Here is a 249766-nt window from a genome sequence, read left to right on the forward strand (position 1 = left end):
GGTTGGTTGGCTGGTTGGTTAGTTGGCTGGTTGGTTGGTTGGCTTGTTGGTTGGTTGGCTGGCTGGCTGGCTGGCTGGCTGGCTGGCTGGCTGGCTGGTTGGCTGGCTGGCTCCTGTGTCTCCAACCCAGCTGCCATTGAGAATATAGTGGTATGAACCCCCATCCATAGCTCCGTGGGTGTTCCTTTTTGGCCTCACCATGTCCTGCGTTCTTGTGTGGGGAGCGGGAGCTGAGTCCCTGCATGACAGACTGGTCTGTCCACACCCTGGCAGCATCAGGGACTCAGACTTAGTCTTCATGCTCTGGCTTCCATCTTTGTGATCCTTAAAATTCATGATAACTGTTGGAGATCTAATGATCAGAGTCATGGGTCTGGCCAGCAGCAGCAAAGTATGGTCAGCAACTTCTGGGAAGGCTAATAAAGGGGGTTGAATCATTGGTGAAATGATCCTTTTATCTTTTCCTCCTTCTGTCATTCTTTGTGCTGCACCACCGATGGAGTTGTTGGAAAGGGCAAGGTAGGCTAGGTTTGAAGGTCGAAGAGGGAAGCCCCTCGTTGAAGCTCTGATGAAGAGGCCCCTTGCTCCAGCACTGACGTGGGTTTCACTGTATTAGAGAGGATGTGAAATGTCAGCAGCAAAGCGCCCCTCTGGTTTTAGTTTTCCGCTTTCTTCTTAGGGGGAAGAAGCAGGTAAGGGAACCACAGGGAAAGCTTGTATAAGCCTCTTGATCCAATCAAGTACACCCCAGAGGAAATAAGAAACCGCCAAAGGGAGGTGCTGACAAGGCCCAGGTAAGGCTGGGTCAAGAAAACCAGACTCGAGGAGCTCGGGTCTTCAAATCCTTACAGACAGTGTCATTCTTTAGAAATGTTTTTATTATTGAAATTTTCAAACATACACAAAAGTAGGGAAAATAACAGAAAGAACCCCCTCCCCACCCTGTGCCTATCACCAGTGTCAGCAGTTAGCAACACTCTGCCATTCTTGCTTCATCGTTTCCTCCCACTTTTTTTTTTTTTCTAAAATACTGAAAAGCAAATTTCAGGTATATTACTTCGTCCTTAAATATGTCAGCATTTATCTCTAACTGGTAAGAACTAAACATAAGGATAAAGACTTTGTTTTTAACACCACCATCACACCAGTATCATGAAGGGGTTTGGAACCAGCCTCCCCAAGATGTGCTACTTTGCCATGTGGATTATTTTGAGCTGAGGGCAATCCAAATCCTGAGGGCTCATGGGAAATTTACCTCTTCCTTGATTTAAATTAGGGGCCTTGCCTATAATAAGAGTTATCAACAGAAATAACTTTTTGTGACCTATCTATGAGGCAGAACAAACTTCTAAATACAGAACATCTGCTCTTCTTATCATCCGGCGAATGACCTCCCTCCCGTCTGAAGTCCCAAGGTGTCTTACTTCATCCTTAGCTCAGAATATCTTGTCTACCACATTTTCCTTTCCTGTCTCTGAACCTCTCATCTATATGGGGTTCCCATCTGTACCTATATAATTAAATTTGTTTTTTCTCTCCTGACAGTCTATCTCCCATCAATTTGATTATTAGATCAGCTGAAAAATCTAGAAGGGTAAAGGAAAGTTTCTTCCACACCCCACAATAATATCCAACAAAATTATTAATAATTCCTTAATATAAAATAATCTGTGTTTGGTTTTCTCTATCTCAAAAATGCCTATTTTTAGTTTGTTCAAAGCAGGATCCAAACAAGTTCCACACATTGTATTTGGTTGATATGTTTTAAGTCATTTCACTTATAACACTTTCCACTCTCCTGCTCTGTTTTTCATGTCATTTATTTGCTGAAGAAACTTGGTCATTTGTCCTATAGAATTAGTCACATTGGCTGGCTGTGTCTTCATTGAGTGGTTTACCTGTTCCTCAAGGATGAAGTCGTATGTTAAAAGTCAAGACCTGAGTATTCTCAATCTTGGCTGCATATTAGTATCACCTGGGGAAATTTTTTTTTTAAGGATTTTTTTTTTTTTTTTTCAGAATTGCCTGATTTTTTTTTAATTGGGGAATATTGGGGAACAGTGTGTTTCTCCAGGGCCCATCAGCTCCAAGTGGTTGTACTTCAATCTAGTTGTGGAGAGCACAGCTCAGCTCCAAGTCCAGTTGCCATTTTCAATCTTTAGTTGCAGGGGGCACAGCCCAGCATCCCATGCGGGAACTGAACCAGCAACCCTGTTGTTCAGAGCTTGTGCTCTAACCAACTGAGACATCCAGACACCCCACCTGGGGAAATTGTAAATATTTCAGAATTCCTGGCCTCACCACTGGTGATTCTGATTCAGACAATATAGGGTGGAGCCCAGTAGTCTTTTTTTTTTAAAGCTGCCCATGTGATTCTGATGTGCATGTCTCAGTTGAGAACCACTGACCCCAATAGTTGGGCTTTTCTCAAAAGGGCTACTGATTATTCAGAAGGAGGGCAGGGAGGAGGGGGCAAGGGAGGAGAAGTTGACAAATACTTATTAAGCACCGAGCACTTAGATTAGGATGACATTGTTGAGAAAGAAATAAAAGAGGCTCAATTTACTGGTTTGAAAGTTTAGACCAGGGAACCAGGTCTCTGAGTATAAAAATGTAATAGACAACAAATGCAAGACCTAGCCCATATTTTCACTCCCTGTCCCTCCCAAGTAAATGCAATTGGGAGATAACTAATTATGGTGGCAATGGAGGAGGTGTGAGAATCAGACCCTGTGCCCGGAATGGTAGTCTGGCCTCCCATGGGTCCTGTGGGCACCCATCTTTTTTCTGTATTCTAGGCCCCCTGCCTTGAAGGCAGATTTCACTTAGTACTGCAGATTATTTCCATCCTTTGTGAGCCTACTTGTGAACAAGAAAAAGACTAAAATGAAAGATAATGCCTGTAAGTTCAAAAGCTTTCTGACATTCAGTACGTGGAATAAATCCATTATTTGGCATATAAAGAAGCCATATTCTGTTATAATTAAAAGAAAAGTAGCTTTTTTCTGTCCTCTTAAATAAAAGTCTAACAAATATTTAAAGACTATCCATTTGAAAGGGTATTCTATGATAAATTTCTCATTCGCAGAGGTGAGTCACTAGATACTAAGATTCAAATAAGGAAAAAGCATAAAGGAAAAGATGAATGTTTGATTCATTAAAATATAACATATTTAATACAGACTAGAAAGATGCCGTAAAGTTAAGTCGAAAGCAACAGATTAGGAAAAACACTTACAATACTTAACAATTTTTCCAAAATAAATAAAGATCTCCCATAAATCAATACACAAAATAGAAGCAACGAAGTAGGAAAGTGACAAGAAACAGGAAAAAATAATTCACAAATAAGGATTTCCACAGTGCCAAGGAACAAAAACATGATCGATGCAGTAGAATCCAAAGAAATTAAATTAGCACAACAGTAAGATACATTTTTTTCACTCATAAATTGAATAAAAAGTTGTTTGCTAATGGTCAATATTGATAAGAGTGTGAAGAAGTGAATTCTCTCATGTATTATTGGTCAGACTGGAGGTCAACTTGACCGTATCTATTGAAATTATAAATGCCTGAACCTTTTGACTGAAAGCTCCACTTCTGGGTACCTAATCTGAAGAAACAATAACGTATACCCCCAAAGAGCCATTTACAAAGATGGTCTTTCATTCATCCATTTATTCAGTGAATGTTTGAGTGCCTACTGTGTATCAGACACAGTTTTAGGCACAGTAGGAACAAGGCAGAAAAAGGTTTTTCTTTGAAGAAGTTGAAGTCCTAGTGCAGGCAGGCAGAAAAATAAACAAATGAACATTCTAACAAACAAATGATTACATAGGATAAAATCAGACACTTATAAGTGCTATGAAAATATATTTGATGCAGCATGATAATGAAGAAAATTTGGAACCCACTTAGATGTCCCTCGAATGGGAAATAGTTTTAAATAAATATTTCCATACTATGGACTATTATCCAGTATTTATAAAGGATGAGTCTATATGTACTGAGGTGGTAAGTTCTCCAAGACATAAATTTGCTAAGTAAAAACAAAACAAAACAATACACAAAAACTTGCAATTCAGTATGTAGAATTTAATCCCATCTTATGTAAAAGAGAAAAGTACTAAATTATATATGTACATATGCTCGTGTATGGAAATGAAAAGGTCTGGAAGAATACACAGCAAATAGTCACTTCTAGGCAGGGGATTAGGATTTGAAAGGAAAGTCAATGGGAATTTTTGTTTTTTCTGTATGGTTTGAATTTTTTTTCTTTCAAATTTTTTTTCTTTTTTTCTTTTTTTATTTTTATTTTTTACTGGGGAAGGGGAACAGGACTTTATTGGGGAACAGTGTGTACTTCCAGGACTTTTTTCCAAGTCAGGTTGTTGTCCTTTCAATCTGAGTTGTGGAGGGTGCTGTTCAGCTTCAAGTTGTTGTCCTTTCAGTCTTAGTTGTGGAGGGCGCAGCTCAGCTCCAGGTCCAGTTGCCTTTGCTAGTTGCAGGGGGTGCAGCCCACCATCCCTTGCAGGAGTCGAGGAGTTGAACCGGCAGCCTTGTGGTTGAGAGGACACGCTCCAACCAACAGCCATCTGGGAGCTCAGCGGCAGCTCAGCTCAAGGTGCCGTGCTCAATCTTAGTTGCAGGGGGTGCAGCCCACCATCCCTTGCAGGAGTCGAGGAGTTGAACCGGCAACCTTGTGGTTGAGAGCCCACTGGCCCATGTGGGAATCAAACCGGCAGCCTTCGGAGTTAGGAGCATGGAGCTCCAACCACCTGAGCCACCGGGACGGCCCCTGGTTTGAATTTTTTACACTGAGAATGTTTTTATAAATGCCTCACTTATTTAAAAGAACAAAACAACTGTTACAGAACACATAAGATGGAAAGCTTCCCAATTCAATTTACAGAACTAGCATAACCCTGATATTGAAACCTGACATCATTAGCATAAATAAGGAAGACTAGAGATCAGTGTCGCTTAGGAATATGGATGGAAAATTCCTATGTAGAACATTAGCAAATGGAATCCAGCAGTATATAAAAACCCATGACTAAACAGAGTTTACTCCAGAATCACAAGGATGGATGAATATCAGGAAATCTATTAATATAACCTATCAGGACAATCAGTACTGACTTGGAATCTGGGCATCAGGACCCGCCCCCTCACTAACCCTCCTCCAGCCCTACTTCTCCCAAAGGTAAATAAAGGTTTCCTCTGGGCCAAGAGGACTTGTCCTGTGTTCCTCCTCCCTATTGGACCACATTTTTGATATCAGGACTCCAGAATTGCCCCAAGCCCATTTCTAGGGCTTATCCTGACCCCTTCTCCTGTTCGATCCCCCCGAGGCTGGATCCTGCCACAAAAGTAGTACACACGCCAAGGCCTGAGGGATGGCCAAGGTGAAGCTGTTTGTGGGGGTTGGCAGTGTTGCAAGGTGGAGCTTGGATGTGGGAGCTGGGGCGTCCACAGCTGTGCACATAAGGCCTCTCACGGTGTGGGATGGAGCTGGGAGAGAGAAGAGAAAGATAGTGGGCTACAGCCTGGGCTTAGAGATGGGCAGGCTCTCTCTGAGCTTCCATATTCCAAGGAGTATGAGAATTCTAAATTCAAACCTGGTCTCCCAGGTTGTTATGAAGGTAAATGTCAAGGTAGGAGACAAGAACATGTTTAACAGTTTGACATCTTACTTTGCAATTTCTAAATATTTAGAAATATAACAGGCCAGGCCTCCATTTGTACTCTTGGCCCAGGGCCCACAATTGTTAAAGGTAGCCCAACAATAATAGAACCTAGAAGAAAAAAGTGTGATACCAAAAAACGAAAAGATATTGTGACGATGAACTGAGAGGAAGAAGAGACAGACAGTGAGAGGGAAGATGGAAATGGAGACATCCTGTAATTCAATCACTTGGTCCTTAATGTATGCTCTCCAACACCTTCCATCTGCTAGTTAGGGTGAGGAATACTAGTGTAAGGAAAGGAAGAGAAAAGACCCTATGAATTTTGAAACTTTGAGGGGGTGAGAGTAGGAACTGCAATTTAAAAGTTGGAAACAGTCTTTTGTCATTAAAGATGGAGTCTTCAATTTATGTTTACGGTGAACTGTTTTTTATCTTGGTTTGTTTTGGCAAAACACACTAGAACTGACCCTTTATTGCACAAATATAAAGCAGGTTCCCATCCAAGGTTCTTAGACAAACTATGAGGTCAACACAACCTGAATGCATTTGTTAATTATGGCTTTCTCAAGCCAGTCTCTGTTTCTGCTAAATTAGAGTGTGTAAGAATGTGCCACTATTCTGGCTTTTTCTATGGAGAGATGGTTTTGTGCTCATTTTTTAAGGGAGATTTGATTTCTGGAGATGAGAATCCAAGAAACAAAGCACAAGATAAGTCATTCCGAGATTTCTAAATGATCTTCTATTTTTAACCTTGTCCCAATCCCAGAATGACTTTTTTCTTTTTAAATAGCTTTATTAAGATATAATTTACACATCATGAAATTCACCCATTTTAAAGGTTCAGTTAGACAATTAGTAATTTGTACAATGTGCAACCATCATCAGAATCCAGCTTTGTAATATCTCCATCGCCTCAAAGATTTACTTTGTGCCTATTTGCAGTCAATCCTTGCTCCCATACCCCCAACCCCAGGCAACCGCTGATCTGCTTTTTGTCTCTATAGTTTTGTCTTTTCTAGAAATCTCATGCAAACTTAATCATACAATACATAGTCTTTCGTAGTCAGACTTCTTTCACTTAGCATAATATTTTTGAGGTTCATCCATATTGTAGAATGTATTGGTACTTCACACTGATATCATATTCATATTACTAAACAGTATCCATTGTATGAATATACCACATTTGTTTATCCATTCATCAGTTGATGAACATATGCGTCGTTTCCAGTTTGGGGCCATTATGAAAAATGTTGCTGTGAACAATTGCTACAAGTCTTTGTACGGACATGTTTTAATTTGACTTAAGTATGTGGTACTTAAAAGTGGAATTGCTAATCATCTGCTAAGTTTATGTTAAAAATCTTAAGAAGCTGCCAAACTGTTTTCTAAAGTGGCTGCATCATTTAAATTCCCACCAGCAATGAGGGTTCCAGTTTCTTCGAATCCTTGTCGGCACTTAGTATTGTCAGTCGTTTTGATTATAGCCGTTCTAGTGGGATAGTTCGTTGTTTTTTAATTTGTATTGTCCTCATGTCTAATGACGTTGAGCATCCTTTCATGCAGTTATTTGCCATTCAAATATCTTCTACAGGGGAAGTAGCTATTTAAATCTGATCATTTTAAAATTAGTTTGTTCATCTTTTTATTAATAATGATCTGTTAAAAACATAAATTGGGTCAGGCCACCTTTCAATAATTCTATGTTTACCTTCCTCTCCCACCACCTTCTTTTCTCCATGTTAACTCCCACTCATTCTTCTTCCTTCAGCTCAGATATCTCTTCTTCAAACTAAGTCAGGAACCTCTGATATGATATACTTTGTCATGGCCCCCTGGATATTTACTTCATGGAACTGGAAGCCATTATAATTAAAGATATCAACATACAGTTTTAATCTTTGTCTCCCATGCCCTTCAGCAGGCTCCATGAAAGGGGCATGGGCACAGGTGCCATCTTGTTGTCCCATTGCATTCTCAGCATATAGCCAGTGCCAGGCACACATTTGTTGAATGAGTGAATAACTGAACGAAAGAGGCCCTGCTTCTCTAAGGAGTGAGGTCCCTAAAAGGCCAACTTCATTCCAACCCAGAGGATGGCAGCAGTGTGAACTGACAGAAGAGTCTGCAAGACAGTGGTCAGAGCCACGGACGTGATCAGAGCTACAGGGAGGAACAGGGGGCTGAAAAATAACAGGATGTCTCTGAGAAGAACATTTGAAATGTGAAGTGTACAAGGTGCCTGTCCTAAGGACGGGCTTCCAACTGGAGAGAATTTATACACTCAGAATTCCTTCCTGGGGAACAATAATTTAGCTTTTGAATTGAGAGTAGATGAGGAATTACAGTGGATGAGGTAAGAAGGAAGATCTACCATAGAAGAGGCTGTGGGAAAGGCCTCTGTGACTCATTCTTGAAAGGAGAAATTTCTTCTTTCCACACCCTAGTTTAGAGCACAAAATATTCATCAGAAACCAGTACTGTCAGGAGACCCAACAGGACCCTGGCACCTGGACTCTGCCTGACATTTTGTCTCAGCCTTTTTCTTTCTCACAGTCCCCATTTCCCTCCTCAATGCTCTCTGTCTTCACTTAGAATGAAAACATATTTTTTGGTGACTGTATTTGTCTGAAGAAGTAACCTGATGTTAATTAAAGTTTGGATAAATTGAACACTTTGAAACATCACTCTCAAAAAATCTAAATGTCCCCAAATGAGGTTCTTATATATTACAGTTGATCCTTGAACAACGCATGGGTTAGGGGCGTTGATCCCCAGAGCAGTTGAAAATCCACATATAACTTTTGACTCCCCAGAGACTTGGTTGACCCTCATTATCCACAGGGATTGGTTCCAGGACCTCCCCCCACCCCACCACTGCCGATACCAAAATCCACGGATGATTAAGTCCCCTATATAAAATGGGGTAGATCAATACATACCTTCCTCTGCAGACTCTCAACCACCAATAGAAAACAGTACAGATATTTATTTTTTAAAATTCACATATAAGTGGACCCAAACAGTTCAAACCTGTGTTGTTCAAGGGTCAACTGTAGGATGAGCTCTTTGAGCAAGAATCCCTTTTATTTCTGCAAAATCGTGTAACTTTCGATGAGAGAAGAGAGAAAGAGGACTAAGTGTACAAGTCACTAACCTGGATAAGGTCAGCCATGAGCAGGTATTCCACACCTCCAGACTGGGCATGTCAAGAGCTATGAGGATGAGGGACAGGGGACCCAGAGCTGGGTCTTGAGCCCTGGCAAAGTTTCAAGATCCTCTAGATTGTGATTCAGAGACCCTAGAATTAAAGAGAGCCTCTGAAGTTGTGGGCATTTGCTTATTCATTCTTACAGATGCATTGGAAAGAAAACCCCTAAAGAATACACCAGGATATATGATTATCTATGACTGGGGAGGGGCAGACAGAGGTGGGTCAGGGACTAGGGACAAAATTTTTCTTAGATAACTTAAAACAATTTATTTTAAAATAATCTCAAATTTACACAAAAGCTTCAAGGGCGGTAAAAACAAAACAAAACAAAACAAAACAAAACAAAAAAAACCACCTTTCTTTCTGAGCTATTTGAAAGACAGTTGCTGATATGATGCCCCATCACCCTTGGGGCCTTCAGCGTGGATTTCCTACAACAAAGCCCTTCCCTGACATAATCACAGCGCAATTTTAAAAACTGGGAAATGAACACTGATAATATTTTCACCATTCAAATTTCACCAAGTGTCCCAATAATAGCCTTTATAAAAGTGAAAAGAGCCAATTCATAGTCACGTGTTGCCTTTAGCTGTCCCTTTAGTCTCCTCCAGTCTGGAATAGCTCCTTGGGGCTTCCTCAGCCTTCCTGACCAGAAAGATTATAAGCCAGTAATCTTATCGGATATCTTTCATTTGGGGTTTACGCGATGTTTCCTCTTGATTAGTTTCAGGTTCTGAATCTTGGGCAGGAATATCACAAAAGTGTTACATTATCTTATTGCATTCTGCCAGGCAGTACATGATTTTGTTTTGTCCCATTAGTGTTAATCACCCTATTAAGGAGGTGTCTGCCAGGATTCCCCCCTGTGAAGTTACTCTTTGCCCCTTTGTAATGAGCGAGTATTTTGTGGGGAGGTACTTTGAGACTATGTAAATGTCCTGTGCCAGCTCAAAAATTTCAATTTATTCTTTTTTTTTTTTAATTTTTTTTTTTAGACTCATAGTTTTCTACTTTGTTACTATTTAGCTTCTTATACTTTACTTTTTTGGGAACCATGTGAATGGATTAACTATTTAAAAAACTAATTTGTTTAAACAAAGGACCTGAGGTCTAAAACCTCCACTGATCATGAGCCTTCACGGACTTCATCGTTATCTTTTGGCCTACCCCACCCAAGGTGCCTGGGGGTGTGTGTAGTGGCATGGGGAGAGTATTATCAACCCCTGTGGAACTCAGGACTGAGATTGGGGAGGGATATTTCCCCACATGGAAATGGGTGGCTGCTGCCAAGAGCCGGGAGAATGGACCCTGGACGTCATAGACAAGGGTGGATGTGAAAACAACAAAACACAGAAAAGAGGCTATGACCAGAGGGCACTGGGAGTCTAGTGTTGGGCAATGGGAGCTGTATTAGAACAGAAATGTGTGCCAGCAAGTAAAGGAACAAGCCCCAGGGTCGGAGTGTCATCATGGGGCAGTAAGGCCCCTGCTCAGTGGCGGCTCACTTTGGATGCCAGGCCACTTTCCATGAAGTTGGGACCCAAGTGGGGACACTTGGCAACACCTGGCTGAGGGGGCCATTCAGGGGCAGAGGATCAGCTCCTAGAAAGGCCTGATAACATCTCTAAAAAAGTACGTGTATCTCGATGGAAGACTTTAAATGAAACAACAACCCGGAATCTGCTAGTCGTCTTCCCAGAGGTGGACCTCAGCCCAGCACTTGAACTTTGGCAGTGACGATCATCTGGAGAAAGTTGTCGGCAGTCACTGAATTCTTTGTACACTCCACTTTTTTAAACACAGGAAGTATCTGCCACATTACATGAATTCTGCTTAATGCCACTCATTCTATGCCTTTCTCCCCAGGCTTTTCTCTCTCCACCTCTCGGGCATGGAGTCCGCTTATCATTTCTGCGTGCATGGGATATTTTAGGAAACTTTGTATGTTGGCAGCTGTCCCTGGACTGACCAGAGCACACCTCCTCAGACAGACACATTCTGCAGATTTCTAACAAAGCAAATATGTTGATTTTGGCCTAGGTTAGCCCCAACTTATCAGACTATAGTGCCTGGTTGACTAGGAGAAAATATCTAGGCAAAACACATTCTATGATTTTAATTGTTATTATAGGTGCTCTCAAAAAATAAATCTGTGACCTGCAATATATTTCAGTGAAAGAACTCACATCTGGTTCTGATTAGGTCTGGAGTCTGTTGGCTGACTTAGCATGGGAGCCTTTTCTGGAAGTCAGCTCTGTGTCTCAGGGATTTTGTTTTCACCCAGAGAGACACAGTGGAGACCTTGTTCCAGTACAAAGGCATTAACTGTTAGTGTGACCCCCTCTCAAACATGGCAATGTTCACCAAAGACCTGAAAGCATCACAATCCCGTGCTGGAGGACAGAGATAGGCAAGGCCAAAGGCAAGGGCAGAATAGATGGAGAGAGAGCTCCAGAATAGCTCGACAGACTCGGCTTTGGGCATGGCCGTTTTCATCTCCATTCACAAGCAGGACCAATAGAAGCTTTGATAAAGACGGCGCCACCTCTAAACTTCGTTCTGAGTCAGAGGGCAGAATCAACAATAAACACTAGGTTATGTGCACTTTCATTATGAGCAAGATGGTAAAATCTGTATCAGACATCCTGGGAGAGTTTACTTTCTTCTCTAAAGATGATAAGAGCTCAAATAAACACATTGGCACGTCTCACTTTCTTTCTGGGCAAGATGGCAGGATTAATGGTAAAAGTGGGTGAAATGAAGCCAACACAGCCACTAGCTGCACTGGGCCACAGACTCCAAGGAATCCACAAAGCAATGTTCAAAATGAGATTCCTTTGACCTGAACCCTTATGATTTTAAAATCTGCTGGCCGTAGTAGTTTCTGGCTAACAGGGGTATCTCAGCTCCTTCTGCATCCTTCTCTGGGGGAAGGAAGAACAAAATAGCTTCCATGTCCATTCCTCCCTCTCAATCTCCTTCTCTGTGTGGACGATGGCAACCACGTGAAGAATTGCACCCTGTCCTTCTCCTGGAACATGAGTGGGTCAGACTTGGGTGGCCTCTCCTCACTCTCCATCTACATGGCCCTTCTTCCTCTCATCACCTCTACACACCCGAAGAGCTCCTCAGCTCTTTGCTTAGCTGCACCTGTATCACCTCTCAAAGAAGACAGAGAGACAAATTTTGACCAGTTTCACCACTGAACAGAGTGAGGGAATGATAGCCTTGAACAAACCTGACTTGATAGGGGAAGGATAGTTTCTTCCCCAGTTCCATACGTATATCCATGTATAGATTTTAACCTTCAAAAAGCCTTTGACAAGTTGCCCCCACATAAGGTTCTATGAGTCATTGGATGACTGGTCATTTTTTGTGACAAGTAAGGAGCTACCTTAGGTGCAGGGATAAATTGGTACTTCTCTGGATAGAAATGTATGAATAATAATTTTTAAAATAGCCAACAATTACTGAGCACCTACTATGTGATAAGTAAAGCATTGCTCTAAGCATGTCCCAAATATAAACTCACCAAAGCCCTCTAAGGGAGGTACCATAACAATACCAATTTTACAGTTACAGAGGTTACGTTACTTGACTGAGATAACTCAGCTAGTTCTAGAACAATCGTTGCTGTCCTTATAATAATTCATTTAGGTTTTATAGTAAAATCTCGTTGTAATATTTGTAACTTACACGACACTCTTATAGGCACTGAAAATTCCATGAGAATAAATGGCAGAGAGAAAGATCCTGTTGGGCCGCTGGTCACAGTGTTGGCTCTGTTGGCCCTCGGTCTCCTGACAATTCTAACCCTGCGTCATCTCCCAACAATGTTCCCTCCTTTCCAAGATCAGCCACCACCCTTATGTAGGCCTTTGCCTTGAACTTTTTTTTTTTTTAATGTCAAATTTCTTGTTTAGTCCTTGTCTAAGAATTTCAGGTGGGTTGTTTATTTATTTTTTTCAAGGAGGGCACAGCTCACAGTGTCCCATGCAGGGATAGAAGTGGCAACCTTGGTGTTATCAGCGCCACGCTCTAAGCAACTGAGCTAACCAGCCACCCCCTTACCTTGAACTCTTATAATGGCCTCTTAACTAGTCTCCTGGCTTTCTGTTGCTTCCCTGCTCCAATTCAGTTATCACGTCACTGCCAGATTAAATGAACACAGAAGAGCTCTATCCTAGCCCTAGCCAGCTGATAGCCCACCGATATCTATGCTCAATGCCTCCCATGCCAGGCCACAGCCAACTTTGCCAATATTGCCCAAGCTATGCTCTTGACTCAATACATTTTTATTGAGTGATGACCTTAAGCCAAAGTACTGTGGAAGCTTATGATAATTCAAAGTTGAAGTGTCATTTGTCCTCCAATTGTTTTTCACAGTGAGAAGACAGACTTGTAAACAAATGCAAAATCCTAAATTAATCACTCCAATATAGTATGTACAAAAGACAGCAAAGGAAGCACCCACATCTGCCCAGAAGTATCAGAAAGGGCTTCACAGAGACCCGGAGCTTTGAGCTGAGAGAATGAGCCAAAGTCCCGAGTGGACCAGGGGAGCGAGTGCCAGGAGGAGGACACCGTGCAAAATAACACTGTGGAAAAGCAAAGCAGCTAAGTCTAATGGGAGCCTAGATTCTGACATGAAGTGAAGGAAGCTGAGAAAACAGGGTGCTGATAAAGGCCCTTCAGGGGTTAAGTATTGTATGATTATAAATCCAATTCCAAACTACAAAATGATTTTGAAGTTTATCTGGAAAAATAAGTGTAAGAATTGCCAAGATTTTTTTTATTTTTAAGAATCATGAGGAAAGAACAAATACTACTCTACTAAATATTAAAATATTAATATATTATAAAATCACAGTGGTTGGAATTGTGTGGTCCTCGTGAGAATTAGAAAGCTACATAAAAGAATAGACTAGGAAGTACAGAAATGGATCCAAGCACACAATACCAGATTTACAAACATAAATGTGGTGTATCAAATCAGGATCAAAGTGGATTATTCAAAAGATACTGTTGGAACAACTACTGAATTATTTTGAAAAAAAAAGTTGATTCCTTACCCTTCCCCATCATTCACAAAATGAATTTAGATCAGTGCTTTCCAATAAAGCTTCCTTTGATGAAGGAAATATTCTATATCTGTGCCATTCAATATGATAGCCACTGACCACATGTGGTTACTGAGCACTTAATATGGGGCTAGTGCACTGAAGAACTGACTTTTTAATTTTAATTGATTGAAATTTAAATAGCCATTTGTGGATGGTGGCTACCTTATTGAATAGCACAGTTCTAGATGAACTAAATGTATAAATATAGGAAAGAAAATAATAAAGAACTACAATAAAATATATGTAAAAACATAATTTTAGGGTAAAGAAGTTCTTTGGTGTCATATCGAACACAGAAATCATAAAAGAAAAGATGGCTTTGACTACTTAAAAATGTTCAATTTTGGAATAAATGTAAAATATATTAAAAGATAAAGTCAGACAAAATTTACCTCATAGATGACAGATAAAGGATTTATCGTTTTGATACATGATTACAAATTAATAAATCGATTGTAAACTAATATTGCAATTTAATTTTAAAAAATGAAGAAGCTTTAGAATAATAAGCAAAGGACATGAATAAGAAAATCACAAAAGACGAAATACAAATATCCAATAAATAGGAAAGAAAACCTTTAACGTTACCAGTAATCACAGATTCCCTAAGCAGAACAATTACGAGATAATTCATTAAACCCGTGATGCCTTAAAAATGCTGCTATAAGCATTGTGAAAGAGGTGGGTAGGGAAGAAGGCGTTTTCTTACACTATATGTGCAAGTGTAAATTGATGCAACCTTTCTGGAAAAAAATTTGGCAGTATAGATCAAATTATACATTCTTGGGTCAAATTTCAGGTATTCTTACATCCCCCACGTTTATTTTACATGAAAACCCACAAATTAAGACCCTCAGATGACCATTATTGTGTGTGTGTGTGTGTGTGTGTGTGTGTGTGTGAGTGTGTGAGTGTGTGCGTGTGTGGTAAATTTTTATTTACTTGCATCAAATACTTCTGAATGGCCAATATTTAGCTTCCATGATGGCCATAGTCCAGGTCCCATCTCTGTGTACTTGGTGGTATTCCTTGTGGCAAAGGGAACCATGGAAAGGTGAGATAGTCCTGAGAGCTCAGGAAATAATCATCACTGCCATTACTTAGCAATTAGCTGTGTGCCAAGCACTGGACATACAGCATCTCATTTAATTCTCACCACAGCCTGGTGAAGAAGATATTATTACACCCATTTTTCAGGTATGGAAACAGCTCCAGAGGGGTTTAGTGTTATCACCATGCAGCCAGGAAGCCAGGGTTTGAAGCCGGGTCTGTGACTCCAAGCTGGGCTCCTTTAGCTGGCAAGGATTCTAGGGCCTCATGCAGCATTGAGGCCTCCTCAGAACGAGTCTGTGTCCAGTAAGATCCTGCGAACAGAGAAGCTTCAACCCTGGGTCCTCCTGATCAAGAGCAGTGACCTCACCAGCGAAGGAAAGCAGACAACTCCCAGGGGTACACACACCCAGTGATCTATTGATCTCTTAGCTAACCCCTCCTGTGACCTGAAGAAAACTGGTGTATATGTCAGTGGGGAGGAGCTAGGGTTTAATTCGTTTGAAAAGACTCTAATTTGTTGAGGCTGAGGTGGAGTAGAGCTCTCAGAAAAGGAATCTGGAGAATTGAGTGTCCTCAGACTTTTCCATCTGCTCTTAGACAAGGCCCTGCCAAGTGACGACGGAATGCTGTGTGTGTGCCCAGCCTCGTCTCGGGTCATCCATCTTCCATGTTGGGTTGGGGCCACAGGTTCTGCAGCCGGGTACGTAGGGGTGAGCTCCTTGGGGAGGGAGGGCTCAGAGGCTGCCAGCTCCCTCTTGCAGCATAGTTAGAGCCTGAGATAGTTGCGTACTCAGAAGGAAATGGGGTGGGCGAGCAAAGCCAAACACCATTTGGTCTCCATCAATGCTCAGAAAGCAATTTGGGTCAACACTGCCATCAGTGTTGGGTCTGTAGCCGGAAGATGGCAACTGGGACATTCGCCAGGGTAGCTGGACCTGCCCACAGAATAGGAGGAGGACAGGGGAACCTAGAGAAGGATGGTCCCTGCTGGGCAGGATGGAATGGCATGGGGTAGGGTTTGCTGGGATGAATAGAGGGGAGCATACAGATCACTATTTTAAAACTAACAGACCTGCATCTTTCCTTGAGGAAAAGCGTATTTTGCTTTTGTGTCTTTTTTTAAAGTGGTTAGAAAAAGTAGCTCTGTGAACTTGGACAATCACCTCAATTCTGTTGAGCCTCAACTACAATATCTGTGGACCAGGGAACTAAACCAGAGGATGTCCTGTTAAGGTCCCTTTTCATGTTAAGCTCAAGGGTATTCGAACTTTCTCCAAGATAAGATTACCTGGGATACTTGTTAAAAACATAACCAAGGTCTGCCCCAGACCTCCTGAGTCAGAATTTCTGGGGAAAGGGCCTGGGAATGTGTACTTTACTTTACTTATGTTTTTATAGATGAGGATACTGAAGCACAATTTATTTACTTATTTATTTTTCTTGTTTTATTGCTATATAATTGACATGCAACACTATAAGTTTAAGGTGTACAGAATAATGACTTGTCATACCTATATACTACGAAACAATTACTACAAGAAGTTTAGTTCGTATCCATCACCTTATGTAGTTACAAAAAAAAGATTTTTTTGCCTTGTGATTAGAACTTTTAGGATCTACTCTCCTAGCAACTTTCAAATATACAATACAGTATTGCAGACTATCGTCATCATGCTGTATATTATATCCCCAGGACTTATTTATCTTGTACCTGGAAGTTTTTTACTTCCTTTTGACGCCCTTCACCCATTTTTCCCACCCCGCAACCCCTGCTTCTGGCAAGTACCAATCTGGTCTCTTTTTGTGAGTTCTGTTTTTTTGGTTTCTTTTTTTTAATTCTACGTATAAGTGAGATCATACAGTATTTGTCTTTCGCTGTTTGACTTATTTCACTGGAGACTGTATGAGTCTTCCATCAGGAAAATTCAGGAATTGTTGTAGGGGACATGACATCTCTAAACTCCCGCAGCCCTATTTTGGAGAAAGGAAGAGAGAAGGAAGAGAGGCTGGGAGCGCGGGCCGTTAAGGACTCAGGTACCAGGGACTGCCATCTCTGAGTCCTGTCACCTCTCATGTTCCTGACCTGCTGTTCAGCAGCCCTGGGACTCAGAGGGTCTTCAGTGCACTTGCTCACACATCTGGGCTCTCAGAGGGGCAACAGAGATCAGCTCAGGGGTTGGGAGACACATTCCAGACCCGGGTTTAAGAAACAGGGGTTCTGTCTTTTCTCTGCACTGATCTTGGCAGAGTAGCTTTGTGTGGTCTTGAGCCAGGGCTTGACTTTTCTGGGCCCGGGTTTCTTCATCAATAAAATAGGGACAATTCATAAGCTCACTGATTGTTCGATAGTCAATAAATATTACGGAGATCTAACTGTTTGGGACTATCTTTCAGGCTTGCTGGCAGCATCCAGTGGGGTATTGACAGAAGTACTTAGAGCAGTGGGAAACTCTTTATCAGCATTTCCCGAAGCGTGCACCATGGATGTGGGCTATTAATAGTGTTCCATGAAAATAAAAAGGGTCTGTATTCAGTGGAGGAAATGCTAGATTAAATCGAATTAAACAGTCTTTGATTTAGGACTGCTCTGAGTCTTTTATGAAATTGCACTGTGACTGGCCAGGGCTGAGTCTGTGTGTGGGGGAGGTGGAGGGCTTAGTATTCAGACCTCCTCAAGACTGGTTTGTATGGTGATACCACTAATTAGTCGAGCATCTCGTGCACACTTGAGTGCACGTGTGTGTGTGTGTGTGCGTGTGTGTGTGAAAATATATATAGCACAGAATTTACCACTTAGTGGCATTACATACATTCACATTGTTGTGCAACTATCACCACCATCCTTCCACAGATCTCTTTTCATTTTGCAAAATTGGAACTCTATAGTCACAAAAAAATAATTCCCCATTCTCTTCTCCCCCAGTCTCTGGCAACCACCATTCTACTTTCTGTCTCTATGATTTTGACTACTCTAGCTACGTCATATAAGTGGAATCGTACAGTATTTGTGCTTTCGTGACTGGCTTATTTCACTTAATATAATGTCCTCAAGGTTCATCCATGTTGTAACGTGTCAGCCCTTCATTCCTTTTTAAGGCTGAATAGTAAATATTCTATTACATGTATATATCACATTTTGTTTATCCATTCATTCACCAATAGATACTGGAATTGTTTCCACTTTTTGGCCACTGTGAATAATGCTGCTATGAAAACGGGTGTACAAATATCTGAGTCCTTGCTTTCAGTTAGTTTGGGTATATACCTAGAAGTGGAATTTCTGAAGCATCTCTTGGGCGAGAGTTCTGTGAAACACAGTTTAGAAACATTGCTCTTTATAGCTCTGAGGGAGCACTATAAAGTGAGAAAACTCCTGAATTTTCCAGGAATATTCTTGCCTTAGTTGATGCCATGGGAAACATCCTAGGTTAGGAGTTAGAACCCGTATTTCTGTCAGATGAGGCTCTCTGTGGGCCTTAATTTTTGCAATAGTTAACTAAGTATGATGACTAGAAGACCTAATCTGGTCCCCCTCCCATGTGATGTGGCATCAGGATGGAGAGGGAAGAACGGGGGTAGTGAGGAGCACAGTCTGGGAAGGAGATGCTAGCACGCAACCAGGGACAATTTAATGTCTTTGTCCTTCAGTCTCATCATTTTAATTTTTTTTAACCTTTTTCCTTTTGTGGGGGAAAACAATATTTTGTTCTTGCCTTACCTTCATGTTTCAGGATCCAAAACACTTCTTGGGTAGTTCTATCTCAGCGTTGTCCTTTAAATCTCTAGAGCTGCTATCACGGTTGTGGATTTCCTCTGCTTTTTGGGGCCTCCCCTTCCTCAATCAGCCAAATGACTAGTGGGGAAGAGAGGGATGTGTGTATTTCCTCTGCCATTTTCCGGTTGGAAGAGCAGCTTTCCTTTTCTTCCGCCATTAGAAGCACATAAGAAAGAAAAGCTGCATAAGTTTGTCTCTAGACCCCAAAGGATGAACCTCAGCAGCTACCCTTTCCCATGACAGAGAAGTAATTTTCCACTTTCCTCTTCAAAAGCAGAGGCTTCCCTCTCCCATTAGGAATCTCTGGCTGCTACTTGAATTTTAAATATAATAACCAGGTTTATACATTAAGCAAGCTTTGCCTGGTTCCCTTAGCAACCGCTCTGATTTTTATAGCTTGCTGTAGCTCATTCTAAAGGAACTTGCAGATTTCATGATAATAACATCTCAGAAATCCAGAAGGGAAAAAATCTTAACCTTTCAGAATGATGAAAATCTAAAATTAAGCCACAAAGCAAAACAGAACTCTTTGAGCCTCTGGAATAACCTTCACTGAGTCCCACGCTAAAGACAAGAGCTTTATATGTGAGAAAAGTTTTTAAACCCCAAAATTCTACTTACTCTTGTTTAACACAGTCTTGTCAGCAGTGAGTAAAAAATGGGGAGGGGGCTGCCACAGACAGCCATGTTAACAGCAGTGTTAAGCCATCTGGTAGCCCGAGGACAAAGGAGACAGAAAACTGTTCTAAAAAGCAGACATAGTACTCTGCTGTGATGTTTTTGATAGATTCCAATCAAAATGGCTAAACTAAACAAAGTGCTGAGTTTTTTTAGAGATAAGCCTCAGTTATCTGGAAAATTCATTTGTTTTGGAAGAATTTGGTGCAAGCAGAGCTACCTAATTGAAGCATCACTGTGCTTCGAATAAATAAACCTAACAAGGCATTCAAAGATTTAAAATCTATCCATTGGATGAATCAGGTGTACAGGGTGGGGGAGTGGGGAAGGTCTTGGCTAAGACTGAACTCCTAGATTTTATGAAAGTTTGACGGTTCTGAATATGACAAATTAATATTTTAAATGCACAGGCAGTCCTCTCAATTAGGTAGAGGCTAGGATGTTAGCCTGAGGATAACTCGCTGCTTTGATTTAGGGAAAATGCTCTAACAGGGCTTTGATTCTGTAAAGGTAAAGTAAACATGCTACCACCTTATGGAACGGGGAGTTTCACTTCTCTGCGTGATGGTGTGAATGAGTGTCTTCCCCGTGGGTGGCACTGCATCATGTTCCTTTCTAAAATTATGATGAACCTAAAAAGGTTTCTTCTGGGACGGTGTATGATGCTGTCTTATCCAAGACTGGAAACAGTTATCAGAAGGTTCAGGAAAGATGCCTGGAACCATAGCTTCACTGCAGGCTGACCAAGGTCCCCTGCAGGTAGCCTGACTAGCATAGCCTGAGGCAACCTGGACTCTCCCACCGACATTCCCCTGACCCAGTAATTCGAGAGCAACTGTGCAGCCTAGACTTTAGACAATGTGCTGAGAATATTGTTCTGATGCCCTGGGCTGGGGGGGGGAAGGGGCAAGACCACATTCTTCTGGGTCTGGGTGGGGTTTCCCTGGAAGGAATAGATTTTTCCCAAGGTCGTCCTGAGGCCCCAAATAGGGACTTGGAAGGAGCCTTCGACTCTCCAAGGGGAAAACTGCTTCTTGTTCTTGGGGACTTGAAGATTGAAAACCCTGGACCTGGGAAGGGAGGGGTTCTCCAGGATATTGCCTTTGTGGGAAGTTAAGATGAGTTCTGTAATGCGGAACACATCAAGGGCCACAGAAAGACACTTGAAGGGGTAGTGCTGCCAGATAAAATGCTGATGCTCAGTTAAATTTGAATTTCAGATAAACAACAAATAATATTTTAGCATAAGTATATTCCAAATATTGTTTGGTTCTCAATATTGCACAGAACGTACTTACACTAAAAAAAAATATTTGTTGTTTATCTGAAATTCAAATTTAACTCTGCATCCTGTATTTTTACTTGCTAAATCTGGCAACCCTAAGAAGGGAACCTCCACGCAGTCCTTTTTGTTAGTTCCACATTTTCAGTATTAAATATTAAATAAGCCTGGCTCAGCCTCCCAGGGGACACTTAAGGGTGGGGTCTGTGCCGTGCTTGGGGTGAAGCCATACTGATAAGAAAGGGAGCCATTGCCAGAAGAGTCAGGATCTAGCCTGAGGAGGGGTTCTTGGGGAGGAGAGCCTGATGAAGTGACCCAGAATCACAAGGATGATTGGGATGGAACTGGAGGTCATGTCTTGTGATTTGTAGGTCTTGTGAGCATTTCTTCCGGAGTCCTAGAAACCTTGCAGAAAAGAACCTGGTAAAAGTGTGTGGTCAAAGAGGCAGGGGCCCTTGGCTATTACGATCTGGACATTAAAAGGCAACATGACCTCAGAAGCTGATGACATCTGGGATACGTGGGTTACACGTCCAACTTGAGGCATCAGGGTTAGACTGTGTTACTGTGATTCATAATAAGAAATACATATTTGGTCTTCAACCTCATTTCTGGCACAGAGCTCTTAAAACCCTGGAATATTCTAAATGAGGAGAACCTGCAAGGTGTCTTTTATTATGTTAATGAAGTGACCCTTGGAATACACCTTAGGATGGGGGCAGGTTGCCTGGAGAATCAATCTTGTGATTAGGTGGTTGGAACTTTTACTCCCACCACCGTGAGCTCTGAGGAGAGGAGAGAGGCTGGAGGTTGAATCAATCGTCAATGGCCAATGATTTAATCGATCATGACTGTAACGAAGCCTCCATAAAAACCCAAAAAGAGAAGTTCTGAGAGCTTCCAGGTTGGTGAAGACGTGGAGATGTGGGGAGAGTGGCCAGCTCCGAGAGGACATGGAAGCTCCGCACCCTTTCCCCATAACTTACCTTATGCATCTCTTCCATCTGGCTGTTCCTGAGTTATAGCCTTTTATAATAAAGCAGTAATTTAGCAAGTAAAATGTTTCTCTGAGTACTGTGAGCCACTCTAGCAAATTAATCAAACCCAAGGAGGGGGTCATTGGAACCTCCAATCCATAGCTTGTCAGAAGCACGGAGGTGATAACCTGGGCTTGTGACTGGTGTCTGAGGTTGAGGGGAGGGGCAGACTTGTGGGACTGAGCCCTTAACCTGTGGAATCTGACCCTATCTGACACTCCAAATAGATAGTGTCAGAATTGAGTTGAATTGTAGGACAGCCACCGGGTGTCAGAGAATTTCTTGGTGGTGTGGAGAACCCCCTCCCCGCCACACACACACACACACACACACACACACACACACACACACACATATCCATGTTGGATTTGGGTGCAGAACCCTTATTAGGGATATTTCTACACAAGGGCATCCCTTAACCTCCAAGTTATAATATAGGTTATTAGCATACAACTTTTCCTGCTGTCTTTGTTTAACTGAGATCATAGTATGTTAGGTCCCCACATGCTCTAAAGAAAAGCTCCAGGCCATCTATGCAGAACTCACTGAAGTGATCCCAAAAACCGGTCTGGGGACTCTCATAACATCAGCCACTAGAGGTTGTGCAAGGGGAGCTGAGGTATCCACAAGGAGATTGGAAAGGGAAGATTTCCCCAAAGTCATGAGGATGTGGTGCAAAGAACAGGAAGGGGTGTCTTTCCTTCTCTAGAGCTAAGTGAGACAGACCTTGGAACCTTTGAGTGCTTAGCGAGCCTGGCCTGTGTCCCCTGGGTGTCCTCGCACGGGAACCTGCCACACCTGGAAAACAAAGGTGGAGCAGTTCCAGCAGCTGCCTGGGAATAGGTTGTGCTTGCATTGTGTGACAGGACACAGATGAGTGGACTTTCCCATGGGCGCTGTGTACCCGTGGAAGGTGGCCAGGCTTAAATGCTCTTGAAAAAGGGACTCCATGAGGAATCTAAAAAGAATTATGCTGAATGAAAGAAGTCCTATAAAAAAAGAGCACATACTGCATGATGCCATTTACATAAAATTCCAGGGAATGTAAAGTTATCTATAGTGCCAGAAAGCAGATCAGTATTGCCTGGGGGTGGGGCAGAGACAGAAGAGAGGAATCACTAAGGGCCACAAGGAAACTTTTGGGAGTGATGCATTGTTCATTATCTTGATTCTGGTTCCTTGGGCCCCTTCAAAAGTCAAAACTCATATCCAAAATGTATTTAAAAACTCATTCAACTCAATAAGAATCAAACAACCCAATTGAAAAATGGGCAGAGGACATAAAGAGACATTTTTCTAAAGAGGACATACAGATGGCAAACAGACATGAAAATATGCTCAACCTCACTAATCATTGGAGAAATGCAAATAAAAACCGCAATGAGATACCACTTCACTCCAACCAGAATGTCTATCATCAATAAATCAACAAACAACAAGTACTGGCGAGGATGTGGAGAAAAGGGAACCCTTGTGCACGGTTGGTGGGATTGCAGATTGGTGCAGCCATTATGGAAATCAGTATGGAGGTATATCCAAAAAACTGGAAATAAAACTACCTTATGACCCAGCAACTCTACTCTTAGGTATCTATCCAGTGAAATCCAAAACACTAATTCAAAAAAATTTATGCACCCCTATGTTTATTTCAGCACTATTCACAACAGTCAAGATATGGAAACAACTGAAATGTCCATTGGTAAATGACTGGATTAAGAAACTGTGGTACATTTATACAATGGAGTATTACACAGCCATAAAGAAGAATTAAATCTGACCATTTGCAATGATATGGATGGACCTAAGTGAAATAAGTCAGACAGAGAAAGACAAATAACGTATGATCTCACTTATATGTGTAATCTAAAGAATAGAATAAATGAACAAATTAATCAGAAACAGACTCAGAGATATAGAGAAAAAACAGAGCACTGCTAGATGTGGGGGGAGGGATGAGGGAGAAGGTGAGGGAATTAGAAAGCACAATTGGTAACTACAAGATTGCCACGGGGTTACGAAAGACAGTTTGGGGAATATAATCAATAATGTTGTAAAGATTTTGTAGGGTATCCGATGAACACTTGTCTTATTAGGGAGAACACTTCATGGACGGTGTAGGTGCCTGACCACTGCAGTGTACACCTGAAGCTGAAGCTGAAAAATAATCAGTGTCAACTGTAATTTATATATATATATATATATATATATATATATATATATATATATATATATATAAATACATATCACAGGATGTGGAGTACAGCATAAGGAATAGTCAGTGGAACTGTAACAGCTATATATGATGTCAGAGGGGAAGTAGATTGGGGGAGGAGTTTATCACTTTGTGAGAGGTATAAATGTCTAACTAGTACATTGTTTTGTACACTTGAAACTAATTTTTTAAAAAGTCAAAACTTATCAAGTAGTACACTTTAAATATGTACAGTTTATTGCATGCCAACTATATCTCAATAAAGCTGTTTAACCAAAAAAGAATTCCATGTAAGAGGGCCTTATACTGGACCCAGGTTACCCCTGCTGAAAGAGCTTGGGTGCAGAAGCTGGTGGGGAGGAGGGCGCCGTCTCAAGTGGTTAGCCTGGTAGTACCTTACCTGGGCCAGAAAACGGTGCTGTGGGATGACTTTGGAGAATTCATAAAAGAGGACCTTGTTACAAAAAGCTGCCATTTGTCCGCCTCTAGTGCCCACACCCAGAGGGCACTAAAGCCAAGTAAGACTTCCTGCCTCTTATCCCCCTTGCCACCCCCAACCCTAATTCTGCAAGAGCCTGAGGCAGTAAGATGAGTAGAGGAAGTGTGGAAGTGGGAAGGCAGGAGGAAGCCACCCATGATCCGCTTCCTTATTGCAAATTTCCAAACCAGGGGCAGGAGAGAAGCTTTCAAGTGGTTAAGAGATTGGAGTTCTGAGACAAGACTTGATTTCAGTTTTTAAATCTCTAATGATGAAATTAGTTGTTAATTCCTGAAAGACTATGGTGTGGGAAAATATTAAATTGTTAAATGCTTTGCATACCAATGAGGCCGGCTCACTCTAAAACCAGTTATGTTTTATTATTGTACAGACTCTATTATTGTAACTGGTCTATTCTACCTACTGAGGATAGAATAATCAAATGATTATTCTTAATTACCTCCATGGGAAATGAAGGAAAATAGAGCATACATGGGGAGCTTGCCAGCTAAAGAAGTTTTAAAAGAAAAACAATGAAGACATTTTTGGAGGTAATATAGTGAAGTGGTTAAGAGTATAGAGTCTGAAGCCAGACTGTCTGAATTTGAATCCTGGTTGTATGACCTCAGATGAGTGTACCCACAATCTCTGAGTACCTTGGTTCCCTCATTTGTGAAGTAGGGATGATGACAGTAGTCAGATTAGGCTAAGTTGTGCTGCAATAACAAACAGCTCCAAAAAACTCAGTGGTTTACACAACAAAGGTTTATTTCTTGCTCATGTCTATTAAGGTTGGCTTTGGCTCTTCTCCCTGGGACCAGACTGAAAAAGCAGCTCTTATATGGAACATTGCTGGTGTTAGGGCAGCAGGAAAAGATTGGTTGATTGTGGATCCATGCAATAACTCTTAAGGCTTGTTCTTTAAAATGACATGTGTCACTGAGGTTTACATTTTCTCTGCTAAGTTTGATGTCAACATTGTGGGGAGATATAATTCTTCCATAAGGAGGGGAAGAGAATATTTGGGACAATAATACAGTCTACTGCAGTACCTACCTATGTAAAGTGCTTAAAATAATTGTTTTTTAATTACTATTTTAGTTGGTTGTTAAATTCATCACTGTATCTCATCACCAGTGGATACGTGGATTTGGAAGATTAGCTTATTTTACTGAGTAAACTATCATTAGAGAATAAGTTGATTATAACTCGAATGTAAGAAACATTTTACTAAGAGGATGAAATTTGTAACACACTGAGCTGGTCAGATCCATTGGGAAAGTAATAGTACAATCATGTATTAAGTGCTGCAAGGGCAAGTCTGTCCTTAACTAATATATGCATCCAAAGGCAGTTGTAAAAGAGAGTCAGTCATGGAAGTGAAAATAATATTAAGGCAATTCATCTGCTAATTTTCAAAATAATCTAACCTTAATTTGGTACAAAACTTAATTATTATTAATTTTAGAAATAAGAAATAATTTACTTTACATTGAAATTAGTGTGGTTACATGTTTCAAGTTACATACATTGAATTTAGGGCTATACTACAGTATTTGTGCTCAAATATTGGCTTCAGATTTTTTTAAAGATTTTTTTAAACAAATATAGCTAACGTACAATATTATATTAGTTTCAAGTCTACACCATAGTTATTCAACATTTATATACCTAAAGAAGTGATCTCCATAAGTCCAGCAACCATCTGACACTGTACCACGTTATCACAATATTATTGACTGTATTTCCTATGCTGTACATTACATCCCCATGACTTACTTGTTTTATATCTTGAAATTTGAACCTCTTATTCCCTTTCACTTTCTCCCTTTTTAATTTTTTCAATTACTGTTAATATTCAATATTATTTAATATTAATTTCAGGTGAACAGCGTAGTGGTTTAAAACAATTCTTCATAAGGCCATGTAAGTGCTACATAAAGACTATAATTAATACTTCCTTTTCCTCTTGAATTTTTGGGTAGTTTTCCTAAGGAGTCCAGTTCTTCTCAAGACACTGATTTAGGAACAGCCTCTTTATCAACTTCTCAATTCAATAAGAACCACCAAAACACCAGAGGGGAACCCTAAGAGGTTGTTGGAACCTGGGCCCCAAAACCTAATTTGGGGTCTAATTGACACATTCTCATGAAGAGAAATAAGAAAGCTGTGTTTTACTGGGCCGTTCTCTGAAAGTCTGTCCCTGAAAGATGCGTCAAGGTAGTGGGCCGTCATTTCTCAGCTATTTCAGGATGACTAAGACACTGCAATGCTATTCTTGTCTCAAGGCAAACTGCAGTAGCTCCACTTCTGTCAAGTGCTTAGACCATGGAGGGACGGAGGCTGGCTCTGAGCCAGCCACGTTGTTTTCTTAGTGCTGGGATCAGTATTATCTGGGCCCAGACACTGGCCAACTACATTCCGTGAAGCACCATGGTTGACTCAGGCTGCCGCATCGGACAGACACAGATGGTCTTCCTGGCATGTGTTTGATTTGCGATTTTCAACTGGGCAGCAATAGTCTGGGGCTGGACGCGGTCACGGAATTGGGGCGGGGGTGATTTTTCACTGTCCTTGAGGCTTGAGGCCACTGTAGCCACTGGACAGGGGCCATTATTGAGTCTCAAAAACATTTTTTGGCCCTCAGAGCCTTTCAAAGCCCTCCCATCTCTAGAGGATGCTAGAGACCAAAACCATTACAGGTGGGCTGCTGAGGAGTACGAGCTGCAGAGGAGGGCTAGAGAAACTGTGATCACATTTCAGTTCTTATTAGGACAGCTTCAATCTGATTCTCTTCTGATGGCTTTACAAACCATTCCAGCATGAACCATACCACTACTCTCTCCTCATTGCTTTTCTCCTTATCAGTTCAATTCAAAATGACAAACGTTTATAGGTTATTTTCTGACTAGTAAAACAGGTATTGACCAAGGGCTTTGGACCATACAGACAGGTGTGAATCTTAGCCTTGTCATTCACGAGTGTACATAAGTTCACAAGTGTCTGTACTGCAAGGCCAAATGTGATTAGACTGCAACAAAGCGTGGCAGCACTAGAGATTCGAGCTGCGGCCAGGTCATGAGGGCTTCCTGCAGGAAGTGGCATTTGAACTTGGCTGGAAGGGTGGCATTCCCCAAAAAAGATTTATTTAAGTCCTAACCTCCAATCCCTGTGAATGTGACTTTATTTGGAAATCAGATCTGTGCAGATGTGATCAAGTTAAAATATGGGGTCACACTGAATTGGGGTGGGCTCCATCCAGTGACTAGTGTCCTTAGAGAAATTTGAACACAGACACAGTTGCAGGGAGAACACCATGTGACAACAGAGGCAGAGATCGGAGTGATGTGTCTACAAGCCAAGGAATGCCAACCATTTCCAGCAGACACCAAAAGCTAGGAAGAGGCAAGGAAGGATTATTCCCTAGGGCGTTCAGAGGGAGCAATGCCCTGCTGACACCCTGATTTCAGACATATAGCCTCCGAACCCTTGAGAGAATAAATTTCTGTCAGTTTAAGCCACCCAGTTTGCGGTCATTTATTATGACAGCCCTAGGAAACCAATATAGATGGGTAGGACTTCGAGATGAAGGAAAGGCCTATGTGTAGACAGAGCTACTATGAGTGAATGTAATAGCTTTTGAAAGCATATGATGTCCTTGGGGAATAATTAGTATTTTGATGTGGCTGGAGCAAAGGAGGTCGAGAAGAAGGAGCCAAGTATAGTGGGAGATGATAGAAATACAGGCTGGGGCCTACAGTGACAGGCTAAGGAGTTTGGCCTTTAGTCGTATGGATGGGAAGTCATTAGCCTTTTTGATGGGAGTCTGAACTGTACTTAAGATAAGTTACTTTCATTAATCAGGAGTAAGACATTGCCTTCCCACTATGGCTGTGGGTTTCTTTTCATCCTCACTGGGTTTGGCCCCAGTAATGTTAGCGGTGCTGGGCTTAGTGCCACAGGATTATGACTCAAAGGCAGGGACAGGATTTCATTTGTCTTTTCATCCTCAGCTCTTAGAGTGGCTAACAGGCTATATTATTGAACACTTTAGCTTTAAGTAATAGAAATAATTTTGCTTAAGCAACCAGAGAATTCATTGGCTCACAAAACAGGGTTGGATGGGGGAGGGGAATGAGAGGGTGTATTAGTTTCCTATGGCTGCTATGATATTGTGATTTATAATAACAAATATGTATTTGGTTTTTGTCCCAGTTCCTGGCACAGAGCTCCTAAAACCCTTGGAATTTCCTGAGTGATGAGAGCCATAAACGGTCTTTTTACATTAATGAGGTGACTATTGGAAAGCTCCTAGGTCACTTGGGGATGGGGCCTGGTTGTCAGGAGAACCAACCAGTGATTAAAGGATTTCAGCCCCACCCTACCCCCACCTCTAGGAGGGGAGAGGGGCTAGAGATTGAGTTCAATCACCAATGGCTGATGATGTCATTAATCATGCCTACTTAATGAAGCCTCCACAAAAACCCAAAAGGACGAGGTTCAGAGAGCTTCTGGGTTGGTGAACACATAGAGATGCTGGGAGAAGTGTTTGCCCAGTGAGAGCATGGAAGCTCTGAACCCTTTCCCTTCCATTTGGCTATTCCTTAATTATGTCCTTTTATGATAAACCAATAATCTAGTAAATAAAATGTTTCTGAGTTCTATGAACCACTGTAGCAAATTAATGGAACCCAAGGGGGGGATCGTTAGAACCTCCCATGTATAGCTGGTTGGTCAGAAGCACAGGTGATAACCTGGACTTGCAATTGGCATCTAAAGTGGGGGGAAGGGCAGTCTTGTAGGACTGAGCCTTTAACCTATGGGATCTGATGCTCTCTCCAGGAAGATAGCGTCAGAATTAAAGTGACTTGTAGAGCACCTTGCTGGTGTTGGAGAATTGCTTGGCGTGGGGAAAACTGCACATATCTGGTGTCAGAAGTGTTGTGAGTTTGGTAATAGTGCGAGAGTAAAGAAAAAATACAGCAGGAGTGTAGGTTTCCTTTTCAGCTGCCTTAATAAATTACGACAAACTGGGTGGCATAAAACAATAGAAACTTATTTTCTCACAGTGCTGGAGGCTAGAAGTCTGAAGTCAAGGTGTCAGCAAGGTTAGTTCCTTCTAGACGATCTGTCTCTCTGGAGGCTGTAGGGGAGATTTTGTTCCATGCCTTTCTCATCTTCTGGTGTGGCTGGCAATCCTTGGCATTCCTTGGCATGTAGACATTTCACTCTAATCTCCACCTTCATTGTCACATGGCATTCTCCGTATGTGTCTGTACATCTCTTATCCTCTTCCTGTAAAGACTGGTGTCTTTTTATATGGACACCCATATAACCTCATCTTAACTGGATTACATCTGCAGAGACCCTGTGTCCAAATAAAGTCACATTCACAGGTACCAGGGGTTAGGACTTCAACATATCTCTTTGGAAGACACAATCCAAGCGACAACAGAGGGATGGCTGGCTTCAGGGGCCCAAGTAATATCCTCAGGGCTCTGCCTCTTTACTATTCAGATGGGCTCTCTGCTTGATGGCTACTAGCAACCCAAGGATGTAAGTATATGGTGATGGGACATGGGGGTTGGGCAGGAAAGTGGCACTAAACAGCCCTTGTGTCTCATGCTCATGCTAAGAGGGTAGTGAGTCAGGAAAGATGAGAGCAAGACATGATTGGTGAGGAAGGGCAAGTCAGAGACAAATTAAAGATAGTTTAGATAAGACGCAGAGATGGGGGAAATTCAGGAGAGAGAGATTATTTCCACTAGGCAGATGGACATTCTTGGATATTTTTGGAAGGCAAGTAGGAGGTGGACATACATAGGGGTAGTGCCAATGGAGTGGAGCCGTCATGGGCCCTGGACACCCTGTTACCTGGTGGGAACAGTTCTCTTTAAAGGGTCCAATACAGGACAACAGCAGACTTGAGGAAAAGCAGTCCTTTTATGTAGAGCTTGGTATCTCCTTCCAGTAGAGGGGATGGAATCTGTTATTTCCCCTCTCCAAGTTCCATTCCGCGTTGCTTTGGTAACAGCAGCACCATTTTCCTTTAGGATAATCCCCACCACCACCACCACCTCCCGCTCCAGTTCCTGGAGTCTCCTAAAAACCCAGGATTGGGCAATCAGGACAGTCAGTCCCCTTGGCCACAGTGACTGGCTCAGGGCAAAGCCTGCTGTTTGTCTAGTGAGTCCTAATTCTTACACTCCTTCTGGAACTACTGGGAAAGAGAAGTGCTGTTTTCTGGGGGGGGGGGGGGGGAAGGTTGTTGCTAAACTGGTAGGTTGTAAGTGTGGGGCTGCTGAGGACCATCTGTGCTACCACCTGGGATAGCCTGCCTCTGAAAGAAACCAAGACAGAGAAAACAGAGCTGAGAAATGGTGAGAGAAAACCGAGGCCTGGTGACATGGTTCGAGCAAATGTATTTGGTCGTGTCAGATTGAGGAAACTGAACCATAGTTTATGAAAATGCATGAGTGTAGTGTTATTGCTGCCGATTTACTATAACAAAGAAGTGAGACTGGGCCCCATTCACCCATTTAGCTACCTGTTCGTCCAACAAATATTTGTAATGAGTTGAAAATAAGTAAATAAGATGTGAACCCTGCCTTCAAGAACTCCCTGATCTATGAGGAATTTTAAAGACATGTTTCCAAATTATAGTGTTAGAAACATAGGAAAGCATCAATTTTATGAGAGACCCAGATAAAATGCTTCGGAAATTCAGGAGAGAGAGGTTATTACCACTAGGGAGATGGACGTTCCTGGGTATTTTTGGAAGGCAAGTAGGAGGTGGACATACATAGATGAGGTGAAGGGCATTCCAGGAGGAGGAACTGCGTGATCAAATTCGCAAGGTATCAAGGGGGTAGGCCAAAAGCTGAATTTGGCTGAAACATAAGAAATGTGAGGGAGGAATAGGAGAGCTTGGAAAGCTGAGTTCAAAGACAGATCTTGGAAGGCCAATGGGAGCAGGCTAAAGAGATTAGGCTCTATTCTGTTGATAATGATTTTTTTTTTTTTTTTTTTTTTTTTTTTAAGCAGGAGCCCATGAAAACAAACGAAGCAATATAGAGCACGGTTGAAATGGCAGGAGACTGAATGTAGGGATCAGTTTTCCAGGTGGGACAGGATAAGGTCCTGAGTATGGTAATGTTGTGGTTATTTATTGCTGCATTGACAAATCACCCCAACACGTAATGGCTTAACAACGACAACTTTATTATATCTTATAGTTGTGTAGCTCAGGAGTTCGGGCTCAGCTACAGTTGTGTAAATCAGCCCAGGACTCACTTGAATTCTGCTCCACGTAACCCCCAACTAGAGTGACTCGATGGTATTCAGCTGGTAGGTCGGGATGGTCAAGAGGGTCCAAAATAGCTTCACTATTACATCTGGCTCCTTGGCAGAAGTGGCTGGAAGGCTGGGCCCAGTTGGGCCCTTCTCCCTCTCTGTGGCGTCTCAGAGCCTATCCAGCAGCTTGGGGCTCTAAGAGTGAGAGTTTAAAGAGATAAGAAGTGGAAATTGCCGGCCTCTTAAATCCTCAGCCTGGAGACTGATAACATCACTTCTACTATATTCTATTGGTTCAAGTAATCGCAGAGCCCACCCAGATTCAAGAGTTGGGAACATACACCCCCACTTCTCAATGGGAGCATTGTCAAAAGATTATGGCCGTCTTTAATCCACCACGGGTAATAACAATGGGAATGAGAGGATGACAGATCAGATAAAATATAGAGGGAAGAATCACAGGACTTGACAGCTGCTTAGACTCATTCATTCGTGAACTGTTTATTGAGCATCTACTATGCCTCAGACAATGTTACAGACACTTGAGAACAGGGCAGTAAACAAAACAGATACAAATCTCTGCCCCCATGGAACTCACATACTGGTGGATTGGAGAATGAAAGACAGCAGTAGGTTATCCAGTGTAGGTACCTGGCATAGCATGGCGGTGCCAGTATCAGATGTAGGGAGCCCAGGAGGCCAATTTGAATTCAGGTTTGATAGCATAACCAAGAAACTAAGTGTTCATTTCTCCTGGCACTTAGCTGTAATCATAACCACAGTAACAGCCCTCTGACTTCAAGCTGTTGAGGAAATCCAGGATTTTGCTTCCAACCACAGGCAGTGCCTGCAAGATTCCAAAGAGAAAGACATGCATTTTAACAGTCTCACAGATTTCCTTAGGCAGGAAAAGCATGTGGAATCATGCAAATCCACAGTTCACTGCCAATTATACTCCAGTAACAAGGAGGGCTCGAAGGTTGGAATTCACACTCTGACACACTCACTTTACGTCCCCCATGAGTTTTTTCTGGAAAACCTCTCCATTGGCCCCTATTTTAAAGAACTTCTGGCTTTAGGAAACTATTTAGGGGTCTTGAAAACTCAGATTGGTTTTATTTCAAATTAGACTCAAATGTCCATAATACATTATTGAGGGGTTTTTGTTTTGTTTTGTTTTAGCAAGTTGAAGAATTATATGTATAACATTTGTGGAAAACATTGTTTGTAGATGCATAGCAGAAGGCATGGAAGGCTAGTGTATCAATCAAGATAGGTGAAGTTATGTCTCAGTGATAAATGACTTCAGAAATCTCAGTGCATACCACAATAATGGTTTACTTGTCATATACACTAGTATATCATGAGCTGGTTGTGGCTGTATTGTCTTCACTCTGAGATCCAACTTTCTGGAACATCGTGACAGAGAGAAAAGACAGCCACGTAGGGGCTCTTAAAGAGTCTCCTGAGAAATGACTCTTGTCACTTCTGCTTGTAGTTTTTTGGTCAAGAAAATCACGTGGCTAAGCCTGAAAACAATAGGGTGAGAGAGTATATTCTTTCCACAGAGCAGCATAGTGACAATGTCTGAGCAGTAATGCAAAATATTACCACAAAATATACTGGGCCATATGGTACAGTAATTACTCCTGAAGTTGGGGTGTGGGGCAGGGTGGGGGTGAAGAAGACTTTATGTCTCGCTTTCTGCACTTCGATATTATTTTAATGTTTTTTTTTCAAAAAGCATGTGTTCTTTTTTAACTAAAAATACCTTATAGATATTATTTATTTTTAACTTTTTATTATGAAAAATTCAAACAGAAGCAAAAGAGAGAATAGTTTGATGACCCCTTCTGTCACCCACCTTCCAACAATTCTTAACTTATACACAGTCTTGTTTCAACAATAACTCTACCTACTCCTTCTCCCAGGTTATTCTGAATAAGTCCCAACATCATATTATTTTGTCTTAAATATATCAGTATATATCTCTAGATAGGGATTCTCTTTAAAAATAACCACAATATCATTATCATAACAACAAAAATTCCTTAATATTATCAAATATCCAGTGTTCAAATTCCCCAATTGTTATATATGTATATGAACATACCTATATCTATATTTACATATAGATATATATTTGTAACAGTTTGTTTGAATCAAGTTTCAAGTAAAGCCCACACGTTATGTTTGCTGGTAAATGTTTTGTCTCTTGAGCTTGATCTACAGGTGTCTCTTCCATAGCTCTTTCTTCCTTTTAATTTCCTTATAATTTGGTCTTGAAGAAATCAGGTTGTTTCTCCTATAAAATTTCCCACAGTCTGAATCTTTCAAATTGCTTTCCTATGGTGATATTTAACATGTCCTCTGTATTTCTGGTAAATTGGTAGTGAGATCTAGAGACTGTCAGATTTAGGTTTGATTTTTTTTGTTTTTTAATAAAGAATAGCTCAGAGGTTGGATTATGAACTTCCACCAGGAGACACATGTCAGGTTGGTTTTCTTTTTGTAATGTTAGTGTCCATTGATGATTATTGTCTAGATCCTGTATTTTCCAGGGTTGTAAAATGACGACATCCCGATTCTATCATTTTTTTGTCATTTATTAACTACAACACTTCTATAAAGAGAAAACGTTGCCCTCATCAATTATTTGACTATTGTGAGGTACAGTTTATATAGGAAAGGCAAGATAAATGCTTGATTTATTTTTTTACCTCCATTTACCTGTTTTCAAAATCATGAGATTATTCCTTGCTCTCTTCAAAGTTACCCAATAAATTCTCTGTTTTGTTTTAATCATGATGAGCTCATGTTTTCAAACATATTTAACATGTTTCGATTGATTGCCATTATTATCATTATGACACTCATATTATACCTCCCATCTTTGGCCAGAGGCTCGGAGCCTCTTCAAGTTAGTTCTGAGTTCTTTTGTCACAACTTAATAGTTTTTGATATTTTGTTTCCTTGCTTTCTGTTTTGACCAGATGTTCCAAGCTCATCTTGTATATTTCCTTCCTCAGATCTAGACTCAGCCATTTCTCCAAGGAACCCTGGTTACATTTGTGGGAAATAGTATTTGTAGACCACAATTCTTTCTTTCTTTCCCTTTTTCTTTCTTTCTTTGTTTCTTTGTTTCTCTCTCTCTCTCTCTCTCTCTCTCTCTCTCTCTCTCTCTCTCTCCCTCCCTCTCCCTCTCCCTCTCTCTCCTCCTTCTCCTTCTTCTTCAATCGTTTGTTCAGGGGTTTTTTGTCCTTTTTTTGTATCCCACTAGGAATGTACACCCAAGTTTCTTTGCTTTAAAGTCTCTTAGAATAGTTTTTCTCTGTGTGGTTATGCCTCAAATTGGATAAAGAGTTAAGTTCATTTTTTTTTTTCATTTACTTCAGATGTTTAGTGATGATCCTTTTTTAAAACTGTAATTTTGTGTAGTTTACAAAATATTTATGTGGTTCCAAAGTCAAATCTGCAAAACAAGGTATATTCTGAGAGGTCCAGCTTCTATCCTTGTCTCTCTACCCTATTGCCTCTCTCTCCCTATAGATACTTTAAGAGATATATAGATATAGATAGATATAGATATAGATATAGATATATAGATATAGATATATAAGAGATATATAAGAGATATATAGATATCTATATCTATATCTATATATAGAGAGATATATATAATATCTTACCTTCTGTGGGGAAAAAAAAGACACATCCATTCTTACAGCCTCTTCTCCACCTTACTCTTTTCATTGGAGATGACTCCAAAGCAGAACTTCCCTTAGAACTTGGCAAAAGGCCTTCCCACCCTAGGTCCCTGCCCTGGACCCCTTGCTTTAGAGGGCCCCACATATCCCAAATGCAACAATACACTTATTAAAGAACCCATGGGTGCCTCGAATGCTAAGTCACCAGCGCAAAGCACAGACACAGTGGGATGCAGGGCCCTAAACACCCTCGCTCATAAGTCACACCATTCCAGCCCCAAGGAAACACTTCTCCTTGTTTCTTGCTCTAAAGTTTTGAAATAAGGGTGACTATGTCTAATGTCATGAATGTGGGTGGGTAGTGCTGCTGCCAACATTGGAAATGGACACAGCTTTGAGGTGTGGGAGGATTTGAGCAAGGAACGTGCTCAGGTTAGAGCAAGGACAAATAAACTAAAGTATCAGCTCTTTCCTCCGAGCACAAATGCAATAGGTTGCTGCATAACAAGATACAGTTCCCCAGCAATACCAAGTGTGCCTGTTTCTCTACTGCTTTGCCAAGAGAGTGTTGTAAAACTTTGGGTTTGGGCCAATCTGATAGGTTAGAAGTAGTATCTGTGTAGATTTAACTTTTATTGTTCTTATTACAAGTGAGTTTGAACATTTTTTTCATATAATTAAGGACCACTTTCATTTCTTTTTCTAGGAATTATCTATTTATATCTCTAGCCTATTTTTCTATAGTGCTCCTGGTTATTTTCTTTGTTTTTGGAAGCTCTTCACATACTAAAGATGTGACCCTTTTGTCTGTGAACACATACAATCCTTCTCTGTACTAGATTCTGGATTAGATTTAGGGAGTTCAACAAATTTTAAGACATTGCCCATGCCCCAATGGAGCTTTAAAAATTAAATAACAACAAGAAATATAAGTAATTTTATGAAACAAGAAAGTATGTCAAAGGAGTACAAAGAATTTCTCGCCAAATATAATGACTCCAGGAGTTCAGAGAAAGAAAGTGACCAGCCTCTGGTGCCCAAAAGGCCTTATCTAAGGTGTAGTTGGATCTTAACTGGGTCTTCAGGAACACATTGGAAGCGCATGAGAGAAAATAGGAAGATGGAAATCCAACTCATAGTGGGGAGAGTCTTGAAAGCTGGGTCAAGGAATATGGTGTTTTGGGGAGGCAATAAGAGGAGGAGAATGACATATGCTAAGACATCAAATGAGAGAATAAGGGACACTTCCCCAGGGGCCAGAGTACATTACACCAGCAACTCCAAACTTCCCCTCAACCATAAGATGGAGTGAGTCACACACCCTCCTCCATATACCCCAACACTGAGAGAGACAGCGACAGAGAGAGAAGCAGGGGTGGGGGTGGGGGGCGCTGTCTGAGAGAACTGAGCATTACCTCAAAGGACTATTTAAGTAAACAGATAAGACAAAGATTTCAAGTGGATTAGTCACTGAGTTCATCCCACCCTCATCACATGTGAGTGGAGTGGGCAGCGGACTCGAGAAGAAGGCCTGATTAGTTAGAGACATAATAAAACATTTACATTTTCTCCACACATCTCAGTCGTAGTTGAGCTACCATTTTTCAAACCTGCGATATAATAACACGTATCTCATAGGGCTGTTGGAAGGAGGACATGAGATAGCGCATAGGAGATGCTTAGCACGTTAGTACTAACCAGGGTTAGCTGCTATGACTAGGCGATCATAAAATAGTTGCCGAGGGAGCGAATGAATAACTGAATCAAAGGATGAATGACGGACCAATTGGCAACAGTCCTTGGCAGGAACAATAAATGCCATGGGAGTCAGTCAAGCCAGCGCCCTATGCTCTCCTGCTGAAAACCACGAGCATCTCCTGCCTGAACCCACACTTTTCCCAGCAGGAACCAGTGCTGGTCTGGCATACAGACTCCTTGGCTGTGTTTCTTCGACAATTACAGCCGAGGAATTCAGCTTATTTTGGGTGAAATCCCTGGAAGTCCAAGTTCAGATCTCAGCCTGGGCAATGCAGCCACATTTTCCAATGAGTAACTCCCTCCAATATAACTCCTGGCAAACGACCCTATCAGTCTCTGAGAGAATGTGCCGTCATGCGTGGTAAATAGTAAGACCTCTGTGTGGGGCTTGACTCATCTGTCAGAGAAGAGGTATTTTGAAACCTTGACCTCATTTGCAAACATGTGTTTGCACATACCTCTCATCAGATGCAAATTTTCCGTTCCTAATATAGCTCTTCCAAATTTTCCCCGAAATGAAAGACACGGCTATGAAGGAAGATAGAGAAACTTTTAATAGGTCTTGACTCCAGGTATGTTCCAGAGGAGCTCATCTGTCTCTAGGCCAACTTCCTGTTGACTCAGGAGCCAGGACGATGGAGACAAAGCAGCAGAGTACCACAATGATCACAGCCACCATTTACTGAGGCGTTACCTGTGTGCCAGGTGCCAGGCTTACCACTTTATGTACAGTGGCTCCTGAACCCACACGATCCTGACACGTAGAAAGGAAATGGAGAGCCAGAGAGGTTAAGCAACTGGTCCTAAGTCAAGTCACAGAGCTGGGATTTGAACTCAGGCTGCCTGTCTCCAAAGTGTGTCTGTTTAACCATTGCACTAGACATTATCTGGATATTACCTGCTTATAGCATGAGCCAAGAGCCCCTGATCATCCAGTTGGGGACCTGAAAAAGATTTTGGGTATTTTCACGGGCTGATGCACCTTGTGGGGAAGAGAAAGTAACTGGAGGTTTCTGTGAATTATAAATAGTGGCTTTGGTGAAAAATGGGTATCCTTTTATTTATGTCTCCCTCTGGCTTCTAGATCTGGCTTCCCATCATTTTGATATCCTGTGCCTTCCTCTCCACACTTCTGTCCGCGCTGAGCATAAGCCCTGTTTCCATGAGTTCTTTCCCATCTCTCTCCAACCCCTCTCCTAAACACACTATCATCTTCTGAATTCTAGCGACTTTTCCTGAGATGCTCTGTGTTATCTTTTCTTCACAGACAGTGGGAGCTCTGCACACAGTAGCTGCACCCCAAAATTGCTGCAGCTGACAATGATAATACTCAGAGAACCCTAGACAGAGAGTGAGCAGGTGAGTCCTAGCTCTGCACTGATTTGCCGTGTGCTCTTAGGCAAGTCTCCGACTCAGAACCTCATCTGTGAAATAATGACTAGGCGGCTTCTGCAGGCTATTCTATCTGTAAGGGTCTACATGCCCCTACATTCCCACATGCTCTTCTGAAGGGCAGATGCAGAGTCTAGACTCCTTCGAGAAAGCTAGGTTCATGGGCAGGGCCTCTGTGTCTCCCTCTTGCCATCCAAGTTTCCTGGTATAAAAACTAGTGTTATTATCAGTAGGCTCATAACCATCAATGTTTTCAATAGAAGGAAATTGGGAAATCTCCTTTTATGAGCACATCTAAGGGCAGAGCAGGAATCGCTATTTCCTAATATGCCCAAAACATTGCACAACAAACTAATAAATTGAGCTTAAAATTTGGGGGAATGAGAGCTATTTATCATACTGGAGAGCTTTAGTGAGGCTCCCTGACACAGCAGCCAGTGGGCCCTTCAGTGGCTCCCCCAGCTACCCATGGCCAGACTCCTTCCAAGAAAAAATTAGCTAACTTGACTAGAATACTCGTGCTTATATACAAATGGAATTCTAGAGGAGAGAATCACCCTCTCTCTCTCAGATGACATGTGCATCTTATGGTGCTACTCTACTGCTATGGTCCAAGCCAGAAGAGTCATTTGGATGGTGGGAAGTTTTGGGCAGGTAAGCGGGCAGCACTGTGGCAAGCCCACAGAGAAGGGTTTCTGGGCAAATGGGACCTTGCAATGACCCGAGACCAATGATGTAAGAGGCCACACACTCTGCCAAGACAACAGATCCATCCTCATGTAGAATACTGTTGAGAGAGCTCAGATAGCATCCCAGAGTGTCTATCGGATGTAATTTACCCTAGTAGGTCTAATGTTTGCTACACTATTAGGTAAAGAAGAGTGAAGGCTGGAGGATATCAAGTCCTTAGCCCCGTCTAATAAAAATCCAGTTGGTGTTCCAGCCTCTGCCCCAGATGCCTCACAAGTACTGTGAGAGTTTCAGCAGTCACACAAATCTGAAAACTACCTCTCAGTTCTATTCCTTGGCCAGGCCACAGTTTAAGTCCCCAATAGAAAAGAAGTAAAGAAACAAATTGGAAAAGTTAACATGAGCCAGAACAGCTTTTAGAAAGCATGTGGTTTGTGCAAAAGAATGAAACTAGACTGCTATCTGTCACCATATACAAAAATTAACTCAGAAAGGATCAAAGATGTAAATAAGACATGAAACAATAAATTTCATAGAAGAAAGCGTAGGTACTAAACTTGTGGACCTTGGGTTCAGAAAGGATTTTATTAATTTGACCTCAAAGGCAATGGAAGTAAAAGCAAAAATAAATGAATGGGACTATATCAAACTAAAAAGCTTCTGCACAGCCAAGGAAACCATCAACAAAACAAAGAGGCAACCGATTCAATGAGAGAAGATATTTGCAAACAACACCTCCTATAGGAGGCTAATATTCAGAATATATAAAGAACTCACACAACTCAACAACAAAAAACAAACAATCCAATTAAAAAATGGGCAGAGGACCTGAAAAGACACCTCTCCCAAGAAGACAGACACAGCCAACAAATATACGAAAAGATGCTCGACTTCACTAGCTTTTAGGGAAACGTGAATCAAATCCACAATGAGATATCACCTCACACCTGTTAGAATGGCTATTATCAACAAAACAAGTAAGAACAAGTGTTGGAGAGGTTGTGGAGAAAAAAAACACCTTTATACACTGCTAGTGGGAATGTAAACCGGTACAGCCACTATGGAAAACAGTATGAAGATTCCTCAAAAACTTAAGAATAGAATTACCATATGGCCCAGCAATCCCTCTTCTGGGTATCTACTCAAAAATTCTGAAAACATTTATCCATAAAGATATGTGCACCCCTATGTTCATTGCAGTATTATTCACTGTGGCCAAACATGGAAACAACCAAAGTGTCCTTCTATAGATGATTGGATAAAGAAGATGTGGTATATATGAGTATATACACAATGGAATACTACTCTGCCATAAGAAAAGATGAAATACTGCCATTTGCGACAACATGGATGGATCTTGAGATTATCATGCTAAGCAAAATAAATCAGATGGAAAAAGTCGAGAACCATATGACTTCACTCATATGTGGGATATAAAATTGAAAGCAACAAAAGAATAAAACAAACAAAAACTCATGGACACAGAAACAGTTTAGTGATTATCAGAGGGTAAGGGGGGCAGAGGGGTGGTAGAAGAGGGTAAAAGGAGTTAAATATATGGTGGTGGAAAGAGAACTGACTGTGGGCGGTAAACACACAATGCAATATACAGATGATGTATTATAGAATTGTATACTTGAAACCTATATAATTTTATTAACCAATGTCACCCCAATAAATTTAATTTAAAAAGAAACCATGTGGTTGATTAATTACATGATTATTAAACAGGAATCTGTAATCATCATCCAATCAGTCAAACTTGATTCTGTGCAACGAATGTTTTTCAAGAACCTACAAAGTATGCAATATCATGCTGTAGGTGCCACAGGGGATAGGAACTTAAGCATGGTGTGGTTTTTCCCTTTAAGATCCTCATAAGTCTAGAAGACAAATCATCTGAGCACAAATCACCTGAGTACAAGGAAGATTATAATCAGTGTTATAAGGAAGGGACCTGGGCAGGAATGTAACCTGGGCCTATGAGCCTCCCCTACAAAATCAACTATGACATGTGTGTGCACACATGTGCGTGTGGGGAGGGGAGGGAGGGTCCATAGCTTCCACGAAATTCTCAAAGTGGTCACTGATTTTTCTTGCCAAAACTGTGTTCGAAATTAAGTCTACTATTTTAGAAATTAAAAGAAGAATCACATTTAGTTGTGCTGGAGGTGGGATGGGGAGTAGAGAGGAGGCCTTTTGAAGGAAGAGGTACATGAGACAAGCCTCCCAGAGTGGGCAAGAATTTCAATAGGTGGAGACCAGGGCAAGGCCCTAGCAGAGAAAACACCGTGACCAAATCTGAGTAATGGGAAAGCATGGGCGTACGTTCAAGGAACTGGGATTAATTCAGTCTGCTGGATCATCAGGACAGGAACGAGATGAGACTGCAAAGACAGTAGAGATAGATTAGGGATCACAAGCCGAACTGATATTTGCTATTGATTAAATATCTATTAGGGGCCTGCTCTGTGCCCTGACTCAGGGCAGAATGATCTCTTATGTTTTAATTTAGAGGGGAAAGTATGCAGGGGCAGGAAGCAAAGTAATTTTAAGTGCAACAAGAATTCACAGAAATTTTAACTCGAGTGTTCAGAGAAGCTTTAGAGAGGAGGTAAACTTGGAGCTCAGCCTTGACTGCTGGGGAGGATTTGGCCAGGTGAATTGGTGGAGAAAGAGCCTTCCAATGGGAAATGGCACACACTAAGGGGAGAAGATGGCCAGAAAGAAACAAGGCAGATGGAGAAGACCTAGGAAAGATGATTACTGGGAGAAACAGCTATGTCCAAGGGGTAGGAAACATGAATTCAAGGAGGTAGGCTGAGACCAATTATGCAGGATTGTGAAAATCGAGCTAAGGAATTTCTTATTTTCTCTTAGATCTCATTTTCTTTTCCCTAGAAAAGATCATATCGTATCAACAAAAATAATTTAAAATTTTTCTGTTATGGAGAATTTCAGATATATGCAAAAGTAGAGAGAATAGTAATGCAATGGAATAAATGCTTCTGTCTCCTAAAATTTATGTTGAAACTTAATCCCCAATGTGATGGTATTGGGAGCTGAGCCTCTGGGAGGTGATTAGGTCTTGAGGGTAGAGCCCTAATGAATGGGATTCGTGCCTTTATAAAAGAGACCACACAGAGCTCCCTTCCCCCTTCCTCTATGTGAGGACACAGTTTGCTTTTGCAAACATTGTCTTATTTAATCCTTAAAACAATCCCATTCAGCCTGTGCTATCATCATCACCGTTTTACAGAGGTTGTATCACTTGGCCAAGGTCACATAGCTGTAAGTGGTAGAGCCAATTTCATTGCCAAGTCCAGACGTTTATCCACTGTGCCATACTATCTACTGCGGAGGGCTCTGTGTGTAGTTAAGGTGCATTGTGAACATTGGGATTTTCCCTCACCCCTTCACTTTTCTGTTGCTTAGATATACAGAGCAAATGTTCGTAAGTGTGTGGAGGCATCTGTTTGTCTATCAGAGTGGACTTTTCTATGAAGGGCTATATGTGTGTATATAACTTCACATAGCATTGTTTTTCTATCTTATATATGAGCTCTGACAATTAAGTTCATGACCTGATTTCACTTCCACTCTTGCCAAGTTTAACAAGAAATTGAAAGTTTGTTCATTGCTCTGATTCATGCGCAGACATTCTCATGATGGTACACAAAATCACGCAACAACAATAATGACTGCCACTCAGCAAGAAACCGCCACACGTTGACACGAGCACAGCTGTGAGACACTGATATACCAAGGTTATGAAACCTTACCGAGCTGTTTCTACAATGCTGCCAATGTAAATGCATGGTGGCAAGTTCGCGAACTTAATTGTCAGACATCGTATGACTACTATTACTTGTAAAGAGTAACACTACTGACCACTAATTTGAGCTATTGTTTTCCCTGTTTTACAAACAATTAAATTAAGGCTTAGTACATTTAGAGACTTGCCCAATATCACACAGGATGTTTTAAACAAGAAAAGCCTTTGATAAAAAATATCTTCCAAGAATAGACTGATTTGGATTTTCTTTTTTTTTTTTATTAGTTTCAGGTGTATAAAACAATGTAATAGTTAGACATTTATCATTTATATCCCTCACACAGTGATAACCCCCTGCCCCCCATCTACTATCCCTCTGACATCACATACAGCCATTATATTTCCACTGTGAGATGCCCACACACTTTTTTGCCTGAAGAATGATATCTGTTTTCAGCAAATCCAGAGACATTTCTTGCTTTTTCTCTCCACCTGGGGAACAGGGCTGACATGAAGAAAAGCAAACCATCCCAGCTCTTTAAAGATCAGACGGGAACAGTGCTGCACCACATGACAACAGTCAGGCTTGATTTAAAACTCAGGCCCCTGCACCAACACATGACTCTCCACACCTGATCCACCAGGGATGAGCAGACGCTCTGAGACCAACGACCCTGCATCCATTTCTAACCATTGACCAGACATCAGACTTCTCCAACTGTTTGCCGCCAGTAACCTGTTCCTCTTTCCATCAGCTGCCAGGATGATGACAACCTGGGTCCAGTAATAAACTCTCCTACTGTTTGTTATTTGTCAGCATTAACACTGGCAGTTGTCACCACTTTGCTAACCTCATCCCTTCTCTTTGTCATCCTTTTCTGTCTTCTGTTACCTCTTCCTCTCACTCCTTTTTTTCATTTGTTCCTTAAATATTTACCAATGGAAATTACACTAGAAGCTTGAGAATCCCCAGATGCATATAGAGCTTGGGGTCAGCTTTCAGGAACCTCAAGGGTCACATCCCACCTTCTTTTCCACAGCATGTAGTCCATACTATTTAGCCAAACACTACGACTTCTCACTGTTTCCTGATAGGACTTTTCCTTGACTTTGCCCCTACTTTGGTTCCTTACAACCCACCTCCTCTATTATCAACTATGTTGTGATCTTGTTCACTTTTCAGGCTCAGCTAAAATGATACCTGAAAATCTGGAAGGGATCTCCACATCCACCCACCCAGCCAGCCAGCCGTCCATTTGTTCATCTTTCTATCTGACAAACTAATGAGCAGCTGCTATATATTAACACGTTGCGTACGGCGGGGTTTAAATCCCTCATGAAGATTCTCGTGATCCGTACGCAACATGTTAAGCACTAAGCTCATTCCTGGGGATACAAGCTGAACACACTCGGCTCTGCCTGCAAGGAGTTTACAGTCTGGTACTCTGCTGTCCTATATGGTAGCCACCAGCCACATGTAGCTGGTGAGCACCTAAAATGTGGCTAGTCTGAAATGAGATGTGCTGTAGGTGTAAAACACACATTGGATTTTGAACACTTAGAACAAAAACAAAAAGAATGTGAAACATCCTATTAAGGATTATTAATTGATTGCATGTTAAAATGTAATATTCTTTATTGGGTTACTACATTATTAAAATTAATGTCAATTATTTCTCTTTACTTTTTAAATATAGCTCCTACAAAGTATAAACCTACATATGTGGCTTGTATTGGTGGCTCACAATAGAAGTATCTATTGGACAGCACTGGTCTTGAAGGAGGTAAGGAAAGAGTGAAAAACTAAAATGAAGTCATTATAGTCAAGCTGCTAAATTACTAAAATCATGTAGGCTGAGGCACGAGGAAATGATTTTACTTGTGTTTTAACTGGTCTGGGAACTTAAGCTTTTGAACGCTGGGTATTGCCCAGTTGTGTTTCTGGTTTGCAAACCCGAAGACCCTTAAATGAATCTTTATCATTCATTTTAGCCAAAGCCTCCCAATTCATTTATGCTTGGTTGACATAGGATACAGGGATAGAGATAAAAATGTGTAAGGGATTTTTGCAGATGCTTTTATAGAAGTGTGTACAAGGTAAAGTGAGGGATTGTTTTTAATTCAGGAGGCCATGAGAAAAAGGAGGATGGGGATTAATTTGCAATGTGTCAAGCATTGTGCTAAGCATTATAGACATCCTTATGCACTATGTTAGGCACTAATATCTTCACTCATTGGCTTGGTGCTTTAAATACTCACTTAATCCTTGCAACAGCAATCAGCAACCACAATCTGACCATGTCTTTCCAGCCTGCTGTCCTCTGCTTAGACAAAGTCACCATCATTTCTCAGCTGGACTATTTGCTATAGCAGCTTCTTAACTGGTCTCTCCCTACCCCACTTCTATCCATTCTCTGCGTTATGACCTCAGTGATCCTTCTAAAACAAAAACCGACTGTGTTACTCTTCAAATTAAAACTCTTCCATAGTTCTCCATTGTCCTCTGGATAAAATCAAATTCCGCCTTATGGTTTACATACACAATCTGGCCCTCCCTACTTCCTCAGTCCCAGATTTCTCCACTCCTCCATGCTTGTTCTCTTTTCTCTAACTACTCTGAACTTCTTTCTGAGCTTGGAAAGCCTTGCATTCTCCCTTCTATGTGCTGCTTTCTCTGAAAGATTTTTCCTCCTGTTTAATGTTTGGTTAAAGCCTTCTTTTTCTGATTACATTGCCAACATAACTTTCTCTAAGAAGACTTTCTGGAACTTCCCCCACCCCTTACCCCTGCCACCATTCTGGGTTAAGTGTCCCTCTTATGTGTCCCTGCATCTTGCTGTACTTTCCATAATGTGGTACTTATTATACTATATTGCAGTCTCTGATTTCAGAGATCAGAGGTCTCTGAGAATCTGGAAAAGCTGTAGATCTTCCCCCAGAAAAAAAGAACACACCATAAATTTTGCATACAATTTCAGAGGTTTTATGGAAGCCATAAAATCCTTTAGGTTTCCATGCACTCTAGAGTAAAACCCCCTGCTCTATTATAATTATCTGCCTACAGTGTTTCCCCCAAAATAAGACCTAGCCGGGCAATCAGCTCTAATGCGTCTTTTGGTTCATCCATATTTTGCACGTATCTGTAGTTTGTTCCTTTTTATTACTGAATAGTATTCTATTGTATGATGTAGCACATTTTACCTATCCATTCATCAGTGAACCATTTCTCTCTTTTTTTTTGCTATTATAATAATCCTACTATGAACATTTGTGTTCAAATCTTTGTGTCCATATATGTTTTACTCTTTGTTTATTTTTCGACAGATACCTACAGGTAGAATTGTGGATCACATGGTAAATTTATGTTTAAGTTTTTAAGACAATGGCAAACTATTTTCCAGAGTGGCTGCACCATTTTACATCCCCACCACAAATGGCTGAGGGTTCCTGTTTCTCTGCATTCTTGCCAACATTTGTTATTATCTATCTTTTTTATTGTAGTCATTCTAGTGGGTGTGAAGTGGGTATCTCATATTATAGGATTTTTTTTGTTTTTCGGTTTTTTTTATATTGGGGAACTGTGTTTTTCAGGATGTATTTTTTTTATTTGCTTTTCCAATCTAGTTGTGGGGGGCGTAGCTCAGCGCCAAGTCAAGTCATTGTTTTCAATCTAGTTGTGGAGGGCGCAGTTCGCTGATCCATGTGGGAATCGAATTGGCAACCTTGTTGTTAAGAGCTCGCACTCTAACCAACTGAGACATCCGGCCCCCCTCGGATTATAGTTTTGATTTGAATTTTCCCCAATGGCTAATGATTTTGGATAGCTCTTGATTTTTAATGTTGGAATTCATTCAAATAAAAAAATGCTTCATATCTGCCCTTACAGATGGAACAAAACAGGTCCATGGGCCGGAACTGCCCTGTGGGAAATAGTTTGGACTTTTGAACTAGACTCTGAAAAACAATAGTCTTTGAACTTTCTCCTTTGAGGGTAAAAGCAGCCTAGGCTGCCAACAAAAATTACTATGGAGAAAGAGGGGGAAATTTTCTCTTTTGTAATGAACTTGCCAACTAGAAAAAAGACAATTATATATATATATATATATATATATATATATATATATATATATATATATTCATAACGCCATTTCCCCCCAGTAAATCATCCTGTTACACATTTGTTGAATGAATGCTTTACCTATATACCGTGTTTCCCTGAAAATAAGATCTAGCCAGACAATCAGCTCTAATGCGTCTTTTGGAGCAAAAATTAACATAAAGCATCTTTTGGAGCAAAAATTAAATATAATTATATTAATTTTTAGACGCATTAGAGCTGATCGTCCAGCTAGGTCTTATTTTCGGGGAAACGCAGTATTTGTACCCCCTTTTTCAAGATGCGGTTAAGAAATGTGTCAAAGGTTAACGAACTAGTAAGTGGCAGGGATGGATTCAAAGTCAGGTTTATCCAGTCTTAAATCCTGTTTTCCTCACTGAAATGGCAACATATTCTGGGATGGAGCTACATGGGGTAAGAATGGAATCGGAAGCTGCATGGGGTGAGAGCTACATGGGGTGAGACTGGAAGAGTCTGGCTGGACAGATGATAGAGGTGGAGGAGGAGGTGAGGTGGGAGCAAGGGACAAGAAGGAATCAAAGAGCTTTCAAGACTGCTTTCATTAACAAAGGAAGTTGGGAAGAGAGAGACTTTGGGTGGTGGGATGAAGTGGAAATGGGAGGAAAATAGGTTTGGAATTTACTGTTTTTGCATGTCCCTCCCATCTATGTAGAGCTGTCTAGCAGACAGTTGAAAACGTAGGGCCCAAAGTGCTGGAAAGATGTCAGGGTTAGTGATACATTTGGGGACATTCTCTTTATTATTGATTTTTCACCAAGACAAACATCTTTGTAATATTTATTTCTGGTGAGCTTCCTGCCCTCCACTTCTGATGACCCACTGAGTTTGTTTTAAAATTATGAAAAACCACCAGACTTTGGGCTGTTTCTGTGTGGATACTCTACATGTGGAACACTACATTCAGAAATGACTTCAGTGGCTGACAAAGCTGAGACTCAGTCAGGCGTTAGAGAGATGGTATATTTGGTCTCCTCTAAGAAATGTTTTAAAATTCAGAAGAGGACTACCATTCACATATTTTGTATTATTGTTCATTTGCACTCCATGTGCAGACTGCATTAAGGACAGACGTCTTTATGGAGCCAAGTCACAAGACACCTGGACAAGGGGCAGCTTACCCAGCAGGCAGGAGGGGGTGGGGTACCAGATGCACTAGGACAAAGGACAATACAGGACGTGATTCGAACTTCCCTAGGACTCTGCACTAGGCTGCATTGGAACCTTCTCTGAATTCCACCAACCCTTCCTTATCATTTCCTGCCTTGTTTTGTTTTTTGCTTTATTTACTTTTTACCACACTGGAAATTTCCTAGGCTTATCCACTTACATCACATCACACGTATTAAAATGCACCCACATCCAACATGAAATAACTACTTCTTGCAGGAAAATTTTTTGAATTTTCGTCATTTCCAGTTTTTGTAAGAATAAATCATTCATTTTATTCTTGTGACTTAAACTTTATATTTGTATATAATTATTTGTCGTGTTGCAGTTGACTAGTTTTTGCAGACATTTCATTAAATATTTATTAACTTTGATTTTTTTCAGTTTCCTTTCCTTATTTGGAGCCCTTTTTTTCAGGTCTCAAACGTCTGTAAGGGTTTTGAATAGCTTATCCGTCCTAAGGGGATATGCTAGCCCTGCGGAACCTCCTCATAGCCCCTCTCAGGTAGGGGGCTCCATTTGATGAATGAACTAATGAATGAGGTGAATGAAGTCTTTTCCCGTCTTCTCTCCAAGGCGGGTTCGCTTCTTATTCTTCTGGAATCTCAAACCACCCAGGAGGCTGGGTAGAAAGGCCCCTCCCCTCGCAAACACCAAAACTGCGGTAGCGGAGGAAGAAGCTGTGCAGCACCCGGCGCTCGGCTGACTCAGGCAAGGTGAACCGGAGTCCCAGGATGGCGACAGTGGCCGAAGCGCTGACCCCAGTCGGCTCCCCTCCGCCCCCGTCCCCCGCAGAGCCCGTGCGCATGGGCAGAGCTGCACCCCAGCCCTGCCTCCCCTCCCCCACTGCAGGTGAGCCGCAGAGCCGCGGTCCCCACCCCCCGCAGCCCCGGGGGTGACGTAAGGCCTTTGGACCGCGCTCCCGCCCCGCCCCAGCCGGCAGCGCCTGGGGCCGGCGACTCGGCGGTGGAAGCCGGTCCCGCTGAGGGACACGCCGGCTGCGGCCAGCAGAGCGGGCAGCAGGCACTGGAGTGTGTTGCTGCGGTGGCCCGACGCCAGGGCGAGGCGCATCCAGGCACAGATCCGGACATCGGCCGCGGTACACCTGCCCCACTGCCGGCACAGCCGCGGCCCTAACAGGGTCTGTATCCGCTGCCCCGCGGGATCACCGGGCGCCCAGCCAGCCTCAGCTGTCCATCTCCGCCTGAGCCAGCCAATCGCCCGCGAGTGCCCCGGCCGCACCTCCTGGAATCTATGACGGGCGTGCTCGGCAGCCTATGAGATTGAAGCCCCCGCGGCCTGGGCTGGGAGCGGGAGCCAATGAGCATCATTTCAGGTGGGTGGAGGGAGCGGACCTCGGGAAGGTAGCTTCGTTCGGGTTGCTAACGTCTTCCCTTGGAGATGGGCGCGCAAACGGACCAGTGGGTCTGGGGGCGGCGGTGACGGGCGTCGAGCTGGCCCAATGAGGGTGGGGGTGGGTGGGGCAGCTCCGAGCAGCAGTGCTAAAGGAGCCGGGCGGAGGCAGCGGTGGGTTTGGGACTGAGGCGCCGGATCTGTGGTCGCGGCTGGGGACGTGCGCCGGCGCCACCATCTTCGGCTGAAGGTGAGAGGTGCGCTTGTCCGGGTCCGAGTGCGACGGCCCGGGGAGAAGGGACAGTTTGTTGGGGAGAGAAGGATCCCAGGTTGGGAGACCGGGCGGCACTGGAGGGCAGGAACGGAGCCGAAGCGGGAGCCGGGGGAAGCCCGAGGGGGCTCTGGGCGGAGGGTTTGTGCTGTAGGAGCCGTAGATTCGCGCCGGGAAGGACCTGGGGAGTTGGGTAACGGGACCGCCGCAGTGGGTGCAGAGACCCCTGGAGGGGCGGGGAATGAGGTCCTTGAGAGTGAGACCCCTGCAGACATCAGGGCCCGGGTGTGCGGGAGAACGACCCCTGGGAGGCTGGAGATAGAGATCTGGGGGTAGAGATGTGGGGAGCTGGTACTCGGTGTGTGGAGTCCGTGGGCCGCGGGGTTGAGGTGATCTGGGACCCTGCTGGGGGTCTCAGGGTGTCTCGCGAGTCAGTGTCTGCCTCCCAGGAGGGAAGGGAGTCCTGGGCGGACTGGAAAGCGCGATCCCGGGTGGGGGTGGGGGTGGGGGTAGGGGTCTCTGGACAGGAAGGGCCCCTGGTGGTTTCTGGGTGCGTTAGGCCGGGTCCTGCACCCAGGGTGCGGTAAGGGATTCGCCGAGGGCTCGGAAGGCGAGCGGCGCGCCCCGGACCTGTAGGCTGGAGGGGACCGGAGGGCAGGGGCTCTGCACCGCGGGGAAAGCGCGCGGCGGGTGAGGGTCTGAGGAACTGGCCTCCAGCGTGGGGAATGTCGTGCTCCGCGGGTGCCCAGGAAGGAGGGCGGGAGGGGGCGTCTTATAACGCGCTCTGTGGGCCGCAGGGGCCGGGGGTGGACGCCGGGTGAGGCCCTGGCAGTTTAGGGGGGTGAGGCGGGAAATGTGGCGGGGGCGCGCTGCAGCACGGCGGTCGGGGGGAGGGTCAACCCTCGGCTCGGGATCCCTTTATTGTGTAAGTGATCTGGGAATGGCTCGCCGCAGAGTCTTCCTGGCCTTCTGCATCTGGGGTCATACCCGGATCCCATAAAATTGTACTAGAATGGGGTCGGAGGGAAGTTGAAGCCGCGGAGTCCTGGCGTGTACGGGGGCTTTGTGGGCCTGTGGTGGGTGGATGCGGCCCAGGGACCGCGGAGGCCCCCAGCCTGGCCTGCCTGGGAACTAGGGCCTTAGGAAGGAGGTTGGCGACTCGGTGGGTCTGAGCTCAGCTGGTGAGATTTGGGTAACGTGGCCTCTGCCTATGACCGTTATCTCAGTTTCTTAGGGCCTCTGCAGCTCCCTTCAAGATCACTGCGGTTGATGGAAGGGGGTGGGGTGGGGTGGGGTGGGGTAAGGGAAAGCAGGCGGGGTAGATCCAGACTGCAAATGAAACAAAGACTGCTGTTTTCGCTGAATAATATAATACTAAATATAATACTTTGGCTTTGCCGAGATTTTGCTTTTTAACATTGAAACTGAGGATTCTTTGAGACAGGCTTAATTATTCTTGATAGTATCTCACTCTGGAAAACTTTAATCTGTTTTATTGTTTTATTTCCTTCATCAATCTGCTTTTGTTAGTTATCCTTTTAGTCCCATGCTTTTGATGTTTAAGTATGCCCTGTCTTGATTCTGGAAAAGTGGCCATTTTATGCATCTCCTTACTTCTGCATCTTAAATTCAGTTCTTCCCCTTGCTTATCTGGAGAAAGCATATGGTGTAATTGTGCGATACAGCACTAGCTTTTGCAGCAAAGGGATGTGACCCGAGAGCCTGGCTTTTTATTTGGGCTCCTTAGGGAAATCATTACAATGAAGACAGACTGGCTGGAAGGTGAGATGGAGGAAATTTTGAAGGGCATGTTGTATGGTGAAAGACTATATGCGACTGTGGTTTATGTACTTTCTTGTCATGTATGAAGATTAAAATTTCTGGTATTACAGGTCTAAGTTTCAGAAAATAAGTGTTTTGATTCATTAACAATCTTGCACGTCTCTAATGTAAGTGACCTCAGCAGAAGCGTTACACAAATAGGGACAATTCTGTTTTAGTTTATCTGTCTTAGAGGGATGCGCTATCATAGGAAATTTGTTCATTTTGTTTTTGGCTTTTTATATGTAAGATATTCATAAAACTGAATTGTTTTCCTGTGCCCATACCTATAGTAGGGGCTGGGAGGCAGTTGAGAAATTTGCTGGGTCGCATTTCATTGGAAGTCAAAAGTGGCCTGGTGGGAAGGATCCCAGGGGTGGGTACCCCTAAAAGCATTGAAGGGGATGGGGCTTTTGACTGTAGGGGGCTAATTCATACACAGATAAATGATTTAACTATAATTAGGCACTTATTTCAAATGATACCAAGAACCTTTGGGTTGTCTTTATGTCGCCTGCAAAGAGATTCCTATTTATTCCTTTTTATCCTAAGTATAGGGTTCCCCCCCTCTACAAAATATACAGTATTTCCCAGATTATACGAGTATGTTTATTGGCTGAGCCTGTACTCTTGAAGCCATAATCGATGGGGTTTTCATTTAGTAAAGATGTGGTATGTAGTATACAATATGCCCTTCAAAATTGCCTCCCTTTTGCCTTCTATTGTTGTAGAAGGAACTCAGGAGCTGAACTCTGTTTAATCCCAGCTCTGCTATTTGTTAGCTCTGTGACATTAGGCTGGTTACTGGCTTTCTGTGTACCTCAGGTTCCTCATCTGTAAAATGAAGATGCTGATAGTACTTACATAGGGCTATTGTGAGGGATAAGAGTTGATATATGTAAACTTCTAGAATAGTGTCTGATCGTAATTAGTGCTCTATAACGACAGTGTTTGCTATTTTAAAAATTGTGGTATTATCCTTTCCACAAGGCAAAGCATTTGGGAGTGGTTCACTGTTAAATGCCAGTATTATCAAGATTGGGTACCAAATGTATAATAGAATGAAAAAAATACAACATATTTGGCAATCACAAGTGAAGAGTTAAAATGAACAAAAAACCTTCGCCGGCCTCATGAACGCTATCAATTAAACAACAATTTGAATACCTACTGCTTGCTAAGCACTCTGGGACAGTGCAAGGGAGGGCAAGAAGAATGCCAAAAGAGGAGTGCAAAATGTTAGGAAAAGGATAAGGATTAAATTGCCAGATTGACCTGAAAAAAACTTCTGAAAGGGTGGCGTTTGGGTCAGGATTTGAAGGAATGGTAGGTTTTTGGTTGCGGAAGAAAAGTTAAAGCTCATGATGAGGGTAGGGGCCACTCGCGAGAGTATTTGGTCAATAGGTAAAGATTCCCCTCCTTGGACCAGAGACTAGGCTAAGTGCTCACCCATATGCATAGCAAGGAACAGGAAACTGTCCTCACAGTGTTTAATTAGTTGTGGAAAACTCTGAGAAAGTAAAAGTAATTTGTAATCCATTACCCAGTGAAGACCCAGTGAATATTTGTTCCTTTAAAAAAAAAAAATTTTAGCAAGTGCCTATAAATTAGAATAATATAGATCATTTCTAGAGCAGGTGTTTGAGTAAATTATATATTTATTTAAAAATTGTTTTATCAAATTGGTACATTGTAAATTTATCAAACTGTGCCTGAATAAAATTAAAGAAATGTGTGTATGCCTGCTGGCAGCAAGACACTTTCCTAAGTGTTGTGTTGGATATACAGTTTATACCTTACAAGAATAATAACAGTAACTTGTTATCATATTTTGTTATAATTAGATATTTTCTCTTAATAGAATGTCCTTCCTGAAGGCAGTGTGTCCCATTGTCTCTAAATTCATCTAGGATAAGTCCGACTTCAAAGCAATGCCTTCTTAACGGTGTGTAGTGCGTAAGTTGGAAGGATAGAAAGCTTGTTAGCAATCCTATTAGAGCAGTCCCTAGAGGTAGGCTTTTAAAACCATTCTTCAGAACGTGCATGTGTCCATGAATATTTTCTGTAAGAAGGCAAATGCAAGTTCAGTTATAAAACATGTTAGCAATTTTATTTGTAAAAGTCTTAATGTTACATGTTTTGTGATTTTTTTCCATTTTATTTTGTGATTTTTTTTTTTTAATCGAAGTCTGTAGTCCGTAGAACATTAGCATATTCTTTAAATCAGGTTATGAATTAGTCTAGACCATTGGTTTTCATCCTTTTTTTCTACCTCCAATACCTGGGAGTAACAGTGGCTCACCATGGCAGCCAGAGAACTATGGAGCGACAATTCTCAAAGTGTAGTTCAAGGACCAGCAGCTTCAGCATCATCTGGGAACTTGTTAGAAATACAAATTCTCAGCCTCTACCCCAGATTTAACTAAATCAGAAACTCTGGGGATGAAGCCCGGCAATCTGTATTTTAATAAGCTTTCTAGTTGGTGCTGAGGCACATGCCAAAGTGTGAGAACCACGCTCTAGAGCATGGGTGTTTGTAATGCATGACATTGTAACAAATAATGTCTGAAGAGTTTTAGCTATTTGATTCTAGCAAATTCTTTTTAGGGGTGCAAGGGCTAGTATCTGTACCCACTATCAGTGATTAGTCTTTTGGGGCACAGGTAGATCCCTTTAAGAATCTGAAGGAAGTTATGAGTATTCTCCTTAGAAAATACACACACACACACACACACACACGTACATTTTTATACCATTTCAGTGATTTCATGGAGTTTGAAATTTGTCGATAGACTCAAGGTTAAGAACCTTTTAACAACTTTGGGTTACTTTATAGTTAACCTTGCAGCCTTCTATCTTGCCTACAAAGAAGCCCCATTAGTTCTGGGCAGGGTTTCCAGGCGGGAATTCCTGCCCATTCTCAGGAATTTTTTTCGCTTTCCCGTTCCTGAATCCCGAGCTATAAACTGTTTTCTGTTCTCCACGATGAATCGTTGCCACAGAGTGACGGCCAATACTACCAACCACCTGGGTTCAAGGAGCCGATTCCCCGACCAGCTTTTCTCGGGATTCAGGAATGGGAAAGTGAAAAAAAATTCACAGGTGGGAATTCCCGCCTGGAAACCCTAGTTCTGGGGGAGGGAGAAGTTGGGAGGATTTGCTAGAACAAGAATAGGCTCTCAGTTGGCTTCTTGCATTGATTTGGATGAAGTCGTGGAAACCATGCTTAATGAAATTTGTAATAACCTGGAATTTGGAGTATTCACAAAAGTGTTTAATGATGGCATTGGATCCCAGAAAGATACTGTCAGGCAGGAACGATGAGTCACATCAGAAAGGTGGGTGATGAATGTAAAGTCTTGTCATTTGATCCAAAAAGCCAATTGCACAAGTATAGGAGGAGAGGTAGCTTAGAGCAGCACGTATGGAGCTTTGGCTGACAGCTCATTATGAGCCAGCAGTGAATGATGCTCAATAAACCAGTTAGGTCTTGAGATACATACACTACTTATAAAAGTCACAGGAACAGAGCTTCCCCCAGATTGTTAACGGCTTTTTTTTCTTTTGCACTGGTCAGACCATATCTGGACTATGTTTGCTCCTGGGCCCCACACTCTAAAAGGGCATATAAGCTCATGGAGTCTCTTAGAGGTGAGAGCGCAGGGTAGTGGAATGAGTCCTGATGAATGACGGAATGCTGAAGTGAAGGCCGAGGGAGTAGGAGCAGCTGCAGGAATGGGAGTGGAGACCTGAATAGCTACCATCACATACTTGAAAGGCTGTTGTGTGAAGCAAGTTACGCTTGTCCTCTGTGGCCTCATTTGATCACATTAAGACCACGGGCCATGGAGAAGCCATAGGGAGACTGACTTGGGGTACTTGTAAAGAAGAACTTGGAGTCTGTGGTCCAAGGGTAGAATGGGAGGTGCATTTTAGACCTGATGCTTTACTCTTCTGCAGTCATGCTTTTTGTAGCTGTATCCTGGTAGTCACACTAATTTGGGTACCACTCTGTAGGCCTTTTATTATAAATCTGTTTTCTTTTTCTTCATTCTCTTTTCCCTTCTGAACTCTCTATTTAATTTGTGGTGAGAGCAAAAGAGAAGATGAAGAGGGAAAAAAGGCAAACTAGAACTTTGCTTTTTCCTTCTGCTTGTTTTTCAGCCCTCAGTAACTGAGGGCCCGCCTTGAGTGGTCTTCAGACAACCAGAGTCATAATTTGTGGTCACCCCTGAAATTTACCTTGCAAACTTGGTTAGTATGGCCGTGAAGAGGAATAGCCCAGCTCCTTAACTCAAAGATTATGCTTTCTGTTTACCAAAGGTTTTGTTTTAAGTTTCTTAGAAGAGTAAAGTGTGTGAATCATTTTGTATTTTTAAATATCTAACTTTGTCCTCCTCCTCTTCTCATAGAGGCAGTTGCTCTTGAATCCTTCTGTTTACAATGGCCCAGAGAAGTGGACTTGAAGATCCCGAGAGGTATCTCTTTGTGGACAGGGCTGTCATCTATAACCCTGCCACTCAGGCTGATTGGACGGCTAAAAAGCTAGTATGGATTCCCTCAGAACGCCATGGTTTTGAGGCCGCTAGTATCAAAGAAGAGCGGGGAGATGAAGTTATGGTGGAGTTGGCAGAGAACGGAAAGAAAGCAATGGTCAACAAAGATGATATTCAGAAGATGAACCCACCTAAGTTTTCCAAGGTGGAGGATATGGCAGAATTGACGTGTTTGAACGAAGCTTCTGTTTTACATAATCTGAAGGATCGTTACTATTCAGGACTTATCTATGTAAGTATTCCCTCTAAATAATCATGTGAAGTGGTGACTGGGAATTAATGTAAATTATATATACTGTCATCAAATGGGAATGTGGAATGCCCACGCTCTCTGTTTAACATTATTTCTCTCAAAGAGAGTCTCCTGCTTATCCAAAGTCTTGCTTTGCTTTAAATCTTAACATGTAATTTTAAATAATCCAGTCTGAAATCAAATATACTAAAATGGTATTTGAAGACTGGTAGTGGTGCTCTGGAGCATAAGATGGGGAACAGCATGTGGCCAAAAGACCAGGGCGTTTAATATGGGACTGACAGTTGCATTAATAGTAGGACACTGACAGCAAATTGGTAGGAAATCCAGTGTATATCCAGGAGTGTAAAGTGGAGGGGCTGCAAACTTAGAAGTTTCAGCAAAGAGCAAGAACAAGGTCACTGGGTATAGGGGAATGGGAACGATGAGTACTGAGATTTTTGAGAGGAAACAGTGCAGGGTAAGAGTGAGGCCGGGGTTGTGCTGTGGTTAGTAGTTGACACATACGTGTATGTTGCAGTCGCTGATGTCACTGACCATGTAGAAGAAGTTACTGAAAATAATAAGGGATAAGGTGGAGAGGGACACTGCAGGCCAGATACTGACAAAAATCTAGAATGACAAGACAGGTTTGAAGGGATGGCAGATGCAGGTGGCAATGATGTTAAGAAGGCGGTACAGATAGAACTTAGATTGAGAATGAGGAATAGAGAGAAAAGCTGACACTGTAATGGGCTTTTTTTGGACAAGAATTTTATGCCAGGGTTATCATACTCAACCTCATGCATAATTCAGAACTTGAGCAGATCAGAACTAGTTTTCCTAGAGGAGTTAGTTGATTTAGTGAATGTCACCTACTGCTGAGGAGCGTGGTGAACAGGACAGGACAGGACAGGTCCCTGCCTTCATGATACATCCTATAAGGAAATGAAACAGACCTAGGGGATAGAGTAAACAGGAGAATGACTTTTCCACAGCTGGTCAGTGAAGGGCTCTTTGAGAAGGTAGCATTTGAGCTAGTTTCTGACTGATAGGAGGGAGCTAGCCATGGGAAAATCTGAGAAATGAATAGTTCATTCATGACCTTTGCCAGAGTCGTTTCAATCAAGCCTCATGCTCTCTCTTTTTTTTTTCTCTCTATGCGGTTGGATGTAAATTAAGAGAGTTAAGAGGTTGGGAAGGTGGCTTAAGGAGAATTGAAAAGGTTTGGAAAAGAGGAGAAGCCAAAGATAAGAAAACGATTGGAGTGTAGCATTGAGAATCCAGCTGAGACTGAATAACACCGTGTACAGTGACCACATTTTTGTCTGGCTGTGTGGTTTTGCCAGATCTGTAGGCTCGCCCCAGGTCTGCGAAGGCCTGGGAACCTGCTCACTGTTGCGTCTCCAGGGCTAGCACAGCTCCTTTCTCTTCTCTCCCTCCTCAAACAAGTAAGCTGCAGGTAATGGGAGTGAGAAAACTGGAAAATTAAGACTGTGGTCAGATCATAATGTTGACATCAAAGATTTGAGCGGCAGATCTATTTTGGATGACACCTGGTGCAGTGACTTGCGAGAGGCGGGCAATGTGATGGCAACCAAAAAGTTGTGGAGAACTGGAGTGTGGGAAGGAGCCAGGCTCTATTTCTGCCAGTCTTCACCTTCATTCCCCACATTCCCTAGGTTCCTGCAACCAGGAGAGAAAAGAGAAATACAAAGGGAAGGAAATTGTGCATAAAAGAGAAGACAGTTTATTTTATATGTACCTTTCCTCATGATACTTCTAGGACTTTGCAAGTATCTTTTATTGAGTTTATCTGAGTTTTTCCAACTTAACTCAGGTATAATCTTAGTGAAGTTCTGAATTTCCTTTCAAAGCATGACCCCCTTGGTCTTTATAGAAGGAGAATCTGAGTTTTTCTCAAAGTATTAAGATCACAGCAGAAGTAAGGGTTTGGGAGGATCGTGTCTAACAATTAGTGGGGTGGAGAAAGGGCTTCTACCTAAGATTCAAGTTGGAGCACTTGTTTAAAGAAATCTTATTAAGAGAATGGGACTGCGGATGGCCACGATTGCTAGCATTGTGATAAATGTATATTGGGCTTTGGAATTAACCAGTCAGTTGAAACTGATCATTTCAGGTGCTATGATACCTACACTCTTAATAACTTGGGTAGGACGTTTTTGGACATATTTCTATAGATAAGATATAATGTATATTAATTTAAATAAAAGTTAGGTTATTCACAGGTTTAGTTATTTCCTTTTCTTTTCTTTTATTTTTATTATTATTATTTTTAAAGATTTTATTGGGGAACAGTGTGTACTTCCAGGCCTGTTTTCCAAGTCAAGTTGTTGTCCTTTCAATCTTAGTTGTGGAGGGTGCTGTTCAGTTTCAAGTTGTTGTCCTTTCAGTCTTAGTTGTGGAGGGTGCAGCTCAGCTCCAGGTTCAGTTGCTGTTGCTAGTTGTAGGGGGCGCAGCCCACAATCCCTTGTGGGAGTTAAGGAATCGAACTGGCAACCTTGTGGTTGAGAGCCCACTGGCCCATGTGGTAATCGAACCGGCAGCCTTTGGAGTTAGGAGCATGAAGCTCTAACTGCCTGAGCCACAGGGCCGGGCCGGCCCCCTAAATGTTGGCTTTTAAGTTATCTTTTTGTTATTTTTAAATTAATTGCACTGCAGTCAAAGAATATAGTCCATATAATATTCTTTGTTTTTGTTGAGATTTGGTTTTGTGTAGCACAGTAAGTATGTTGTCCGTTTTTATGAGTGTTCTATATGTGTTTTAAAGAATGTATATTCTGTTATTGTTGCGTGTGGGGTTCTGTATATGGTCATTAGACCAAGATTTTTAATTCTATTTAAATCTTCTATAGCCTTACTAATTTTTGTCTGCTTGGTCTGTCAAATTACTGAGAAGTACCTTAAAATCTCCCAGTGTGTTTTATCAACTAAGTATGCATTCTTAAATAATATAGTTGAGTTTTGCTTGTTCATGAATTGTTATATGAATGAATCTTCTATAGCCTTTTGTGTCTGTTTTTTTGTTGTTTGTTTGTTTGTTTGTTTGCTCAGCAAAGTGTGGTCTGTGGACCCCTAGGGTTTTTCCCAAGACCTCTTTAGGGGACCCATGAAGTCAGAACTATTTTTATGAGTATGTTACTTGCCCATTTCACTGGGGACATTAATGTCAACAGTGAAAAGGCAATGGTGGGGAAAACTGCTGATGTCCTCATGAAAAAAGCAGTGGCCCCAAGCTGTACTAGTGGTCATTTTATAATCCAGTTTCACTCAAGAATGTCTTTGATAAAGGAGGAGGAATTATTGATTTTATTAACTCTCAACCCTTGAGTACATGCCTTTTTAATATTCCATGTGGTGAAATGGTAAGTATGCATTAAGCACTTCTGCTGCCTGTTGAACTATGGTGGTTGCCCTGAGGAACAGCCTGAAGTTGAGTTGCAAACTTTTTAATAGAATACCATTTGCTGCTTTCTAATAGAATACCATTTTTATTTTATAGAATGACTAATAGATAAACTATGGTTACTCCCACTGCAGTATTTGGCAGACATTTCCTTGAAAATAAACAAAGTGAGCCTGTCACTTCAAAGAAACCAATAGATTGTATTTGTTGCCAATGATAAAATTTGAGTCTTCACATGAAAATTAGAATTTGGAGAAACTTTTTTCTACCTCTGAACTTGACAGCTTGTCAACACTTAAAAATCTTTCTGATGAGAGAGATGAATGATTTTTTTCTTAATGTCATATAGTGAACTGTTATCATTTGGAAGACTTGCATAATTCAGTGAACCAGTGTTTTTCAAATGATGTATAGCTATTATAAAATCATGCATGGGTAAAAGATTTCATTCAACATGCAAGATAGGAGAGTGGATTTTGATGAACGGAGTAGGAAAAGTTCATTAATAGGTTTTCAGAAGCTACATTGCATCTGCTCTTTAAGAAATGATTACTTGTTGAGTTTTGGTGTGGTATCAAAGAAGAATATCCACAATTACTTGCAAAGACTGTTAAACTACTCCTTCCTTTCCAACTGTATATCCGTGTAAGGCTGATTTTCTTCATATGCTTCAATCAGAACAAAGTATCACAACAGATTGAATGTAGAAACAGATAGGAAAATTGTGCTGTTTTCTGTTAAGCCAGATAATAAAAGATTTGCAGTAATATAAAAAAGTACCATTCTTCTTACTTTTATTTTTAGAAAACGTAGTTATTTTTTACAAGAAATGTTACTTACATTAACATGTATTCATTGTTATTTAAAATAAATAAATATACATTTTAAAAACTCAGTTTGTTTGTTTTTTTTAAAGATTTTACTGGGGAATGTTGGGGAACAGTGTGTTTCTCCAGGGCCCATCAGCTCCAAGTCATTGTCCTTCCATCTAGTTGTGGAGGGAGCAGCTCAGCTCCAAGTCCAATTGCTGTTTTCAATCTTTAGTAGCAGGGGGCGCAGCCCACCAGCCCACTATCCCATCCGGGAATTGAAACGGCAACCTTGTTGTTGAGAGCTCTCACTCAAACCAACTGAGCCATCTGGCTGCCCCAAAAACTCAGTTTTTATATCTATATTTTACATATAAATACATAAAACAAAAGGTCTCTGGAGTCTTTCTATGAGTGTAAAAGGGCCCTGAAGTAAAAAAGTTTGAGTATTTTGTTCATTTTTGTTTGAATGTAATATTCCATTATAATATTTTTGACCCAATTTTTTTTTAAATCCAAATGTTTTTGGACATTGGTTTTTTCTAATTTGGAAACTGGAACATTATGAGCATTGCTTACGTGAATAGCATTGCACATGTACCTAGTGTACATAAGCATGCCTTTTTGTAAGGTGCAATTCCTGAGTGAGAGAATATTCATATCTTTTAACTCATATCTTCAGTCTTTTTAGATAATGCCTGATTTAGTCAGAGTTCAGCAGGAAACAGAAGGCCCTCAAAATAGGTATTTTGAGAGTTTAATAAGGGGACGATTTACAAACCCGTGGGTAGAGTATGTAAAACAAATGGGAGTCGAGCAGTATCCAGCACTAGTGATACAACTTGATTGCGAAAGAAACAATAGGAAAGAGGTTACCTCACCTGGGAGAAGGTAGCTGTTGTGAAAAGGGCTTCCTGATAGGAATTGTAGCTTCTAAAGAGGGATGCCCACAACTCATGACAACTGGCAGGGAAGATCCTGGGCAATAAATATCCTGACTTTATTCTCCTCCCACCCTCAGTCTCCTGCTAATATCTCCCATTAACCTAACTCAGTTTGAAGCCAGAGAAGAAGGAGTTTGATGATACATTTCTTAGGGTCAGCCTCAGTTCCATTTGAACTTGAATTTTGTCTACAACGTAAGGTAGGGACAAGATTAATTTTTTTTTCCCAAATAGTTCTCCAAATTACATAGTGCTATTTACTGAATCAGTCCTATCTCTGCTTCCTTGAAGTGCTACCTTTGTTATAAACCAGGTATTCATAAATATATTGACTCCCTAGTCTGTTTCATGGGTATATGTGCCTGTCTTTGGGTCAGTAGACATTGTCTTAATTATTTCAGCTTTACACACACACACACACACACACACCAAAAACCTTACTGGAAATTTGATTGGGATTTTGTTGATTCTATAGATCAATTTGGAGGAGATGAGCTCTTTACAATATTTGATCTTGTAATTCTTTGCTATACCCATTTATTTAGTTCTTAATTTTTCTCAGTATCTTTTATGGTTTTCTTTGTAGAGGCCATGTACATCTTTTGTTGGATTTATTTTTGGGGATTTGATTTTTGGGTGCTATTTAAATGATGTTCTAAATATTGCTTTTTAATTGTTACCATTATGTACAAATAGTTGCTATGTTTTGTACAATTAATTGTATGTTGACTTTATATTCACTGACATTATTAAGTTTATTTATTGATTGTAATAGTTCAGCTAAATAGTCTTTAGGATTTTCTATGAGTGTATTCAATGTCCGCAAATAATGACAGATTTCTTTCTCATTCCTATATATTTCTTTTGTCAATGAAAGAAAGTCCAAACCTATAGAAAATTTTTATGAGTTTGAGCCAAAAAACTGAGGAACAGCCCAGAAGCTAAATCGCAAAGGATTGAGAAAGTGCTCTGGAGAATGGCAATTTTGCAGTTTTTTAATACATTTGGAATCAAAGGAGAAGATTATGTTAAACCCATTGATAGTAGATTAAGAAGGCAGGGGAAAGCAAAATGGGAGAGGTGTCTCTAGGATTAGATAAAAAGCAAAATGGAGAGATACATCCTTGTTTTACATTGGTGGGTACAGCATCGTTAACATTTAACATTTACAGTAAATAGATATGATATGTGGCAATAAGAAAATGAGGAGTTTTGGGGTTGCCTGTGAAGGTAGTTATGCTTCAGAGAAGGCTGGAAAAGATAGTTACTGACATTCCAAAGGTGTTATCTTATGTGCACAAAAACAGCGACAGGGCTCCCTTAGGGCAAAGATTAACCTTTTGTTAAGGAATCTCTAGGCCCAGAATGTGAGAACCCACCATGTCCTGCCCAGTTATGAATTTATGATCAGACCATCCTGTGTGGTTACTCAGTCACTGAGCTTACCAGGCCTGCCACATAGCCCTCTGAGCTTGTCGGCTTTGCTGCATAGCCCCTCTTTTCCATTCACACTTTAACTTGCTTTATTGCACTGTCCAGGACTTGCAGTAAATGTTTGTTGAATAGAAGTAGTAACCAGAGGCATCTTTGTATCTATCATTCCTGATCTCGGAGGGAAAGCTTTCAACATTTCACCATTAAGATGATAATTGCAGTGGAATATTATTCAGCCATAAAAAAAAAAGAAAAAAAGAATGAGATCTTGCCATTTGGGACAACATGGATGGACCTAGAGGGGTAGGCTAAGTGAAGTCAGTCAGACAGAGAAAGACAAATACCATGATTTCACTTGTATGTGGAATCTAAAGAACAACTGAAAAAACAAAACAAACTCATAGGAACAGAGAACAAATTGATGATTGCCAGATAGTAGGGGGCTTGGGTGAAAAAGGTGAAAAATTAAGAAGTACAAATTGTCAGTTATAAAAATAGCCATGGGGGTGTAAAGTACAGCATAGGGAATATAATATAACATTGTAATAACTGTGTATGGTGTCAGATGGGTACTAACTAGACTTATGGGGAGGATCAGTTTGTAAGGTATAAATGTCAGTGTTGTCACCTCAAACTAATATAATAGTATACGTCAACTTTAATTGAAAAATAAATTAAAAAAAATTTTTTTTAAAGAATGATGTTTGCTATAGTTTTTGTTTTGAATATTCTTTTATCAGATTAAGGGAAGTTTCATTCTGTTCCTAGGTTTTGACCTGCATGGATGAATTTTTTTAAATCCTGATTAGATGTTAATTTATCAAATGTTTTTCCAGCATCTAATGAGATGATAGTGTGATTTTCCTGGTTATTTTGTTATTGTGGTGAAATACACACACACACACACACACACATTTTAGTGTTAAAACTAGCATTGCAAGGACCAAGTATTCTTTTAGCATATGTATAATTATTAGATTCCTAGCTTCTGTTTACTAATATTTTGTTTCGGACTTTCGCATCTGTGTGCATGAATGAGACTGACTTAAAAATTTCCTTTCTTATAATGTCCTTGTCATATTTTGCTGTCAAGATTATTCTGGTTTTATGAAATGAATTGGGAAATATTTCATCTTCATGTGTCCTGGAAGATTTTGGGTGGGAGTGATCTTACTTATTTTAAAAATAACAATGTAGTTTTCTTTGTGGTTAAATTTTTCTTTGATAGATGTAGAACTTTTCAGATTTTAAATTTCTTGTATCAGTTTTGATAATTGTTTTTCTAGGAATTCTTCTGTTTCATCTAAATTTTTTTTAATTTTTAAAAATTTATGTATTTTTTCAGTTACAGTTGACTGTCAGTATTTTATATTAGTTACAGGTGTACAGCATAATGGTTAAACATTTATATAATTTATGCAGTGATCCCCCCATTGGCCTAATTCCCACCTGGTACTATACATAGTTGTTGCAGTAACATCTAAATTTTCAAATTTGTGAGCGTGAAGTTGTTCATAACACCCTCTTATTTTCTGTAGGACTTGTAGTGATGTTCTCTTTCATTCATGGTACTGATAATTTGTTCTATCCTTTTTTTAATGAGTCTTATCAGAGGTTTATCAATATTATTAGTCTTGTCAAAGAACAGACTTGACTTTTGTTGGTCCTCTTTTCCCTTCCTTCCTTCTTATCTATCTAACCACCTAATTCCGTACCTTTCACACATTTGTTTTATTTCTTCCTACAGTCATCTGCTGTGTAATAATGTTTTGGTCATGATGGACTGTATGTATATGACAGTCATCTCATAAGATTATAATGGAACTGAAAAATTCCTATCACCAAGTGAGGTGGTAATGTCATAGCGCAACACCTTACACAAATACTTACCTTTGTGTTACAATTGTCTACAGTATTCAGTACAGCAACACTACAGGTTTGTAGCCTTAACATACTGCACACGTTTGCCCTAGGAGCTATAGGGGAACAGGATTTGTCACACCAAAAATGTCTCTTTGGCATAAGGATTATTTTAGGCTGATTAATTTTAAGAAATAGCAGACATGGGAGTAGCTCTGAAAACCAAGTAAAAGGTACCCTTTGTAAAAGATACTTACATTTGTAAGGGAAATCTCCATCTGTGAGGGTGTTTCCCTCTTGTACCTGGAAGAGGGGGATGACCTTATCTCTGGAAAAGCTTAAATATTCAGAAGACATAGCTGCATAACAACCTTACCCTTGTTTACTGTGCTTTTCCTGGTCACCTCCTGTGACTGACACCCCCACCCCCAACATCTTTTTGTCTTTAGCTGGAGCTGGTATTTAATGTGGTGGCTTCAGCCATTTTGGCGAGTTAACTCAATTTTCCTGGGTCTCTCCCATGGAAGGTATACATGTTATTAAACTTTTATTTGTTTTTTCCTTGTAATCTTTTATCACAGGGATGTCTCAGCCAGGAACCCAGTAAGAGAGAAAATTATTTTTCCTCCCCTACAGAGCAACAGGTTATATACCGTGTAGCCCAGGTGTGTAGTAGGCTGTACCATCTAGGTTTGTGTTAAGTTCACACAAGAACGCAATCGCCTAACAACACATTTCTATGGGTTTAATTTGTTGTTCATTAAGTTTTGAGATAGATACGTAGATCATTGGGGTTTTTTTCAGGTGGTCATTTTCTAATATGTACTTTAAAAGCTATAGTTTTATTGTAAGTAATAAGCTTTAATTAGCAGTAGTCTACAAATTTTAATATGTTGTGTTTTTATTCTTCAGTTCAAAATAATGAGGATGTCTTCATTGACTCTACAGGTTACTTAAAAGTAAATTGCTCACTATCCAAATTAAGGGGATTTTCAGGTTTATTTTGGTATTTCTAATATATGTAATCCCCCAGTGGTCAGAGAATAGAAACATTCAGAGGAGAATGATTTCAGTCCTTTGTAGTTTGTTAGGCTTGCTATGTAGTCCTCATATGATGAGTTTGGATAAGAAGTCATTGTGTACTTAAAAAACACACATCTGCAGTTAATGTCTCTTATATATGCAGTGTCGTTCAATCTTACATGTTCTTAGGTTTTTGGATTTTTTTCCTGCTTGTTCTGTCAGTTACTGTTAACATCTTTCTTTCTCTTTTTAGTTTTGTCAGTTTTTTCTGTGTACATGTTGAAGTTATGTAACCACATATGTAGAAATGTAGAATTTTTATATCTTTCTGGTGAATCATCATGAAATGATCTTCATTTTTAGTAATGCTTCTTGCAAATTTTACTTTGTTCGATGTTAGTGTTTGCTTGGACCTCAGAACACTGGAACTCCATTGACTCCTGACTCCCAAACTTACGTGCCGCTGCTGTTTATTTCTCTGTATTTTAAAACCCACGAGCTACTTATTCCATCTTAGTCAGTATCCATTTAGTTTTATCCATTTACTTTCTATTACTTTTCATTTTTTTCTACATCTCTTAGTTTCCATCTTTCATTTAGAAAAGGTCTCTATTTGTCTGACAGTGTCTGTATTTCATCTTCATTTTTTAAGCTTTTTTTCCACCTGGATTTAGATTTGAAAGATGGCAATTGTTTTCTTTCAACCTTATGAAGATACCATTGCATTGTGTTCTGCCTTCCATCTTTTATCTGTTGAGCATTCAGCTTATAGTTTTATTGTTGTTTCTTTGAAGGTAACATTTTTTCTTCGTACTGGCTATTTCTAAAATTTTCTGTGCCTTTGGCTTTCAGGGGAACAGGATTTGTTTGGCTTTCAGGGGAACAGGATTTGTTTAATTATCTACTCTGATATGCTTAGGAAAGCTTTTCTTTTGTACATTTTGCTTGGAGCTTGGAGCATTTTTGAATCTGGCTTTGATGCCTTTTGTCAGTTCTGGAAAATTCTTAGTTATTATCTCTTGAGATACTGCTTCTACTCCATTCTCTCTTTTCTTCTCCTTGGACTCAAATGCCTCATATGTCAGACGTTTTCATTATGTCCCATATATCTCTCACATTCTTCTATATTTTCATCCTGTTTTCTCCCATGCTTCAGTCTGGATGTTTGCTTCTGATTAAAATGTCAACTAACTAATTCTTTCTTCAGCCATATCTAATTTGCTGTTAAACACATCCATTGAATTCTTGATTTCAGTTACTGTTTTTCTGCTTTAGAATTTTCATTTGAGTTTTCTTTTAATAGTTTCTAATTCTCTGTCAGAATTCTCAATCATGTATTTTAATTACTTGAACACATTATAAATAAAAACAGACTCACAGGGGATCCAGATGTATTATCTTTTAATTATAACTAATAATTATCTTATTAGTTATACCTGTTGCCTTATGTACCAGTTATTGTATATAAGAAATTATGAAGGTAATTTGACGATCTGGATGGCATTAAGCTCATTCTAGAGTTCTGCTTTGGGTAGGCAGTTAAGCTAAGGGGGCTAGCATGTGTCCATCAGTCAGGGATTGACATGTTTCCCAACTATGCTGCAGGCTGGTCTACTTCTGATATACTTCTAACTCTTAGGGTGTAGCCATTGGGGTCCCAACCGAAAGCCTGGGGTATTACCCTCATCCTGGGTTGCCAGAACTTTTAATTTTGTTCTAGCCTTGCATGCTGCTGAAAGTTCTGCTCAGCTTCTTGCTTCTCAGCAACAGTTTCCGGGATTTGTGACTATTATCCGCCTAAAAAAGAAGAATTCTGTATCGTTAAATATTCAATCACTTTTCAGATTTTCCTTAATGTGTCAGAAATGTTTATTATAGTTGGTCTATTCAATTCAAGATCTAGACAAGGTCAATGTATTGTAATTGGTGGTTATGTCTCTTCTAATCTACATATTCCCCCCCCCCTTTTTTTATTTGAAGAAACAAGGTCAGTTGTGTTGTAGAATTTCCCATATTTTGGATTTTATTGATTGCATTCCTATGGTGGGTCCAGATGCTTGGATTCAGAAGGCATATAATGCCAGGTTGTCTTACACTTTATGATTTTGAAATTGATCAGTGAGTTAGTAGTGAGTCAGTTTGGGTTTTGGCAGCCCTATTTGTGCATTGGGTGTGTCCTCGTCTGCCATACACCTAAGGGCTTTAGCAGCCAGTGGTGAGCTCTGTCCAGATCCATTATTTCATTAGGGGCTGCGAAATGGGGGCAGTCTAATGCCATCACTCCTTCTGCGTTTATTGGCTTGACGAGTTCTTTTTAACCCAGTATATATTATCCTTCCCCTCCACATGTACACAAAGTTTTCTTCAAGTTTATTTTTTATTATTCTTTTTACAAAGTTTTAAAAAGACTTGCCTGGAATGCCCATCTCCTCTCTAGTATTGGGAAATTTTACTTATCTTTTAAGTGCCAGACCTCTGTGTTAGAAAGCAGGGATAGGTGTATACACTATTTCATAGATTGAAAGGATTAGAGAACCAGGAAATAGAGGCAGGTGTAGATGTCATGTCATGGCAGGTGTATTGCTCCTTTTTCCCCAAAGGAGCAATAATGATTAATATTTTAGTTACCCTTTCTCTGCTCTCTATATTTATCTGTCCTCTAAGTATTTTTTTTATTGGTTTTACCTGTGTGCCTCTTTTTATTATTTGTTCTATTTTTCTTTAGGTAAGAAGCTCTCTCAGAATGGGTCCATTCTCACTTGATTTCCTGATATCCATTCGGCTTTTTTTCCCCCTCCACTATGGGTTATTTTTTATTATTTCAGATGAACCATTACAGTTTTTCCTTGCCCTAGTCACCTCTTTTTTTCCTTATTGCATTTCTGTTCCATTATGTAGAATTCATATTATATTACATTCTGTTGCAGCTATAAATCTCTTTCCTAAAGTTTTCTTTTAGCTTATTTTGTAGATACTTTCCATAGGTAATTTCTTTCTCAGAATCTTCTGGATGATGATTTATCTTCTCCTTACTAACACAGGGTTGGTTTTTTGTGTTTTGTTTTGTTTTTTAACACCCATGTGAATTTTATCTATGCAAATGTGTGAGTGGATTATTCTTTCTTTTGGGTGGTTTCTTCTGAGAGCTGCATTTGGGGTGTAGGTTTATGTGTTGCTCCCAGTTCAGTCTGTTCCTTATCTCTGCTCCATTGCAGTGACATCTACACCTGCCTCTGTTTCCTGGTTCTCTAATCCTTTGAATCTATGAAATAGTGTATACACCGATCCCTGCTTTCTAACACAGAGGCCTGGCACTTAAAGGATAAGTAAAATTTCCCAACACTAGACAGGAGATGGGCATTCCGGGCAGAGTGACCAGCACATGTAGAAGCAGGAGGCATAAAGCAGCATAGCCTGTTAGAAAATCACATCGTTTTTTGTGCCAATATTTTTGTATATTTCTCTAAAGCATGTATTGACTTTACTTGGTGTCTTAAAGGGTATGCAAACTTGTCCCGTAAGCCTTTGCAGTTCTTCAGAATTTTCTCATGGCTTTAGCAATTCAATATTTCCAACTGCTCACTAGGCATACTACTGGGCTTACCTACTATAATAATGAATCACCTTTTAACATACTACAATCTCAACATGTTAAAAAGGGATTCATTCTTTTTTCTTTATTTACAGTAACTTTTCCAGTCTCTAAAGCTTGAAAACCTTGGAGTCATCTTTAACTTGTCTCTTAAATGGTTTTCCTCTATTCAGAGTTACTGAATGCTGTTGTGTCTCCATCCATGATTCATCCCTTCTCCATTTTTGTATTGCCTTTTCTCTCATCTAGGCTGTTACTGTGCCAGGACTGTTCGAGCTGTCTCCACTTCCTGCTTCTCACCTCTTGCCCCTTCACTCTATTTTCCATATGGCTGCCAGATTTATACTTTTTCAAAAATGCTTTTTCTTTCCATTGCGCTTCTCTCCTGTACTTCTAATACCTAATCGCCTAGAGAGGACATCTAAATTGTTCAGTTTGACCTTCCAGGCTCTTATCTCTCACATTCCACAGTACAAACAATTTTCAGCTAGACTGGTCTTTTCACTCTGCCTTGGATATATCCTGTCACCAAGTGTTATGCTCTTACTATTAATGCTCTTAACTATTTAATGCTCTTTATCCCTCCTTTTGACCCAAGCCTTCAAAAAGACCACCCAGGTCTGAATTTTGTACCTAGTCTTATAGTTTCTGACAAGATGGCCATGTTCTGCTCCAGTAGAGTTTCTCTACTGTTACAATTCCTCTTCGTCTGCCTCTTTCTCTTTTTCTACCACCCTCTTTTTAGTGCCATATATTGTGCCTTGTTTATTTACTGTATATTTGTTGCCTTCATAACTAGAGTGTATTTTTCTTGAATGTGCTTAATATCTTGTGTATTTAAATATTTCAGTGGAGTTTAATTTGAACTCTAAGTTCTCAGATAGTTATTTTAACATTGCCCTCCTCCCATGCGCCTTGGGGAAGACAAAGGTGATATAGTATCAATTCATTTATCATTTAGCTAATTTTCTAGACAGAAATTAGCTCTTTAAGCACATACATTTAACTTCTACTTAACCATTTATTACTGCCCCTCTTTGACAAGCACAGGATGCTGATGATTATTTAATCTTGCTTTTTGATGACTTACTCATATTTGAGACATGCTCACTTTTGTAATCCTAGTCCTCAGAAAAGTACCCAACATGTGGTAGAAACACATGTTGGAATTATTTCTGATTAAAATGTCATTGTCATGATTTGTCATCATGCCATGCGCTCTATGGGAGTTTAACTTTCTTAGAGTTTTTTGTTTTGTTTCGTTTTTTGCCAGTCTGCAATTATTTGCCTCTTATAAAAGTACAGAATCTGTAGCTTCATGATAGACAATGTTCTAATTTTTGAATGAAAAAGTGAGGCCATATATATATATATAGATACATACCTATATGTATATATAGGTATATATCTATGTATATATATTATTCATCAAGATGTATAGTTATGATATGTTAATTTTACTGTATATAACTAAAACTAAATAAAAATATTAAAATATTCAGATTGCCCTTCCTCAGCTTTCTCACCCTTAATACAATCTTTGTTTTTATTGTCTCCATTGCCTTTTTGTCCCATGGGTGGCAGAGATGTGCTGGGCTAGTTTAGCCTAGAGACTTGATCGTGAGAAAGAGCCAAGTTGATGGTGTGAGAAAAACCCTAGTTAGCCTGGGTTCTGAGTCGTGTGCTGTTCTAAGAGAAAGCCAGCAGTCTGAAGACCTAAGTGGTCAGCAAAGGAGAGGAAAGGAATGACTCTGGCCTCAGGCAAACAGGGACAGATGTCCATCTAGTCAGTTCATCTGCCAGGCAGACAGCCCAATCAGTGACCTTAGGGCAGGGCTCTTTGCCTTCTGTCCTCTCTTATACCTCTAATCTGGAAGGAAGGGCATTCCACGTTAGAGCCTAGACTGTGAGTTAAGGAAAGAGAGAGAGGAGAACAGCCACAGGGATAGTTCTGATCACTTAACAACCTATTCCGGCAGGCTTTCATTCTCTTGTTTTAGCACCACTAGTAACTGCAGTATTCAAAGTAGTCTCTAGAGTGCCTTCTGGTGGCAACTGCCAAGGGTTTCAGCCCTTAGGAACACAGCTGTTAGTTAGAATCCCCCTTAGTGTTTTCCGGGGAAGCAGGCCATGGAGCTGAACACCATCCGTTCTCAGCCTAGTGTAGTGTCCTCCTGCCTTTGGATTCGGTCTGCCCAAATCACCTAAGTAACAGGTTGGCTTCATAATGCGACGGAGTGTCCTTTCCAAACACCATTAGTCCCTCAGAGGACTGGAGCACCTGGCAGCAATCCCAACTGTTCTTGTTTTTCCGTAATTCCCAGGGTCGATTTTGTAGATTATGCTCAGAAATCATTCCATGTGAATTTAAAAAATCTAAAAGTCAAAAGTGTTTATAGTATCAGTTGTGAGTACTGATTACCGTACTGATCAGGAAAGGTTTCTATTTTCTAGACCAGTGGCACTTAAAAATTAATGAGAACCCCCCAGAGAGCTTTTGTTTATGTTTCTAGATATTTACTGTAGTAAAAATTAAAACAAATTCTTAAAATGTCAATTCATTTAAAACTAATAAACCATTTATTTAAATAAATTATCTTAAAAATAAATGTATAACAAGTTAACAAATTATTTTTTATGAAAAAAAACTGCAGTTTCCAAAACAAAAATTAGAAGAGTACAAAACTTTACATTTTGGTAAATCTCTTTAATAATCACCTTTTCAGATAATTGTGGATATTCTTCTTTGATACTATATCCCAACTTAACAAATGGTATTTTCTTAAAGAGTAGTTGCAGTGTGGAATCTGAGTGTAGACAAATAACATATTGTTTGAACCTTATAGTAGCCCTGTGAAGTCATGAAGCATATTATTATTTCCATTTTACAGATGAAGGGATTGAATCCAGGAAAGTGCCACTTAATAAACTCTCTGAGAGAACTACTTGTGGTTTGGAATTGCCCATCGTGGGCTAGATTTAATTTGGGGGATAGATTAATCATTCAAAGGATAAAGGCTCCTTGTTCAAATTACTGTGTGGTTTGTCTGATATATGCATTTTTTAAAAAACTGTACTTTATTTTTATTCTAGACTTATTCTGGACTCTTCTGTGTAGTCATAAATCCTTACAAGAATCTTCCAATTTACTCTGAGAATATTATTGAAATGTACAGAGGGAAGAAACGTCACGAGATGCCTCCACACATCTATGCCATATCTGAATCTGCTTACAGATGCATGCTTCAAGGTAACTGGAAATGTCAGAATGCTCAGTATTCAGAATTTCTTAAATGTAATTAGGTATTTTATTAGATACTAAAATCTTTTCAAAAAAGATTAGACTTTTAAAAATCTTGTTAAAAAAGATTAAAAAGTAATAAATATGTATTGTAGAAAATTACGAATTCTTAGGATTAGAATGGGCAAAATGGCCATTTTTTATAGGAAGCTGGTATGTTTGTTGCTTCATAAATACTTCACATTAATTTTTATGTTAAAAAGCATCTAGTTTTTATATACACTTGATCTCCACCACAAGCCAGTATAATAATCAAAGCTCTATTGTATTAGTTTTTAAAACCAACAGGAAGAATAATAGAAAAGATGGATGCTTCGTTGGGGAAAGAAAGATGATAAAATATTTCTGATTTAAATGCATGTAAAGGAGACAACCAAAAGTTAAAAAGCATGTGTCAAGTTGGTTGATTTTTTTATTGTTTTCTTTTGGATTTAGAATGAAATATAAATTTGAAGAGTCATTTATTTGAATCATGGCTTTAGACACAGTGGCTTATGGAGGGACATTGTTGTTGAAAACCAGGATATAGCAGTTTTGAATGCTCAAAAAGACTACATTGCACATGAGACTTCCTAGTGCTATGTGAAGTCGTCTATAATTACTCCACCTCTACCTCCTTGTATTTTTTTAAGTAAGTTCTATAAGGTTTAATAAAATCTATGCAGTTCTTGTGAAATAGTTCCATGAACATCAGAAATGACAGGGTGTGTTGTTGCATCTACCTTTCATCAAATTGCAAGTCAAGAAAAGGCTGTCCTGGTGACTGGGTTTGAGGGTAGTGTGAAGAAATTAAAGTACAATACCCACTTCTTCAAGTTTTATTTGGATACTTTTGTATACCAGTTTCTCTGAGGCAAGTAGGAAGGACTTCAAGACTAGAATAATGTCTCAGGTTCAATACCCCAAATCAGCTTAAGAAAAGGTGAAATTTAATAACCTTTCTTAGGTTCAAAGCCAAATAATACTAAGAAATGGCTATAGCTGTGATAAATTGTTACTATGTAATGGAGAAAGAAAGATTGTCAGCTTCTTTGGTTTTGGTTCTGTCTCTATTAAGAATAATCTTTGTATACAGAAAAACATTTGTATAAATGAGAAAACTCTCTTATATGGAGAAGAAACTGGAGAAAGTACACCCCTTCTCTAACTGAATCCATATTTCCTCATCTAAACAAATACATTCTTACAACTGAGATTGTTGATCCTCTGGTCTTTGAAGTACTATATTGAAGGGAAGTTTCCAGAAGGCTGGGACAGGCTCACACATGTAATTCTAATTTTTAAAAGGGAAGAAACTCCAGACTGCTGAGCTTAATACAGCTGCCAGGAAAGATTCTAAAATCCATTGTTAACAGTCTAAAAACAACATGAAAATATTGACCACATTACTTCTGCTTGGTGGGAAGGGAAATACAGTAGATAGTATTGTGTTAACAGGGAATTAGGACTTCTGCATGGCATGTCACAGTCTGCTGTGCTGTCCTCGTGGCTGCTTGCTGAAAGGTTGTACTTGAGGTGCTGATCAATGACTGAGGTTGGCCAGGTGGGACAGGGTGTGTGCATCAATGGGCTTGGACCCTTTCCAACATCTTTACCAATATACTTAGAGAACGGGATGCAAACATTTGTAGATGACATGAATCTGGGAGGGAAAATAAATCATTTGATGAAAAAAACCCAATATTTTAAAAATGTCTTGACAGGTTGATTGGGGAACTAGATCTAACAAAATACTTAACAGGGATAAATGTTAATGTCCCATTACTGGGTTCTCAAACGAACTCTGTGGATACAGAATGAGGAAGATGTGGCTGACTAGCGTATCGTAGTATTATTAATACCATCATTAATGCTAAAATGGACATTTATTGAATATTACTATGTGCCAGGCACGGAGCTAATTGCTTCATGGGTGTGTTATTTAATCCACAATAATCCTATAAAGTAAATAGGATTACTGTGCCTACTCTATGGAGGTGTAAGAAGTTAAAAACGACCAAGAAAATGCAGATAGTAAGAGGTATGAGCTAGGATTCAAAACCAAGGCAATGTGACATTCTTATCCACAAAAATAAATTTCTGTGTGAAAGTTAAAAAGAATTATAGTAGTTGGTAGCTTTGATGACATAATGTAAAAGTTTGATACATAAAATAACCCACTCTAACCAACTCTGTTATAGTCCATTCTGTAAGCAGAAGGCTACCTGCGGATGTGCTCCATATACAACACAATTGGGTGGGGACATCTGCTGGGGTAGGTCAGTAGCACATGCAGTTGCTGATGAAGCTCATACTACCTTCCAATGCTGATCAATTTAGGTTTTCAATTGCAAATGTTAGCAAATAGCTAAATGTAAATGGGCCTATGAAGAGGTTCTATAGTTGGAGAGGGGACCATGCAGAGGATTCAGAGCATATGGTTTCACTGAGCAGTTTGTTTGTTTGTTTAATACAAAAACAGAAGACAGCTTAATTTTTTTCTTAAGTTTGGATTCTAGGGGATATTGTATCAATAAAATGCAGTGTGCCTGGCACATAGTAGTTGCTCAAGAAATGAATGAATGAAAGTTCTTAGACATAAATTTGATTACAAAAATTACAAACTCAGTTTTCATTAGATTTATGCCTAACTATAATATATACCTTAATATAACTAAGGATTTCATGTTTTTAATTTTCAGGGGAACTTTAAATTTTTTAATTTCCAATTGTTCACCATTAATGTATAGAAATATATATTTTTTAAATATACTATATATTGACATTGTATTTTGCAATCTTGCAAAACTCATTCTGGAAGGGTTTTTTTTTGGAGCTTGTTTGGGATTTTCTGTGTAGCCAGTCATGCCCTCTGTAAATAGAGACATTTTATTTCCTCCTTTCCAATTCTATGCTTTTAATTTTTTTTCTTGCCTTGTGGTATTGAGTAGGTGTGGTGAGAACAGACATTCTTATTTTATTCCTGATCTTAAAGGGGGCGACATTCAGTGTTTCACCATTAAGGATTATGTCAAGGAAAGGGTTTTTTGTAGATATCCTTTATCAGATTGCTGGAATTCCCTGTATTCCTAGTTTGCTGAGGTTTTTGTTGTTTAATCATGAATGGATGTTGAGTTTTATCAAATGCTTTTTCCATATCTATTCAGATGATTATATGGTTTTCCACTTTAGTCTCGATACAGTGAATTAGATTGTTTGCCTTTTGGATGTTGAGCTAACCTTGCATTCTCAGGATAAACACGACTTGCTCATCTTGTGTATGATCCTTTTTATATATTGTTGGATTTGATTTGCCAACATTTCATTAAGAATTTTTGTGCCATTGTTCATGAGATATTTGTATGTCATTTTCTTTTATTATGTCTTTTTCTGATTTTAGTATTAGGGTAGGGCTTTGTCTCTTAGAATGGGTTGGGAAATATTTCTTCCTCTTCAATTTTCTGAAGAGTTTATATAGAATTGGTATCATTTTCTTTCCCCCTTCAATATTTTGTAGAAGTCACCAGTAAAGCTATGTTTTCTTTTTGGGAAAGTTTTTAATTACAAATTAAATTTTTTTATTGAGGTACAATTGACATATAATATCATATTTCACAAATTCAGTTTCTTTACTAGATATAGGGCTTTTCAGGTTATTATTTCTTCTTGAGTAACCTTTAATATTTTTGCTTTCAAGAACTTGTCCCTTTCATCTTCACTGTCAAATTTTTTGATATAAAGTGGTTCCTAATATTTCCTTATTATCTTTTATCTATGGGATCTGTAGTGGTGTTGTTTTGGTAATTTGTGTCTTTTTCCTGATCAGTTTGGTTAGAAGTTTATCAATTTCATTGATTTTTCTCAAAGAACCAGCCTTTTGTTTCATTTTTTTCCTTCTTTCTGTTTTCCTATTTCATTGATTTCAGTTCTTCGCCATTTTCTTCCTTTTACTTATTTTGGGTTTGATTTCCTCTCTTCTAGTGTTTTAAGGTAGGGGTTGAGGTCATTGATTTGTAACCATTTTCACTGTTGGAAATACAATTTAATTCAACATGGATTTATTGAGTACCTTCATAAATGGTATGTAATTCTGGAGAGTTGCTTTGGAAAATGGGCTATCAAATGAGTCCCTAGTCTTTAGGCTAGTTGCAATTTTGGAAGTAAAATTGTTTCCCTTAAATATCAGTATAAGGCTTTGTTTGGTTACATTTGTAGGTTTTTAGAGATAAGTTTATTGTAAACTGTTGCAGTGCTGAAGCTGGTCCTTGAAGGATGTATTCAGTGTAGCAGAAGGCAGGAGTCATATAGTCACAGCCGGAGAGAATCCTGGTGGTCATGAAGCCCATTCCGCTATTGTATTGATAGTGAAACTGAGGCCCGAAGGCAGTACATACTAGACAGACAAAAAAGGAGACTAGATAAGTCTCACTAGAAGAGAGTCATTTTGTTTTGTTTTTGGTTGGGTGGGGGAGTGGGAAGCATGGGGGCAATAAAGTATGGAATAGATTGGAAGGGTTGATTATGGTAGAGTAGGCCTCAAATATCAGACAATGATAGTGTGTACAGAAGCAAGAAGAAAGCCGTCCTGAATGGATTAGGAGGCCATTTAATTTTGGTTACTTTTGTGTGTGTGTGTCTGTGTGTTTGGGTTTCATGTGTAAACCAGTTCAAAAAAGCCATAAAAAAGAAAAAAAGCTTGACGTAGTGGAGTTCTATAGAAATTGCTCAAACCAGGAAAATTTAGGGGTCTGAGGGTTCATATTTAGAGTGAATAAGCAAAGACTTGTTAAAACCTAGTTTTATAGGTAAAGAACTGGAAACCAGCAAGGAATCAGTGCCGCATTTATAGATACTAGTTTGCGGCAGAGCTGAAACTAGAACAAAAGATTCCAGTTCCCACCACCCTGCCGGTGCCCGGTGTGGTACCTAGCACTGAGTTTCTCTCAGCACAACTAAGGCTAACAGTTAATTCTGGCAATAAAGAAATAAGACAGTCTCTGATCTCGGGTAGCGCGTTCTACTGGGCAGGCAATTGGCGGTCTTGTTTGTCTAACTCAGAAGTATGGTTAAAAGAAGGAAACAGTGAGGTACCTGAAGGAGTGTCTGGAAAGGTTCCCCCGAGGAGATACAGCTGAGCTGAGCAGGAAAGGACACTTGGAGATATCCAAGTAGTTGTGGATCTGGAAGGAGCGTGTCAAAGAAAGGATATGGCATGACCTCTGGAAAAGTGAACACAGGGGGCAGACATCAGCTGTGTACCATGAATGCGGCCAATGGCAGCCAGAAGGAGGCTAAGACAGCAGTCAGGAGCTACAGGCATACCTCACTTTATTGCGCTGGGCTTTGTTGTGCTTCACAGATGTTGCGTTTTTTACAAATTGAAGGCAAGACCCTCCACCAGCAAAAAGATTACCACTCACTTACTGCAGTGCTCACTTTATTGTGGTAGTCTGGAACCGAACCCGCAATATCTCCGAGGTGTGCCTGTATTAGGAATTAAATTAGGTTTGAGGGGCTGGGCAGTATTTATACATATAATATAGGAATGGATTTGTGTATTTTACTAATATTATATGACATAGTGAATAAACTATTTCTCTTTCACAAATGTTACTTATGCCTGAACTACTGTGAGATCCTCGTGGAGCACCTGAGGGCATCCACCTTTGAGCACCTGAGGGCATTCACCAGAGAGAAAGCACGGGGAGGGACAAAAACGCTACCTGGGCCAGGCCCCATGACCACAATTCCTTTTGAAGCAATGGCAAACTTGGGTAGTAGTGTTGAGAACACAGGGTACTAGAGGCAGACCCAGCTCGTTCCCACCCCAGCATCATTGCCCCTCAGTAGTTGTGTGACTTGGGAGGATCACCTGACCTCCCCAGGGAACAATTTCCCATCTAAAATAGAGATAATGGTGCTCGTAAGTGATTGGAAATCATGCATCCTACACTGGTGGTTCTGTCCATGGGCTAGACGTGGGTTTGAATTTCACCTTTTCATTTGAAAAATTGAGTTGAATACTTAAATCACTGATGACTTTAAAATCATTAGATTTTTTTCATTGTGCATTCTTCCTTATATTTTTGTATATATTACATTTTGACTTGAGACAGTGGCTAAACTTCATATAGATGTTTATCTTCCTTCAGCGTCCTTTGCTACTCAGTGTTTGATACTAGTTTTTTTCTTCTTCTTTGAGGTCAAATTAATAGTGATTCTTCTCTGGTCGTGGGTATTCTTGAAGCCATTCTGAAAGGCGTTGATCTTCCAAACCTGGCCCTGCCTCAGAATCACCTAGGGAACTTATTTAAAAGTGGGATTTTTCCATCCCTATCCTCCCTGAAAATGATTGAGTAAAGGTGTAGCTCCGTGAAGTACATTGTTGTAAAACTTCCCAGCTGAGTTTGATAAGCAGCAGGGTTGAGAATCAAGGTTGATGAGGCATATAAAGCCTTCTAAGCCTGGGTTGTTATTTACTCCCAGAGAATCTGTCATGAGAATAAGAGAACTTGGCTGGATTTAGGACTGTGTAATAGGGTTGGTGAAAAGTTAACTTGGCCTGAAAGGAGTGGAGTTACTAATATTTTATAGGCTATTACTGCAACTTTATTGTATCAAATATTTTTAAAACCAGGCAAATGGTCACTTTCTTTTTTTTGTTTGTTTTGTTTTGTTTTATAGATCGTGAGGACCAGTCAATTCTTTGCACGTAAGTAAACGTTGATTTTTCACATTTGTTTTTGATTCTGTTGGAAAGTAAAGCAATTCACTTTTTGTATGGAGGGAGGGGATAAAGTAGAGCAGTAATTTTTAAGAGTTTGATGTAAACCTTGTAGTTATGATTTTAAGACTAAGATACTATAAATTGCTTAAATTTGGTATTACTGTTTGGTTGTCAAACTGGGCTTTTCACTCATTTCATAATGTTAATCTGTGAAACTTACATCTTTAGTTTGTATGTCCAAGTGTTGACCTACTGAATGTTTCAGTAATTTATCCATGTTACCCAGTAGACATTATTATTATGTGCCTTGGGTACTGTGTGCTAAGTACTAGAGTCAAGCTGGAATAAAACAATATCCATGGAAGGAAATGATTAGATTTGCACATTAGAAAGACCACTTTGGCTATAGTGTGAAAAATGGATTGGAAGAAGAGTTAAAACAGGAAGAGCAGTGAGAAAAATGTTCGGTTATCTATAAGGTAAGAGCTAGTAGTGACTTCAGGTAGAGAACTGGTCACGAACCTAGACAGAAGTGGATGAATTTAAGTGGTATTCAGTTTAGGAGACAGACTCACCAGGACTTGGTCATTTATATGCCAAGAAAGAGGAGCTAAGAGAGGATTTCAGGATGTCTCCTGACGTGGGAAGGTAGGGAGGAGAACAGATTTGGAGTGGAAGATGATGAGTTTGGTTGAGGACACATTGATTTAAAGGTGCCTATGGCTCATCTATGTGGAGCTGTCCACTAGGCTATTGGCTATGTGTATGTGGAGCTCGGGAGGGAGGAAGAGAGACAGAGAGAAAGAGAGCTCTGCCAGCAATGCAGATTTGGTGAGTCAGCAGCCTAGATAATAGTGGAAGCCATGCCAGTGAGTGAGATTGTCTTAGAAGAATGTGTTGAGAAAGAAGGCAGAGTATGCAATCCTGAGGAAAAATGACACCGAAGAGTCCGGCAAAGGACGAGTTGCTGCAACGACGGCTAAAAATGATCCACCATAGGGGCATGAGGAAGGCAAGAGGGTATGGTGACAACAGCAGCCAAGGGGAGAGCGATAATTCAAGAAAGAGGGAGTGGTCAGCATATTAGTTGCTGTTGAGATTCAGGGACATATACAGAAATGTGCATAGGACTTAGCAGGGGAGCATGGAAGGTGGTGGCAGTGGGCTGGGGAGGGAGGGAGAAGCCAGATAGCAATTTGAGAAATGAAGGGGAAGTAGAAAGTTTTTTTAAAACACCAAAAAGCCACTTTCAAATAGTTGGAGAAAGTGAAAACAGTAGTACAGTCATACCTCAAAGGTCTTGTGGGTTCCGTTCCAAACCACTGCAATAAAGCAAGTATCGCAATGAAGCGAGTTGTAATCTTTTTCCTAGTGGAGGGTCTTGTGTTCAGTTTGTGTAAAACTTGACACCTGTGAAGCGTGAGGACGTGAAGTGCAGTAAAACAGGTAAGCTTGTAGTCATACAATAGTAAGAGAAGGAGAGAGAATTTTTGTTGTTATTGGTGGTGTTTTAATGTGGGAGAGAGTAAATGCTGATGAGAGGGAGGCAGAGGCAGGAAGGGGACAACTGAGGAGCAAGGAAGGCGGGGAGATCAGAGCACAGGTGGGTGTCCGGGCGGGGCGTGGATGTGGGACAGGTGACTCCGACAGGTCAGGAAGACAGGCAAGTCCTGATACGGGTACGTAGGGGTCGGGAGGGGGATTGAGAAAGTCCTTATCTAATGGTTTCTCTCTTCTATGAACATTTGATATCTAATAAGCAGGGGAAGGAGTGGCAGACTGGGTTTGAGTCGAGGAGAGGTAGAAACAGCTGGTACTAGTCTGCTTTGTTGTATAAATTTCTTCTAGCGTTGTTTAGCCTCTGGGTTACATAAATTAGCTTTTCCTAAACGACAAACCACCCTGAGATTTAATGGCTTAAAACAGTTTTCCCAGGGATTGTGTGGGGCTCAGATGGGCGGTTCTGCGGATCTGGGTCAGGCTGAGCTGTCTCACCTGGGGCTCCCTCCTGCATCTGTCACCTGCTGGGGCTGACTGACTGTTGGCTGGAGCACCTTGGTTTCTTCCTTCCCCAAGCATCCCCTCGTTGTCCAGCTGGCTAGCCCTGGTTTTAATATGGTGGCGTGATTCTAACAGCGGCAAGAGAGCAAGCTCCAATGTGTAACTGTTGTTCAAGTTTCTGATTGTGTCACATGTACTGCTGTTCCATTTCCAAGCTAGACACATGGCCAAGCCAGGGTCAGTGCCCTGGGGGTAGATACAGCAAGGTGTGAAACAGTTGGGGCCATTGCTTAGACAGTCCACCCAGAGGGTGTGGAATGGAACCAGATCCAATCCAGTCAAGGTGGAACAGTTGCAGTTTTTGCAAATGGGTACAAATGAAAGACAGTGGAACACGAGAATTGAGGATATTGGCAAGAGAAACGGTCATGATGGACATGGGATATGGGCAAAGAGGAGGGTTTTGATAGGGAGCAAGTGGATGGGTCAAAGAACTAGAGGTCTTGATGAAATGGAACAGATAACCCTGGGGGTACTGGAGTGTCAGAGCAGAAAGAGTAGGCAGTATGACCACAGACGATGAGATGGTAACCCCTAGGGTGTGGCCACAGCAGTGGGGAGCTGACGAAGAGAGGTAGGAGGAGGTCATCAGGTTAAGGATGGTAAGGAGCCACGGGGCCTGGAGTTTGGGATGTGTCATTCACGAGGAGAAGCGGGGCTTGGCGACTTGCACAGGAGGGCACTGAGTGCAATGGCCACGGGGGAGCCCTTCAATGCTAAGTTATTTCGCTTAGAGGAATGTTCTTTATTCTGAGATAATATCCTTCCCACTTTTTTGGGAATAAAAAGTGCTTTCTTTTTTGAAACTATACTGGAGGGTTTTTCTGTTTGTGTTTAATGATCTTACTGGTCAAAATAAACCCAAATGTGAGAAATGCTGCTACTGCTTTATGTGATATCAGAGAGGAGAGGACTTTATGAGAAGAGGGTCTGGAAACAGCATTATGGAGAGTGAGCAGGATGCCTGACCTTCTTCCTGACTCGTGTGTGTGTGAGTGATGTGGGAGAAAGGGTGCTGCTCACCAGAGAAAGTTGCCCTGGGTAGATCCAGGGCTGAGTAAGGCTCGCGGGAGGGAGTGTTCAGTGAAAAGGCTGAGGATGCCGGTCACTCTGCTCACCATGGGATGGGGTCCCAGCGTGTTCAGAGGAAACAGTGTGGCGGGGAGCAGAACACAATCAGGTTTCGTATCAGGAGAAAGAAAGCACAGTGTGAGAGCAGAGTGTCAGAATGGAAAGTGACCAGAGGAACTGATGTTGGGCAGTGGACAGGGGTGTGGGGGTACAAGACTGAAGGATTCCCAAAAGAGTTCATCTCTGAGCCCCTGGTAGATACAGGAGAGGACTTGGGCCTTTGGGGGGCAGCAACCGTGGGTGATACTTCCTGGATCCCAGGGGATTCCTCAGCGCACGTGGGCCGGCACGCAACCAGATTAGCTTCTAGACCCTCATCCTTGTCACGATCCCTGGGAGCTTCTTAGAGAATCAGTCTGCCAGGTGGACAGGGGTGGTCCGATGAACCTTTCAGGCCAAGAGGCCAGCAGATGAGAAATAGCAGCAGGCAACTTGCAAGTAATTTGATATTACTGCAACATCAGATGTCAAGTGGGGAATAAATGCCAATTTAAACCCAACATGCTTAAAAATTAACCTTTATTCCTATACAAACAAGACGTGTCTCCCAATTGCCTTATTTCTGTCATCAACACTGTGTTTCAGGACCCAAGTCTTAAAATCTCAGTCTGCTTTGACTCCTCCCTCTTTTCCATACCCCAGTTTCTAGTTAGTCACCTCATTTGACATTTCTTCTTTCTGTCTTGTCCTACCGAGCCTGGCCCATCAGCTAACGTCCGGCCCATGTGGGTGGGTCCTGGCTGACTTCCTTGCCTTTGGCTTCTTCCTCCCTCCGGGAAGGAAATGTGCTCACTTTGAATCCCACCTATACAGCAAGTTCCAACCCACGTTGATTTGCTGTCATCGTCAGGTGCTTTTTCATATAAATTGCAATTCATTCCTTATTTGGGTCATGTGTATCTTATTTTACAATTCGCTGGGAAGCTAGGAACTGGGACTTAATCTGGATTGCTTTTTAATTATCCCCTGACAACTTGGCACCCTGTTCTGAATGTAGTATGTAATTAGGAAATGGATAATATTTCAAACAAAAGAATGAATCTCTTAAGTAGGAACTAAGAAAACAGGCTTAAGTATAGATTAGGTAGGAAGTTTTAGAAACGGATGATATTATATGTATTTTCAAAGAATAAAGTCTTTCTGACACCATTTTTAAAAGACGTTTTATTTTGAAACTTCAAACCTATACAAAAATAGGATAGTATGTGACCCCTATATATCCATGTCCCAGCTTCAATCATTTTAAAATTTTTACCACATTTTTTAACTTCATTTTTTACTTTTAACCTTTGCTGATGCATTTCCCCAAGTTTTTATTTTAAAAAATTCAAACCTGAATTTTACTGAAAAGTTGAAAGAATGGTACTTTAAATGCCCACATACCATTCACTCAAAATTGTCAGTTCTCTCTACACACACAGGCACTTTTTTAAACCATTTGCAAGTCAATTGCAGACATGCCAACACTTTACCCCTAAATACTTAAGAACAAGGATGTTCCCACACTACCACAGGTCATTGTCACACTTACGATGAATTGCTTTGATTCAGTAATATCATCTAATATAGAATCCATATTCAAATTTCTATAATAGTCCTCAAAGTTACCTGTTGCAAGTCAGTTCTGACATTGACTTCCCAGGGCATACTCCTCTACGTGACACCAGCCACAAGCTCAGGCCAGGGGCACTTCTGACAAAGTCACACAATTTTTTTTTTAAAGATTTTACTGGGGAGGGGGAACAGAACCTTATTGGGGAATAGTGTGTTTTTCCCAGGGCCCATGAGCTCCAAGTCAAGTTGTTGTCCTTTCAGTCTTAGTTGTGGAGGGCACAGCTCAGCTCCAAGTACAGTTGCCGTTTCAGTCTAGAAACGCAGCCCACTATCCCTTGCGGGAGTCGAACCGGCAACCTTGTTGTTAAGAGCTCACGCTCTAACCAACTGAGCCATCCAGCCGCCCCTCCGGCAGCTCAGCGGCAGCTCGTTGTCTTCATTCTAGTTGCGGAGGGCGCAGCTCCCTGGCCCATGTGGGAATAGAACCAGCAACCCTGCTACTCAAAGCTCATGCTCTAACCAACTGAGCCATCCAGCCAACCCTAAAGTCACACAGATTTGGTGGTTGCCACTACCCCCTCAGAGTCAATAATTCTCTAGAATGACAAATCAGAGTCAGCCAAAAAGAGAGACGCATATGGTGAGGTCTGGGAGTTCCCAAAGACACAGTTTCCTTGTCTTCTGGACACTTCCCCTCCCAGCACATCAGTGTATCACCAACCTGGAGGCTCACCTGAGCTTCGAAGTCCAGAGTTTTTATTGGGTTTCGTTGTGTAGGCATGATTGATTGAATCACTGGCCACATGATTGAATTCAGTCTCTAGTCCTCGCTCCCCTCCCAAGAGGTTGGGCTGATACCACATGGTTCATGGGCTCAAGCTTCTAATCACCCTTTTGGTCTTCCAGCCTGGCCAGTCCCCAGCCTGGAACTCTAGATACCAACTCTGAGTCACCTCGTTAGCATAAACTGTCAGGGCTCATGTGAACAACAAAGATGGTCCAAAGACTTAGAGGTTCCCTCTCAGAAACCAGGGATGAAGACCAGCCAAATTCTTTACTGTCCATCATGAATTAACAGAGTAAAGATAACCAGAATCTAGTCACTGAAACTCTCCATGAAATGAGCGTAAGTGAGCTACATGCTTCTGCTCATGAGCTAGGGAGGAGTAGAACTTGTACGTTATCCTTCTGCAGTGTCGCAATCGGGGTAACCCTACGTACAGTAAGCAGGGGCCAGGTGCAGGGCACCTACTCTCCTCTGGGTGGTTTGGGAGCTTGGATAACCATATTTTATAAGGACTTTTTGGAAGCAGCAAACACTTGGGGAGGGAATGAGTGCTGTTTGACAGAACAAAAGGTTAATGAGCACTAATTTACTTTTGTCACCAAGAATGACCATTACAGGCACTGACACTTGTAATTAAGTGGTTATTGTAATTTTAGACTGATGTTTATCATAAATTAATAGGCTTGGATTTATAAGGTAAGTCTCCTAGTGGCTGGTTATCTCTTCTTGGGTACAGAGTAGCTCTCATCAAGCGCCATGTTTGTTTTGTTTTGTTTTTCCTTCCCTCCCTCCCTCCCTCCGTTCCTCCTTCCCTCCCTCCCTCCCTCCCTCCCTTCCTTCCTTTTTCTTTCCTTCAACTTTTCTGAACATCTTAATATGAATATTTTCATATAAAACAAAGTTGAAAGAACTTTGCAGTGAAGACCCATATAACCACCACCTAGATTCTACCATTAATATTTTACTGTACTTTCTTTATTATATATTGATCTGTTAATCCCTCTATCCATCCACCAGTCCATTTTATTGTTTATTGGGAGGAAATCTTTTCCAACTTGGGTCTAGTGGTTAGGGGTCTGCATATTAACTGACAATAGACAGATTAACAGGAGAAAAGATAAGGTTTATTTACATGTGCATGTGGGAGTACTTGGTGATGAGTAACTTGCTGAATAATCAGAAATAAAAGTCTTATACTATATACTAACCTTGACAAAAAAGGGGGGAATGGGAGCATTAGGGCTTTGAGAGAAAATACGGAGGGTTCTACTGGGTTTTATGGTGCTAATGGAAATTAAATTTGCACGCTGTGGTGCTAAGGGTCAGTCTTTCCCATCAGGAAATTCCTGTGATAGGGCGTCAGTGGCCACTGCATTTTCAGGAGGCTCTGCTTACGGTTAGATAACGTTTCTTTCTGTGGCTGCTGATTGTTCAGATGTTTTCAGTTTGAATTTTCATTCCATTTTGATCTATTTTCATTCCACTATTAATCTCTTAATTTGATGCATTTCAAATTAAATTGTAGACATTGTACATTTCCCCTTAAATAACTTCAGCATACATAACATTAACTAAAGTCCAGAATTTACATCTTTATCTCTTGAGACAAAATGTACATATAATGAAATGCACAAATCTTAAGTGTACATGTGCTGAGTTATTTGTGTAACCTAAACCCCTATCAAGATAGAGAACATTACTGTTCTCTAGAAGGCTACCTCTTCCCTCTGGTATCCTTCTAGCAAATCCCTACCCTCACTTCTTCTAGTGTCATCATATTTTCTTAATTCTTAAATACCACTGGTTATGATATTTAATAACAGCTTTTTGTTTATATCTATCATGAACTATGAGGTGTGATCAAAATATATGGTGCATGTTTAAATTTTGAAAAATTATTACAGTAAAAGGCATTGCCATTAATATCCCCTCAGAATACGCCCCCTCACTTCAAACACACTTACTTATCCCATCCTTCTTGCCACTTTCTGAAGCAGTTCTGGAAGTCTTCTTTTATGAGTGTCTTCAGTTGCGCAGTCGTGGTTGCCTCAGTGTCCTGAACCATTTCGAAACGTTTACCTTTCATGGTCATTTTGACTTTGAGGAAGAGCCAGAAGTCGCCTGGTGCCAGATCCGGTGAATAAGTGGATGAGGACACACCGTAATGTTTTTATTTGACAGAAATTGCCGTACCAGAAGCGATGTGTGACACGGAGCGTTGTCATGATGGAGGATGATTTACAGCACACTTTAAAACACACCTTCTCTCAACCGTAGCTCACACCCGATTGATTGCACCAAACAAGTTGAAACTTGTCACACACTGTTACTAATGTGGCTTCTCTTGTTGAAGATCCCTGCCTTTCTGTTGAATGGCGCTCGGCAGCAGCATTTACCACATTTTTTTTTGTTTTATTTCTTCCCTTTCATCTTTATTGGTCTTTCATTTTGCCAAAGCTTCTTTCTGCTTCTCTAATGATATTACTCTACACTCTAAGCTGCTTCAGCTTTCATGTACAAGCATATACATCAGACATAGACTAAAACAAGAAAACATTTCTTGGATTAAAATGAAACCAAAGAAGTCTTAGTCTCACAAAAGGACTTGGTTATATCCTGGACTTGGTTGCTCTGTAATAGTTTAATACACCATATTTTTTAAATCACACCTGTACATTGTGACTTGAGAAATACGAAAATATGAAACAATGTATCCTAGGTTTAGGGACATATGATATGTTCTGTGGTGCCTTTGAGGACCCACTAAATAAAGAATTCCAAGAGTGTATAACTGGTATCTTCTTAAATTTAGTACATAGCTGACCTAATTAAGGTTTCTGTGTGAGAATAACTGTTTAGTCAATTTTATTTAGTAGTTATTTTATAATCAGTGCCTATGTTTATGTGGTATTTTAAAGAGAAAATACAGTTGGAACCAACATTTTTTAAAAATCAGTATTTAACTAGTTTGATAGCTTCTGTTTAAGCTTTACTTTTTTAGTCATTTACTCTCTAATTTACTTTTACCCCAAAAGGATGAACATGTAATTTACCCTCTGGCCTCATCAGCCTACAACTCCCCAACTAGCCTTTATTTCTGCAGACTCAGGCCAGGCAATATGAGCTCCCACTTAAGGATCCAAGCCTCCTGCTAAGTCATTATTCTAGTATCCTGCCCAGTTCTTTGGTGAAGACACTCAGGATTTCCTTTATCATGAGAGAGCAGAGTCTTTCACACTTGTAATCCCTGTAATTGGAAGTGAAATCCTGTTAACAGTGTAATCCTCATGTTGACTTTCCTTCTCATTAGAATTAAAATTGACAATAGTCACACTTGGTGAGGAATTTACTCTGTTCTCTAAGCCCCCCTTTTAAAGAGTACTATATTTAAATTTTATGACTAACTTCTGGTTAATGCAAGTTTTTCTCTTTTTAAGTATACTTAAATGTAATGTAACAACTGTAAAACAATGGTTGTTTCACATCAGCCTTCTGTCAGGATGTGACAATAGATTTTTTTTTTAAGGAATTTTATGTATCATATACAAATCTACATTAAATGGCAATGACCAAGCCAGTCTGGATTTAGAACAGTTGATTCTTGCTATGAGTAATATACCTTAAAAGTTTTAAGATAATCAAATCAATAGAATTGATTAAATAGCTAAGGCAACCCCGAAATAGACCCATAAATGTCAGCTGATCTTGACAGAGGATCAAAGGCAATACAATGCAGCAAAGATAGTCTCTCTGACAAATGGTGCTGAAACAACTAGGCATCCGTTACCGGCATTGGGGTTCTTGGGTTCCCCAGGATAGAAATCGAGAGGAAACCCCAGAAAAATTTCCAGACAAATTTTGTTAAGCTTATGCTCGAGCCCAAGGGAGGTAGCACAGAGGAGAAGTTCCTCCCAACTGACTCTGGGGCTGGCTCTCTTTGGCTGCCTTTATAAAGTAGGGACAAAGCAGGCTTTTTGAAAGTGGCCCCCTTTTTTTAAAAGGTGGGTTGTCTTTCCCGGCTACATTGCCTGGTAACTGCGCCTGCGTCGTGGGGGCGAGATGATGGACTGCTCATTATCACCACCCCAGGAAGGTCGTATAGAGGTCAAACCTTGATCAGCTACGCTTGTGGTTTCGACATCTGTATGGAAGTAAAGGGTTAGAAGGGAGATAATAATCAGCTATTTCTGCATTGATGTGGAGGGGGTGATGGGGTGGTGGCGTTCTTGTGGTCAGCTTGTCCAGCATGCCTCCTGGCCATCTGGCATTCCTTTGGCCCCAGGCCTAAGTCCCGATGCTTTCTCACATCCACATGCCAAAAAATGAATCTAGACCCACACCTTACACCCTTCCCAAAAATGAACACACAATGGATCATAGACTTAAATGGAAAGCTATAAAGCTTCTAGAAGATAAAATAGGAGAAATCCTAGATGCCTTTTTTGATACAACAGCAAAGGCACAATCCATGAAAGAAATAATTGATAAGCTGGACTTCATTAAAATTAAAAACTTCTGCTCTGCAAAAGACAATGTCAAGAGAGCAAAAAGATAGGCTACAGACTGGGAGAAAATATTTGCAAAAGATAACATCTGGTAAAGGACTGTTATCCAAAATATACAAAGAACTCTTAAAACTCAGTAAGAAAACAACCCAATTAAAAAATGGCCAATGACCTTTACAGACACCTCACCAAAGAAGATAATACAGACAGCAAAAAAGCGTGAAAAGATGTTCTATATCATATATCATCACCCCTGCACAGCTACTAGCATTGCCAAAACTGGAACATTAACCACACCAAGTGCTGACGAAGGTGTAGAGCAGCAAGAATTCTCATTCATCGTTGGTAGGAATGCAAAATGGCACAGTCACTTTAGAAGACAATTTGGTGGTTTCTTACAAAACTGAATCTACTCTTACGGTATAATTCAGCAATCTAACTCCTTGGTATTTACCCAAAGGAGCTGAACATTTAAGTCCACACAAAAACTTACACACAAAAGTTTATAGCAGTTTGGTTCATAATTGCCAAAATTTGGAAGCAACCAAGATGTCCTTCAGTAGGTAAACGGATAAACAAACTGTAGTACGTCCAGACAGTGGAATAGGATTCAGGGCTAAAAAGAAATGAGCTGTCAAGCCGCGAAAAGACATGGAAGAACCTTAAATGCATATGACTACGTGAAAGAAGCCAATCTAAGAAGACTACGTACTGTATGATTCCAACTATATGACATTCTGAAAAAGACAAAACCATAGAGACAATAAGTTGCTCAGTGGTTGCCAGGGGGTGGTAAGAGGAAGAGACGAATAGGCAGGGCACAGAGGGTTTTTAAGGAAGTGGAAACACTGTATTACACTATAATAGTAGATATAAGTCACTATGCATTTGTCTAAACTCATAGAATGTACAACACCCAGAATGAACCCTAATGTAAACTGTGTACTTTGGATTCATCCTGGGTAAAAAAAAAAAATGTACCATTCTGGTGAATGATGTTGATAGTGGGGCTCTCCATGGGGCTGAGGGATCAGAGGGTATCTGGGAAATCTCTGTATCTTCTTCTCAATTGTGTTATAAACCTAAAAGTGCTGTAAAAAAATTACGTCTTAAAAAAATAGCTAAGGCAACAATGTGGTGTAGTTGGTGTCATTGTGTTGTCAGATAGGGGTCTGGTTTTCTTTCTTGTCCCAGGTCTCCGTGAACTAGCTCTGTGACCCTAGGTCAGACAGCTTTTTTAGACCTCAATTTGCTTTTCTAATGACTTTGTTTTAGATGTCCTCAAGTGTGAAAACTGGAAATTTTTAGATTATTGTAGCTGTGTCTCAATGATAGCTATGTTATTGGGGGGAGGGGAGTATGCATATCAATTTGTAATTAGAAGTTTAAAATATTCTAGGTAAAGCTGCCAGGAAAGGAAACTAACATCTTTGCAAATGTTATCTCCATTAATCTTTGCAAACACTCTTATTATCTTCATTTACTTGTCACATTAAACAGGGCTGGTGCTAGCAAGTGTGATGGAAGACTTGAACCCAAGCCTATCTTGATCATAAAATCTGCTCTTCCTAGTAAGCTGTTTTCTAACAGAACAGAATTTTGAAACTATAGGAAATTGACTGTTTTATATATAAATGTTGAAGTAATACGTATGTGTTGTTTTTCAAATTGAGGTTATCTAAAGCAAAAACTTCAGGCAAAGGTGTTTTTGAAGCTAGACTGAATTTGGTGTTACAACTAGCCAGAGAGAATAAAAACAAAACCATTTGAGATCTGGGAAAGGGTTTCTCACTGGGGAAACAAACACCTATGGTCCAGAAGGGATTCAGAAAAAGATCCCAGAATCAATCGTATATTAATGATCTGCTTCACTGCTTCTTACCACTCTTGTTTTGTTGTTGCTGTTGTTTTTATTTTGGATTGCACCCCCTCTTTGAGAAGCCACAGACAGATACCTCTAGAAAATGCAAATACCATCTGGTTAGAAACTCCTGATCTTTTATGTCCAAAAGTGCTGCAGCAGACACAGGGCAATCGACCCAGCAGACTCCATGTTTTGTTCTCCTGTGAACTTTGCACTGTCCCATGGAGACCAGCAATGAAAGGAGCAGCCACTTAACAGTATAGAACTGCTGGTATAGAACAACACAAGTAGATCTTGTGTTGATGGTGGAAATGAGGTCAGGTTCCATTTGTCCTCTGCACTCTTTGAGGTCATATCCTGTTGTTCTCCTCTCAGGATCCTCCTAATTTTCTTCAGGAGAAGTCTGCTCTGACCTTTCTTTCTGATTCCCTTGACCTATTTCGTTGAAGCTGTTTTATTTTCTCTGCTTCCATCTGGGACAGATGTGCCACTCCCTTTTTTAAAAACCTTTTTCCAAAAATTTTATTCCTTTGATCCTGCCACCCCTTTCATATTCAAATCAGGATTTTGTTTTAAACTTCTGTTAATAAATATCTTTATCATCATTATTATTGATCATTGTCAGAGCTATTACCACTACTATTGCTGCCATTTATTGAGAACCTTTTGGCCAGGCTCAGTGGTAGGATTTTTACACGTATTATGCCAGTCCTATGAAGTAACTTGATCTCATTTTAAAAGAGTATAAACTGAGGCTGAGACCCAAGGAACTTGCCCAGAGCTCCATAGCCAGGAAGTGGGAGACAGGACTTGAATCTAGTTGGGTCGTTTTGACACCATAGCCCACTCTCTTAACCACTATACTAACACTATTAATTTGTAAAGTAACTTTGAGTTTAGTAATTCAAATTACCTCATTATGGTGGGTGAACAGTTAAGTGGCCAATAATAGTAATGTTTATTGAATACTAATTATGTGCTTAGATGGACTGTATTTTTTTCTTTACAACAACCTTATACATTACAGGCTATTAGACCCATTTTAAAATGGAGAATGAATATAAGCCTCCTCGTCCCCCTTTTTGGGAACTCAACAGTAAGGTGTTGGACTACATCTAACTTTGAAATAGTATTTTCCATAGCAGAGTTACTTTAGACCCGAAATATGTGAAATGTAGCAGACTTCAAAGCAATTATTGAAGTACAGACCAGTAAGTGTGATGGGCAGGGGAAAAAATGCTTTAAGGACGTCCTCAAGCAAAGGCTGAGCAACCACAGAGGCAAACTCAGCTCAAAAGTAACAATCATAACTATTTTCAAAACAAGTCATCATCAGTCTCATTTTTTAACATAAGAAATAATTATGTTTGAAACTGGCAGCCAACATCATGATGAGCCTTGAAACGCTAAGTATTCTGAATAAAGTTAAGAAAAAACAGAGACAACCACTAACACAGCTGTTAAGAAATGACACTTGAGAAAAATCAAAACTCTTTCCCGTGCATCCTGGGTGCGTCACATCCTCCGTGTTCCTCCTCCATCAGTGTCTCCTGCTGTGCTCTCTGCCTTGCTGGTTATTCATATCCAATCCTACACACTGGCTGTCAGTTCCTGGAATATACCAAGCTTTTTCCTGCTTTGGGGCATCTGTGTTTGTCTTTACGTTGTTGGCCGTACGGTCTTCCCCCAGCTCATACCGGCTGGTTCCTGCTCGTCTTTCAGGAGGCTCTTCCCTGACCATCACATCCCCAGGAAGTGGTCCTCTGTTCTCTGCCTCTTTCCTCTCAGCCTCTTCTTTGTTTTCTTTGTAGCATTCCTCACATCCTGTCATCATCTTATATTTCTTGTTTATTTTCTGTCTCTTCTGCTAAACTCGAGCTCCATAAGGACATGGATTATTTTCACAGCTACGTCTCTAGCACTTAGAAGAATGCCTGATGCATAGAAGTTGACTTGTAAACATTTCTTGACAAATGAATGAAAATTATTGCCTTATCTATGTACCAGTGGTAGCCAGGTAGAAAATAGAATGGTGATGAAAGGACATTAATGACAGGAACGAAAAATATTAAAAGAGCCTAGGAATAAATTTAACAAAACTTGTGTAGAACTAATATTCATATATTCAACAGTAGTTGTTGAGCATTTACCATGCTAGGCACTGATTTCAAAGATGAATAAGACAAATGGTCCTTGTTTGTTTTGAACTTAGAAAAATACAATATTACTTAAGAGAGATAAAGACATCACTTATCCTAAAAGTAGCTATATATTTAACTCTCCTAAATATTTAACTGAAAATTCCACCTGGTTGTTTTTTGTTTGGGGGCAGGAGCTAGAGTCATAGCAGAACAAAATTATTTGAAGTTTACCTGAAAAAATAAACCTCAGAGACTACTTGATATTTTTTTTTAAAGAAGAAAGATGATGGGTACTCTGATTAGTTATATTTCAAAGCTACTGCAATATGGTACTGGCTTTGGAATAAGCCATATGGATAGGAAGTGAGGATGAGAAAAATTAACATTTCATATCACTGGAGAATGAATGTCTTTGTGAACCATTGATACTGGGATGTATGCTGAATCATTTGGGGGAAATTAGATTAAAAATCTTTACCTCCAACCATAAATTGTTTTTTCAGGTTGATTAAAGATTTCATTATAAAAAGTGAAACCATCAAAGTTCTGAAAGAAAATACAGGTGGATTTAATAATATAAATGATTAAAAAAAAAAGAGAGAATATAGATGGACATAATCTTGGTGCAAAAAAAAGGGGGGGGGGGCTTTTAAGCATGAACAAATAGCAGGCAGAAGCCTTAAAAGAAAGTTGGGTAGGTTTGAGTACCTAAGATTCAAAACTTCTACATGGCAAAACAAAGCAGGGGGCGGTTTTTAATATAACAATAGATGGTGGTTAATAAGCTTAATATATAACATTCTCATAAAGCGATAAGTGAGTTGTATCTAGAATCATCAAATGCTGGAGCTAGAAAAGATCTAGTCTTAACTCCTACACTTTACAGATGGTGAGGCCAAGGCCCAGCAAAGACAACTGCCTTCCTCAAAGCCATGCAACTAGTCGGTCAATAGAATCCCTTTGCCCAACTCCTCTGTGGTTGAGATTGTGGGTATCTGGGTGCAGAGAGTTAGGAAGATAATGCAGCCAGTAAACCTACTGAAATTTTTAAGTTGTGGACAGGTCAAATAGTATAATTCTAAGTACAATTCTAAGAAAGGCTCAGAGTTTGTTAGACAAATTAGATTTTTCATGCCTTAGATAAAACAGGCTTAGAAGATTATTAGTCGGCAGTATGTATAATAACATTTTTGAGTTTCTGGGTGTTTTTTTTTTTTTAATAAAAGTTAATTACATATTAAAATTTTAATTTTAATCCAAATCGAGATTTTGATTGTCAACATTGGTTTGCTTTGATTGTGTCTCAGGGAACCTTAAGTATTTGAGCAGAGAGACCATAATTCAGGTATCACCACCATGCTTAGCAGCTTACCTGAATTTCAGGCTTACTACTGAGTAGAAATCAACAGAATGTGCCAGACTTGTTTGAAAATATAAATTACATAAAGTGATGGCATTTGTCCCACCCAGTTCATAACTTCATAGTATTCATTCATTTTCTCTGCAAGTTGCATACTGGCTATCTGTCAATACTGCATAAGGGTATGTGGATAAAAAAGAAACCAACACAAATAAATAAACCCATACACACAAATAAGCAAATGCACAGAGCCGTCCGTGCTCCTTGCCTCAGGGAGCCCGGTGTGGGAGGCCAGCAATCATGGTGGAGATTTTTAACGAGATGTGTACAAGGTACTGTGTGTATACTGGTACAGAGGAGAGAACCATCGTTAGCCTGGTCTAAGGAATGAGCTAAAAAAGCTTTAACTGGCTTAGAAGACGAAGTCAGTAACCAGTGGACATTCCGGAGTTCACTCAGTTCCGTCAGATTAAATTATCTTTATTTAATTGTTCTAGGAATTCCGTTTCTGGTGCTGAGGAATTCCTTCACTAATGTTCTAATAAATTTCACTTCTCTGGCAGAAGCCCCAACTCCAAGAAAGAAAAAAAAATACTATTGTGAACATTTTCCTGTTTCCTCTTACTGGCATCTACCAAAAATATATTTGGGTTAATTTAAATGCCATTTAAAAAATAATAGTTTTCTAACTACTGCTGACATATTCTCCTTATTCTCTTTTTATTTTCTACTAATTCTTGTTCCAACTCAATTTAATTATATCAACTGTCATTTTGGAATGTGCGTGCTGTGCTTTCTTTAAGGCAGCCTATGTTCATATTTCTTCCAGGGGTGAATCAGGTGCTGGGAAGACGGAAAATACTAAGAAAGTCATTCAGTACCTTGCTCATGTTGCTTCGTCACATAAAGGACGAAAGGACCATAATATTCCTGTAAGTTTTTGTTCTGTTGTTGTTATTGTTTTAAATCTTAGCTTTATTCTTTTATAATTTCAGAAACAATAAGGAAGCTGATCTGCTCAGTGTGCTGCTGTAATTGACAGCTCCCTAATCTCCATCACTCCTTACCCAGCAAGTCTTTTTCCACTTAAAAGAGAGCAAGTTGATCAGGAGATTGCTATCAACTAGTTACTCCAACAGGAAAAGTGGAGTTATGGTTGTGGCTTGAAATCTAATTTCTTGCAAATATTTGGTGAGAATTGTTAAAAATGGATGAGCAGTGCCTATGAAGACTTCTTATTTTCCACCAAAAGAAGATCCTCAAATATTTTTAACACTTCTTTCTGAACTTTGCAGAGCAGCCTGTTGCTACTGCCCACAGCAACTTGAGGGGAGGGTAGAAATTTGGGCAGAATTGGTAATAGAAAAGGGGTAAGAACATAAATGTCAGTTATCCTTAAATTATAGATATGCAGAAGTGTTATTTAGCTCATGGGGCCTGAGAGAATGCCAACCAAACCAGCGTTCACCGTTCTAAGCTACGCACTGTCTGGGTGCTTTGGATGTGGCTTACTGCCAGGGAAAGACCCATTCTTGCTAACAGTTATTTGCATTTATCTGTTTGTAACAAACAGCAGGAATCACCTAAACCAGTGAAACACCAGGCAAGTGCTTTTCTTTATGCTTCTTAGTCTTGAGTGTTTGCACTAATTTCTGTCTTTAGATTGAGTCTTTACTAGAAACAAATACCATTAGTTCTAAGTGAAATCTCTTATGAAAAAAAAATTTAATTTTGAAAATTTGTTGCTTAGAAGCTTATTCTTTTCATGAGAAGCAGCATGCCGTTTTGCTTTAAATTTGTTTTCTAGATGAATTTTAATAATTATCCTTTTATCATGACATTGAATCGCATGTTTCTGAAGCCTATGAAGTCAGGGTTTCATATGTCAAATACTAGATGGAATTATTTTAATACTTCTTAGATACATGGTATCCTGGCTTTGTGCCATACATTGAATTTTGAATTGGGGGCTGTAACTTTTTGGGTTAACACATTTCTAATCTGTTAAAATTGTCTGACCTATATGTGTTTTAACCCAAAGGCCTCATTGTATTTAATATATAAAATTGGAATTTTTCTTTTTATCCACGGGAAGTAGTGGAAGAGTGTTATTCTTCCTGATTATCAGACGCCCACCTTTTAGCACCACAGAGAATAGCAGTGAACAGACCACGAACTGGAGCATTTGCTTCTGCCTGGGAAGAGATGGAGGGCAGAGCTGAGCCTGCCCTGAGCCTGTCTGATGCTCAGACAGAACGTGACATCTGTACTTGAACTTAATCATTTCCCTAGCATTGCAACGGTTTTGGTTTATCTCTCTTCCACAAACGTAGTGATACAAACAATACATGAGTGAAGCAAGAAAGGTTGAGTTATGAGAATCATCTATTGATCTAAAGAAACTATCATAAGTTTCTATTCTAAATAGAATAGAAATAGTCACAGATACTAAGATTTTCACCTGTCTTTCTTAGAATTCTAAAAGCTTCTCAGACCCCAAAGCTGTGCTGTACCTATGAAGGCCTGTGGTGTTCTTTTGCTCCTTTAGCTGCAGACCAGACCATTCAGGCAAATTGGGAGGGTTGATGAAATAATCATTATCCAATAGGCTATTTAAAGGCTTCTTTGCCAGTTAAAGGAATCTCCAGGCCAGAAACCAGCTTTGCTTTGTACTTTAGGTACATGCTAAATGACCTTTTAATATGTACTTAGATCACTACTTAAAGTACAGATTTGGGTTTTCCAGTCTTCTGTGGAATAGACTGTGTTTCCCCAAAAATAAGACCTAGCCAGACCATCAGCTCTAATGCGTCTTTTGGAGCAAACATTAACATAAGACCCGGTCTTATTTTACTATAATGTATAGTAAATATATTAATTTATTAAAAATATTATAGTAAAATAAGAGCCGGTCTTATATTAATGTTTGCTCCAAAAGACGCATTAGAGCTGATGGTCGGGCTAAGTCTTATTTTCGGGGAAACACGGTATAAATCATTATTGCTAACATTTTGTTTCAATGTCATTTTAAACTACTGAGTGGATACTGTGTTGTATGTGAGTAGCATGTCTATCCCTAGATTTTACTTTGGGTCAAATCAATCCCTGGGTAGCAAGTTCTCTCAAAGAAGGCAGTAGCTTCTCTGGGCCGTGCTTTGCCGTTGTTGCTGATTTGCATGTCTTCCTGCATGTATTCCCTGCGCACAGAATCCTCAGTGCTGCTTTCCCCAGTTTATTCTAATAATAATCTAGTCAAGGAGTAGCCATGCTTATGATTTTAGAAACATAAGAGCACTGTTTCTCAATTAAGTTTTTCTCCCAGCACACTTGAGGAATACGAGCTACTCATGAGTGGTGGGGAACGGGGACACCCTGGAGAGGGTTCTATAAGAAATGACCTCTCTGCCCACAGTCCCTCCTGCCTCCTGGGGTGCCTCTATTCATGATGTCCTCACCCCCTTTTGAGGATGACTGCTGCAAAGTAATAATTAGAATGTTGAAAGTCTGTACTTTGCAAAGTCAGTGGTTTTTTTTGGCTTGATATCATTGGTTTGTGAATTTACTGTGAATAGCCAAAACTTAATCAGGATCCCAGGAACCGTTTGTATAAATTTCTAGCATTTTACCACTAGACAGTAGTATGAATTGTGAAAACAAAAGGGAAGGCATTTCTGACCTCCTAATTTTGAGTCTTACTTATTTGTCTATTTGCTCATCTTTTTAAAAAAATCAGCTTTATTAAGATTTTATTCATGTACATAAAATTCGCTCATTTAAAGTATATAGTTTAGTGGTGTGTTTTTTAATATATGCAATTATCACTGCAATTTAGAACATTTTCATCACTCCAAAAAGAAATTCTATACCTGTTAGGAGTCACCTTCCTTTTCCTCCCAGCCCTTTGGAAATCACTAATCTACTTTCTGTCTCAATGAATTTGTCTGTTCTAGATATTTTATATGAATAGAATCATATAATATGTGGTTCTCAGTGACTGTTCTTTCACTCAACATAATGTTTTCAAGGTTCATCTATGTTGTAGCATGTATAAATATTCCATTCCTTATTATGGCTGACTAATATTCTGTTATATTAAATATGTCATGTTTTGTTTATTCATTCATCAATTGATGGACATTTGGATTCTTTCTACTTTTTGGCCATCATGAATAATGCTGCAGTGAACATTTGCTTACAAATTTTGTGTGGATATACATTTTCAGTTCTCTTGGGTGTATACCTAGGAATTTAAATGTTGGATCATAGTAACTTTCTGTTTAACATTTTGAGGAACTACCAAACTGTTTTTCAACACAATTTTACATTCCCACCAGCAATTTTTGAGGGTGCCAGTTTCTCTATATTCTCACCAACACTAGTCATTGTATTTTTATTATAGCCAAGCTGGCAGTGTGAAGTGACCACTCTTTTTTAAATTTTGCCTTTGAAACTTAATCTTCCTTATGGAAATATGAACAAATAGAAATCACTCTTTAAAATTAAGATCGCGATATTTAAGTAAACATTAAATGATGGTTTACCTATAAACTTTTGATGTATTTTTTATAATAAAATTAAATCTTAGTTGGCTTTATCCTCCAGCCAGCCGGGGATAAAGTACAGTTTATGATCCCCTTCCCTCATCATAGGTTGCTGTACAGACCCTCAAAGTCAGCAGTGTTCAGTGCCACACCAAAGCCTGAACACAGTGCATTTTCAGAGATATTTGAAAACGACTAATTTCTAAAGCATCACTATCCCCTAAGAATGACTCCTTCAAGCCAGCCCACCTGCCCCACTGACTGTTGAGTCATCCAAATCTAGGCAACAGCTTCAGGATGATTTTGTATCTACTGGTCTAAACTGCCTTGAACTAAGACAAAAAGGTGATAGATAGTAAGTAGCAAGTACAGAAATTAAATCCTGCCAGTTGATATTAGAGTCTGTTTCTCAATACCGTGACTGGTTGCTGTCATCTACTTTTATCCCTCCTCTTGTGGCCAGTGGGACGCTTACATTTTTGCCTTGTCAGGCCTGCAAGGTGTAGAATGACCTCAGCCTGAGTACCCTTGCTGGCTAAACTGGAGTTTTGATAGAGGTATTTTTACCAATTTCAAACTCATCCTGTATCTCCCATCTAGCAAGTGTGTATTATACTCTTTATAATAAACACAGGTTTTCATCACAATTGGTAAGCCTTTAAAGCATCAAATAATTCTAAATACTTAGAACTTTAAAAATAATTTCAATAGTTAATACTGCTTTTCCACATTCCCAAGTGACGTTTCTCATCATATAGAATAGAAATAAGGGACATTGCCCATCCAATTCTAGCGGAAAGGTTAACATTTAGTCACTGTGCCTGGTGGTTTATAAATGGTTTCATAATTTAGTTGAATGATCTTAGCACTGTTTATCTAAATGTAAAAGTTGCTCAACACAGAAATGATCAAATTTAGTGGTAGTTTCTTAATTTAAAGCCATTTTTGTGTGTTTTATGATATTAGCTTTGTGTCAAGCTTTTTGTGATTCATTTGAGTTTTTGAGATCTTTACTTGGTCTCACTGATGTCACAAATCCATTAAGACACAAGTGATGCCACAGCACTATTAATGGAGTGGCCCCAACAACAGGGACGTGGAAATGCCCAAGTCCCAGTAAATGGTGACTATGAGGACCCTTAATCTTATTGTCACCTTTTAGCTCACCACCATCCCTTCCCCAAATACTAGAATGTTTTAGGACCTCTGATTATACATTCATTCAGCAAACATTCATGGCGCATCATTTTGACCCGTTACTGTACTACTAAGCTCAGTGCAAAGGATACAGCCAATTACTATAAGCTAACAGAAGGAAGAATAGAATTAGTAGATCTCTCACTCTCACTCTCTTGTTCTCTCTCTCTACACATACACTCACAAGAGAAAGGAAAAGAATCAATAAACTTGACCCAAAGCATCCTTATAGCCATATCTAGGGAATATTAAAATGGGATATGCAATACTTGTTTTACCTCCAAGTTAGAAAAACATTTTAAACGTAGATTATTATTTAAAGTATTTTTATTATGATTTGGCAGGGATAGTGTATAATTTTAAGAAATCTGTATTCTGTAATTCCTTGATTTAACAGTAGGTGTTTAGTGTTGTAAAGGTTGTAAAAGTTGGTGTTTTCTGACAGTTTCTACATTCTAATTATACGTTCTGAGTGAGCTAGAAAGGATTGTAGAGCTTGGACAATTGTTGCAGAGCCAGTACACCAAGGGCTTTGAAAGATGGTAGCCATGGGCACAATGAAGGAAGTGACCACTGACCTCAAGGGGAAAGGCAGTCTGTTATATCACAGAGTGATAACCAACATTCTTGATGACTTTCATTCATTAAAATTGGTTCAGGATACCATGTTTAAGAAAATTTGGTAGCATATAATATTTAGAAAGATTTACCTAAGAAATAATTTGGTGGTTTTTTTTAAAAAAAAGAAATAATCTGGTGTTTTGAAGTTCATAATCTAGAAGACTCACAGGGAGCATATTTTCTAATGCCAAGAAAGGGAGTCTATTGATACTTTGTAATGTGAAATTCACATAGCTTGGGGTACTGTAAAGGACTGGTTCCTGACTAGTCTCAATGGAACACAATCGTAGACTGTAATTAAGCCCTGTGAAGGTCTGAACAATCTAAGTAAATGCTACAGAGGAGACGAAGAAGGAGCATATCTCCTCACCATGTCATGTGCCTCAGGAACACTTCCTCACCCTTTCAGCTGAGTAAAGGAGTCCCAGCTAGGGTCAGATGCTGAGACTACATATCTGGCATATATTTATTTATTCCTGTTTTTGGATTTGACTCTAGTATAATGAATCACCTATCAGCTGACTATTAATTAACAGATCTTATGTGAGGTTCCTTACATTGCCTTTTTTGCTTTGAGAATCACATTTGCCAGTGGTTTTTATTCTTTTCTTTCTTTAGGTCTAGAATACTGTGGGTATTTTAAAATATAGGAGTAAGATTTGTGTTTGGAAAAAAGCAGATTTATTTAAATCACACAGTATAATTCTGAAATTACACTCCAGGAATATAGCATTACTTTCTAGTGCTTTTCATGGCCAGAAATGACATCATGCTTTCTCATACAGCTTTCTATTGTGTTTCATGATTAAAGCACATATTAATATACTTACATCTTTTTGTGAAATCTGTTATAATCTAATTTGCATATATGACACTGAGTAAAGCATACCTTATATCAAATACTCTATATTTAGCCTTTTAAATTTGAGCAAGAAGTCAGCAGCATCGCCATCTTTGTCATCTCTGAACGTGGAGATGAGGACATGGCCCTGTCTACGTCATTGAGATATTATGTGAAACCCTTGCAAAAATGGCAAGTTTTATACCAGTAATTATAACATATAAGTATTAATATGTTCTTGATTGAAGTATCATGCTAAATTTCATCTCATGAAAGCCAGTTTCTTTGTTTTATTTTCAGAATTCTCTGCCTAATTTATGTGCCCTGTCCTTAAATTTATCTTCTCTGATCAATGTGACATTTTATTTTCCTTGTGATCACTTTATAGACGCTAAATTTTTTTCTTTCAGCAGAGCCTCTTATGACCAAGAAAAGAAGCCAACAAATGTTGTTGGATGGCAAATTAAATGAAATAACTGGGGAAAAGAGGCAGTATTTTGTTTTGTTTTGTTTTTTCCCTTAGTACTAGAGAAAAGACATTGGATTAACACACATCTGCTTTTATTTATGTGTGTGTGTGTGTGTGTGTGTATACGTGTGTGTGTAATGTCTTTTAGGGGGAACTTGAACGGCAGCTTTTACAAGCAAATCCTATTCTGGAATCATTTGGAAATGCGAAGACTGTGAAAAATGATAACTCATCTCGTTTTGTAAGTTGAAAACTTTCAGAAACTTTTAATTCCTCCGGTTTCTAGTTAATGTCTACCATGATTAATCAAATACAGTACTTTTCAGATTTTCAGAAGAGGCTAATTGATGTGTAGTATGTAGAACAATGCTGTCCAATAGAAATATAAATGTAAGTCACCTGTAATTTAAATTTTTCTAGTAGCCACATTTTAAAAAGCAATAAAAGGGGGGAAATATGAAAGTAATCATAATCGTATATTTATTCTACATAAATATATTGTGTGTTTATATAATTATATAACCTCTGAACTTATTTTTTTATTTTTGATTGGAGATGATGTCTGATACCTGTTAGGGGGTTGGTGTGCAGATTAAATGAGATGCTTGTTTGGTACTTATCACAGCACTGGGCATAAGAAATGCTCAGCAAGTATAGTTGGTATTCAATGTAGTAAATTGTCCTTTTCATATCGTCCTGTTTCTATGGGATATAGACTTCAGAATAATTTGTTACTATTCTTATTTCTCTTTAAAAATTCTTAGCTATTCCCAACTATCTGAATTCATTGATAGCTTTGCTTTCTCCCTCAGTCCTACCAACTATAACAGTTTGCCTGAGGTTATTATCCTAAGTGATAGCCAAATCAGTATTAGTGTGAGGACACCGCCCTCCCCATTCCACTTGCTCAAAATCAACACTTTACTGGTAAATCATCTCTAAACCCATATTCAACAAAGTGGGCATTCCTTCAGTAAATTTTTGCCCTGGGTTATAGTCCTCAAGATTCAGTAACCCTTTCTGTGGTCAATTTGGAGATGGTCTCCAATTTTAGTTATTTCTACTTAAGTTGTTGAGTTAATTCTGTTTTTTTCTCCCTCTTTGATAATAGAAGTATTGGTAAAAGTTAAGAAGGCCAGAATAAGAGAGGCTTCAATTCAGTGGATGCTTTTGGGGAATCTAGTATCATTGTGACATACGTTTTTACTCTGGGAATGTAAAGTCATGGTGCATGTTAATTTTCTGATGACATGGTTTTTGTGATCAGTGGAAGTGACTGGATTCGGGATCACAGAGGACCTGGGAAGCACAAAGGCAGCCAGATGACCCTCTGTGTGAGTTTGCTAGGGCTGCTGTAACAGTACCACAGACGGGCTTAAACCACCGAAATTAATTTTCACACAATTGGAGGCTAGAAGTCTGAGATTAAAGTATTGGCAGGGTTGGTTTCTTCTGAGGCCTCTCTTCTTTGTACGTAGATGGCCCTCTTCTCCCTGTGTCTTCACGTGGTCTTCCCTCTGTGTGTATCTGTGGCCTATTCTTCTCTTATAAGGACACCAGTCATTTGGAATTAGGACCCTCCCTACTGACCTCATTTTAACCTCTATAAAGACCCCATCTCCAAATATAGTCGTGTTCTGAGATACTGGGGGTTAGGATTTCAACATTTGACTTTTGGAGGAGACGCAGGTCAGACCATAAGATCCTCAGAGGTAGTTTAAGTACAAGAGGCTTTCCAAGCTATGTAAGAAATAGGGATCTATTTGCTTGGAATATTGTTTATTCCGAGTAAGGTAAAATTTGAAGATTCACTTAATCCACATTCATTTAGTAATTATTTTGGCTTTTTATATACAAAGTGGGATAACAAATGTGCCTGTGGCAATAGGAAGCATGGCTGTGACTTTGGGATTTACAAAAGATCTGGGGAAACTGAGCTTCATTTAGTTTCTGTCACTCCCTGGGTCATCAGATTGAGCCTGAGCCACAATTAAATCTTACATTCTTCCAGTTGAAAACCCTGTTTAGTGGCTGTATCATGGGATAGAAGACACAGTGAGCTACCAGCTTAGGTATGTGAATCTCCACGAAGATTTTCAAGGACTTCTTAGTGGAAAATGTTTTATTTTGGCACATAAATCAAGTTACCAGTCTGTTCTAATTTTCTTCCCCTAAACCACACTTTAAATTCAGAAGAAACAATTTTGAGCTCATTTGTCTCATTTTTGCCTAGAAAAGATAAATTTGCCTAGAAAAAGATAACCAGTCATTTGTGTCCTTTGATAAAGAATCTAGCAATTCTGTTACTAAATGGTAAGGGTTCCTACACTTGCCAGGGTTTTTGTTTGCGACAGGAGTATAATTCGTATTAGTGAGCTCAAATTACCCTAAAACCTAGTGACTTAAAACATTTATTATTTCAGTTTCTGTATGGTGGGTGATTCTGGCTCAGGGTCTCTCATGAGGTTGTCATTAAGATGTTGGCTAGAGCGGCCGTCATCTGAAGGCTTGATGAGGCTGGAGGATCTTCTTCGGAGCTCCCAAGAATCTACTCCGGTAGCTCTTAGCAAGAGGCCTCAGTGCCTCATGGTGACTGCATGGAAACTCAGTTCTTCACCTTGAAGCCCTCTCCAGGGGGGTTCTTGCTCCTGATATGGCAGCCGGCATCCCTCAGAGCACATGATCCAAGAAAGAGCAAGACAGAAGCCACATAGTATTTTTTGATCCCACCTTGGAAGTCACATACCATCCCTTTGTTTTATATTCTGTTGGTCACGCAGACCAACCCTGATACAGTATGGGAGGGGACTCCATAATGACACGAATACCAGAAGGTGGGGATTATTGAATTCACCTTGAAAATTGGCTATCACAAAACATTAGAGAGATTTCCATGTTGACGTATGGAGGTTATAATCTGTAATTTGCATTATTCTAGATCAGTGGTTCTCAGTTCGCTGGGGTGGGGGCCATTTGGTAGTATCTGAAGACGTTTTTGGTTGTGCAGTTGGGGCAATGGGTAGTGGTTTGCATCTGGCATCTGGTGGGTAGTTTCTCAAATTTACCATATTCCACATGGAACTTTTTCTTTTCTGTTCAAAATTTGTTCCTTAAGTCATATGTCAATATACAGTACCATCAAATCACCCAGTTGCTTAAGTGTAAAATAAAATAAAATACCAACAAAAACCTAGAAAAGCAAAATACCTGAAATCATCCTTGATTCAGCCTTTTTTCTCATGGAGTAAATCCTATTGGTTACGTTTCCAGAATGCATTTCAAATCTGCCCAGGCCAGGAGTAAATCCTATTGGTTACATAGGATTTACGAATCTCATGGGTTCCATTTCCAAAATGTATTTCAAATCTGTCCGCATTTCTCCTTCTCCCTCTCTTAAACGCTGGTCTAAAACCCTATCGAGGAATTTCCTCTATTATTCGTTATCACTGTGTCCTAATGATTTCCCTTATAGCAATGATTTCCCTTAATAACAATCTGTAGTTAATTACTCTGCATATTTATGGTCTCTCCTGCTAGAATGTAAGATCTCTGACAGTAGGGGCCTTGTCTGCCTTGTTCTCTGGATCCTTAGTTCCTGGCACTGTGCCTCTCTCATGTAAGTACATAGGTGTATTTATGGAATCCATTTAGTTAAAAGGTGGTTGCCTGCTAAGTGCTCTTCTAAGCCCTGACAATACATCAGTGGATAAAACCAAAGTCCCTATCTCGCCTTCATTTAGGTTTTATTTAATGTTAATATATTTTCAACAATATACCACAGTGTATAGTTGAGCTCAGGGAGTGTATTGCATGTGCTAGGCTCGCTGAGAGTATGCATGCCCCAGTTTTAGAAGCATGGGCAGAAGATATGTGGGAAGCAGTGGCTCCAAGTACAGGCCGACCTGGGGTTGGGATTTGTCTTATACCTCATACTGGAAGAGTAATGTGATATTAAAAAATGAGTTGGGTATACAGTGGAATTTCATGTAGTCAGTATTTACAAGCCACATGCTTGCAGAGAAAATATTTGAAACTATAAACTCCATAAGCTTTAGAATCCATTTGTTTCCATTTCTTTGATCTGATATAGACAAGTAATTTCCTGAAGAATATCTTCTCTTTCAAAGATGTTAACATATGGTTTGTATTAAAGGGATTCTTTAGGAGAGCGTTACCCTTATGAAAATAATCGTTCACAGTTACTCTAGTTCTCTGTTTATGGAGACGTAAAATGCATTCCAGATGGAGGAGATTTTATGTAAAATGAATCTCTTGTAATGAAACTTTAAAAACAGGGACTTCAATTTCAAAATGATTTTATCAGCAGTTACATCTTCCCTCAAAGTTTTGGTAGGAGTCATTTTCTGTATTTATGCAAATCTTTTTTTTTTCCAAACTGTTTAAGCTAGTTTGGCAATTCCCAGATTTATGCACCTTTTGGTAGATAATTAGCCTCCAATCATTACAGCTAGGTAAAGCTCTAAGTATCCTCCCTACTGCTTCGCTACCAGATTACAATGAAAGCAAGCCAGAATTCTGCACCCTCACATATATTTATTAGCAAGGAGACACTAAAAGCAGTTTTGTCAGTAAATTGAATGCAGCTCCTGCTCTCTCTTCAGTACTGTCACCTAGCCTTTCCCTAAAGATTTACTGAGGTGGAGGTGACAGTATCAGAGACAGAAAATAGTCTGTACCAGGCAACCCGCATCTTCCGAATCAGTGGCTTCAAGCAGCCATTTTTGAATCGAGCCCCAGACAGCTTTCCCAACACTTCAGTCTCCCTCCAGGCTTTCCAGAGTCTTAACACCTTGTTCATACCAGTGGGGCATTCTGTATGCCAATCAGTCCCTGTCTGTTAATGCTACTCATTTTACCCCAGGGATTTCTAATATCCATTATGCTAAGTAACAAGGCTACTTATACTTAGTTCACATGAAAACTCATCTTCTGGTGTAGTTTGGAGATTAGGATAGTGGAAGCACTTAGAGCAGCCCTCTGGCCTTTGGGTTAAATCCTAGCTAATTACTCCTAGAATGAGTTTTCGCATTTCGGGTAAATAGTTGCCTCTAGAATGGAGATTTTTAGTGGAGTAAAATAACACACATACATGGCACACTATGTTGACATGTTTTCAAGTAAACTGCAGATTTTTTAACAACTTTAAATACCAGATTAGGAAAGGGAAAAATATTTTCAGAGCATGAAACAAATCTGCATTGCCCCTATAGTACATTGCTAACAATCTAGGTTTAATTACTACGGATTCATTATAATCACCCAGAAAAAGTTCCAGAAAATTGATGTTGATTCAGAAGGAACAAAATTCTTTAAATAACATACTTTTCTTATTTTCTTGACAGTATCAAAATATCCAAGTTGTCTTAAGTGAAATTCTTAATGTCTATTTTACTTACGTAAAGGATTACGTACGTAGAGGATTCCTGTTGTCTTTGCTGTCCAGAGCTCTAGCAGGAAGCTCGTGTAGTCTCAGTGGTTCTTAGATTGGTACTCAGCATGTATATGGCATCAGAATGCATACTCCATAATTCATTCATAATGTACTTGTCATATTTTTGTTTTTTCTTTTTGTTTTTTTGAGTGAAATTCTGGTTGAATATTCTGAGTACCATAATCTCACCTACATGGAAATCAAATACTATGGAGTGGGCCTTTTCATCACAAGTTTCTTCACGTAATGTTTAAAAGATTAGAGGACCCATTTGAAAGTAAAACTTCTTACTTGTTTTCCACTTTTGTATTATAGTAAAAATGTTAATTCTGAAAGAGTATTTATTACGTATGCGAGGAAAAGGCCTTTTAACTTACAGGTTTTATTCCCTCCTTTCCCATCCCCCCAAGACTGAAGTGATTTCATATCCCATGGCTTGCGTCTTACCTAATTCGTCAGGATATTCAATGTTGGGGGAATAAATAAATCCTAGACTGTTTGGTGATATTCAGTAAAGCATTTCTTTTTGGTTCTGAAATTTCACTTTTTCATGTTGTTTGTCAAAGTGTTCGGCTAGATCTCGTGAATGTCTTAGCATAGTGAACTCTTAAGATCTCGTGAACTTAGCACAGTGAGTTGATAATTTTCAACTTTGTAAAGTTTTTTGTTTTGTTAGTCTTTTCAAAAGAAAATCAATTCTAGAGCTTTGGCTTATAACCAAGATTTATTAGTGACTGTTGTTTTCAGAGATACTGGTTACTTTTGGGTATGTATAGAAGAAGCAGGGGTGGTGAGAGGCTTGGAGGGACACCCTGATCCACTCTACTTCCTCCCCACACTGCAGGGTTCTATTGCCCCATCCCTTTCCTCATTCTGTCCTCTTCTTTCATTACTCTTTGCTTGACCATTTTCAGATAGCCCAAAGATACTCCTCTGGTACTAGCTATAATGGCTAGAACAACTATGGATCCCAGTTATGAAAAGGAAAGGGAACTGATTTAGCTAGGGAACTGACGAGAAAATTAGATGTTGTATGTTGGTGACTTTGTTTATCCAAGTAAGTGACTACACGTCTAAATTATTTTGAGGCATTTCTTTTTAGGTTACCTGTTCAGAAGGCCCAAAATCTTCATTTCTTCTATTTCTCCCTTGAATCTGATTTTCTTTATATTTTATAATTTCCCATGAGGTAAGGGAAAAATAAATTCACTAAATCTGAATTGGAAAATATTCAGTTTTATAGTTTAAAGTCATTAGAGTTCAAAGTTATCATTATAATAAATAACTTTGTCTTATTTCCCAAGTATTTTTTTGTTTAACGAATTTTGAACTTCTAACTTGAGGTGGTAAAGGAAAAGGAAATAGTATAAGAAGTTGAAAGGTTAAGCAGTATGTTGATATATAGGTAATAAAGAAATTACACATGTTGAAATCTGAAAGTTTGTATTTCTATGTAACGAGTTTTTTTAAGTGAAATATTTTCTTCAGTAAGGATTAGGTGATACCATATGATTTTGAGTAACCTTTCTAGAGTGTTAAAATAATAAGTTTGAGAAAGTACTTCCTTGAACAGTTGTGTTGACAATGTATTTTTGCAGCTTTGAAGTAATAACATTGTCTTTTGACTACTGTCCCTTAAAATGGCAATTTTTTATTAACTCAATGAGGTATTGTATAGATAATATACAGCTGTTTCAAATTTGTAAAGAATTTTAACCCTCAGTATAACATCAGGACCAGATTTTAGTTTTTTAGTTTCTTTTTTGAGCAGTTGCAGCTATTCATAAAGACTAATAATTTTTTAACTTTATTCTTTCTTAGGATCTTCTGAAGAACAAAGACAAAATTTACTTATTTTTTATTTTTAAAATAGAATAAAATTCATTCTCTCCTATAATTACCACATGAGTTCATTGGACCGTGTTGTAAATCTAAGATACATTATGGAGTATTAGTGATCATAATTATTTCTGTATCTTGACACATTTTGCTATTTCATCATCCGAGGAATTGGTTCATCATTACTCATCAATTGTTTCCAAAGATGTTAAAAAAGACTAAAATAATAATAATAATGGAATTGCCTAAAAGGATGCTACAATAGTTTGCTATTATATTGCCCAAAGTATTGCATCATCTTTCGAGAAGGTATGTAAGAAGACTAGAGACATCATCTTTGTAGTCTACTTTTAGCTTTCAGGGAATATAGTTGAAAAGTCAGAAGTTTTCATTTTTCTACTCGTAATAGCAAAGAGGAGTAAAGTAATAAATTAAAACAAAATATTAGATGAATCTGAAGATGAATGCAAAGAGACAAGTAGCTCTGTAGACTCTAATGATGACAATGAAATTGATTCTATAAGTGAAGTTTCAAGTGATGGTAGCCTAGCATTTTCTCAAACTCAAGAAGAATATATTTCTCAGGACAGAATGGAAACAAGGCATTAGCATCCAGTTAGTTATTCAATAGGAAAGACTTCCTTACTCAGTTTTTTACAACAAGAAGCAGGACCATCTGTTTTGATAAATGGACATGGAGCAGTATTCTTTCATCTTGTGTGATGTTTGTCTACCACGTTTTATCTGGTATGGTTTGTGAGTGGACAAACGCTGAAGGCAGGTGTGTATATACAAGTTATTGGAAGGAAGTAGAAATGAAAAAATTCATTGCGTTGACCATTCTAATTAATGCTTATAAATCTAGCAATGAAAATATTTTACAATTATGGAGCAAAAAACTGCTTCCTCTCTTTAACAAAATGATGTGCTGTCAAAGGTTTTAAATATTCTTCAGGTATTGCATTCTGACAATGCCAGAGCAATAAAAAGTGAGGATGTGTTGGCAGAAGAGAACGGAGGTGCCTATAGTTGCCACTTTGAATAGCTGTTAGCCCAGAATGTTGTATCTCTTAAACATAATGGAGTTTTCCTCACAACTTAGAGGTTGAAATCGGATTGCAGTGTAGCAAGGACTACCACTCTTTGTAGTAGTTTTAAGAGAACTTAAAAATAAACAAGCACAGAACCTTGCTTTAAATTACCTTTTTGCTTAAAGCAAACTAACACATTAGGTTGGTGCAAAAGTAATTGCGGTTTTTGCAATTATTTTTAACTTTTTAAACTGCAGTTCCTTTTGCACCAACCTAATACTTGGTAAACTATCAGTAAGACTGCTCAGCTCAGCTGGTGCTCTTTCTGTGAGGCTTTCCTCTGTGTCCCCAAACCTCCTCTTAGGCCTTTGGAAGCCCCCACACCATGTTCTTCAAGTGTTGAAAGAGAGCACAGCCTCACGGTCCTACTTAAGTTTGGGGGGGCATGAGGTCAGCATCTCTCAATGCCATAAATACCTATTTGTGTAAAGCAGTTATTTATATAAAAGTCATATTTATATGACATCACAAGAGCCTGTCTCAAAAGGAAGGACATTTTTTTCTCCCATTTAAGAAAACAAAGCAAGCAAAACTTTCTTTCCCTCCCATAAAACAAAACTCACCAAACAAGCAAACAAATTGTCATTTTGGTTTTGTGACTCTAATTAGCAAGTTCTCTATAAAAGAAAAATGCTAACTGCTCACTGCTGATTGTTAAGCAGCATCTTCAAGGTGGAGTTGCATTGTCGTCTAGATGGAATTTAAATTCTTAACCTCATTAAGTTTGGGTGGTATAAGATCAGCTTGTAGGCTAGAGGGCCTGGCAGGTATTGGTGGCTGACAGCATCCTAATTTCCCAGGGATGTTCCAGTTTCATATATTCTAGTCTGTTGTCCACATATACTCAGTTATAAATGTTAGACCCATGTCCAGAGGTTTTTTTGTTTAACCAGTGTTTTGATAATTTAGTATATAGAGTGAGGAGCTTTGTATACATGCCTATGTGGGAGGTGGTAAGAAGCTATTTGTCACGAAATGCCTTTGCTTCCCACAGTAATCGTACTTACCACCTCCCTCTTGAACACTTTGGGGTTTAGTGGCAGCTGAATCAGACCCTTAACGGAATGCATATTTGTTATTATGGTGGCATGGTACCTTAGGTGTGTCAAACTAGCCATGCGTTTTCTGTGCAGAGCAAGGCTTTTAGGTAATATGAAATAGAATACTTACCTTTTGGTGGGATAGAGTTAGAAGGACACTTTGGAAATGGTGAAGGTGAGAACCAAGAGGAGTGGGGAAGCATACTTGAGGTAGAGTCCTCCTCAAGCAGGAGATCAGTATTAGGGATCCCGCCCCCACCCCCACCCCTCCGGCCACCATGTTCCCCACATACATTCTCTTTTCACCTTGTTTTCCCAGCTTGGTTTTTTGGTTTTTGGTTTTTGTTTTTTTTAAATTGGAATATTGGGTGATTTCTTAATGAAGGCTCATAATATTAAAAAACATAATGGGTTATTGATTTTAATAAAGTACCCTCTTTCAGTTTTCAAAATCAGTATTATTGAGGTATAAATTACATGTAATAAAATTGTAGTTCAAAATTTTCTGTGGTAGCATTCTAATACTGACTACTGCTTTTTTTCTGCTTAAACTAAATATTTATACACTAAAAAAATAATATTGGCAAGGCAAGAAGGGAACCAAAATATGGGTAAAAGAATGGGCAAGTTGAGAGAAGAGTGTGCAAACCAAGATTTTTCACCTTAATGAGGAAGTAGCATGTTTAATTTAATATGTTTATGGTAAATATAAGGAATAAATGTTTAATTATATTTTTAAAATTGGCATTTATCCAAGGGGTCCGAAGATACCAAGATACTGCCCTTGATTGGTTTTTAAAATTAGGTTTATTGAGTTATATTTTGCATACAGTAAAATTCACCCTTTTTAAGTGTGCAGTTCGATGAGTTTAGACAAATGGATATAACAGTATAACTAGCACTTGGGTCCAGAGAGAGAATATTTCCATTACTCCAAAAAGTTTCCTTTTGTCTTTATGTAGTTAGTTCCCTGCTTCTACCCCTAGCACTGATAACCACTGATCTCTTTTGTCTCTAGTTTTGTTTTCTTTAGAATGTCAAGTAAATGGAATCATATAATATGTAGTGTTATATGTCTAGCTTCTTTCATATAGCATAATGCTTTTTAGATCCATCCACGTTGTTGGGTACATCCTTGGTTTGTTCCTTTTTATTGCAGAGGGGTATTTCATTGTGTGAATAGACCATGACTTCTTTATCCTTTCACCACTTAATGGACGTTTGGGTTGTTTCTATTGAGGGCTATTAAGAATGAAGTGGCTATGAACAAGTTTCATGTGCGAGTTTTTGTGTGAAGACACGCTTTCATTTCTCTTGGGTGACTACCTAGGAGTGGCATTGCTGAGTTTTATGGTGACTTTATGTTTAATTTTGTAAGAAACTAACTTTTCCAAAGTGGCTGTACCATTTTGCATTCTTACTGGGGTTGTATGAGAGTTCTAGTTATTCTATATCCTTGCTGATCTTTCTTAAAAATTTTAGCCATTTTAATAGTTATTTAGTAGTATCTCATTGTGCCCATTTTAGTTTGCATTCCCCTAATAATTAATGATACTGAGCATCTTTTTATATACTTACTGACCATTTACATAGCTTTGATGAAATATCTGTTTAAGTCTTTGATCCAATTTTTTATTGGGTTGTTTTACTGTCAAGTTGGAAGAGTCCTTTATTCTGGGAACAAGTCCTTTATCAGATAATGTGTCTTGCAAATATTCTTTGCCAGTCTAAGGTTTCTCTTTTTATTTTCTTTACGGTGTCTTTTGAAGAACTACAGTTTTAAATTTTGACAAAATCTGGTTTATCGATTTTTAATTTTATGGTTCATGCTTTTTGCATTCTACATAAGAAATATTTATCTAACTTAAGGTCATAAAGATTTTCTCCTGTTTTCTTTTAGAAGTTTCATAGTTTTAGCCCATACATTTAGGTCTATGATCTACTTTAAGTTAATTTTTGTATATGGTGTGAGGTAAAGGTCTAGGTTCTTCGTGTTTTATTTTACATATTTTTCAAGCACCATTTGTTTAAAAGATAGATCATTTCCCTGTTAAATTACCTTGGCACCTTTGATGAAGATGAATTGACCGTACACGCATGGGCCATTTCCAGGCTCTGTTCTGTTCCATTGATCTGTACCTCTATCTTATACCAGTAGCACATTGTCTTAATAAATTCATAGCTTTTTGAAATTGAGTCGTGAGTCCTTGAGCTCTGGTTCTCTTTCTCAAAATTGTTGTGACTGTCCTAGGTCCTTTTCATTTCTCTGTAAATTTTAGAATCAGATTGTCCATTTCCACAAAGAAGGCCCTCCAATCCCTTGATTACTCATATGATGAATAATAGTAATATGTTCACTAGTATCAGTCCTTCTTAACTGTCGTGGAATAAACCATTCCTGATGATTGTTATGTTTCTTTGTTTTGCAGTGTTTAATTTGGCATTTTATATCTGTATTTATAAGTGAGATATTTGCTTTTATTTTGTTTCCCTTTTTTTAATGATGTCTTTACCTGTTTGGGTATTCAGTGTTACGTTAATTTTATAATATGAATTGTGAAGTAATCACTGTTTTCTGTTTCCCTAAAACAGTTATGTAGTAAGGCAATTAAATATTCCTTAGGAATTTGCAAAACTATTTCATTACTTTTTATGATTATAGTCTGTTCAAGTTTTCTCTTATTTTTTTTCTTGAACGGATTTCTGTTTTCCTAGGAAATCATCTATATTAGTTTTTCAAATCTGTCATTATAGGGCTGGATATAGTGTCCCTTTAATGCTATTAAAAATCTCAGATTATTTGGAACAGCATTTTTAAAGTTCTAGATAATTAGGGTTTCATTTTTATTATGTTATTATGTTATGTCCAGAAAGTTACCCTATCCTATTGTTACTGTTTTGGAGTTTATTGAGACATTTATTTTCCTTTTTGTTTTTTATTGTTGTTGTTGTTTTTATTTGAGGAACTATTTAGGATTCGTTTTCGTAACCCATTCATGGATACTTGGCAGGGCACACTAACTTATTATTTTATGATACTGTTCAGATCCTCTATGTCTTTATTTTCAGTTTTCTCTTTATTTTCAGGGCAAGTTTATTCGGATCAACTTTGATGTAACTGGCTATATTGTTGGAGCCAACATTGAAACATGTATCCTTTTTCATAATAGTATAATCCAAAATAGAGAATTATTTCATCTTCCCACGGCCTCAAGGCAACCCTTTGTGATATCATTCCCATTATCAAGATGATAAAACTTAAGCCCAGAGAGATTGTGACTTGGTCAAGGATTTCCAAGTACTGAATATTAACTCCAAAGTGGTGGGTTTTTTTCATTGTTTTTGTTTGTAACACCAGGTCATAACCTATTCACATGGCTGGGGAAGTGGAGAGTCCACTGAGGTGAGATTACTTGTACATCAACCCAGGAAATGTCTGTGTGGTGTAAGAACTTTTAAATGAATACCATTATATTAAACTACTCTTCAGTTATTGTTGTTAGCCGATTTCTCACCATCTACTGATATTCAAAGGGTTGGCATATACCCACTGAAATAGCCTTATAAAAGTACAGAGTTAAAGCAATTTCAGTTAGTGATAAGCAGAATAAAACTAGAGGAAAAAATGTCAAATACATAGAATAATTCTAAGAAATATCACATGCGTAGAATGGCCTTAAGAAATGATAGGTCTATATAGAATTATTTGAGTAAAGAGATAATAAACTAGAAATGATTCTGAATTGATAGTGTGCCAATTAGGAAAGCTACAGATGATAATTCTCTGATACTTGTTAGAATAATCTCCAGTGATAAAAATACATTGTTTCTATCCCTCAGGTAAAGGATAAATCAAAATTTCCCTGTTAATTCACAACTGTATTTTATGTCTCTAAAGACACTCAGAGCCAGAAAACACAAGAAACACTTGAAAATGACGGAAACAGACCTAGGGTTTCTTCATGTTGGTCTGCTATTCACACGAATGTATTTTTCACCTAGTGTGAAAGATGTGTTTGGGATAGTGTGATTTAAAATTTAGGCTATATGGCACATGCAGAACAATTCAGTGGGTGGCTCCAGGGAAGATTTATTTCAAAAGTGGCAATCATCTTTCAAAGCAGTGAAACTGAGCGTCTGTGAGAGGCCTGTGTGACTGTCGACCCAGAGCCACACCAGGAACAGCAAGACTCAGTAGACAGAGAACCCGAACAGGTCTCAATCCGCACTCCGCATACACAAGCAGGTGTGCAGCACTGTGGACACGGGAGCGGACTGGGGGTGAGCTGCTGCCCCATGGGGAGCCCAGGCAGCAGGCTGTAAGTACTAGCAGCAGTGGGCGTCCAGAGCAGCGAAAGGAAGGCCGGTCGTTCACCTCCCGGTAGTCATAGCTGCCTCGGGACATTATTTAGAACACTTACACGAGGTGATGGATGGCGAGTGGCCAGCACCACTTACAGGAGGCTTTCTATAAAGCAGGGCTCTCATGGGTAACACGGTTAAGCATACATTTTGGAGCCCAACCAGGTTTTGATTCCTACCTCGACCATGTATTAGCTTTGCTCTTTGAAGTAATTTCTTTATGCCTTGGTTTCCTTATTTGTAAAATTGTAATAATAATTCTGATGTAAGGCTTTTCCAAGGCTTAAACAACTCAACTTCAGTTTGTATAGATTCCTGCAGTTCCTTGTATAGTGCTGTGTTCTTCGAATATAATTCAAATTAGGAGTAGGGTAGGGTGGAGGGAGTGAGGGAAGCACTCTGAGCTTTAAAGTTCCCTCCCAGCTCAGTGAATCTAGTAGATAATGAGAAACATAAGTTGTGTGTATTTTCTTTTTTCACTTACAAAGTTTAACCATTTAGAATGGTTATTTGCAGGGTAGTTTATAGATATCAGAGAGAGAAAATGTTTCATGAATTAAATTTGTATAGACATGGAAAGAGGGCCACCTTTTCAATTTAATCCTTAACCGTTTTTGCTCAGACCTTCTGGAAAAATCTCGTGCTGTTCGTCAAGCAAAAGATGAGCGTACTTTTCACATCTTTTACCAGTTGTTATCTGGAGCAGGAGAGCACCTAAAGTGTAAGTTACAAAGTTTTTTACTATTTTATATTCATTTGAATATCTTTTTTAACATTAAACTTTTTGAAAGAGAGACATTTGGGGAAACAATAGTTTCATACACACACACTGAAATTCTACCTGGTTTAATTGTGAAAGTAAAATTGAACTTCTATGCCATGGATATAAGTGGCAGGTATATGGGTGGTGATAATATTATTGCTTATCTTTTTATTTCTTTTTAAAAATATTTAAATTAGAAGACATGCATTTTTATAAAGTTCTGTTTCAACATTTATCAACATAAAAGAAAAAATAAATTTACTTTATAAAATTAAGTTGAATAGATATTTTTATTCCTAGATTTACAACTGAATATATACGTATGCTTCCACTAGTACTAAAGAGAACCTGTGGTGGATTTTCATTTTTCTTGTCGTGAATCACAAAGACTGGAAGCTTGGGATTGGGCAGAGTAAAATGCAGAATTCTGTTCTGGGTCAGAAGTTTGCTAGATCGAAAGTATATGAGGGAGAAGAGAAGGTGTACAACTTTCCGATTTCTTCTGAGTCTCAAATTCAATGCTGCTTCTATATGATTTTTATATCTATTATCTAGATATCACAATTGATACATGCACAGTAATACTTTTCTCATCGGAGATAGGCTTTTGCTAACCACAGAAATCTGTAATAGTATTGAACCCAGAAATTAATTAGAAAAAGACCTGAAAGGAAAAAAAAAAGCAAGTATAAATAGAACCAACGAGAGACTAAAAATTCAAGATTATACAGTATGTGATACTGAAGAGAAGATAACCCTCAGTCTTTCAGACTGGTGATAGCTCTGTAAAAGTAATGATCACAAAATAAAATCAAAGTGTGAAAAGAAAAATACAGAAAAAGAAAGCAATTGGTACCCAGCAGAAGTTAAATGTGATGCAGGTTAGAATTAGGAGGTGGGAGTGATGAGCAGAAATTCTCTGCAGGAGAGTGTTACAAAGAAACCTGGGAGCACATGATAACATCTCTTATAGGGATAAATAGCCCTGTTTTGATCCCTCCTGAGAACATACTTCTACTCTCAGAGAACACATTTATCAAAAGAGTAAGTTAGGTTCTCTCTAACTCATGGGTCCTAAAGTACAAGTAGTCAATGGGGATATCCATTATAATATACTGCCACAATATTATATGTTGCAATCACCCTCCAAAGCGAAAGTACCACTGAACAAACTGGCTGGGAGAAAGGGTTTCTCATCAGGGCGTTGGCTGTGCTCAGGACTTGCCTGGTCCATATTCCACACCTTCTACATCTGGGTCTTCAACTGAAGTCCATGTAGACTTTGTATTGACTCTGCAGTGTTTGCTAGAAGACAGGAATATACCATATGGGTTTAAAAGCTTTCCCCCCGAAAGATGGCTAAAATATTTAAATCTGAAAACAATAAGGTTTGGTTCTCTGGAAAAGTTACATCATTTCCTCACTATCCAATTTCAAAGATACCACATAAGTCACTGTGCCAAAAACTCCATGTGAGATTTTTGCAGTTTACATCATAGCTTTCCTTGCTTGATACAGACGACAGAAAGCTGTATATGTTTGTGTATTTAACATGACTATATAAAGAAAAAAAACACGTGGAGGTAAAAAGTATGTGGTGGTAATGGATTGAGGGGTGAGCCATTGTTCTCCTGGGATGTCAGTCCATTCTGAATGTGGTGTGCTTCAGTCTGTTGATGAATGTTCATTAAATTGTATTTCATTCTATTTTCTTTTAGCTGATTTGCTCCTTGAAGGATTTAATAACTACAGATTTCTCTCCAATGGCTATATTCCCATTCCGGGACAGCAAGACAAAGATAACTTTCAGGAGACAATGGAAGCAATGCATATAATGGGCTTCTCTCATGAAGAGATTCTGTGTATGTGGGATTTCTCTAAGATTCTGATACTCATTTAAATAAGACGTAAACGGGGGGTAAATAACCTAAACTAGAAAATGATTGAGAAACTAATGCGAACTGCCTGTAATTTTATGAAATCCTGAGATTGTATCTTACTGAAAAGTTTTGTACAGCTAATTTTTAGCACAAAATAAATTAGAATATATCTCTCCTCTATTTTGATTCAATATTTTTATTAATTTTTTTCTTTTTATATCGATATAAAGCAATGCTTAAAGTAGTATCTTCAGTGCTTCAGTTTGGAAATATTTCTTTCAAAAAGGAGCGAAACACTGATCAAGCTTCCATGCCGGAAAACACAGGTAAACTGATGAATGCTAATTTTATTTCTTATACTTGGTTTGTTGTGTTCTCCGAGAACGTATTTCAGTGCAAACATAAAAAGCACTCGAGAAGCATTTCCACGAGACTCTCAAGAACAGAGTGGCAGCCCTACGTGCCTCCACGAGGGCCAATCTGATTTAATAAATGAGGGAAGAGGACGCACGTGGGGCAGAAAGTGGCACTGGAGACTGCCATAGCACTGAGGCATTAGGAACTGGGGAACAGGAGGGGGCAAGCTGCTGAGACCACACCGCTCATCTGAAAGGAAGTGGCAGCTGCTGACTTTTAGCCAGTTTTTACCTGGCCAGGAATATAGGCCCAGACTTTGTCTTTCATGGCCTTGACGCTTTTGGAGAATAGTGGGCAGTTGTTTCGGAAAGTGTCCCTCAGTTTGGGTTTGTTTGATGTTTCCTCCTGATTAAATTCAGGTTATGCATTTTTGGTAATATCACAGACATGATGTTGCGTCCTGTTGGTACATTGTATCAGGAGGCTTTTTGTGTCCATCTGTCTCATTATTGGTGATGTGAACTTTGATCACTTGCTTAAGGTAGTGTCTACCAGGTTTCTCCACTATTAGATTACTGTTTCCCCTTTGTAATAAGTATTTGGGGGAGGTAGTGAGGGAGGGAGACAGACACTTTAATGAAATAAATCTTTGTTTCTCATTAGACTGTTTGACCTACTAGTTTTAGCATCCATTGATGATTCTTACCTGAAACACGTATTGCTTGTGGTATCTCAAGTGGTGATTTTCCGTCTACATCATATTTTTATATTTACTCCCTGGAATTCTACTGTAAAGAAGAGCTTTCACTTTTTCATTAATTCATTTATTTATTTATATCTGTATAGACACACATGGATAATTCTATGGGTTTATAATCCATCCTATCATTTATTTTTGTCCTTGATTTGGCCATTAGGAGTTGGAGCGCCTTCAGGTTAGCTCCTAGGTTGTTTTGACATGTTCCCTCCTCCCACCCCCTGCCTTAAGCAATTTCTTTGTAGCACCACAAAATGTACCAGGTTCATTTTGTGTTTTCATGGCCCTAGAATTGGCCATTTCTCTACAGTTTCTTTATATTGAAGAATGATATTTAGCTACCAATATCTGGGTGCTGGTTGTGCTCAGTGGTACTAGGGTCTCATTGTTTCTAAGTCCTCTCAGAGGACAAAGCAAGGACACACACACACACACACACACACGTTTGTTCCTATCTACCTCTATCTCTTCCTCCATTCTTTCTGCCCTGTTTCCACCCAACCCCTGTCAGAAATCAATCTCATTCGTTTCTGATTTGTTCTTTGAACTGCACTTTTGAGCCTTGCTGTAAGTGTTTAGCCAGCCAAGGTGCCAGCTCTCCATAAGAGGAATGAGTTTCGATATGTTTGTTTAAACATGTAGCCACATTTCTTTATAATAACATCATAAAGCCAAAGTTGTACTTGCCCAGATGACCAGTAAGTTTTGTATTTCCTAGTTTTTAATTAATGATTGTGATTCATTTCACTTCTGGAACTTTTTTTTACTAAGCCTGGTCCTTTGAAGTAGATAGTCTCAGGAAAAAGTGTAAGACCCAGACAGAAGAACATGTATCATGCAGAGAGATGTGTGCCTCAACATTTTAATGGCCAAAAGGGGAGCTACCTTAAAATATTCAATAGAATGAAGTAAACCGAGATATAACCACACCGTGAAGTATATTTTAGCTGCTAAAATGATATTTATCATGATACAAACCAAAGGCTGTGGGCGATATGCCTTTTGTACTTCTTTGTGTTTTTTAACTTCCCATCTAATACACATACACATGCATTCATGCATTAACTAATAGGAGCCAGGATCTAGCGGTTGGGGCAGAGCAGTTGGGAAAAGCCAGTGAGAAGAGTCTCAAAGCAAAGGAAGTGCTCTCTGAGGCACAGCCTACCCGCCCAGATAGGCCTGCTGATAGGTTGCCAACAATTAGCCTGGATCGGGGTGGTAGGGTAAGAACTTAGGTAGGTTATACTTCTAATATAACTCAAAATGTGCTTACTGTTAGAGAATTTTATTGTTATTTTAACAATTCAAAATTAATTCTAATAAGTTGTACACTTCTTGGACCTTGGCGATATTAGACAGTGACCTTTTGGTGAAGTAGGTGCCCTAATGCCTATGAGAATCAAGAGTAACAAAAGTAGCAGCTATTTATTGAGTGCTTCATGTCAGCCACGTAATCAAATAATTGCTTTTTAAAAACTTTTCGATTTCTTGCCTACTAAAATATTATTAAGATCATTACATGAGCACAACCAGTTATCTATGGTACAAGATAATTGAAACTATTTATAATACCATTTTTCTCATTCTTTGTATTATCCACAGATTCTAAGACTCAGTAACTTGCCTTAAAGTACCCAGAATAAGTAATTTCTGGCTAACCATCTCTTATAGCCTAGAATGAGTGTTATTAATTTGGAGGGATGAAGGTATTTTTCATCAGACCTGAAACTTGTCTAACTTTAAGATTTTTTATTTAGTTTATTTCTTAATACAATTTAATGATTTTTCAAGTGTTTATTGAGTATATTATGACTAGATCATAAGTAGGAGTCTAGTATTTAGGAGACTTTTTACACTCTAGTTGCACAGAAGCTCTGCCATCTCCTTGGGATGAACGTGATGGAGTTTACTCGGGCTATCCTTACCCCGCGGATCAAGGTCGGCCGAGACTACGTGCAGAAAGCCCAGACCAAAGAACAAGTACGCTTTTCGTTAATTATGCATTTGTTTGAATGATAAACCGTGGTCAGAAGACCTTCTGATTGGCATGTAACACACCGAATCAATTAAAGTTCTGTGATAAGGATGTTTCTTGGTACTAATTGCGTATTTTTTTTCTCTTATACATTTTTTTCTTTTTTAGAAAAATTGTAAAGGTGACTTTTTAAAAAAAGGAAATTTGAAATATCCTTGAGTTTTTCCAATGGAAAAAAACTCCCTTGAGTTTTTCCAAGGGAGATAGATTATCCAGAAGGACAGAGCTGTGTACTTCGGGAGCCTGCCCAGCAGTGGGGCGCGCTGCTCCCTTATCCCTGTGTGGTGGCCCAGCCACAAGAATATAGGAGTCAGATCCACCCATTTCATGGTGGACTCCCTTCAAACTCGGAACAGATATGCTGTACAGAACCCCAGGAGCATAGGGAGGGGTTTATTTTTACTGGGCATATTCACCCTTCCTCTAAATCAGTTATCTTCAGTTTACATTTAGTTGTACTAACATCCTCTGTTGATGTGTAAAATTGAGACGGGATTAAGCAGTAAATGCTACTTCTGGTTTCTTGAACACTGTAGAACATTAAATTCCCTATAACAGCTATTAATGCTTTGTTGAGATCATTTCCAGAATAAAAGGTTGGTGTTGTGTAATTATAGGCAGATTTTGCAGTAGAAGCGTTGGCAAAAGCTACCTATGAACGTCTATTTCGCTGGCTTGTTCACCGAATCAATAAAGCTCTGGATAGGACCAAACGTCAGGGAGCATCTTTTATTGGAATCCTGGATATCGCTGGATTTGAAATTTTCGAGGTACATCTCTCTCCCTCCTGCTCTTCCTTCCTTCTGCTTATTTTAACAAATGTTAATTAAGGCTTACTATATGCATTCACTGTGCTGTGCCAGGCACCAGAGATGTAATGGTAGATAAGCAGGTGCAGTCCTTGGTATTCTAGTAGAGAGTCAAACAATAAATGACAAATAACCACTAAATTCTCAGATTTGTGAATAATGAAGTGAAAGGTGTGCTGTGATAGAAAGAAGTGGGGAGGCCATCTTTAGACAGCTGAGTCATGGAGGGTGTCTCTGCAGTGGTAACAGCATACCTGAAAGATGAGAAGCCCCTAGCCTCAGTAAGTTTTCCAGGCAGTGGTGCTGGATGAGAGAGAATTGTCAAATGTTGGAAATTGCTAGAAAGCCAATTGCTAGAAAGCCAGTGTGACTAGACATAGCCAACCAAAGGGAGAGAGTAGCTGGAGACTGGAGTGTGGTATAGGGCAAAGAAGAGGGAGGAAGACCGTTGAGGCCATTGGCCGTTGTAGTGGACCAGGAGCCAGGGTGAGGTGGCTGGTTTGGGAGTCACGAGTAGCAGTGTGAGATGGAGAAGTGAGGAAAGATAATGATCTCTGTTCTGAACATCAAACCATAGGAGTTGATGATAGATTTCAATATATTTTATTACTGATCTGACTATCAATCAATCCATCAAAGGTTTGTAGTTATACACCTGCAAAAAAGTTAATAAAATGTTGGTCTCCTAAATATTTATCTTTATCTCTCCTTTGACAGGCTGACTGTATAGTAAGGTGCAAATACTTCTTGGGATCAGTGTGCTACTTTGTCCACTATTGGATATTGACTTGTCTTGTTTTAAAATGAACTCCTTTAAAATTATAAGTCTATCCTAATAAAATCTGAACTGTTACTGGCATAAGCAGTTTCATAGACTGAACTGCCACTGCCACAATGAGAATTTGCTTTAATATGTATTGATTTGTAAATAACTTTAAAATCATGACAGGTGGCCAGGTAAATGGGCACAGTTCACAGAGGAGGAAACAGAAATGTCTGTAACTTAAAGCTACATTTTAAAAAATCTTTCGCCTTCCTATATAGAAATAATCAGAAAATATAATGAAAGAAAAGATCCCTATTTCCAACTGTACAAGAACAGTTGAAATACCTAAGAATAGATTTAAGAAGAAATGGGCAAGATTTAGTTGAAGACAATTTTACAGTACGACTTAACAGAAAGTGTGTGTTGATGCTAAAAATGCGAGGCTGTTTATTGATCATTATTTGTCATGGAAAAGAATGGAAAAAGCCTAAATACCCATCATTAGGATATTGGTTCAATTAACTTTAATATATCCATACAGTAGAGTGTTATGCACCCATTATAAACCATCAGGCGGCTATATTTACTAATTTGGAAAGATTCCAAAAATGCTAAGTTAAAATAAAAGAAAGTCATACACATTTATGAGTGCATAGAATATCTCTGGGAGGATCACAGGAAATAAGTGATAGTGGTTGACTGGAGGGAATCAGAGTGAGACTCAGTGCAATTCTTTGTACATTTTTAACTTTATACCATGCATTACCAATTTAAAAATTGGTTATTTTAAAATATAGTTGGTAGCTTAAATATGGAAGAAAAATAAAGATTATTTTTTTAAAAATACCATCACACATAGTAGCCCAGGATAAATAGAGAATAAGATTTCATCATCCTAAGGCAGAGCAAAACCATTTACATACATATGAATAAGCACAGTCGAGCAGCCTGCAAATATTTATGTGGTTTACTAGAAATACTGTGTTGAGCAAACAAACACTGACCCTCCCTTCCTAGCATAACCTGGTTCTAAAATAGTGAGTATAACATCTTCATGGGGGTGGAAGACTGGAATGGTTTTTCAGACTATAAATCTATTCCTTGGAGATTGATTACACCTGCCCTAATTGAAGATCGCTTTTTACAATGAAAGAGGTTATTTATGGGCACGAGCTTTCCTTGTGAACAGGGTGGAGGCAGAAAAAAAGGTTGAGTACTTCTAATGTAGAAGGTGATTGCTTTAAGAATATTATACGTATTAATTCAAACATTCATTCATCATCAACAGCACAATAGAAAAAAATGGGCAGAGTTCACAGAGAAGGAAACAGAAATGTCTGTAACTTAAGAAAAGATGCTCAAATTCACTTCATAAGAGCAATGCAATATCCCTTTTGATATTGGCAGAGGTCAAACGTGGTAAGAGAAGGGAATGCTTAGCAAAGCAGCCTGGAGCCTCACATTTATTGAGTGCATTTTGTTTGTCAGGCCTAACTGGGATCTCAACAACAACCCTGTGAAGTACAGATTATTTATCACTCTGGAGCCGGTAGCATAAGCAAAGAATAGAATGGGACAGTACCCCACATCCATCCTCTAGATGCCTCAAGGCTTAGAGTTGTGTTTGCTTCACCTTGCCCCTGGCCTTCCCAAGTCTCTGTGTTTTTCATTTTCTCACTTTCTTTTTCATTTATTTCTGATTTCTATTCATTAACCATAATACAAATTATTTTCTTTGTAGATCATTCAGTTAGCATACTGGGTTTATTATTTTCTCATTTTAGCTGCTCAGCAATGTGATGTGCCCATACACCATATGTGTGTGTGTATGTGTGTGTGCGTGCACGCGCATCGGAGAGATTGAAAGAGAACCCCTCAGTTTAGTCTCTGTCATCATTAGATAGAATCAATGTAGTTGATACCTAATTAATAATTCTTAATGAATTTTCTGATAAGTGGATGACTAATTATTCCTGTTTTTCCTCCCCCTCCCCATGTTTGGAAAATCATTCTTCCAACATTTGTAGCTGAACTCCTTTGAACAACTTTGTATCAACTACACCAATGAGAAGCTGCAGCAGCTGTTCAACCACACCATGTTTATCCTGGAGCAAGAGGAGTACCAGCGCGAAGGCATCGAGTGGAACTTCATCGATTTTGGATTAGATCTGCAGCCCTGCATTGACCTGATAGAAAGACCCGTAAGAGTATTTACTTGCTATTTGGCTTTCAGCTCATATGCAAGCGGTGCCTTGAGTTTTTTCTTGGCATAATCTGAGACAAATTATCCTGTCTAATCAGCTAATTTTCTAATCTAAATTTTCTAGGAAGGTGATACTTTGATAAAATACCTATTTAAAAAGTAAGTAGCATGCCAGGAAGACCCTCTTTTGGCTCTCCTTTCTTACAGCCGTATTTCTGTCCTTGCATGTGTGAATACGTTGGCTAAGGGTCCCTGGTTCCTCACAGACTGCAGATACCAGTGGCAGTCACATTAACCTTCAACCCTCAGCACCTGTCAAAGGGTGTAGGGCTCCACCTGGTCACTTCCTAGGCAATACAGGGACGCTTCATTTAGCCAAAATTCAGTCAGGTCATGTAAATCCATTTTTCAGATTCTAACACTTATCCTTGTAAGTACAAAGATGTTTTTATTTTGCCAGATTATTTATTTATTTATTTAAAAACCCTTTTTTTGAGGTTGAGGGGTTTTCAGGCAGATATATTTTTATAGCAATCTTAGCAAATATCAGCTTTTTTTTTTTTTTGGTTCAGTGTTATGTAGAGACACATGGAACTATGTGTATGTAACTCATTCACTTAGGAAACTCAACTCCATATGACCTCCAACAAATATTGATGATTTGGCTATGTCAGTTCGCTTTTGCTCAACAAGACAGTAGCTTTGCTTATTTTATTTTGAAAACTAAAGCATAATTAAGCACAGTCATTACGTAAAGTTCTAATGCTAGTTCAATAGGTATGTTTTCACAACAGCTCCGAGGCGTGTCTTGTGAGGTGCACTAGGCTTTGAAGCAGTGCTTTTTTGTGCTGCTGGGTCTCTGTTGGCTGCCTGTGCTCACTGTGTTTGAAGGGGTTGGAGGGCTGGTGCCTACAGCCTGGATGTTACAGTACCTGTAGTCAGAACTGGGGAGAGGAAGAGCCTAGAAGACATTCACCTGTGAGTGATGGAGTTGTAGCACATTAGAAATTTGGAATTAAGGGACGTAACACAATTTTCATTTGGCTCACACATGAGAGGTCATTTTGTCTTTCAGGGCACTCACTGTAGCTGCTTGTTTAGAGCAGAACTCTCAAAGCACCTGTAATTGGAAGGAATCTGCTTCCGGGTACCTTACAGCATTATTGAGAAATAACGAGCAAGGCACCCTGGTAGTAACTGCCAGTGAACTCTCACGTTCATGCCCACACACATGTGAATATGTGTCCTTGCCACTTTATTGCCCTAAAGAGTTGTTTGGGAATTTATATAAATAAGGGAATAGAATATTTCATATAAGTATTATTGGTGACCATATGGTTTGTTGTTTGGGGTGCACATTTATATGTATCTGACACTGGAAGTCCTATGTTTTAAAATATTGACTGTATCTGCACTTATAGTTTAGGGTGGAAGTGAAGCCATGAGAGTTGCTAAATCAATCCCTTGTCTGCAGGAAACATTGTGCTAAAACTCTTCCAAAGGGAAAATTATCTTTCCTATTTTTAAAAAGTACTTTTAGAGGGTTTTAAAATCTGATGGTTTTGTGACCTTCAAATGACTCTTAGGAATATACATTCTTCTTAATGTTACTCAATTGTATTTCTTTTGCTTTTTTTCCTCTAGGACAAAATACTTTATATGCCATTTTTCTTCACTCTTACATGATGCTTTTATTCTAAAAGTGAGAGTGGTAGGGGAAAGTAAACATTTCAACCTTAATGATTAGCTCACAGCAAAAATAGGTGAGGCAGAAAGAGTTTGATGGTCACATTTGTAGTGTTTTGTTGAATTTCAGTTGTTTTGTTGGATATTGTTGGATTAGCAAAAGATCAAGGCAGCAAGAATGTATTAAACCCTCGATGACAGCCTGGAAATACAAAGATAGGGGGTGCTGTAGGGATGTGAGGCGTAGATAGCCTGGCCCTGGTCCATGGGGACCTGATCTTGAGGCCAGAGAACAGAGTAAACCTGGTGGTCAGTTCATTGGTTACATGGCTCCGGGGCTAAGTGATGCTCTGAATTTGGAGAAGGTAAAGCTCACAGTTGGCTGGCAGTGTCACAGGAGGTTTCCCAATGTGGATGTCGTGAAGGGAGTAGGAGAGCATTCCAGAGCTACATTCCAGAAATTAGCAGGTGAGCAATTCATTGATAGTGGTATTTTAGGAAAATTATTCAGTCAGGGTGTTCAGAAAACATTGGAATGGAGAGGCTATCCAGATATGCCTACATACTGAAGGGAATGAGCAGAATGAATTCCTTTTTCCTCACCCCTTCCCTGCTCCCTCCTTCCATGCTTCTCTCCCTCCCTTCTTCACTTCTTCCTTCCTATACTTCTTGTTCTTCCCAAAAAACCTTTAGATTCTTCTAGGCTCTTCCCAAAAAACCTTTAGAATATAACCTTTGATTCCTTGCCTGAGTGGTCGCAATTTAAAAAAGAGAGAACTCAGAAAGGGGAGGGAGAGAATTCAAGATTTAATGCTGCCTCATTCTTTACCTCAATTTTTCTTTAGGATTACTTTATTCTGCTTACCCATAGAAACATAAAGTCTGATTTTTAAAAAACACAAATTTTTGAAAACCTTGTAAGAGTTTATAATAGTAGGAAATTCAACTAGACCATGTAGAATGATGTGGGATAATGATTCGTGGATGGTCCTTTCAAAATGGCGAGTGAGAACATTTTCCAGAAGGAAAATACCTAAAAAGCTACCCTGTGGTGGCACCTTCCTGTCCTGTGCCAGTCTTAACCTCATCTCTCGCAGACCCAGCCCCTGCCCAGCTTGGGAGGCGTGGCACTAGGTGGCTCCTGAGCTCGGAAAGCGGCTTACAAAACCCCCGATACTGCTTCTGGACTTAGACAGAAACATAATCTCCCAAACTTACAGCTCTTTAAGAAATCCCCAATTAAAAAGAAAGTGTTAGCAGAGAACTGGACATTGAAGGATGAAGTAAGAAAAATAAAAAAGAGACACAATAATGGATATTCATAATTATGCTGTCAATGAGTCATTTAGACAAGTCATTTAGAAAAGATTAAATTATATTTGAGACCACATTTCAGAATTTAGAGAAATTTCCCTTAAAGGGAATTAAAAATGTAAAAATGATGGTAGAAAGATGGACGTTTTGCTTATCTTCATACTGATAAGGAATTTCATTTCTCCAAGTTGTGAGGTGAATGGGGCATGTTGAGTTATCTGCCACTCTGAACCTTTGTTTCTCTAGGATTTCCTATTCCTAGCTGTCTTTGATTATAGTCTTTCAGCTGCTTTGAAACCCTGCAAGTTCTAGGTAAAGGACCCACAAACTAGATAGCCGTGGAGGAAGGGTCTCAGTGCAGGGGCTCACTGCACAAGTTGTCCTCAGCTTCTACCTGCTGACATCCTGTTTCACCACCACCTTCGTCTGACCATACTCTTACGTTATTTCATTTATGTTTAACTACAACCTCTAGTTACTTTGTAAGCAGTATTGGTATAGAGCCTTCTCTCCCAGTAAATATTAAAGCCTTGTGAGTTAAAGAAAACATCCTAGAGATTTATTCAAAAAGCTGATACACCCTAGAATCAGTGCAAATCTTGTATCACAGATTTGCCATATTTTCAGCATAGCAATGAATAATGACCCAGAAGCACTATAAAATAGGCCATCGCTGTGTATATGTTTTATTTAGCTTTCTTGTGTTCCCTACTTTCTCCAAAAAGGAAGTCATTCCACTGACTTTTGAGCTCCCAGAGAATGGCAAGCTCTAGGCATTTTTTTAAATTGAGACATAATTCAACCCTAAAGTTCACACTTTTAAAGTGTACAGTTAAGTAGTTTTCAGTATATTCACGAAATTGTGCAACCATTACCACTGTCTAATGCCACATTTTCATCATCCCAGAAAAAAACTTTGTATCCATTAGCAGGCGTTCTCTATTCCTCTCCCCTAGTCCCTGGTGACATTAATCTACTTTATGTCTCAAGGCTTTTTTTTAGTAACTAGTTGAGTGAAATAAAAAATAAGCTTTCAAATGTTTGTTAAAACAAATATATAAAGTAATTGATAAATTATTTCATCGCCTTCCATATATTCTACTTAGTAATGGTTTTAAATGTTTCACCAAGTATGAAGCAGTACAGACAATTTCATTTAATCGTCACTTAAACAGAATCTTAAATTGATTAGGATATAAAATGTCTGAAGCATTCCACCTAGCGGAGGTTTTTAATAATTTATCCATCCAGTCACTGAATATAAATAATCAGTTTCATCTCTCCACCTCCTAGTTCCTTTGTGGTGTCTTTTACTTGCTGTTTTTTGGGGGCCATCTGCTTGGAATTAGTTTACCTACAAATTACATATATGTGAGCTTAAGAGATAAGTTACACCCATTGTCCCACCAGTACTTATTTAGCAGTTTGAGAGCTCAGTGTTTGAATTATAGATACGGTTTGGCCATTATCTCTGATCCTAGCAATTTGGTTGCCTTAGATCTTCATAAAACTCAAAGTGTTTTGGAAGTTAAACTGCCAAACCCAGTGAGGGAAAAAATCCTGGTCTTTAAAGTGACGTGGAAAACTTGTCAGTTCTTACTGCCTCTCGTTATCAGGCTAACCCTCCCGGTGTACTGGCCCTTTTGGATGAAGAGTGCTGGTTCCCTAAAGCCACGGATAAAACCTTTGTTGAAAAGCTAGTTCAAGAGCAAGGTTCCCACTCCAAGTTTCAGAAGCCACGGCAACTGAAAGACAAAGCTGACTTTTGCATTATACATTATGCAGGAAAGGTAAGAGTTGAGTAACTTGATTTCAAAAAAGACTGTGAAATTTTGCTGCATTCGATGAAGCTTGTAACAAAGGTGCTGATAAACATTTGTAAATCCTCGAGTACAGTATACACTACAAATGCATTGCCTTTGTGAAAACCCACTTTTTGGATTGTTCTGTGAACATTTTTAGTTAAGGCCGAAAATGTTTCTTGTTTTGTGTTTGTTTTTCCATCTCACCACATCTGACTCTGGTCTGGGCCAGGTGGACTATAAGGCAGACGAGTGGCTGATGAAAAACATGGACCCTCTGAACGACAATGTGGCCACGCTCCTGCACCAGTCATCGGACAGATTTGTTGCAGAGCTTTGGAAGGATGGTAAGAATGTGCTTACGTTTTTAATTAAGCTTGGCCAGAATTGTTTACAATTAAGGCTTAGATATGTGTATATGTATTTTACTTTAAAACCCTTTCCCTAGAGCAGGGCTGCCGTTATATCGGAATTTACCCACTTAAAGAATACTTGGATAACGAGACATCTGCCTTCTTGCTCAGATGCTATGGGGAATGTGGACACATTCTAGGCCCAAAGCCATAAAGAGCTACACATGTCTCAGGCCACCCTGGTCCCAGTTAGGTTGTAATCCAAGGGTATTGAGGCACAAAACCCGCGAAGCCCTGTGCATTTTCTCTGGGTTGCATACAGGTCAGCTGAGTTGCGTCCTCAGTCACTTCCAGCCTTTCTCACACACACATAAAGTGGCTGATGTGAGCACTCTGCATGTGTATCAGTTGTTTTTATTCCCATCAGTCCGCCTAGTTCTTTTGTTTTCATGAACCTTGAGTAAAGATTTTGGAGATTTTGTCATAGACTGGAAGGTTTTACTAGTACCGGAAAAACAAAATCTCTGTGTGTGTATGCTAGTGGGAGCCAGCATCTTCTAGAGCTTCGCTCTCACTGCTGCATTTCATCCTGGTTGTAGCCGCCCTCTGTGCGTGGCCTCAGGTCATGCAGGACCTTAGCATCCATCTGACCCTTGCTAGGCCGTGACCCTGAGGCCAGGCTGAAGTCACCTGGTTCACTTCTGCTTTTCCTATAGCACCTCAAGACCTTGTAATCTGGCTGTCTTCTCAGAGGTAGAGAGAAAGAAACACAGAAAGCAGAAAAGAAGGGGTTCAGGCAGTTGGTGACAAAGAGATAGAAAGAATGAGCATAGAGAGAGTGACTATGGAGAAAGGTGACCATGTCTAGGCAGCATGATGTAGTAAGTGTGAGTGGACGTGCAGGGGTGGGGTGCACGGCCCACACGCATGTGTGTGTCCTGCGAAGAGACCATGTGCCTGAAACTGTTTAAAAGGAGAGATTTGGGGAACAGGTTAGGTTTCCAACAGGTCACACAGAGGCTTTTAGTCTTTCTGATTGGATGAACGTCTTCATCCAGATGGTGTGTGTTCACTGTTACTCGCCATGACCCGGTGAGTCAAGGGGTGCCACCTGACGACTGAGAAGAGGAGCAGGAACCTCCTGGGGCATTTGCAGTGCCTCAGTAGTGGAGGGACTCCTGACCCTGTTGCTAGGAAATGTTAGAATGGGCTAGGAGAAGCTGGAACTGGAGCAGGAAAAACGGCTGAGCGCTGGTTGTCACCGGGTCCCCAGTGCTAGAAAGACCAACACTGGCGAGTTGGAAATGTGCTTGGGAAATGTCGCAAAACGAAGGGAAAGGAGTAATGCTGCCCATCACAAATACCTGCATTCTATTAGGAGTCATTTCCGTTGGGACCGTATTAGGCATGATGTAGGTTAGAGTTAGACCACACTCCCTCCTCGTCCTGGCACTTTTCTAAGAGCTTAGCACGCAGGAAAGGGGGTGAGAGATGCAGGCAGACTGTTGAGTGCCAAAGATAACCTGTGGTGAATGCCGTGTGAATGGCACAGGATGAGCTATTAGCAGCATGCAGCAGGAACAACAAGGGACTCCCTCTTTCCTGGGGTGCTTAGGTAAAATGTCACAGAGGAGGAGGCAGTTTTCCTGGTTCTTGAAGGAGAATAATTTGCTGACATTTACTAAGTACTTAAAATGCTGGGCAGTTTGTCAGCACTAATTTATGTGCATTCACATCCTGATCATACCTTAAATATTGAGGGGTGAGTAGGTTTGCATGCGCTCGCTCATCTAGGGACGGGGAGCAGTTTAGGAGTGAGGTTGGCGTGGGAGGAGAAGAGGGTGAGCAGATGCAATGGACAATCACAGTATGAAAGTGGAAAATCACAGCTTGGGATAAGTGTTCCGTTTGGGACACTGGGGCAAAAGGGTGCAAGCAGGAAATGAGGCTGACCATGGGGAACCCTGGTTGCTCGTCTCAGTGGATTTGACATTATTGAACAAATAGCATGAGTAGGTTTGTGAGCCCGAATAGTAACATGGTATGAACTTGAAGTAGAACAGGCAGTGCTTCGTTGGATGGGCTGGGGTGAAAGACCGTGGAAGTGGGGAGTCCAGTGTGAGGTGACTGAGGATGAAAGAAGCGGGCATCGAAGGAATGCCTAGGAAAAAAGGAGCAGGGGGAACAAGGATTTTTACTACTAAAGCCTGAAAAACTGATTTTTCTCTTCATTTTGAATGAAAGAGAGGCAGGTATTTGGGGAATTAATGACTATATAGTAAAAGAGATTAGGTCCTGACCTTACTTACTGGTTCTGATGTTGTGAACCACTTTTGACTCTTATATTTTAATTTCTCAACCAAAAATGATATTGTGGGAAACACCTATTGAGCACGTGACCCATTCATATGTCACATCACTGCGTGTGTAACCATGTGCTTACCATGGTTATAATCTGTGAGATCTGTTTGGAAATGAAGAAAGACATGGTCCTGCCCTCCAAGAGCTTATAATCTAGTGGAAAACTCAGGGTACACACAGATGCACTCATAGGACAAAGCCAGCCTCTGTCTTATCTCCCAGTTTCCTTATCTTCCTCCTTATACTCTCCTCCTTTAACTCCATGTCTCACCATCCCCAGAAGAGGGAGAGCCTTTGGCAGCAGTGGGTCAGAAGTTTCAGGAAAGTGAAATCTGGCAGCAAGGGTGGAGGTGGGGGCTGCAGTGATCCTCGTCACAGATGATGTGTCTTGCGGGCAGGGCCATGTCTGGAGCATGCTCGTCTGCCTTTCTGTGCTTTCCATGTGCTTTCCACAGTTATGTATTTGATTACAGAAACGCTGAGAGAAGATGCTTGCAGCCTTGAGTAGCTGCTCCAGTCCCGGCCCGAGCCCCTGTCCATCTGTACTTAGTCACAAACTGCCTGTTTGCATAGCCTTGCTGTCCCCCTTGCCTTTCTACAGATAGGCGCTTGGGAGCATGTTTGGCCACTTTCGTCAAAGTAGGCTGAGAGAACGCTTATCTACCCCGAGTTTGACTGGCCGTGCTTGGTGTCTGCTCTGGAATATTCCCCCATGTTTGCTCTCCTGATAATTTGCAGGAAGTCCTGTCGTCCATCAGCTTAGGAAGACAGTATTCAGTGTCATCTGAGTGACAGGATCTCAGAGGCCACTCGCTGTTGGGGAAGGGGCAGGCAGAGTGGCTGGCAATGCCATGTTTGTCCAACTCTGAGGACTGTGAGTTTCATACCTAAAGTCAGGGGCAGGCACAGGCGTTTGAGGAGGGTGCTAAGGTGGAGAATTCATCACTGTTCACTCTGGATGTAGAGACGTCTTGGGAGATGGGGAACTTTTTCTCCAGGAAAAGAAAATAGCCATGGAAAAACGTAATTATTTTTCCCTTTTTATAGCCACATACATGCAAAAGCAGAAAATGACAAGTGGACCGTGAATGTATGACATATGATATATGAATATAGTTTGCCTGTGAAGGTGCAAAACATTTTGTGTTAAAATAAACTGTGTGGTAGGGTTTTACAGAGTTTTCTCAAGGCCAAACCAGGAGAAATAAGATGTTTCGGTGGCAGCCCTGCCCTAGAGATTCACAGTGCCCTACTTTTTGCTAAAAGATGTTTTAGGATCTCTGTACCAGCGGCACAGGACTTCTTGCCGCTTCTTAGGACTTATATACAGAAAAAAAAACACCTAAAGATTGCATTTTTATGTACATGTGCCTCTTAGGATATTTTCATGAGTAACGGTGTGACCAAGTATCAGCTTACTTATGATTTGAAGTTATTTTAATATTTTGCTAGCAACAGAACTTGAATTTTGTTTTCCTTAATGGTAGTTACCTATCTGTTAGCAATTTGTATTTGAGGTAAATTGTATTTCCAAAATCGGTACTGGAAGTAAAATTACACAGCAGTGTAAAAATTTGACAGTAAAAGCGACTACTGTATACATTTACCAGCGTGCTCTAACTTACTGCAGCATTGTCCTGATTTGCTCATGACGAGATAATTTTATGAACGTCAAGTCAAATAGTATACATTATTACCTGTGAAATTTCATCCTGCATTTACATGGGTACTCATGTAACATTGATGTGATACAATGCTCACACCTGGAGTTGGGAATGTGCTCTTTTGATTCAGATTAAGTTTGCTTTATAAAGAACTTTGTCCAAATGTACAAATTCTCTAAAACAGTAATGTTTGCATGGGATCTGCCCGGGGTTAGCTACTTTTGTAGTCAGATTTCAAAGTTTACTTGTGATGTCGAATGTCTTTCACACTAACTGAAGTGTTTGTGTATTTGCTCTTCTGTCCTGTTTTTGCTGTTTCTCTGCTTTAGAGATTCAGAATATTCAGAGAGCTTCTTTCTATGACAGTGTTTCTGGTCTTCATGAGACACCAGGTGAATGTACAAAGCCTGTAGGTCTTCCGAAACAGAAGGGTGTTAAGCCCACAGGAAGAACTTGCGGTGGGGGCTGGCCGGGTGGCCGGGGAGGGCAGGGTATACTGGGCGTGGGGCTGGTTTCTGGGTTTCTGTTTTTGTTTTGCTCATAGACCTGCATGAACCTTTCATTTCATGCTCAGTTTTATTATACTTCAAGGCAACTGTTTGAGTGCGTAAACAATTCAACTGCTGCTGCCTACACATTGCTTCTTATTTTATGCATAGCACTTAGAGCACTGCATATTAAAAGGTATGTCACTACCTTTTCCAATAGTGCCATTTTGATACACAGTCCTCTGAGGGAATTGTTAGGAATTGATCTACTGTAACGTCTCCTTTGTCTTTGAGTTGCCTTCAAATTTTCAACTTTAAGAAATTCCAAAGAGGAGTTTTTTCTTTATTTAAGTCATTAACATTTTATGAACAAATAACTGCATATTTACCTCACATGTGTTGGTCTCATCATTATACCTTTTGTTTGGAATTTATGTGCATATCTAGCTACTTGGCTTTTTCTTTTGTACTGAGGATAATGAAACTATCCACAAGGCTTGATATGTGCAAGGTGAGACTAAGATAGAGTAGAATTTGTACATTGAATGTGAAATTGAGCTCCAAATGTATGGGTCTTGTGGTCTGAATCCTAGCCTGTTTTAAGATACAGGCTAACCCTGGCCGGAGGCCTCCCCCAAAAGCCCAATATAAAATGAATATCACCCAGCCTTCCAGTTATTTAGTAAAATTATCAAGGAGTGGAATCACATTCATATTATAAAATTTCCTTTATAATTTTTAGAACATGATAATGCTGAGATCTAAATTCATCTCAAAAGTGTTTTGTTTTTGTTTTTTAATATGTTAAAGGAATGTGCCCATTTTCATTCAAGTCAAGATTCCTGCCATCAATTCTAGTTCATAGCCTATGAAAGAAGTAGATTGCAGCGTTGGGGATGGGGAGCAAGGCAGATGATTATCCTAAAGATTATTCCATGAGCTGGAATGAATGTGCCACAGAAGAACTCCGAAGGAAGAAATCTTCATACTCAGTCATCGGTGGCCTGGGGGAGCACTGACAAAGCTGAGGAAGTGGGGCGAGGAAGAGAGAGCTAGGAGGCAGTTTTAAGCTGGTGGGCTGCCTGAGTGAGACTTGTGCTTTGTTAAAAGGTTAGCGCTTGATCCTTTAGACGTTCTCCCAAAGTAGAGTGCATTCTTTAAGTTAATGTCCTTTAACTCGTTCAGATTTCTAATTTCTTAAGAGAATTCCAGACTATGAGCTCTTTGACAGCCAGGACAGTGCCTGCTTTGCTTACTGTCATTTCCTCAGCACCTGGCGCAAAGTCGTGCTGAGGAACATAAATTAAGTCTTTGCGAGAGGGAATTGATGGGTGTGTGAGTGTCCCACACCCAGTTTTCAGATGCAACAGCTTTGCCTAACATGCCCACGGCAGCCTTTCCCTCTCCTACAGCATAGATGCTCTTTCCTGTGGGACCATGATCTTCAGAGTGTATGGCTCTGTACCAACAGGATCAAGGACACAGCCACTCTCAGATGGCATCATTCTGGCAGGGAGTAAGCCCATTCACCTCACCACATTCTCACTTGGCACTGAAAATGTGCCTGGTTCTGTCTCTTGGTAAGATGTCCTTTGGTTGAGTTCCTCAGCTGAAGCAAGTATCAGGGGCTCCATCTCTACTTCTCCTTAGAGGTCTTTCTATGCATCATGTCTAAATATGGCCTTCGAAGTCGTGTATAGTATTTCTACAGCAAAATGTTTTTCTCCTCAGTATGTGTTTATGAATTCAAACTCCAGGGAAGGGGAACAGGTTTTAAATGAAAACTCCAGGGAAGGGTAGCAGGTTTTAAATGAAAACAGGCTTTGGTATGTTCACTGATTTCTCGTAAGACGATGTATGAAGGAGTTCCCAGGGATCCAAATTATGATGGTCCTTGATGCTCACATGTAATGAGCATCTCTCTAAATGAGATAACACAAAACGAATATGGACCCTGTGCTTCTGAGCACATTCATCATGTTAGGAAAATAGCATTATGAACACTGTGCAGCCTTTTGAGGATAAAAATGGGAGACTGGGGTAAAAAGAGGCTTTCAAAAGCATCAAAGGACAAGCGCAGAAGAGAAAGGAACAGAATTCTTAGAGGCAGTGTAAGGAGGTCATACAAGTTTTTGTTACAAACCAAATGATTGTTTTCTTGAATGCAAGCAAGCTCAATGAACCAGCAAAGAGGGGCTGTAACCTCAAAGTTATAGGCAGGGTTTTTAGACTTAAGGTTCTGTGTTAGGGTCTCTCTGTGGCCTTAGTCCTATCCAAACTGTTGGAGAGACAGTTATGTATAATCTGCCCTAACGCTAGTTTATACCTGAGTCTCCTCCACAGAGTAGTACCATTTAGGTTCTCTGGACCTTCATGAGTGCTGAATGGCAGCTGACCGATCTGGAAGGGTACCATCACAGAAAATGTGAGAAGTACATGAAGCAGGTTTTAATCGGTAAAGAAATCCCACACCCTTTTTCAATCTTTCGTAGAAGCAATACTTGAAATATGGTAGCAGCAATTGAGACAGAATCACCAAGGAGAGGTTGGTTACCCCTGTAGGAGGGCTTCCCCTTTGTAACAAGCTCTTTTGGATCTCCCTTTATCATCTTCTAATAAATATCCACTGAATTTCTTACCTACCTTATTGTCATAATTTAGGGGGAAAGCTTTTACCTTAGCCATGCTTCAAACAAAGAAATGATAATATTCGGACTTCCAAAACTTTGAACCAGTCTTTTTTTTTTTTTTTAGTCCCAGGAAGTAAGTAATTAAATGAAGTTCCACTTAGAATCAAGTAGCACGGCTGATAAGATAATAATCACCTAATCTCCTTGTAGATTATTATATCATTTGGTCATAAATTTCTATTTTTAGTGCCATTTTAGGATCTATGGTTTAAGTCTAACACGGTTTATGTGCTAAGTCAATGGTCATCATTTTCAGTACATGACAGTTTATTGTTGATGTTGCAGTATATTCTACTTCATATTTTGTCTTGAGTCTTAATAGAAGTTGGGAGCTCAGGAGAAGCAGCATTCGGGTTCTGTAACTTGAGTTCCTGAGGTCAAGTGGGGACAATGACATTTAGTTCTCAGGGTTCTTGGGAGTATCAAACAGGGCAATGTGAGCCTACTCCTGGCACACAGAGGTGCCCAAATACCTGATGCCTGGCAGTGCGCTTGCCTTGGCTGCCTCCACAGCCATTGCAGTTGCTGTCGCACCCTTGTTGCTCCTGCATTTGTAATTATGAAAAACAGAAAAATCAATGAATGTTAATTTCCTTGTCTATTCTTTAGTGCAAGCCCGCTTTTATTCATAGTGTCCCAAGGCCAAGCTGATGAGCAGTCGTGCTGCACTACCCCGTGCCAGCATGGATTAGGTACATGGGACCTGCACGGGGAGAGAGCAGGAGAAGGACGACAGAAACTCTGTAGGGCAAGTGGGGCTTCCTGTTTGCCCAAAGAGCTTTGGCTTCTGCCAAAAGGGGATGGGAATGTACAGATGAGGAAGGTAAAGGAGACAAAGTCAAGTTGAGCTGACACTAGTGCTTGGGAGAAGGAAGATTGCTTTTAAATCACTTGCCTCCAGTCAACCTCTAGACTTCCTGGAATTTTTCTAAAATTTTCCAAATACTCTACAACCATTAACAGATTGGTTCTACTACCCAGTTATGTAACCACTGTTGATTTGTTATTGCTGTGTGATAGGGACGGTATGGAGATTACTACTTAGTGTTAAGATTCTTTCTGGGAACTCAAAGCAGTTAAATATTTATTTCTGAATCAGTTTTCAACCTTTAGTAACATGCTAGTGTACGTTAGAGTAGAATTGTCTTAATTTGTTCAAATGAGTATTGAGAACCTGCTACATGCCTAGCATAGTTCCCCGGGTACCAGGGGCATTTTCTGAAGTATTTGACGTAGTTCTTACTCATCACCACTTGGCTATTAAAATTAACACTGAAATAAGTTTCTCCCCCCCTTGTTTGGTTTTTAGCTATATTAACTACAGTGAGTTTCTGAAGAGTTGGTTTCAATACTTTAAGTTAAACTTAGTAGCACTAGTTAGTTGTCCCCATGCACAGAGGACATAAAAATCTCATATACCTCTTGTCTTCTGAGACTGCCTCCTCGAAGAACGGCCAGTTAAGCATTCTGATGTTAGACAGTATCATTCCTTATTTAAAAACAAAACAAACAAAACAAAAAACTGTTGGTGACAGTTTTATGGGATAGATGATTACAAATTACATTTTTACTCTCTTAAATTATAAATATGCCTTTACAGATTGCAGGTCTGTGTAGCTCATCTAACTTCTCACTGTCCAAATAAGTTTTTCTAGATTAATAAATTGTGTAAAATACTTTGAATTCTTTTCAGGCTACCGGAAAACCAAATAATGAATTACAGTGGCCACCAGATATCTTACCCAGGCTCTCCTGACACCTCAGATGGAAGAGTTTGTAGGAGGAGGATAAACAAGCCATTCTTTCCCCGAAACCATGTGCTATGAGGCACGTAGAGGTTTTAAGAGGGATGTTAGGTCTTAGAAGGAACAGTGCTGCTCATTTCAAGAAGCTGCTAGAATCTTGTCTTTCCAGTTTTCTCCCTTTCTTTGATTCCTGCTCTAACCATTTTCAACAAGAAACTATTTTTGTAAAATAGAGGTTTTTGTAGGTCTTGATTTTTGAGTGAAATCATGTATTATTAGTGGGGTCCAAATCATGTGACGAAGTTCTCAAAGTATCTCTTTTACCCACAACCTAATTTTGCTCATTGGTGGAAGCTAACCCTGAGCTTAAATTTTTTAATTAAAATAAGAGAGAACTGAAAGTCCAAAGCATGCTGAATATTTAGCTTTGGATCAACCTTCTTAAAAATAAATTTGAAAATCAAGTTCATTATGATTATATCTTTTGTTTATTGTTGTGAAAAAGCAGCTCTTGCCCAGGGCTGCATTGTTGGACCACTGCCACCTCGTGTGGCAGAGCTATGCTTGAGGCCAGAGCACCCCAAACCAGTGCACTGAGTGCCCACAGAGGAAGCACGGCACACCTCCCCTTTTGTTGTGGGGTGACTTGTTCTTGGGGGTAATTTTGTGTTCGTTTAGCAGAGATATTTATTAAATAGCTACCATGTGCCAGGCACCATGCTCAGGCCAGCATTGGGCTGTGGGGGAAGGCAGAAGACGTCATCTGAGATGGTGGTCAGAGGGGTGCGGAGACCCCGGGAATGGCTCTCAGGGCCCTGCGTGTGTTAGACACTGGACAGACAGACGTCCCCAGGGAAGCTCAGTCCATTGGGAAGATACACAGAATACAGTGATGTCCCAGGGATCCAGCTGCGATTTGCAGCCTCAAAAAGGGAGTGGCATCTGGTCTAGAGGCAGGGTGGAAACTGGAGCCTATGAAGAGGTAGTTAGGGAAAGAAGGGAGATTTTAAAGCCATTAAGCATGTGTCAGGATGGCTAGGAGGTACTCCAGGCAGAGAGAAATTGTGGAGACTTAAGGTCCTTACAAATGTGAGAAAATGCAACTGGTTTGTAAGGTTGGCGCTTAGGCATATATGGAAAAATGGCCAGGGAGGTACCTTCCTTGAGCACTTGAATGTTTTCCAGGCATCTCACAATTCTGTGAGTTGGGTCACATTAGCTCCATTTCACAGAGGAAGACACTGAGGCTTGGAAAAGTTGGGTAACTTGACTCCAGATCACACAGCTCATGAGTGGCGGGTGTGTCTGACTGTCTAGATTGAGACAATCGTGTTGTAGTACTGAGCTCAGTTATTTGGACCATATCCTACAACTGTAGGAGAAATTGAGGGATTTTAAGTATAGGAATAAACAACTTGTTTAGTTTTGTCTTTTAGAAATACCTGTTAATCATTACACTGGAACCAAAGGCATAAATGCACAGAACAGTGTGGCAGCAGGGGGAGAGGACGAAATGGGAGTGAGACTGGAGGAAGGAAACAGTTAGGAGGTTATTGCAGAATCCAGGTGAGAAGTTAGAGCCAAAACTAGGGCAGTGGAAAAGAGGGGATGGATCGAAGACATTTGGAAGTTTGGCTTGACCAGTTTTGGTGAGCAGCTGGATGTGAGGGAGGAATCGAGTCTGACTCCTGGCTTTTGGCTTGAGTAAGGGTGGTCACATCCGCACAGGAAATACAGGAAGAGAAACCGGATGCAGTTCGGGGGTAGAGAGTGCTCTCCAGTTTAGGATATTGACCTTCTGTCCCTCCTCCTTCTGTTCACTTCTCATCTTTCTTATCTATCTCTTCCTCATCTCCCCAGCTCCTTGGGGCTTGGTCCCAGGCCCTGAATCTCCATTTACCTGTTAGGTAGCCCATCTAGTCCCATAACTATAAACACTGTCTGTAAGTTGACAGCTCCCAAATTTACCTTCCTAGTTCAGACCTCCCTTAGCAGCAAACTGGAACGGTCAGCAGTCCACTTGACATCTCATCTCCACCTCAGTGTCTCACAGGCACCCCAAACTTACGCAGAGTTTGGAACCTAGCTTGCCATCTACACAACCCACTTCTCTCCCATCTTCCCAATGGCACCACGAGCCACTCAGTTGCTCAAGCCAAGATCCTAGGAGTTACACATGACAAGTCCCTCTACCTTACTTTCCATATCAAGTTAATCATTAAAGCAAGTCAATTCTCTCCTCAAAATATGTCTTGAATTTTCCTTCTCTGTCCTTCTCTATAATCGCACTAGTTCAAGATACTGTCGTCTCTCTTAGAGCCTGAACTACTCCAGGAACCACCTACCTGGTGCCCCTGTCCGCCTCCCTGGTCTGTTCTACAGACAGCAGCCAGTGTGACTGTCCCTACCCATAGTGCTCCACTGACACTAGCTTCTTTCCCTTCTTCCTGCCCATGGTCCTTCAACATGCTGTTCCCACTGTCTAGAACAATCTCCTCTCTACTGGCTCATTCTTTCCCTTTGGGCATTAAATGTAATTTTTCCAGAGATATCTCTAACCACCCATCTCTCTTATAGCATCTTGTTCTTTTCTTTCAGTGCATTTCTCACTATTTGTAATTGTAAATGTATTTAAGCTTACTTCATTTATTCACTAACATATATATGTATCAAGCCTATTATATGCCAGACATGCTAGGTGTGAGGGACGCATGTTGAGTAGAAGCAGACATGATAGGCACTTAACAAGAATTTGTGGAAGGCAGAGGTGCCTTCGTGACTTCTAGGTGGAGAGAACATAGGTGTTGGGTGACGGGTGCTGGCTAGTCCAGTATAACTAGTTAAGGTCACACATGAAATCACCCAGGATGAGAACATGGCTTGAGAAAACCAGAAGGTCAAATAATGTGTGCCTGCCCTTGTATCCAACCTTATTCTAGAAAGGATTTCAGGTGAGTTGAGTTCGGACCCCTAACGAGGGCCATTGTGTACAGGAAAATTGGAGGCTGGAGAGGTGGAGAGGTAGAGGGAGTTCATAAAAGAAGCCAGGAGTGGAGAGTTTTTCGGATGCTGCAGTGATGGCCAGCAGGTAAATGTACCAGGGTCAAGTCAAATGAACACTGGACGGAATCTGCTGTTAGCAACTGACCTGTCGTTGCCTGAGTCGTATCAGGCAGGTGGAGGAGGGCGGGCCAGAAGCTGGTTAGCTGCACAGTGGGAAATTAGTGGGAAAGGATGAGGAGTGGAAAGTGTGGGAACTACTGTAGAAAGAAGCCAGGCTCTGAGGAGACAGAAAGAGAAGAGAGCAAGTGCAAGGTTGAGGGAAGTTCATTGTCTCGTGGCACATGCAGACGTGGGGTTTGGTGCTGTCTTCTGCTGGAGCGCGTGAATACACAGGTGCTGTCTTCTGCTGGACGGGCTGAATGCACAGGAAAGAAAGGTGCTCTCTGAGGTGGACAGTAGACAGACTCCAGACCACAGGTAGAAGGAGTAGCTTGCTGCCTTCACTTAGGAGAACTTGTAGTGTGCATACACGGACCTGGAAATTATTCCAGTTTTATTCTCCCTTCTCCCAACTTCCATTTAAGACCTGCATAATTTGGACAGTTACCTCACTTCCTGGGTCGTGGCTTTCTCTTCCATCAAAACCATTGGAAATCGAGACTTGAATGAGATCTTAGTCATAAAGCACGTCACACAGTGCCATTCCCCACGTGCTTTCTGTCCTGGGGAATAAATGAAAGAAACAGAGGTGGCTGGTAGGATTGAAAAGGGCATTAATAGGCGTAGTTCAATCAATATTTTGATTGCTTTGTAAATATTTCAGTAATGGGTTCCATTCATTTAGCGATTTTTTTTAAATGAGAGCATGTTATGTACCAAATGTTTTGCTAGTGGCTGGTGCACTGTGTTGGACTTCTGTTTATGATCCGTCGTTAGAAGTGGTAGGTCTGTGTGGATAATGTAAATTGTCAGCTGCTTTAATAAGAGCGGAGCGTCTGAGAAGTTTCACTATCGTTAAACCCAGCTTAGGCACTGATTTCTTATTAGGAGGCTCCTTCCTATTTTGTGTTCTTGCCCTTTAATAACTGTTGTTCATGCTTTGAGGAGAGAGCTGAAGTTCACTCATTCCTAAAAACCTGAACTAACGTAATCTAACCTTCCTGCAGTGTGGATGACTTTTCTAACTGAAATTCTCTAATGACGAATAAGAGATGACTCTGGTCCCTGATCCCTGAGTATACTCATGTAGTGGATTTGCTTTATACAGTCGTAAATTTTTATAAGCCATTTCCCAGGTTGAGACTTGTCACAGGATCAGTTTGTGTATCAATAATGCCAGCCAATGATCTCTCATTTACCCAGTAATTGTATACGTAACAGGCAAAATGTTATCAGAGACAGTGAATTCCTGAAAGTAGCAACAGAGGCATCTGCTGGTGCTGGTATGTGGTAAAGCACCACAATATCCTGCCATAGAAGTGTGTGGCTGTTAGTTCCACGGCTTGTGCAGTGTCTGAATATGCTGACTGCCTTACCTATATGGCATCTCTTATCATTTGTTCCACAAAGCTTGTGCTGCTGCACTATCACTGTGTCTTTTCTGTCCCTGCTAAAGAGTTAGGTTTGGCTTATTTTCCTTTGCTTTTTTCTTTTCACCAGTGGATCGCATTGTGGGTCTGGATCAAGTTACTGGTATGACTGAGACAGCTTTTGGCTCCGCATATAAAACCAAGAAGGGCATGTTTCGCACCGTCGGGCAGCTCTACAAAGAGTCTCTCACCAAGCTGATGGCTACTCTCCGCAACACCAACCCCAACTTCGTTCGCTGCATCATTCCGAATCACGAGAAGCGCGTACGTGTTAGGCAAAACGTATGCTGGTATTTAAAAATGCTCTAGGTCAGGTTATAAAGATGAAAGTAAAAAACTCTCCTTCCTGTCCTTAATTAGGCTGGAAAACTGGATCCACATCTAGTGCTGGACCAGCTTCGCTGCAATGGTGTCCTGGAGGGGATCAGAATTTGTCGCCAGGGCTTCCCCAATCGCATAGTTTTCCAGGAATTCAGACAGAGGTATTGCGAACTTTTACCTTTTTTCCATATGTATCAAAGTTTATCTTAATATGCATCAAAATGGTGAGAAATGAGAAAAATGTTCTCCTGTTCCCTGGCTAGTTTCAGTTTTCTTTTCATAGAGAAAAGGGATAATCACTATTACCTTTATTATTGGTCAAGGGTATTGAGTGCTTACTTTATAAAGAGGTGATGTTCTTGCAACTGCTGTGGGTGCTTCAAAGACTGTTCTGTCTTCAGGGCCCTGGAGTCCATTGCGTGATAAACATTTAAAGCCGAGGACTTAGTTACCTCATTCAGACAGTTCAATCTGGGATTTAATTATTTTTTAAGCTGATTTTTAAGAATACAGTCACGCTCCGCCCTACAACATTTCAACAATGGACCACATGTACCACGGTGGGCCCATATACCAGAATGGAGCTGAAAAATTCCCATCAACTCGCGAGCTCGTAGCCATTGTAAGGTCACGGCACAATGCGTTACTCGTGTTTGCAGTGAGGCTGGCATCAACAAACCTACTGCACTGCCAGTCATACAACAGTGCGGCACATGCAATTATGTACAGAATATAATACTTCTAATGATAATAAATGATTATGCTACTGGTTTATATATCTACCACACTATACTTTTTAATCATGGTATTAGAGTATACTCTTTCTACTTATAAAAACAGTTTGCTGTTAAACAGTATGCCGCGTTACGCCAGCAGCAGCCCCATACATCTTGTGTTTACAGTGTCTCTTGAGTGCGTCATTTCTCTGTGCTTGATTTAATCTCGTGTTATTTTGTACAGTAACATGCTGTGCAGGTTTGTAGCCTAGAATACAATACAGCCCAGGTGTGTAGGAGGTTATACCATCTAGGTTTGTGTAAGTGCACCCTGTGATGTTCTCACAACAACAAAATCGCCTGATGACACATTTCTCAGTACGTGTCCCCATTGTTAAGTGGTGCATGGCCATATATGAGTAACGTATGTTCCTTTTGGGAAAATTTGAAAATACAGGACTTTCTCTTGAAAACATTTTAGGATATTTCTTTCCATCTCTCATTGAATATATCTGTGTATATGTGTTTATGTGCAAATGTATGTATGTATTGTTTCCTGTGTGTACATGTGTACATGCATGCTTGTGCACTTATAGTCCTTTTACTAATATCGAGTAGGGAATAGGATAGACTAGAAAAGAAGGATTAAGACAAGACAAAAGGGAGAAAATCAGTAGAAATGGATGCAATAGAAATGGATGAAAACATGTTGGGAAAGTTATTTTTTAATGTATTGTGTAGTTTTCTTTAATATTTAGTTTGTTTTTTTTCCTTTTTTCGCCTGGAAATCTGGTTTTCAAAATGACAGCATTTGTTCCATAAAACAAATGGCTACAGGTCAAAGAATAGCCCTTTCTCCTCCTACTGTTCCAGATGGAATCCAGTTGAGAAATTATTTCGGTCCTTATGGGTTTTGGGGAAACCGTTATTATGGCCCCATTGATGATAAACAGTCTGGTAGATTTTCACTTTTTATGGATAGGAGAAAAAGGAGCATAATTGGCATCCAGAGTACAAAGTTGATTGATGTAGCCAGGATTCATCCTTTAGTATAGCCACTGTCTTTTTGCTAAATTTTCTTTTTATTGAGATGTAACCTACATTAAGTGCACAAATCTTAAGTGTACAACTCAGCCAATATGTGTACACCCAGACCAATTTTATTTCGAATGTCACCCTGATACTTTCTAATGTTCTAAGTAGAAGCCTCTGAGCATTGTTCTCACAGCCTTTTCTGTTATCTAATAAATGCCTACAAATCAATGTGCAAAGAGCCAGATTCTCCTTGCATCTTGAGAATGTGAACATTTGGGGGGAAATGAAGAAAAACAAAAAGGTTTTTATAAATTCTATGCTTTTATGCTTCTCTGCCACAAGTCTGTTTTTTTTTTCAATTTAATTATATTATTAGTTAAAGATGTACAAAACATAATGATTAGACAGTTACACCCCTCACAAAGTGATAACCTCACCAAGTCTGCTACCCCTCTGACACCGTACATCGCTATTACAGTACCACTGACTATATTCCTTATGCTGTACTTTTCATCCCATGACTATATATATATATATATATATATATATACCAGGGGTGCCAAAAAAAAATGTATACAAGTGGACACGTTGGTCAGCTTTGCTCAAGCAGTAGTTCATCGTAATCAGAAGTGTCTGGATGCTGATGGTAACCACTTTGAGTACCTGTTGTAATTGCAGAAGTCAAACGTGACTTGTATTCACTTTTTATCAGTATATATTGAGTATCACAATTTTAATAGTTGTTTTCTTTCTTAAAATGTATATACATTTTTTGGGCATCCTCTGTACCTTTAATTATAGTTGACATTCATTATGATTCTACTTCAGCTTCAGGCGTACAGCACAGTGGTCAGGCACCTACATAGTCTGTAAAGTGATCCCCCTATAAGTCCAGTGCCCAGCTGACACCCTACATGATCTTTACAACATTATTGATTTTATTCCCCGTACTGTATTTCACATCCCCGTGACTGTTTTGTGACTACCAATTTGTACTTCCTTATCCCTTCACCTTCTGCTGCAATTCTTAAACCTAGTCTTTGACCTGGAGAAATTAGCCTCATATTCATTTTGTTTCTTATTTTAAGAAATAGAAACTAGGTCTGCAGAAAATCACCTGGTCACCTGCAGATTATCATCTGGTCACTTCTTGACTCTTAATTTGACATGATTACCTATCATATTGTTGCCTCTGAGAGAAAGTAGAATTCACAGTTGGAAGGTAAACATTTTCACAAATTTTTACAAAAAAACATTTGGCTGCTTTCTTACAGATATGAGATCCTAACTCCAAATGCTATTCCTAAAGGTTTTATGGATGGTAAACAGGCTTGTGAGCGAATGGTAAGCTTTCCTTGGTTTTCCTGGTTTGTGGACTATTGATACCATCTTTCCTAGAGCAAAAAATAAACGAACTCTTTCTCTTTTAGATCCGGGCTTTAGAATTGGACCCAAACTTATACAGAATTGGACAGAGCAAGATATTTTTCAGAGCTGGAGTTTTGGCACACTTAGAGGAAGAAAGGGATTTAAAAATTACCGATATCATTATCTTCTTCCAGGCTGTTTGCAGGGGTTACCTAGCCAGAAAGTAAGTGGGTAATCATGAAAGAGGGAGGAATGTTTCTTCTGGGACAGATCCAAAGAAAAAGAGGGAAGTAGCTAATAAAGGAGGAATAAAGAGTGCCAGCAAAGGGAACATGAGGCACCTATTGTCATACTGTTTTCATTGTCTCAGGCAAGTAGGGGATTCGTTCATATCCAAGAGCGCACACGTATGCGTGTCTGAGTAAATGGCAGAAGAACGCTGTCTCAGGCAGCAGCTATGAAGCGAGTGCAGGGAATTCACAACAGATGCTTGAGCTCGCCTGAGCAAGCCCATGAGTTGTTAACAACTAGAGTGGGCAGTCAGTCCCACTGCCCCTTGCATTTTACCTGAGGACTTGATGAATGTACCCCCTCCCCATCCTAGCCAAATAATGTTTGCCTTTAGGAAGTGCTCTTACTACGATAGCTATTCAAACACATTATTCTTTGCATAATAATTGTTTCTTACTGTTCTCCAGGGCCTTTGCCAAGAAGCAGCAACAACTAAGTGCCTTAAAAGTCCTGCAGCGGAACTGTGCCGCGTATCTGAAACTCCGGCACTGGCAGTGGTGGCGCGTCTTCACGAAGGTGGGCTTCGGTGCTTCTGTCTAAAGAGCAGCATTTGACCAGTAAGAACCCGTAGGAACGAGATGTGATGATAAATGGCTTAATTCTGTCTCAGGTGAAGCCGCTCCTGCAAGTTACTCGCCAAGAGGAGGAACTTCAGGCCAAAGATGAAGAGCTGTTGAAGGTGAAGGAGAAGCAGACAAAGGTGGAAGGAGAGCTTGAGGAGATGGAGAGGAAGCACCAGCAGGTATGTGCACTGACTTCATCAAGTCACACACTGCGCTGAATTGTTAGGAGAGCGCCCATTGATAAGGGAACTCATACACATTTAGTTATGAACAGCTATGCCTACCAGACCATCTTATGTGTATCATTCACTCCTTTCCAAAGCAGACATTTGAGAATGGAGGCAACAGATACATTATGCCATGCATTTGGGTTTATGTAAACCCAAATCAACCTTACTTCTTGCATTTTTGCCTTTGTCAAATTCTTTGGACATGCAGATGACCACGTTTGGTCATCTGTTTTCGGTAAAACACCCAGTATTACCACATTCCCATGGCTACTCGGGTGGGAAATAGAAAAAGTAAAAGCATGAGATAGTACAAGGCCACCACCTGCCTCTTCTCCAATGACAGTGGTCTTGAATCAGTGTCCCTTTCTTAGGCAGTTGTGGTTCATTGACAAAGCAGACGCTCAAGAAATGTTTATGGATAACAGTAATAGAATTGTAGTGTTCAAAGCCAAAAAGATTAACAGTAAAGTCCAAGAATGTCACTTGATACCAAACAGCTTTAGTAGTCACCATGAACTTTATTGCACCTGAATATTTTCCCTTTCCAGTTTTTCTGTCCCTTTGTAAATTACTAGAAGAACTGGAGTTCTTAAAATAGCATGAATTTAATATGTGTTACTCAGGATAATTTGAAACAACCGAGAATGTTTTCATCCAGCTTATTTTGCTCCAGTTGAACTACAGCTGAAGGTACATCTGAAAGTTTTGCCAGTGACATTATATATTTTTAACTTTTAGTTTCTTGGTGAGGTACCAAAGAAACTCGAAATTGACCATTGAAACCTTGGTGGCTTTATCTCATGTGTACACTGGGGCAAATCATATCACTGGACACTTTACTGTGATTACAGCTTTTAGAAGAGAAGAATATCCTTGCAGAGCAACTACAAGCAGAGACTGAGCTCTTTGCTGAAGCAGAAGAGATGAGGGCAAGACTTGCTGCTAAAAAGCAGGAATTAGAAGAGATTCTACATGACCTGGAGTCTAGGGTTGAAGAAGAAGAAGAAAGAAACCAAATCCTCCAAAATGAAAAGAAAAAAATGCAAGCACATATTCAGGTATCTATGATCGTTTTTATTTAGAATTATGTTTTGAGTTTTCCAGGTGCATCTTTTGAATCCATAGAAGCTATGGGTTTCTATTGTACATTAAGGAGCAAAAGGAGTCTAGGTTGTAAGTAACTACCCTTAAAAATAAAATAAAATAAAACACTGAATTTAAGGTGGAAAAAATAATAAGTACCTACCCTTAAAAGATGACCATCATTCATAGTACACATGTAATAAATTTTCTTCAAACAATAGATTTGTTATTTTGAACAGGAATCTTCTTTATGTTCTAATGTGGCATCTTACACAATGCAAAGTGATTCAAAGCAGAAATCTCCCAAGATCCATAGACTTCTGTAGGGGACCTGATTTGTTCTTTGTGTTGGTATTAATAATTCTGCAGTTCACTCCATTCATTAGATAGGCACTTACTAGGTGGTTTGGTTCATAAGAAATGCTCAGCACTGACGCAGGATGGGCCAGAAATCAGAACAAAATATTCAGCCTTTCCTGGTAGTTACTTTCTTATAGAGATACAAGCTACTCACACGAAGCTCAGCTATCTCTGGAGTTGAATGCCCAGTAGTTATTCGGCCTGTACCCTAGGACACACCCACCTCTTTCTCCTCGTCCCCCTCCCGAACCCATCTAACACGCTCTTGAGTGTCAGGGCTCTATATCCTCCCACCGTTGCTTTATGGGTCCAGTACCAAACCTTTTTTCTTCCATGTCTCTCTCTTCATTTTTTCTTACCCCATTACTTATCATCGCAAAACAGACAATTTGGACATTCGTGAAAACCACAAACGATATCATATTACTTCCTTGGCAAACATAGTAAATCATCTTTCAACATAATCAGCTTTCAAATATCCCATAATAAGTTAACGAATATCACAAAAGCTTAAAAAGTACATAACCTTTAATCCAGCAATTCTAATTCTAGGACTTCATTTTAAGGATAAATCAGTGGAAGCCATCTAATTATCTAGTATTAGGGGATTATTAAACCGTGCTAATGCTATACAGGAATACATATAAAGATGTTTATTTTCATGGGTATTTATAACATATTGATAGACAGTCACAAGAGTATATACAATCAGATCTTTTAAATATTTATATAAAATAGAAGTTTATATTATATATATGATTTGATATGGGAATATACAGAAGATGAAGAATAACGTTCACCGACAACAATGAGTTTTCCCTGGTTAGGCATTATCGACAGTTTTTCTTTTATTTTCTTTGTTTAAGAACATGTGCTCATTTGAGTAATATAATTTACTTATGTAAGGGAAGGACACCAAAATTCATCTCTAATCGCCCAACCGATTTTTTTATATAAACTCAAAATTTTAACAAACTTCAGATGAAATGCTTGCATTTCTCTATTTGGAAAACAAATATGTCCTTGTAGGAACAGGGTTTGTTTTTGCTTTGTTTTGCCTTTTTAAGGCTTTTTATCTTCACATTCTTTCCCAAACTCATATATTTCTAGTTTTTTTGCACTATTATCTTAATTTATTGTCTCCCTTTGTAAATTCATCCAAACACATTCTAAAAATATTTGTGGTAATATTAAGTAATTATTAAGTATTGATTTTTTGTCTCATGAAATATCAGGGATTCTCTATTAACTGCATGGTGCTTAGGAAAACCCAGCCTTGTCCCTTCTTTTTGTCTTTTTGGTTTTTTTGCTTGTGAGGCTTTGAAAGATTTCTGATCGGTACCGTTTTAAACCCAAACTTTTTCGTTTGGTTTATTTGTAAGATTAATTTCCTAATTATACTATTAATAAATGATTACTGATTATTATAGAAAACCTAGAGAATATTCTAGTCTCCTCCCACCTATCACCCCCATTAACTGTATCATTTTTGCTTGTATATACTTCAGAACAGATACATAAGGATTCATTTATTAATTGAAATTATACTGAGCATACTATTTTGTTCGCTGCTTTTATCACCTTTGGAAATGTGTGATGAAGGGATGCAAGTAAAAATCCAGACTGGGGAAAAAAAATGACCTGTTTTGTTTTATTGTTGTTGTTGTTGTTAAACAATAGATGGAGAGCAAGAAAGGGAAGAGAAAGAAATATCAGGGAACGTAGAAATTAAAGATTAAGAGGCTTATCAGTCAATCACAATGTGTGAACCTTATTTAGATTCTGATACAAACAAATATATTTTTAAGTGGTCTTTATCTTTTACAGATGAAATATGATGTTTGAGATTTGCTTCCAGATAACCCTAGGGGAGAAGGGGGAAGGTAGAGGGGTAGTGAGGAAATGGGGTTGGCCAGCAGTTGATGCTTTTTAAGGTTGTCTGATGCCTCTGTGTGGGGCTCGTTATGCTACTCTGTGTACTTCATATGTGCGTTTGAAATTATTCATATTTCCCTGTGTTACTAATTATTATTCCAAAAGAATGAATTTTAATTACTGTATGTTATCCCATTTTACCAGTATACCAACGTTTAATTACCAAGTCTTTTATGGAGGATGTTCATAGTTCCTAAATATTATAAATAATATTTCACTTTTTTTAATATAAATTGCATCTGTGACTATTTGCTGACATTGCTGGTTTAAAATTTAAAAGAAATGCTCATTTGCAAAGCTCGCTGCACCTTCCCATGCTGGCCTCCAGGAGTGATCCAGTTTGTACTTTAACCTGCAGTGTGTACGAATGTCTGTTTCACATAACTGCATTTCATATATTTAAAAATAGGCTTACCATTTTGAAAATCACAAATTGGTATTTCATCTTAATGTGCATGCCTCATTAATGTATGGGAGAATTCTGTGGAGAAAGTGGCGAGACTGACTGTGCTCTTCTTCCCAAGGACCTGGAGGAGCAGCTGGACGAAGAAGAAGGTGCTCGGCAGAAACTGCAGCTGGAAAAGGTGACAGCAGAGGCTAAAATAAAAAAGATGGAAGAGGAGATTCTGCTTCTCGAGGACCAAAATTCCAAATTTATCAAAGTAAGAGAATATTTCCATTAAAAAGTTTATTTTGAAATGTGGAAAATACTTACGTTGATGCGCTCACTGAAAGCGACTTCAAACAGAAAATTCTCAAGAAGATTTCAGGTTCATTAACTTTCCAAGTCTCTACCTGTCCTGTATAGATTTCTAAAGACACAGAAACCATTGAATTTTTTTATATCCACTAAATATCCTTACAATCCTGTAGACTTTTAACTTGCACACTTTGTACACGTTGATCACTCCTCGATGACTTGTTCCCATCTGTGCAAGCATTCATTCATTCAGCACTGGTTGTGGGGCTCTGAAGGCGGGGCAGCTGGGCCAAGCCCTAGGGGTCATCACCAAGATGAGTGAGCCTTCTTGCCTTTTCGGAGGTGATCTGTTGGGGGAGGCAGTGCCAATGTTACTTGTTTTCTGAGTTATACCTAACCCCAGTTGTTAGTTTGAATGCCTTTTCTGAAGCACTTTTTTCTCTTCAGGAAAAGAAACTCATGGAAGACCGCATTGCTGAGTGTTCCTCTCAGCTGGCTGAAGAGGAAGAAAAGGCAAAAAACTTGGCCAAAATCAGGAATAAGCAAGAAGTGATGATCACGGATTTAGAAGGTCAGTGTTTGGGGCTAGAAAAATTTAGAACTAGGATTTGTAAGTGTTTAGATTTTACTTTAATCAGAACACGCAATAATAGAAAATGAACCTGGTGATTTCTAATAGTAAGAGCCTTCAGCTTGTGTTCAATTATTAAAATAGGTCTAGTCACCACATATTTATGATGTTAATAGAACAGCAATAAATTATCCTTTAAACTTTTATTTTTTAAAATTAGGTCCTATGATAAAATACATTGCCCTTTCGTACACATATTTGGGATCTAAATTAAGTTTGAGTCCTACAGGCCATTGGATTTTGTGTAGGGTTAATCTGAAAAGTGCATCTAGGTTTCACTTCACAAAGGGGATGCTTCCTGACCCAAAAATAGCCAGGGACAGGAGAAACTGCTGAGGATAACATTCTGATGGCAAAAGTAATGTCAGGAAATCCTAGGAATTTTTGCAAAATGAATCATTGCTTTCTTCAAAAGAAAGAGAAGAAGATGGTGGACATTGGAAAGAGCATAGAAAACCTTCCCTTTGACTGGCAGCTAGAGGCTGGTATGACACTAGAAGTGTAACATGAGGGAAGAGCATGGCTCTTAATGCCCTGGGCTCATAAAGGTCTGTACAGGTACCTTCAGGGGCATGACCAGTCTTTCTTAATGCATTTGCTTTTCTGAGTTAGGTTTTTAAGAAATATTTAGGGTTTTGTTGTCCTTTGTATTGTTTTTAGTATACAGACAAAAGAAGGGATGCCAGTATGAAACCATGTTCATAAACCGTTTTTACCACTATGTGGGGTTCTTCTCCTAAGGAAGTACCCATAAAGCAGATGTGCCTCTTCTTTTCTCACCTGTTTGATCAGCCTATGACACCCTGTCTCATCTTCTCAGCATATTGGTTCCTGCTGGAGAACACGAAGGCATATAGGTTGCATTATTGTGAGGAAAGCATTTGAATGGCACGCGTCACTGGAGTTAATGAAGGAGTCACTATAGAATTTTAGAGGGGTGGGCAGGAAAGATGCATAACCCTCTCTCCCCTAGTGCTTGGGAACTGCGGTCTTGGTTCAAACCAGAGCTTCCCGGTGCAAGGGGGGTGGGGTAACAGGCAGTTACACACCTGCCCTGGCCTCTGCTGAGCTCCTCTCCAAACCTGGGCCACAGTGATGGATGTGACATGAGAAGGTTCCAGATCACATTGGCTCCAACAATGTGGGCTCACTTCCCATGAAAGGACATCCTTAGATCCACCCAATTTCTTCCTTAAAATTCCCTCCCACTAATTTATCTCACCTTCAGTTTGATCTTAATGGGTTTCAAATGACTGCGCTAACAAGGACAGTGTTAACAAGGCAGTGACATACTTTTGAATAAAATGGCTTATTTTCAACCTTAGTCAGTTGATACTTGGAGTTTGTTCATATGGTGTGTCAGGTAATGTGTTGAAGGCTTGTGTCTTGCCTTAAAGAACGCTTGAAGAAGGAGGAGAAGACTCGTCAGGAACTGGAAAAGGCCAAAAGAAAACTGGACGGTGAAACAACTGACCTGCAGGATCAGATTGCTGAGCTCCAGGCACAGATCGACGAGCTCAAAATCCAGTTAGCCAAGAAGGAGGAGGAGCTGCAGGGCGCACTGGCCAGGTGCGCTGTCACTGCCAAGCCCTTTGCCTCGGACATGCCACTGTGGGGCTGTTCTCAACAGCATGTCTCATGTCTAGGAGCAGACAAAACCCCCATGACAGTGGCACGTCCTGGTTGTTGGGTATGACATAAGAACCTGAAAAACCCAGGAGTACATAATTTGTGTCAGGGTAGCAAGAAAATCTCATAAACCGTTCTCAGTAGTTACACTTAAAAATCATTAGTCATATCATGAAATCCATGGAAATTCTCACCAGAACAAGTGATTTTACCATATCCAATGTTTTTGTTTCTGCACATTACGGATTAATTTCAGTATGTTTTAGAAGTTTGAGAGGAAATCACTTTTCAGAAATATTACCCACATACACCCTTTAGCATCATTTGCTATTCAGTTCTAACCCATTCAGTTTTAGAATGGAAATCATATAGAGTAAATATATTTATATGTAATTTTTCATTTCTTTATAAAGAGTAACTGTTTGACTACATGGTCATAGGACTTACAGTTTAATTTATAATTTCTTACAATCCAATTCTTATAACAGAAATTTTTCTGTCACCTGTCACTGTTTTACTTTGACCAGATTTTCTGCTTTCACTTACAGAGGTGAGAACTAGAATCTAGAATTAAATTTCTCCACCACTCAAGCTCATGTTCGTCAGCTTCCCCTTCGCTCACCACAAACATCCCAACTATTCCCAGTCAGAAATGCTACCAACATTAAATCACACACGTTAGCAAAAAGATGCATTATGGGAAAGATGAAGTGTAGGGTAGAGGGTGTGGAGGTGGTGTGTATTTTTCTTCCACCATATGTTCTAAGAATTTCTTTGAATTTGCTGATCTCTGTAGGCTGGTACCAATTTGATACACTAGACTGCTACCTGGAGCAGTGTTCTAATTATACTAACGTATTACTTGAGGGAATTTTTTCATATTCTAATCATTAAAGTGAGGGGGGTCCGACCTCTTAATGGAGCTATTTAGCCCTTGGGAAAGCGGGCTGGGCTCGATTCTGATTCTAGCTCTGCCATGCCAGCTTTTGGGCCTTGAGATCATTGCCTGCAAATCTCCATGCCTGCCCGGCAGGCCCTGTGCAGCTTCTGCAGCCTCGTGCCACGGGCACAGGGCTGTGTAACCAGTGCCCTTGTGGAGAGGTGCTCAGGGTTGACTCACCTGGGAAACAGTCCATCCTGCACCAGATCTGAGTGCTTCTCGTGTCTGGGTATTTTAACAGGGGCGACGACGAAACGCTGCATAAAAACAATGCACTTAAAGTTGTGCGAGAGCTGCAAGCCCAAATTGCTGAACTTCAGGAAGACTTTGAATCTGAGAAGGCTTCACGGAACAAGGCAGAAAAGCAGAAAAGGGACTTGAGTGAGGAACTGGAAGCTCTGAAAACAGAGCTGGAGGACACGCTGGACACCACCGCAGCACAGCAGGAACTGCGGTGAGTGGGGAAGGCAGCGTGTGGCGTCAGCTGAGCTCCCCGTGAGGTCTGACCGAAATGCTTGGGGTGTGCTTGCTGTCTTTGTGTTGTCGTTTGGAGTATCCTGTCTCCCTCCTGGAAATCATGGCAGGAGGACAGGAATAAAACAGCAGTGGTTAAACACACCAGCCCACATGGGTAGGTAGATGGACCAATAGACTGAGGTGTAGAGACTGAGATATGATCAGAAAAGCCAGTCAGTGATGGCTGTCTTAAGGGGACAGACACACACACACACACACACACACACACACACACATACACACGGCTGGAAGGAGATTTATGCGCAGACCAAGCGAGAGACAGACAGGACCAGGGGAATCGATGGACAGACACAGAAAGTGGAGGAGACACATGGTGGTCAGGCATCTGCCGGCAGCACCAACTAGTGTGAACAGTGGCAGGCCAACGAGAAGGGAAGTGCACCTTCACAACGATGAAAAGCAAGGTGAGTGCAGGTACGCAGATACAGGTGTGCATTAGGCAGAAGCATATGCTGTAACAGATGAGCCAACAGCCAAGTGTAGGCAACAAGATGGCGACCAGCACAGGCGAGCACAGTCGGAGGAGTTTCACACGCCCTCACCCTGTCAGCCTGCAGAAAGTCTCAGGAGAGCTACAGCAGTGACCAGGTGAGCAGAGCAGGCACAGGGGCCGACTTGTGGCTCCTGCTGGCACACAGATAGAATTCTCTTCGTCTCCCAGGTTGCCCTCTTCCTGACAGTCTGCTCCCTCCTCAAGACTCAAGTTGCCAGGTCCTTAAGGCCCACCCCAGGGATCCCCAGGTTGCCTTGGCTTGTAGATTTGGCACACGCGCCTGCCAGCTGTTCTAGCGTGTGAGTGATGGGAAGAGTAGCCTGTCACTCTAAGATGGTTCAAACAAGAAGGACAGAAGGAATCATTTATGGTCAGGTGTGGTCAGAGGCAGGAAGTGACCTGGAGCAACTGGGAGGGAATGTGTTGTGGTGAAAGCCAGAGGTGCTCATCCGGGTGCCTGGACCTGGAGAGAATGATGTCACCAAGTCTGCAGAGGAGCTGCCCTGAGCGGTAAGACAGGTCACATTGTAGGTGTCAGGAGTAGTAAAGAAACGGAGGTGGTGAGCCTAAGACAAGGATTTGCCTACGGATATGTGACGACAGCAGCAATTCAGAGGTCGTGTCCCCAAAGAGAGCTGCTGTTTCAGTTGGAGTCCATGTGAGCCAGGCAGGGTTAGAGGCTTCCTACCCCACCTGAGCAGAGTAGCTCTGCTTTTAGCAGTTTTAAGCCCTGGCCTTCTCTTTAAAATACCTGCTTTTTAAAAATCCAGAAACCACTGAACTAGACTTTGTTGAAATATTTATCCTCAGCTGGTGTTTTGACCACAATAGAAAAAAAAGTTCTCATCATTTCTTCCATTCAACTCTTGAAAAAAAAATTTTTTTAATACAGTACAATTCACCTTTACATGTTTATTAAAACCATGGATATGCTCAAATACAGCTCTCATTGATTCTGTTGTGTGAAGAATTTTGCTTGCTTACAGCCCTGATAGTTAGCATTCTTCTGAGGACTCAGGCCATTCCCCCACCTCTCCACTGGTTCTTCCCGAGGTATCACGTGATTAGTATAAAAGTAACATCCTCAGCAAATCAAATGCTCTTCAGCGGATTCAGTCTTCAGTTGGCATGTTCGCTGTCTTTAGGACAATAATGAAGATTGCAGAGGACTGGGCCAAACCAATGCATGTCTTTCACCTCTAGTGAACTTGTTGCTGAGCTAGGCTGGACCACAAAGAGTTCTTAGTGATTCCTTCTGTCTGGCTACATGTACTGCACAGGCAGCAGCCTCCTGGGCCCCTTTTCTCCTGGCACAGCTGACCTCAGCCCTCTAGATCCCACCACTCGACCAGTAAAGATAGGAAAATGTGTCCACACAGGAGTCAGCATATAAGTCACTGTTCTAACTGGTGACTGGTTTGAAGTATAGTTAAGTGGTTTTAAAGTATAGAGCAAGTTTGCCAAAGTTATGCTTCGGGATCATTGTAAAGTTACAGGTGTTTAAGCCATTGACGTTCAGACAGCGCTTAGCAGGAGTGGTATTTACCTTACTGGTTTCAGGCTTTATCAAGCTCTGTGCTTAAAGATGGTGCTCAATCGACAGATTTAAAGACTTACTTGTCATCAGGGTGACGTCTCTTCTAGTTAGTGAAATAACTGGTTTTTCAAGTGATCCTAAATATGTTATAGCAAATTATAAAAATATTAGGAAGCCGTGTAGAGACATTTAACACTAATGTGACCTCCATATTCTAAATTCAAATTAGATAAAACCTCAGTTTATCTCCAGACACTCAAAGTTCTGTGGTCTTGAACCTGCTGTGTTCTCATCAAACTCTAGAGACCCTTTCTGAACCCGGCATGCAACCCTTCAACCTGCCTTCTAATTTTCCTGTCCCTCCTCCCAACCTTAAGTCATTTCCTGATAGAGTTTGGGGAGGATATTAATTAACTAGAGTTATTTCCCGTGAGTGATTGATAAGAAAGGCTGCTGCTTTTGTCAGGGTGCAGCCTCCTGACTGATTCAGCCTTTTAACTCCGCTTAGCTTTTGAAAGCCTCTGGGATTCCCCCTTTTCCGGTTTTATTGAAATGCCTGCTGGTGCTGTGGCAGGCAGTTTGGCATCTGGTAACCAATTTCTGACCCAATGCACCGAGACTGCCCAGAACAGTTTGAAGACACTTAGGGATGTTACACTGTGTATTGATTGTAAGTCAGATGTGGAATGAGAGTTATTCTGGTTCTGGAAGGATTCCTAATACCACAATAATGGATGCACCAGCCTACTGTAAAATAGCATGTCAAATAATTATCAAAGGAATTAATGTAATGTTTTTAAAAGCAGCATGTGTATGTGTGTGTGTATTTTTAATTTAATCAGTTAACTAATTCTGAGCTTTCTCTAAAAATGTGCTTCTCTAGTACAAAACGTGAACAAGAAGTGGCAGAGCTGAAGAAGGCTCTTGAGGAAGAAACTAAGAACCATGAAGCTCAAATCCAGGACATGAGACAGAGACACGCAACAGCCTTGGAGGAGCTCTCGGAGCAGCTGGAACAGGCTAAAAGGGTAAGCGAGACCCTGCCACGTTTTAGAGAAAGTCACCCATCAGACTTCCAGTCAGTATGGAGATTAATCCCCACCCTTTGTACAACACTGGTGGGCTGATGGAGAACCAGTAGCCCACAGGCAGCTGCTTTCTGGAAACGCACTGCTTACCTGGAAGAGCCATTTGCCCTTGATCGTTTTAAAGAACTGGATCCATCCAGCTACCAGCTCAAGTCACATATTCCTCCCAATGTCTCCTTTCACTAGTGTCGTTTTTCTCCTGATGACTTAGCTTAAAAACCTTGCATAGTGTGAAGTCATTGTCTCACTCATCTGCTGCCAGCAAGTCACCATGTCCTGCCGGTATTTCAAGTATTGTTTAGACTGCTCTCTCCTTTCTCCATCCCTCCTCTGATCTCACGCCACCATCACATTGTTGCCACTCATTTCCCTGTTCCCTCTTCCGTATCTCATATGTAGGCTTTCCATCCTGATAAAACTTCATTTCCTTTATGCTCTAACTCGAACTATCCTCCTGGGCGTACTAGTCTTCTTCCTCCGAACTTCCCAGCCGCCCTTTCCTTCATGCTCTTTGCTCTTTTCTCTGACTTCCCCGTCTTTCTCTTCTCTGCCTGTCCACATGGCACCTTTTCATTTAAACGACGACACTATTAACATTTACTGAACATTTACACTAGTATGTGTCACTCACTGTGCTAAGTACTCTACGTGCATTGCCCTCATTAGCCTTCATTACAGTCCTGTGGGGTAGTCTCTTATTCTCACTCAGAGGATGAGGACGAACAGCATTAAGAAATTAAGCCAGTGTCACACAGCTAGTAAGCGGAAAGGCAGATTGAAGCCAGTAGTCTGGCCCCAGAGGCCCCGGTCACCCCCAGCTACACTGCTTTGAAAGCCCATCCTAAGTCCGGGTCATCCCTGAGGTGGTCCCTGCAGAGATGCAGCCTACTGTCACCAACACGCAGTGCTTACCGTGTTACATACTAACTACCTTATTGTTACTCAAATGTGTCCCTGTGCTATCTTACCCCAGCAACAAGATTTTCAGCTTCTTGCTTTAAAAAAAAAAAGTGACAAAACTTGTTTCATACAAAGGATGACATGAGTGAATGATTACTCTTTGGACAGGACATATTCAGTTTGTCGCCCTCAGCCTGCCCTGAGTACAGTGAGCCCCTAAATAGCTGAATCTACTACCCTAAGCAGTGTGTACAGATGTGCTCCCTTCTGTAGAACTCTTCACACTCAGAGTACAACAGAGGTTTTCATTCATTCATTCAACAAATGTTGACTGCGGGCTCCCTATGTGTCAGGCACAATCCTACAGAAACAAAAAGCATGCCTCTTACAGAGTGTTGCAAAAATGCTAGTACATTGTTTTCCTCTTTCCTCTCTTAGTTCAAAGCAAACCTGGAGAAGAACAAGCAGGGCCTAGAGACAGACAACAAGGAGCTGGCATGTGAGGTGAAGGTGCTGCAGCAGGTCAAGGCTGAGTCTGAGCACAAGAGGAAGAAACTTGATGCCCAGGTCCAGGAGCTCCACGCCAAGGTCTCAGAAGGAGACAGACTCAGGGTGGAGCTGGCTGAGAAAGCAAATAAACTACAGGTGAGCCTAGAAAGCCTTTACTCTGGACGTATCCTGCAGTAACGTAGCCATCGTTGACCATTTTATTCCTCTGTGGCCGTAAGAGACCCGTGACTAATATGCTACGTAATACCTTACAGTTGCCATCACAGGTAAATATGTCCACCCATAGGTCCCTACTGCATATTACTATGGGTATTAAATAATATTTTAAGAATAAGGGAACATGAGTTGGCCTTGCACCTAATAAATTCCACATTGAATTGTGGGTATAGTTCTTTGAATGATTTTAAGCACAACTTCAACTTCTTCCAGTAGTCTAGTCAGTAAGAGAACAGAAACAATGGGCAAAAAAAAATTGTATCTGGAGTTTTTCTATACACTGTGGTTGAAGTATAAATTCATTCAACCTTTTCTAGAGGACAGTTTGGCAGTTTTGGTGTCACAAGCTTTAAAAATATGAATACCTTTGGGCCCAATAAATTCATGTCTCATAATTTATCCTAGGGAAATAATTAAGGATGTGCACACGTTAAACTTTAAGAATGTTCATGGGATGGCCAGTTAGCTCAGTTGGTTAGAGCGTGGTGCTAATAACACCAAAGTTGCTGGTTCGATCCCTGCATGGGCCATTGTGAGCTGCGCCCTCCTTAAAAAATAAAAGACATTTTAAAATGTTCATTGCAAAAGTACATAAAAAAGAACATAATTGGAAATAACTTTAATGTCTAAGAATGGACTTCTATTCAATCAATAAAAACAATGTAGTAGATCACTATTTGTCGGTGAGAAAAGGTATACATTGCTGCACTGGAAAAAAATGACAGAACTGTGTTGTTGGAAACCCAGGACCTACCCCCCTCCCCCCGCCATGGTTCAGTCATTCACTAGAACTCCAGGGCTTAGCATGAGTCCTACGCGTAGTTCAGGCACAATGAGCCATTCTCTCATTTAGGGAATGGTAGGCGCCCTCTCGAAATCACAGTTCCCAGAAGGCTTTCTAAGGAGAGCATTCTCGGGCCTCCTCTGTTAACTCTTTTCTGCATGTGTATGGACTGAAATAGTGCTCACAAATCCAGAAAGATTTTCCTAAAAGAGAAGATGTTAGAAACAGCATTATTAACTATATGTACCGTCAGGAGGCAAGGCACGTAACACTCGCAGCCCCATGCTACCTGCACCAGCATACATTAGGCTCCTTGTGTATGCTCTCTCGTTAATCCTCTGGGGGCATCTGGCAGACGAGGAATGCTAAGTAGCTTGCCTCCCCTGGTGATTTCCCTGGCAGTTTGCAGAGATCGAGTTGAAGGCAGGAGGTCTCTGTCGAGTCCAGAGGCCCCCACCACACTGTTGCCAAGACTGGTGAAGGGTGGGCTCTCTGAAGGATGTTGCTAAAATGAGTAAAAAGAGAAATGTCATCAGGTTGAGTAACATGTTTAGATTTGTACTCGATATGCTTTCCCTTTACCGGTATGACTGGAAGACAAACCTGAATGAAGGGGGGGGGGGCTGCTATCCCTTTTGAGTCCCTCTACTTATACCCACTGTCCTCACAAAAAAAAAATGTAAAAAGTCTTACACCATGGGGATGGGGGGGTTATTTTAGAGCTATCATTAATTGAGGAGGAAAAAGACAAAAAAATGTTTACTACATTATTCATTAAATCTGATTATAAGAAATAGCTAAATATTCATGATAAATATATAATACCAGGTTTTTAAAAATTTTTATTGAAGTATAATTGGCGAACATTATATTAGTTTCAGGTGTACAGCATAGTGATTCTACATTTTTAACCTTACGATGTGATCACCACAAGGTCTAGTAACCATCTGTCACTGCAAAGTTATCACAATCTTATTGACTTTATTCCCTGAGCTGATACCAGATTTTTTTAAAGCTTAGAAAGAAATTTGGACTGTGAATAGAATTTATACATTGAATCTCTATAGTAAAGTTTTCACGTTCTAGAAAAATATGAATTATACTTGCCCCTGAAAGCATATGGTTACTGAATCTTAGTGTGAAAAAGGATCAAAATAACACACTTACTGTTCTTAGAGCCTCTTCACATAGGATAGCAGCCTGTTTCAGAGGATTTCGTATAATTTTTGTCTCTCCATGATTAAAAAGCAAGGTAGTCAACCAGTCAGGAGAACCCCCCTCCATGTGTGGCTTCTACAGTTTTGAACAACCTGTCCTTTCAGTAGGTAGAGACTATTACGTCGTCTGTGGCGGCTGGTTTGGGCATTGTTTGGAGGTGTCAGACTTGGTGGTGAAAGTCTTCCTTAATCAAATTTGGCAGTTTTAAGTTCACCCCTCCTCCCCCAAATACTGCTTTTTTTATGTTCATTTAAGAATGGTGATTCTGGACCCTTTCTATCTGCTTACTGTTTAATTGCATTTAATCTTTTACTCCTCCTTGCAGAATGAATTGGATAATGTCTCAACTCTTCTGGAAGAAGCAGAGAAGAAGGGTATTAAATTTGCTAAGGATGCCTCTAGTCTTGAGTCTCAACTACAGGATACACAGGTATTCTAGGGGGAGTGAGGGACCTTTTATAATAACTACCGTTTCTGTAATCAATCAGTTGGTGAAACATACTAGCCCCAGAATTGCCTTCTTATCACCTCTTTGAGATTTTATGCTGTACGTGTATTTGGAGCCATCTTGCATTGTAACCTGCCTTGATACTCGGGAAATCTCTGAGGCTCAGTGTCTTGATACAGAGCCCTTGGTTCCTGAGTCTCGCAGGCACTGGGGGCCTAGGAGGGGGCTCCCGCTGGCACCATGGGTGCTGCCTGGGGTGTGGTTCACCACATGGTGTAGTGGGCCTATCGCACATATGTGTATTGCTGGTCATTTTAAATAAGATTGTTTTGTTGTGGTTGAAATTTCATTACGCTGCCCTAGGAGAAACAGTCCGTTTTGTAAAAAGGTGGGTTGAAGCTTGCTTATGCTTCCTTTTAAAGACTTGTGTCAATCATTTGTTAGGGATGTTTTTAAGGCAGATGGAAGTTAGGTTACTGACTCTGATAACATAATAATGTAGCAATTTTCTTGGAGTTTTACATTTTATTTTTATTAAATTTGCAAACTATATGGATGTGTGTTTGCCAGGTTCTGGATTAGGTGCTGAGGATACAGCGCAAAAACCTCAGACAAACAAATTGCAATAAGTAGGCACTTGGGGACAAGTTCATTGTAATTAGGGCTTGTGCTGTGACAGGGCACATTCTCGTTAGTGAGCTTAAAGGAGACAAAGGCCAGATCACAGAGCTCTGTGTACCTTTGTAAATTTTAAGTCTGAATGTAATAGGTAAGACAGGTTTGCATTTACATGTTAGAAAAATTACTCTGGCAGAAACTATAAAGGACAAACAATTGAAGGGTTGCTCAGTAGTGGAGGTAATCCTCATGAGAAATGTAAATGCCTGGACTAAGGCAGGCACAGGGGCACGAAGAGGAAGGGATTCTAGAAGAGAGGAGATGAGGAAGGAAGGCATCTCAGACCACGCACAGGTGCCCGGCCCGGGCCCTGCGGGGGCGGTGCTGCCATTCCTCCTGAGTGAGTTTAAAGCACTATTGTGTTCACTTATCATGTCACGTGTGTTTTAGAATCATTTCCATTTATTTGTATCACTGGGTACTTCTCATGCACTGGAGGTCTCTGTTGTTCATGACTTGTTTTTAATAGACGTGTTTTGCTTGGGTGTTTCATGTAACTTAAGTCCTGACCTTTGATCAAAATCAATAGGAGCTTCTTCAGGAGGAGACACGCCAAAAGCTGAACCTGAGCAGTCGGATTCGACAGCTGGAAGAGGAGAAGAACAGTCTTCAAGAGCAGCAGGAGGAGGAGGAGGAGGCCAGGAAGAACCTGGAGAAACAAGTGCTGGCTCTGCAGTCCCAGGTGTGTGTGTCCGCTGAGCTGTGGTGGCCTAGATGTGTGTATTTAGCAGCTAATGTCCCCATCTGCTGCACTGCTTCAGTTCCATTTGGGGCGGTTAATTAGGTTGTCCTAAATAAAACTCGTAATTTATTTGGTTACTTGATAATTTTATTTTTTAAGTGTTTTTTTTTCCTTTGACCCAGCCCAATGCTGATCCTATGCTAGCCATAATGTTGGAAGCATTTAAAATAGAGACATAGGACTGTCAACTATGTAAGGTTTTAAGCCAATCATTTTATAGGTTATTCGCTAAGAAATTAAGTTAGTCTCTAAGATTAATTTGCTCATAAGTCACATAGTATTGATTTACATTATTTCTTCTCACAAAATATTGAAAACAAGTCTTTTTCTTTTTGTCTCAAATGTGAAAACCAGTTGCGTTCTTTAATACTGATCTTTTTTCTCTTTACATAAAACCTAGTTGACTGATACCAAGAAGAAAGTAGATGATGACTTGGGAACAATTGAAAGTTTGGAAGAAGCCAAGAAGAAACTCCTTAAAGACGTGGAGGCGTTGAGCCAGCGCCTAGAGGAAAAGGCTCTGGCTTATGACAAGCTGGAGAAGACCAAGAACCGCCTGCAGCAGGAGCTCGATGACCTGATGGTGGACCTGGACCATCAGCGCCAGATCGTCTCCAACTTGGAGAAGAAGCAGAAAAAGTTTGATCAGGTGTGTTGTCTCCCAGACTCCAGGACCAGTGCCGTACATTGTTTCCTCCTTGGCAAAGCTCTCGCTGTTATTTTAGTTTAAAATAATATTGTCCCATTTCAAAGCAATACACATTTGTAGTAAAATTGGTAAAAGCTGAAAAGCAAAAGGAAGGAAATAAAGAGCACACTCCTCTGGTAGCGTCTTAGAAATGAGTCACGTGATGAATGAGAAGCGTTCATGTTGCCTCTGAAATTGTTGGTAATATTTCCCATTGCTGTTCCGTGTAGCTGTTAGCAGAAGAAAAGAACATCTCTGCTCGCTATGCAGAAGAGCGGGACCGAGCCGAAGCAGAGGCCAGAGAGAAAGAAACCAAAGCCCTGTCCCTGGCCCGGGCCCTCGAGGAGGCCCTGGAGGCCAAGGAGGAGTTTGAGAGGCAGAACAAGCAGCTGCGGGCAGACATGGAAGACCTGATGAGCTCCAAGGATGACGTGGGGAAGAATGTGAGTGTCCCTGGGGACTGGTCCCTTCCAAAGGGGCGCAGGCAGGTCCCTAGGAGCGCCTGAAGGACCTGGGCGTGCCCAGCCGCACAGCGAAGTAGTCTAGGAATGGCTTAGCTTGTGTATAAATATGGGATTAAAGTCTCCTGGGATAAACTCAGATTTTCTGCAGTCTGTTCTCGGTGCGGAGTTCTTGTAGCTGCACCTATAGGTGGAGAAGCTTTGTTTCTTGTCCCTTTCCCGGGCCCTCCCTGCCCTAACCTGCATGCTGGCAGCGACCTTTAAACAAAGGATTTCACTGTTCCTGAGTCACAGGTAGGCACAGGTCCCCTCAGATAGAGGGTAGCAGGATCTGTCTACAGAGTGGTGACCTGGAGAGAGCTGGAGACTGCAGCTCTCTCTGACGTGGGACTTCTCAATGAGACGCCATTGTTTTCTCTGAAGACTTCACATGCTTTGGGGATTTATTCAGTTGGAAATTTCTGTGATACTATTTATCCTTCCACTGCACACATCTTCCACAAGCCGCAATGGTTTTTATTTCTCCTACATACGCCCCTTAGTATGTGATGTGTTGAAGATAGTAAGCCCAGGCCAGGAGTCAAAACAGATTCAGGGCTTGGCTTTTCCACCAGCTTCCATTCTAACCAGGAGAAGCCATTTAACCTCTGTAAGCCTAAGTTTTCTTATCTGTCAAATGGACATTATATTTGCCCAATTCCATGAAGCTACTGCAAATGTGCTTTGGAAAACATAGTCCTCTATAAAGTCTTGTTTTCATGGTCTATGGGCTGTCTGGCCACATCCTAAGGGAGGGAAGATGGTCCTACCTTCTTCCTACTGGGTCTCCGACAACCTCATGCCCAGCGGACCAGCCCCATGGACATGAAGAAGCCACCTAGAGTAGAAATGGCTATGATTACGTAGTAAAATGTAGAGAGAGAACTCCACAGTTGATTCCGTTTTCTTGTTCCATATTAGTATTTTCTAGAATAATTGAGTCACACATTTATTCCACAAATATTTCCTTTGCCTATGAAGTGCCAGACAGTGCTAAGAGACATGGGCCCTTCTCATGTCATAAGTCTTCCCCTACCTGCCCCTGTGAGAGCTAACATGGCCATGAACCCCAAAGGGATATATAATAGCACCTACGCATGCCTATCTGAAGGGTTGTCTTGGGGATCAAAGGGGACCTGAGGCGGAAGCACTCAGCACAGCCCTTGGCACAGAGGACTAACTAGGTCAGTGTTTATGGTGGGGATACTTGTCCAGAGAAAGGTCAGGAGTCTTTTTTAACCACCTTCCTTTGCAGGCCTAGCATACCTTAATATATGAATGCTTACACATGTGCATTTTCAGTACAAATGATCTTTTCCATGGCACGAAGGGATGTACTGTATGTAGTACCTGTTACACAGATAGCAAGTAAATGGCCAGTCAGCAGACAAGTTCCTCTGACACTATGCTCTTTTCATTGTTCTCTAAAACCCTCTCGGTGTCAAGGTCATCAGAGAATAATGTATTGCTTACAGAGCACGTGTAAACAAAGAGGTCGGTACTGTCGTTTAAACGGCATACTCTGAGATGCAGAATAATAGCAGCAGCCACGGAGGGAGAGGGAAGCATGTGAGTGCTGTCAGGAAGTGGCCCAGGGGTGCCCAGAGCGGCCGACGTGCCATGTGGGGCCTATAAAACAGGGAGACTGCTGTTCTCTGCCAAGGGACAACTCTCTCTCGATGTTTCCTGTGGTTTAGGTTCATGAACTTGAAAAATCCAAACGGGCCCTAGAGCAGCAGGTAGAAGAAATGAGGACCCAGCTGGAAGAGCTGGAAGATGAACTTCAGGCAACAGAAGATGCCAAGCTTCGCCTGGAGGTCAACATGCAGGCCATGAAGGCCCAGTTCGAGAGAGACCTGCAAACCAGGGACGAGCAAAATGAAGAAAAGAAGCGGCTGCTGATTAAACAGGTAGGTCGTAGGAGCTGTGGCCTCCGGAGCAAGAACTTGTCATCCGCAAAGCCACGTGTGGGGTCAATATCCTGTTCATTCCCATTAGAACACATTAGCTGGAGTAAAATTGATTTATTTGGTTACTTGATAATTTTATTTTTCACAATTTAATGTACTTGGTTTTGATTTCCTATTTCTCAGATAATATCATTGCAAGGCCCTCAGGGGAATCTCGAGGGAATATGTAGTTAGATTCCAGTTCTGTGAGTCTTACAAGTATGGGTGAAGGAAAGAATCAGAACACACCTGATGAGGTGATGCAGTGTATTTCTGAAGTTCCGATCACATGCCCTCATTAAACCCCTCTTTAAAGTGGTTTACATTTTTACAATTTTCTATTTAAAAAGTTGCTGGGCACTTAGGATTTGTATTCTTTTCTGAATGTATGTAAAACTTCTAAAAGTTGACTTTAAAATTTATCAGTGGATATTTTGACATGTCCTTGGCATCCATCTTATCAAGTCTTAGATCTGGGATATGTTTAATTTCATCTTATTTTCATTCCACTAATATTTACTGTATTAGTCATTTGTTGCTAGATAACAAATTAGCTCAAACTTAATGGCTTAAAACAACACTTGTTAACTCACAGCTCCTGTGGGTCAGGAATTCTGAACTGACTCAGCGCCACGTCACCTGAAGGCCTGGCTGGGGCTGGAGGATCCTTGTTCAGCCGGCTCCCACCACGGGGCTGGCCCGAGACCTCAGCACCTTGCCACGTGGGTCTCTCCACAGGCTGCCGGAGTGTCCCTGGAAGGAACTTCCCCAAGAAATTGTCCCATGTCTTCAATTTTGTTGCATCACCTAGAATATGAGCTTGAGATCAGGGACTCTGCCTTCTTAGGGACCCTTGGAATAATGGAAATTGTGTGTACCGGGTATTGTTTTTAAAGATCTATCTGAACAAAATTCAGCTACTGTGGTTTTCTGTTAATAATAACTGCTGTGTAGCAGAGAGCACCTGTGCAGAGTAACCAGAGCCCTTGTATGATGACAGGCTGCCTGACCAGGCATAACCCCGTTATCGTCTGTTAGGTGAGGGAGCTCGAGGCAGAGCTGGAGGATGAGCGGAAACAGCGGGCACTTGCTGTTGCTTCAAAGAAGAAAATGGAAATAGACCTGAAGGACCTTGAAGCTCAAATCGAGGCTGCAAACAAAGCGAGGGATGAAGTAATCAAGCAGCTTCGCAAACTTCAGGTATGTGCAGCCACCGTCAGTCTTTCATGGTGTCATCTGGCCCTACTGAGATCAAACACGACAGGACCTGTGAAGCTGGGGAGGAAAGCTCGCCATCCTGTCAGGGAGCACAGTGGAGCTGTCACCTTTGGCTGTGGGTTGGGGCAGCAGGCCATAGAGATGGCACGTGTGTACCTCCAGTGTCTACAGGATGTGCTTGGCCCCACTTAGCGAGGCTTGGACAGGTGGGGCATCTGCCAATAGGAACATGCTCTTCGGGCTCTAAACAGCTACTGGTGATGCTGAACTAACATGGCCACTGAGCCACCCGAGGGGAAGGTGATGCTGCTTCTTCCTTACACCTGAGCTTTAGTAATCTTTGCAGTCGACTTAATCACACCTTTTACTATTCAAATGGCATGCCAGTTTTAGCTATCGCAATGACAAAAAGTGATTTCTATAATAACGCAGTATTAGCAGAATGTATTGGGCCCGCCGCACATAAACAGGCACAGCTTCTCTGCGGGGGATGTTTGTCAGTTACAACAAAAGCTTTAGAAAACTTCCATCCCTTTGACCTCGGTGATTCCACATCTTTAGAATTAGATGAGAAGAAATATTTATATACAAAGGTCATAGCTGAAATGTTATTTCTGATAGCAAAAATGGAAATGACCTAAATGTAAGTGGACTGCCAACCATTTAAACGATGGAGATATGTATGTAATGACAGCAGGGCTTAAACGAGTAAAGAAAGGTACAGGATAGGGCAATTTAGTTTTTTGCATATAGACATGTAGATATACATAGAAAAAGGTTGAGAAGGAAAAGTCATCTCTGGATGATAGGTTTATAAGTAACTTACTTGCTTCCTTGTACTTTTTTTAAAAGCTAAATACAAAGGTTTTTATTTTTACTAGCTAATTAGAAAGATTTAAGCTCATTACAAAAAAAATAACATGACTTTAATAGCTTTATTGAAACATAATTCACATACCATACGATTTATCTATTTAAAGTGTTTTCAGTGTTTTTTCTTTAGTAAATTCGGAGGGGTGTGCAACCATCATTAAATTTGGACATTTTGGTTCCCTCTAAAAGAAACCCTGTCCCCATTAGCTGTCACTGCACTGTCTCTGCCACATCCAGAACGAATCAACCACTGACCTACTTTCTCTCTGTATGGACGCCTATATGCTGACTATTTGATATAAATGGAATCATACAATCAACACTTAGCATAATGTTTTCAAGGTTCATCCATGTTACAGCATAAATGAGTACTTCATTCCTTTTTATTACCCAATAATATTTATTCCAATGTATGGGTATTTGTACCACATTTTATTAATCCATTCATCAGTTGATGGACATTTGGGTTACTTCAACTTTTTGGCTACTATGAATAATGCTGCTACGAACATTCACATACTTGTGTGTACATGTGCTTTTAGTTTTCTTTGGTATATACCTGGGAGTGGAATTGCTAGGTTATATGATAACTATTTCATTTTGACAACTGCCAAAACTTTTCAGTGACTGTACCATTTTACATTCCTACCAGCTGTCTATGAGGCTCCAATTTCTCTACGTCTTCACCAACACTTGCTATTATCCATCATTTAATTATAGTCATCCCAGTGGGTATGAAGTGGTACCTCACTGTGATTTTGATTTACATTTCCCTAATCACTAATGATTTTGAGCATTTTTTCATGAGCTTATTGGCCATTATCTTATTTGGAAAACACGCCTTTCAATCTTCCAGTCATCTTTTTGAGTTGTCTCTAATAATTCAGTTGTAACATTTCTGTATATATTCTGAATGTTTCTTATATAAGATAAATGATTTCCAAATATTTTCTTCCAGTCTCTGGATTGTCTATTCACTCACTCAATGGTATTGTTTACAGCACAAAAGGTTTTAATTTTGATGGAATCCAGTTTATTTTTTTGTTTGTTTCTTGTGCTTTTTAAATTATATATGAAACCACTGCCTCTAATCCAAGGTTGTGAAGATTTATTGCTATGTTTTCTACTAAGAGTTTTATACTTCAGCTCTTACTTTAAATCCATTTTGAGTTAATTTTTGTTATATGGTTTCATATATAAACCTAACTTCCTTCTTTTGGATATGGATATCCAGTTGTCCCAGAACCATTTGTTAAAAAGACTGTTCCTTCCCCCATTGAATTAATTCTATTGCACTGATCTATATGTCTGTCCTTATGCAACTATCACAGTGTTGATTACCGTAGCTTTGTAAATTTTGAGATTGGGTAGTGGGATTTCTCCAACTTTGTCAATCTTTTTCAAGATTGTTTAGCTATCCAGGTTCCTTACCATTCCACATGACTTTCAGGATCAACTTGCTAATTTCTGGGGGGGAAAAGGGAGGTCCTGTTTGGATTTTGATACTGCGTTGATTCTGTAGATCAATTTGGAAAGTATTATCATCTTAACAATAGTAAGAATTCCAGTCCGTGAATATGGCCATCTTTCCATTTATTTAGCTATTTAATTTTTTTCAATGATGTTTTATAGTTTTTTATGTACAAGTGTTATACTTTAGCTAAATTTATTAAGTATTTTATTCTTTTTGATGCTATTTTAAGTATAAATGCTTTCTTAATTTGGGGAATGTTTATAATAATGTAGAAATACAATTGATTTTTGTATATTGATCTTGTATCCTGCAACCTTGCTGAACTCATTTCTTAGTTCTAACGGGTTTTTAATGGATTCCTTAAGATTTTCTATGTACAAGATCATATCATCTGCAAATCAAGTTAGTTTTTACTTCTTCCTTTCCAATCTGGGTGTCTTTCATTTCTCTTTCTTGGCCCAATTGCTTTGGCTAGACTCCATTGCAGTGTTAAACAGAAGTGACAATGTCAGGCATCTCTGTCTCACTGCTGATATTAGGGGGAAAGCATTCAGTCTTTGAACATTAATATAATAGCTGTCAATTTTTCATCAATGCCCTTTCTTGGAGTTGAGGAAGTTCCCTTCCATTTGGCTTATTGAGTATTTTTATAATGAAAGGGAATTAGATTTTGTCAAATGCTTCTTTTAAAATTTGAGATGATCATATGGTTATATTCCTCTTTTGTTGTCAAAACAACCTTGCATTTCTCAAATAAGTCCCACTTGGATGGTGGGATATAATGGCATATAAATATACATGGTATATAATTTTTTATATGTTGATGAATTCAGTTTGCTATTTTGTTGAGGATTTTTATATATATGAGGTATTGGTCTGAATGTTTTCTTGTGATATCTTTGTCACTTCCATGTGCTTTTATATTTACAATTACCTGTATATTACTTTAATAATCTGGAAAAATATATGTGTTTAAAAACAATGAATGAAAACTACCCCAAAAACCTTCTTCCTGTTTATCCTTAGGCTCAGATGAAGGACTACCAGCGTGAATTAGAAGAAGCTCGTGCATCCCGGGATGAGATTTTTGCTCAATCCAAAGAGAGTGAAAAGAAATTAAAGAGTCTGGAAGCAGAAATCCTTCAATTGCAGGAGGTTTGTTTACTTATTCATCTATTTGTTCAACAAATATTTGCCCTGGCAATTTCTCCAAGATTACATATGTATACACATACATACATACATACATAAAATATTAAGATAGATTTTATATATATATATACATATACACCTACATACATATATATAATCCATCTTAATATTTTTGTAGCCTAGTGTAATTAATTTCACTACCCATTTTTTATGTTACTGGACTATCTTATTGCTTCAGTTCGACAAAGTGGTCACACTTTGTTCATGTATATTCATCGTTTTACACAGAATCTCTATTTGTGTGATACTTAAAAGGAGAGAACTGTGTTTCATTGAATCCCTAAGTGAATCATTTTGTAATCCAACAATTCTTTCATTTATCTCTTTTGTAAATTCTCATGGAGAAGTATTGATGAAGGGTTATATATAGTATGGGATTGATTATGTCAATGTTAGGCACACTTGAATATACATTTCTGTTTATTTTTAAAAGCTTTATTGAGGTAAAATTGACATACAAAGAACTGCACATATGTAATGTGAACATAAATTTCTATATAAATAAAGGATGATCAAATTTATTTAAACCTAGAAAGAGCAACTTAAGTTTGAAATGTTATCAGTTAGTATGAAAAAGACTCCCAATACAAACACCTAGAAATGCTGGGCACAAATGTTACCAAAGAATTATAAATGCAGGGTTGAGCCTGCAAGAAAGAAAGGGAACTCAACTCCTAGTGTCAGGAATGAAGAAGGAACTGACAACCGGATGAGTAAACACTGAGCAGATCCTGAGATTACCCTGACAGCCCACTTTTGGTTTTGATCCTTCTTTGTTTATTATTTAATTAATTTTTGCTCTTACCTTTATTTCCTTTGGATGTTTTTCTTTTTCTGACTTTTTGAGTTGGATGGACATTAATTTTCAAGCTTGCCTCTTGTCTAATACATTCATAGAACACTCTAAATTCCCCTCAGAGTACAGTTTTCACTATATCCTATCTGTTGTCATTTAAATTCTAAATTTTTCTAATTTCTGTGATGGTTTCTTCTTTATCCCATGAATAATCTAAAAGTGTGATTTAAATATCAAAATGTGTGACATTTTTCTTTTTCTTGGTTGATTTCTAGTTTTATTGCATTATGATTAGAGAATATTGGGAGTCGAACAACTGTAGGGCCTGGAATGTCAGTCTTTATATATATTCCACGTATGCTTCAAAAGAACGTGTGTTCGTCAGTGAAGTAGAATGTTGAAGATCTATGTAGCTCATCGTGGAGGTTATCAGTGAGATCCACAAAGGTGACGAGGCCCTGGGAGCCTGCCTCCTGGAAAGCTCCTGGGGCATTACCTAAGTATCCAAGCACCCTGCAGCCCAGCACTCCAATTTTTTCAGAAACCTGAAAGTGTTTATTTTAAACCTTCAGACAAGGGATCATTGCATTAGGGAGAAGAGACTGATCTGGAAAGCTAGCCCTGCCCTTCCCTCTATTTCTCTATTTTGCTTACCTCAGACACCTTTGTTCATCCAGCTTATGGGCCCTAGGGGCCTCTCCTTTTTCCCATGGGTCCCTCAGCCTGCCTGCAGCACACCCAGCCGTGGACAGGAAGGGCCCTTGCTAAGCCCAAGAGAAAGAGCAGCAGAGGCCAGATGGTAGAGCGAATGCTTACAGTGGTTCATTAGTCAGAGGCCCAGAGTATTCTGCCTGTAGCCATCACATCCTGGACTTGGGCCCTGCCCCAGGTATTAGGATTCTGTTTGCTAGAATCCAGGCCTTCGGAGGGCCTGCATCCTGCACTAATTTAAGAGGCAGGTGCATGCACAGACGAACTCCTTTTATGCAGCCCTGCTCCTCAAGCATCTGAAGTTGTACTCTTGCCAAATATGGCATCTTTTGGAAGGGACAGCTATTGGGAAGAGGTCCTGGACAGGGAGGGAGTCAGAACGCTGACTTTCTGCTATTGACAGACCTTGAGACTTTGGACAAGTCACTTCATGCATATGGGCCTCAGTTTCCTCATCCATAAAATAAGGGAGATGGTGCCGCCTTCAAGATCTGAGAATATGATCTTAGTCTTTACCCAGTTGGGGTGAGAAATGCACCCTGACTCCTGCCTGTGGAAAAGCAGCCTTCAGGCAGTTCTTCCTCCAGAGGGCTGGCAGGCACAGGGCTGTCCCTTGCCCTGCTCAGCTCTCTGAGAGCCACCTGCAGAGCCCCCTGACGGGCCAGGGCCCCCATCTCCTTCAGAAAGAGGCCCTGCTCACTGCAGAGGCCCAGCTCTGTGAGCCTGAGGTCACACTCCACCCACCTCCTCTGCATGGGAGCTGTGATCTTCACTGTATGCACAACTACCTTAGTTTCTGGTGCCTTGATACGACTCACTAGTCTATCTAGCTAATGTACTTGACCTCCAAACTGTAGTACTTGTACATGTGATGGATACTTCAAGTCCATGAATTGGGATAGTTTTGGGTTTGCATGAAGCTTGTGCTCAGTTTATGATAAAGAAACACCAGCTTTCTAAGGAGGGCAGGAATATAGCTACTGCTTAAATTAGAAGGGCTAGCCGAGCCCTTACATGGACTAGGACTTCCCTCTGTGGACATTTTTGTGTAAGGATGTTGACAGGGCACATCACCCGGCTGACCTGCACCTAAACAGATTCTCTTCAGCAGCCCTGCCAGCTTCATTTCTCAGATCTAACTGCCATCGGAGGCACACAGGGAGCAAGGCGGCTCCAGCCTACAGGCCTTGTCAGATTGCACATTTGAGGAAAACCGTTAACTGCCAGAGCTTAATCACGGTCTAAACTTATTTAGGAACTTGCCTCATCTGAGCGAGCCCGCCGACACGCCGAGCAGGAGAGAGATGAGCTGGCTGATGAGATCGCCAACAGCGCCTCTGGCAAGTGAGTCTCCTGGCAGCTGGTGGGAAGGGGCTGGCATCGAGAAATCAGTGGCGGCCCCACCGGTCCTCCTGGGCACCTGTGGTCCATTCCCCTTGGGCTTGCCTGCTGCACTGAGAAGGCCGTGGGCGTTTGGCACATAGGAGTTAGTAGTTGGTTTGCTCGTCTGTTCTAAGTCTGGAAAGATGAGCACAAGAGGCTGAGCTGCAGGACCCAGGCAGGGCATGCCTTGTGCCAGCCATGCCCACAGTAGGTGTGAAGGAAACACACTCAGAACCAACCTCGTTTCCACAGACGGCACAGCCTTGCAGCGCAAGTCTTCACTGTCAAGTTCAGTAAGTCTGGCAAGTGGATTCCTTAGACTTACATTTCTCTGAATGCATTTTTTATTAAAAGTCATCTTTTTTCCCAATTAAGTTGCTTTCTCCATTTAATTACTGTACTGAGGGTTGACCACGGTCATTTTCTAGCCTGCCGTGATGAGGAGTTGGCATTTTATCTCATGCACTGGAAAACCAGTGTAGGAGCTAGGGAATGCCAGGACTTTTTTGTACTTTGGAAAGCTGATGCTGTCTGTGGAGAACAGATGGAGAGGCAGCAGGGAGGCGAGCTGAAAGTCCCACACAGTGGCCCAGGCACGAGATGACGGGGCCTGGATGAGGGCGGCAGGCATGGGGAGTGGGTGGTGTGTTTGGAAGTGTGGTCAATAGGACCTGATGGACTGGGCGATGGGGAAAGGGGACAGACATCAAGAATGGTGCTCAGTTTCAGCAGTGGGGGGTGGAGCGCTCCCTGGGTCTCCCCAGTGTGTGGAGCCCAGACCGAGCCGTCACCTCCTCCCCGCGCTCCACCAGGTCTGCGCTGCTGGATGAGAAGCGGCGCCTGGAGGCCCGAATCGCACAGCTGGAGGAGGAGCTGGAGGAGGAGCAGAGCAACATGGAACTGCTCAACGACCGCTTCCGCAAGACCACGCTGCAGGTGGCCCACACGGTGGCTGTCACCCGGGGAGGGCTGCGCCGCCCTTCTGCACGGGAGGCTAACCCCATCTCTCCTCCAGGTGGACACGCTGAACACTGAGCTTGCGGCCGAGCGCAGCGCTGCCCAGAAGAGCGACAATGCGCGCCAGCAGTTGGAGCGGCAGAACAAGGAGCTGAAGGCCAAGCTGCAGGAGCTAGAGGGTGCTGTCAAGTCCAAGTTCAAGGCCACCATCTCGGCCCTGGAAGCCAAGATTGGGCAGCTGGAGGAGCAGCTTGAGCAGGAAGCCAAGTAAGAGGTTTTTGCTGCAGTAAACCAAAAGTTAGAGCGTCTCTGCTACAGACCAGGTCCAGGCCCAGCCTGTGAGCCAAACAAGAGACAAAACAGACACTTGCCCTGGGGAAGTCCCATGGCAGGGGGAAGAGATGACAAGACCAGGTCACTAGAGTGAGAGAGAAGATGTGAGCCCTCAGGGAAGGCTGGGATTCAGCTGACCATGCTGTGCCCCATGATTTTCTAGGTGCCGTAGTTTACGTCTTTACCCAAAGTTGATTTCCCACGTTGGTGGCATCACGTGAGATAGTACAATTTGTTGACAGAGAAGAAAGGCAGTGACAAAAACAAAAGCTTTTCTTCTCCCCTAGGAAGTGACTGTTGAACAGTTTCCATTGTTTTAGTAAACCATTCTGAATTTATGAGGAATCGCCCAATACAGCTTTTGATGGGCATTTACAAAATTATTAGACCTTCACATTCACCCTCTTACTGCAGAGCTTGGGGCCCAGAAATGCAGGGCCTGTGCTCAGAGCCCAAGCATCCGTACTTCCCACTCCACTCCTTCAACGCCACTGCTCTCAGATTAAACAGTTATGGGTTTATTTGTCATTTGCTGTAATTACCATGACTCGCCCTTTCAGCTAACTCCTTCGCCATCCATTTTTGCATAACATTTGTCAAGGAACAAAAGAACTTTTTCTGTTTTGAATGGAGTTCACCGAATCAGTTAGCTCTCCTACAAAGGGACAATACAATGTAGGCCTGTCTGGAAACGTGATTTGTTTGACTTCTAACTAAAGTGACAGTGGGAGTTTTATTTTGTTTTATTTTCAGTGTTAACGGCTAGAGCCCCTGGCATCATAGTAGGTGGTCAGGTGATTAGAAGGATCACTTAATAAATTGGGTCTTTTTATTTTGTTTTCCAGGCTAAAAAGTTAGGTGATGAGAGTAACTTAAGTTTCTGGCTTCAAAAAGTCTGAGTCAATATAAGTGACAGGTAGCTTGTATATAAGTAACATTTGATCTTGAGAAGATCACTGAGTAAAGTGATTAATATCTGCATGTGAAGGAATAATACACTTTTTCTACCTGTCGGTATTAGAAGACATTACAGGCCGTCCATGTTGTACCAGAGGGAAAAGTTTCTGGGTCTTATTAATCATGATATCTGGTCCGAGAGGTCCTGCAAAGCATCCAATGTATGTCATCTTCCAGAGGAAAGGGATTTTTAAAAGTATTTTCCCCATTCAAACTATCATTTCAAGAATTACGAAGACTGACGTATTGATCATTTTCATAGGGAACGAGCAGCGGCCAACAAACTGGTCCGACGTACCGAGAAGAAGCTGAAAGAAATCTTCATGCAGGTGGAAGATGAACGCCGACACGCAGATCAGTATAAAGAGCAGGTGAGGGGTGCGCGAGAGCACATTGGGGGGGCTTTGCCGTGCGAGGCCTGAACTGAATCTTAAACTTACCATGTTTCCTCCACTAGAATGGACACTGTGCGAGTGCAGAGTTTTCTGCCGCGTTGTCACTTAGCTTCACTCACTGTCCTCTCTTGAATGCCTTGACTGGTTCCTAGGCATGCGCAGTTGGCAGTCACTGTATATTGGCGGGATGGAGGGGTGCCTGCAGGATGTTGAACAGAAAGAGAAATGTACTGCATGCGGCACCCGGGTGGCCTTCCTTGTCTGCATCCAGGCATTTCAAGGGAATGTTCTAATAGCACTGGGCCGGTCTTCATGGAGGACAGTGTGGGTAGCGGTGCTCTCTCTCCACCTCACTCCTCACTGTGATGAGACTTGCGCTGCAGACACTGGGAGAACAGGTAGACGGAGCTGAGGAGTCTGTGCCTTTGGCCCAAGTCCTGCCCTTTTCTTCCCCTGCTCCAGTCAGGCAGCCCGGCCTTCCCTTGCCACCCCCACTCTCTGGGCCTAACAGTACTCAGGGCAGTTCTGAGTGGGCGTGAGCTGGACCCACAGGACACTGGCCAGTCTCTGTATGGCTCAGGAGTGAATGGTCATGTCAGGTCTTCCAGAGTGGTTTGGACTGGAATCAGAATATAACATCTGAAACGCCCATATTGAAAGGAGGTGTAATAATGAATATACCATCTCCTGGGGTTGGAGAGCGTCCACATCGCTGGCTCTTCTGTATTTTGCAGAAACAGCAAATTCCCTTTCACAATCCCATACAGTCAACTCATGTGAGGATACTAAACTCTGTCATTTTCTGCAAAAAACTCATAGATGGAAAATAGGGTTCTAAGTTTTTAAAAATTTCCTTTAGCATAGTTTGCTCTGTAGACACTTCCTTTGCTGAGAATAGCAGGCCAATCAAAAGGCTTTAGACCAGCCTCCAGTCTTGTGTGTGTTTAAGTGCACACACGCGTGTACGTGTGCTCACGTGGCTGACAGGGCAGAGCTGTGCTCACACACTCAGGATGTGGCAACACTGAATTTGGGTTCATCAGTTTGATATGACTTGGTTCGTGTGACTTCCCCAAGATGGAGAAGGCCAATGCCAGGATGAAGCAGCTGAAACGGCAGCTGGAGGAAGCAGAAGAAGAAGCTACACGTGCCAATGCCTCTCGGCGAAAGCTCCAGCGGGAACTGGACGATGCCACGGAGGCCAACGAGGGCCTGAGCCGTGAGGTCAGCACCCTGAAGAACCGGCTGAGGTGAGCGGCCGGGCTTGTGTGCGAGGCGCGGCTCCGGCGTCTGCCCACCGCCTGCAAACACAGCCCAGTTTGTAGGCTTAGGGATTGACTTCTCGGAGGTGATTTACTCAGACTCATGTACAGTTACTCATCTTGCTCTTGAATCCCTTCCCATTGACCCTTTCAGGATTCCTGACCTTTAGTATTTAGTAGTCCTTGAGGAGAAAAGAGGAGCAGGCCGTTTACTGGTGGACCATCTGAATACACAGCACAAGGCCTGAGAGCCAGGTCAGGTGTCTGTCCACGCTCAGACGTCCACCGGGAGGAAAGGTCCCAGCCTCTGTTAAAAAGCAGGGTAGGAGCTCCTCGCGGGACCTGGCGCCATCAGCCCTCCTCCCGTTAGCTGTGATGTGCACCAGGGCCAGGGCAGACCCTGGGCAAGCTAAAGCCAAACTTCTTTCTCCCCGAGAAGAGGTTAGTACAGGTGTTGACAAACTGTGGCCCATGGCCAAATTCTGACGTGCCCTGCTTTGTACAGCCAGTGAGCTAAGAATGGGTTTTACATTTATAAAGGGTTAGGAAAAAAATTAAAAATAAGACTGTGCAACAGAGACCTCACTGGCCCACAAAGCCTAAATAAAGTATCTACTGTCTGCCCATTACAGACATGCTGGCCCGAGGTAGCAGGGAGAACGTCGCCTGAGTCCATCTCCCTCCTCACTGTTTCTGTCACAGCCAGCCAAGCTGGACCAGGCATCCCCGCCTCTCGTACACACTGTTGACCAGGACGGTACCCCATAGGCGGGGGCGTGGGAGAGGTGGAAAAGCCCAGAGCCTTTCCTGTTCGTGCCCACCCACCCCAGGTCCTATGTCCTGAGGAAGGGGTGGAAGTTTCAAGACTGAACAACTTGACAGCCACACGATTTTGTGTATTTGCTCACGTGTGTCTACCTTCTGCTCTCCCCAGGCGAGGCGGCCCAATCAGCTTCTCTTCGAGCCGATCTGGCCGGCGCCAGCTACACATCGAAGGGGCTTCCCTGGAGCTGTCAGATGATGACACCGAAAGTAAGACCAGTGATGTCAATGAGACGCAGCCGCCCCAGTCAGAGTAGAGTCACAGGAAGCCAGTGGAGGCGACACCATGGGACACGCAGGAACTCACCCGGCGCCAGCCCGCCTTGGGCCTCCTCCAGATCTAGGAAATTGGCAAGCTACAGGATTCCTTACTGAAAGATCAACTGTGTCTTAAGGCTTTCCAGCCTACACATACTGTATCCTGCTTCTTCAGATTTAGGTACAATTGCTCCCCTTTTTATATATATACACAAAACATGCACATATTAAACAGATTGTTTCATCACTGCATCTATTTTCCATATATTCATCAAGAGACCATTTTATAATACATGTTAAGAAGAGAACCCTTTTTCAAACAAACTCCAGACCCTGTTGCCAGTCGCTGGGTTATTGGGGCAGCCCCGCGGTTGCCCGTTCGCTCTGCATGCTCTCTGTCGTACAGACAGGTAACTTAGCTCTGTGTTCATGTGGCCCCCGACTCCTCGGCCACATCAAGTCTCTTAGAACATTGTGGAACTAAACTGCACTTGTATCTCTCATTTCCTTCGAATAATGATCAACACTATTTCAGTGAGCAAACTGTGAAAGGGGCTTTGGAAAGATTAGGAGGGGTGGGTTGGATTGGGGGAAGTAGCATCCATGTGGGGTTACCATGCCCATCTCCCTCGAGTTGGTGGTGTCCCCGCATCTCTTCACGTGAACTGTCCTTGGCCAGGGCTGGTCTGTGCATAGAAAGGATAGTGGCCATGATGCAGCTGAGGCCCTGGGTGGCAGCAGTCACAGCACGCTGACTTTCGGATGGTGTCCGACGCCTCACTTCGGGAGCGAGCAGCTGCGGCTCCTAAGCACGAGTTACTGGAAGGCCCTCCCTCGCCAGCCAGGCTTTCATTCTGACCTTGCAAATTCAGCCGCTGCTTTGAGCCCAAAATGGGAAGATTGGTTTTGTGTCCGAGACTTGTTCCAAGTTTGTCGATGAGGTTTACAGAACCTCGAGAACAGATGCCATCTGCCTGAATGCTGACACGCCAGTGGATGTGACTCCTTTTTCATTTTTCCTTATCCTTTCCCCTTGGACAGTGTTACAGTGAACACTTAGCATTCTGGGTTTGGTTGGTAGTTAAGCAAACTGACATTACAGAAAGTGCCTTAGACACTACAGTACTAAGACAATGTTAAATATATTATTTGCCTCTGTAACAATTTAATGTATTAAGTTTTGACTGTGCTTCATATCATGTACCTCTCTAGTCAAAATGGTATTATAAACATTCAGTGACAATGAATCAGTGTTAATTATAAATCCCTGATCCTCTGCAACGTGCTTGAAAACACAAACCTTTTGGGTTAAAAGCTTTAACATCTGTTAGGAAGAATTTGTCGTGTGGGTTTGGAATCTTTGGTTTTACCCCTTTGTGAATTGAATTGTACTGGCTGTTGACCACCAGACACCTGACTGCAAATATCTTTTCTTGTATTCCCATATTTCTAGACAATGATTTTTGTAAGACAATAAATTTATTCATTATAGATATTTACGCCTCCTGCTCTATTTACTTGGAGGAAAAAGCACCCGTTAAGAATAAACAGACCTCAATAAACAAGAATAATCATGTGAACATGGAATCTGTCTTCTCACCTTCTGTTCTCGATTTCCCATCTGTGATCTGATTGGAGGTTAGGAGCTACAAAGACTTCAAATGCTGACAGTCAGACCCACTTTTTCTGAGGGTGCTGTGCTCCCAGAAAGTGTCAGGTGACAGGCTGAGTCTCTAGGCAGTCTTGGCTACAAATCTTATTCTCACCAGTGGCCTCTCTGTAGATGGATGCACTGGGAAGGAAAGGGCCACTGGGACTCCAGACCCGACTGTTAATGGTAAAGGGAGCAATTCAGGGCTGCAGAATGAAGCCATTAGGAGGGTTTCGGTCACGAACCAATTGAGCTATTTACTGGATTAGAGTATTTGAAGAGACCCAAGAAGTTTCAGACAGCATTTTTAGGCAGGGTAGGCACTGAAAATGATTTGGGGAGGATTCAGTGGTAAGACCCAAAGGCAGCCCCTCCGGTGTGGGCCAATTCAGACAGGCTGGAAAGAAGAAACAGGAGCACAAAATCGTGTAGAGAATGCTGGGTTTTTATTCCATATTAGGTTAGACTGGTTCTGGTGGTATAAGATATATGCTCAGGCTTCTTGGTGGTATTGGGAATGTAAAAAGTGGACAAAAGTGCTCCTTTTTTGCTGTGTTACTACTACCGTGTTTCCCCAAAAATAAGACCTAGCCGGACAATCAGCTCTCTTGCGTCTTTTGGAGCAAAAATTAATATAAGACCCGGTCTTTTACTATAAGACCAAGTCTTATATAAGACTGGGTGTATAATACAATATGATATATAATATATATAATAATATAATATAATAATATAAAATACCCGGTCTTATATAAGATGTTGGTTCGTGACCGAAACCCTCCTAACGGCTTCATTAATTTTTGCTCCAAAAGACGCATTAGAGCTGATTGTCGGGCTGAGTCTTATTTTCGGGGAAACACGGTGTGGAAGAAAAAAGTTGAGTTGCAGTTACTGTGTTTCATAGGTCTTCTCACCCTTGCATTCAGTATCTTAGGCTGGGTGTTTGTGGAATCCAGAGGCTGATTTTTCTCCCAAAGTAAGGCTACTTCCCACCTGGCTAGTTGAGCTGGTGTTAACGTCACTTACCCTACTACTCAGCCTATCAGGAGAAACACGTAATCTACACAGACTGATTCCAGTTCCTGATTCCAGAGATGCTAAGTAGAAGGAACCTTTCTTTACTAAACAAACCACCACTTTGTAGTCTGAGGAAAAGGGAGTTCATAAAGCCTTTGTCGGGCATTTAAAGCACAAGGAAGACAGTTTATGGGAGCTGGGCTTTTGAGTGTCAGACTCAGAGAGGTGGGCAAGCTTCCACCCAGCAAGAGTGTGGTTTCATCATGAAGAGGAATTCAGGCAAGACTTGGAAAAGCCTTATCCTTTGTTGAGATAAAGTTCAAATGCAATGAGACTCGGGGGCGGGGAGGGTGTTAACTCAGAGCTGCCATGCTAACTAAATGCTGTCTGCCCATGCCACATCCCAGGCACTGCTTTTTTTAATGCATACCCTCCAGGGAATTATTTTAAATTGCTTCAGTAGGGATAACACACCTATTATTCCTAGCCAGACTGGCTTGAGGGAATACTTCTGAAACCTTGACGTCAGGAAGACTCTAGAGCCCTGTCACATTTCCTTTCTGTCACCAATTTTCTCCATCCCTGGAAACCTTAGCGAAGATGAAGTGTGAGCCAGAAGACCAAATTGTTCTCACAGCCAGTCGGCCCTTTGGCTCTGGGTACACTGACCCCAGGACCCCTTCCTGCTGAAACCAGTGTTGCTGGGACACAGACGTGTTTGTGTCAAGGCTGGGAAAGAAAAGAGTTCCAAGTTGTCAAACTAGGAGGAACCACCACTTCCTTTCCCACCCGCACCGACCTTAAAAAAAAAAAAAAAAGGAAGAAAAGCCAAAACAGGCCATAGGCTGAAATCTTTAGAAAGTGGAAAGGATGGCTCCTCCCCCTAGTTCCAGGCAGGTCTGAGTGAAGCCTGTGGCTGAGCCCCAAGAGGAGTTCCCATCCACAAAGCTTCCCAATCACTCTGGGAGGGGCAAACTCTATACCAAATTCTGAGCATTTGCTAGAAAGCTATGTCCTGTGCCAGCTGTCAGGTCCAGACAGAGCAGTCCGTGTCCTTGTGTGGACTCGTGTCATTTGAGAACCTAGCAAATCGTGAAGTGTCTCATACGCTTGTCGTGGAACTACCAATAAGGGTATATTGACATGATGCCAGTTTTCAAAAACAATGTTAACTGTACTTACAGGGCCTGTGTACCATATGCAAAAAGTGTGACCATGTCCTTCAACCCTTACCAAGACTAGAAATTCATGTTTGATTCGTTACAACACAAAGATCTATTTTTTCAAAGTACCCAATAACGGATTCTATCCCTGCTGACAGCATGTCACGAAATCTCGTTCGAGATGTAAAGTGACATAATCTGACTATTCAATTCGGGGTCTGACAAACATCCAAGCAGAGCACGGCCTCCTTCAAAGACCCATAGGGCATAGGTTTCTAAGACACCCGTGTTCTCACCTGTATAAACACATGCATCTCACAATGCCGCCAGCAGGTGGCAGCTGTGATGTGGTTGTCACACAACCTGGTGAGGTCAGTAAAGCCCAGCATCAGATCATACAGAATGGGTATCAGCCGCTTAGAACAAAATTCTGGAACAACAGAATATGCTTTTCAGAAACGCTGCATCACCAACGCTCACCTTGCCACAGAGGATGACATTGCTTGGGAAAACAGATAAGGACAACTCTGGGTCAAAACATGGTTCAGAAAGGATCACAAACGTGAAGTTTTAAGAAATCTCACATTTTCCTTTTTGTATATGACTTAATTGTGATGTAATGAAAATCTGTCTAAAGATATCTAAAAGAGCTCTTTCAATAAATACAAAAAGTCTAAATAATAAGCATTTTCATAGTTCTAATCAGCACATTTTTCTTACTGGTTCACAAAATAAAGGTGTGTCTTATAATTGCTGGTATTTGAGAGTCTAGGAAATACAGTACTCTCCTCACTAGGCTGGTGCTGGGTGAAACCTCAGAGAAGCTGAATTTTAAAATTTCTCCAAGCGTGACTGAGCTGCTCACCCAGTAGTCAGGGAGCCTCTGCCTTGTGCTAACAAATCTCGGAGATTCTCAGCACAGGCCTTCAGGCTAACTCGGGTAACGAAAAAAATAAATCAGTCTCATTACTTCAGTCAATTTTTAAAACATGAATTTGGGCAACTTGATAGAAAAAATGAGAACCACAAAGTAGTAAACGATTCGTATCTTTTTAATTTCAATTCTGATTTTTTTAATAAAGCTTCAACTAGCACATTCATCTATTTTGTGTCCTTTTCCCATCAGTCATTTGCATTCCCACGTCCACACGTCCGCACACAGGTTTCAATGGCTCTACGGTGTCCTATTCAGCTGATAAGTCATCCTGACCATTCCCCCCATCAGACACTTATCACTACTGAGACTGACTGACCTTGTTCTTACTACCACGGATATTATCCCAAAGGTAGAAAAAGTTGTATAGTTTATCACGTTGTTAGACTGATTCAAGATTTACAGAGAATAATTTAGTGACACCTATAATGTAAAAGTACCTATTCCCCTAAATTCTAGGTAACAGGGAGATTTGCTAATTGTTTTTCCTAGTTAAAACAACCATTTTTTAAACCAAAAAAGTGTTTCTTAGCTCCAGCTCCGTCACCTACTGACAGGGAGCAGTAGAGCGCTGAGCTAATTCAGACACCACTCACCTGACTGTCTACCCAAGTGTGTGCCAGAAGACCCCCTGCCAGGCCTACCAGCCCAGCGCCCTCTCAGGCCTCCACCTGCAAATCATGATCTAGGCAGCAGCTCCGTGTTGTAATGGGGCAGTGGTCCAATTTGATACCTGATTACAAACACCACACAAATGAACAAGTTACATTTTTGTTCTGTTTGCATCATGTTTCCCTTGGTAAAGTCTTCCGAGTTGACAAGAAACTAACACCACTATGGGTGCAGACATAGCAGGACACAGCATGACTCCAAATCATAACCCACATGGCACACACCCATTTGGTCCCCCAAAACCAGCACTATACGCTTTGTTCTGTTTTCACACTTGCCTCTTCACATGTGCTATCTTATAAAGGAAATCTGTTATATTAATACTTACTCAAGACTATTTTTTTCTTAACATTTAAAAAAGGGCCACTGTATCCCTATAGATCATACTTTTAATCGTCATAGGACCAGTTTTCAGATAAGATGCTTTAAGTCATAGGAAGATGATTTACAAAGATGCCGCCTCCCCTGCTCGCATTTTTAGGAAAGAATGAAGTAACATGTCTAAATTTAAAGGGCAAGCCAGTGTTCTCAATTTGTTTCCACCTTTAGGGCAGATGGAGGGAGAAAAACAATCCTTGACGTAAAAGCTGGAATGAGGAAAAGGCTAATCTTAGCCTCTTGTAGGCAAACAGCGAAAACAACTGACGGCTCGGACGCAGCCCCCTTTCTGGCCTGTCCCCACCAGCGGCCGCCCTGACTGTTCTCAGCTGTAGGCAGGCAGGACAGATCCGGCTACAGATGCTGCCTTCAGCTGTGGCTCCACCCCAGGACACCACGCCTTCCCCAGAGGTGCCAGCTTCCATCTTGGCTCTCAGAAGATGCCAATGGCACCTCTGGGACAACTAAGAGGAGCACAATCACCATTCAACAAGCACAGGACTGCAAGAGGAGGATGAACCATATTCCTCCTGCTGCAAACGTGCCAGCCCCACAGCTCGTCATTTCCAAGCGTCCAAAATCAGCTCATCTCCTGAGGCACAGAGTAAAGGCCAGCAGGGCCTCATGTTTGCAAAGGTGGTGAGTACAGCAGAAAAGGACACTGAGCTCATTTCCAGTCCTGGCTTTTCTGTGAACCAGCTGTGTGAGTTCAGGCCAGTCACTTCCACTCTGGGTCCACCTTCCCGTGAACTGAGGTAACACCCGCTCATCCTACTCTCAGGTCACCTATATCTACTTACGTGCCTCACTTGTGATTCAACATCCCAAGTGGCTCCTAACTGAGTCGGTGGGGTACAGTTTCCGACCACTCTGGGCTGAAGGGAAGTGGAGCAGTGGCTCTCCTGATGCTGGACGGCACGTCAGGAGCAAAGGATGGGACTGGATCACGGGGAGATGAACATATCTGGAGGTAAGAGGCCTCATCACCTAGAAGACTCGCCCCCTCCCTGCAGCGGAGACCACCATGTGGGCCCAGCTCCGGGGACGGATCACTCCTGAAGGTTTCAGTGAGAGCCAGGCAGTGGGGCATGGGGCAGCCCTAGGAAGGAAACCAACTCAGAGGCAGGTGGCTGGCACGCAGTCTTTAGCTAGATGGGCAAACAGTATGTATGGCAGCTTTCATGCCAGGTAGCAAATGCCCTATCTAAGCAAGTACAAAGAAACATCTTGAACCAAATAATCCAACCAGAAAGCTAAAAATGAGGCCAGGGAAGCCAACCAGCTTCCTCCTGGGGCCATATGCCAAGGGCTGCTGCAGCTATAAACGAAAACAGTATGTGGGGGTCTCATCCTGAAGGGACTGGAAGTAAGCCCAGCAGCATACTTCTGCCCTTTCATGGACCTGGCCCGTGGTCCCCTGGCCCCAAAAGTGGTGCTGTCCTATGAATGACACGTGGGCCCCTGCAGCCAGGGACTTCCCCCTGCCATCATCTGACTGAAAAACAATTAACAGAACCATCTGGATGAGCTGATCCCAAGGGTGTTCAGCTGGGAAGGAGCTGAGACATCACCGGGGAACCAGGGACAAGGATTCAGGACTCCAGAACTCATCCCTGCTTTAACCGGAGTAGCTCTACTTGTTACGTGTTAGACGGAGGGTTCCTGCATAAACAGAGGGGTCTGCTAAATGTTTAAGCCTCTGATCTAATCCACTCTTTTCAGTGATGGTTGGGAAAGAAGCTGGCAGTTGCTGTCCATCAGTGAGGACTTGACGTTTTCTTTTCAACTGCTCGAGCCAGCACGAGGGGGCACAGCACACACATCGCTGCCGGCATCTCGGTGTCAGCTTACGACAACATTTCTAGGAATAACTAATAGAAGCTATTCCTGCCGTGTGTTAACAGACAGAAGAAACTTCTGAAAATGTAAACTACTTAGTTTCTTATCTACTTAGGCATTTGATTCACTTAAAGTTTGAAAACTACACACTATACTGTTTCTGATCTTTGTTATAAGCAGTGTTTATACCTGATACATTCATACAGACTCTGTTTACATGTTTCTCAAGTCCAGTCATTGTCTTGCTACCAAACATCTGGCACTTTCTCTCACTTGCCAATGTCAATCTGAGAAATGAGAAGCCCAGACCCGAGTAACCTCTAATCCCAGAACACCAGCACATGTCACGCAAGGTAGCACAGCTGGAGGACCAGCTCCTGGATCCATCATGGTCACCCCATGTAACAAGCTGCCTCCCTCAAAGTTCCGGTCCTTCCCGATTTGCACAAGGGGCCTGGGCCGTTCTCAGGCTGCTCCTGGAAATCGCAGCGAAGAGAAACCAGCACTGAGAACCAGCATGCGAACGTCCACGCGGTGTGTCAGACATCTCTTGATGCCTGAATTGTCTCTGCCCCATCCCACAGCTGCTGCCCACCTACATGTCGCATGTGAGAGCAGGAGTGACATCTGCATCTGGCTTTGTCACTCCAGCTTTTCGGCAGGAACCCAATAAAGCAAACTTGATACTTTTTTTTTGTGAAATTTATTGTTTCCACATTAAAAGATTTTTTTGAGGGGAAGTATTTTCTTTTCTTTTAAGCCACATGATGATCCTATACAGCTGCCCCGAGTAGGGCACCATCGTAAGTCATTAACATGCCAGATGAGTTCTGAATAAATAAAAGCTACAAAGCCCAAGTTATATACAAATATCTTAGGCAATAATGTTTACAAACCTATGTACAAGAAAACAAATGTAAACAGTAAATGCAGCATGAGAGTAATCAGAGGATGCACAGGGACAGCCACTTGGGGTCAATCTGCTCCCCCCCAGGAGCCGGCACCAGCCAGGCCCTCGAATCAGGCCACTCCACCCTTCCTAACAAAACTGGACAGGCCCTCAGAAGACAAAACAAAAAAAGCTGAAGATGTCATTTAACTGAAGGACCAGAAAGCTGGCGAGGAGGTTGCCGCAGCCTCCACCCCTAGTCTGAGGCACAGGGAGGAGACGACACAGAGACACAGCCCTGTGTGGATGCAGGCCCCTGAGGCTCCTGCCATCCGGGGCTCAGACGGGCATTCCGCTGCTCTGGGGGGCGTCAAGGGAATCCTAACTGCCAAAGTGAAATCAGCAGGTGCAGAAACTGTTCCCTAATTCAGTGAGCTTCCTGACTCTCTGCCAGCAACAGGCCCAAACTGTGAGGGGTGGACTTGGGCGACACATGATCACGAGCGCTGCAGATGCCTGGTGGCGGCTCAGGAGGGCACACGTCGACCTGATTTGGGAGAACTTCTAGAAGATTTGCAGTGTCCTAAATACAACTAAATCCTATCAGTACAGCAGGGTAGGGGCTATGAGGCAGGTGTGATGAATGGGTACTTCTGCATCCAGTGACCAAGTAATACACGTATCACCTTGTGACCCACAAAAGTGCAATCATGTGAAACCAACGGCACTACGGCAAAAAGAGAAAATAGCCGGTATTGATATCGCGCAGAGTCCTGGGGCTGGGCAGGGCCCAGCAGCCACCACGGCATGCAGCCTGCCCTCTGCCAGCCACGGAGAGGCAGCCAGAGGGGCACGGGCTGGGCCCAGGCACCGAAGGGTGAGGCGTGGGTGTCCTGGGCTGTTGGAGGAGGGCGAGCCCCCACCTGGAGGCCGGGCACTCACACACTGAGAGGCAGCATACCCGGAGCGGACGACGGGCGCGAGGAGCCCAGACCAGGAGGCGGCGGCGCTGGGTCAAAGCCGTTTACTGCCCTGTGGGGTGACCAGGGCAGAGAAGGGGAGGAGAAAGAGGAAGAGAGATTGTCATTTAAAACCAATAAACACAACAGCAGGAAATTCATTTGCTCTCTCAAACTATTCCTCTTCCTGGCCCACAATACAGTCCTGACCGTGCAGGGAGACTGGCTGCCTAGAAAGCATCAGCTGTTTAGACTTGAGAATTCAGTGGTGCTGGGTGATGACACTAAGTGCTCCCTTCTCGGCACCGTCATCACACTGGCCGCTGCAGCCACAGCTCGGATTTTTCCCCACAGAGCAGGTCTACATGTCTGCCAACAGGGAACTAACTAACTAAATACTGGTACAACTGAACAATGAAACATATACAACCATTAAGAACACATTCCACAGGCTTTAACAGCATGTAAAAATATTCAGAATGTAATTAATGCTAGGTAGAAAAAGGTTACAAACTGTGTATGTTCAATGAAGTGAAGAAAAAAAAGTAAGTAGTAGATTCTAGACTTTAGCCCCTTCTACAGATAGACATTACTATCTATGTAGCTAAATCTAGAATGTGCAGGGATACACATAGACACACGCATATAAAGTCACACACATTGCAGAAGGAAAATTTAACAATAGTTACTTTTCTTCCCTCTGGCTTATGGGTAAATTTGATTTACTACATTATACTTTTTTGTTTTCTAAATCCCCTACAATATACATGAGTATCTTAATGAGGGGGGGGAAGTAACTTTAATTGTTAAGCAAGCAAAGCTGGATGGGTAGGCTTCTGCGCAGACTCCTGAGCAAGCAGCCCAGCCCAGCGCAAGGGCCTAAAGCAGGACCCAGCACCCGCGGCCAGTGATGAGGAGCAGCCCACCCCACCCCACCCACCTGGCAGCGCAGCCACAGGAAGCAGTGAGGAAGTGAGTACACGACCTGGAACCTCTCTCAGGAAGCCACTTCAGCCTTTCCATTCTGAAGAACTTCCTGGGAAAATCTGTCCCACTAGCTATTTGGGAGATGCAGCCAACTACAAGGGGCCACACCTGGCCACCTGTCCCCCCAGCTCACTCATCAGAGGGCCCAGGGAGTGTAGCATAGACTCATGGAGAGAGGTTCTCTTACAAAAAGTGCAGACACACATGCCCCACAAAGGTAACTGTTTCGTACGCTGAAGAGGTGAGTGCAAGCTCAGAGACGCAGGCATGCAGCGAGGCTTGACAAATGACCCGACTACTTTGAAGAAACGGAGTTAATGCCTGAAGAAACCTCATAGATCTCGAGTTTGAAACCAAGCTACCCACACATAAGCCAAGAGCTATAGGAGGGGCTCTGACACATGTAATTTCTCCCCGCTGTACATTTTCCTACTGCAGTGAAGCACACCCGATATTCCCTTTCCTTTGGGGGGCTGATATTTGAGCCCCATCACATTTGAAACCTTCAAATCATCCCTCCCTATTCTGCCAAGGCTATATGCCTGTGCCACCTCGGAGGGCAGGAGCCACAGCCTGCTGCCACTGCAGCCCTCACATAAGCCCCGTCTGTCATTTGTCTGACTCGTCCCAGAGCCTCAACGCCTCCTTCCCCTAAAACCTCAGGGAGAACTAGGCAGGCCTCACAAACCTCAGCTTTAAACATGTGCACATCACATTCCTGGCCTCACAGGGCAGGGCAGGGCAGCTGTACTACAGACAGCCCACAAAATTCGGCAGATGGGAGGCCGGATGGCTCAGTTGGTTAGAGCGCGAGCTCTTAACAGCTGGGTTACCAGTTCGATTCCCACATGGGCCAGTGAGCTGCTCCCTCCACAACTAGACTGAAGGACAACAACTTGGAGCTGATGGGCCCTGGAGAAACACACTGTTCCCCAATATTCCCCAATAAAAAATTAAAAATAAAAAGAAACTAAGTAATTTCAACTGCTAGGGTCTCACCTAGCACCTCTCTTCTTCAAGATGTGGGAAGTAAAAGACCAGAAAGAGGGAGGAGAAAGCTGACCCTAGAGGCAGGACTGTGAGACTGGTAAGGTCCCTTCCGGGACCTGCAAAATTGTGCAATGGGAAGAGGTTTCCAAGAAGAGAAACACCTCCATACTCACTACATTCGGTTTCAGGGAGCAGCTAAAGAGCTGCAGGGAAATGTCCTAGTGGACAACACAGGACTGGTGAGAGAGAATGGAAGGGATGGAGATACAGATCTGGGAATTATCTATGTAAAAAAGGTTCTAGAAACTATGAAATTTCATGGCCTTACCACCAAAATCTACATAAAGAGTCTGAAAAATAGAGAATCCAGCTGAGAAAAGGAACTAAGATCAGTTGTAAAATGGCAACAGAAGTGAAAAGGGGCAAAGAACCAGGGCATGTTTAGAAGCTAGTCAGCAGGACAATAAATTGAACACAACAGAGATAAAGTATGGACACTAAATCCATCAAAGTACCAAAGGATTTACATGAGAAGGCAGTAAAAAAAAAGGACGAGAGTGGACTAGCGCTAATTCAGGAGAACAGGCAGACGTACTCCAGACCCCCGTCTCCCTAAGATGGGTAAATGGAAGCTCAGAGCAGCTACAGCCCTCGGCCCAGGCTCTGCAAACTGAAATGTACCTTCCTGAAAAGTAAGGCAGATCCGATTTGTACACATCCCCACCTACTATTCCAATGTCCTTTGGGAAACAAGAGCTAGAGCCGAGGGGAGAATCCCCGCACCGCAAGGCTCCGTAATCATTAGTGCCTGCTTTGAGAAAACGAGACACATGGGTAACAAGAATCCCAGTCCCACAAAGACAGTCAAATGTGGTCCCAGGGCCTGTCCGTGACCCTTGACCTCCCCAGGCTCCTGATATCATCACTACAGCTCCTGCCCCTACATCAGCAGTGCCATCAGGCAGGCCTGCTCTGCACAACTGCCCAGGACCACCACAATTCATTTGTTTTTATTTTGCACAGCTGAAACAGTCAAGTCAAACAGGAACTTGAAAGCTCACTCATGGGTGGTAAGTTGGTTAAAGCAGAGTCAGCCCCATGCAGTTAGTAAAACCAGTTTGTTAATGTATCTTCCACCACACTGGGAAAGAATGAAAAAGAGCACAGCAAACAAATTCAGTTACCCATGAACAACGTGGGAAATATGACTTTTTCTTGCCTAATAAAAAAAAGGAAAAAACATTAAACAGCAATACAAGTACTAATTTACACATTGTGCCCTAAAATTAGACTCTGCCCACCTACCTACATGCAGCTCAACAATCAGACTGGCTTACAAAATTAGAGTGATACATAAGAAACTAAATAAAAGCTGCAGAGAAAAGGAATGTTTTGGAGAGAACTGGAGTGACTGTATTGCATGTGAATGTGTATCCTTTTAGATGAGTAGCACGAAGGCCTAGTAGTGGTTGGAGGAGACAGAGCAACACCTGAGACGCAGGCCCAGCAAGTCATATTTTAGGAGCTAGCAGAGGTGATCACAGACTAGATAAAATCCTGATTCCAAGAAGCCTTCAAATAACCAGAACTTAAAGAATATTTTCAAATCCCATAAAGAAATATATAATAAGGTATATTGTTTTAGGTATTAAGGCCTCATTGCATCTGAAGATTTTGAGGGTGGTGGGAGGGCTAGGTACATACATGTACATTCACACATATGCACACGCACACAAACGGACTCTTTCCCAAAAAACAATGCTCCTATAGGTCTCTAGGAGCACTAGTAAAACTATAGTGACAGTGCTACCTACACCGTTTTTAGGAGTGAGAGGTCAGGCAGGCACATTCTAGAGCCAAAGACTTTTTTAAATAAAGTTTTTTTTCTCATACTGAAATTACAAGCTATACTTCTAAAAGAACTGGCATTTCTACCCTTAACCTGCCAAATTTAATAATGGAGCTGGGAGTTGGGATATTCCCCCCTTCCTTTTGCAGCTGGTACGTGCCACCATGGTTTTTATCTAGTCAGTAGGTTTGCAGGAAGAAAGGCCAGAAGTAAAAAGCCAGGCAGGCCAGCCGGAAGCCAGAATCAAAGCAAAGCAGCAAGAAAGTAAGGACACAGCAAACCCCATGGAAGAGTTACCCTCAGGAATATGGTAACTAGACAAACGCAACTCAAGCAGAAGGTTAATATTTGTGTGTATATACAATCCATTTATCATATAAACTAAACACTTGAGGAAAGACCAGCCCACAAAAGCATATTTAATTCTTAATAGAAACAGTACAATTTTTTAATTGTACTATTTAAGCCAAAACTAAATATCATTTGGAACTGTTTCCACTGGGAAGCACAACTACCTCGAGGTTCAGCTCAGGAAACACAGCCTACACCTGCACCCAGGACGCCCCTCGGGGTCAGGGGTCTCCCTGACAGCGCCCAAGGCCCACTGCTGGTTCCGGATTACTCTGAATCCCCCGCCTCTCAGGATGGTTTCACCTCTGGGCTATGACTGCCCTGGTGCCCCCTGGTGCCCCGATGCTCTGCGTCGAGTCAAGTGGAAGCCAGTCTCTAAGGCAGACAGGAGCAGCAAGCCTGAACTGACCACGTTCCCCCTCCCTCATCATGACTGTTTCCAGGACTCTCTACATGCAAAGCCATCTGTCTGACCTGTCCATTTCTGGTTCATGCCTCCTCTCACGTCGTAAGGTGCCCAAGGCAAGAAATATGATTCCAGATAAAGACTAATAACTACTAGTGCAGGTAACTACAAGTTGCAGGAAAAAATAATTAGGCACTGTTTCCAACACTCAGGAAGACTACCCCTAAACTGTCCTTGTATTGTTTGGGGTAAATGGCAACTCTCATGTCAAATTCCTATCTATTTATTGCATTTACCATTACAGTATAAAAATGAGCAATCATCAAGGTTGCCTGAAACTCCTAAACCTGAGGAAAATTAATTTTATATTTACTCCCCCTGAGGAACCCCAATGGTTAGAATAAAGTTCTGATTCATACTCTGACATTTTAGAATGCGCTCCTTAATGAAACACGTCTACTTCAAGGTAGAATTCTCTAATGGGAGAGAACCCAGGACACTCCACTCCACTCCACAAGGGTGGCCAGCAGGAAGCTTCCTAGAGTGCACTGTGTACCAACTTGGGTCCTCCATAAATGTGCCACAGTTACTGAGGAAAGCAGAACCTATACAAGAAATTGTGAACATTTCTAGAGTTGTTATCTGTGTGCCTTTCACACACAGGAATGAACAGCCTCTATGACTGAAAGCAGACAGTGGCAAGAGACCATGGTGCCTGAGCTGCTGTTCCAACAACAGCCACCTTAGGTAACACTGTCAGCATCCGCAGGACCACAGGTCTTGTTCCCTCGTTATCTAAATTAAGGCACACCCATAGAAGAGCATAACCATGCAATGTTTTATTTTTTTAAATTGAGGTAGAACGGTATGTACTGACATGAAAAGAGACTGGCAATATTAAGTCACGATAGGCACGTTGCAGAACAATCTTTAAGGTATAATCCCATCGATTTTTAAAAGCATATAGAAGATACATAAAAATGATTTTACATGCCTGAGAATAAATGTTACAATGCAAAAATAATGTGAAAAGAAAACATTTACTTTTTCCTTTACAAACTTCTGTATCACCTGAAATATTTTTGCATTAAGGATGTATCACTGCTTCAATCTTAAGTCAATTTCTTAAATTCTCAATTCCCCAAACACCATCTTCACATCATACAAAACTTGTGTCTTCTAAACTATATTGGAACCAGTGGTTTTATATTTTTCTAAAATCTTCAGACGGGTTTGTTGCCAAGTTTGCACATATACTTGATTATAATGTTCTCTTCTATGCTTAAAAATACTTGCCAGGAAAGTCTACTAGCCTGTAAGTACCTTGAGAACAAGGACCACATCACAGGCATCTTTAATCCCCAGGGCCTGCCTAGCACTGCTGCCTTTCACGAGTCTGCTTCCCAAGACAGAGCTTCAAAGTCTGAGTTCCCAGGGCAACAGACTCCATGGGGACTAGACGGCAACAACAAATTTCATGTGCCCTGAGATTTGAATGATGACAGGCTTCACGTAGATTTATCAAACTGAGTTTACCTTTTCAAAGCTTGAATAAGCTCACTTAATAATGTACAACTTTACTACTCGATTATTTAAAATTTCCAAAACTTACCCTTTGTCGAAGAAAGACGTATGTCCTGATCTAGAGAACTTTGTGCCGTTGCTATTCATCACCCCACAGTTAACATTCCCTGAAATATAGGATTTTCGTGATGCTTGGTCCTTTGCGAAATTCCTGCAAGCTGCTAACTTGGATTCTAAAGCCTACAAAAGGAAGAAGGAATGATCTGGTTGTCAAAACAGTCGCTGCACATAAAAATTTGCATTTCAAACCATTTCTATTTCAAGACTCAAACCTTATTCTTTCAGTTGATGATGGTGGTTACTTAAGCCATAATCAATCACCTTTCTAACAGAAAATGTTTATGCTGACTCCCTTTCTAATGAGCTCAGAATATTTTACTTATTCCTTTCAGTATTACTGAGGGATACAGATGTAATCCTCACCCACAACTAAGAAAAATGTGGCACAATCAGAGATGGATCCCAGGTCTTTTGACCCCATCCATTATTTCTTTCTAAATTGTGGGCTGTTAGTTGGCTAATTAGGGGTGGGTGTGGCTGTGTGTGGGTGTATTTTGGGAGCAAGCACTATAAAGAATGCAAAAACATCATCACTTGAGAATTGTTTTTAAAGCAGCTCCTTATTTCCATAGAACTTCAGTTTAGTTATTTCCACTGCGTGGGAATGAGTATGAGAGCATTTACAACATCTCACATGAAGTTAAAAGCTATTCTATTTCTGAGAACACAATGTAAATGTCTAACTGATACCCTTTGTCTATAATTAAATAATTCACCTGAAAATGACACCAGCCCTTTAGCATTTACCTCTAAATTGGGTGCCCTTCTTAGCACCTGTCACCACAACACCTGGCCAGTGCCAGGCTCTACAAACAGATGAGGTGAAAAGAACAGGAGTCCCTCATCTATTTCCATCACACACACATACCACCAGTTCTCCCTCTCCCATAAACACTTTGACCCCTCTCGCCACCAAAAAAGGAGACAAAACAATAGTCCATTCTTATTATCCATGACACCAAGAGAATTAGGAATGCATAAAGTATCCACAAATAACATATTCACTGAGAATCCTCTCCCCATAATTTCAATCAGAGCCGTTAAGAAACAGCAACAAAAACAGACAAACTTCTTTCTCTTCTCATTTCCTACAAGAACAAAAGTACCTAGTAAACAACCTAGTAAAATAACAACAGAAAGAAAAAAGGTAACGACCTTGTAGGATAAGCTTGAAGTAAGCATTTGAGCAACATGTTAAATACACACATACACAGTAAAAACTGAGAGCCATTAATTTCCTATATTCCAGACACTCATTCATTCATTCAAATATGTGCTGAGCATCTACCATAGAGCAGGCACAAGCTGTGTCTGAGACATCGGGGAGACAGACATCCAAGTACAAGTACTAGGTCTGGCACTCAAGGGAAAAGAATGGCCTAGAAATCAAGATTTAAAAGATATCTACACCAGATAGTAGACAAAATCATGGTTGTGAATAAAAAGATCAGAAACCTAAGGACAGAGCAATGAATAACATCAACAATGAAAGGGTGGGCAGATGATAACCCAACAAAATGACAAAGAGGAATGGGTAGGAAGGTGGGAAGCAGACATGACACAGCATCAAAGAAGCAAAGCAAAGAAGGCATTCCAGAAAAATAAAAAAATCAGTGTTGAATGTTTCAAGTAAAATAAGGACAGAAAAGTGTCCATTGGATTTGACAGCACTAAGATCATCAATGAGCAATTTTAGTGAAGTGAGCAGGGAACAGAGCCCATAACAGGATGTCTCGGGAGTGTGTATGCAGTCCAAAGTGCTAACAATAAATGCAGACACGCTTTCAAAAAGCTTGGTTGTGAAGGGAAGAAAGAAACAGGATGATGGCTAAAGAGAAATTTAGGGTAAAAGGAAAGAATAGCTGCTTTTATTTTTGCTTTATAAAGTAAAAAAAAAAAAGTGTGCATATAACATGTAATACATAAATATTAACATATAGGGAGTAAAAAAATGGAGAAGATACAGGAGACATGAAGCTGAGAAGGCTGGAAGGAATGGGATCCAAAGCACAGAGGAACAAAATTAGCCATGGCAGGAATATGACACTTCAACAACTGAAATAAAAAGGAAGAATGGCTATAAACAGGGGTAATAATAGGAAAGTAATAAAAGGAAAAAAACACAAAATTTTTAATCAGCTGGCCTTGATTTCTCAGTAGAAGAGGATACAAGAGGGAGGACGAGGCTTCCAAGTAGTTCGAGTCAAAATAGTGCAAAGAAATAGAAAATAAAATATTCACAAAAGCACGCAGGAGTGGCAGACCCCAGCAGACCAACAGTTTTGATGACACCTTGGAAGTCAGACTGTCAGCTAAATAGGTAAACCATGCAAGGACTCCAAGCTCAACTTTCATGCACCATTTCTGAATAAATTACATAAGGTAGTAAAGCAAAACAAACAAGAACAAAGATGACAAGCAGGGGTCCAGAAACGGGCAGAACTAATCCACGAATATATAAGCAATTCAAGGGTGACAGCGGCACAGCAGCGCTAAATGTACATAGAGCTTTCGGTAAAGAGAGTGAATCAGAAGCTGGAAGCTATGAGATATTGCGAAGAAAGAGTGTATTTCTTCTACCCACAAGGAAAAAGGGTAATTAGAAATGCTAGGAAAAAAGAAAAAGACATACACGTCAGCTCTGACATGAATATGACAAAAACAATATGATTTTGAGTAAATGGTAAAGAACAAAATCCTTGAACCATCTGTTGAATAGCACAAATAAAATGACCCCAAAGGCCAGCTCCTCCTCTATAATTACATAGTAATATGTATGTGGACATAATATTATAGATGCTCTTGACTAATTTTCAATTTTCAGAACCAACCAAAAGAGAGTTCAAGAAGAGAGAGAGACACACAATAAAGAATTAAGATATAATATAGTAAATTCAGAAATAGAGGATTTGTATTTAAAATTACAACAAGAACTAACAAGAACAAAAAATAAAAAATTGGGAGGCTGTAAGATAAATTCCTCATTTTTTTGCTTAAAGTTGGTAAGTCAAGATACAAAAAAATAAACACATTATTTCAAGTTATAGATGTAAACACCATAACGCTTAGAACAAATGGGATAAAAAATGGCTATCTTAAGAGTGAGGAAAAAGTAAGTACTGTATGAATGACTTGTGCACACTACATTTTATAGTAACTTTTAAACGCAGATTTAGAGTTAATCTGGTGGTTAAAAATAATTTTATGAGTCAGAAAAGATAAACATACAACCTTGTGTCTTGGCCTCTCATTTCTTCTACGTATAAAGTATAATGCAAATACTTTTTTCAGAAAGTTATCTCAAAAAATTAAGTGAATGGGTGGTGGACAGAGGGAAGTTTTAAGAGTAGATTACTGAAGAGAGAGGTTCAAGTCACAGAGGGAAATAAATAAACTGACTAATGCTAGAAATGCTAACGTTATAGTGACTTAAATCCACACAGTTATATAATTGTTTCCATGCTCTAGATCAGGGGTGTCCAAACTTTTTCAATGGTTTTCATCAAGGGCCATATGCGGTAAAATTATAAACAGCCGGGCCACTCATTCAAGATGAAGTACGTATTGCCTCACCTGGTTTATTTAAGTAAACTAAATATATTTTTGGAATTTGCTGCGGGCCAATTAACAATGGATTGCGGGCCACAGTTGACCCGCGGGCCGCAGTTTGGACACCCCTGCTCTAGATGAAGGAAAGGAGACATCCAATCTCTTGACTGATGCAGACTGCAGGTCTCCTCCATGGCCAAAAAGACTATGACCAACAGTAACAGAGTAAGTGGGATCATGGATGAGTAGTGACAAAGTAGAAGACAAGAGATCTCTTTTAAGAAAAAAAAAAAAAAAAAAAGGAGCACTACTCTCTTGATAAGGTCAAAGAGTATTGTACAGAGAAAAAAACTGAACAAGCAGAAAAACAAGTTTAATATTTCAAAAGCCAAACTGTTCTGGAATACAAGGTTAGAGCCAAGGAGATGGCGCTGAAGTTGAGGTGGCCAAGGAGCAGTAAGACAGGCCCAACTGCAAGTCGAAAGTTATGCCAGGAGCCAATGCTCCTACAAAGAAAAGGCTCAGCGATCACCAGGAGGATGGTCGACAGCAGCAAAGAACAGGATTAGAGGGCGGTATTAGACATACAGCAGGAAGTATTTTAGAAAAAAAAATGGAGGAATTGTGGTGTTTTAGAAACAGCTGTGGGGAACACGAAGAATGTCCAATGGGAAGTTAAGAGCTCAGCACACAGGACCTTCTGCAGAGACACCGGCAAGCCCATGCCCTGGAGGTATTTATCTGGACCAGTCTCAGCTGGTCACTGGATGCTTTTGCTTCTCAGCTTAATTAAAGCCTTTAGCCCAGGACGGTATCCTTTTTTCTTCCCTCACTTCAAACTAAGAAATAATTCAACACCTTGGCAGTTGAAACACCTAGTCATAAATAATTGAATGCTTACCCCTACTTTCCGTAAGAGATCCCCCACGATGTTTAGTGCTGATATCCTAGCTGAAGGAGTTAGTGGACTGGTACCAAAACCGTTTGGTATAGCTAGAGAAAAATAAAACACAAGTGATTACACATGCAATTCCCTTTACATTTGGGTTCATTGTTATTACAAAGCAGTATACACTCAATGTGAACAATCAATATACATATTATACCAAACTATGGATAAAAAGTATAAAGTAGAGATATCATAAATATGTTTAACCTTTCTCTAATTGATGGATATTTAGATTATATCCAATTTTTCATCATTACAAATAATGCTAAAAGGACATATAGTATATCTTTAAAACATCTAGGAGTATTTCTGAAGAAAAGATTCTTAAAAATAGAACTGCTGAGTCAGAGGATATACCCATTTTTTTCACCTTAACAGGTATTTGGCAATACTCTCTAAAAAGGTTATATCAATATCAGCAATTTATATGGTGGTGTCCTTGATATTAGATTATTATCTTTTTTTTTTTGCCAATTTGATAGTCATTTTGTTTTAATTTTTATTTTCTTAATAACTAGTCATTTCCATCTCTCCTTCTGGAGATCATCTTTTTATCCTCTGCACTTTTTTCTGCTGGGTTGCCTTTTGTTTAATCAGTTTGCAGGGGCACTATACATTGTACATAGTCACCCTTTCTCTTATATATGTTGTACTTCTCAATGTGACATTTATCTTTTAAACTTTGTGTTTTGGGGAGAAAGCCTTCGGCTTCTTCATTTCAATATTATAAAAATGTTCCCCATGTTTTCTCCTAATGGTTTCCTAATTTTCTTTTTAACACTTAGATCATTTAACTCATCAGATATCTTAATTTTTTTCCCCTCCAGATGGATATCCAATTGTTTTAATAACAGTGAGAATTATCTTATCTGAAACGGCACTAAAACCACACACTAAATTCCCTATATATTTTAAGTTCCATTCAATTATTATTCCATTCCACCAGAAAGATGCTGCTTTAGTTATTATCGTGTTAAACTATCCTTTTGGTAGCTTGAAGGGCAAAGCCTCTTGTTACTAACCTATTCCATATTTTTTTGGCTATTCAGGCACATTTAATCTTCCAAACTAACTTTAAAATCAACTTGCCAACTTAAAAAATCCTGTTAGAATTTTTATTAAAAATTTAGATTATTGATTTGGGAAGAATGGATATTGCAATATTAAGTCTTCCCATTCAGACTCATGGTGTTTAGCATATTTATTTACATCTTCTTCCATGCCCCTCAGCAAAGGTTTTCAATTGTGCACATTTCTTCAATTTATTTTTGAGATAATATAGCATAATGGTTAAGAGCTCTTGAGCAAAACTGCTAGATACAAATCCATCTCTGCCATTTAATAACTGTGTGACCTTGAGTAGGTTACCTGTATGTAAAAGGGAACTAATAATAACACTTAACTCATAAAATTGTTGGGAAGTTTAAATTAGCAAATATACTTTAAAAATGCCTAACATTGTAAGTACTCAATGTTAGCTATTATTTTTTGTTTTCTAGAGTGCTAATCAGCACATAAAATGCTTTTGTTGTGCTGCTGTCGATTGTCCTGTCCTCTAAAATGTAACCTCATGGGAGGTAGGGACTTTGTCTTAGTCACCGCTATACTCCTAGCATCTAGAATAATGCATGGCATAGAACAGGTGCCCAATGTGATATAAATAAACTGCTGTACTTTCCTTGGTAGAGATTTATGGATCTCATTTTACCTCAAATTTTGTACTTTAGGTATTATTAAATCTGTGTTTTTATGGTAAGTTGTGTTAAGTGCTTTTTGGAAACAGGCATTGTATCAATACAATGCAATTAAAGACAGACCAATTCATAGAGATCAGCTCTTTTTTATTTTTATTTTAAAAAATAAACTTTCCTTAAAAACCTTTAACTTTTTAAAATCTCAGTATATTAAACTGCTCTTGTCTTAAATGTAGCCATCATCTCATTGTTCCCTATGTCTGAGTGGCCTAAGAAGACAATTCCTTCTTCTTCATGCAGTGCTAGATTTAAACAACTTTTAAGCTAAAATTATTGCTTTAACTTTAGCAACCCCTGCATCATCGGCAAACACGCTTAAGTTGATAATCTTCTATAGGTTTAAAAAGAGAAGACACTGCAAACCTTTTGGTGAAGGAAAACTGTTCTCTGTTCCTTTGCCAACAGGAGTAGCTGGCAAAGAAAGTGATGCTTGGACAGCAGAATCCATCTTTTCACAGTCTAGAGTTGGAGAACTGGGAGCCGACTTTCTGGTTACTTCCTGTTGTCTTTCCCGAACTGCTAGTTCTTGTCTTAAATCTATAATATGTTGCAAAGGTAGTAAACTCACCAGAGGAAGCAAATATATCAAGCAAAGTCACACCTGAAATGCCATAAAGACATTCTTCCTAAATTACTATTTCTCAAAAATGAACTTCCTATTTAACAATTTTTATTTCTAGGGGAATAAAAATGACAACTCTACTGTCAAAATGATCTTTTAGAATTTTTAAAATGCTATCACCAAAAGGTGCTAAAACCTAAGACAACAGTGATCTATATGCCATATGCAAAAAGAAATAGGGCAGAATCCAAAGTAGAACTCAGTGAACATATGACACAAAAATAAACATTCAATATCAACTTATTAGCTTTTATTTTGACATGATGTAGTTTGAGAATTATTGCAAAATCAATGAAGTATATTTTTATCTTTTTAAAGTGGTTTATTTTTCATTGTCACTATGAATATTTTGTTTTAGAAAGGAAGTAGTCAGAATAGTTGCAAATATTTTTCTTGCTTTCAAAATTGAATTTTCAACCCAAAATTAATGTTTTCTTTTCCAATTATGCAACTGGCCCACAGAATACTTGCTTATGTTAAAAAAGGATACAAAGTTATGCCACTTCTGGGCACATATCCAAAAGAATTCAAAGCAGGATCTCAAAGAGATATCTGCACACCTGTGTTCATTGCAGCATTATTCACAATAGCTAAGAGGTGGAAGCAACCCAAGTGTCCATCCTCATATAAATGATCAAGAAAATATGGTATATACATATAATGGAATATTATTCAGCCTTAGAGACTTAGTCCATGCTACAACATGGATGAACCTTGAGGACATTATGTTAAGTGAAATAAGCCAGTAACAAAAAGACAAATATTATGATTTCACTTATACGTATCCAAAGTAGTCACAGTCATAGCAACAGAAAGTAAAATTGTGGTTGCCAAGGGCTGGGGGAAGTGGGGAATGGGTAGTTACTATTCAATGCGTATACTGTACTTTCAATTTTGCAAGATAAAAACATTCTAGAGATCTGTTGCACAACGTGAATATAATTAACACTACTGAACTGTACACTAAAAACTGGTTAAGATGGTAAATTTTGTTATGCATTTTTGACAGTTTAAATACAGTGTTACTTTTACACATTATATAAATTATGAGTTCTTCAAATGAAGTTCAAAAGAAAAAAAGGAAACGCATGAGAAAACAAATTTTAAACATCTGACAAAAAGTTTCACAAGTAGTTTAAAGAACTACAAATTATAAACAATGATACCAAAACGCGGGGGTCTACCACAGGAGCGTGAGGGAGGCCACGAATTCCATTTGGAGGTATTTTTGAGCTCGAGCATGGTGCCTTTGAGTAGGCACCATAAGCAAAGTTTACTCTCCCAAGTTGAAACAATTTGTGGGCAAGAAGTTATAATTGAAATTAAATGGTGGCAGACATGTCCAAGGAACATTGCGGGGATTTGGTCCCTTTATCAATCTTGTGACAGATGAACCTGTGGAGATGGCAACTACTGGGCAACAGAACAATACTGAAAAGGTGGTAATTCGAGGAAATAGTAGCATCACGTTAGAAGCTTTGAGGCACGTATAAAGAATGGCTTTGTTCACCAGAGAAATGAACCGCTTCCATATGTCCCCTCTCCACAGCACCTGTTTTACTACAATATAAAAATTGGGTCATGTACATTTTCATATTGAACTTTTTTGTTAAATAAACTTTTGTAATAGTAAAAAAAAAAAAAACCACAATGATACCAATTTTCAACTTTCAAATGGATTTTAAAATAATTTTTAAATCTACTTTTATTATTCACAATGCTACTTAACAGTGTGAGAAGGACACTCAACCACTGTGACAAGGATTGTAAAGTACCAATTTATCTAAAAAGTAATTTAGCAGTGCCTTCTATGACCACTAAAGACATGTACAGCCTTTTCCACTTCTAAGACTCTATTCTAAAGAAATTATCAAAGCTATTCCTCAATATTAAGTACAAGGATCCTATTCACAGAATTATTTATAGCAAAAAAATTAACCACAAATAATAATAAAGGACCCATCAAATAAAACATACATAGATTATACAACACTTTTCAAAACTTATTTTAGAAGATTTTTTAATGGCATGGATTATATTTACTACATTAATGAGTGAAAAAAAGGAGAATAGAAAAAATATATATGTATATATAGTACAGTCCCAATAATACAAAGGAAAAAATGTACACCGTGTGTCCCCGAAAATAAGACCTAGCTGGACCATCAGCTCTAATGCGTCTTTTGGAGCAAAAATTAATATAAGACCCTGTCTTATTTTAATATAATATAGGACCGGGTCTTCAATATAACATAATATAACATAACACCGTGTCTTATATTAATTTTTGCTCCAAAAGACACACTAGAACTGATGGTCCAGTTGGGTCTTATTTTTGGGTAATCACGGTAGGTGTGTTTATGTATATTCATAGGAAAGACTGGAAAGAAACACACAAAATTGTTAATGGGTTCTCTCAAGATAAATGGATTGGCAATGATTTTTATTTTCTTCTTTGTAATATTTTGCATTCTACCATGCATAAAGAAAAACAGAGGGAGGGAAGGAGAATTTTAAAGGAAAGTGTATGTTCACTATACGTATAATATGTGCACATACGTAATGTTATTATGTACATAACACAAAATTATTCAGGCAGAAGCAAAAAGGAAAAAGCCCAAACTAACCAAGCAGTGTGTGTACACTGGTAGTGGTTAAGGCTCTGGAAAACAGACTAAGACTTTGGACAAAATGCAAACTCTCTGTACCTCAGTTTTCTGACCTATAAAATAGGGATAGTAATACCAAGGGATAATAATATAGGTATCTAAGTAAGTTAACAGATTAAAAGTATTAGCAGTGTCTGACAAAAGTATATAAATTTACAGCTTTAAAATGTTGATCCTAAAGCTAGCTTAGAACTCTGGCTGACGGACAGTAAAGTTTAGGTTATAATTTTACCTCTTGCTTCATCCTTTAATCTCTGTACAGAGACCAGCAAAGATTCCTTTTCATCAAGTTCACTTTCTAAAAATGCATTTCGTTCAATAGCCTGATTTAGCCTTTGTTCAAAGTCTTCCAGAGAAACTATTGTTGCCCTAAAAAAAAAAAAAAGAATCCATGAATTAAATAAACAACACGCAAACAGCTAATACAAAAGGAAACTGTCAGTTTATCTCAAGCCATTTCCTGACCTAGAAAGCCCAGCCCAGTTGAAAGAGAATGATCTCACCTCCTCTGATCTCTGGTGGCATTTAGTGTTTCTACTATCATTTGGGGCCACTAACTATATTCTTTACTCTTAAATTCCCATCTAAATTCCTTCAAGTTCCAAAGGAAGGCTACTTATACAATTTATTATCTCCCCACTGGATTTTAAATACAATACAATCAAGTTTACACATTTTCAGGAAGAAAACTTGTTTGTTTGTTTTTTTGGCACCCACCTCTAGTTAAGACCTGGTTTTTTATTTTGTTTTTTTCTTTTAATTTTTATTGGGGAACAGTGTGTTTTTCCAGGACCCATCAGATTCAAGTCAAATCGCTGTTTTCACCCTACTTGTGGAGAGTGCAGCTCACTGGCCCATGTGGGAATCGAACCGGCGACGTTGGTGTTATGAGCACTGCACTCTAACCAACTGCCCTCAGAAAACTTTTCAATAGTTTTAGAGTATGTAAAAAATAACTAAGAATTTGTTTAAAACACAAAGTCCCGGGTCCCACTCCATTTAATTTCATCCTACCAACCCACTTCTTCTTCCTGCATTTTTCATCTTACTCTTTTATTCAACAAGCACTAACATGTACCTACTATGTGTCCCCCTTCCCACTACGTGCTATCTGCTACAGATATAAATTCCCTAACCTTAAGTTAGAACTTACAATGCCATGTCCAATTTTATCAAGTCCTGTCAACTGTCAAAATGTCTCTCAGCTCCATTTGCTCTCCTCCGTCTTCTGCCTGTGGCTTAATTCTTCATCTATCATCTGGATTACTCCTAGTCTTCACATCAACTTCTGTCTAATCCAATTCCTCAGTATTATCTTCTTAAATCACAATCTGATATTACTCCTTTGTTTAAAAAATTCATAAAGAGCCCCCATTGTCTACAAAATGACTTTCAAACATTGCACACAAGGTTCTTCACAACCTGGTCCCGACCACCTTCCAGTCTCATCTTGTACTGTCTCTATACACGTCAATCAAAATGAAATAGTAATACCTCACGCACTTTCCTGCCTCTCTGTCTTTGTATTTCTCTCTTCACCTGGTTCACTTCTATTTCTCCTTGAAGACTCAGCTTTCCCAACCCCACCAGGGTACTTTAGCTGCTCCCCTCTGTGCCCTGGAGCAGCTTGTATACTCTTTATATTAGAGTATTTATCATATGGACTGTCCATACCTGTAACACCCCAGGGTATTAATCAGCTTATCTTTGTATCCTCAACTCTAGCATCATGTCATGTATTTAAGAGTCACTCAAATATTAAGGAAAGAAATACCAGACAATAAAGAAATAGGAATAAAATAATAGGAATTAAGTTTGGAATAGTTAAGAAACAACTAATTACAGATATATGAAAGCCTGACAACAGCAATAGCAAGCCATTATAGGTTGTTCAGCAAAATCATTATGAAAGCAGTATTTTGAGAAAATTCATTAGTCAGTATTAAAACAGAAGAGAATACACAGACACAGACACAGTATGGAGGTCACCAGAGGAGAAGGGAGGAGTGGGGCTAGGATGAAGAAGGTAAGAGTGTCAAATATATGGTGACAAAGGGAGACTAGACTTATAATGCAATATACAGAAGATGTATTATAGAATTGTACAGTTGAAACTTATATAATGTTATTAACCAATGTCACCCCAATAAATTTAATTTTAAAAAACAAAAAAATAAAACTTCAGAAGAGAATAAAAAGGAGTAAAAATGTAAAGACAGATCAGCTAGGAAATAACTGCAGAATTCGGGTATAAGATGTGAGGACCTACAAAAGGTGTGGTGGTATTGGGACCATAGAGGGAAAGATAGAGGATTGAATGAGACATGTTTTAATGAAAACACCAACAGGACCAACAATGGTACATGAAATAAGAAGGGAAAAAGAACAATGGAAAAGAAAAGCTTGGAAGGGCATATCCAGGGAGATTACGGGTTTGGGTTAGTTTCAGTGCAACGTGTTTCAGGTGACATGAAATACCAAGAGGAAGTGTTCTGGGACTAAGATCTGGGTGGTAGGTTGGACCTGAAGACATGCGTTTTAATCACTGATTGCCAGCTCTGGTTATTCTAACAAAATGTACATCACTCACTTACCTTTTTGCTCGCTCTAGGTCATCGTTGGCCTGCTCCAGCTCTCTCACATACTTATGCAACTGCTCCTTAATGGCCCGCGTCTGACTTAAATCATCTTCTAACACTGACACCTGCTTGTAGCTCTGTGCATACTGATGTTCTAGTTTCTCCTGAAGGTGTGGGTATAGGGAGAAATGTGTGTGTCATTAATGTATAGTTTTCTTTAATACAGTTTTCAACCCACATTAAAAAAATCCAAGGAATTCACCCATAATCTGAGTTGATGGTATCCCTTCTTTTCACAATATTTAAAAACAATGACACGTTCGTTCTAAGTGCCTTCACTCATATAAAATTTAAATAGTCAACCATTCTCCTCTCAGAAAGAAATCTGATGATGATCTCTCTGACAAGAAGTAAAACAATGAAACCGTTGCCTCAAAAACCCCAAACGTTTGCGGGAACCTGTGGGTTTTCAGGATGAATGCAGTCCAGGGTAAGTACAAAGTAGACTGACAGAGTTCAAATTCCCTACTCCTTACGTGCCCAACCCGACCTTCCCCAAACACAGAAACGCTCCAAGCTTTTGGCTAAGGCAGGTGAAGAGTGGCAAAAGGGGTTAAATCTTTTCATCCTGAAAATTCCTTTTTAGAAGGACATTTAAAATCCAAACTAAACTCCAAAACTAAAGGGACAATGAATAATGAAATAAATGTGTGTATTTCAAACAAATATAATTGCTAAGTGCCATAGAATGAGGTAATCTGTCAAAACAAACAGTAAGGCAGCTTTTGAAAATTATAGGAACTACAATATAATATTATAAGCTAGGAACATTATAGGTAAAAAACTGACAGCTACAGAGTTTCTATGTGAACTCCTAAACTCTAAACCACCTTTTCCCTGGTTCCATGAAAGAAAACAGTTCATGTCAAAAATTCTCTTTAAGCCTTTTTATTTTATCTTTTTTTTGTTGCCTGCTGCTCTTAGACTCTCCCTGAGAAAACATATTTCTCATTTTAATGACACCCAGTACATTAGATACCAGCTTCTACTGCCACAATTACCTTTAGTGCTTCCACTTCATATTTCAATCTTTGGTTATCAGCTTGCAAGTCTCTATTTCTTTGTTCAGCCTGTACTAACTGTGCCTCCAACTCTGCTTCTAATTCTCTGCTTCCTTCCTGGAATTCAACTAGCTCATCCCGAGCTTCCTGGAAGCTAATCAGAAACAAAGTGAGAAAGAGGAGTTATAGTAGGAAGCATAACGATCATATTGAATATGATTATATATCAATTCAAAAATTTTTGCCTGAATGCTATGCTATAATAAAATATACTAAACAATAAAGACAATCTGTTCTGCATTCTCTTACTCCATATTTGGGGCTCACTGAAAATAAGTTATAAACCCCAAAAGGACTCACATTTTATATACTCGCCCCTAGGTCTTCCTTCTTTAATACGTTAATAAAGAAGCACATATTAATAGACCACAAATCAGCTTAATATTTAGATAAGTGTTTCTCAATATAATCTGTTCCTTTGTAATTCTATTATTTAATTTTATGCATTTAAAAATGTTATTCTGAGAAGGGCTTCTCCAGCCTATTTAGGCGTCTATGGCACAAAAAAAGATTAAAACCCCTACCATAGACACACACCTTTATATCCACTGGCACAATATAATAACTGGCTTCAGCCATAACAATGAAATAGCTAAATAAAAGATTAGATGAGGCTTAGTAAACTCTGTTAAAAAGAAATTTAAGATTAAGTTTTAGTGCTCAAAAGGTCATATCCCTAAAGCTCTTCTCCCTCCCTCAAAACCCTTCTGGCCGCACCACTGATGATGCTGCAGAGAAGTCCAGCCTGCTGTATAGAGCTCTCCAGGGCCTATCAGAATCTCCAGGCCTGAAACGAGGAGGAACACAGCGCACAGCAGGCCAAGGATGGCCACGCAGAGTAATACGCAAAAAAAAAAAGGTTAATCGCCAGAAGAAATCACAAATGACACTAAGTTCCCTTACTTTTTTAATAATGTGAGTAATTTATGGCATTTTTGTATTATGTAAATACAAGCAATGTTATGACTCTTACTAGAATCCCAATCCTAAATCTGAAACTCTAATTTTAACTTTACGTTAAAAAAAAAAAAAAAAAAATGCAGATGTTAGAAATGGTGTATTCCAAATGCCCTCCCCTACTTTTAGGATGCTTTTCAACATTACCTTTGTTTATACTTTAAGGAAAGTTCCTTCCAATAAGCAGTTTCCTCCTTTAAAGTTGAAAAATCTGGTGTATCTTCACCATCCATGATCAAGAAAGCCTGTGAAACATTAAAGACAAATTTATAAATTAATACAGAACATGAAATCTAAGTAAAGTATAAAATCTGGAATAACACCAAATCTGCAGCATTTTGGAGGCAGTTAAACATGAAAGATTCTACGAGGGGTTAACTCTTCATTGTAACTCAGGCACATAAATCACTTCACTGCCCCACTCTTAGGAACCACCAATACTGTGGATGAGGTCATGATAGGAAAAAAGATCAACAAAGTCCTTTGGTATAAAGCCCTTTTGGTCACAGCACTAGATTCTGGTGAATTGGCCCCCAGAACCATCCCGCCAACAGGGCTCCAGCAGTTGGCTTATAGCCAACTGATCTGGGACTGAGGTAACAGAAACAAGCCTATTGTCAGAGCTGATGCTTCTGCATGTCCTTCTCTGCTGTACACTTGCTTTAAAACACCTGCGTGAAATATTTTATGCCTGGTGACCCTACTAGGAGATCGATTACCACATTCCCAATAATTTACTATTATTACATTTCTAAAAACATCCTGTTAATGATCTTTTAAGCCCAAAGTTTCATCCATTAAATCCACTAATCCTCCAACTTCAATGTTCTTTCATCTTGGTTCTTCTCCCAAGACATTCACAGAGGAAGAAAAATATCTCTTTAATTAACCTTGCATTTGGACTGACTACCTAAAGCTCCCGTTTGTCAAGGCCAGATAGAATACCAAAGACACTGAGCTCGCTCTGGATTCATGCCCAACCTCAAGAAGCAAAGTTCCATATGAGTCTTACCTCCTACAACCCCCTCCCCACATATCCCACTTTATATTCCGGCACTACTATTTCAAATTGTCTTAACACACCATTCTGTTTCAGGTCTGGATGTTTTCTCTACCCGGAATGGTTCTTCCCTGTGCATTTGGAAAGCTCCTATTTACCCTTTAAAACCTAGTTGTCCTCTTTTCCAGAATAATTTTCCTGCTCTCACCCAGATAACATTAAAATCTCCTATACTCTATACTCCACACATGCTTTCACAAATATATCTACCACATAGCAATGCATCAGGCTTACCTCTATGTTACCCATTAGGCTGTATGTTATTACTTATTCCTACCTCAGCACATTGCTTGCACAATAGCAGATACTCAATAAAATTTACTAAATTAAACCAAAATTGATTCATCCTCACCCATACCTGGCAGCAAGAATTCACGACCAGCTTTAAAAGTAAAAACTTGGAGTTGTAGAAAACTTAGAGCTCATCTAGCACAATCCACTAAAGGTTTAGCAAGAAGTCACAGACAAGAACAAACACAGAACTCCAATTTCAGTGTGGGTATACCAAGGAGGTACAGAGTGGTTTCTGGTTGAATAAAATGAACATGTAACTATATACACTTAGTTTAATTCCTTCGTCGCCTACTGCAATTTTTTGTTTTAGTCAAGTCTCTTCTGACCACACCATCTATTATTACTTTTGCAACCTGTTAGTCGATCTTCCAATTATTCTAAATTACCAGACTAAGACTTCTTTGAAAAGAGATGGCTCCTTGACATACTTTGCATCCCTTTATGGCACCAAGCATAACACCTTGCTCAGACAAGGCACAGAATGCTTGCAAATGTTTACTGAGCACCTACTATGTATCAGATACTGTTAAGTACTGGATAAATATTTATGGCACCAAATGGACCCTCCTCTAATCTGCTTACTCCTACACTGGCACACTTCTGTCTGTATTATTCTACTCTTGGAGATACTCCATAGCATGACAGCACATTAAAATGTAATTCCCCCAAAGAGTTGGGGTGCTGTTGAGCCTGGGTTCTAGGGTTCCAATTCTGCCATTAAATTCTCAAGCAATCTGCTTAATCTCTCTTTCCCGCCCTGCCCCCAACTCCGAGAGTCAAGCCATTGTTCTCAGTCTAGTTGTGGAGCATGCAACTCACTGACCCATGCTGGTATTATGGGCACTGCGCTCTACCCGGCAGAGCCAGTCGCAAGCTCGGTGTGAGGGGCACAGCGCTCCAACCAGCTGAGCCACCTAGCCTCCCTTCTTAATCTCTTAAAAGTCTCAAGTTTTTTCATCTGAGAGTTTGGACTAGGCTTATATTTCTTCAAGTATGTTTCTGATTAGTAAACAATACTGATTAATTTAATAATCTTATTCCTTCGTCAAAGTTCCCAGTTCCCACTTCATTTTCCCAGATGTAGGAATTATCTTATTTGTAACTGTAATTTAATTTGTAGTAAGGTGTGAATAGGATGAGGCTAATCTAGCAGCAAGAGGTATTTGTATTTCAAAAGAATATCCAAAGGCATCACCATGTGGTATCAATAACTCCTGAGAGTTATTTCCTAAGTATCCTTGAGGGGAGGGACATATTTCCTAATAACTCAGATGAGGATACAATTACAGGAGAGACAGAGCACTGAAGGGTGAGGAAACAATCACTATGTCCCTTGAATGCTCTACGCAAGGTCTTTCCCCAAAACGCCAAAAAAAGATTTATTATATTTGAATCCAGCCGTAAAGAAGCTATAGGCACTGGTCCTCAAATTTGGATAGATACATTTGCTGTATATAAACACTGGCAACCACGTTATCAATGTGCAGCTCAAATATTCAGTTTCTGATACACAATCCAGTAAATTACGGTTTTGCAAAATGTTATGGAGATCAGAATGACACCAGAAGCAAAGTCCGGTTGTTACTTCATCTTAAACAAGAAACATATGAAGAAAAGTGAAAGGATAAGTCTTTCCAGCTGGTTCCTTGAGGGCAGAACCTGTGTCTTATTTATAAATCCTTTCAGCATCACCAGAAACGTGGAACACAGTAGAAATTCAACAAATATTTGAACTGACTTCTCTTTCATTATTCCCTCTTTACTGTCAAAGTACTGCTTTCCTTTATTAATATCTAAATTCCTATTTCAGGAATGAAGCAAAAAGATTTGTGGGTAGTTTATTTCTACCTCACAACGCACCACCATGTATTAAATCAGGATTATAAAACCTATCATTCTCGGCTATACAAAATTATCCATTTGATGAATGCCAAGCCACATTTAGTCACTTATAAAGCGCCACATCAAAGAACAATACAGGCTCCACATCAAAGAATAGGGAGCTGATGGGACTTACTCAGGAGAGTCTTGGAGTCATCACAGCACACTTGCCATATAAAATAATCATAATCCAACCCTTCAGTCTTAAATATGAATAGACAACCAAGAACCATCAGACAAATGAGGAAACCCAGGAGCATAAGAAAATCCTAAGATCCGATGAACTGAGAGGAAACAGAAAACAGTAAACGAGAGAACTTTTTTCTCATACAAAAACTCAGGAGGGTTACCTCCCACACACTTCCTGAGACAGTTACAAAAGAAGAAAGATGAGACCTGGACAGCACAGGGTGCAGGAAAATAGTGGCTCTAACACAGGATTGCAAAGAAGAGAGGTCCCGTGATGAAGCCTAGTTGGTCAGGCTCAGCTAGACGGACGGCTCCAGGAAAAATGAGGAATCCCATAGAATAGATTGCGAGGTTGTAGAGAAAGCACATCACTCTTGTGTCAGGAAGAAAAAAAGCAGCGGAAACGCTAGAGAAATCAAAATGCCAGTATAAAAAAGTCCTGACCCTTACCCAAAACATTTTTAAATTAAAGATTTCAAGTCAAATTTTTTTAATGTACGGATTTTATATTATTGTATGCAACTGAGGTAAGTTCCATAATTTTATAGCCATCGGTGAATTTCCTATTTTTGGTCTTAATTTGCCATAAGTTTTGTGTGTTGCTCCCTTGAAAGGTTACAGAATTTGGTGAACAAGTTTGTATTCTTTTTTATGCCCTAATTTTGTAAACTTTGATGATAATACCACTCAGCCTTGGTCTTCTCAAAGTGAGTATTTGTCTTTTTAGCCTACATTCACTTGGCAGCCATCTTGGTCCCTTAAATATTTCTGTTGCCATGCTTTGGACCTGTTCTAGATTATTACGTGTATACCTTTCTAGAGTTGAGTGGTGCTACTTCAGTATTTCAACATTTTATTCATGGTAGGGTACTTTTTCTTTTAAGTTTTAAGTACTTGATGCTATTTCAGCATTTGATGATATTGGTGACTGTGTGGTCCATGGGCCAGTGTCCTTATGGGAAGTCATAATGACTATCAGATGCCTTCCTTGGCATCTGACATTTATTTGCATATATATTTGAATATGGAGCTAATCCTTCTACAAATAGAGTTAGGGTTGTTTTTATCTATTTTTTATCTATAAATGTTATAAATTCACATGCCCAGTTGAGAAGCTTTTCTGTGTGAGGCTGACTTTTGTTATTAACCCATTTATACAGCAGCAGAGGACCTACCAGCAGTTATTATTTTGAAGAGCGCTTAGCTAAGTAGCTTTCCCTGAGGAATCGCACTGTTTACACTTCTCCGTGTGCTACAGAAGCATCCATTTGTCCCTGATTTTTGGTGCTCGAACAGGGCCATATTCCTAACACAACTACCAACTTTTCCATCGGTGTCCCCTGAAGACTCAGGTTTTAACTAATAGCCTTTGATGTAAAACTTCTTGAGACTCTAGTTCTATGCCTTGTATCCTCCTTCTTATCCAACAACTTAGTTCAGTGTCAACTAATTCTAGCAAAATTATTTTAATATGTGGTGTGTGTTTTTCCCCCACACACGTCTCTATTTTCTTGCTGAATCTTGTGTGAACTGAATGGTGACTACAAGTTTTCTAATTAACAGGCTATTTTTACAACTTGCTTACTGGCCCCTCAAACAGTATTATATAATCTATGCCAGAAACCTTTTACTAACACGACCATCATCTTTTCCAGAATAAGCCAATTAAAAACATTTAAACAGCAAACAAGGGGTAGGAGCAGCACAGCACAGCGGTGTACGAGTCCACACCCTGGAGCCAAACTGCCTGGGTTTGAAGCAGACTCCTCTGCTTGCTAGTTGACCTTGGGCAAGTTACTTAACCAATCAGTGCCCCATTTCCTCACCTGTAAAATGAGGATAATAATTAAAATAGGGTTGTTACCAAGATTCAGTGAGTTAATATTTGTAAAGTACTCAGTACAGAGCCTGGCACATAGTAAAGGCAGCATAAATTTCATTAAATTATAAAAAACTGGTAGTTCAGTAGTGAATCTTTGAAGTATGATCACAAAATAAATGTGCTTCAGAATTTATATCATACAAATGATCCCTTAAAATTAATCACTTCCGGGAGCTATCTGCATATTCCAGTGATACCACCATCACTGAAAACATTTAAACCTTTTTTGGAATAGCCTTGAAGAACCAGATTAAAAACTAAACAAAGAAGTTCTTTGTGATCCCACCTCATTTTTACTGCTTCCTAACCAGTATTATCCAGTTTCATCACTCCAATTTTATTCATCAGACTTACCCTTTCCAAAAATTGCATTTTTTACAAATGACAAAAATTTGCTAGCTGCATATATTCAAAAGACCTTTTCAGGGGCTGCAAAGACAGTCTGTTCAGTTTGCTTCAAGTTACACTGGGAGGATGTGTTCACTGTGTTATTTGAAACTATGTAACTAGAGATATTAAGACTACAGAAAGTTAACCAATATAGAAAACTATACTTCTGAAAAAAAATGCTTTAATGATACATCTACAATCTTCTGAAGCTGAAACGAAGGCAGATAATTATGTACTATCTTCTGCTACCCAAAATCTTCCTTCAATATTATGTCTCATATGGACGGAGTATGAATCTCAAAAGTATGGCAACTTTTACATAGAGTATTATCATACTGTATGACCTTCAGATATCTAGCAATTGACAAATCAAGTCATTTGGGTATAAAACAACCTGTCCAAAATGCTGTATTTACAAGGATACTCCTCTGCAAGAAAATCCATTTTATATGATATTGTCTTGTTAGTAGTTGTAGAAAGCTCAAATGAGATTGGAAGTTGTTTTGGGCCTCACTGTGGGTAATACATGCCCTTTTACCAAAATGATTCTACTTCTCTCAAAGGTGATATTTACACAATTTTTAACTTTTCAAAGTCCATAAATATGGTCTCCCTTTTGGTCCTATCAAACTTCTTTTTTCTACCTTATGAAGTAAGTGCTCAGAAACTTACGTCAGAAGTAATTTTAAGCTCTAAGTAACCAAATTTATCTGAGTATGGTTTAAAATGAGAATAAAAATAAGTTTTGCAAATGTCATGAAAGCAAGATGTAAGCTTTCACTGAAGTTTCTACATATTTTAAGTGTTCCTTACCGAACTTCAGTTTAAGAGTCAAAACAGAGCTAAAAAAGAACAGCTTCCTAAGATCTAGCAACGTCTATCTGAACCAGGTCAAACTCTAACCGTAGCTAGCGAAAGGTTTTCTCTATGCCTGATGAGCTCCAATTTTAAATAATAACTTCAATAGAAATTCAGAAGAGATACCTTACTCAGTTCGCCTTTACTTCTCTCCAACCCACAACAATGCTACAATTTACACCACCAACTTCATGATCAGCAAAGCCATTACCCTAGTTCCTAAGTGGATGAACAACAACACAATTTATCAGACAAGATAATTAGCCGGCAACCCATGAACAAGTTTCAGAGCAGGATTTTTCTTATAACGGAGTAGCAGTTCTTTGGTGAGTCTGCTAAAAAATATGAGTCAAGTCTTCTACTAGCTTCTAGCATATTTATGGCAAGTCAAATTTTCTGCTTTGTTTTCCACCTGAGAGGGGCATAAAAATCCCACAAAAACAAATCGTAACTCCGGGCCTAGAGACATAACTTCTCAACCAAGTGAATCCACCCATCACTTGGTGGAATCCACCGTATAAATCACTTAATACCCCCCACCCTACCCAGGCTCAATTTCCCCATCCGTCAAATGGCGATAACAGAACAGGGCACAACCACGGGGTGATGAGGTTCAAATGAGAGCAAGAGTGTTCTGAAATGCGTGAAGGCGCTATTGACATACAACGTAATCATCAGTAGCGAAAGAAGCTTCACTTTCTTTGCAAAACTTAAAGGGTTACTTCGTTGCTTACCAGACAAAAAGCGGCGCGCACAAGCAACCCAAACCCGTCTGGTGACACTTCTCTGAACTCCAAAAGGAGTGATTAGCAGTTCGGTGCGGAGAATCACGAGAATGCCAACAGAGTCCGACGTGGGCTGCTTCCGCTCTCGCCCCCAGCAGGACAGACGCAAAGAGAGCTCAAATTCAACCCGGCTCCAAACAACCCTCCCAAGCTGAAGGGATTTAAGAAAGAAGGGGTGGGGTGGGGGTAGCAGGAAGGCTGGGCGCCCCGTTGCCACCGCAAACTGAACCACTCTTTGCGCCACCAGCGCCCTGGCCCAAGGTGCCACGTCCCGGCCTCCGTCCACGCCACCCCTCACCCCACCCTCGGACGCCGGCACATCCTCCCGAGGCCGCCGCGCTCGCTCTCTTGCAGGGGCCCCTGGTGGGCCACGCGTCGGACCAGGGCGGCGAGGGAGCAGTTAGAGCGGTTGGAACAGTTGCCCCCGGACTGGTCGCCCCAAAACCCGGGCCCTGCTCGACCCAGCGGGGCCTCAGGCAGCCCCCCGGCCCGGCAGGCTCCCTAGGGACAGGCCTCGCCGCCGCCGGCTCGGCCCTGCACCCTCGGGAGCGGCCCCGCAGCGCAGGCTCACCTCCAATGTGTCAAAAACGCATGTTCGCCCCCACCCGACCGACGTCTCCGCTCCGCTGGCCTGGCCAGGCCCGCCCAGCCGCTCAGCTCTGCTCCACTCCGCAGTCCTGTGCTCCACTCCCCGCACCTCCGCGCCCGGCTCCTCCCCGACACGTCAGGGTTTGCCTGGGTGTCCGAGGCCATTCTGTGACGCACGGGGGCGAGGTTCAGCGCATGCGCGCGAGCGGGCGGGCGGGCGGGCGGGGCGGGGCTGCGGGGCAGGATGGCGTCACAGGGGGCGGGGCCGGCCGGCTGGCTGACGTAAGGCTGCCTGCGGCCTCCTCGCAGGCGTCCCCCAGCACCGCGACGTGCGGGAAATTGGCCTTCCGAGGTCCCCGAAACGCTCTGCGCCGCGTGAAGGTGTAACTACGATGGATGAGAGCCTGCCTCCCGGTTTTTCAGCCGTCAAGGTCCTTCAAGTGTATGTTTCGATGCTCTCGTTTATAAACTGAATCTCGGCTCCGAGTTCACCGCCGAGTCCGCCCCCAACCACCGAATGGAATACCGGGGGTATTCTGGCCCTCGTCCCTCTCTCACAAAGACCGATGCTGTTTTTAGGACATTTCCTATAGCTGAAATTATATAGCTTGTGTTCCTCTGTAAAATGTAGGTTCCATGAGAGCTAGAACCTCTTATGTTTTTCTTATTCCAACAGATAGCTCGGTCCTAACACAAAGTGGGCACTCAAATATTTGTTGAATGAATGGATTCGTTGAGGGCACCAAGGGAATATAAATGTACACATTTATATATGTGGGGACAGAGTCCCAGAGAGCAGTTTCCAGGCTCTCCACCTCGCGCGTGGGGGGCGAGGTGCTGGCTAGGGTGGGTGGTGGTTGGCAGGTGGCTGTAGCCGGTTGGAAGTTAAGACAGGAGGTCCGGGCAGCCCAGACCTGGAAGCCCCAGCCAGAAGTAAGGGGGCGAGGTTGTGGGCCTCAGAGAGTAACATGCAGGCAGATATGGCATGATCCCCTGGCAGCAGGGGTTGATGGTGGGGGGGGGGGGGGGGAGGAACAGACGGACAATCCAATGTGCTGTTGTTAAAACTTTGAAAACAGTTTGGTCCAGAACAGCAATTCTGGCAAAGCGTAAAGGAGAAGTCTGGGAAAGTGCGACCCCTGTCCCTCCAGGACTTTGTTGGGCCACTTGAGGCCGACTTCTTTCAGCTTAATTAGAGGTGGGGACAAGGTACCCGATCAGAGGGGACAAGTGGGGACCAGAGGTCCCACATGGAACTGTCCATATATTGGTCACTTTCTAATGTGCAGAGGGTTTGGCCCTTGTTGACAATATATTTACATATCTAAGCATATATGTATTTATATAAATGTGTGGGTATGGGTTTGCGTTCATCCCCCTGGGCCCCCAAGGAATGGAATCCATTTTATATATTAAACATACTCCCCCTAGGGGACTTGGAAAGGGAAGGAGGGAGGGGGCTAGCTCAGAAAGGGGAGAAATGGGGATGGGCAACTGCTTAGGGAGAGGAAACTTGAAGAAACAGCTGTTTTTAAAACAATTTTAGGAACTTTTGCTGTGTAATGGGCAATGCAATTCTCTCTAACGTCAGTGCTCTTGGAATTGGATTTGTGGGTTTTTGGACACAATAATGATGTGTAATACAGGCCTCAAGGTGAGAGCAGGGTGAGCCTGGGAGGTCCAGTTATACTTTTGAGGGCATGGTCATAAACAGGAACAACGCAAGATGGATTGTAAGAGGTTTCCAAATCAATGAAGATGAGAGAAGTGATTAAGGATCGCACCTTGATCTAGATTCTGAAGGATATAGGGTTGAAAAGATCACAATAATAATAAGAGTACGTAGTTCACTTCTGTTGTACCATTTGTATGTATTGGAAATTGTGCTAAATGCTTGGTTTGTATCATTCAGTCCACACAGTGACCTTGCCAGATAGGTACTGTTATTATTCCCATTTTTATAAATGAGAAAACTGAGACTCAGCAAGATGAAGTTGCCCAAGGTCACTCAATGAGGGAAAAAAAGAGGACTCAAGATTCAAACCCACCTACTGTGGATTTGTCTGACTCCAGAAACTACACTATTAACAACCACCATACTGCCACTCAAGAAGGGGGACTGTTAATAATAACTACCAGTTATTGGGCTAGAGTATTGTGCTAAGTGCTTTACATACATTACCTCCCTCAATCTCACAAGTGGCTTGTGAGGCTGAAATTATTACCTTTATTTTATATGTTGGAAAACTGAGGCCCAGAGAAACTGGAGTTTAAACCCAAGCAGATCTTAGTCCAAGCCCGGTGACTTGGGACATCATAGAATCTCTTTAGGCTCTGGGGCTCTACTTCCCTGCCTAAAGTTGTGCTCTGGGCAATGAGCTCACAGACAGAGAGGTAATTAGGCAGAGAGGGCTTCCTGTGGGCCTAGTGCCAAGACAGAACAGTCCCATCCCAAGAGGAAAAAATAAAGAAAGGCTGCAACTCTTGTCCCTGCCTCTTGGCTGAAGTCCTGGGAAACACATTGAGTCACCTAATGGCAGACCAGGCCCTGCAGAAAATGTTGGTGTCATCTTCCAAGCCACCACCCCTCCCACCCAGCCTGGACTCAGAACTGGTGTTTGTCAGGACTGGTGTGTTAGCCCCATCTTAATGAATGGGCTTTGCTTGGCAAAGCTCTCAGATGTATCAAAGCCCTGTATTAATAATCTCTTTCCTCTGTGTTGGTTGAGCTTTCTCAACAACCTTTGCCCTACTCCCTGCTTCCAGTATGCCCATCCAGGGAAAATAAAGTGGAAATGAAGACTGAGGCAGCCTCTAAGAGGCATAGAAGTTACAAACTCAGCTCTGTGAAGGTAGGAAAGGTGAGTGGTGGTTGCCCCACCCTCTGCCTTCATAAACTATTAATTAGGAAGGGGTTTGCTGGGTCCCAGTACAAGGTCTTTCTTGGAGAGAGCCAAAGGAGTCAATGTCACAGTCCTTGAGAGCAGGCATGAGCATTCCAGCATCTTCCCTGCCACAAGTTCTGAGACTCAGGAAACAGAGGCCAGGCTCCACCGCTGGGGGAGGCGGGAGTGGACCAGCTGCCTTAGGAGAGGTCCGGACTCCAGCCGCATCACACATTCACAAAAGGTGGCGCGATACACATGGGCCTGCCATGAAAACTCTGAGCAGATGGGGCATAGGTAATGCTCTGTTGAATCAGATAAGCAGATACCTCAAAATCAAAGGTTTAATTCAGCCTAATTTCTCTGTATTTTGGGGGCAGTATTTTCTGCTAAGCTTTAGGGACATAGATCAGGCTGGGCAAGGGACTCCTAATGGCTGGCTGGATACTGATGACCGGCTGGATACATCCACCAGACGTCCTACCACCACCTCCAGCTCCTCATGTCTAAACCCCAAATAGATCCTCATTTTGCCCCAGCTGAAATTTCCAAAACAATCTTCATGTTTCTGCCAATAGTGTCATCACTCCCCTACGTACGAAGGCTTCATCAAATCACCCTTAATTATCCCCTTCCCCAGCTTTTACTTCACTTGCATGGTCACCAAACCCAAAAGACTTTACCTTCATAAACTCACATGAGTCCATTTCCCAGTATTTTTCCCCTGAATCTCCTCCCGGGTCCAAAGTCTCCTATTTAGCTGCCCCGCCCTTCCCAAACTTCTCTCCCTCTAATTTCTTCTTGTTCCAGCCCAGCAGTCCACACAGCCATCAAAATATGTAATCTTTCTAAAATCCTACTGTGTTCAGAGCATCACTGGCTCCAAAACTTGTTTTGGCATCCTGTTGGCAGCCTTTGTGATAAAATACAAACTACAACGTCCAGCATTCAAGGCCCTCCCAAAGCAACTCCAACCCACTTCTACAGTCTACTTCCTTTAGTTCACCCACCTGGGTCTGACCAGACTCTCCACTGCATGCCCCAAATGGACAGGTCCCTTCTTCTCTGGGCCTTTTATTGACTCCCACTGCCCTGTGCACTACAGGTGTTCCCTAAGCTTGTCCAGCCTGACTTCCTCTCTGCCTTCTGAAGTCTCACTTTTATGCTACCTCCTCCAGGAAGCCTACCATGATACCTAAAACCCCAAAGTGAGTGCTCCTTCCTCTGAGCTCAAGAAGAGCTATGCATCTTCACAGGAGACTTGACTGAACACAGCACAGCTTTTTGGTCATGGAGGTCTCTGAGCTCCCCAAAAAACTGAAGCTCACTGAGCACAGGTACAATGTTGATTGTCTTAATATCCCCCAGCAACAGGCATTTAGTAAACACTTGTGTAATATGCTTTAATGAAAGTGAAAGAATGAGTCAATGGTTTGGTGGCTATAACTCCAAATGGAAGGCAGATAGCACTTTCTGGAAGGGCCCCAAATTCTAAGAAAAATTACCATACAGAGAGGATTTCACTGGTATGAAAGGCTAAACTTAAGTAAACCTAGGTGGTGAAAGAACTGGGATTCGGGTCATGGGAATTATGACTTTTCTCTAGCCCAGGTCTTAAACTCAGTCTATAGCACCTACAATCCCTAAAGCAACATCTTTTACTTTTGTAATAAAAAATATTAATAATAATAGTAGTTTTTTTTTTATTTAAAAAATTACTCACTTGGACCTTGAGGTGAGAAGTGGTTTCATAGAGAGAGGAAAATCTTTCATTTATCAGCTGTGAGTTTAGTGCTTGCTCTGTTCCAGGCCTTAGGGATTCAACCACACAACTATAAAAGGCATACCCCACCCCCAATCCCATCCCTATGGAGCTTATATTCTAATGAGGAAGGCAGACAATAAGCAAATAGACATGTTGATTTCTGTCAGGTCATGACAAATGCTGTAAGGAAACATAACCAGAGTAAGAAGATAAGGTACAGCCGGGGCTGTTCCCTGGGTGAAAATAGGGCTAAATGATCATGGAATTCTTTTTCTCTGTAATATTGTCAATGCCCTTAAAATACAGTCATTCCTCCTTTTGTTGTGCTTTGCTTTATTGCATTTCACAGATACTGTGTTTTTTACGAATTGAAGGCAAGACCGTCCACCACCAAAAAGATTACGACACATTTTATTGTGATGGTCTGGAACTGAACCCACAATTATCACCGAGTAACGTATAAAGGGCTACTACATAAAATGCAACAGAAATGTGAAAGTAAGAATTTAAAAATGCTATGTGCTGATGCCTTAAATAGAGAAGTTTATCTTACTCTCTACCACAGTGCCTGGCGTAGAGTGGGCATTCAATAAATATTGGTTGGCTGAATGACTTGCTAGGTGGTCTACAGAATGCCATAGCCTTCACCAGATGATAAATTTCCCTTTCCGGATAAGGAATGGTAACCAGTTCATGTTTGATTTTAAAAATGCCCACTTCTGATTGGTCCCCGACTCTTGGCCCAGCCAGCCATGAACTGGCCAGCCTAGGATATCCCTGTACCTACTCAAAGGGAAAAGAAAGTTCCATTTGTTGTCTTTATTGCATCCTCAGTTGCTTCTTGAACAAACAGTGCTCACCAACTAACTACCCAAAGCAACTCGGGCTCCCAATCCAGCTCTTCTGTCAGAATTTGTCCCCTAAATTTCAAATTCCAATTGGCTGGAGGCAAGAATTGAGTATGATGAATTTGCTATGAGGTATTTTAGGTTCCAAACCTCCTTGCTGTTCCTTCCCTTTTCTATTATGTCTGTCTGAAAATGGAGCCTGCTTCTGGCCCTAGCACCACTTGCCAGCCGGGTACTTCACCCCCTGCAGGTTTCCAGCTGCAGCTTGCTGAAAAGTGGCTCTTGCAGGTGAGAAATACGAGGACAATTTAGGCTGAGGCTGTAACAGACCTTCCCATCAGGGTCCTGGCCTGGTTGCTGGTACTCAGAACGGAAGAGCCCTCATCCTCATCCATGGGGTAAACTGAGGTTTCAAGAGTCTCTGCTTGACCTTTTTTTCCTTACTGACGGAACCTGATATCCTGCCATGCTCCCGTGAAGCTCTTAGACCTGCCACAGTTCCTTCCCCAGCAGCCTACCTGAAGCGTGGACTTCCTCCCACTTTGGAACTGTCTACAGCCTCTTGGCTGTCTTCCTGGCTTCAGAACCTGCACTCCCCCAAGCTTCAGTTTTACTGTCAGCCCTGACCCCACCCAGACCCTCAACAGTTACTATGCACACCCCAGAGTGACAGCTACCTCCACAGGAAAGGATGACATGATACTGTTAATTGCTAATTTGGTTCACACCTGGCAACCCCAAGGTCTGTTGACATCACACCTACATAAACAGTGTGACTATCTCTAGACAAAAGCAATATCTCTGTTCACATACCTTTACCCAGACAGGGTGGCACCGGTTTTACCTACTCCCAAACCACTCTAATGAAATGACAGGGCTTAAAAGAAATGAAATGTTTCTGACCAACCTGAGCTGATTGGATCAAGCAGTTTCAGCCAAATTCCCATTACCAGGTAAGCCAATGAGTCAAAGTTACCAGGAATGAAAGATCATGTATTCGACCGTTCAGTGAATATTATTGAGTGCCTTGTACTGTTCTAGGCCGCAGTGATAGAGCAGTCAACAAAACGAGCTCACAGAAAAGAAGGAAAATACAAGGGAAACAGAAAATAAAGAAACATTAGTCTGTTGGGCTGTTCAGTAAGTACTGAAGAAAAAAACATTAGCCAGGACTTTTCTATATTTTATCTTTAGGGTGGCATTTAGGGCAGCACCTAGCATGGAGTAGGCTCTTAACATTTGCTGAATGAATTAAAAACTTGCAATGAATGCTTTTTAAGTTAGAGATATTTTCATTGCTGTCCTCTGCTGCTGCTGCTTTCTTTCATCAAAGCATTTATAGCATTTAGAACTCTAATATAGAACTCCCCCGTGAAAAAAAATGAGCAACAAGAAGCAATTAACAACACAGTTTTAAAAATACAGGGAGCAAACAAACACACCATATTCCACCTTGCTCCTAATAAAAAAACATTTCAGGTAGAACAGCAGAGATTCCATATTTCATCCAACAAATGTATGAGATCTTAAAACATTAGACTGTGAAGTTCAGACACGAGCACAGAGAAGCCAGCACTCTCCGCTACCAGTGCCAGTGCCAATGGGCTACCACTAGGTGTGAGTTTTCCTGGTACGCAGTTTAGCTGCGTGAACCAAACCCTGAAAAATGTGCAACCCGTGATTCAGTCTCTCCTTAGGAATTCACCTGAAGAGAAATAAGAATCTATCCAAACTTAACAAAGCAAGATAATTTTCTCAAAATTCTTTGCAAATTATTTTCCTTGGCTTTAGGACCTTTTTAAAATCCAACCTTTTGGCCAAGTCACTCCAGCAGGTACAAGAGTGACATGGACACTCGTTATCAGTGAGCTTCAATAGAAGGGTCCCCAATTCTATGGCACAGATCATAAGAATTCCTTTTGGCCCTTCCACCGTGTGAGTACACAACGAGAAGTTGCCATCCGCAACCTGGAAGAGGGCCTTCACCAGAACTCAACCATGCTGGCACCCTGATCTTGGACTTCCAGCCTCCAGAACTGGTTTTAAAAAAAAAAAAAAAACGAGGAAGAGGATGGGGGAGTGAGAGGGGGAAGGAGGAGGAGGAGGAGATGAAGATGCAACAGAGATCATTACGTGGCAAAGCCTAAAATATTTTACAATCTCTTTACAGAAGGTTGTAGACTCTGTCTTAGGCCAAAAGACACAATCCTATCTCCAAAGCAAATAGCAATTTCAACTAAAGAATGGTCTCAGACCAGATTTAGGTTTGAGGGGAGGCAGAATATTTCTCTGATTTTCCTGGGCGCAGTACTTCCTGTGGACCAAATTGATATAAACAGATCGCTTGCTGAAATTCAGGTGAAGCCTAACGAGGTAGGCCACCTCACCAACCTTCAGGCTTCCCCAGGGCAAGGAGAGATACTTGCCTAACTTGGTCCCCACCATCTAGTGCCTAGGCCTTGTGACTGCAGGGAGCAACCCTCAAGCCACCAACTCCCCATCAGTAGGTGCTCATGGAACTTCAACACCCCCAACAACCTCCCCCACCACCACCACACTGGGCACCTGTAAGCCCCAAGGGATGGAGGTGAGGATGGAGTGGCAGTTCTGACCTGGGAAAGTGTGAGAGCTTGAGGCAAGGCCCTGCTTCACAAAGTTTCCACCCCAAGTATCTGGATATAGCATTGCACGGTGCAGAACGGTGAAAGGATGGAACAGAATTGATACCATCAGCCTGAAGAGCAGGACAGTGGGAGTTCACGGCATCTCATATAAACATTCCTTTTACCCTACCCATAGTCAGTTTCCTTGAGTGACCAACTCTTGGGGTACCCCTCGGCTCACTGATGCATGTCACCAGGCCCTCCTTAAGTTCCCGCAGCAGTGGCCCTCTGCTTCCCAGCCCCTGGGCTTGCTCTGAAGCTGTAGAAGTCTGTTCAGCATGTACAGACCTTAGCGGTGTAGGGGAGTTAATGCCCCCGACAGTAACTTGCACCAAAAGGGAGATGAGAATTGGGTGGATAAGTATCCCAGCCTCCTGGCCTTCAGTGGGACAGTTCTGGGGCCCACTCTACATGATTCTTCAGAATGTCTCCAGTGAGATTGAACCCTCTTTGTCCATAGGGTAATGAGCTCAGAATATGCCTTTATTGACTCTTCTCCTTTCTCTGGCTCACTCACCTGACACTCTCACTCTTGCCTTGTGGGTCCATCTCCCAAGTAAACTACCTGCACCCAGGTCCTTGCCTCAAGCTTTGCCTTTGGGAGAACCTCGACTAAGGTAGGCACACACGCCCAGCATGAGTAGAACAACCCCAATCTAACAGAAGTGACAGTGACAGAATGAAGAGTTGGTAGGTTTCCCCTCACTTCCCATTTGTCATCTCTCTGTAATTTCAAAGCCATTTTACATCCACACGAGGGCACTGGAAATGATTCAGAACTAGGAAGAATTACCTCATATTCTGGATGACAGAACCAAGCAAGGTACAAAATGATGTTGACCAGCTGAAGCAATGGGGCCACCATCAACAGGATGAAACTTAAAAGAGATAAATGAGTGCAACATTGAAGTTCGAAAAGGAAATCAATTGCCCACATACTGAACACGATAGTCATTAATGGGAAACAAAAGGTTGTGGAGTTTTTCATTGATCACAAACTCCCCACGAGTCAAGACTTTAAAAAAAAAAGCTAAAGCAATGAGAGACAGTATTGGCAGAAGCAACCAGATCGAGGATAGAAATGGCTCTGCATGATCTGGCTCTGGCTCATCACCACCAAGCACAAGTCTTAGACTGCCTGCTATTGAGACACGAGGTGCTGTGGGTCTCCCTAGGCACTTATGTAGCGTGGACATGTAGGGGAGTTAACACCCAATGGAGCAAAACTTCCACCATTGGGAGACAGAGGCTGACAGAGAAATCCTTCCTCTAGCAGATAACAGTTGTTCATATGGCTATTGGAAGATGGAGATCGAGCCATCCAATGCTTTTTATTTATATCAGATGGTAGCTAATTTGAGAACGAACCCTCATATTGACTCTCCCCCCTCCATATCCTGCCTCCTTGTTTCTGCTCCCTGGAATACTTCTGAATAAGGTCCTTGCACATAAAAAAAAAAAAAAAAAAAAGAATTAATTCCTTCTGCAGTCACTCCCTAATTAGCCCAATTTGATGGTATCCCATCCTGTAAACATATAGTATACGCTGGTTCTACAGATGTAAAGTTTCCACCCTACAATTTTTTTCAACTTCACATCTTCTAAACACCTATTAACTGACAACATGATATTTGGGACTTTGCGTGGTAGAACTACCTGGAATGTCAACCATAGGTCAACCAGAATGTAAAGATTGCTTCTCTGGGGGTCACTTGTCTGGTGACCATTGTCTAAATAAGGGGGACAAGACCCTAATCATTTATACTTTCAACCTAATATGGTAAATGACAATCCATGGGCTCTCGGAGGAATTTCACACTAGTTTTCATCAATTCCTATCTAATACAACACAGGTCTTAAGATCCACTTTGAAAATTACAACCAGGAGGTCTTGTGGCCTTTATAGGGAAAATATTTTCTGCTCAAAATTAGGAGACTGGATTTTATTCAGGAATGTCCGTTCCACAGAGGCAAATTTTGACTCGTAAATTATGATATGCAGAAATGAAACATCAAGTTTCCTGATAATCACAGTAGAAACATCCCTTCTGTAAAATAAGCGTCCCTTGGAGGGGAGCAGGCCAGGCAGAAGAGACGATGTTAACTTAAGTGCTGAAGTCAGGATTGGGGACAACAAGGGAGCCCTTTCTCCAAGCATGTTGCTGTTTCAACGATTTTCCAAAGTCGTGTGTTGACAGGATGGTTATTAAAAGCCTGATAAGAGATATTAGAGGAAGCAGTGTGAGAGCAAGAGGCCCAGTCATAGAGAAGGTGATCAAAGGTGGCAAGATCCACCCTCCACCCCCAGCAAAGGTGCAGGCCCCACCCGTTCTCAGGGCTCTGCACCCTTCTCAGGGCTCCCCACCCCTTCTCAGGGCTCCGCACCCTGGTGTGAGAACCCAGTCAGCTTCTGCCTGCTGCTGTTCCCTCCCACTGCCTTAGGAATTCAGCTGTTTATTCTTCTCTGCGGAATCAGCCCCATCACAGGTAATGTGGCTCGTTACTTCCCTTCTCTGATCCTCAGTTTCTTCATCTGTAAAATGAGCAGGTTGAACCAAATGATAACAGTTGACAGTTCCTGTCTTCTAGATGCAAAGCACCCTCCTGGAGGCACTGAAAGCCCTGCCTCTCCTTGGCCAGTTGCTCAATGTCTTGGCAGGGTCAACCCTCTCCTAGATAGTGGGAGGTAGATGACCAAAGACCATCTTATTCATGCCAACATTCATTTGCTATACAATGGGGAATTGCTGAATTTGCAGAATGAACCAATGTCAAGTGCACGTAAGGTCTGGTGTATTCATTTCCTGTGGGCTACCATAACACATTAGTATTAGGTTGGTGCAAAAGTAATTGCGGTTTAAAAGGTTTAAAATAATTGCAAAAAACGCAATTTTGCACCAACCTAATACAAGCTTAATGGCTTAAAACAACACAAATTTATTCTCTTACAGTTCTAGAGATCAGATGTCCAAAATGAGACAGGGCTAAACTCAAGGTGCTGGCAAGGCTGGTTCCTTCTGGAAGCTCTTAGGGAAGAATCAGCTTCTTGCCACTTCCAGCTTCTAGAGTCCACAGTATTCCTTTGCTCATAGCTGCATCATTATTCCAAGAGCTGCTGCTGTTATCACACTGCCTTCTCTGATTTTGATCCTCCTGTCTCCCTCCTATAAAGACCCTTTTGATTACACTGGGCCCACCCAGGTAATCCAGCCCAGCAGGCTGGAAGGACTAGGTTTATTCTCTGGAAAAACTAAACCAGAGAAGCTCCAGACCTGGGGACGCTGGGCACACCACAGGAAAAGACTGTCACTAACTTATGAAGGGAAGCAGGATGGAGGGAGCAGGAATTCTTCAAAGGCTACATATTAAGTGGTGAGACCCCAGATTCCTTCCCCTGATAGCGTCCCAGAACGCTGACAGCCTGACTTGTATCTTTCAGGCAGGAGATTAGAGAGTTTTTCTTGATAGAATAATCTCCCCATCTCAAAATCCTTAACTTAATCACATCTGCAATGTCCTTGTAGCTATATATAGGTAACATACACAGGTTCTGGGCATTCGGACACGAACGTCTTTGGAGAGCTGTTATGCTGCCCACCACATCTGATGTTCCAATTTACCCCTTTACAATGTTTTCCATTTCTGCATATCATCTTTGAATTTTTCTTTTAACTGACTCACTTTTTAAAAAATGAACTTCAATCCTACGTTAGCCTTATCCTAAACAACCATATCTATGAAATCATGGAATTAATTGCTAGTTATTTTCCCCTAGTATTCCATAAAATAAATGCATGACTATTAAATTGTCAAATGTTCATCTCTGTGCCATGTAACATCACTTTCCATTCCACCAATAGTACACAGACCATCCTTTGGGGAACAAAAATAGAACCAGCCTCCTGTTTTTACAGAAAAGGGTAATTTGTCCAAAAACGCATGGCAGCAAAGAGCAAAATTTCAGCTATATCCACAACTTCTTCCTCCCATCTCCATGCTTATTAATCACAACTTGAAAGTATGTCGGCTTTTTCTTAATAGTATCCCTACATTGGTGATTCATGTGATCTAGGGGTCAGTTCCCCTCTGTTACACTCATGGATATTTTATATTTGAAAAGTGGGGTTTATTTCTTCCCCTGTCAACCAACATTCATGCATCCTACTTATCTGTGTTAAACAGTTGCCTGTTTACTTGGCCCACATCTGGACAGCGTCCAAGCCCTGGAGAAGAATGAACTGAAGAGGGAGGTCTGCGGCTACTGGTGACTGTGTACTATGCCCCTTGGCTTCTGTCCCAGCTGCAGACTGAACTTTGAAAACAACTTTTGAGAAGGCAGAGTTCCTACACAGAGTGTGGGAGGATATAATTGTCTTCTTCTTGCATAACAATTGGCATGCAATTAAAATAGCTTTCATTTATTGGATACTTAATATGGGACAGGCCCTACGACAAACACTTTACACACATCCAGTCACAACAATATTATGAAGGAGCTATTAGTGTTCCCACTTTACAGATGAGGAAAGCAAGTCTCAGAGAGGTTAAGAAACGCATCCAGGATCACATAGTTCGTGTGACAAAATCCATATTCATAGAACCTCAGAAGATACAAGAGAGCTTAGAAATCCACCTTAGATGACGACTGACAACGAGGAAACCAGAGAGGGTGAGCAAGCCGCCCAAGGCTGCAGTGGCAGACTCCGGGACAGAATTCAGATCTTCAACTCTTAGACCAGTTTGGTCTTTCAGATTTCCTCTCTTTTAAGCTACTATTTCTTGGATGATTTCTTCAGATGCCTGCCTGATCTGCTTCTTTTTTCTCATCATTCCAAACCTGACTCCTCCTGGTGCTTTTGCCCCTCATCATGTTCACTCTAATCAAAAGTTGTGGAGGAAAAGAATGAGAATCTAAGAGTGACCCTTCTCCGCCTGTCCCACAGAAAAAAAGACAGAAAGTGCTAGAAAATCTCCTTGAGTCTGTATTCATTGATTTGGAATTAGTATTAATTTAACCAGAAAAGACAGAAAGTGCTAGAAAATCTCCATGAGTCTGTATTCATTAATTTGGAATTAGTAATAATTTAACCGGAAAAGCATTAAAGTTTACCTTTATCCTTCCCCCACAAAAAAAGAGATTGCTAAGCAGATATGCGGTTGAAACAAGGTTAAATGAGTTCATGATCAAAAGACTTTGAATTAAAATTTTAAACCAATAAGAACCTAAAAATCCATCAATAGGATATTGACTAAATAAATGATCATATATCCACACAATGGAATAGCATGTAGCCACTAATGATGATGTCATAGGACAAATGTATAATCATATGAAAACAAATTATGATTTAGTAAAAAGCATGAATACAAAATAAAATGACTGCTTTTATTTTTATAAGTAAACATACAGAAAAAAGTCTGTAAGAATATATTTATAGCTGGTGGCTATCTCTGGGCAATCTACATTTTCTTTTGTGTGTATGTGTTGATCTGTTTTTTCCAAATTTTCTGCAGAAAAATTTGTACAGATTATTTTTGTAATCCAAGGGAGGAAAAAAAATCACCAAAAATTTTAGACGCAATCATTAAGAATTGCTATTTTCTGAAGCCTGGGCTCTGAGACTGCACATACAAGAAAATAAGGGATTGAGCCTAAGCCTCTTTACAGAGCTGAACATACATCAAAAATTTAACAATTATCCTACCCCAGTAGAAAAATGAGCAATGGATATAAATAAGAGGAAGGCATACAAATGGCTAATAAACATATAAGGAGATCCTCAATCATATCATTAATAATTTCTAAAAATGTAAATTAAAATGACAGAGATATCACTTTTTGCTTATCAAATTAGCAAAGTTTAAAACAAATGACAACACCCAGTGCTAATAAAAATGTGAGGAAGCCAATGCTCTCAGACTATGCTGGTTGGAATGAAAATGCTACTATAACCATCTCAGTTACCATGATGGATTGAATACATGTATCTTTACTTCCTCCTGAAACACCACAAAAAAGACAGGACAAGAATTTTCAAAGGTAGAAACCCACCAAGACAGAGTACAAAAGAGGAGGCAACAGTGGACAAAAGATGTCAACAGAATCTTGGAAGTTGGAAAAGTAAGTGGTAGCTGGTCGGGTGGATCAGAGAAGGCTGGAAACTCAATGCCAGCCAGAAGCAATCAGTGCTGTGCCTCTGAACCCCAGAAAGGCTCAGGAATTGGAGGTGCCAGCTACATCAGAAGACAGGGTGGGGTGGAGCTGAAAACAGGAAGTATGGTGTATTTACAAAGCACTTAATTGACAAGCCCTCTCTCACTCCAGCAGGAGGAGGAGGAGGTTTCTTTTCTGGAGAAACTAAAACAGAGAAGCTTCAGACCTGGGGACACTGGGCACACAGAGGGCAAAGCTAAGTCACTACACGATAAAGGGAAGGGAAGCAGGATAGAGGAAGGTGGGAATTCTTCAAAAGCTACATGTTGAATGATGAGACCCTACCTTCCTTCCCCTCATGGCCTCCCAGAATGCTGGCAGCCTGGCTTATAGCCTCTAAGCAGGAGATCAGAGAGTTTTTCTCAATAGAACTCGACTGATCTAGACAGGTCTCCAACCACATGGTCTGATCTGCCTACTTGATTACCCCACAGAGATGCCCAACAGCCAACACACACACACACACACACACACACACACACACACACACACAAAACCTCCAATCAGTATCTGGTTCCTTGATCATAAACATGAACATTCAACAAGGAATCACCAAACATTTGTGAAAGCCTCCACTTTGAAAGAGAACAAAATAACACAAAAGAAATTCAAGAATAATAGATATAATGCGGGGAGCAGAAGTAAGCTGGAAATAAAGACACTTTAGTATTTTCAGAGAAATAACGATATTACATCCATGAAACAAGAACATAGGGCTACAAAAGAAGCAAGAATAAGAATCTTTTTTATAATGAGGGTTGAAATAAAAATAAGCAGTTGAAGGGTGTGACCATAAAATTGAGAAAATCTTCCCAAAAGGAAAATAAAAAACAGATTTCCCAAATTGGAGATGAAAAACAAGAAAATGAAAGGATAAACCCTAAAATCCAACATCCAAATGAGAGGAGTTCCAGAAACAGAGAAAAGAAAACATGAAGAGGAAGAAATTATTTTTAAGATAATAATTCAAGAATTTTTTTCAGAATTGAATAACATGAGTAGTCTGATGGAAAGGGTCTCCTCAGTATACAGCACCATGAACGAAAAAATACTTACCAATGAAATTTAAGAACCCCAGGGATGAAGAGAGAATCCTAAAATCTTCCATATGTATAAAACCAGGTCACAAAAATCAAGAATCGAATAGCATAGGACTTCTCAACAATTAGAAGATTGAAGACAATGAAGCATTGTCTTTAAAATTAGGAGGGAAAATTATTTCCAATCCAATATTCTAAATCTAGCCAGTCCCTTAAACAAGTATAAGGATAAAATACAGCCCTTTTTTCAGACAGTCAAAAACTCAAAAAACTTACTTCCTATGTATTAGAAAATGTATGCCACCAAAATAAGGAAGTAAATGAAGAAGAAAATGTGGGAATTCACACAAAAGGATAGATACTATATGATTCTCTTCAAAATCATAAAGACAGAAAGTAGAATGGTGTTGCCAGGTAGGGGCTGCAGAGTTAGTGTTTAATGGGTCCAGAGGTCCATTTGGGAAGACAAAGAAGTTCTAGAGATGGATGGCGGTGATGGTTGCACAGCAATATGAATGTACTTAATGCCAATGAGCTGAGTACTTTTAAAAAAAGGGTTAAAATGATAAACTTTGTTAGGTATATTTTACCGCAATTTTTAAAAAATGTATAAAAAAACAAACAAACAAACAAACAAAAAAGTGGGATCAAAAAGAGAAAGGGCCTACATAAGAGAATGAAGAGGGAATTCCTAAGATGACGGTAGGGAAATGCCAGGACAATACTGAGCAGTAGGAAAAGAGAGCAACCAGCCCAGACTGCAGCAGTAGGATAAGGCTGTGGGGAGATGTGTCCGAGGAATAAACGAAAGAAAAGAAGATGGAAACTGAGAAATTATCTGATGTGTCTGTTCATATTGAGAGAACTTTAATATCTCTGTTGGAAAGGAATCAGTGATATGTATATAAAAATCAAGGAAATGAAAAACCGAGGCAACTATCAACTCAAAGGGGGGAAAATAGGCAAAAGAAAGGCAATAATAATAGTAATAATAATAATATATTACGTAGCTCAGAAAACAATGCTTACATAGTCATAGCATCACTTACTTATATAACATAAACATGAATATTGATTTAACCAAAATTTGTGATATAACCATATGAAGAAGATGTGGAGCAATAATGTTGATAAAATGATATAAGAGTGTTATATCTGAGACAGGTCATCAAAATGGCGGCGTGAGGTGAGCCTCTGTAAAGCTCCCCTGGAATTTACAACGAATCGAACAATAACTCCACAAAGGACTCCCTGCACAGCAGACAGGCAAGACGAAGAGGCCCATTACCGAAGTCACCTACAGGTCTTTGAGAACTCACTTCGCTCCTTTGGACCTCAGGGGTGGTGCTCAAAATAGATGTATAGAATAAAATTTACAAATATATTTAAAATACAAAAAAAAAAAAAAAAAAAAGAGTGCTATATCTTACCTTTCATAATAAGAAGTCAATAGATAATGATTAAAATAGAAAAAACACTCACATTAGGTACTTTATTTGGAAATAGAAACAACTAAGATAATTGAAAATGGTTGTCTCTGATAGGGAGAACTAGGAAATGGAAGGTGGGCCAAGGAATCACTATTTTTATTGTTAGCTTTGTGTTGTTTTAATAAAAGTGGATATGAAATTGAAAATAATAAAGTGGTATGACATTTATTAGAGGAATCTGGAAAAAGGAATTAAAACTGTAAGTATATGTATAACTTTTCACCCAGAAATCAACTTGTAAGGATTTATGCTAAGGAAATAATGATTGTATGCAAAAATGTATGTTCAGTGATGTTACTGCAGCATTGTTTATAACTATACCAATAAATTGGCAACAACATAAACACCCATCGGTAGGAGACTGGTTTAATAAATCATAGTACACCCATGTACTGGAATACTACACAGCTGTTAAGAAAGACAAGATAGATATTTATAAATTAACATGAGATGATATTCAAGAGATATTAAGTGAAAAAGGTTACAGGATAGCAAGTAGAGTTTGCAATAAAAATATTTAAAAGTCTAGAAGTCTAGTTAATTTCCAGAATATATAAAGAACTCCTATAACTCAACAAGAAAAACCCAAACAGTGTGAATTAAAAAATGGGCAAAGGACTTAAATAGACCATTTTGCCAATGAAGATAAACAAATGGCTAACAAGTACATGAAAGGATGCTCCACATCACTAATCATTAGGAAAATGCAAATCAAAACTATAATGAGATACCACTGCATACACGAAGGATGGCTACTATCAAAAAAAAGAAGAGAAAATAACAAGTGTTGGTGAGAATGTGGAGAAATTGGAACATTCATGCACTGCTAATAAGAATGTAAAATGGTGCAGCCACTGTGGAAAACAGTATGAAGGCTCCTCAAAAAATTAAAAATAGAATTACTATATGATGCAGCAAATCCACTTGTGAGTATATACCCAAAAGAATTCGAAGGACTCAAACAGATGTTTGTACACCCATATTCATAGCCGCATTATTCACAAGAGCCAAAAGGTAGAAACAACCCAAATGTCCATCAACAGAAGAATGGATAAACAAAACGTGGTCTCTACATACAATGAAATGTTATTCAGCCTTCAAAAGAAAGGAAATTCTGACACATGCTATACCACAGATCAACCTTGACGATATCATGCTAAGCGAAATAAGGCAGTCACAAAAAGACAAGTACTATATGATTCCACTTATATATGAGGTACCTAAAGTAGTCAAATTCATAGAGATAGAAAGCAGAATGGTGGTTGCCAGGTTCCAGGGGGACAGTGGAATGGGAAGTTATTGTTCAATAGGTACAATTTCTCTTTGGGAAAATGAAAAAGTCCTGGAGATGGATGGCAGGGATGAACTATACATTTAGCAATGGTAAATTTTTTGTTATGTGTATTTTACCACAATAAAAACTGTTTTTAATTGTTTTATTCTAGAAGTCTATACACCAAGGTGTCAATACTAGTAATCTTCAGGGAATTATGTTAAAACTGTCACTGCCTTGTTTGGATTTTTTTCAACTATGATGTTATCATTTTTAAAAAGTCTAGTTCCATTTAGAAAATGAAATAAAACCTGGAAGAATACCATCTTACAGTTTACAAAACACTTTCAAAATCATTGTCCTGTTTAAGCATCGCAAAAATCCCACAACATAGAGATATTTTGACATTCCTGTGGATGAGGAAACAGGTTCAGAGGGAAGGGAAGTGACTTCCCCACAAGAAAAACAAGGAGTCAGGACTTAATCACAAGCCCCTAACTTGGTCAGCTCAGCACAATTTCAAGCCTCACACCAACTGTGCCTTAGTCAGTCCCAGATAAACCTGTCTGAACCCAAGAAGCACTTGCTACAACCCAGAACAATGCTACCTGGGCAGCCCAGGAAATAGAAAACCACATTAAGGTGATGAAATCTCAGAGGAATATGGGCAGACAATGTGATTTTAGGAAGCCACCAAAGCAAACCCCTGGTGTCACCCCCACAGGAGCATAACCAACCTCACAAACTAACCTTAGTCTTTGACAGTCCCTCGTCACATGGGGATCTGAGAGTGTCCTCAGACCACCAGGAGTCCCCCATTCTGGTGTGTCTCAGGGCTGCCCTCCCCAGACCCTCTCTGAGCAGAACCCCACTATCCCAATGTACCTGGTCCTGATACAGGCTTCACTGATCAGATCAACAGCAGCCCTCGGGAGGATGTCACTGAACCGGCTGAAACAAAGTAGAAGTCAACAGGAAGCGTGAGAATCATCTTCTGACAAACGAGGCACAAGGACAGGAAGTGGGTTTGGGCCAGGAAGGCTTGGGCCTGCCTTCTAGAAGTGAGGCAACCCTGCCAGCCTCATTGCTTAGCTGGAGTTGAGCAAGACTTCAGTGCTGGGGAAGAAGTGAAAAAAGAAATTCAAGTCCTAACTCTTTAGCCAGGCCTTCAAAAGTCCCCATTTCCACTGCAGGCGTGTATGACTGTCCCTGTATTTGGAGGGGAAGGGCAAGGGGGAAAGCTGTCACTTATTAAGGGGAGGAGATGCACAGCACATACGGGGTACTTAAGAGAATAAACCAAGTCAGATAGCCTCCACCTACCACTTCCAGCTGTGAAACCTTGAACGAGCTGCTTTGCGTCTCCGAGTCTCATTTCCCCCGTGTATGAAATGGAAGTAAAACCAGTACTGACCTCACAGTATTGTTTAGGCTTAAACGAGATAACATGTAATTGGCTTCATACGGTCCAATGTGTCACTTTAGCAGTTGGCAGTGTTTCTCCTCCTTTCTGCCTCTCCAACCCTGACCCACTCCTTCAGGCTGCATCAGGTCAGACCACTTGGTCTGAAGAGTTACCCTGAACACCTGTCACATCCACAGTGGCTACAGGTCTCATGTGTCATTTAGTCTCACCATACAGGAAAAGCACTATTTGTAAGAACCGCTACTGAAGCCCATCATTGATGATTCCTTTCCATGGTGATGTTTTATCTCCTCAGGGTCACCCAGTGAGGGTAGGGGCTGTGTGGATTTGTCTCTGTATCCCCAGGAGCATTCAGCAAAGCACTGGAAGTTAGTCAATAAGTGTTTGTGGACCTTCAAGATGCTATGGAAACACCACCCTTCTTAAAGCACATAGGTAAACTCAGGTACTAGGGCTGAGAACCCATAGCAGTGAGGCTGAGGCTGGGCCGGCTATGGCAAAGCCTTGCATGAGGGCAGGGCCAGGGTGATCCTGGGCTCCTCTTAGCTCCTCCCACAATGCCCTAAAACACCTACAGATGTGAAACGGGGGAGTGTGCTGAAAGCCGAAGCTTGATCTGCCTGAAAATCTGCTCCTGTGCACCCCATCCGTTTCCAGAAGGAAGCCTGCTTAGCCCGCAGCATTATTAAATCTTCCTCAAAAGCAACCCTTAGGTCTGTCACCTTATCTGGAGACAGGCCCTCCTCCTGGCTCTGTCCTCACCTCCCTGACCCCCTTCTTTTCCAGCGATGGCACCTTCGTGAAGATTGCCCCTCACCTCTTTTTCCCTCCAGTTTACCACCCCGCTAGGGCTCCCTGTCTTGCTCCATACTTTCTTAGTGTACCCCAAGCCTTGCTGAGGCTTACTATGTGCCAGGCACTGTGTTAAGTGCTTTACATACAATATCCTGCTTTAATCTTCAAATAAGGTAGAGGCTGTTACTGTTCCCATTTTACAGATGAGGAAACTGAGACCCAAAGAAGTCATGCAACTTGCCCAAGGTCACACAGTAAGTAGACACACTCTTAACTTGTATTGTACACATTACAGTGGGAGTTTACTCTAGGAAGCTATAAACTCTTTGAGGGCAGAGTCCTGGTTGGCTTCTCTCCTACCTCCCATGTTGCAGAGATGGGGGACCTTATAGGCAGCATGTTCTAAATGTTAGAATGACTAAGTGTGAGTCATCGCTGGGGAGCTTGTTAGAAATACAGAACCTCAGACCCCACCCCAGTCGTACTGAATCATAATTTACATTTTCTCAAGAGATTCAGGCAATTTGTTTGCTCATCAAAGTTTGAGCCATATTGGTCTAAGTTGAATTGAACAGATGGTGCTATACAGGCACCCATGGGCAAAGCAAGCATAGAAAAATAAAAAAACACCACAGGACTCTTGATCTTTGGGATTTCACCTCTGGAGGAAGCACAGAGCCTAAACTTAGGGCTTGGAGGCTCCCCATGCCCGGGTCAGTTTCCACCTAGTCTTGCTCAAAAACGGTCTTGGCCCTGGGAGTCTGGATAGCAATGGGAGGTCATTAGAGTGCCACCTGCCGGTTTTGATTAGGTTTGCATCACACATTTCTGTTCCAGGCATCCTCCTCACTCAGAGCCGCAGGCAGCACACGAGTCTGCAGCTGGCTGAAACTTCTCCTGGAGATTCCTGTAGTTCTTCCCAGCCCAGTTTGTTTCGGCTCCTTTGGCCTTAAACACTCACCATTTGCTACTCTTGTCACAGGTTCAGATAACTCCGTACTCCCTAAATGACAATAATGTAGCACCCCATGTTTGCTTAGCCCCTTGACCTCCTCAATTCAGTTCATTAGTTGAGCTCCTACCTACTAGGTGCAAAGCATAAGACTCAACCGACCTCTTCCCGTTAACGTCAAATCAAGTGGTCAAACCAGACCCTTAGGGTTCTGCCCAAGGCATAAAGATTTAAAACTGATCCCTGCAAGAAAGTACTTGCAACATTTACATACACATATTTCTAAGTATGTATATTAATATCCATCTAAAATCAATAAGAAAAGGAAGCAATCTAAATATAAAATTGGGCAAAAGATACAGATTAGTTCATAGCAGAAGAAATGCAAATAGTAAAAGACATTTTTAAGAAATGTCCCTATTTAAAACCTTTTTTTAGATTTTGGAAATTATTCTGTTTCTGCCATTAGCTTCTAAATGATACATTATTTTATTATTCTTTTAATGGTGATCAAGAAATTACAACATGCATCCTTGAATTATTAGTCTGCTACAATTTATACATTTACCACTCCCCAGATAATGCAAGAATCTTACAATTCAACTCTACTTATCCCTCTTCTGCCTTTTGGTTATGATTGTTAAATATTTTAATTTTTAAACTCTTAAGATATTATTTTTGTTCTATACTGTCAATATTCATGTATTTTCCCCCACACATTTACCTCTTACACATTTACCTCTTATCATTTATTTATTCCTGCATTTCTTTGCTTCCATTGGGATCATTTTCATTCTGTGTGAAGAATGTCCTTTAGTATTTCTTTCAGCGCAGCTCTCTTGGCAATGAATTCTCTCTGTTTTCATTTGTTCCACCTTCATTTTTGAAGAATATTTTTCTCTGTACAAAATCCTGCATTGGCAGCTATATTCTTTCAGTCATTTAAAGATTATAACATGTACCCTTGACTTCCACTGTCTCCTGGATTCCATCATTTATCTTGAAAATGGGCTGTTAGTATTACTACTCCTCTGAAGGTAATGTTCTTTCCCTAGCCCAAATTTTAAAAATTCTCTTTGTCTTTGATTTTTAGAAGCTTTACTACAATGTGCCTAGGTGGGGATTTTTTGTATTTATTTGGTTTAAGACTTGTAGAGTTTCTTGAATCTGTGGTTTAACGTATTTCATTAATATCATAAAATCTGTAATCAGTAACTCTTCAACTATTGCTTCTGAACCATTCACTATTTACTTAAGTGACTCCAATTAAATGTAATTTAGGTCTTTACACCACATGCTGTATTCTCTTTTGCTCTTTTATGTATTTTTCATTTTTTCCCCCACTTCATACTTCAGACTGAATATTTTCTACTGACCTAACAGTTTACTAACCTTCTCTCCTGTTACACTAACCTGCTGTTAAACCTATCTATAGAGTTTTTAATTTCAGTAATTGTATTTTTCAATTCTAGGATTTCCATTTGGTTCTTTTTAAAACTGTTACTAGTTGTCCATCTACTTTCTTGAATGTATTAGAGACCATGTATAATAATATCAATATCTTTTTCTCCTTTGGATCTGATGCTATCGTCTGTTTTTTTTCTCTTGGTTTTTGCTTATTTGGATGTGTCTCCTGATATATCTGTTAATTTTTGTTAATTGCTGGATGCTGGGTAAATTAAAAAGTTGTAGAGGCTCTAGATAATGTTATTTCTCCAGGAGAGGTGTAAATTTCTGGGGCTTTTGTTTTTGGGGTTTTTTTCCTCAGGCAGTTAGAGTAGGGTCAAATCATTTGATCCGGTCAGGAAGTGAGATGTCCCAGGTTTTGTGTGGGCTGGTCTATTTCTGGATTACCCTTACTCATAAATCATAGTCCCTCAGGTGTCTCAAGTGAAACCCTAGAATATTGACCAGATCTCCCTTTCTTGTCAGATCCGAAACTCCAATTTTTGAGCCTTGTGATTATTACCAAAACTTGAGGCCACCATTTTCTGCTCAGCTTCAATGCCTCCCAAGCAAATCAGCAAATTCCTTAAGGAATTTCCTTAAGAAAAAACAGTGGAGAAGACCCCCCCCCTCAACTCAGTGTGTTTTCTTTCTTATACAGGATCATGTTTACTCAAGTTCTGCCCACTTTGGCTGCTCTCTGAAGCCTTAAACCAGGTGTGTATGTTTGTGTGTGTGCGCGCGCGCGCGTATGTGTCCAGTCTGATACAAGCCACTCTGTTATGACCAGAAGCAAAGGAAAACTAATGTACATTTTTTAAAAAGATAATTGCTTTTCTGTGGAAAACAGACCATGGGGGGCAGGGTAAAGGAAGGAGAGCGGAAAGAGGAAGAGAAGTTGAAAGGCTAAGTTCGCATTCCAAACAAGATTCTGATGTTGTCTTGAGCTAGGATATTGACAGCGATGACAGTAGGAAGTGGGAGGTTTTAAGTTTGTTTGTGTTGTGTGTGTGCGTGTGTGTGGAAATAAAATTATAATAATACTCAGGCAAGGTGAATAAGGGTGATAAGGGGTAATGTCATATGCTGCTTAGAAGGAGTCTAAATTAGTACAACTGTTATGAAAGGAAATTTGGTAATATTTATCACAAGTCTTTAAAATTATATTATACTTTGACTCTAATAATTATTTTAATGACAAACACCAAGATTTTGCAATAAAAACACTTACTGCAGATTTTTTTATAATAGAGAAATTGGAAACAAATATCAACCAATAGATTAATTAAATAAACGACTACATCCATTAAAAATCAGGGTGTAAAAGAATGTTTATTGGGGAATCACAAGATGACAACTGAAAAAAAATCAGGTCCTAAAAGTATTTATACAATGTTATCCCATTTATCTTACAATAATTGTATGTTATAATTATGCATTATATAATTATTTTAACATACGCATATATAGTATATACATTATTATAGAGAGAGAGGCTGTAAGATTAAACACCAAAATATTTATGATAGCTATCTGTAGGGTGGTGTAGAACTTATGTTTTTGTTTTTCGCCTATGCGTTTATGAATTTTTCCATGTTTTTTCCAACAGCAGTCCTAGTTTTATATCAGAAACAACATACCTTTTTTTTCACTCCTGACTCTGTCCCTGACCCTGGCCTACCTGTCTCAAGCATTGAGGACTCAGCTGTCAGAGAGGCTTTCGGTTCTGGGATGAAGAGTGAAGAGTCAGTAAATCCTTCGTCACAGGCTTATTTCAAGCACTCTTTCTCTTGCCGCTGCCACCGCCCCAGGAAGGGGGAGAGGTTTCCCTTCCGTATACCTAACACCCTGAGAACAAACCTCTGTGCTCTCTTCTTTAGCTTCCTTCCGCCACCTGTCCCAGAGCATCTCTGCACCCAGAGTTGGCGATTTTAAAGGTGTGCGTGCTATACGACAGTGAGAGGGAATCAGGGCCAGACCAGGTCAGTTGCTGGCTCTCATGGGCTTGGGGCATGACTCAGAGCCTTGCTGCTCACCCAGTGCCCCACCCCTGCTACTCTCTGCCTCCTCCCGGAGCCCCACTCTTGGGTCACCCTCTGCCCTTGTCAATTTTATCCTCAAGTCCAAGCTATTTGTCTCCTTTTCTCAGGATTCTTTTGGTTGATCCCACTCTGTGGCTTCCCGTCCAAAGGGCTCTCAAGCATTTAAATATAGCCTCGGGCCCAGGGGTGAAAATTCTGAAGTGGCCTCTTCCAGCTCTGAGATCCCTGGCTACCCCAGGCCATCATCCTTCATATGTCCCAAGGCAGTGTGTGCCAGGGTGTGTGCACACGACGACTTCAGGTGGTACACAAACAAACCTTTTTTTAACCGAAGAGTATGTATTAATTTTGCTGTTTATTAAAAATATAACTAGAACATCAGACCTGTGATTTCACAGGTATGAATGCTTAGAAGAGGTGAGACTAAATATTTAGGTTTTAAATGTGGCTCAATTTTTTTAAAGAAAAATCAAGTAAACAATTGTACATGTGGTACTTTGATATAGCAAAAATTACCAGATTAAGTTCTCTCCCCAGGGAATTCCTCCTTCAAAAGTCCTCCCTCCCCTTGCCAGACTCTCCCTCTGGAGAAACTGCCCAAGACCAAGCTTTTTCAATGACAACATTAGTACGTATAATAGTACCTCAAGTATGGCTCTAACCCAGTGGTGGGTTCATTCTCCTGTCTCCAGCCAGACCAGAAGTTCTCAGTCCGCTATGACTTTGAGGAGGAAATTTGATGTACATTCCAAAGGAATTTAGAATAGAAAGTAGAATGGCCATGTTCCCCAAACTTCCATTGCGCACCACCTCTTCCCCCAGGCCCTGTACCCTTGAGCTAGGCTTGAGAAGGTAGACTTATTCATTTAACAAACATTGATTTATTGAACTCTGATAATGCCAGGCCCTTGTGCTGGAGGCTACAGAGAAGAGTTAGGATCCCCTCCTTTAAGGTCTTAAAAGATGGAGATGCTACGGGGAGAGAGTGATAAGGTGGAAAAGCATTCCATCCAAGGGGAGAAAACACATGAAAAAAAATCACAGAGCCCCAAAAGTTGAGGCCTCCAAGGGATCTGAACTAAAAACCACCACTGGGACCATGCTGCATAGCATGAGACAACCAGGGGAAAGGGAATATCTGGAGTGAGTTTTGGAAAGGCAGTGAGAGCCTCATGTGCTGGCTGAGGAGTGTGGGCAGTGGGGAGCCGTGGAAGTCTTCAGAGGAGAGGAGGATGAGATGAGACCTGTGAAGATACTCTGTGGCTGCTGGGTTCTGTGGGGCAGGTTGGTGCAGGAGGGCTGGGGGCGGGGGATGCGAGTTGGGCATGAAGAGCAGCACTTATACCATCTACCAAGCTGATAAATGAGAAAGCTCCAAGATATAGTGTCAAGTAAGACAAGCAAGACACAGAGGCGTGCATGTGGTCTGCTGCCTTTTGGTAAACAAAGAGGGAATATGAATCTATATCTGTATTCACTCCCGTAGATAAATAAGATTCACAAGAATAACCACTAATGACAATGGCTACCTTTTTTAAAAATTGTGGTAAAAATTTACCATCTTATCCATTTTTAAGTGTACAGTTCATTGGCATTAAGTACATTCACATTATTGTATAACCATCACTACCATCCATCATCTCCAGAACGTTTTTCTTCTTCCCAAACTGAAACTTTGTAACCATTAAGCAATAACTCCCTGTTTGCCCTCGCAACCACCATTTTTTCTCTCTATGAATCTGACTACTCTAGGTACGTCATATAAGTGGAGCCATATAGTAATTGTCCTTTTGTAACTGGCTTATTTTATGAAACATAGTGTCCTCAAAGTTCATCCCTATTGTAGCATGTGTCAGAATTTCCTTCTTTTTTAAGGCTGAATAATATTATATGTATAAATCACACTTTGTTTATCCATTTATCTGTCGATAGACACAAATTGCTTTCACCTTTTGGCTATTTTGAGTAATACTGCTATGAACATGGGTGTCCAAATATCTGTTGGAGTCCCTGCTTTCAATTCTATTGGGTATGCACCCACAAGGGAAATTGCTGGCTCATATGGTAATTCTATTTTTAATTATTTGAGAAGCCATCATGATGTTTTCCATAGTGGTTGCACCGTTTTATATTCCCACCAGCAGTGCACAAGAGCTCAAATTTCTGCACATTCTCTCACCAACACTCATTTTCTGTGTGTTTGTTTTTTCCTTTGTCTGTTTGTTTTAGAGTAGCCATTCTGATGGGTGTGAGTTGGGATGCATAGGAAATGGGCAGATATGGAACAGGGAGGGGAGGTAATCTTCACTGCAGGTTTTTACCACTTTTTCATTTTATAATCATCTGAATGTATTATTCAAGAAATTAAATTTTATTTCTGCATTTTTTTATGACAATTCCCAAACATTCAGAAAAGTTAAAAGAATTTTACAGTGAGAACCCGTATATCCAAAAATTATATTCTACCATTAGCATGCACTATTTTTGCATTATCACATCAATCCAATCATCGATCCATCCAATTAAAAAAATAAATATAGAATGTAGTTTCCTAGGCCCCTCCCAAGACCTGTTAAGTCCTGAGACAAGGCCTGAAAATCTGTAGCTTTAATCAATTCTCCAGGTGGTTCTGGTATTTGGGGATTTCTATGCTGGTCCAGCGAGTCATCCTATGCAGAAACCAGACCTTCAGTCAGTCGGTGATCTGCCCGCCTCAGCCTGGGTCCTCCCCTCGTCAAGAAACTCCTTCCCTTAGAGAGGTCTCTCCAAAGAAAATCTTATCTTACTGGTCCAAAATGGTCTGCAGACCCATAGCCATCCTGGCTGTCCTCTTCCCCAGAACATGCTTCAGTGCCTCGACAACACCACCCCTAATGTGGCCCCAGAACTGGACACAACTCTCTGATGCAGCCTGACCAGAACAGCGGTCACTCATCCCACCCTTCCCTGAGCTGAAAACTCGTCTTCCACCGTTCAGACTGCATTTATGCCCTCTGCTGAGAAGAGCAGGACACTATACAGTGGGTGGTAGGATTTGCAACAGATACTTTATTCACTAAGCTAAGACCAGATTGGCCAGGCCTTTTAAAGGAGGAGGTATTCAAGTCCTCTTACCCCTCTTTAGCCTTCTCTTTTTGCCATGATGATGATGATGAAGATAGAGAGATAGACAGGAAGGAAGGAAGGAAGGAAGGAAGGGAGGGAGGGAGGGAGGGAGGGAGGGAGGGAGAGAGAGAGAGAGAGAGAGAGAGAGAGAGAGAGAGAGAGAGAAAGAGAAAGAAAGAAAGAAAGAAAGAAAGAAAGTTGGGGCCGGCCCGGTGGCTCAGTCGGTTAGAGCTCCATGCTCCTAACTCCAAAGGCTACAGGTTCGATTCCCACATGGGCCAGTGGGCTCTCAACCACAAGGTTGCCAGTTCAATTCCTCGACTCCCGGAAGGGATGGTGGGCTCCTCCCCCTGCAACTAAAATTGAACACGGCACCTTGAGCTGAGCTGCCTCCCAGATGGCTCAGTTGGTTGGAGCGCATCCTCTCAACCACAAGGTTGCCGGTTCGACTCCCGCAAGGGATGGTGGGCTGTGCCCCCTGCAACTAGCAATGGCAACTGGACCTGGAGCTGAGCTGTGCCCTCCACAACTAAGATTGGAAGAGCAACAACTTGAAGCTGAGCAGCACCCTCCACAACTGAGATTGAAAGGACAACAACTTGACTTGGAAAAAAGGCCTGGAAGTACACACTGTTCCCCAATAAAATCCTGTTCCCCTTCCCCAATAAAATCTTAAAAAAAAAAAAAGAAAGTTGATGGAGACCTTAATGCATTAGAGGCGGGGTTCCAGGCACATTATTTGCATCCATTCATTTAGTCATCACAATCCTATAGAGCCTTATTTTATGGGGCCAAAATGGTCTCCATTATTATCCCCATTTTTCTGATTGAAGCAACTGAAGCACAAAGGGGTTAAGTGTAACTTACCCAAAGGTACAGGCACCTTTCTCTTCATATAAGCACACACAGAGCACTTTCGAACGCTCATGTACTGATCTCAATTTCCCAAAGATCCCTACTATCAAATCCTGTAGTGTGGACCCTTCTGGCTAATATACCTGGGCTCTCAGTTTTTCCTGATTACTAATTCCCTTCTGCCTGGCAAAACTTGGCCCTATGTCTCTCTCAAGACCTGGCTAGAGCCAACCTGATAAAGTCAAGATAAAGTTTCTCCAGCTGATATATTTACTCTTTCAGGTAAGTTTGTCTGTGTGTGTATGTACAAATACATAGACACATATATACGTACACATGTATATATAATTTTTAAAGTGGAATTCTTATTTTGAAACATAAAACTATGACAAGCTATGATGATAAATATTTACATATTCAAGGTAATCTTCAAAGTTAAGCTTCATAGCAGAGCCTGTGGAAAAGAGTTGGGGGCCTCTAGAATTTCATATTACTCCATAATCATATCACATTAGTCCGAGTCTAAAAACAGTCCATCTCGGCTCAGTCCCCTACCCAAGGGACACACAAGGCATTGATGCTGAGTATCTGGGACTCGTTTTCAGGAAGCCCTAGGCAGAGTTATGAACCACACTGCCAAAGGGACATGGTGCTAACAGAAGGAGAGAAATTTGGGGAACCCTCTGGGAGTAGAGTGGCAAAATGAAATAGGATGCCCAGTGAAATTTGAGTTTTAGATAAACAATGAATAATTTTTTAGCATAATTAGGTCCCAAATACTGCATTGAGCATACTTATACTAAAAAATTATTTGTTTATGGGAAACACAAATTTATGTGGGTAGTCTGCATTTCTATTTGCTAAATCTGGGACTGTCTGGGACTTCCTGGGGAAGAAAGGGAGAGACTGTCACCACAGTTAGTGCCCAGCCACCTCCACGTCCTGGGCGAGGTGCTAGGTGCACTGCCCTGACTGTCCTCCCCCACCACCCTCAAAGTGGCCAGGGTTGGTCGAGGGACCATCTTGAGTCACCTTATGAGGTCACACACATGCTGGGTTGTGACTTGGATCCAGGAACCTCTTTTTCTCAGAAGAAAACCAATTTCTTGAGATCTGGGAGGGAATCCCCAAAAACGGTTTTTGATCCTGGCTTTGTTCCTACCTTATTCTTAATTATTTTTTTCTGATCATGAAAGAAACACATTCAGAGTGAAAATTCAAATATCACACGAATGTTTAAATTAGAAAGTCCCTCCAGAAATAATTACTATCAAATTTAGTGTGTCTTCTTCCAGATTTTTCTCTATAAAAACGATCATAGGTTGTTATCATTTCTATAAATAGCATCATATTATACAGACTCTTCTGGAACGTACTTCTATTTCACATGATATCAGGGACTGTTTTCCATTCAGGTGTGCATTTCTAACTCATTGGTTTTTCTCTACCCCAGTCTTT

The 249766-nt window shown here is 40.8% G+C and overlaps 2 protein-coding genes across 16 annotated transcripts; one reads left to right on the forward strand and one right to left on the reverse strand.

Annotated features, from left to right (window-relative positions):
- The first annotated feature begins 49391 nt into the window (after nt 1–49391).
- MYH10 (myosin heavy chain 10) lies at nt 49392–183148 on the forward strand. 9 transcript variants are annotated; one of them, XM_019745120.2, is made up of 43 exons: nt 49661–49798; nt 56320–56695; nt 72878–73034; nt 79749–79776; nt 96024–96126; nt 96768–96797; nt 103012–103104; nt 115373–115436; nt 117270–117368; nt 119129–119272; nt 119521–119616; nt 122266–122384; nt 123057–123209; nt 126042–126215; nt 130834–131007; nt 131252–131366; nt 135727–135789; nt 144983–145176; nt 145273–145394; nt 148259–148328; nt 148415–148575; nt 149051–149159; nt 149254–149385; nt 150288–150494; nt 153339–153476; nt 153962–154085; nt 155543–155714; nt 156956–157168; nt 160165–160309; nt 161708–161914; nt 164323–164427; nt 165653–165805; nt 166266–166514; nt 166784–166996; nt 168751–168963; nt 170041–170202; nt 173594–173722; nt 176542–176630; nt 177482–177605; nt 177685–177893; nt 179179–179287; nt 180389–180561; nt 181508–183148. In XM_019745120.2, the coding sequence occupies exons 2-43, from the start codon at nt 56351–56353 to the stop codon at nt 181650–181652; spliced, it is 6024 nt and encodes a 2007-aa protein (XP_019600679.1). In that variant the 5' UTR covers nt 49661–49798; nt 56320–56350; the 3' UTR covers nt 181653–183148. The 9 variants fall into 9 exon arrangements, with proteins under 9 accessions (XP_074176591.1, XP_074176590.1, XP_019600679.1 ...); XM_019745119.2 differs by lacking the exon at nt 49661–49798 and adding an exon at nt 49825–50065; XM_019745121.2 differs by lacking the exon at nt 49661–49798 and adding an exon at nt 49931–50065 and having other exon boundaries at nt 96771–96797.
- Nucleotides 183149–189991: 6843 nt separating this feature from the next.
- NDEL1 (nudE neurodevelopment protein 1 like 1) lies at nt 189992–238688 on the reverse strand. 7 transcript variants are annotated; one of them, XM_074320843.1, is made up of 10 exons: nt 238573–238688; nt 211730–211827; nt 210566–210719; nt 209520–209668; nt 207158–207294; nt 203998–204171; nt 201833–201924; nt 197351–197502; nt 194317–194351; nt 189992–191228 (listed from the first exon to the last, which is right to left on the reverse strand). In XM_074320843.1, exons 2-10 carry the CDS (start codon nt 211813–211815, stop codon nt 191221–191223), a joined length of 987 nt encoding a protein of 328 aa, XP_074176944.1. In that variant the 5' UTR covers nt 211816–211827; nt 238573–238688; the 3' UTR covers nt 189992–191220. The 7 variants fall into 7 exon arrangements, with proteins under 7 accessions (XP_074176944.1, XP_019600723.1, XP_074176943.1 ...); XM_019745164.2 differs by lacking the exon at nt 238573–238688 and adding an exon at nt 219493–219638; XM_074320842.1 differs by lacking the exon at nt 238573–238688 and adding an exon at nt 218871–219501.
- Between the last annotated feature and the right edge of the window lie 11078 nt (nt 238689–249766).

The sequence above is a fragment of the Rhinolophus sinicus genome, linkage group LG15, assembly GCF_036562045.2.
Source record: "Rhinolophus sinicus isolate RSC01 linkage group LG15, ASM3656204v1, whole genome shotgun sequence".
NCBI classification, from domain to species: domain Eukaryota; kingdom Metazoa; phylum Chordata; class Mammalia; order Chiroptera; family Rhinolophidae; genus Rhinolophus; species Rhinolophus sinicus.

Excerpts from the sequence above, each read along its gene's own strand:
- MYH10 (XM_019745120.2), top strand. The coding sequence starts at position 56,351 with ATGGCCCAGAGAAGTGGACTTGAAGATCCCGAGAGGTATCTCTTTGTG. Across the intron at positions 96,798-103,011 it reads CTAAACCAGTGAAACACCAG|GGGGAACTTGAACGGCAGCT; the intron begins GCAAGTGCTTTT and ends AATGTCTTTTAG. Across the intron at positions 180,562-181,507 it reads ACCCTGAAGAACCGGCTGAG|GCGAGGCGGCCCAATCAGCT; the intron begins GTGAGCGGCCGG and ends TGCTCTCCCCAG.
- NDEL1 (XM_019745163.2), bottom strand. The coding sequence starts at position 211,815 with ATGGATGGTGAAGATACACCAGATTTTTCAACTTTAAAGGAGGAAACT. Across the intron at positions 209,669-210,565 it reads ATGAAGTGGAAGCACTAAAG|GAGAAACTAGAACATCAGTA; the intron begins GTAATTGTGGCA and ends CCACACCTTCAG. Across the intron at positions 201,925-203,997 it reads CAGTTTTCCTTCACCAAAAG|CTATACCAAACGGTTTTGGT; the intron begins GTTTGCAGTGTC and ends ATTTTTCTCTAG.